The sequence below is a fragment of the Miniopterus schreibersii genome (genome assembly GCF_964146895.1).
Source record: "Miniopterus schreibersii genome assembly, chromosome: 16".
NCBI lineage: Eukaryota > Metazoa > Chordata > Mammalia > Chiroptera > Miniopteridae > Miniopterus > Miniopterus schreibersii.
The window spans coordinates 3,421,159-3,694,768 of NC_138116.1; the positions used below are offsets into that span (position 1 = coordinate 3,421,159).

The 273,610-nt window shown below is 51.7% G+C and overlaps 9 protein-coding genes across 23 annotated transcripts; 3 read left to right on the forward strand and 6 right to left on the reverse strand.

The window, feature by feature from the left end:
• Positions 1-2,779: 2,779 nt before the first annotated feature.
• SAP30BP (SAP30 binding protein) lies at positions 2,780-36,450 on the reverse strand. 2 transcript variants are annotated; one of them, XM_081162612.1, is made up of 12 exons: positions 36,295-36,438; positions 35,112-35,221; positions 32,617-32,664; positions 28,221-28,307; positions 14,205-14,247; positions 9,200-9,288; positions 7,295-7,386; positions 6,413-6,473; positions 5,895-5,946; positions 4,830-4,888; positions 3,557-3,641; positions 2,780-3,245 (listed from the first exon to the last, which is right to left on the reverse strand). In XM_081162612.1, the coding sequence occupies exons 1-12, from the start codon at positions 36,392-36,394 to the stop codon at positions 3,064-3,066; spliced, it is 1,008 nt and encodes a 335-aa protein (XP_081018738.1). In that variant the 5' UTR covers positions 36,395-36,438; the 3' UTR covers positions 2,780-3,063. The 2 variants fall into 2 exon arrangements, with proteins under 2 accessions (XP_081018738.1, XP_081018739.1); XM_081162613.1 differs by lacking the exon at positions 28,221-28,307 and having other exon boundaries at positions 36,295-36,450.
• A 132-nt stretch (positions 36,451-36,582) lies between these two features.
• RECQL5 (RecQ like helicase 5) lies at positions 36,583-66,957 on the forward strand. Of its 4 annotated transcripts, XM_081162103.1 has the most exons (20): positions 36,583-36,753; positions 37,226-37,366; positions 38,127-38,248; positions 39,163-39,684; positions 40,412-40,514; positions 41,053-41,164; positions 42,558-42,720; positions 45,551-45,630; positions 62,619-62,837; positions 63,068-63,167; positions 63,298-63,334; positions 63,464-63,522; positions 63,597-63,670; positions 63,894-63,987; positions 64,302-64,436; positions 64,727-65,268; positions 65,424-65,514; positions 65,740-65,964; positions 66,171-66,240; positions 66,330-66,957. In XM_081162103.1, the coding sequence occupies exons 2-20, from the start codon at positions 37,240-37,242 to the stop codon at positions 66,428-66,430; spliced, it is 2,976 nt and encodes a 991-aa protein (XP_081018229.1). In that variant the 5' UTR covers positions 36,583-36,753; positions 37,226-37,239; the 3' UTR covers positions 66,431-66,957. The 4 variants fall into 4 exon arrangements, with proteins under 4 accessions (XP_081018229.1, XP_081018228.1, XP_081018230.1 ...); XM_081162102.1 differs by having other exon boundaries at positions 36,592-36,753; positions 63,298-63,522; XM_081162104.1 differs by lacking the exon at positions 62,619-62,837 and having other exon boundaries at positions 36,592-36,753.
• SMIM5 (small integral membrane protein 5) lies at positions 53,230-60,384 on the reverse strand. Of its 2 annotated transcripts, XM_081161744.1 has the most exons (3): positions 60,273-60,384; positions 54,288-54,465; positions 53,230-53,834 (listed from the first exon to the last, which is right to left on the reverse strand). In XM_081161744.1, exons 2-3 carry the CDS (start codon positions 54,412-54,414, stop codon positions 53,725-53,727), a joined length of 237 nt encoding a protein of 78 aa, XP_081017870.1. In that variant the 5' UTR covers positions 54,415-54,465; positions 60,273-60,384; the 3' UTR covers positions 53,230-53,724. The 2 variants fall into 2 exon arrangements, 1 of the variants encoding a protein (XP_081017870.1); XR_014000516.1 differs by lacking the exon at positions 53,230-53,834 and having other exon boundaries at positions 54,450-54,535; positions 60,273-60,360.
• Positions 66,957-95,838, reverse strand: MYO15B (myosin XVB; the record flags this gene model as incomplete). Its single annotated transcript, XM_081161989.1, is given in 65 exon segments — positions 66,957-67,387; positions 67,558-67,698; positions 67,788-67,921; positions 68,118-68,251; positions 68,573-68,688; positions 68,828-68,973; positions 69,111-69,207; positions 69,310-69,387; positions 69,490-69,584; positions 69,678-69,793; positions 69,881-69,957; positions 71,254-71,330; positions 71,602-71,674; positions 71,766-71,829; positions 71,973-72,124; positions 72,499-72,668; positions 72,776-72,887; positions 73,134-73,281; positions 73,352-73,470; positions 73,647-73,765; positions 73,899-73,974; positions 74,484-74,543; positions 74,773-74,885; positions 75,345-75,564; positions 75,689-75,779; positions 75,856-76,130; positions 76,173-76,185; positions 76,187-76,280; positions 76,449-76,548; positions 76,767-76,922; positions 77,020-77,129; positions 77,268-77,366; positions 77,557-77,641; positions 77,773-77,849; positions 77,941-78,041; positions 78,277-78,438; positions 78,864-78,936; positions 79,143-79,321; positions 79,400-79,635; positions 79,729-79,824; positions 80,480-80,610; positions 80,821-80,878; positions 81,176-81,232; positions 81,905-81,998; positions 83,466-83,629; positions 83,881-83,998; positions 84,428-84,552; positions 84,701-84,746; positions 84,833-84,948; positions 85,187-85,264; positions 86,757-86,882; positions 88,641-88,772; positions 89,026-89,121; positions 90,103-90,235; positions 90,312-90,370; positions 90,485-90,598; positions 91,183-91,344; positions 91,484-91,597; positions 91,758-91,821; positions 91,982-92,085; positions 92,309-92,405; positions 92,756-92,830; positions 92,997-93,106; positions 93,301-93,364; positions 93,755-95,838. Coding segments are annotated over 65 exon segments (9,165 nt in total). The 3' UTR covers positions 66,957-67,327.
• A 2,836-nt stretch (positions 95,839-98,674) lies between these two features.
• Positions 98,675-129,067, reverse strand: LLGL2 (LLGL scribble cell polarity complex component 2). Of its 6 annotated transcripts, none has more exons than XM_081115555.1 (26): positions 128,844-129,058; positions 117,909-118,003; positions 110,908-111,005; positions 109,634-109,715; positions 109,300-109,415; positions 108,735-108,893; positions 106,744-106,906; positions 106,483-106,615; positions 106,095-106,149; positions 105,324-105,478; positions 103,887-104,104; positions 103,740-103,807; positions 103,475-103,628; positions 103,282-103,386; positions 102,809-103,101; positions 102,554-102,704; positions 102,049-102,199; positions 101,643-101,759; positions 101,370-101,536; positions 100,697-100,961; positions 100,310-100,463; positions 99,996-100,024; positions 99,683-99,730; positions 99,451-99,493; positions 99,284-99,322; positions 98,676-99,027 (listed from the first exon to the last, which is right to left on the reverse strand). In XM_081115555.1, exons 2-26 carry the CDS (start codon positions 117,981-117,983, stop codon positions 98,991-98,993), a joined length of 3,075 nt encoding a protein of 1,024 aa, XP_080971681.1. In that variant the 5' UTR covers positions 117,984-118,003; positions 128,844-129,058; the 3' UTR covers positions 98,676-98,990. The 6 variants fall into 6 exon arrangements, 5 of the variants coding, with proteins under 5 accessions (XP_080971681.1, XP_080971680.1, XP_080971683.1 ...); XM_081115554.1 differs by lacking the exon at positions 128,844-129,058 and adding an exon at positions 128,484-128,613; XR_013997347.1 differs by lacking the exons at positions 99,996-100,024; positions 128,844-129,058 and adding an exon at positions 128,484-128,606 and having other exon boundaries at positions 98,675-99,027.
• Positions 129,068-129,682: 615 nt separating this feature from the next.
• TSEN54 (tRNA splicing endonuclease subunit 54) lies at positions 129,683-137,457 on the reverse strand (the record flags this gene model as incomplete). Its single annotated transcript, XM_081161057.1, has 11 exons — positions 129,683-130,191; positions 130,647-130,763; positions 131,108-131,168; positions 132,505-133,124; positions 133,344-133,445; positions 135,226-135,278; positions 136,264-136,362; positions 136,701-136,784; positions 136,871-136,934; positions 137,067-137,231; positions 137,366-137,457. The coding sequence occupies 11 exons, from the start codon at positions 137,455-137,457 to the stop codon at positions 130,041-130,043; spliced, it is 1,608 nt and encodes a 535-aa protein (XP_081017183.1). The 3' UTR covers positions 129,683-130,040.
• On the reverse strand, positions 137,142-182,799 carry TMEM94 (transmembrane protein 94). Of its 5 annotated transcripts, none has more exons than XR_014000476.1 (32): positions 170,427-170,547; positions 165,385-165,504; positions 164,947-165,074; positions 164,525-164,661; positions 162,814-163,016; positions 162,309-162,460; positions 161,852-161,954; positions 161,566-161,652; positions 161,190-161,306; positions 160,857-160,913; positions 160,486-160,590; positions 160,193-160,345; positions 159,803-160,012; positions 158,945-159,260; positions 158,514-158,687; positions 158,041-158,143; positions 157,704-157,921; positions 156,800-156,981; positions 156,572-156,710; positions 156,205-156,320; positions 155,977-156,076; positions 155,550-155,658; positions 155,150-155,339; positions 154,851-154,928; positions 154,470-154,555; positions 154,151-154,232; positions 153,714-153,862; positions 153,533-153,627; positions 153,335-153,428; positions 152,993-153,163; positions 137,586-137,775; positions 137,142-137,231 (listed from the first exon to the last, which is right to left on the reverse strand). XR_014000476.1 is itself a non-coding variant. In XM_081161050.1 (32 exons), exons 2-32 carry the CDS (start codon positions 174,336-174,338, stop codon positions 152,770-152,772), a joined length of 4,071 nt encoding a protein of 1,356 aa, XP_081017176.1. In that variant the 5' UTR covers positions 174,339-174,444; positions 182,633-182,799; the 3' UTR covers positions 151,654-152,769. The 5 variants fall into 5 exon arrangements, 4 of the variants coding, with proteins under 4 accessions (XP_081017176.1, XP_081017177.1, XP_081017175.1 ...); XM_081161050.1 differs by lacking the exons at positions 137,142-137,231; positions 137,586-137,775; positions 170,427-170,547 and adding exons at positions 151,654-152,842; positions 174,315-174,444; positions 182,633-182,799; XM_081161051.1 differs by lacking the exons at positions 137,142-137,231; positions 137,586-137,775; positions 170,427-170,547 and adding exons at positions 151,654-152,842; positions 174,315-174,444; positions 181,871-181,981 and having other exon boundaries at positions 160,181-160,345.
• On the forward strand, positions 138,536-151,845 carry CASKIN2 (CASK interacting protein 2). Its single transcript, XM_081161052.1, has 20 exons — positions 138,536-138,657; positions 139,817-140,315; positions 143,901-143,952; positions 144,443-144,540; positions 144,939-145,084; positions 145,191-145,286; positions 145,373-145,503; positions 145,682-145,790; positions 146,131-146,239; positions 146,454-146,548; positions 147,003-147,261; positions 147,371-147,492; positions 147,582-147,642; positions 147,757-147,848; positions 148,026-148,136; positions 148,215-148,316; positions 148,431-148,569; positions 148,736-150,211; positions 150,303-150,525; positions 150,950-151,845. The coding sequence occupies exons 2-20, from the start codon at positions 140,222-140,224 to the stop codon at positions 151,038-151,040; spliced, it is 3,606 nt and encodes a 1,201-aa protein (XP_081017178.1). The 5' UTR covers positions 138,536-138,657; positions 139,817-140,221; the 3' UTR covers positions 151,041-151,845.
• Positions 182,800-207,913: 25,114 nt separating the features above from the next.
• Positions 207,914-267,416, forward strand: GRB2 (growth factor receptor bound protein 2). The gene is made up of 6 exons (XM_081162770.1): positions 207,914-208,228; positions 213,993-214,207; positions 255,052-255,149; positions 261,288-261,410; positions 264,422-264,590; positions 265,345-267,416. Exons 2-6 carry the CDS (start codon positions 214,130-214,132, stop codon positions 265,528-265,530), a joined length of 654 nt encoding a protein of 217 aa, XP_081018896.1. The 5' UTR covers positions 207,914-208,228; positions 213,993-214,129; the 3' UTR covers positions 265,531-267,416.
• Positions 267,417-273,610: the final 6,194 nt, after the last annotated feature.

The following is a 273,610-nucleotide window of genomic DNA, read 5'->3' on the forward strand; positions in this document are numbered from 1 at the left end:
TTCATACATCTTTCTATTTGGACTTGCGTTGAAGATATAAAGACATTTTCTATCTCCACACTCCAGGCTTGCATCTGGTCCCCCACCCAGCCACAACTTCATCACACCTGAAACCATGAACAAGGAAGTCCCAGTATCTGATTCAATCCTTACTAAAAGTCCTTAGTTGTCCCCAAACCGTCTGCTAGAACTGTTTCCTTTTGAATTCGAGTCCAGTGCATGTCACCCATTGCCATTTGTTCTCTTACTCTAAAACAGCCCGGCCTCCGACACACTGACCTTTCAAAGGCCAGCTGACCTGCAGAACGTTGCACTGTCTGGATTTGTCTGATTGCTTCCTCATGGTGTCATCGGGCTTTTTTTTAGCCTCCTGTGAACTGGAGGTTAGGTCTAAAAGCCTGGTTAGATTCAGGTAAACATTTTTGGCACGGATGGTCACAGGTTGTTCTGTTTTTTTAAATGGGTGGCATAGGATGTCAGCTGCCTCGCTGCTAGTGATTAGGAAGTGACAGCCGTCTGTCTTTGTAGAAACTAACTTTTCACTTTGTGATTAAGTAATCTAGAGGGGCAATGAGGCCTTGTCACCCTGCCCGGTTCCGTTACCTCTCACTGAAGGGATTTAGCATCCACTGTAAATCCTTGCCTGGATCAATTATTCTTTTGACGTTGCAGAATTGTGATCTTCTGTTTCTACATTTAATAGAAGGCATCCTTCTGATTCAAGAAAGAAAAAAAAAAAAGTGGTTCCCTTCAACAGGAGATGAACTATGTGCCTCCAAAAATACAGGGGAAATGGTTCTTTTCTGTGTTAAAATTTTTTTTTTTTTTTAAACATATCTTTATTGATTTCAGAGAGAGGAAAGGAGAGGGAGAGAGAGAGATAGAAACATCAATGATGAGAGAGTCATTGATCGAGCCCACAAACCGGGCATGTGCCCTGACCGGGAATCGAACCCCAGTCGCCTGGATCCCAGGTCGACGCTCAACCGCTGAGCTACACCCGGCTGGGCTGTGTGAAAATTTTTTAAAAAATTACTATTATTACAAAGCAACCCAATTTTCTTAAAAAAAAATTGTAGTAAAACTATAACATAAAAATTACCATCTTAATTTTTAAATCCACAGTTCAATAGGGTTAAGTATATTCACATTTATGGGCAACAGATCTCCTGAACTTTCTTATCTTGCAAACTGAAACTTTATACTTCTTAACCAGCACTCATGTCCCCTGCCCCCAGCCCCTGGTTGACTACTGTTCAGTTTTTCCTTTATGGATTTTACTCCTTTAGTAAAGATACCTCATAAGGTGGAATCACACAGTGTGTTTTTGTGATTGGCTTATGTCACTGGGTGTAATGTCCTCAAGGCTCATCTATATTGTAGCGCATATTTCCTTCCTTTTCCGGGCAGAATACTATTCCAGTGAAAGTACCAGCCACACTTGTCCATCCATCAACCTTCAGTGGAGCCCGGTTGCTTTCACCTCGTGGGTATCGTGAATATGAACAAATATAACTTTGGGACCCTGGTTTTTTTTGATATACACCCAAAAGTGGGATTGATGGATCACATGGTTGTCCTGTTTTTAGATTTTTTGAGGCCCAACAGTGTTTTCCACAGTAGTTGCTGTCCATGTTTACTGCTGTTCCCGTTCCACACCTGTTGGAGGCTGCAGGGCAGGAAGCCACTTAAGAAACCGTCGGGACTATGGGGGCAGCAGGTCCTCTCTCCAGGGTTGCAAAGTCCCATCAGAGGAGACAGTCCTCTAGTACAGAGTCGTGTGTGTGAGTGTGACTTGATTTTTATTTTGGGGATGGCAGGGGTAGATTCATTGTTTAACACAGGGGTGGGGAACCTTTTTCTGCCAAGAGCCATTTGGATATTTATAACGTTATTCACAGGCCATACAAAATTATCAATTTAAGAATTAGCTATGAAAAAAGCTCCTAGATTTATTGAGTTTTGAGTACCACCTGTGGTTGCCTTGGCAGGGCCAGACCAAATGCAATTTTAGGAACACCTTTCTAAACCTCCGCATGCCCCACAGAAGCAACGCAGCTCTTCACAGCCCGGCTTCCTTCCCTCACACACAGCCCTTCCGCTGGAGCAGAGAGGTGACAAAGAGCGAGAAAGGCAAACAGCCTCTTTGGGCTGGTGGCGGCAGGGAAGCCTGTTTTGACCCCACGAGGAGTCCAGTGGTCACTGGCACTGCCTGGGGGCTGCTGTGGGGCAGAGATAACAGGCACAGGAAGGGTGTGGAGGCAGGATCCTCCCAGGAGCCCAGCTCTCATGTAAACAATGAGCTGCCCCCAGCCAGGGCAGGAGGTGATTCATCTCCCCTGCGGCACCGAGCCTGCTGGCCTCGCTGGCCGGGCACCAAGGGACCAGGCGGACTTGGCCAGGAGCTCATGCTTCTCCCCTTCCTCTGCAAGTGGGGAGCAACCCCAGCTCTTCTGGTAACTTGCCTGACTTTAAAGCTTGGGTGTGTCCAAGTGGCAGGGGAGGCTCAATTGCCACCAAGGGATCAGCAGCCTCAGCTCCTATGAGAACCGGCTGGGTTTTGGGAGCAGGACAGCAGGGACAAGGGGCCTCACCCACTGTTTGGGCCCCCACCTGCCCACATCAAGTGGCCTGTGCTGGGAAAGTCCACAGCATCTTCCTGGGCTACCTCATCAATTCTGAGTGATGATTCCAACTGGAAGATGGACAGGGCACCTGAGCTGCTGCATTCTCCTGAAAACAGACTGTGGAAGAGCCCAATGCATTTGAGATGCCGAGATGGAAGAACACAGCACTTTTAATAGGGCAACAGACCCCAAGTGGTGTGAGGACACTGTCCACAGCGCCCCACTCCTCCGTGGCAATGTCCTTCTTTTGGCTAGAATGCCACACAGAGGTTCCTCTCAGGGTGGCCTCTGGGGAGCAGGTCCCAGTTCTGAAATATACAATGTGGAACCTCCCCACGGGCATCAGTCACTGGGCAGCAGTCTTATCAAGTCCTGGAGTGCCTCCTCCCCTCTATGGAAGGATAATGTCTGAGCCACCCCAAGCTGGTCCCCTGGGTCACTGCTTGGCCTTCTTCACAATGGTGCCCACGGCTGAGATCACGGTAGTCTTGGAGCCACTGGCACTGGTGGTCACTGTGACGACAGCCGGCAGGGTTGCCGTGGTGGTAAGAATGGTGGGCTGGGCTATGGTTGTCACGGGGATGGCTGAGTCCCACTTGCTCTTTCTCTTTTGGGCATCTGGGGATAAGGCGAGAGAGAAGTGAGGACCCAGATAGAGCAAAGAGCAACCCCCTCCCTTCTCAGGAGGCTAGAGGCCAGAGCCTAGCGAACAGAAACCGAAGGGCCTGGTCACAGAAAGCCAGGGGGCAGCCAGTGACCGGGGACCCAAGCCCGGCTGGCCTCCAGAGCTGGCTCGCAAACCCTGGGCTCAGAAACACACAGCAACGGGGAGCCGAGGCCCAGGTCCCCGTAGGGTCTGTGCTCCCACACAGGATAGGAAAACCCTCACTCCATCTGGTGTAGCTGAAAACAGAGACACTTCCTTCTACCTGCAACAGCTGTGCTGGCCGTGGTGGTGGTGGTGGCCGTGGCGTTGGTCGTCGTGCCTTTCTTGGTGCCTGTCACAAACTCAATCTGGAGGGGAGAGGAAGAGGAGTGAGACCTGGGCGACACTGCTGTTCCCTTCTTGCCAGCCACCTGCTCCTGGGGCACAGGAGTTTGACACCACACAGAGGAGGCATTGAGTCAGCTCTACTGTGACTGTCTGGGAGAGGGGGAGGTGTCCCAGAGGTGCCTGTAGGGGATTTTTACTCCTCTGAAGGAAACTTCCCAAACAGACACTGGGTCCTCCTAACATCACCAGGTTTCTGTACACGCCAGGGGAACCCCTGCCTGCGCCCCACCTCCCATACCCAGGCCCCTCCTTCTCACAACAGGGAGGAAAACAGCGCCCACCAGCACAGGGGAAGGACAGCTCCGGTCCCCAGGTGCTGCAGACATGTCCCTGCAATAAGCCTGGGGTTTGGAAGGGGGAGGGAAAAAAGAGAGAAGGGAAATTCAACCAAGGACTAAGACTGAGAAAACCCAACCATCCCTCAGCAAGCTCCCAGAGCGCCGCCTGCACATCTAGCCCACAGTTCCTCTGCCTGGGGAGCGAGGGGCGGGCGTCCTGGGGCCACAATGGCTGAAGGAGGGTCAGGCCAAACCAAAGGTGGGAGGGGCATCTGTCCTGAACTTTCTCTCTTGGAGACTCTGGTCATAAAGTGCCTAGAGGACATTTGGTCTCAGAGCCAAATTTTTGTCCCCGACGGACCCATACTGCTTGGCAAGAAGCGGTGCTCAGGGTCCTAATGTAAAGGGTCACCTGGCCATCAGACAAGGGACCGATAGGGAAGCACTGAGGCACCAGGGTCAGCTCTGGAGGCCAAGAAAGGCTCAAACCAGAGCGCTCTCAGAAGGAAACACTTGCCTCCATTCAGGATAGGGAGCACACTGTTGACCCCAGAGAGAAAGCCACCAGGGCTCTGCAGCTGTAAGGGGGAGGGGATGGAGGATATAAATGCGGCGAACTACAAGACCCCAAGAAACAGGTGGAAGCAACTGGAAAGTGACTGCAAGCTGAGAGGCTGGAAATCCAGCAGGGCCTGTTCTGTCCACAGGGCACACCCAGGGCTGCCCTGACCACCAGGATGAACGGGGGGGGGGGGGGGGGGCGCGGCGGCAGGGCAGAAAAGCAGCCTGGGAGCCCTCTGGGCTCAGCCAGCAGGACCCAGAACTCCAAACACCCGCCCCTCTCACCCAGGAAGTCTGTCCACCTCTTACCTTGGTTCGCTCCTTTTTGGCCTTTTCCAGTTTGTCCATTTCAATCTTCTGGGCTTTGGCTACAAAGACAAGAGAAGCTGTTACAAAAATAGCCCTGGAATAGCTCCTGCACTTTAGGCCAACAGACCCTAGTCCAGCAGCTGCTGCATCCCATGTCTTGTCTGATATACTAAGGTGGCTTCCAGGTCCGCAGGGCCTCAAACTCAAAGGCCCAAGGGCTGGCGGCTGTGTATCTCGTGTGTGTGTGTGTGTGTGTGTGTGTGTGTGTGTGTGTGTGAGAGAGAGAGAGAGAGAGAGAGAGAGAGAGAGAGAGAGAGAGACAGAGAGGAGAGAGAGAGAGACAGAGAGAGACAGAGAGGAGAGAGAGAGAGAGAGAGAGACTCTGAGCTCCAGATGACCACTGCCATGTGGGAATACAGAAGGCCCAGGATAAACCACCTTCTCAGTAACCATGAAAAGCTGAAATTATGAATTTTTAGATAGACTGTTGGCAACTAACTCAAATTAAAGCAAAACAAGACTTGTCTGGGCCACAAAAAAACCCCATCTACATGCCAGATCTAGTCCATGGGCTGCTGGTTTGAAACCTGTCACTGGAAGGCTTGGAACCTTTGAAATTCCTCCATTTCCCCTAATGGGCCCCCCGAAAAAACGCTGTGTTCTCACTGACCTTGGAACATACCATTCCCCTGCCTGGGACGTCTGCAGCTGCTGGGATGGCCCCTCCACACCTTCAAACCTTTGCCTGAACATGGTTTCCTGTCCCCAGCTCCCTGGCCTGGTTAGGTAGCCCTGCTTGTACCCCCATCACCATACACCCATTGCTGGAATCCCCCCTTCAATCTTGTCTTCTTTGCTGTACTATAAGCTGCATAAAGCGGGGATGGGGTCTATCTTGTTCAAGGCTGTATACCAGCTCCCTGGACAGGGTGTAACATAGGAGACTGTGAAGTACATGCTGCCTGATGACTGAATAACTGCATGGACAGACGAACAGACGGAGGAATAGATGGGTGGGAAGGTGGATGGACAGGTGGATGTAAGGACAGAAAGATGACTACCTACCTAATGCCTCATAATAGGAGTCCTCAGACCAGCCATGGGGGTCAAACATATCCTGAAAGAGAAAAGGTTAGAGCTGCAGTCAGGAAGGGCCATCTGATAACAAATAACTTAAAAACCCAAGCCCCCCTCCACACGTCTTTCATGGATCTTCTCAGCCTGGAGCCCCTGACTTCTAGGGCACAGTGGCTCAGCTGTTCTCCCTAATCTCCAGCCAAGGGGGTGGCCAATTGCTCTTAGGAAGATGAGCGCAGTGATGTGCTTGCCCACAGGCTGCTCCATAGGAGCCAGAGTGTCCTTGCTCAGGCCCAACGCCAGGGACCTGGGGCCAGGTGTGAGGCTAAGGTCTCATTAATGGATTATTTCCCAGGAGCGGGGGCTCAGATGACACAGATGGGACTGTGCTCGTCAGCCGGCAGTGCAGCCACATGGACCTTCCCTCAACCCAAGCAGAGCCCAGTGCAAGCACAGGCCCTGGGGCTCTCCCTCCCTCACCCCCAGCCTCCACGTGTGGGATGTACCTTTGGGTAGTTGGTGCCAAGCTCATCGATTGCACAGAACTGGATCAGCTTCTCATAGATGCTGAAAGAAGAAAATGCCAAGGCCCTGAGCAGGCCCACAGCCCTGTGTGGCACTAGAGTTTAAGGGGTTAAAACCATCCAGCTCCTGGGCTCAGACGAAATCTTTAAACCCAGGGGAACTGTTGTCCTAAGCAGGCTTCCTGATGGGAGGGGAAATGCCCAGGCCTAACAAGGAACGTCATTTCTGCCCTCCACTCTCATGAGAATGAACTTTAGCCAGGGGCCAACAAGTACAGTGTCGAGGTGAGAGCTGTGTTTTTTGGGTCTTACCTGGACATCTGACCTCCAGCTGTGGCTGGGTTGGGGCCACCTCACTCAGGCCCACACAAAGGCCAGGACAGGTCCCTGCTGTCACCACACCAGACTTCCCCAGGTGTTCCCCTTGCTCAGGCACTGGACAGAGTAAGACCCAGACACAGCCCTGTTCCTAAAGCCTACATGTAGAATCAGGGACTTCTCAGTGGTGAGAGAAGGGCCCACAACAATGGTTTAGTCCAAGCCCCTCACTGTACAGATGAGGAATCTGAAGCCCTCTGAGGCCACGTGCTTTGGGAGCAGAGCAGGGATGAGAACCCAGCCAAGCTCCCCATTCTAGGCCAGGCCTCCTGGCTCCCACACTGGTGAACATAAACTCCACACTGGTTTATGTTCAGCCTGGACTAAAACAGTAAACCTCCGGCTGGGATAGCAGTCTGGGTGATGGCCCCTCTGGGATCAGTGGGATCTTAGCTGGGTCACTCTTTGCCACCTCCACGGGGGCTCCCCAGGCCCCAGTCCAACATCAATGACTCAGCCGACCCTGCAGGCTCCTGGGACATGCACCTGGGGTTCCGGAACTCTTTCTTCCTTTGGATAATGTAGTTCATGTCCATCCCCTCCTTCATCTTCCTCTCGTACAGCTTTTGGATCTTGTCCTAACGGCAGAGAAACAGAAGGGCCACGACGTCACTGTACCTGCCAGTGTGCTGTGTGGACACAGGAAATCCAGAGCTGCATGAAGCCCTGTTCCAACCACACTGGCTTTCTCCACCCTGCCTTTGACCTACGCTGAGCTGAGCACAAGTAAAGGAAGCTGAGACCAGCCTGTTAATACTTCGCTTTCTCCTAACTCCCTCTGCATGGCTGGTAGGGTAAGCAGTGAAACAATCAAGGCAGAGAAGCCACGGACGAGTCCCCACCTGGTTTGCAGCTCCTGAATCATCTGGAGAGGAGTTTTAGGCACCAGCAGTGATGGGCAGGGGCGGAAGCTGGTTTGCATGCTAACACGGGGCTAGGCCTGCGGTGGGGGATCTGAAGGCTGTGTCCTTTCAGAGGGAGGCGGGAGTGGAGTTTTTTGGATTTGGTCTCACAAACTTCCTAGAATGTCCTTTGTGGGGAGGCTCACAGATGGCCAGTCCCCACCACTTCAAGAGGCACCACCAAGGATCAAGAGTTCAGCTCTCACTTGCAAGAGGAGGTGGGCTGGGCTGGAATTCCAATGGGTACCCTTTGGGAACATCAGGGGAGGCGAATGGCTCCCTTTGTTAGAAGGCCAATCTTTCTGCTGAGGTGGCCAGAGGAAGCACCGAGCCTGAGAGAGGTTTGGCATACATTTACTAGGGAAGAGAGAAGCCAGGGGGACAACTCTCAACGCTATGGCAAAAGTGGGGAGGGAGGCCTGGTACACAAAGCTTGGCATGTGGCAGCGGACCTCTCTCAGATAACTTTCCTGTCCCCTGGGCCATCAGATGGCCCCCGTCTCAGGTGAACTGAAAGGTGTGCTTTGTCATGTTCTAGCATTGGGAGGATCTGAGGAGGAGAATATTCTGAACTTGAAGGCTGAGCTGGCTGCTGTCTCAGCCCAGCAGACTGCTAGACTGTCCTTACAGGCTGTGACTTGTTGCCTGGTGTACAGGTTACCCTATGCTGGCGGGTGATGGGCAGGAGTTGACGACTCAGCAGAGGGAGGAGACTTCCGGAAAAGCAGGAGAATCTTCACTGTGCCCAGAGCCCCAGTCTGCATTCCATAGCCCCAGGTCCCATTAGTCACCCATCCGTTAGGGTGGTGCATGGGCCTGTGGACTAGCCCGAGTAGAGGCTCCAGCAGAATCTATGGGATCAAAGGTAGAGCAGCTCCACCAGCTGCCACCCCACCATTGGGCAGGGGACCTGCAGACAGACCAGAAACTATCTCAGAGGCTAAAAAGGCTGGACCCCAGCTATCCCCAAGGGCCTGTCCCAAGGGAGTAATTACATTAAACGCTCCACTTCCTTGGGGTTTCAAAACCTTAGCTCAGGTCTACATGAAGTTGTATCACAAGAGAAGCTAGTGAGTGGACATTTTTGGAATACGATGAAATTTTATGCTTAAAAAATGCTTGTGTTTTACATTTCTATCACTTATTTTACATTCTAATGGTCCCTCAGTTTCTTAGCAAAGTCCCTTCTGAGATGTTCCCACTGGCTCAGCTGGTTGCATGCAGAAGGTATGTTATCTTCTCTGCCTAGGCTTAGGGCCTCAGAGGGCAAGCTAGAGTGCCCCAGCCAGGGCAGCACCGGGTGATGGGGCGGAGGGTGGAAGTGGGTACACAGCCAACTCCTGAGAGCCGGCTAAGGAGGTAACCGGGACTGCAGGCTCCATCTTACCTGGTCTGTTTCTTTCACAGATGCCTCTTGAAGTCAGACCAAACCAGACACCTAGCCTGGCCCCCTCATCTCCACACCTCGGCAAGCAAGCTCTGTACTTACCTGCAGGTGATTCGAACATCTGCCGGGGGGTTCAGGAGGGATCTTGATTTCATCAGGTGACATGTTCCGCACCCTTTCAGAAAAGGAGGCTGTTGAGAGAACAGAGAGAAAAATTCTGTAGGGAGGTGGGGGTTAGGATAGGGGGTACATACGGACAATGGAGACGGAAAAAAAGCACATAAACTAGGGTGGTGTCATCTGAGTTGAGATCACATGACCAGAAGGCGCCAGCATGTGTAACTTGGGGTAAGCAAAGTTCAGGCAGAGGGTACAGGTGTAAAGAATGTGGGCCACCATGTCACAGAAGTAACTTTCAAGGAAAGTGTATGTCCAGGGGGTGTTGGTAAATGGGAGGTGGGGAGAGGAACAGCCATGGTTTGCAGCACTTGCCAGTTTCCATGGTGTAAATTCTGCCATGGCCAACACCAAGCTACCAATGTGAAGTTGCCGAACCCAGGGCCAGGGAGGGATGTGCATACTGGCTGAGAGTGTGAGCCAGCTCCAGCCCTCTACTGGCTGTGTCCCTAAAGCAGCCTCCCAGGATTCTGGAAATTCAGAGTTGGCTACCCTTCTCATCCCGAGAGAGGAGAAACAGGGTGCAGGGCTCCCTAGGCTTGGGGGCTCCAAGCATTCAAAGCTGCCTTGTTCATAAATGACATTTTAAAAATTACCTGTGGGAGATTAGCTTAGGGTCTTTTAAAAAATCAATCAATCAATCAACCAACCAACCAACCAACCAACCAACCAACCAACCCTCTTTTGGTCCACCCACCTCATTCTTGGGAACAAAAGGCCTGACTGTGATAGGGAGAACCGCAACTCCCAAGGGATAAGTCCCTTGGAGACCCGCCACTGCCCACCCAAGTGTCTCTCTCCCCCACTCCTTTCCCTGGGCCTTGGCCGCCCTGGTGACTGCAGTCGTGCTCTGGATCACCCAGACAATGCCCCGTTTGTTGTGAGACTCTGTCTGTGCTCTTTAAAACATTCTCTCATGAAAAGGACCATACAATGAACAAATAGCAGGCAGAATGGGGTGGGGCAGGATGAAGAGAAAGAATGAACAAACCAGCACCAGTAACACCCAGCAAGCACTTACTGGGTAGCCCGTGTGCCAGGCCCCGGGCCCCAAGCAGCTGCCGCACTGCCTCGGGATGGCCTGACACAGCCTTCCCCTCTCCTCTCCCAAGGCTGGGTCATGTTTCTTAGCATATAAGGGGCCTTGATTACCACTGTTGCTGTAAAGAACTCAGTGCTGAGCATGGTTGAGGGTCTGGCTCCCTGGATTCACCAGTCTCAGTGGTGGCCGGACAAGCCTGAACACTGCCAGCACCGAGGCTGGGAACAGTCAGGACAGGATGTCACAAGACGGCTCCCCAGGCCGACTCTCAGTCAGTGAACCCGCACCAGGCGCACCCAAGAACTGAGCACTAGAGCTGCCATTTTGGGTGAGGACAAGAGGACTGAGCCCGGGTGACATATTCTGCTGTGGACCTGAGACAGCAGTGCAGCCTTGGAGCAGTTTCTCTTTGCCCAGCACCTTCCTTCTGCCTCCTGACTCTTGACTCCTGAAGCAAGGGTGATATCCAGATCTGGCTGAAGTTCAAATCCTTCTGACTTCCTTCTGCCTCCCAGCCCTGGGAGAAACAGGAGTTCAAAGCCCGAGATTCAAGCAGGCTGCAGAGGCGGGCTGAGAGGGAGTTAGCTGGGGTGAGCGGGTCCTCTGATTTCATGAGCATCAGCAACAAAAGCGAGCAGGGTCTGGGCAGGCTTTGGGCACATAGCAGGGAGGGTTAAGCTATTCCCTGGGGTGGAGAGTGTATGTGTGCACGTGACACACAGACAAAGAATGCCCTTTGGCATTTTCCAGGAAAGCCTTTAGGAAAAACAGGGTGTGACAGTGTTGCCATAGCTACCCAACCACACTCAAATGATACACAGTATGGTAGGGTTAGGGTTAGAATTAGAACAAGAGAATTCCTAGGAAGTAGCTGGCATATGAAGGGATACATTCAGGAAACTAAATAAAAGTTTATCTCACCAATTTCAGGAATGAACCTCTTAGTGACTCATTCCTAAGTCCCAGGTTAAATTGAAAATAGAAGACATCAGACCCACCTATGTGGCAGTTTGAGCAGCCAGAGCCTCAAATCATTTTCCCAGGAAACACACTGAGAAATGTGCCCAGCACTGGGGGGCAGCCGTGTCTGTGGCTGCTCCTGGGTCTGTGGGCGGCCACACTCAGGATCTGAGGAGCCTTCTGTGGGCATGATTCACTCCTGTGCACGCCCAAGTCAGGAAACATCGATGGCATTCATAGCTGCCAGGTATCAATCTAGCAGGAGCACTAGTCAGCTGGGCTTAGGTAACAACAGAAGTGAAGGGATGCCTGGCGGGTATTGTGGGGCTGTGGGCAGGAGGCAGAGGAGTGTCTCTAGCTCACAAGACACTCGAAGCACCCAACTGGATTGCTACCCAGGTGCAACGGTGCCAGGCACACCTATGAGGCATCAGTGGGCACCTGGAGAGGAAGGAGAGTGTGCTCAAGCAGCCAAGTGCTGGAGAGACCCATAGGTGAGCTCCTCTGCTGTCACTTGCTCCATTAAATCTGGGGCTGTCTGCACAAGTAAACGCTTCCCACACCAGGAGAGCAACCCGAGTCCTCCACCCAGAAAATGGACGGAAGGAGTGGGGTTCGGCAGAGGGGCCAACAGCCGCAGCACCGGGAGCACAGCCTCTGCATTCAGCTAATATCTCCTCTGTGAGAAAGGGTAACAGTAATCAGACCTATGAGGCTTCAAGGTCCATGTGTGTCCTTTAAGGTGAGTGGATTAAAGGGATGGTGGTGAAAGAATATTTTGCACTAAAAAGATAGAAACCATGGCTATGCTCAACAGCAGGGATGGATGTTAAAAACAAAAACAGAGACTATGATTCCATCTGTGTCTACGGTCCCACTGGGGGCAGTTCTGACTCTCTAGGGAACACCTGGCAATGTCTAGGAACATTTTTCACCGTCACACATGGGGCGGGAGGAGGGTGGTGCTATTGACCTCTAGTCTGCAGAGAACAGCGATGCTGCTAAAACAGTGTCCAATGCATAGGCCAGGCCTCACAACAAAGAATTACCCAGCCCCCAAATGTCCACAGTGCCGAGGTTGAGAAATCCTGATTTATATGACATTCTAAAAAGAGGCAAAACCACAGTGAAGAAAGGTCACTGCTTGCCTGAGGCTGAGGGAGGAAGCTGTCTGCATGGGGAGGGGACGAGGGGACATTCTGGAGTCATGGGGATGGTGTATACAGTTGCGGGGGGGTTAACATGACTACATTATCTGCCAGACTCATCAGACGGCACACTTTAAATCGGCGCATTTTACTCTGTAAGTTACATTTTAATAAAGCTACTTTCAAAGAGTGGAAAGGAAGAAAAAGTGAAAGCTGGTCGTGGAAGAAGTCGGGCAGACGTGGCTGATGCCCACGCACATGCCACCTGCTGGGCTCGAGCACTGCTAGCGGGACAGAGGACAATGTGGCCTCCAGCTCCCAGGTGGGCTGCTCTCTGACCCCCAACCCCTCTCCCACCCCCGGTTTCTTGGTAGTAAACAGTGAAGATGATGGGGTGTGGGAGGGGAGAGGAGTCCTGGGGCTCCAGTCTGTCCTCACCCCATGGGTCACCCACTTGGGGAGGCCATGGCATCCTGGCAGGGGGTGCGCTGCTTCTCTGTCCACAGAGCCAGCTGGCTAATCACCACAGTGCCATTTTCTAAAGAGCAAACCCTAAGGTTTCAGGAAAGTTCTGATTTTTATAGGATTTGAAAGACACACAACTCCATTCATCAGAAAATTCAGAAATAAAGGCAGAATCCTGCTGAGGGTCTGGGCTGATCAGTATGGTTGTGCTCCTACCCAATCCTTCCTCAGGAGATAGACATAAAGAGTAATTTTCAGGTCTTTCAGTTAGGAAAACCAGAATGGGTCCCACCTTCCATTCCCAGTGAAGGGATTGTGTCTAGAAAAAGGACAGGTGGAGGCGCTGCAAGAAGCAGCGTATCCAGGCTGAGTCCCGGGCTCCCCAGGGCTGGGCTCTGCAGGCTGCTGGGGGAATGGGACCAGCAGCTGGGGAGCAGGGAGAAAGAAACTGTCACAAGTGCCACAGAGAGGGAGGGTCAACCCCTCCGTGAGGTTTGCCCGGGAGAGCAGTTACAAAGTCCAGGGCCACGCTGAAGGAGCTGAGGGACTTGTTAAAGGATTAAGAGGCTGGGCTGGCCCTGCAGGGCGTGGCTCAGCGGTTGAGCATCGACCAAGGATCCAGGGGATCGTAGTTCAATTCCCGGTTGGGGCACATGCCCGGGTTGCGGGCTCGATCCTCAGAAGGGTGTGTGCCGGAGGCCCGATCACTGACGACTCTCTCATCATTGATGTCTCTCTCTCTCCCTGCCTCTCTCTGAAATCAATACAGACATATTTAAAAAAAAAAAAAAAAAGAGGCTGGGCTGGTGTTTACCAGGCCGGGATGCCATTTTCTAGAAATGTAACCACCCTGCCCTCAAGTCACAAAGGGCTCCAGACTCCAGGGCTGTGAGGCATGCTCTCCCCCAGGGACAAAGTGCCAGCAGAGGCCACATGGTTGCTCCTTGAGCACATGAATATGGCAACAGAGGGGGAAAAGGGGGGTACGGGGAGAAAGGACGGGCCCAGGACACAAGGGGAACAAGCTCCCAGCTGAATGGGGCCCTGGTCCCTCCTGACAACACTGGCAACTGACCAGAGCCCAGTGAAACACACCATGACTATGATTTTCAAAGAAGAATTGTTCCTCGGTGTCTTACCCGGGCACCGCAGGAAATGCCAAAGGCCCTGAGAGAGAGGTGAGGCAAGGATCACAGCAGAGCAGCTACCCGGCTGAAGCAGAGAAGCCTGATGTCCACAGGCCCCGCATGGCTGGAAGCCAGTATGCTCCAGCAAGGCTCAGAAATATGCCCTAAGGCTCCTACTGGGCACTTACCAACTAATTCCTGCGGATCTCGCTTTTCTACTTCTGGGTTATCCTGCAAAAGACAAACGGATACAAGGAGGTGAGCCTGGTGCTCCTGACTCAGTTACTTTTCGAAGAGACTACTCAGGATGCTCGAGGAAGGAAAAAGGTGAAGGCACTACAAGGCTTCCTGAGTGGGAGCCAATGCTTTAGGGCCTTCTGGGACCCCTGAACCCCCTTCCTCTTTCATAAGAGCAGCTGGGATGCTCCAGTCACCTGCTTCAATCTCTCCTCACGGCCTTTAGCAGGGACCAACACCCACCAAGGCCGAGCAAAATGAAGGCCAGCCATCACCACCCGCACACCTGGACCCTGTCCTATGCTGTCCCCTGGCCAGTCACCCCAGAACACCACCGCCCCAACCTGGCACTGAGGAAGCAAGAGGGGGCTACCTTATAACGTGAAACACCAACACTAAACACAAAAGACTCTCTACTCAAAAGAGACTTTTCTAACTTTTAGTTTAAGCAAAAAAAGGGAGACTTTATCACAGGGGTAGCCCATGGAACCCTGGCGCAGACACGTAGTGACCTTTCACATAAGAGTAACCGAACCATGGAGGCCGCCTCTCTCTGGCTCTCCTCGGCTCATGTCTCAGCTCTTTCCATTGGCTTTATATTCTCTCTAAAGAAAAGTTCTCTGAGCCCTGATGCAAACTACCACCCCCAACACCTACTTCCATGCATCCTTTGTATTAGCAGTGCAGAAACCTAAGAGCAAAGGTTTTCTGGCAGATGTTTTTCTGGACTTGCTCTGCTGAGTAAATGCTTCACCTAAACCAGATCTATCTGGAGAAGACGGGCCCCAGCCTTGCGCAAGCCTGGCACAGGGGAGGGAGGCCTTCCCTCGATTCCACTGTCTCAAATGTACTTAGCCCCTCGAACACAGATCAGGGGGCCTTCAAGTGCCACCACATGCTAACAAAGTGGCAGAAGCAGGGCTCCCAGAAGTTGCCGGGTCTCATTTGCTTTTGCTCTGGTCAGTGAGGGAGGAGGTAAGACAGTAACGACTCTGGACAAGGTTGGAACGTGGGAACAGTTGCAGAGCTCCAAACTCCACTTGCAAGGAAACATTACACCAAGATAACGTGTCAGATGGAGGCGCAGGAAGGCTGCCTAACCCCCTCCCACGCCATGGTTCTCTGCTAAGACTAGAGAAGACCTTAGCCTCCTTCCCCCAAAAGTCCCTCATGATTGTGGGGCAGGCCCAAACCCCCTCATTCTCCCAAACACTGTGGTTCTTCATTGGACCCGCATACTGTCCAGGCCAGGCTGCTTAGCAACCTGCTCCTCTACCCCCCGCCAATCAGGTGGGCAAAGAGGAGTGGGCCTGCACTGCAGCACAGTGGGTCAGAGGCACGCCTGGAGGGCTGCCACCCAAATTCAGGCTGGTCATCCATCAGCTGCTCCTCGGACAGTGCCAGTCTCCAGGGGCCCCACAACAATCCCTTTGTAGTGGGGACTCAGGCGGAACAAATGTTAAAGAGCGTGACAGTAACAAAATGTGGGGCCATAAAAGGCCCTTAAATTTTCCTGTGGGGGCCAGCTTTCTGGGTGCTAATTGTGGGAAAACATCAGCTGGGTACATCCTACCTCCTCTCCTGGGCCAGCTGGTTGGTCACAGGGGGTACTGACCCGTTAACTATTCCAAGGCTGCCTAGGGGGCTCCTTCCCAAAGCCCTGCAGATGCAGAGCCGAGGAAGGAGGCAAGACGTTCATGGGGAATTGTTGGAATTCTGTGTGTCTACTCCAGAGGCACAGGAAGTTAGTCACCAAATGCATGTCTCTTCAAAGGGGTTCTGTTTACTCTAGAGGCTCCTTAGGGAGGTAAAGGCCCTGAGCCTCCTTGTGGCTTCTTGTAGGTTTTCTGTCCCTGGCAATGGGAGGTAGGAGGGGAGGGAATCCCTGCATTTCACAAGGTCCTTTCCTGGCTTAGCAGAGGTGGTTTAGTCTCTTCTTTTTTGGCTTGGATCTTCACCCCCCTCAGATTAATCATTCTATACATACAAAATAAAAAACAGTTGGTTTCAATTTGCCAACTAGTCTTTGCTTTTTTACCCTCATAAAATATGCATGTATAAACACACACACGGGTGCTGCATGCCTAGAGTGTACCCTGAGCCCCATGGAGCTATGACTCTTAATCCCAAACCCAGTGTCCCCAGGAACAAGTCCACGGTCACTCTAAGCAAAGGGAGGACCAACGGATGCGGACCCGACTCCAAGCGTGAGAAGATTGTCCCTCCTTAAGGGAACCCTGTAGGCCAAACCTGTAAATGAACCTCCACAGGTTTCACAATTCTGCACAAAAGTCTCCTGAAAAGACTCTGGAATCTGTGGTTGTTTGGATTCCCTGTTTGTGTCACAGGCACCTGTAGGACTTCTAAGGCCCCAGGGAGTCAAGCAATGGGAACCTGTGTCTCCTGGCGGTTTCACCTTGTTCTGTATCAGGATGTAATTCTTTTGCCTTCTGACCGAACCAGCTGGGTGGTGAGCTCCTGGGTACATGTCACTGTACCAACGTGCCGCTGAGAAAGAATACCAACAACCCAAGCTCTTTGGTACCCTAATACAGTTTAAGCCCACACCTGCCCTGAGCATGAGAAGGAAAAGGCTTGGTTATGCCTCACAGTGAAGGGCGTGAAGCCCCATCGTCATGTGTTCTTCAAACAGACTTGGGTCCAGGACTTCGAGTGATGCTGACGAAAGCTCAGCAAGGAAGGAGTCAGGGTGTCTGGTAAGACCAGTGCAGACAGGTGTCAAATATGCTTTTAGAATCACAAGCAACTGTCCTTTGAGGTCAGTTTAATCCAATGAAAGTAGCCTCGGGGAAGGACAGGACTTGGGGGTGGGGTGAGGGTATCCACACTCAAGACAAAGACACAGAGAGACACCCTCCTCCCCGTCACAACCTAGTCACGTACCAGGAATTCAGTACGAAAAAGAACCCAGCACCTACGACAGCTATCTTGGAAGCCATCCATGGTGTCAGAACAATCATTTGACAATGTGTTTAAAACGAAGAGCTGAGGAGACAGCCAAAAGGTTCACATTATTTAACTGTCAGTAATTTTAAGAAACCGGTCTGACAAAAGCTGCAGTCGGGAGATTCTCTCTGTGCCCTTAAAGAGGCAGGAAGGGGATAGTTAAGAGGTACAAGTGAAGCGCAACAAGAAAGCACTGTTCCTTTTCTTCCCTTTCCCCAAGGCAAGGTTTCGCAATGCGCAGGAACACCTGTCTTGACTTGTGTGCACAGGGACATCTGTCTGGACTGGATGGATCCACCTCTGGCCTCCAGGTGGATATTCGCAATTGGTCACAGTATGAACTCAGCTTGGTGATCTGTTCACCACACAAGTGTCTGAGTCAGCTGGGAGGCAGACCCTCGAAGCCCAAGACCTGGACAGACCTGGACACCGAGCACACGCCCTTCAGACACATGGGCTGAGGAGTTTCCCCAGTTCATTAGGAAGGTGGAAACAAAGCATCTCACCTAGGAGAGCATCTCACCTAGCAGCTCCTGCAGAAAGGACCAGGTATACCGCTTCAGCTCTAGTTCAAGTCCAAGCGAGACACAAGGAAAAACAAAACAAACCTCAGAAGCTGAGAGAAGACAGGAACAAGGAGACAGCACTGAGCTGCCGGAGAAACCAAACTCGGAGACCCCCTCTTCCGACTGTCCGCACCCTGCCAGCTTTCCCCGGCTTCCCCCGAGCCTGAAGCCACAGCAGGCCGGGATGTCGCTGGAAAACAGGGATGTGTACCTGCCAGATTCTAGTTCTCAATCGGCCGTGCCTGGGACTTGTAAGAACACAACGTTCACGACGGCAGGGCCTCATGTTCAGGAATGAGAGCGCCTGGAATGTGGGTCACCTGCAGAGAAGATGAGAGTCCAGCCACTACCGAGACTGTGACTGAAGCAGGGGACAGGAGTGAAACTAACATCGCCCGTAAAGTGGGCTAGGCTGCCGACTGAGCTGTGAGGATGGACTCAGCAAGGAAGGCCAGCAGAGAGAAGGGAGGGCTATTTACAGCCAACGATTCACCTGTCCTTTCTGGAACCTGCCCCACCAGGCACGCTCAAAGGTCCAGGGTCCAACTCCAGACAAAGCAATGTAGCCTCCAGCAGCTCGATTCAGTTCTGCCAAGTCTAGTGTCACTCTTCTCTCCAGTTCTGGGAGATAGATCTAGGCACAGAGGGCAAAGGGCAGTACCCCCACTCCGGGGAAGAATGTCACAGACTACTGTTTTTGTTGGGTGATGTCACCTGCATCTTCAAAGTAGGCGGCAGCTGAAGAGGAAGATTAGTAAAATAACGCCTCTCAAATCTTATGTGCTCTCAGACCTGGGGCTGCCCAGGTAGTTACAAGTAATATCACACTCCATGAGCAGAGCCCCTGCTTATAAATGAATCCTTGCTGTGGCCCCAGGCCCTGGGGACTCCTTGCCGACCACTCCAGCTTCCTCCTCTCGCACCCTGCAAGGTGACAGGGGCCCTGGCAAAGCCCGATCCCCAGAACATCTCCCCTCCCCACTCCTCCCTAGTAAGCCCCATTCAGACTGCAGAGCTCGGCTCAAGGAAGCCTTCCTTGACCCCACCCTACCCAGCCAAAAGGACACTTACCTCACAGTCTTATTTACCACTATGTCCCCAGCACCTGCAGTCAGTGCCCTGCCCACAGCAGGTGCTAGAATCTTGATATCTTCCCCCCACCCCCGTCTCTCTGTCTCTCTGTCTCTCTTTCTCTCTCTCTCTCACACACACACACACACACACACACACACACACACACACACACCCCTTTCTAACCAGCCAGCGGTCAGTTTTTCTTCAGCCCAGCTCAGGGTTTCATAGCCACCTTCAGCTACAGGGCTTTGACCCCCAGACTCCAGACCTGCTCAAGTCCACAGCTAGTTTCACGGTGTGGAATCAACATCAGAAAGGGAGACAGCAGAAGAGGGCTAATAAAGGGGCTGGACTGGCAACAAAGGCTGACATAGGACAGGCAGAGAGAAGGGGACATCAATGCTGAATTGAGAAAACTTAAATCTAGCTGCTACTCCTAATCCTAAAACAGACAGGTTATCATATAGCTAATTCAATTATTTACTCCACAAATGATTTATTGAGCATTTATAATGGACCAGGTGATGGCCAAAAACTGGGGATATAATATAAACACAACTCAACCCAAGGGGATAATTGCAGGCACGGCACTAACCACCTCAACAAAAGACCTCACTTAATTCTCATGACAACCCATGAAGCTGTGGGCACAGTACTGGTGGGCCTGGGAAGGCATCAGGCTGACGGTCAAGACAAGGTTTCCTGAGATGCATGTGTAAGTCTCTTCATGTTCCTGAGAAAGCAGAAATTCTGGAACTTTTGTGAAAATACCTCCAAGCTCCAGAACAGAATTACTGTAGTCGGACAGACAGGTTTGGGGGCACTGCTTGAGAGCTGTCAGTAATCCCAAGGCTCTGAGGAAGTCACAGAAACCAGTGCTGAGTAGGGACAGCCGCCCATGGCACAGATGCCCAGCGGGGGCTGTTTCACCCACATACACAGGGGAGCTCCAGAGAAAGTCCGTCACCAGCACACTTCCTTCAGTTGTATCCTGTTGGCCAGGACGGGCCATTGCTATGGCCCACTGCCTGCTTGGGATGGAAACACTTAATTTATCAGAAAAATGGGCGGAAGCTGGTGGGGCCACTTTGGATGCAATGGACTTGCCTTCAGTCCCTGTGTCTTGACGGGAAGGCTCAGTTCCCTGAGCAGAGGAGGTCTCTACAGGAAAGGCTTAAGCAGGCAGCTGCTGAGACAAATTCAGCCTGCTCTGGAGCTGGCCTTACAGACCTAAGGAAAGGCAGGGAGACAGAGGAAACAGTCTCTTTCTTTATCTGAAAAAATCTGGCTGCGACAAAGCCGACATGGCTCAGCAGAACACTGACCACAGGGAACCCGCAGGACTCCAATGTAAATGCACAGCTCTGGTCAGTTTCCAAAGCAGAGATGCTGCTATCTGACTTTTCCAAACCTGATCTCAGATTTCATTCAAAACACGGGAAGATTCTGAGTTTCTTCAAAGTTGTAGAAGATGTTCAGGGAAGGTCATTCTATTCCCCCCTTTCCCAAGGGAGAGGGTGTCGGGGTGGCTGTGTCTGGGTATGAAGGTCACCTCGCATCAAGGATCTTAGTCAAGTACTCAGTGGTGGGGCCAGGTTTCATCTTTTTCTGAAAGAGTTTCCACAAAAACTGTGTCTCTATGCTTCAAGTTGGTGGGGTGGTGGGAGACAGGGGTGGGGGGCTTGGAGCCAGACAAGGACAAAGGAGACAGCTTGGTAAGGCTGAGAGACACACTCGAACATGGCCACCAAATCACAAAAGCACATGCTGCCGAGAGGTCAGCTGCCAAGCCTAGGTGTTAGACTAACATCGGGGCAAATATAACTGAGATAACAGAAAGCCAGGAGTTGAGGAAAAGCAAATTCGTCGTCGCCTACATCCCAACAGGAAAAGGAATGGATTATCCACAGGGCCAGAAGGAATGCTGGTATCTTTAAGGGGCCGCTTCAGAAAAATGTACCTAACTCCAACATTAGGAGCACATGAGTGAAATCCCATTGAACCCAGACTCACAGCAGCATCTCAAGGGGCATGGACTGAAACACAGAAAGGGACTTCTGGTCAAGGTGGCAGAACAGGTAGGCCGGGCCGCAGGTTCGCAAGGCGCCTCCACCTACTGGGCCTCCACCTTTGGAGACTTGAATGACCGCTACAGAGACACACTGTTACCATGGAAACACCTTCATCATGTAACTTTAAATTCATATCCCATTACCAGACCAAGAGCCTACGGAATACTATGAATAATCCTTAAAGAAATCTTCTCATTATTTGTCATTTATATAATTAACTATGTTGCATTCTACATTTTGTATTAAAAATGTTAAGGTTGCTAAACAGAAGCACTTGCAGATATTCCACCTCTCCTCTCCCCGCCCTGCTCCTCCCAGGCTAGTCTCCTTCCCGGTCCCTTTCTTTCTTCAGTAATAAGTTATTACAGCAACAGATTCGGCCCCGTGCGCCTCTCAAGGATCCCGTGCTCTTTTTCAAAAACAACTTTGTGTATATCCGTCCTGCATACACTTTCATTTTACTGAATTGGGTGTGACTCAGTAAATAACAGTTTTGTTTTGGCTGAGGTCTGATACCATTGGTGGGAATGTTCCTTAGGAGTAACAGAACCTACGTTTTTTAAATCCACTCCATGTCTGTTGACAAATATAGATCTGAAGAAGGATTTTGTTTTCAAGTTTCATTGCCCCTTTAACTTTGTACTATTTTGTAATAACACTGTTTACAGCAGGTATATCACATCTCAGCAGTGTCAAGGGGGAAATAAGTATTGGTTGAATGTCCTTTGCTATCTCCTGTTTTTTTAAAGGGCGTTGTTTATATTAGAAAACATATTCTGAGTTTCAGACAACCAATCCTTACTGATAATTTTCAAGTAATAATCCATTTATGAGAGGGGGCTGCCCAACGAGTAACTTAGGAATCAAATGATATTCTGCTTTGTTCCTTTTCAAATTATCATGGTCTCACCTGAGTGGCAACTGTAAAATTTACCAATGAATGACAATATCTATAAAAAAGTAAAAATAAATAAAGTAAAAATATTCCAAAACAAAACAAAAAAATGAAAACTACAAAACGAAGAGGGAAGGGCAGGATCCCTAAGGACAGACAGCTTGCTTTCTGCATCATATAATTTTACAAAGATAAATCCCAACTGGGGAAGGAGAGGCCCGGCCACACCTAGGTTAGTAATCTGCGGCATCTGGGCCCAAAGGGAAGGAATTGTGTTGGGGCTTGCAGGGCTGCTGGGTGGGTGGACTGGGCACGCATCAGCTCCTTCTCAGACCATGCAGGAGTGGGTGGGGCTTCTGGGAGTCTGAGCTCCAGTTGACTTGGAGCAAGTGCAGTCAAAAAGGCCCTGCTGGCTGTGGGGGAGCCAAGAGGGAGGTCAGAGGGAGAATAATGGTCGTTGGTCCCCTTTGCATGTGGTCACAACTCCCAGCAATGACAAGGTTTCTACCAGCAGTGCTCAGCTTAAGATGTAGCCAGGCCTTCTCTGGAAGATGGCAAGACCAAGGGCCTAGCTTGGATTTCTTTCAGCAACAACAAAAGAACCACTTTCACAGCTGGCCCCACCTCTGTCCTTCTGTCTGGGGCTCAGATCAGGTCACCATCCAGACAGACTGGCAGGCCCCAGCCTGGGGTGGGTGGGTCTCCCAGCAGGAAAATGTCACATCTCCCCCTTCTGCAAAGGCGACCCTAGCCTTGTTAAAAGTGAGTCTAAAGAAGTCCATTTGGTGAGAGAAAGGAAATGCCCAATGTTAAGCAGGCTTGGGCATTCTCAACAGTTCCAAGACTGCATGACAACTTCCCGCAAGAAGTTAAGAATGGATGGCTTCCAAACCAGCCAAGGCCAAAGGCCATTTCCTTTTCCGGTCCTCACACTGCAATTTTTTAATAACCAGCACTTAAACTCCACGAGGCAGGCATTATTATTTCCATTTTACAGATGAGCAATAAACTGAGGAAAAGTGCAATGAAGCAGCTTCTCACCCAGTAAATGACCACACTGGGATTCAAACCTGAATCCACCTGACTCCCATGCCCAGGGATACTGCTTTCCAACTTCTCACCTCCTCCCTGTGGACCAGGAGGCTGCAAAGAATAACGGTTTCTAGGAAGTCCTTGCTTGGTTCAACCACTGGGGAAGCCAACATCAAAGACCGAGGAGGGAAAAGGTGTCTTCAGGAAGACGCCACAGCAGGTCACAGAGCAAAGCAGGGGTTCGACCCACAACTTAAGGGGAAGATGGCCACATTTATTATTATATTTTTTTAAAAAAGGTTTTTTATTGATTTAGAGAAAGAGGAAGTGACAGAGAGAGAAACACCGACGTCAGAGCAAAACATCAATCGGTTACCTGCTGCCCACCCCCTAATGGGGATGGAGGTCCCAACCCAGGCATGTGCCCTGACCATGAATTGAACCAGCAACCCCGAGTGCACAGGACGACACCCAACCAACTGAGCCACACTAGCCAGGGCCAAATTTATTACCTTTTAACTATGACAATGAGGCCAAACAGCTCAAGAGTCCACGGTGCCCCAGTGAGTAACGTCTGAGTTGACTTGAACGGAAGGGCTGGTCCTAAAGACTTAACTGTATAACAAGGGGTGCTGCCATCCTTGTCCTTAGCTTAGAGATTTCCTGGGGGCTTACAGAAAAAATGTTGCCCAAACCTTACTCCTACTAAGCCTGCCTCCCTTCCTGGGTGAACAATCATGTTGACTTCCGAGGAGAACTCAAGTTTTAAAGAATGAATTAATTCTTCTGACCCATGTCAAGGGCACAGCATATTTCCTGCCCATCAGAGAATCTCATTGGAAAGACACTGCCCACATGGCATTTTAGTCAGTAACAACCGTGAAAACATACTCATAGTTTGCTGCTCCAGTGGATTAGCTCTGGATCTTATCCTGGCTAGCTGAAAACAGGAGGAGGGAAGGATTGACGTGGAAATGTGTGTTGCTAATGACTGGTATCAGTATTAGAACAAAAGTTGGTGGATCAAAACCTTTTTTTTATCATTCCTCATTAGGAAGTATTTAGAAAATTAAAATAACTTTTTTTTCTTGGCAGTTTTATTGATATAACTCACATACCAAACAATTCTTAATTGTTTAGCTTTTCACTGTTTCATGTCATTACATTTACCCAGAATCAACACAAGAGGTTTATAATACCGATAGAAACAAAACTGGTTATAAAATTACAAAACATACAGATATGGGCAAACAGAAAAGGATGTGAGGATGACCCGGCTGCACTGTTAGGAGCCTGGAATTAAGATTTTTCTTTTGCAAAATAGTCAATCTTGCTATAATAACCATTTGACAATAAAATATGTGCGACGTAAAGACAAACCAGGGTGTGAGGGCGGTCTGACTGTGACATCTGCCGCGCCACTGATTGCTGGGGTTGGTTCGGCTGACCTGGATGGCCAGGCGAGGGTGTCCCTCCTGGGGCTGCTTGCTCCAGTGGAGGGGCTGCCCTTCTCCAATGGAGGAGCAGGCCGTTCTTCCGTCAAGGGTATTTAAAAAACCAAACCAAACTAAACCCTGATAGGATAACCAAAAAACAGTGCCATATAACCCTTTTCATGTCAAAGACCTCCAAGGAAAAGTCCGACTTTAAGCTCTACAGACAACCTTTGCTGTCACGTCCTACACAATAACTCAGTAAAACACTCCACGAGGGAGGGCCCTCCAGGAGCTCACCACCCAGAGGCACACAGGAGCCATATTCAGAGGCCGAAAAGGGACTCAGTTCCTATGCCACACCATGCGATGTGCCCTCCCAAGCATCCTTCCATATGAACGGAACCTAAGCCGCTTGTTTATGAAAAGCCTCAGCAGCCCCCTTTCTGTCTTCGGAGCCCTGTAGGCTTAGCAAGCACACTTGAAGCGCAAGCTGGCGGACACTGCTCGGGGACCCTGCAGAAGCTGGCACAGGTCTGGAGCCTCCTTCCCGACAAGGTCAATAAAAATTTCTTAAGATTTCAACCTGACATGTTGCAACTGCTGGCAGACTTCTGAAAGTTTTTCCTCAAATCAGTGTCAACAGCAAATTCCTGGGAAACAGTCTCCTTGGGCAGTTTTCAGGTTCCAGATCTTTGATTCTGATATTTTAGATCAAGAACAACGCTGAATCAATAGTAGGAGACTTTAACACCCCACTGACTTTACTGGATAGATCTTCCAGACAATCAACAAGGGAAACAGTGACCCTAAATGACACGGTAGATCAGATGGATTTAATCGACATTTACAGAACATTCCATTCCAAAGCTGCAGAATATACATTCCTCTCAAGTGCACGTGGGACATTCTCAAAGGTGGACCACATGTTAGGACACAAAACAAGTCTCTACAAGTTCAAGAAGATTGAAATAATATCAAGCACCTTAACATTTACACCATGGAATACTATGCAGCTGTAAAAACGAAGTCTCCCTTACCCTTTGAGAAAGCATGGTGGGACCTGGAGAGTATGATGCTAAGCGAAATAAACCAGTCAGAGAAAGACAAGTATCACATGATCTTACTCATATGTGGAATCTAATGAACAAAATAAACCGATGAACAAAACAGATCCAGAGACAAAGAAGCATGGAACAGATGAAGCTCAGAGGGAAGGTGGGGGTAGATGGAGAGAGATTAAAATAAGAACTTATATGCATATATGCATAACCCATGGACACAGACAATATGGGGTGAAGGCCTGGGGGGGGGTGCAGGGTGGAGGGGAATCAATGCGGGGAAAGGGGGATATTTATAATACTTTCAATAATAAAGATAATTTTAAAAAAACACAACAAAAACCCTACAGCTAACATAATAATTAAAAAAAGAATATTGCTGGGTCAAGAAGGGGCTCAAGGGCAGGAAGTGAGGAAATTACTGAGTCAGTTCTGCCCAATACAAATTGTTCATCTAGACTCAGAGTCAATAACATGGCAACCAAAACACTTGACTTTCTTAAAGGAAATTCGGGTACATACGTATGGCCGCTGAAGGCAAGGACCTGTTCACTAGGTGGCCAGGCCTCCAGGGCAGGGTAAGTGAGGACTCTACCAAGCTCCACCACGATGGATCTCTAAAACAAACTACCAATGCAGCTCCCAAACAGCCCATCAAGGTACCCCAGGATGCCGCAGCAAACTCACAAAGGTGCAGTGACATTTAACGATGTCAAGGGAAACACAGCATGACTCAGCATCTGTCAGACACTGCACAGATGTATATTTTCTTCAAGCGGCTCCTAAGTTATGAGGACAGTAATGCCGATTGTGGTGGAGTCAATTACTGAAACAACTGTTAGGGATTTCTTTTGGCCTAGGAGTTCTGTGGAAAATCCCCAAGGGTGCTGGGAACTGGGAGATGTGGCAATTCTGACCCACAGGAGAGGGCGTGCGATCAGAAGCACCCCGGCTGAGGCGGCCAGGCAATGCTGACAGCTGCGTTAGAACAGTTCCCCCAACCTGGTAACAATGACATGTGGCCCCAGAGCCTCAACCCACAGCAGATACTTGAGCCCAGACAGTCAAAAGCACATTCACACACATCTTCCTGTCCTGCTGTCACGGTCACCTGGCAAAGTGGGGACCACAGCCCCAGCTTCAGAGAACCGAGCGCAGTTCAAACTGTGGGCCTGTGGGCCGCAGCTGCAGGGGGGCCACGCCGGTGTGCAACCTGGGCCTTCTGACACCAAGTTCACCAGACTAGCTCCCGGCTCTGAACTCCACATTTCTGCATGACTTCGAGGCCCAAAGAATTTTTTTTAATGTTTTCTTTTAACTGGGTTTATACACGCCTTTTAAAGAAATGCCGGAGCAATGTTTCCCCCACCATATGCAACCTCCTTGACCCAGAGACACTCCCTTGTTTTGACAGATGTTCACTCCTCGGGCCTGGAGGATGCTTTCCCTGGGTCGCAGCCTGGACACAGCACCTCGGGGAGGCGAGCAAGCCCACCCCACACAGTGAAGCCGGCCTCCCAGGTAGCCGGAGACAGGCCGCTCCAGCTATCTCAAGCCAGGTCATCAATGCTTGTGTTTGTTTTCAAAGGAAGGGTGTGTTGGAGCAGTGAGTGGAAATACCTTCCCCATACGCAGGAACTGTGCACATGGGGAAAAAATAAATGGGAAAATGGTCCAGGGCAAACGAGGTAAAGCATGGACAAAAGAGAGTGGTGAAAAGGGAAGCTTGTGGGCCGAGGGCAAACAGATGGAGGAAACACTTAAGCTACGGGCACCCTGTCCCCAAGTGAGGAGCTGGACGAGGGCTACCTTGTCTTGTCTGACTTTTCCTGGGACAGCAGTGCCACCTTCTGTTGAGTAATCAGAACAGCTGAGTCAGGCTGCTTACTGAAGAGGTAAGACCAGAAAACTGAAGCGAGAGAAGAGATCTGCTGGCCCCGGGTGCTGAAGCATCGTTTCCTGTGGATGCTCAGCTACCTCCTCCAGCCTCCTTTTCTCTAGTTCACAGCGAACTCAGCAAACCCAGAGCCACCCCAGCATCAGGCCGATGGATCAGGACCAAAGGCTCCCCAGAGGTGGTCTGGAGCTACCATTTCTAACTCAAACCCCCAAATAAGGGACTTTGCATTCACTGGTGACCCCAAACAGAATGGTAAAAACTATGGCAATTCCCAGTCTCTGTGCTCTACACTTGCTGACTTTCTAAAGTCAACAAATAATGAAGTTAGAGGAAACTCAGCTTTGCTCATGCATAACCCCCAAGTCTTTGCCCAGAAACCCCTTGGGGTTTTGTCCAACGCCAACCCGCACGTTTCTTTTAGGACGTGCTCAACAAAGGGTTTCTTAAACCTCGTCGGAAAGGGATCCATGAACAGGGAGCTCACTACCTCCTGAAGCAGCTCGACCCACTTTTGGCAAGAGATAACAGAAAGCTCCTCGTCAGATGGCAGCAACTCCTGCTGTGAAATTCTATGCGCTGCTTCAGGCGGCGGCTCCCTCCCTTGCCAGACCTTTAGACAGCAGACATAGCTACCAGTTCTTCCCCAGTCTTCTCTCCCAGCTCCTTAACTTTTCCTCACATGATGTGGTTGTTTTTGTTTTTTAATTCTCACCCAGGGAATGAGGTTATTTTTTCCATTGATTTTCAGAGAGTGGAAGGGAGGGGGGGAAGGGGAGAGAGAGAAGGGGGGGGAAACATCGATGTGAGAGAGACACATCGATGCCCCGACCGGGGGCGGGGATCGAACCTGCAACCCAGGTATGTGCCCTCGACCGGGAATCGAACTCTCGACCCTCTGGTGCGCAGGCTGATGCTCTAACCACTGAGCCATGCCGGCCAGGGCTGATGTGGTTTTAAGTCCCCTCACCTTGAAGATTTCTCTCCTCTGAGTGTACTCCAGTTTAAATGCGGAATTCAATATTCCAAAAAACGCCTCAACGACACGTGTGACCACCTGGGAAGGGAGCAGAGGAGTACTGGTCGTTGCACCTAACGCTACTGAACACAGACATGCCAGACTATTAAGCTAAGTATTTATTTACATTTTACTTAGTTAAGGCTCATAAAACAAATGAGGCAGATTTTATCATGATGCTTATTTTCCAGGTGAGAAACACTGAGGTTAGGGGACTTCCCGCGAGGACAGCTGGGATTCAATCCCAGGTCTCTAACACCAGACGTTTGACTTCTCCCCACCACCTGGGCGGTCTCCTCCTCTGAGTGCTCTTCGGCCCCCATGCAGCTCAAGGCCCCCTGAGGCTAAGAGCAACAGCTTCAGGGACACACACAGAGCAATGAATGCAGTTATCACAGTTATTTAATATTACCGACCCCAGCTTCTTGTTTTTGAAGAACAGTGATTCTCAAAGTTGATCTGTGGACCCTTGGGGGTCTGTAAGGTCAAAACTATTTTCATAACATGAAGACATTATTTACCTGTTTCATCGTGTTGACATTTACAGGAGCAATGGTGGGTCAACTTGTTGGCCCTTTAGAACAAATCAAGGCAGCAGCACCAAATTCTAGCAGGAGTCTCACTCTCAGTTTAAAAAAAAAAAAAAAAAAGCCAATTTCACTTCCGAACATCCTTGACCCTTGAGTACAATTTTTTTTTTAACATTTTGTATGATGACATGAGAGGGATACATAAACTTGGACATCTCAAGGGAAAGCAATTACGTGATTACTTGAGTTCCAAGCTGACCGAGCTGCTTTCTTCATGGAACACCATTTTTACTTGAAAGAATGACAGACAAACTATGGTTCTCCCGACTTGGGCGTCTGGCAGACATTTTCTCAAAAACAAAGCCTGTCACTTCAAGGAAAACAGAGAGGATTTATTGGCAATAACAACATTCCAGCTCTCCAGCAAACACTAGAATGTGGGAAACGTATGGTCCCCGCTGTGAGCAAGCCAGCTTCCCATACTTAATGGTTTGTCTGCTGAGGTCAGTAATGTCACTAACAAATAGGATTTTTTCTTTTGCAATTACAGAACCAGATGTGTCAACATCAAGGAGATCTGTGTAACTCAGTGAACCAACGTTTTCCAAATCGCTAGTGTCTGATGATGTGACACCATGTCTGGGTAAGAGGCACTCAAGGTCCGAGAGAGACCATGGGCTCTAATGCAGCAGAGTCCAAAGCTCATCACTAAGGCTTCACATTCCACGATGCAACAAACTAACCTTGAGAAAACTACTGCTTGTTGAGTTTTGATAAAGTATCAAAGGAGAATATCCACAAGTACCCGAATAGCTATTAAAATACTTCTTTTTCAAACCACCTGTCTGTGTGAAGAGAGTTTCTTCAAATACTTCAACCAAAACAACATATCGCAACAGGCTGAATGCAGCGGTTATGAGAACCTGCTTTCCACTAAGCTAGACATTAAACATTAAGGCAACTTGTGAAATGGTAAAATGATGCCTCTCTTTGTACTAACTTTGTTCTGATTTCTGAAATAGTAATTTTTCATAAAAATGTTATTTATGTTAACATGTAATAGGTTTGTTATTTTAAATATTCAGCATTTTTCTCAGTTTTAACTTCTAAGAAAATAAATGTCACCAAGGACAAAATGAAGAAAAGCCCTTTGGGATCGTAATTTTTCATTGTGTAAAGGAGCCAAAATGTCGTGAGAGCTGCTATAATAAAAAATTAAAAGCAGATCTTAAAAAGCCAAAGTAGGGAGGAGTGCCATCTAGTGGAAAAGACCTGAATGACACCAATCCATTTGCTAATAAAATAAGTGACATCCTAGAACTAGAAACTTCACATCCTGAAGGCAGAAATATTAAAAAATTAAAGGTTTAGAACACAAAAATATTGTTAAATATAAATTGAAATAAAACTTAAACGTGACAGAAAAGTTCCAAAACACAGGGAGGGTTGAGAGAGGTTGACTGGAGGCCATTATCGGGAAGACAGTCTGATGCCAGCTCAGGCTGGAGAGGAAGCCAGCGCCCTGAATAAGGAGAGCAGGGCACAGAAGGCTGGTGCCCGGGACCATTTTTAGTCCTTGGAGATGCTAAGAGGACTTACTGTCTCTATGTTCCCTGGTGGGCCTCTCCAAGCCACTGGGGATTAGAGGACATCTGCACTGGAGAGCTCCGTCTGACCCCCTCCACGTTCACCCTCCGAAAGAACTATATCGAGTTACTTTGAGGGCTGGAGTTTGTGTTCTGGTTTCTGAGGGCTTCCTAACAGGAACCAAAATTGTTTCCTGAAAACTTTTCATTTCACAGACTTGAACTTCAAATGACTAAATGGCTGGGATGTAAAAGTACAGCACAAGGGATACAGTCAATAGTATTGTAACTGCACAATGACAGGTGGGTACTGGACATATCAGGGGAACACTCTGTAAAGTATATGACTGTATAAGCCACTGTGCTGTACACCTGAAACCAATACAAAATAATATGGAATGTAATCTGTAATTTAAAAAAACACACACCAAAAAACCAGGAAAGCGCAGCAGTCAAGGAGCAAGTATAAATGACATGTGCTTCTAACCTTCTTATGGGACTGAGAAAGGGGAGGCTGAGCACAAAAGACACATTAACAAGCTCAAACTTTCCATTTCTGCCCCTGCCATTCCTCCTCTCATAGGCATGTCATTCCCAGGGGACTTACTGTCTGAATCACTATAATCCAGAAGGGGGACAGGTGTGCACACCCTGCTCTTAGCCATCCGCCCCAGGAGGCTCTAGTGTTGGGAAACTCTGGCAACTGGAAACATAAAGGCTCCAGGTCCCACAGACGCTCCCTTCCTTCTACCACTGAAGCCCCAACACTGACAGAAGCCGAACACTAACGGTACTGATCATTTCCTTTCTGCAAGCCCATGTGGAGCTGTGACCTTGGCCAAGTGAGCCTGCATCCGTGTTCCTGGGATAGTTTTTCTCCTGCTTGCTGATGCTAACACTTCTTGGTACAATGTTTTCTTCTCTTCATCACCCTAGCCTTTCATGGGCTGATTTCAGTGTTTGTACACCGTTACATCCAATCACAGAATCTGTTTAAATTTGGAACAGCTTATGGTATATTTTCAACTATGCTGCTGTTTTAGATTCTAATTGGGTATAATTTTTCTAAATTCCACTAGATCACCTTGAAAGCCTCAACTGGTGTTTTTTTTGAGAGTACATTTATTAAAGCTGGGGACAGTGAAACAATGGCAGGCTTAGGATAGAAGCAGCAGCAGGAGAGCCTCGGCAGGCCTGCTTTGGCTCCCGGGAAATGTTATGGAAAAGAAGGGAGAACAAGTGGGGTTGTTTTGGCTCACTGGAAAGTCAGAGAAAAGGGGGCCTTGGGTTCAGGGGGTTTGCCTGGGACAAGCTACTGCTGTCCATTGCTCCCCTGGTTGCAAGTCTCATGGGAACTCTTAAGAGTTTAGACGATGCAGGTCTGTGGGAAAAGGGGTGGGCATGCTCCCAGGAGGGAGAGCAAGCCAGTCTCAGCTGGTTTTAAAGCAGTTTTTAATCACAAAACTTGTCCCTACTCCCCAGGCCTAGAGTGATAGAATCAGTCTTTCTCTAAAGTTTGTCCCTAAAGAGTGTTGTCCCGACAGGCACACTTGTACTAATGCCCAGCACACAGTACAAGCCTACATGACACAAGGAGCAGTTTTCAACCTTTATCATAGCAGGGTCAAGGAGCATGACAAGAAACATTGCTAATTACTCTTGGCTGCTACTGGGATAGAAATATAAGAAATAGCTATGTTGTTTCGAAAAAAACCATTCTATATGGTTTACCCGAGAGTGGAAGGGCACAAGCCTGGGAAACAACGATTAGGTTCAGCATCCCCAACAGCAGGGAGAGGCCTCAATCTGCCTCGCCCTCTATGGCCCCTCTTTTCTTCTAGACAACTATAGAGAACCCAGGATGCACAAGGCGGCCCTTAATGCTTCCTGACTCTGGGAACATTCCCATTTCTAACCCACCTGCAGGAGCAGTGACCCCACAAAGCCTAAGTGGACACAGAGCACAGCTAGGCTGTTGCCCTCAGCCAAGCCTCTAGCCTCTCTGGTCTGGAGATCTGGCACTACCTGCAAGGCTGGAGGTCCAGGCTCCAGGACTGACTCATTCCAGAGTGCTCTCCAGGTTTCTTCATGAAACTGATTCCATCCCAGAACATTTGCACGTGGTTGCACAGTGTGTCAGCGGGACAGACCTTGACCAGACATGTGAACCGAGCCATAATGTTGAAATGCCTTGTTTGCATCCAGCCACCCACCACAGCCAACACCAAATACCTTTGGGTCATCAGCCTCAGGTTTTTCAGTCTCTGAATCGTCATCTTCCTACAAGACAAAGAATTTAGAGGATTAAGCTTAAAAGAGTGGGCCTGAACATTCTCACATGCACAACGAAGGGCTGGAGCAAATTTACCCAGCCTGGGTCACCCCACCAAGAACCCCTCCCCTACCACACGACCCAAACTGGGGAAAGAAAAGGGGGAAAGGAGATGTTCTGGGGGAAAAGAACATCGGCGGCTCAAAGCCACTACTCCAGCAGCACCACTGCCTGAAAATGGACAAGATTAAAAATCACAGACAGGAAAGTGGAGAAAAGGCCACAATATGCGTCAGAAAAGAACAAGGCTAGCCCCCACAGGACAGAGCAGACGCACTGTTTCCAATGAAACACCAAGCACTTCAAACCAGAAACAAGTATTTCTCCTCCTTTGCTTTTCATATACACAGTCCGACTCAGACCTCCCATGACACTGTTCACAGTCAGAGTGCCGTGACACACACACACTGTACCCCAGCACTTCAACTCAGCAGCATTTGTTTGCACCGACATGAACAGCTGGAAGGCAGGCATCAAATGACCAGGCCAAGTAACCTGGGACAGGCATGACTAAAGGGCAATGCCCAGCCCGGCTGGCGTGGCTCAGTGGTTGAGCATTGACCTATGAACCAGGCGGCCACCGTTGGATTCCCAGTCAGGGCACAAGCTCCTGTTGTGGGCTCAATCCCCAGTAGGGGGTGTGCAGGAGGCAGCCAATCAATGACTCTCATCATTGATGCTTCTATCTCTCTCTCCCTCTCCCTTCCTCTCTCTGAAATCAATAAAAATAAAAATAAATAAAGGGCAGTGCCCAGCCTTTCCTGGATCCCAGGTGAGTGTACCCTGCCTCCATTCAAGTTCCTCACAAAACTGCCATTTACCATTCCATCCAGGCTTGTTCCTTACCCCAATGGTCTGCTAGACATAAAGCACCACGTGAGCAAGGCACTCTCCAAGGCATGTACTGGCCTCACACGAGCTAGCCCACCTTCCCACTGAATACTAATGAAGACTAAAGATCAGCTCCACTACCCAGAACACCCGGATGCATGGGAACCTTGAACCTAACACCCAGGAAAAAACTTTCCCTTGAAACTGTTTTTTTCAATCAAGCTACACTTTAACCCCCACATTACAGAGCAGTCCAGATGTTAATATAAACATCACCTGAGAGATGTGAATAAACTATCCTGATGGGTTTGAGATTTAACTGTCCCGTAAGGCGTTTTAAATGAACCAAAGGTTTTAAATGAAATCTTTATAATCTCCTTAAAATGAGTCCAATCAGGCTAAATATCAGAGATGTAGCTCAGCCAAATACAATCACATTGTAGGAGGTCTATATTGGAGTCTGAAGAGAGAATTTTACTAAAATATGAAGTAAAGCTTAAATATGATGAAAATTCTAAGCAAAGCCAATGTGGAATGACACTTCAAAATACACTATGCAGGTTTACTGAAGGAAAGTTGTGGCTGTTAAGGCAGAATGTGTGCACTCAAGAAAAGTCAGGAAGAGAGCATAACTTGCAAAGCTTTCCTAACCAATTTGAGTCTATTCTGAATTATCAGCATTAACGGTGGGGCTAAAGGCATAAAAATATCTACAAAGTACAGTTTTGTTTAATTTGGAAAGTGTTAAAGGTAACATTGAAATATCAACATGTAACAAAGTTTTCAAACAAATTATAAAAGTACACTGAATGTTTCATTTAAAGCTGTTGCTAAATATCCACATTCAACTTTGTATGTCTTTGTGCCAGGCACCAGCTGAATCCTTGTTTTTTTCCAAACTTTTAAATTCTGGCTCATGATGCTTAGGTGATAGTGTATCTAAAGTCCTTCTGGTGAAGACACAAGTTCTCTTGTGTTAGCTAACACTTACTAAACTTCAGGCAAGATTTGTGATCAAGAATCAAGGGCACTGTGATAAAAAGTGCCAAGTAAAATGTCGAGAGAACTTAAGAAGCACTGAATCACACACACACACAATAATAATAATAATTTTTCTTCCTAACCTGGATTAATAAATAAATAATTCAGTAAATAAACTGAAAGATCTGAATGACCCCAACCAAGGTTTAAAATAATATAAGACTGATTACAGATATAAATGATACACCAATTAGAATGAATACACTGTTGAAAATGGAACAAATTATCTAAACAGGGAAAACCAACATAAAACACCCACTGATATCTGGGTCAAATAAAACAATTACTATCTTTTCCCCAAAATTTTAATTCAAAGGTTAATACAAAATGGTCCAGGTGAAAACAAATGTGATTTTCAAACAAAACTGCTAATACCCAACCCTGTTTCCTTAACTGACACCAAAGAGTGGGGGAGAAGGGGTAAAATTATGTATGAAACGGAATGCCGTCGGAACAGTTCAGGAAGTTTCTAACAAATGAAATGGTGCTATGAGCAGCTCTGGGTTTGGGAACAGCTACTTACCGACTGTTTGCTGTTCTCCTCCTCATCTTCTTCATAACCATCCTCATCAACCCCCAGGCGAGAAAAATCATCCTCTCCATAGGCGTCAGATACCAGTCCGCCTTTTTCCTCTTAAACAGGGGGAGAAAAATAAAAATGAATAAATGGAGGGAAAATGCAAGAAATCCTTTTGGTGATTTGAGTGGCTAGAACTATACCTTAAGGTAAAAAGGGAACCTAAGTCTCATATTAAATGACAGGAGGCCCCAGGTTCTGTTGTTTGAGCACCTCTATGGATGTCTACCTTGGATCACAGGCACCAGTGAACTCATCTTCTCAAACAAAACAAGTACTGTCATCCTCATTTTTGTGTGTCCTCCCCTAGGAACAGGACCTTCAACTGGGGGTACCCCAAGGGGTTCTCAATCACACCTACTCGAGAAACAAACAACCCCCCCCAAAACAATACAAATTACTGGGAAACCACCAGAGAACCTCCTGACTGGTAAAGGCCACATAAAACTGAGAGTAGCTAACCCAGCCCAAGCGCCCTCACTTTCCAGATGAAGAAACCAAGGCCCAGCTCTATTAGGTTAACTCAATACCTCTCTACGCTCCCAAATGAATCTGCTCCCACTTCCTAACATCGTGATCCTCAACCTGGGTAGGGCAACAAAAATCACTGAGGGGATTTAACTCACAAAATAATGGAATCGCCGAGGAGCCTCGGAAAGCTCACACGAGCCCAGATCTACCGAATGAGACTCTCGCAGTGGAGACCAGATACATTTTTTCCGAAAGCTCCACGATGCGTCCAGGACACGTTACTAGTTAAGTTATAAATGTCGTAAGACGCAACCTTTATGACTCTCCACCTACGTTTCACTCATCACTCTCTTCCGTCAAACACGCTCGGAGAGAACAGGTAGGCTATCAGCAGCCTCAGACCCTCTCCACCCTTCGTCTGTCCCTCTGCCCAGCAAGATGCCGGGCACGGAGGTCTGCAGGAAGTTCCGGCAGAATACGCGAATCAACGGAAGGAGAGGATCCATTCTTACCACCGCGCGTCCGGGTCGCGCCGCGGGGCTCCGGGGCCCGACCCTTGGGGTACAGTGACCACCTCTTTCCCTCCCGCCCGGCCAGGAGAGCAGCGTTCCGCGTCAACACCTGCTTCTCCCCTTCCACTTCCCTACTGGGGCCTCACCAGCCGCGCTGCCTTCGACTCCGGCCTCCCCGTCAGACTCGGGCTCTGAATCTTCCGCGTACACGGCGAGAGAAGACAGGACGCTCTTCTTCCCCGCCATCTTACTCCCACAGCCGCGCGGCGGCTCGCTCCGCTGACGCCAGAAAGCCGACTTCCGTGCAGAGAGGCGACTACTTCCGGATCCCAGGAGCTCCCCGCGCCCGTTCCAGACCGGGATCCAATCAAGACCCTTGTTTCCCGCGCCTGGCCCCGCCCCTCGCGCAGCGCCGGCGCGACGTCATTACTGCGCGACGGAAACAAGGTTGCTTGGGTTTTCACCCGGCAGCGATTGTCCCACTGTTTGGCTTCTCAGAGTTGGCGATGGCGACCGGGGTCTTCGAGTAGTTCCCGAGCCCGCAGGCGTCAGCCGCCACCCCCGACCAGAGCCCTTCGTTCCTGGGCGGCCGACGGCCAGCTCTGATATCTTGGGGTGATGAGAGGGGGACTTCGATGAGAGGGGGACTTCGACTGAAGAGAGGATTGAGGGGCTCAGAGGAGGAAAGGGGAAGAGCTCTCCTCTGGGAGTTGGGAAGACGGGGTCGGGGTCCTGGGGGGGGGCGGAGAGTGACCCTCATGGCTGCGCTTATAGGAGCAGAAAGTGGGTCTTAGACAAACAATTCCAACTTCTCCAAACGATTCCGAAGACATTTGTGTTTCTTGTGATCTGATTTCTAGCTTTGTGCCTGGGATAGTTCAGTGTTTTTATTTTCACCGATGTGAGAGTGGAGATGTTAATTACCCAGCATTGTATTGCTGTATTACGTGAAAATAGTATATTGCTTGACTGTAATCAAGCAAGCTTATCCTCACAGAGAAGCAGTATTTTGAAAGCAGAACAGAGGGTTTCTGTCACAACCCTGTGATCGACACCTTTGCCTTAACCTTTGGCCACTGTCTGTTGCTAAGATGAGCACCCACCGTTCCTCTCCTTGTGATCCTGAGCGTCAAGTCCGGAGCACACTGAAGAAGGTCTTTGGGTTTGACTCTTTTAAGACGCCTTTACAGGAGAGTGCGACCATGGCTGTGGTGAAAGGTAACATTGCCAAGCTACCTGTGCTTACGTTTACACTGGCGGTACTGCAGCCCTGACAGAGAACACCCCTCCTTCTGACCCTTTCTACTTCTTGTAGACTTGTTACCCAAAACTTGCAGTTTTATGGGCAGAACCACCCAGCTGTTCTGTTTCTTACATTTCATAGCCAGGGCTACAGATTGTCTTTGAAAACAGTTCATAGAATCCCATTAGTTTGTGTGGGAGTGGCAGGAATGGCCTAATCCAGTCACTGACCTAGGTAATCCCTTTGTTAAAGATTGAGTGGCCTGGATTCCAAATTAGGAAGGAAGGATTAATAATGTTATAAAACTGAGACTCCTTGACAAATGGAGGTTGTTAAGAGGGGAGCAGCAATGTATTGTTAATTACACTATAATGTTTATAAACAAAAGAGGTCTAAATTGCTTCCATGTCTACACATATGCCCACTCATCTAGAAGTATTCAGCTTTCATGGCTATTTAGTTCAATCATCTATATCCCAGCAGACTCAGACTTCTTAACCTTGTAGTGTTATTACCGCGATAGGAAATGGTTTGTGTGCTTTTCCAAATGTCCCTGGATCCATTTTCATAGAGAGGATGGGAAGGGAATTAAGATTATATTGAGATACCCCCCCCCCCTTGTGCCAGACTCTGTTACAGGCTTTTCCTACATTCTCATTTAATTTTCAACAGCCTTGATGAATGAAAGAGAAAAGGAAGAAAGCATTGAGATGCTGCCTTCTTGTATGTTTGCAGGTGACAAGGATGTTTTTGTGTGCATGCCCACAGGGGCAGGAAAATCCCTCTGCTATCAGCTCCCTGCTCTGTTGGCCAAAGGCATCACCATTGTCATCTCTCCTCTCATTGCTTTGATTCAGGTGAGGCTTAGGGGAATAAAGACGGTTGCCCAAAAAGTTTCGGGAAAGGTTGTTTATAGCTAGAAATTTCACTTCTTCTTTCTTTGGTCTGTTGCCTCTTATTTTCTTGATTTGCCTATCCCCCTCTCCGTATTGGGTTTCTGAATTGCCCATATGTGGGCTTCTCCACTAGTACATAGCACTCTGGAGGTCTCTTACCCTCCTTTGTTACTTTTTGTCCAAATGAATATGGAACTGTCTCTGTACACACATGCACACTTTCGACGGGAGAGAAGATGCAGATGGATAGAGTGCTAAATTGATATGGGGGATCCCTGGTACCCTGCTTTATTCTGGCAGGGGCGCAGCTTGACAGAAAAAACGATGAGAGACTGATTGGGATGTTGTGAACATCTGCTCTGCACTTCTGACTATATTTAAGGCCTGCAGATGGGCTGCTAGAATCAGAAATGAGGAAATGTAGCCATGTACTTAAGAGCTATCGGCCAAGAAGAAAGAGAGGAAAGAAAACACCTAGTGGGTGATCTCTGGGTCTCGGGCTTTGTGCTAGTGCTTTATGTGCATTCGTCTCGCCTTTGAGATGTAAAATTTAATTCTTACAACAATCCTATTAGGTAGTCACTATTTTTATAGTAGGGAGAGAGAGAGAGTGAGAAAGTGGACAGGTTAAGGTCAAGAACCAGCCCAGAAGCATGTGGCAATTAGGTGAGCCAGGATTAAATCCACGTCTGCCTGGCTCCGGAGCCTGTCCTTGCAACCACTTCACCTTCAGTCTTTCTTATATGCAAAGAGAAGACATTGGGGGGTGAGAGGAGGACGGTTTATGACTGGGAAATACCCCAGGGCATTGCCATGCCTTTCTGAGATCCTGAAGGCCAATGATACTCCCCTCTGTGCTTCCCTTCTGCTCTCAGGACCAAGTCGACCACTTGCTGGCCCTGAAGGTCCAAGTGAGTTCCCTGAACTCGAAGCTCTCGGCGCAGGAGAAGAAGGAGCTGCTCTCTGACCTGGAGCAGGAGAAACCCCGGACCAAACTTCTGTACATCACGCCAGAGATGGCGGCCTCCGCCTCTTTCCAGCCCACCCTGAACTCCCTGGCATCCCGCCACCTGCTCTCCTACCTGGTGGTGGATGAAGCTCATTGTGTTTCCCAGTGGGGACACGACTTCCGCCCTGACTACTTGCGTCTGGGGGCCCTGCGCTCACGCCTGGCACACGCCCCGTGTGTGGCTCTGACCGCCACAGCCACCCCGCAGGTCCGGGAGGATGTGTTTGCTGCTCTGCACCTGCGGCAGCCGGTTGCTATCTTCAAGACTCCCTGCTTCCGAGCCAACCTCTTCTATGACGTGCAGTTCAAGGAGCTGCTTTCCGATCCCTACGGGAACTTGAGGGACTTCTGCCTTAAGGCTCTTGGACAGAAGGCTGATAATAAAGAGGTGAGGGCACTGAGGTAGGGGGTCCAGGATGCCTGTGGACAACGGGACGCTGTCTGTGGCACAGAGATGGGTATTTGTTTTCTAAGACCCTTGCTTTTTCTGGCTTCCTTAGCCAGGACTAGCTATAGCTGCTTGAAGCACAGAGAGTTGTCCCTTTAGCTTTCTGGTATTGTTCCCCTTACTGGGGTTCCCTTGTCCTGGGATCCTGTGGGAGGCAAACAGCCGGCCTCTGACTGTCGCCTTTGCAGACCTAATCAGGGTTGGAGGGGAGGAGGCAGAGGAGTTAGATTGGTTGGATGGACCCTGTGAAGGGTGAGCTGCTTTGGTCCTGCTTTCTTAGAGTGGCAGAACCCTGCTGGGTGGCCTGCCTCAGGAGAGACTATGAGGCTGATGAGAGAGCTCAGAGCTTCTTTTTTTAGTATATATGTTTTCATTGATTTCAGAGGGAGGAAGGGGGAGAGAGAGAGAGAGAGAAATATCAATGATGAGGGAGAATCATCAATCGGCTGCCTCCTGCACGTCCCCTACTGGGTATCGAGCCCAAAACCCAGGCATGTGCCCTTACCGGGAATCGAACCTCTGTCTCCTGGATCATGGGTCAATGCACAACCACTGAGTCACTCCGGCTGGGCCAGAGCTTCTTTTAAAGCAGGCCACAGTATGCCAGGCTGATTGTTTGTTTTTCCTGGTGCTTATTTCCTTTCTGTTGTCCTGGCTTCCCCTTCAGTTGTCTGGCTGCGGCATTGTCTACTGCAGGACCAGAGAGACTTGTGAACAGCTGGCGATAGAGCTCAGTTACAGGGGCTTGAACGCCAAGGCCTACCATGCAGGTAAGGGCCACCAGGCCATGCGGTCCTCTTCCTGCTCAGAGGCCTCTTAGCGAGTCTCTTGTTCCTGTGGATCCTGGAAAATCAGGTGGTCTGACATCTTTTCTAGATACCCAGGCAGAGTTAAATTAGATTCGCTTTAAATCCACAAGAAGGAGTCTAGACATGAGTGGGTTCCAAAATGAGACTGCGACTCCCGAATCCTTTTTCTTGCCCTGCGCCCACCAGCAGCAGGCGATAGGTTTTTATAAGCCCAGGAGTTGGTGTTGTGGAAGGAGCACAGACCTTGGAAGCCAACGGACTTGGGTTTGATTCTGGGCTCTGTTGTCATTCATTGAGTGCTGTATGCCACACACAGGTGAGGGTCTTTATATATTAGCTCAGGCTCAGAGAGGCTAAGTGCCTGGCCGCTGGTCACACATCTGGTAAGTAATGGGTTCAGGGGTTGTGTACAGTGCCCAACATAGTGTTGAACCCAAGAGAGACCCCCAGGGAAACACAAGGGAAATGAGAGTTCCCTTCTCCACCTTCCCCTCTATAGGGCTGAAGGCTTCTGAACGAACACTGGTGCAGAACGAGTGGATGGAGGAGAAGGTCCCCGTCATTGTTGCAACCATCAGTTTTGGAATGGGTGTGGACAAAGCCAACGTCAGGTGAGCTCTGCTTCTTGTCCTACCTTCCTGATCGGGGGCTGGCTTGGGGTGGGCTGCCAGGAGGACCAGGTCCATGTGCTCCTTCTAGGGTCAGCAGGGAAGGAGGCCCCAGGAGAGGGTCCCTAGTACACAGCCCATGGGCTGACAGTTTCTGTGCAGCTGGCTCCCGGTGACTGCACAGCATGGTTCTGCTGTCCCCCAGGAGATGGGGCAGCGTGCAGACCGTCAGACTCATTTATGAACACAGCCCGTTCACTCACGTCTTAGCAGATGGGTCCTGTGAGGGATGGAACAAACTATCTTAACCTGCTTCCTGTGGCAAGTCAGAGGCAAAGTGCTTGTTCCTGCTGACTGAGGCTGGAGGAGATGGTGCATCCAGCCTCCTAGGCCCATGCTGGCCGCTGCTGGAAGTGTTTTACCTCTAGCCATGCCCAACCTTCTGGAGACATTTTTGGGCTATCACCTGAAGCCCTTTTTTCTGATTAACACCAACAGTAATGCCTTGTCTGATTTACAGAGCACTTTTGCTTACATGGTCTTGTTGAGACACACAGTGACCCTGAGTTGGTCAGGGTGGGAGTTAGTCTGTGTATTGCATTTGAGAGAACACGGACTTTTCTTATTTTTATTTTTTTAATTTGTGTTGAATTTATTGGGGTGACATCGGTTAATAAAGTTAGGCAGGTTTCAAGTGCACCATGCTGTAATAATCATCTGTCTATTGTATTGTGTTCGCCACCCAAAGTCAAGTCTCCTTAGGAACCCAGACTTTGGAATCAGAGCTTGGATGCTGGGTCGGCTGTCTTGTTAGGGTCCAACTTTGAAGTCAGTCAGACACCCGTAGGCTGAATCCTAGCCCTACTGTCCCCTTGCTGTGTCACCTTGTACAGTTTACCTCCCTGAATCTCAAATTAATTGTGTCTAAAATAGGGCTACCTCACATGATGGTGACTAACAATTCAATAAGACAAAAATATACACTGGTTCAAAGTAGGTACTTAATAAGTGTTATCCCTTTCCCTCTCCAAAGAGATTAGAAAGGATTTTTTCAAGGTTGTGCAGCTTATAAGTGGCCTAGTCTTATTTAAGTCCAGTATTTTTTTCTACTGGGCCTCTGACTGAGTTTTTTTTGTGTGTGTTTTTTCCATATGTGTTGGAATTGCCCCTTTACTGCTATGGCCTCTGAACTGGGCTGCTCCATGGCAGGGTGGCCTGCTCATGGACTGTAGGTGTCCTAGCCACGCTTAACCTTGGGATCCTCTCTCTCTGCCTCTGCCTGCTTGCCCACCCACTCCTGCTCACTGTGGAGAGCCCTGTTCCACCCACTCAGAATCACTCCTCCCCTCTGGTCTCCTGCCATATCTCATTCTGCTTCCACCTTTGGGTCCTACAGGTTTGTTGCCCACTGGAATATTGCCAAGTCTATGGCTGGGTACTACCAAGAGTCCGGCAGAGCGGGCAGGGACGGGAAGCCTTCCTGGTGCCGTCTTTATTACTCCAGGAACGACCGGGACCAAGTCAGCTTCCTGATCAGGAAGGAGGTAGCAAAACTCCAGGTAAGTCCCGGGCAGTGTAGCCCTTTCTGTGCGAACCCACAGCTCTCCAGTTTCCCACAGTTTATTTCTGAATTCAGGTGGAGAGTTGGTAAGCTAGGGGGTGCTCTGGGGCTAGATGGTACAGCAAGGGGGAATTGTATGTTGGTCAGTGGGCATTGCAACGAGCTAGGTAAGACTTTTTTAAAGATTTTTAAATTGATTTTTAGAGAGGAAGGGAGAGAGAGAGAGAAACATTGGGGTGAGAGTGAAACATCTTAATTGGCTGCCACCTGCACACCCAGCACTGGGGATCCTGACCGGGAATAGAACTGGCAGCCTTCCAGTACACAGGACAACGCCCAACCAACTGGGCCACACCAGCCAGGCTAGACTTTTTTTTTGTTTATATTTAATTCATCTTAGTACAGTCTTGTGTGTGCGTGTTATTTTACATAGTCAAGATCAATCCTGCCTTGTTTTAATCAGCGTTGTTACATAAGCATTTCCCCATATTGTTATGTAAGTTCTTTGTTTTTGTTTTTAGCTTTTTTTTAAAAAACTGGTTGATAAAATTAGATTCCCACCTTCCATACCATAGGAATATGAATTACAGATGAATTAAAGGCCTGAAAAAAACTGTAAAATTGGGGAGAAATACTTTATGGCCTCGAGGAAGGTAAGAGGATGTCAGGATTTTAGAAGCAGAAACTGTCAAGGAAAATAGGATCTATTTGACTAAAAGTCAGACTGAAAATTTCCACATAACAAGACACACCATAAACTGAAAAAGGGGCCATTGTTGGGAAATATTTGCAATATACTTAAGTGACTGAGTACGTAGAGAACTCTTGCAGGTAAATAACTAGAAGGCAAACAGCTGCAGAGCAAAATGTATGAGTCTCACAGAAAAGGAAACCAGAATATCTAGTGAACGTGTGAAGAGATGCTCAACACCAAGTAGGAATCAAATGCAGATTAGATGGCGAGCCCGTTTCACACCCATCAGATGACAAAAACATAAAGTGTCTTTGGGAGGATGTGGGAAAGGGTGACTCGCGGTGTTGTCAGGGATATAAACTTACGGCCGCTTTGGAGAGAGAAGAGGTGATGGCGTGGAGTGGAGGGTGCTGGTGCTCTGATTCGGTCTTTCCACTCGGCACGGACAGGCTCTCACGTGTACAGGGCACACGTGTCCAGGCTCGCACAGGGAGGTTTGCTGCAGCACCGTGGTAGTAATCGAACTCTTCCTCTAGGCTATGTAAACAGTGGGTTAGTCACATGGTAGAATGGTCTAGAACAGTTAAAAATGACCCTGTAAATCCGCATGAATCAACATGGATAAATCCCCCAAAGCAAAGTGTGTGACGTTGCAAAAGGATACATGTAGACTTTTCCTTATAAGAAAGATTAAGTACAAGTACTTATTTCTGATTTCCACCAAAATGACAATGTAAAGACAAAAAAGATATATAAACTCATGGGGACAAGGAGAATAGGAAAGAGACACCAGGAGGTAGAAATGTCAACGCATGTCTGGAATAAAATAACGGTGCTCCCATTTAACACCTCCATTAAAAGACACATTAAGGACCTGCATGTAGAAAATAAATTTTAGGAAAAAAACTTAGTGCTAGTAGAAACACTTTTGTGATGAAAATTGGAAATCCGGAAAGCTATCTTTTTTAAGTCTTAAATTTGTTTAAATCCTGAACCTATGAAAAAGTTTATGTGGCAAAAGATAACCATAAACTCAATAGTAGATCTGGGAAAATATTTAATGTAGAAACAAAAGGCAAACAAAAGGTTGAAGTTGAGAGTAAATAGAGAGCTTCCACCCACTGGCAAAAAAAACAAAGGACACGAAAAGACAGTTCCCCAAAAAGTTCATCCAAATGGCGCATCCAGCCCGGCCAGCATGGCTCAGCAGCTGAGCATCGACCTAAGATCCAGGAGGTGGTGGTTCGATTCCCGGTCAGGGCACATGCCCAGGTTGCTGGCTTGATCCCCAGTTGGGGGCGTGCAGGAGGCAGCCGATCAATGACTCTCTCTTCATTGATGTTTTTGTCTCTCCCTCTCCCTTCCTCTCTCAAATCAATAAAGACATAGTAAAAAAAAAAAATGCTGCATCCAAAGATGTTCACATTCATTGGTGATCACATAGATGCAAATGAAAGTGAAATGATTTGGCGCATGTGTTAACCCGCTCTGTCAGGCTTCAGTTATCTGGGGATGGGCCCCAGTCCCTTTTTTTTTTATTGTTAATCTTCACCTGAGGATATTTTTTCCATTGATTCTCAGAGAGAGTGGAAGGGAATGGGGGGGGGGGGAGAGAGAGAAATAAATATCGATTGGTTGCCTCTTGCACGAGGCCCTCGAAATCAAACCTGCAACTCAGGTATGTGCCCTTAACCAGAATCGAACCCATGACCCTCTGGTGCACAGGCCGGTGCTCTAACCACTGAGTCACGCCAGCCAGGGCCAGGTCCCTCTTTTAAAGTTACCCAGGTGATGCTGATGCGTGGTCAGGCTGGAGACACTGTTTTGTAAGTGGCTTTCTTACTGTCATTTGATATTTTTCCCTCATTTTTGGGGCTACAAGCTAGTCCAACTATGGAAGACTTTTGCTAAATGGTCATTTCCTTTTTTTTTTCTTTTTTATTGAATTTATTGGGGTGACATTGGTTGATAGTTACATAGGTCTCAGGTGTAGAGTTCTGTGATACATCATCTGCACACTGTATTGTGTGTTCACCACCCCAAGTCAAGTCTCCTCCCATCACCGTATATCCCCCCTTCTCCCTCTACCCCCTGTCCCTTTGGTCATCACCAAATGGTCATTTCTTGTCTCCAGGAAAAGAGGGGGAACAAAGCGTCTGATAAAGCTGCTGTCTTGGCCTTTGATGCTTTGGTGTCCTTCTGTGAAGAACTGGGGTGAGTGACTTGCTCGCGCGTTTCTAGAACAAAGTGTTAGCTCTTGTTCTCCAGGTCCTACTCCTTAACCAGCTAATGTGGGGCCACTCTCAGGCCACGAGGGGACCATGCCTGCTGAAGGCTACTGCATGGGGCAGCTCCTGTCGGGCAGCCCGGAAGTTGGTACCTTTCACTCTCTCATGGAAGGCCCAGAAACTCTGGCAACATGAAGATTCATTGAATGTTTTGGGTGGCCATCCGTCCACCCTACTTTACTCCCTTCTGGAGTGGTGGATGGCCCCATGAGTGACTTGGTCCTGAGTAATGCAACCAGTCCTGAGCCATTGGGGTTGTGGTTGTCACATGCCACTGAGCTGGACCCCTGGCTTCACTGGAGCAGTGGTCACTCTCAACCTGGACCCACACACAGAGGCACGTGACCCACTTATCTCTGGCGGGGGTGTGTGTGTGTAACGTGTTTGGAGAGAAATCAGCTTCTCTCACGTAGTGCCAGCCTGCCTGCGTGGAACTCACCTGTTTTATCTGCGTCTCCTGCTGGTAGGGTCATGAGCCTGGTAGCTGCAGTTACAAGGCAGGTTCTGGGCACAGCAGCTGTGAGTGCCCCACGGGAGGGACATCCCGGAGGATCCTGGACAAGCTGGGAACACTTTGCACTTGTGCAGCCCTTCAGCCTAAAAAGCTCTTTGATTCCTTGCTCTCATTGGTCAGATCTCGCTGGACAACCCCGCGAGGTAACTAAGGCGGAGTGATTGCTTCAGACTTCGAGATGAGTAGACCAAGGTCCAGGAAGGTTGCAATCAGAGCTCATGGGAGACAGATCGCTACCCCGGGTCTGCGGTTTCCAGTGCACATTTCACACACGTGCCGTCTCGGGTTTTGCACGACTAGACTCTGAAGCACGAAGCCGATTACCAGGGTCTGGCAGATGTGTGGGGCTCTCCCCTGGGAACCAGAGAGGCTCTTAGTTGGGCCCTGTGTTTTGATCCCCACCTCCTCCTATTCACTGATGAGCAGGTGGCTCCCGGACTGGAGTTCTTTCCTGCTCTAGGCACTCCTCTCTCCTTTGGCCTCTGTGGTAGGACCAGGTTTGCGGCACACACTTCCGTGCCGAGCAGAGGTGGTTGGCAGCAGTGCCTGGACCACCCTTGCTTGCAGCTATTGTGACCAGAGCCCTTTCTAGGCACCAGTACAGGGAGGTGCTCAGTTAGGCCGTCTTAGACTCGTGTAAATTGCTCATAATGAAAGGGCCGTGTGTCCTTGCTAATTGTCAGTGTCCCCGCTGCTGGGAGTAACCCGACTGGGTTCTTGCCTGGGATGAGTCTGGGGGCTCTGTGGGGCTGTCTGGAGGGTTAGCTCTGCCGTGTCCCGAGAGGCTAGGTCTTCCTAGGAGCCGCTACCCTTATTTCTCCCATCTCATACCAGGGACTGGAGCCTCTTAGTGTTGGGCTGTCTGGGCATCAGTGGGGCTCCTCTGCCCGTGTCAGCCTCATCTCTCATATGTTACATGTGAGGGTCTCAGACTCCAGGACTTCCAGGCCCTGGGATGGAAGAAACATGGCTGGTGTGGCTGGATTGGAAACTGCTCTTTGAGTAGAGGGCAAGTTTCTTTAATGCGTCAGTGGTGTACAGCATAAAGAAAGAGCCCCTTCCCTCCAGATATTTGCCCCTTTTCTGGGAATAGTCCAGGTTTGAGGTTGAAGTTGAAGCAGCTTTTCTAAGGAAGGGCACCTGACAGTAAGGGACAGGCCAGTGTGGTGGCTTTGGCAGAGACAGGTACCTTTCTACAGAGAACGTTGTAGGGTCTGGGGAGCACAGGATAGCGGACTCCTGTGGGGATACCTGGGCATCTCTTGGACCAGCAGAAAGATCCTTGGCACAGCAGAGGGAGGCTGGGGCAGGCGCCAGCGCCTTTCCTCTCTTCCTTTGGGCCATGGCGCCCGAGGAGAATCTGCTTATTCCTGACACGCTCTCACCTGCTAGTGTCACAAGGACACTTGTCTGAGATGGAAGCAGCTCTTTGTTTAGGCCTAGATTGAACTGAGCTCTCATCTCCGTGGGAGCCGGCAGCCCAGAGCCTTCTGTCTGCCCGTTTGTCTGCTCATTGCCCATTCACTCATTTCCAACTGGCAAGTACTGGCTGACGCTGCCGCTGCCGGCCGGGCCACTGGCCCAGGGCACGCAGCGGTGGGCACAGAGACACAAATCCCCGCTTTGACGGGACTCGGCTCAGCGAGGAGACAGGCACTCCTCCGAGAGTCATATACAAATGTGTAATTCCAGACTGTTGAAAGAGCTTTGAGGAAAAGGTCCGTGGTGTTCGGAAAGTGTGACCAGAAAGGCGGGTCAGGACTCTTGAGACTGGTCAGCTTTCTCAAGGGTCGGGAGTGCGCCAAATACAATAGCGAACAGCATGAGCAGCAGGACCGTGATGATGAATATGCCGATCACTGCCAGGCCGCCCTGGTCCCAGGGGTTCTGCCAGAACTCCTCCTTCCAGCCGCGCCTCTGCTTTGTCAGCATGTCCATGTGAACCTGCGAAGGGACAGTGGTGCTAAGTGCAGGCGCCTCTCACACCCAACACCCCCCACTTCACCCTCTGGGCAGTCAGAGAGCTGCTGGCCCACCTCTGCAGCTAGGAGGCTCCATGCCTCCTGCAGAAACAGGAGCAAGGACTGGCACCAACCCAGGGGCCTTTGGTCCTTCCTGGAGGCCACCTCTGGCGTCTAGTTCTGCAACAGCCCTGGTGTGAGCAGGGACTTCCTCTCCTGTCCCTGAGACCTACTCGGCTAAAGCTTCCCTCTAGATCCTGTTTTTCCTGCCTCAGTTGCCAAGCAGTGGGAAGCATTTTGAGAGGTCAGCATAGTTGCAGAGGAGTGGCCTGCCTTGAGCTGAGACCTCTGTAAGCTTCCTTGGAGGCGGCTGAAAACAGAACTAGCTGATCTTCTAGAAGCATGGCTGATATCGACAGGCTGCAAGCCTGTAGCCAGTTGCAGGGAGTCCAGGCAGAGAGGGAAGGAGACATTACCTGATTCTGCTGTTAACACTCCTCTGTGCTAAGAAAGGGCAGATCAGGGGAGTCCTTCAGGACCGGGGCCCAAGCTGAAGGGTGACTAGAGCTGCACTCTGACTCAGACAAGCAGCTTTTGGGAGGAAAAGGTGTCCTCAGTTCCAAGTGGCCCTGACCAGACCTCATTGCTGTCACCAGAGCAAACAAAGGTGGGCTGGGGCCCATTGCCTGGCAACCCCTGGTCCCTTTCTGCCTTTCTCCCTTACCCCTCAGCTGCATTCTGTCCTTCTATGATGTCATTGGGGTTGGGGTGCTCAGGGCACTCCCATAGAGGTGTCCTCACTAAGAGAAGTCAGACTTGGGGTGGGTGGGGAAGAGACAAACCAGAGCCTTTCCCCAGGCCCTCCATCGACCTCATCTGAGGCAGGTCCTCCCTCTGTCTGATGACCTGTTACCTGAAAGGACCTGCCCAGAGCCCAGAAGCCCTAGGGCTGGAACTGCCACTCTGGCTGTTCCCCCGTGTGGTGCAGGGTGAATAATTAACTGCACCTCCTGCTGACACCTCCTGGAACTCATTTCTGGGTGGAAGTGTTTATCGCCACTGAGGCTCTGGGTGCTGTGGGCCTGACTCTCCCTGGGACCTCTGTCTGCCTCTCCGGCATGGCCTCAGCTGCTTGTGCCTCAGTTGTTTCGTGTGGTTGGCTCCTAGACACTGGTGTGCCAGGGCAGCTAGGAAGTGGGGATGGAACCAGTGCCCTGCCACGGGAAACCTGCTGGCCACCACTCCTTCACGAGACAGGATTCAAGCCCCTGCTGTGGCCAGGAGCTGCGCTGGGCACTGCTGTCCACCGTGAGCCACGAGAGGCGGGCCCTGCCCTCCAGAGCTTACCTTCTAGCGCACTGGTCCTGAGCCCTGCTCATAGAATCGTCTGGGAGCTTTTCTAAATGCCGGTGCCCAGGCCCCGCCTCGTACCACTCTCTGGGCGTGTCAGATCCCCGTGCTTTGTAACACTTGCCAGGTGATGCTGATGTGCAGCCAAGTGGGAGGAGACGGGTGGCGAGCAAGTCCTCCGCAGCAATCACGGGCTTAATTGACCCTGGCCGACTAAGCACTCGAAGCCAGTGGGCTGGTCCCTTCTGCACTTCACTCCATCAGCTGAGTTGGATGCTTATCAAGAGTCAGCTGTTTCTTCCCAAACCTGTTTGGGGCAGTTGTCATTGTAATAACATAATTGCACTTAACACTACATAAAAACATGAAACATTAAGAATAGCCAAAACCCCAATTTTACAGCTGGGGAGCAGGCACAGCCCTATAGCCAAGAAGTCACTGCGCCGGGGTTTGAACCCAGCTGTTGAACTCAGCTCCACAGTCAGCTCTGAAGCCGTGCTGGGCCTCAGAGAGGTGGGGCGCTGTTGTCATTTCTATAGATACCTCTTTCACCACTTAGGAATGACTTTGAAATCACTCAGGTAAAAATACTACCTTGATATGGACAACTGTAAACATTTGGTAAAAATCCAGGAGGATCTCACACTCATATTTCTCTGCACGTGTCTTTAAGCTTCTGCTCTGCTTAACAGAAACCAAATGAGACAATATGGGAACTCTGGTCAGCAGATTCACACTAGAGAAAAGACCCTGGCCCTATGTTAAAAAGGTTGGCCAAGGAACGTGCATGTGTATGTTTCAATTGAAAACAAGGTGTATGGAGAGTGTATGTCATATACACACAACTGCTTTCATCACCTTTTTCAATTGATTGCTGGCCCCGATCGGAAAATTCTGCGGAAGTGATCACATGAAGAGAAATGGGATGGGAGGAGGGAGAGGATGCTGCTGGTGCCTGTGGCAGAGCCTGGCCTGGGGGCTGAGGGGACTCCCCAGGAAGGAGTGATGAGGAGACTATGTTAGAATTAGAATTAGGAGTCAGGGTTTCATGGCAGGTGGCAGGTCCCAAGGAAAGTAAGGGAACTGTTTTCAAGGACAAAATTAATCCTTTCTCAGTTGTTTATGTCTGGAATTGGTATCACCCACAAGCAACTAGGTCAGTCACTGTGAAGATTTTATTGTAGATTGCTTTCAGATGTTAATGTTGGAGAAAACAGATGCAGGAGCAAACAGGTTTATGTGCTCTCTGCCACATTTTGCTAATGAGATTCTTGCATCGGGTGGCCTCACTGTGGTGTCTGATGAGGTATATTGTGCAGTCAGTAAAATGCACAGGCTTGAAGTAACCGAGAGGTTACTTAAGTAACCCTTTGAGGAACCGAGAGACTGCAGAGGCCACAGCTGGGGGAGACACGAAGAGACCGGCTCAGACACTGCCACAGTGACGGCAGGCAGACACTGGTGGTGGCGTGGTTCAGGGTGCCATGCGGCAGGTATGCAGAGGTGTTGGGTCTGGAGCCAGCCAGATAGTCTCTGGGCCCGAGACAACCTGAAGGCCCCCTTCCATGGCCACCTCCCATCTTGCTGTGCCTCTGTTTATCCCTTCCCAGTGGCGTATTGCTGCCTCTCCATTCGCACCTGCCCCAGAGAAGCCCAGGCTGGGAGCTGCCCATGGGGAGCATCCAGGTTGCTGTCCTGCTGGCGCAGATCTGCGTGGTTGAGCCGAGCGGGATTGAAGCCTGCCCGGGACTTGGCCTGATTGGCGGTGGGGCTGAGGGTGCGCCAGTTTGCCAAGGAATGGGGAAGGGCCAGCCCTCTGAGGGCAGGGACAGTGTCTTATTTGGACACAGCAGTTAGATGCTCTCTGGCCCAGAGGAGAAAATGCAAATAAACCAGCCAGCCAGCCTGCCGGTACCCAGGGCTGCCTGGCCTGGCCTCCCTCCACCTCTTAGCAGCTGGACCAGGAAGCTAGAGTCTTTTCTAGCAAAGAGATTCAGGCCCAGTTGCCTCAGGAAGTGACATTCTTGTTGCTGATGAAAACTTGCTTAAGGAAAAGTCCCATGGGGATTGGGCTGCTGCCCTGTTGGAGCAGATCCTGGACCCCGGGGCTTCCTGGGGTCCCTCCAGCCCCTGGCTCTGGGACTGAGAAAGGCAGGGCCTCCCATCCCATCCCTCCCACCTTCTCTGTGTTTTCCTTCCAGGAGGGAGACCAGGGTGTGGGTGTTTGGGATGTAGGATTGGTTGGTGCTGGGTGATAGAATCAGAACCTTATCCTCACAGCAGCTGGGAGGCCTGGGGCCTGGGTGTGGCCAGTGGGGGCTCTACTGCCAGCCAGGCTGTGCCTGAGGGCTTGAGGAACCAGTTGAACTTAGACAAGTTATCTGGTGTCGCTAAAGCTCAGTTTCCTCACCTTTGAAGTGGGGATAATGATTGCTATGATTAAATGGATTTATCTGCATCAAAAATCTTAAGACAGTGCCTGAGCATATACAGGCTATTTTTATATCATCACCATCGTCGTCATCATTATTCTGAATCCCACTCTTTGGTGGTGGCGGCTGTGGTGTAGACGGTACAGGCAGATTCTTGAACTTCCTTTATTTCGTATGGGAGCACTTCCTCTCTGGGTCTTCCACCGAAAGCAAACCAACAAGTCCCTGGACGCCCGGAAGTGAAACCAGCCAGAGGGCTTCTCCCACTCACCTGGGGGCTGGTGGTGGCAGGGCCTGGTATCCCCTCCCTACTGCCTGTCTTCTGGGCAGATGGGGTTCTGCCCCCAGGCAGCCAGAGCATGAGCTGCCCAGGCCCAGATGACAGAGGCATGTAAAAAATGAGGACCTCTTTATGGCTCTGGGGGACCAGTGGGGAAGGAGAGGGAGGTACCCTGGGAGCCTCTGTCTCCCCTACTGTCATTCCTGGGTTTGTCATTCATGGGTTTGTAGGCTACCTGGAAAGTTCTCTGGAAGGGAGAGCAGACTGAAGTGGGAGGCAGGGCAGTGTTGCATGTCATCAGGACTAGCCCCGAAAATGGGTCTGCATTGCTCTGGGCCAGCCCCATGTTCAGAGGAGCAAATCATATATGCGGAGTTCTTAGGATATGCCCCGCATTGTGCCAAGTGTGTGACACAGGTCATCTTAGTTTATTCTCATGAGCTTACCCAGGAGGCATTTACTAGGACTAGCCCCATTTCACAGGGGTTCGGGGAGGTCACATCACTAACCTGTATTTCCACAGCTGGCAAGTGGTGGGGGTGGGGACCTGAACCTGAACAGTCTGGCTGAAAATGGGGAAAGGTCAAAGATGTCAGGGTGCAGGTGATGAACACTACTAGGGGCCCCCCTTCTCTCCTCTTACTCCGGAAGTTTGAGAAGACCCTGTGGCCTGAGCCTGCTAGTGTGAGGTGTGCAGGCTGAAGTTCATGGCAGTGGCAACTGTTAAGTGGCGTTTCTGAGCCAGCACCTGCCTGGGGCACACACAGCCTCCATCTCTGCAGAGTGGGCGTTGGGGAGCCAGAGCCTGTCAGCAGCTAGTGCTTGACAGGAATGTCACTGCACCCTCCACTGGTTCTGCGGCATTCCCGCCTGTGTTTTCCAGCTTTCACGGACATGGGGAGAGTGCTGGTCACGCCCCTGGAATCTGGCACGTGGCCCTGCTGATGCACAGAACCCCGCCCAGTGAGTCTGGCACCACAGAGACACATAATGAAAAAGCTTTTACTGGGAAAGAAAAGGCAAATACTGGATAGAACATTGACGTGCCCCCTCTCTGGTGGGGAGCGCAGGGTCCAGTAGCTATTGCACAAAGTCCCTATGACTGGGCTGCACCTCTGGCAGGGGTCAGTGGAACCCCAAGGCCAGCTCCCCACAGGTGCTGGCTGTTATCCAGTGAGGTTTGTGGACCCCACCTCTGTGTTCTGTTAAAAAAGTGCAGGCAGGCGAAGAACCCCGGTGCTTTACTCCGTCACTGAAATGGTAGCTCCTCAGCCCCACGCTCACCGGCAGGGAGAGGTCCTGTGACCATAGCAGCCCTTGCTTCCTTGACAAGCCTCTGTGAATCAGTGTCCGGTTCCTGGGCAGGGTCAGAGCTATGAACGTGGATCTTGGTCTGATGGGTCAGGGCTGTGGAGCTAGGCTGACACCTGGGCCATGGGCCACAGTCCCCTCTCCAGCTTCTCCTTGGTCAGCTCTCCATCCCTCATGGTGGGGTCATGGGCCGCACTTGGGCCTTCCTGCCCCTCGGCTCAGGGCAACAGCAGTGAGTGCAGCAGCAGCTACAGGCCACCACCAGCAGCACTACCACAGTAGCTGGAGAGACAGAGGCACAGAAACTCCGAGGTGGGAAGAGAAAGGCCCCACTTCTTTCCCAAGAAGCCCCTCTGGAGGCACAGAGGGTCTTTGCCCAAAGGCCTGGCTCACTGGTTAGAAATACCTGAGGATCTGACAAGAGGTGTTGACCAGCCCCGTGCCAGCCACCAGAGCCCAGACCTCCTCCCTGTGGTACCTCTTCCACCTCCCAGAACTCTGGTCCCTTCATCCCTGGGTTGGGATGCTGGGTGCCTCTGTTCCCAGCACCACCCAGCCCACCCCTCGAGCAGCATGTCCCAGGACTAGGGGAAATGCCTCATTTCCCCCAAGGGACATCTGCTTCTCCTCTGCCTGGGAGACACTGAGCTACCTCCGCCAGCCCTCTGGCCAGCATTCTGGTCACGTCTCTGGATGTCAGGAAGAGCCAATGAGAGTCTGAGAGCCCCAACTGACCTGTGAAGAGGAGGATGACTGAGAAGGCCACGATCTCCACAGGCTCGGCCTGTGGCAGCCTCTGCAGCTTGAGCAGCAACCTCTCACCCACCCAGCGCATCTCCTGCACGAAGTCAGTGGCTGCCATGCTGGGCGAGGCTCCTGCCAGGGCTCCTGCCGGGGCTCCTGCCGGGCTGTGCTGAACAGAGAGAGGACCTGAGTCCCCACGGTGCTGGCTCCAGAGAATCCACCCTCTCGTTTACCTGCACCTGCAGAACGAGTTTGTCAGGTCTCACCCATCACACCCTGGTGGCTCAGGAGGGAGGCAGGGCACCCATGGGGCCCCTCTGCTCAGTCGTGCCCCCAGCCACCCCCAGCTGGCACTGCTCAGGGTGAGGGAAGCTGGCGATCACAGGGAGCCTGAGGCTCTGCTGGGGAGCTGCTCAGGAGAGCTGGACACGGGAGGGGTCTGCCAGCCTGCCAACTGGCCAGTGTTTCTGTAAGTTGGGGTGACTTCCGTCTTACATTCCTTTGTCTCAGGCACCAATCTCAGGTTTTGCAGGGTGGCTTGGACTGGCACGACTCCCCTGGTGGCCCCTGGGTCATTCAGAACTTGGGTTCCTTCCCCGGGCTCCCCGCAGGGAGAGTGGGCTTCAGGATTTTGGCCTGGTGCTCTTGCTTTTTGCCATATGTGGGGGCAGAAGGATCTGGGTTTCCTAAGAGCAGGCTCTGGGGGTTTCTGGCCAGGCTCAGAGGTAGGTCAGAGCTGACTGGGGGAGGTAGTCTGAGCCCCCCACCTCTCCCATCTGCCCAATTTCTTTTTTAATTCTCACTGGAGGATACTTTCTCATTGCTTTTCAGGGGAGGGGGGAGAGAAGCATCGATGTGAGAGAGACACATTGATTGGTTGCCTCCCGCTCAAGTGCCAACCGGGGCCGGAGATTGAGCCTGCAACCGAGGTGCGTGCCCTTGGTCAGAATTGAACCCAGGACCCTTCAGTCTGCAGGCCGATGCTCTAACCACTGAGCAAAACTGGCTAGGGCCCATCTGCCCAATTTCTTTACTCATATGGCATTCTCCTGTGAGGAGGAAGAGATGGCACTGTCCCAAGGGGTCCTCTTCAGAATGGGATCAGGGCCAATCTAGCCAGCCCCTCCCTCCCCTGTTGGCTAGGGCCTGCTCCTCTGAGCTGACCAGGAGTGTCCCCTCTGTTCTCACACAGGCCTCAGGTGTGTGGCAGCTCCGCTCTCCCGGCCCCATGACTGAGAGCCTTTTCCGGCCTGGGAGGCCCTGGGCCAGGCCAGGTCTGAGTCGGGCGTGCTGTGTCGCAGATCTTCCTTCCCTCCGCCTCACCTGCAGCCACAGGGAGCCAGGGCCTCTTTAGACAGGGACCAGGACAGCCTTGTGCCAACCCAGCCTGAACCTGTTCTCCAGGGCAGCTCTCATCCAAGGGAGGCTAACAGGTGGCCAGGGGCTTGTGCCAGACCTTAGGCTCTAGTTACTGCCGCCTCGCGCTGGTGTCAGCCAGGCGGTTCTCCCGAGGTGGCTGTGGTCTGTGAAGCTGGCCACTCCTGGGGGTGCCCCAGCACAGCTGCCCTCAACCCTGTGGCTGCTCCCGCCTCCCTGTGCTGTGCAGCCTTCCTCGAGTCCCTCTGGGGGAGGCGGGAGCCCCACCCGCTACCACAGTTCCTTCTTGGGGCTGCTTGGACCTGTAGAAGGTGGGGTCTCATACTGTGGTCACTTAGGACACCTCTGCCCCTTGCTGCCTCATTTCTTCAGACCTTCAGGGCAGCTGGCCTGTGCCTCCTGCATCTGCTCCTCCGCGAGGTCACTTCTCTAGCGGTTTTGCCAGCTGCCCACAGTGGAGCATTGTGTATACCGTCCAGCAGGTTGGATTTGGAGCTGCTCCCCTTCCTGCGTCGGGCACTGGATGAGTCTCCTGATCTCTGAGTCTCTCTCATGTTAGGTGAAGATGAGAGGCCTGTGTTTCGAAGCTGTGAGGTGGACTGGCCCCCTGGCAGCACAGAGCCTGGCACAGGGTGGTGCCCAGCACATGGCATTCCCCCTTCGTGGGGTCTGGCCAGTACAAGAGAGTTGAGGTAGCCTCTGCGGGTAGTCACACCTCCCTGTGCACTGTTGACCCCCTCAAACACCTCAGGGGAGTTTCATCTGCATCCTTCACCCCACAATGTTTGCGGCGTGTAAGGTGAAGGAAGGGGCACGCTGGAGATGGGAGCTGTTTTTAAGTGATGCTGGGGGTAGCAGGCAGTGATGACTCCATGGAAAATTACCTGGTTTCCTGTCAAAAGTGGGAGATCCTCCTTCCTTCTCTCATACCCCACTCCAGGGTCAGCATGTTTCCGCAAATAGAGATCGGGACCCAATTTTCAAATGTGCTAAGGCTTAGACTCCTAGAATGCCACAGGTCACTCCTGCTTCCTTTTTTTTACAAATGGGGAAACTGAGGCTTGAGAGAGGAAGTGACTTCTCCGAGATCACACAGCAGGACAGGTCTAGCCAGTCCTCCCCTGCTGCCCCACGCTGCCTCTCAGTGGAGGCCTGTCCTGGGCAGCCTACTCTGACCAGCAAGATAAGTCTGCCCGGGAGCAGCTCACCGAGTGCACTTCCCATGCAGCGGGCTCAGCTTAGTGACCCGGGTCCCCGGAGCCCATTAGAAGCCTTTGGAAGCCGGTAGGCTCTACAAGAGCAGCCCTAGCCCAACCCTGGGAGCCCGGGACACTGCTTTTATTAGGCATGGCACTCGCCAGGGCAAGGCCTCACCTGTTCTGTGAGAACCACCAAAGGGACAGATCTTGTGTGTCTTTCTGTCTCACCACATTCCTTCTAGAGCATAGGGCCTCTCTCCTGTGGTCACACTAAACAGACTTCCACTGACCAGTGGAGCAGCACCCTCCCTTGTCCTGAGGCCTGTGGGCACCGCTGCTCTGCTCCTGGGGGAGTGCACAGGGTTGAGGCGCAGGGCTGCTTCTCTCTCTCTCTCTTCATCTACACTTGGTTTGACTCTTTTAGCCAGATTGGCCCAGTGCCTGCATTGCCTAATGTATCCATCAGAGAGGAGACGGTCATTAGAAGAGGCGGACAGAGGGCAAGGGGAGCTTTTCACTTGCGCTCCCAGCCCAAAGACCCAGGAGGGCAGCAGAGGGGCGTGGCCGCTGAAGCGGGAGGAGGAGGGCTGCCCTGTGTGGGGCTGAGGCAGAAGCCCTGTGCTGTGCAGGAGAGGCGGGGCTTGTTCATCAGGAGCTTCAGCTCTAAAGCCAGCCATCCTCCAGGGATTTATGATATCCGAACGCTGCAGACTGGCCCAGGGGACCCGTGCCCCACTCTGGGAAGGCTGTTGGTCCACACCAGCAGCAGGCCTTGGACGTGGATGACGTCAGGCCTTTGCACCCAGGGCCCCTGGAGACCCGAGTTAGCCAGCCTCGCCCAGTCCAGGGCTGCTGCTCCCTGGATCCCATCTGCGCCAGGAGCAGGAGTGGAGCTGTGGGATGCTGCCCTTCTGCCCCAAAGATTGGAGAGGAGTCCTTGAGGCTTTCCAGTTGAGGCTTTGTCATTTCCAGCATGGCCTTGAGCAGGAGCCTAAGTGGGGACCAGAGGGGAGTTGGAGGGACCTCTTTTTTCCTAAGAGGGAGGAGGCACATTCTAGCAGGTCTCAGGCAGGCTTCCCAGTGGGCTATTTAAAGCCAAGCCAAGAGGGTGCCTGACGCCTGGTGCCCAATATAGCCAGCAGCCATCAGGTGACCATGTGCTTGTGCCGGCTGTTGCTCTGCAGGGTCCCCTGAGTTTTTCCAGCTGTGGCCTAGGGAAATGGGTGCTCAGGGGCTGGCTGCCTCTCTTCCCTGGTAACTTCCCAGGTTGGCAGTAGGGGGGCAGAGAAGTCTAGTTGGGGCTACTGAGAATTCTCTATTTTTCTGGACTTTCAGCCTCAGGTCCACCAAACTCCTTCCAAAACTACCTCCTGCCTATGAACCAGGGAAACCAGAGTTCCTCCCAGCCCCATGCATGGTAGTGTCAATTGGAAGCAGCCAGAGCCTTGTGGTGGCTTTTCCCGGCTGGCCACAGGAAGGGAGAGCAGCCCCGGCTGCCTGCCGGGCCCTTCTTGGAGCCTTCCCAGGGTGCTCCCCACTGGAGGGGCAGCCAGTGGAGGGGGGAGGTCAGCAGGGCAGAGAGGAAGGCTGGTCAAGCTGGCCGGACTAGGAAGCATTCCTCTGTGTGTCATCTAAACAGAGAGCCTTGCAACAGAGCGTTCAGGCATCCTGCAAGCCAGACACCTGCCACTCAGGACTGGAGCTTCCCTGTTTCCTCCTTGCAAAATTGATACTCCCAACTCCCCAGGGGAAGCAGGCGGGCGTGTTTGTGACTGATAAGTACAGCAGTTGATGGCTCAGCTCCCCCCCCCCCCCCCTTGCTCTGCCAATGTTATTTTATCAGGATGGTTTTCCAGCCACTCTTACTCCCAGGGCATTGTCTTGTTTGAAAAACAGCCTGAATGAGTGATAACCTGAATATGTGGGAGATTTGTGGGGCCCTGAGGCCTGGCCAGCAAGGCAGAGGTGCCCACTGTGTGCTGTGCAGAGCCGTCCAGAACACCCATTTTCGCCTGGGCTCCAACTTGCAGTGGGAAGTAGATACTTGAGCACTGGGCAGCCCCTGCTTCCCCAGCCCTGTAGCCTTTCAGGAGTGGAGGAGGCACTTCCTGCAGCTAGTGATTGTTCCCAAAGCCCCAGAAGCTGGGCATCACCCTCTGTCCCAGCTCAGGGACTGTGTTTGGGACCCCTGTGCCTGCCTGCCTGCCTGCCTGGGCATCTTGGGGATAAGAACCAGCAGGGGTAGTCCTGGGCTTACCACCGTGCCCCTCCCTCACCCGCGTTACCGGCTGCCTCTAACACAGCGCAGCGTCTGTCCCTTCTCTCCACTGTGTGCCGCCCATCGCTGTAGGACCTGTAGTCTCCCCAGCCACCAGCCCAGGCCAAATCCCACAGCCTCTGCCCAGCCAGAAACACGGCTGACCCTTGGTTTCCACTTTGCCGTAGACCGTTGCTTTTCTAAGTAGATACTAGCTTGTTTGCTTTGGGGAAGGCACCAGGGGGCCGGGAGGAAGGCTTTAACCCTGGCTTGAGGACAGGGAAGCTGGAATCAGCCAGCCTTGGCTCATGGGGCCCTGCCCAGGAGGCCACCCTCCATGCTGCCTGGAGGACCGTGTTGGGGTGAGCCTTACAGTGGCACAGCAGAGGACCACATACCTAGGCCGACCCCCAACCAGCCTCAGTCACACTGTCCTCACCAGATTCTCCCCACCTGACCCTAGGGTTAGAGTCTGGCCCTCTCAATTCTGGTGCAGCATTTAGGGAAATTTAGGAGCTCATGAGGATCTAAATGGGCCCAGGGAGGAGCACCTGAGCGGAGCCCTGAGCTGAGAACACCTGGCAGTGAGTGGTCCAAGCTCCGCATGAGAGGTGGTAGCTGTTGCTCTTGTCTGGGACACAGATAGGTAGAGCTGCCATGGGGACCACCACATCCTGGGCATAAGGAACGGCTGGGCAGACCTTGGCCTGAGCCCCCTGGACGGGGGTGGGGGTGGAGAGAGGTGGGGGGAAGCAGGCCAGGGAGGGCTGTGCCTTGTTCCTGGGAAAAAGGAGGCTCAGTGGGCAGGCCGTGTTTCTCTCCTGAGCCGGGACAGCCAAATCCCTCGTTTAAGCCCCCTGAATGGAAAAAGCTCAAACTAATTTGCAGAGTAAGCAGCACCCTGGCTCCTCTGCCCGCTCAGCAAGCAGGGAGGAAACCACCCTCAAAGAGGCAGCAGCCTCGGCCCATGTCCCCCAGTGCTGGGTCCCAGCAAAGCAGGGAGAGCCCAGGTTCGAACAGGAGGCCATCTGGAGACTGTGACCAAGTGTCCCCCCCCCATGGTAAATTGTGGCCCTCCACCCTTGGGGTGGGGGACCCTTTCTGCTCTGTTCCCTTCATCCCCCCTCATCTGTGGCCACTCACCTGGGAGCTCAGGTGTTGGAGCCGGGGCACAACTGCAGGTGCTGGGGAGCCTGGCAGCCTCAGCTGCCCTTTTCTCCTGGGGTCTGTCCTCGGCCTACTGCCACCTCTCCCTTCTCAGGCGCCTCTTTGGTGACCCAGTGCTACTCCCTGGATGCCTCTCCCCCTGCCAGCAAGGGAGCCGCTGTGCTCGGTGCTGACAGCCAGCTGCTATCTGGGCTTCAGCTTTTTTGTTGCTGGTTGTCCAGGAGATCCAAGTGTCAGATTACACGGAGCGGCCACTGCCGGGGCAGAGCCAGTGCCACAGGCACGCAGTCCTGCCGAGAACTTGTCCTGCCCAGGAGGTCCGAGGAGTGGGCCCGCGCCCTCCCTAGTTCCTCCTCTTCCTCTCCCTCCTGGTGGGTGTGTGCTAAGCCACGTGGGCTGGGCCTGGCCGCGAGCTGATGAAAGAGGAGGTCGGTTCTCTGCTCCCTGGCAAAGCGGACCCCAGGGAGGTTCCCTCTGAGGTGTGGAGTGGGGAGGGAGGGAGGCCCACAGCTCGCCCAGTTCCTTGGCTCCTGCCCTACTCTTAGGAGGGCCTTTGGCCCACATCCCCCACCACCCCAACCAGCACCTCAGGCAACTCCCTGGCTGGTCCCTCCCTCTGGCCTCTCTAGGGAAAGAAAGTAAATAGTGGGGGGGAGGTGCCAGACCACCCAAGAAGCCGGCCCCCGGGGAGGTAGTCTGGGGAAGAACTTGGGAGTCCCAGTGACGTGGGGCAGCCCGTGCTTGGCCTCCTTGCTGGGAATGGGCGTCATGTTCCTCTGGCTGGGAGGAAGGAGGACCCTGCTGGCCTCCTTGCCAAAGAGTGTGTGCTGGGCCATCGCTGCACTCTTGTCCCTGCTGTCAGGGGCAGGCTCCAGAGCCCAGGCTGGGCCCTTTGACATTTGGCCAGTTGTGCCACCCCAGCTGACCAGACTGTGCCTGGAACAGGACAGGAGCCGACCCCAGCCGGCATCTTTGAGCTGTCAATGGAGCTCTTTGAGTGTGAGCACAAAACCCCAGTGAGTCGGCTTGGGGGAGGGGGAGGGTAAGGAAGCCAACCTTGTGGCCACACCACTTGGATGCCAGAGCCTCCCATAGGCGAAACAGGCAGCCACTGTGCAGAGGTACAGACCAAGGCGACAGAACATGTTACACATTCGTTTTAGGAGCGATGGCAACATCGCCCTCTGGTGGCCGTGGTGGCCTCCTCGCTGTCTCCTGCGGTTCAGAGGCATTCTTCACTCAGCCAAACAAGCAGCCAGCCCCGGCTTCCTAGGGGCTGGGTAACTATCAGCTCCTGTTCCTGGAGGCTGCTCCTCAGGGTCTCAGCTGCTTAAAGGGTTTCTTGCACTAGTTATTTTTGTCCCTGGGGTGTGGCACCCGGACAGCTCTGCTCCCACCTCCCCACCACCACATTCTTGTGACTAGACTGGCCATTTGTAAGGGATTTGATAGAGCTGTGGCCCCTCCCGGGGCCTCTGCACCTGTCCCACGGAGCGAATGTGCCCCCAGCCTGGGGAGTCATAGTAGAGACAGCTGGAAGCTGGCACCCAGGGGTCTGTGATGGTGGAAGGTGAGGTGAGGATTCACAGTGACTAGCAGACAGTGCCAGCTCAGAGCAGTCTGCTTCCTGCTCTCAGGCAGTCCCCTGGCCCAGACTGTGTACACTGGGCCAGGCAGAGGCTCCTTGGGGACAACAAGGAAGAGTCACTGAGAGACAGAAGCAGAGCTGAGTGCTGAGGCCAGGGCAGGGCCACCTTCTGCTGTTCCCTCCCTCTCCCAGTCCCAGAAAAGTTAATAATAGTAGTAAGAGTCCTTGCTGGACTGCAAACACTGTGGGACTGCAAACGCTGTGGGACGGGCTTAGGAGCGTCATCTCCTCGGCCCTGACACAGCCCTGGGGGCTAGTGCTCTTCCTGCACCTTCTACAGCCAGTGTGCTTTGGCTTGGAGAGGGGAGATGCATTCCCCAGGGTGCAGCCTCAGCAGCAGAGCCCGTGCTCCTCCCAGGGCTCCCCACTGCCAGGGGACCGGGGGGGGGGGGGGGGGGGGGGCGGGTCCCAGAGGAGTGCATAAACCATAGAGAGAGAGGCAAGACAGAATCAGGGTCACCCTGGCTCCTCTGGGTTCCCTGTGCTGCGTGACCTTGGGAAAGCGCCTTCACCTTGTGTCCTCAGCTGTAAAGTGGCAATCAGGACACCTGTGCGGCTCCTGGGTGAGGAGTCCGTGATGCTTAGCACAGTGCTGGACACGTAGCAGTGCTCAGCCCGAACTTAGGGACTGCCGGGTCCCTCACCCCGTGTCTCTGCCACACTGCCTGCCTCAGGTGCCGCCATGCCGCCATTGCCAAGTACTTCAGGGATGTGCCCCCTGCCTGCACCAAGGGCTGCGACCACTGCCAGAACCCTGCAGCTGTGCGGAGGCAGCTGGACACCTTGGAGCACAGCAGCAGCTGGAGCAAGACCTGCATCGGGCCCTGCCAGGGCAATAGCTTCGACCCTGAGCTGTATGAGGGAGGCCGCAGGGGCTACAGGGGCTTCAGCAGGTGAGGGACCGTGAAGCCAGGGGCCTCCACCCTCTGAAAATAGTCCGGCATTCTCTCCCTCGGGCCAAGGCCAGGCCAGAGACAACACCATGCCACAGCCCATCCCCCTGTACCATGGGCCATGCTGGGGCTGGGACCTCAGTGCTGCCTCAGCTGCCTGGGCATCAGGGACATCACTGCCTCTCCTGAGGTGTGGGGGGAGGGCTGCTCATGCCCAGCCTGCCCCCTAGGTACGACGAAGGTTCTGGAGGCAGCGGGGACGAGGGCAGAGATGAGACCCACAAACGGGAATGGAACCTCTTCTACCAGAAGCAGATGAGTCTGCGCAAGGTGAAGGGGGTTGCTCTGTGGGGTCCTGGGTGCCTCCCGCTCACACCCTCTCGAGCCCTTACCCGGGGCTGACCTGGGTGCGGTCCTGCAGTGGGCAGGGTGCCTGACAGCCCTTCCTGTTGTCTTCCAGGGCAAAGACCCGAAAATAGAAAAATTTGTACCCCCAGGTCAGTACAGAACTGTCCCCAGGGGCTTGTGGGCTGTTTCCTGGGTGCGGATGGAGGATGCCTCCTTGAGGGGCTGGGGACTCCAGAGATCAAAAGGCAGAGTGGAGAGCCTACCTCCTTTCCACCCAGATGAGGACTGTCCCCTGAAAGAGGCTTCTAGCAGGAAGATCCCCAGACTCACTGTGAAGGTAAGAGGTGGCAGCTCCTCACGCCTGCCCCCCAACCTTAAGGCTTGTGTGACCAACTTCTCTCCCCCGTGCAGGCCCGTGAGCACTGCCTGCGGCTTCTGGAGGAGGCTCTGAGCAGTAACTGCCAGGCCGCAGGTACCACTGACAGGTGAGTTTCCCAGGCCATGGGGGCCGGGAGGGCCCTCCAGTCCTGTTCCTGTGGAAACTCCAGGAACCCTGTGCCCCCTGGCTTGTTTGGGAGCGCCTTCCCCTGTATCCAAGGCATTCCTACCAGGCTCTGAACCATCTCCAGGGTCCCCAAGGAGAATCCAACAGGAGCTCACCAGGGAGAGGGCTCAGGCCTGCCTGACACCTCCCACTCCCTCCCTCAGACCTGACCTCCAGGCCAAGGCTGTGGAGCTGGAACATGAGATGTTCCGAACTGCCAAGGCGGCCAACCTGTACAAGGCCAGTGTACTGAAGAAGGTGCGCCCGGGCAGGGGTGGGTGGAGAGTGCTCACAGTTAGGGTGGGAGAGGCAGCCCCTCCTCACTCCCAGGCTGGCTGCCTACCCTCTGGTCGGGACAACCCAGAATCCCCCCCTTACCCAAGAAACATTTATCTGGGGGGAGCCCACTTCCCTTCTTTGCAAGCTGGAGGTATTTGTAGCCAGGCCCACGAGGACTGGACCCTGTCCAGTTGCCTGCAGCCGTGAGCCACAGAAGCCCACGGTGGAAAGCCTGGGTGGGGGGCTGCCAGGAGCTAGTGGGTGCCATGGCATGCCTGCCCATCCTGCCCCAGGTGGCTGAGATTCACAGAGCCTCCAAGGACGGGCAGCTCTACCACATGGCAGGCGGTGCCAAGAGCTTCAGTACCCAGGCTGAGTCCCGAGAGCACACCGAGCACGACATCCTGCCAGCCTCCCAGGTGTACTCGGTGAGCAGGGTCCGGGCGTCCACCCCAAGTGTGGGTCTGGGAAACGCACCCTCTGCCCTCAGCTAGGGCACAGCACCTTGCCCCCGCGGCATCACTGTCCTGGCAGCTGCATCTGCCAACTGTGTCTCCAGCCCCCCAGCTCTTCTCTCCTCAGCCTGACTCCCCAGGGGTGTGGTGCCCAGCTTTTCCCTCCCCCACCCCTCATATCCCCACTAGCATGGCCATACCTGGATCAGCCCATGATTGCCCTCAGGGGGCCTGGTGGTCAGAACCCTCTCTCCTCCTCACAGTTCAAACCCAAGCGGATGGGAGCTGGTTTCCCCAAGGGCTCCAGCACATTCCAGACGGCCACAGAGCTGATGGAGAAAATACAGGCCAAGGAGCAAGTCCCCCAGCCTGTGCAGAGAAGCGAGCAGGAGCCCCCCAGCCAGCCATGTGGCCTCCGGGATGAGGAAAGCTGTGAGCCCATCCCTGGGCCCAGAGGAGAGACCCTTGGAAGTGCTCACTGTGGGGGGCCCTCCCCTGAGAAGAAGGCAACAGGCCCCTCGAGGGGCAGTCCCACTGCCAAGGCCCGGGCCAACAAGAGGCAGCAGCTCCTTGCTGCCGCGGCCCGCAGGGATTCTCAGAACATCGCTCGCTTCTTCCGCCAAAGGGCCGAGAGCCCACCTCCACTTGCTTCAGCCCCAGGGGCTGAAGGTGCCAGCCCTTCCGGTGATGGGCTACAGGGACCCCCGGCTGTAGCCCCAGAGAAGTGCCCAAGGGAGGATGATGGAGCCCCGGGACAGGTGGCTCTCCTGCCCCAGGCTAAGTCGTGCGCCAGGGAGGGGCTCAGGTAAGGGCACTGGTAGTCCTGGAATCCTCTGGAAACCCCTCTGCTAACTGGGCCTCTGTAGCCCAGGCCCTTATTGCAGTGGGCTCTGCGGGGCTGCCTGGGCTGAGGGCACAGCTAATACCTGGAGTTCTGACGCCTGCTCTCTCCTTGGCCAGTGTCTGTCCACTCAGAGACCCAGGGCCCCCTAAAGCCCGGCTCATCCCCACAGAGGAGACACCGAGGGGCAAGCGGCCCAGACCCCAGCAGGTACTGACAGGGCCACAGCAGGAGGGAGGAGATTCATGGACCAGGCCCGCATCTGCTCCGCTCTGGGTTAGGGGCTTGGGGAAAATCGGGTCTTCCCATATCCCAGGGGCAGGTGGGCTGGGCTGGGCTGGAGGGAGCCAGCAGGTGCTGTGGCCCAGTCTTCCAGAAGGGGAGGGGACAGTGACAGGGATCCCAAGAGTGACCCTCTGCTATTGCCCTGCCCAGGAGAACTCAGAGAGCCAGGCTCCCAAGAGGCCTCGCCCCTCTGTTGATGCCTCCGTTTTAGCTGAGGCCAAGGACAACATCTTGGCCGGTGATCAGGGCACCATGAACCACACAGCCCAAGGCTCCTGCCAGTTCCCAGCTCCTGGCATCTCCCTGAAGGTGGCTGCGAACATTGTGGTCCAGTGCCTGACCCCTTTCTACAAAGAGGGCAGGTTTGCATCCAAGGTAGGCTAGGTGGTGGGCTCCGCCCTCCCCTGGGCTACGTGGCACAGTGCAGGGAGGGCAGGGAGCGTGAGCCCCAGGGAAGCGGGCCAGCCCTGAGGCCAGCCGCCTCTCCCTCAGTCTGTGTTGCCCTTTGGTCACGGCTGTGGGTTGCTCAGGGGGCAGAGCAAGGTTCTGTACCTCCGCTTCTCTTCACCCTCTGCCTCCAGGACCTGTTTAAAGCCTTCGCCCGCCACCTCTCACACTTGCTAGCTCAGAAGCCCTCTCCTGGCAGGAGCGGTGAGTGCCTGCATTGCCAGGCCAGGAGGCACTGGGGGGGTTCTGGGGGAGAAGGCCAGCCCTCACATTCCCCCACCCTGAATCTGTAGTGAAGGAAGAGGCCCAGAACCTCATCAAGCAGTTTTTCCATGGCCGGGCCCGGTGCGAGAGCGAAGCTGACTGGCACAGCCTGTGTGACCCACAGAAATGACCAACTGCTGCCCAGCGGGGCCAGTGTCCTCCCCAGACTCTACCATTGGCCAGCCTGGGCCTGACTCAGGAACAGGGAAGGTGGACGCCAGGGGCATCTCTTTTCTCAGGGTCCTTCCCTCTCCCCACCATTGCCTTGCTGTGGAGATGGCCCCAGACACCTCCCAAATCAAGGTCAGAGGCCAGAAGTCAGCCTGTCTTTCTGTCTTCTTGCAAGGCCCAAGGCCCTCTTTCTTCCAGCCTCTCCTGGCTCTTGTGGCTGGGTTTTCTGAGGGGGTCCCCAGATTAGAAGGGCGTGGCTAGAGCAGCTGCTGCCAGGGGAACAGGAAGAAGAAACGGTCCCTCCACCTCTTGTACTTAAGTTGTAAGCCAGGGGCAAGGCCCACCTGCGCACGGCGTTGGGACACCCTTGGGGGGCCCTGTTGGCCAGGTGCAGAGCTCCCGCTTGGCTCGGGTCCGCAAGGCCAGGCTGGGCCGAGATGGCTACCAAAGGAATAAAGTCCTATTTATTCTCAGACGCTCACATAGCCTTTTTCTCACACGAGTTTTATTTCCGCGGCAGCTGTTTCTCCCAGGTCTGGGTTCATGCTGATGAGCCGGGGCCAGGTGGGCATCTCCCCCAGACTGAGCAACATCAGATGCCCAAGCCGAGTTCCTACAGCCCCTCACATGCCCCGGAGAGAGTCTCGTGACTCTCCCTGGTGATATCACTATAGCAGCCCCTCCCTCATGGCCACCATATGGGCCAGCTGGGCCATGCTGGGCAGGTTCCAGAACAGCCAAGCCATGAAGTCCAATCCAGAGTGACCTGACAGCACCCAAGGGAGACCATCGGATGAGATTTGACCCAGGGAGGGGCCCTTTCCTCCTCACTTCCCCCCTTGGGTGAGACCAGCCACTAGATGGAAGTGGCACCGTGGTCCAGCAGGAAGATGATGGTGTGCTTCAGCTCCTGGGCCTGCGGGGCATGGACATGTGAGGACAGGGCTCCCCAGCCAGTCCCCACGTCTGCCCCCACCCACACTGCACCTGAGCAGTGGGCATCAGCCTGGGCCAACTCCGGGCATGCCAGCCCCAGGTGAGGCACTTGCCAGCTTCCCAGGCTGGTCAGAGGCCCTGGCCACTCACCTGCGGCAGCTCAAACCAGATGGTCTGGGGGTGGTCAGCAGAGCCATAATTGAGTTCCAGGCCAGGGGGCCCCCCTTCATCCAGGGGGCTCAGCAGATGGAGCCGATGCAGGTCTCTCAGGGCGATGGAGCAGCATGGTGTCTGGGGGCAGCGGAGACACAGAACTTGCTTCCTCTCAAGTGGCAGGAGAGGAATGCCAAGGGGTACACTGGGTCAGGAGCCTGGCCCACCTGGGAACTGGGGTCCATGAGGATGAGGTGCTGGCGGTTCAGTCCCAGGAGGCTGGGTCGGGGCATGGTCAAGTCGCTGACACGCAGCACCACATAGACAGTGTAACCAAAGAGGGGCAGCTGGCTCACAGTCTCTGGGGGTGGAGGGTGGGGGGGAAGATGGGAGCTCTGGCCACTGGGGCCCTGGGACCTGCCCTAGTTGGCCCCCAGGTCAGGTGAGAGGGACAGGAAAGGTGGAGAAGCTTTCTCAGCCCCGCCAAGCTCCCCCCTTCCCTCCTGGGCCGCCTCCCTCCTCCCCCGTCCCCAGCAGCCCCCTTGCCCCAGACCCACCGATGAAGCTGATCTGTGCTTCCTGGGAGCTGCACCCTCGAAGCTGCCTCAGCTCCTGGTCCACCAGGCTCCTCATGGTGGCCACGTTTACCTGATTTTGCAGCGGCCTCGGCAAGTAAGTCAACAGATCGTGCCTAGGACACAGCTGGTCGGTCAAGGCTGGGCATACAGCCAGTGCTAAGTAAATGAACCAGTAACTGCCATGGGTGAGACTGAGGATCCAGACACAAAAATGAGGCATCCATGCCCTTGGGCTTGGGGTGAGGAGGGCAGGGGTACACTGCCTCCACTGTTCCAGGCCCACCTGGTCAGGGCCAAGGAGAGTCCAGGTGAATGGCCTTGGCCTTGGATTGTGGGCTGAAGGAGAGGCCCTTGGGGTGGATGCTGAGGTGGACCTCAGCACAGGAGGGACAAGAGAAGTGACAAGGGGTTGGCGAGGCCGTGCTCACACTCACTCTGAGGGGGGCTCCTCGTGGGCCCTGCTGATGTGCTGCAGGGCAGCCAGCATAGCAACTTGGGCATCTGCCTGGGCGCTGATCAACAGCTTCCCCTGCAGGTAGTCCCGCCGCACCTGAGGGCAGAGCAGTGAGGGGCTACTGTGCCCTAAAGCCCCGCCAGTTCCTGCCACCATCCCCCCTCCTTGTGGGGGAGGGAGGCTTGGAGGTCCCCCGCCCAGGCAGTGCAGCAGCCCAGGGCCAGGTGGGGCTGACCTGGCTGTAATGGGTGCTGATGTAGGTGGGGTTATCGAAGTGCAGCCGGGTGTCCCAGCTGAGCCGCCGGCTGTGCAGGCTAACATCCGGGTCCACGGCCACGTTGTTGAGGTACTCGTGGGGCCTCAGGGGCCGCACCAGCTGGCCTGCAAGGGAGCCCAGGTCTGCAGACCGCCCTGCCAGCCCCAGCATGGGAACTGCCTCACCCATGGGCACAAGAGTGGCCCCAGCGGGTGAGCCACCGACTCCCGCCTGGCGCCCTCCCACCGGCGAGGTGGCTCACCTTCCCCTTGGATGACAAACAGGGCGAATTCCTGCATCTCCTCAGGGTCTGTGATGCCCATCTTCCAGCACAGCTCCTCCAGCACCTCTGCTACCACCTGGGCATGGGGACAGTGCCATGACGGGGTGCCAGGGGCCCAGAACTGGTGCCCACAGCTTCCCTGCCTCCTGCAGCCCCTCTCTGGTGGCCCTGAGCTCACGGTGAAAGTCCCGATGTTGGTCTTGTAACCCACGCCTCCGGGCAGGTGGATCAGAAGCAGGCGCACCTTTTTCCCTTCCTGCCGAGGATGTGGCAGGGTCAGTCCACCATAGGTGAAGGCCCCAGCTCTCACCCCCCTCCAAGGGAGACCCAGATGCCCAGCCGCCTGCACCCCCAGTACCAGGAAGGCCTTCATTTCACCCGGGGATGGCAGTCGCCGGCGCCCCCCGTATTTGACTGTGAGCTGGAGGTGCTCCTGGCTGCTCTGGGCCAGCTCTGCGGAGAGGAGCCGGCCTGGGGGTCACAAACATCTCCAAACCCCTCCCCAAGCAGCCGACACCCTAGCCCGGAAGCCCCTCCCATAGGCACCTTGAGTCCTGCCCGAATCCTGCAGAAACTTGGTCACGTAGGGCATCAGCGTGGTTGACGGGGGGAAGAGGCCGGCGAGGAGGCTAAGGAAGCTCCAGCCTCGAGCACAGAGTTCTCTGCGGGACAGAGCCCGGGCTCGGGCTGCGGGACCTCAGCAGCCAGCCGCCTGCCCGCCCCCCCTCCCCAGCAGCCCCCACACTCACGGCTGAGGATGTCCTGTGACCTGCTTGACGACCTGGCAGTAAATCTCATCCCGGAGGTTCTCTTTCTCCCTGAATAGCTGTGGGGACAGAAAGGGCAGGTGGACACGGGAGGGGCATCGGGGGGCAGGTAGAGTATGGTAGGGATGGCGTGGGATTTGAAGTCAGGGGGACAGAAATCCTGCTAAAGGCTGGAGGCCGGGGGCCAAGTCAAGGTGACAGTCCCATGGTCATCTCTCTGTCTCAGCTTAACAGCATCCGCACAACTGGTCACTCGAAGTCACTGTCCTCACCTGCTTCCTGGCCATGCTCGGCCTGTCCTCCGCCTTCTCTGGTCCCTCTTAGTCACCTCTGCTGACTCTCCTTACCTGCTTGACCTCTGTCTGTACTCACTCCCTGATTTTCTTAACTGCCTGCATCTGCTGATGACCCAGTGCCTGCTTGCAGCCCAGACTTCTCCCTTGAACCGCAGGCCCTCCCCTCGGAGCCCTGTGTCTTCAGACCCCGCATGTCCGAAATTCCTCCAGCAGCCCAGACCCGCTCCTCCCTCAGGCTTCCTTATCAAACACAATCATTGCTCTGGCCAAGGCCTGTGGCATCCGGGCTCCTCTCTCATGTCTGACACGCATTTCTTTCCCCAGAACCCGCTTCTCTGAGTCTTCTGCTCTCTGCTGCCACCTCTCGGACCCCAGCACCACCTCTCACCTGGGATCATTGCAATAACCTCCTTTGCCCTTAGGCTCCCAGGATAGCAAGCAACAGCTACAGTGGCCCCGGCAAACATAAGCCACATCTCTCTTCAAAACCCTCCAGTGGTTTTTCTATATCTCTTGAAAAAAATCAAAGTCCTGACCATGACCTGCAAGGCCTGCAGTGACCGGGATCCACTGTCCCTCCTGGGCCCTATCCTCTGCTCTCCTCTAGCTCACTGGGCTCCGGCCACGCTGGCCTTGCTTGTGCTGAGGCTCACCCTCTCATGAGGATTGTCACCTCTGCCCCTCTCTCTGTCAATGCACACATACCTCACTCCCTGGCTTCCTTCAGATCTCTGCTCGGGTATCACCTTGTCGCCAAGCCTGCACTGTCGCAGCCCCTTCCCCTGCCTTCCCCACAGCATTTTTCACGCCCTGACACACTGCCCCTGGTTCACTGACTGTCTCACCCTACTAGGGTGTAAGCTCTGCCGGGACTTAGCCTGCTTGGCTCACTGCCATGCCCACCAGCATATAGTTGGTGCTCAATGAATACTTGTGTGTGATTCAAATGAATAGTGAAAAAGGGAAGGAGGATCCTGTTCAGGCCCACGCAGGAGGTCAAGAATTCATCCTCAGGCTCCCAGTGTCTCCCCAGCTTCTAGCACACATAGCTCTGCTTACCTTCAGCAGCTCATAGAGGAGATCCATTTCATCCTTGCCCCGGGGCTTAGGCTGGTCCCCCATAAATTGCATCAGAACTGCAGACAGAATGAGAAACATGGGGAGCTGGGCTGGGGGCCTGGCCCTGGCTCACACTGTCCCCATACAGGGCTTTCCCTGGCCATCTGATGCCTTGCTCTCAAAATGTGTGTGAGTCAGGTAGAGCGGCAGGCTCAGCTTTACCGATGAGGAAGCAAGGCTCAGAGGCATTCGGTGGGTATCCACAGCCCCACGTGGTGCACGCACCAGAGGGACAGGATGCCTAGGTCCAAGGCACCGCAGACATGGGGACCCAGGCTAGCCACTCACTCTGGAAGCTCTCCACAGCCTGCCTGTTCATGTCCTCATCAGCGAAGTCGATGAGGGACTCCTGGATGGGAACCTGTAGCCAAAGAGGCCAGGCTGTGGGTCTGGGGTCCGTGGGGCCCAGAGGCAGGTCCATTGGCCCGACTCCTCCCCGCCTGTCTGCCTACCTTGGTGTACTGCACCAGGCTGGCCATGGCCTTCCCCTGAGCGCCTCCACCTGCCTGGGCCAGCCTGAGGGGGCAGAGGGGAGCACAGCCCTGCTTGCTCAGCCCTTCCGCCCCATCCCAGGCTGTGGCCTGGTGGCCCTGAGCAGGGAAGCCCACTTCAGGGAAACTGAGGACAAATGGGCATAGGGGTGGGCTCAGGACACTCACAAGGGCTGGGGATTCCGGAAGTATCTCAGAGCAAATTCCTGCATGGTGTAGTTGTGGGAGTCCATGGACAGAGCAGCAGAGACCGCAGAGAAGGGCAGGCTGCTGGCCTCCGAGTTGTCACTATGTGCCCGGCTCTGGGGTCGGGAGGGGCCCTGAGAGCACAGGAGACCTGGTGCCACCCGAGAGCCCACTCCCCGTCCAGAGACCCTGCCCCAGCCCTAGCCCCAGCCCAGCTCCGCCCTGCCCTGCACAAGCCTAGAGGAGCAGGCAGAGCAGCTGCAATGAGCACACCACCAGTCAGGAGAGTCAAGAGCTTTTTATTGAGCATCTTCTAGGGCAGCACTGAACTAAGCCCCACCAGGGACACTCGAGGGGCAGACAGCGCAGCCCCTGCCCGCAGGGAGCTCACAGTCCTGCTGGGGAGATGAGGCCAGAAACTAGGAGAGGGTGGCAGGGTGATCCTCACTGCTCTGGGGCAACGGAGCCCTTTCCTTCCTGACTCCTACTTCTCTCCTGTCTCCCTCACCTCCAGCACCCTTTCCCTCTGAGCTGGGCCCGGCTCTCCGAGCAGCAGCTGACTCTTGCGCCGGTCAGCGCTCCGCCCCGGGGAGAAGGAGAAGTCGGGGGCAGCAGCCGGCTGCACGATGTCCACAGGGAAGAGTCCGGAGCGGCCCCCGGTGGAGCCAAACTGCCAGCCTGGAAGGCACGCGAAAGGATGGCTCCTCAGCCGCCCGGCCCCCTGCCCTCGGAGCCTCCCCACGTGCCACCCTCCTTGTCCGCGCCCTGCTTGCCCCTGGAGAGACCTGGCTCCAGATTGGTCGCTGGCAGCAGCTTGATGAGGTCCCCGCGGTGGAAGCTCAGGAGGCTGCAGTCATCAGTGACGTAGCTTCGCAAGGCGACCATGTAGCCAGAGTCCTGCAGGCAGGAGGGTAAGCAGGCGAAGGAGTAGCCAACCTGCCTGTGACCCCTGTCCCGCCTGCCCTACCTGCCCCCCCATTGGCCTCATTCCCACCTTAGCACCCCAGAGACCCAGCTGGAACTCCCAGCCCACCCCAGGCAGCTTGGAGGAGCTTGGCCAATAGCCCGAGGCCAGCCAACCCAGACAGGGCACCATGAAGCACAGGGAGCCCCCCCTCCCCCCTCCCCCGGGCCCAGGCTTGCCTTCTTGAGCTCGCCCAGGAAGAGCTCCACCATGGCCTTGATGGCCCCGGCCCGGGCCCCGGCCGTGTGCAGCACTAGCTGCTCACTCTTCAGAGTCAGCTCCAGGGTGGAGTCACCTAGGCACTCCACGCCCAGCACCTCAGCAAAGCTGCACACAGGGTGGGGGCATGAGCTGGGGGCCATCTCACCCCCCTATCCCCTCACAAGCCCAAGCTCACCTGTATGAGCAGAGAGTCTTCAGCTGGGGGGTGTAGATGCTGGGGCCCTGGGTCACCTTGAGCAGCCTCAGGCCCCGGTGCGACACGCCCAGCAGCTGCACATTGCTGCCACTCTCGCCCTGCCCAGAAGGTGGAGGTCACAGACAGGCTGTGGGGTCCCCTCCACCATCCAAGATGCCTTTATCTTTCCACTGCCCCCGCCCCCAACTCCCATCCCTGCTGCAGAAGGCCCAAGCCGTGTGCCTCGGTCCATACGGGGCGCTGTCATCCCCAGCCCTACCCCCACCTCACTGACCGAGACGGGGAAGATGCGGGAGAAGTAATTGGCCCAGTTGTCCCTAGCGGCCACCACGATACGCTTCTTGACACTGTCCTCAGTGGTGTCCAGTGAGTCCAGACCCACCTCCAGGTCTCCTGCAGGCAGGAACAGCCCCGGACTGTCCTGAGGCTCCCTCACGGGGAGGGACCCCAGAGTTTGTTCTCTCCCTCCAGGCAGGCCCAGCCCCCAGCATCCCAGTTCCCTGACTCTAGGGTCCCTGGACCATACCCAGCAGGTCTTTCATTTTCCACCGCTCATCCTGGGAGATCCGGGTGCAGGACTCAGAAAAGGTGTCCCTTAGGATCTAGGGGCAGAGCCAGGTGGTCACCACCAGGCCCTGAGGCCACCACGAAAGCACCACGCATGGAGGAAAGGCTGGGGAGCCCGTGGGCATAGATGGAGCAGGGAGGGGTGTGGGGCTTCCAAGCCCAGGGCCTTGGCCACCCAGAGCTCCACCTGCCTCTCCCAACTTCCTGCTGTTCCTTGGTCAGGGGAAGTGAGTTTCCCTGAAGAAGAACTTGGGGAGGCTACTGGAGATCTGGGAGACAGGCACAGTCCTAGGAGCATCCAGTGAGCACCTACTGTGTGCTCAGCCCATGTTGGGTACTGTATACACTACTTTTAATCCTTGTTATGGACCGAGAACGGTCCTTCCTCGTAGGGACGCTGTGAGGGTTGCATCAAGGAAGCAGGGCTTAAACGCAGCAAGTGCCCACGAGTGCCGGCGGAGATCCTGCCCTCGCGCTGGCAGTAACCTGGCCTGGGTGTGGATGCGGTCTGTCTGGACACATCGCAGACGGGCTGTGCTCTCACCTGCTCACAGAGGAGCCTGAGGTTGTAGGGATGGCTGAAGTTCTCCCGGGGGTAGAAGACCTAGAGGAGGGCATGGGTGAGCGAGAGCAGACCTGCGCAGCCCCTTCCTGCCCCACCTCTGCCTCCCAGGCAGGCAGAAAACCAGCCTGAAAAGGTGGGTCGCGGGGCAGCCCCTTCCTGTGTTTGTGTGTGGGGAAAGCAGATGCTGGGGTCCCCAGCTAGGTCCTGCACAGCCTGCCACCCCCTCCCCACCCAGAGAGGCCACGCTGCGGCCTGCGCTCATGCCTACCTCCTTGCGCAGGAACAGCCTCCAGGGCGCACTGGTATAGGAGAAGCACACGCTGCCAGAGGGCAGGAGCAGCTGGGTGCTGATCCCCTGGTCCCCCATGGGCTCTGTTCTGCCTGGAAGAGGGGGGTGCCGAGGGTGTCGGTGAGGAGAGGCCAGAGCCAGAATGACAGGGCTCAGGGAGAGAAGATACTCACTTCCCTGTGGCCCTAAGAGGCCCATCCGCTCACTCTCCACTGCCTCGTCCCTGCCCACAGTCCCATCTCCTGCCTCAGACTTTCCCTGCTGTCCCTGACATTCCAGGGCTCTCTGTGACCACATCAGTAGGGCCATTAAATTTCTGACAGAGCTGTTAGCTCTGAGTCAAGGACAACACCCTGTGTGTGACAGTTCCTCAGTGCCAGACAGGTCGCAGGGGCACCTGGGCCCTGCCCTGGGTGGGAATGCGGAAGCTGGGGCTCCAAAGTCCAGAAGCCAGAGCAGCTGTCTTCAGCCACCAGCGAGCACTGAGAGGCTGTTGGGAATCCTTCCCCTACCCCAGGAAGCCCACTGCATGGGGTCGTGGGGTTCCTTACCACAAGGCCCAGCTGAAGGGGTCGCCAAGTCCCCAGGTGGAGGCAGTGGGGGTGCTGGTGGAAGTCGGGGTGCATGGCCAGTGGGTGGGTTCTGGCCGAACAGCTGCTGAAGGGGCCCCTGCTTCTCCCTGATGGAGTTGGAGGTCCTGAGCCGTGGTGAGGCCTTGGGTCGAGGGGCCACAGCCGGTGGAGGGCCCTTCCCTGGGCTGGGGGACAGCATCTGTGGAGGCATAGAGAATGCACACAACATAAGCTGTGTCTTGGGAGAAGGCCAAGTTGACCCCTGAGAGCCTTGGACTGTGAGCAGAGCAGCTGTGCCCTGGATGGGATGGGATGGGCCTCACCGAGGAGGGCGAGTGGGCACCACTGATCCCCAGCTTAGCCAGAGCCTCGTCCTTAGGGTTGTTTTTCTTCAGGAAAGGTTGGGGGGGCTTCCTGAGAGGAGGAAAAGGTCAGCAGTCTTCAGGGTTTCTCCCTGGGGAGTGGGCAGTGCCAGCCACCCCAGGCCCACCTGGTCGGCTGCACAGGCACAGGCACAGGGGCTGGGCGGCTCTGGTACATGCGGATGATGTTACGGATCTCCCTGCTAGGTTGGCTCGGGCGGTCCGAGCTCTCCACTGCATGTCTGCCCTGCGCCTGCCTGGGACCACGGCCAGGCTCCGCCTCCTGGGCCGGCTCTGCCTCAGCCTTCAGTACAGCTTTGGTCCCACCTTGTGTCAGTGGCTTCTTCACTACTGGGGCCGGAGGAGATGGCACTGACCAGGAGGAGAGGAAACGCGTGAGACCCTGTGTAAAACCGCAAAGCCAGGCCCTTCCCCATCTCTCTACCACCTGCTCTGGGTTCCTCCTCTTCCTGCTCCTCCAACTGCTCCTCCCCTCGGGGGATCTGCACCTTGGCCGGAGGCTTCACCATCTTCACCTTGATCTGCTGCTGCCCTGTAAGTGCCCAGATGGCCCTGCCTGTCACATCCACCTGGTTGGCCCACCCATGCTCCTGGACAGGCCACATAGACCCAGGGGAGTGGAGTGCGCCCCACTGTCCCCTAGTCAGGCTGGAGCTGTGGCGGAACTTCTCCATGGGCCTGCCACCCCAAGTCCCCTCACCCATCTTCTGGAAATAGTTCCGTTTCTGCTGGAAGCTCTTGTGCCTGCCTTCGTCCTGCGAGGTCTCCTGCGAAGTCTCCTGCGAGGTCTCCTGCGAGGTCTGCAGGCAGGAAGGGGAAGTGAGGGAACAGCCCTGCCAGCCAAGCTGCCACTCTCACAGTGAATCCCTCGATCCCTGGGACTGGGGTCCAATGGCATCTTTTCTGCATCTTCCCACTCCCTTGACCCTGTATCTTTCATCCCTGCAGCCCTGGAACCTGCTGTCCATCTAGAACTGCCCTTTGCCTAGCCTCTCCTCACCCTCAGGAAGGCACCCACCAGCTCCAGTTCAGGTTCTGGCTCCTCTCGGGGGGCTTGGGGCTTCTTGGGCTTGGGGGCAACGGCTGGAGTTGCCTGGGCCTGGCGCTGACGCTGGAGCTGCTGTGTCTGCTGCTCTAGTGACAGGGACATGGCCTGGGCAGTCATCTGCTGGGCCTGAGGGGGAGGAGAGGGGTGCCAGGTAAGAGCTGGCCTGGCCCCACCCCACAGACCTGTTCCCACCAGGCAATCTGGGAGCCCTGCCCACCCTCACCAGGATCAGCGCCTGCTGGTTGATGAAGTTCTGCTGCTGAGTCGCCAGCTGCCTTGCGTCCATGCTGGGAAGCAAGGGCTGTGGTTGTGGCTGTGGCGGCATCACCATGGCTGCGAGTATGGCAGGTGGGCAGGGCAGGTGAGCACCCGGGCCAAGTTCCAAGCCCTCTGCCCACTATGCCCCTGGCAGGACCCTCCATCCTCCAGTCCCTGCCTGAAAAGGGACCCAGTGCCCCAGCCCAGACTTACCTGGCATGGCAGGGACTCCGCCCATTGCTGGCATCATGGGCATGGGCGCAGGCATCATAGCCGGCTGGTATCCAGGCATCTGCATCATCCCTGGGTACACTGAGGGAACAGGGCCCTCCAGGTTGGTCCCTATGTGGGCCCACGGATCACCTCCCTCCAGCTCCAGGCAAAGAGTACAGGCCCAGGGTGCTGGCTGGAGCTCTGACCCCAGATCTAGGGGTCCTAGGCCATGCCTGCCTGTGCTGCTGGGCCAGGCAAACCCTGGATGGGTGCTCAGCCCCATACTCACTCATGGGGTAGCTTCCTTGCTGCATGGGCCCGATGGAGCCCCCTCCCTTCATGCGGCTGCTCAGAGCCCTGACTTGCTCCAGATCCTGAAGGGACAAAGGTTATAGGTCATAAGGTCAGAGTTAGAGCCCTGGGGGAGATGGGAGGGGCAGCAGAGGCCCCAGTGGGGCAGGGGTAGGGGCAGGGGTGGGGTGGGATATGTGTACAGGACACTCACGCTGAGGCCTGGGGAGAGGACTGGCTCGAAGATGTTGTCCAGGTAGCTATCCAGGCTTCCTGAGGTCCGGGACTCACCTGTGGAGTGGAGGAGGGTCAGTGTCACCCACCTGGGGCACCACCATTCCCAGCACTCTGCCGACCTCAGTGTGCCCACTCCCAGCCTTACCTGTGTGGCCCCTGCTAGGTAGTGCTGGGGCTGGACCTGGAGGGGGACCTAGGGACAGTGAGGGGGCCTGGATGCCAGGGGCAGGAGGGATGTCCTCGGCTCTGCAGGAGATAGTGGACCCAGCTAAGAGGGTACCTGGGTTGGGGGCAGTGCCCAGGCTGAGGCAAAGTATAGAAGCTGCCATGGGGATTGTCCCCACAAAGTGGGAGGAGGCTTTGGGGGGGGGGGCTGGACCTGTGGCAGTACCTGTAAACCCCAGGGTTTGATGAGGTGGCTGCGGGGGCCAATATAGGGACAGGGGCAGGCTGGGGATAGGGGTGCTGGGGGGGCACCTACAAGCTTCGGGGAGCAATTGGGTAGCTGGGGGGACCAGCAGGATCTCCCAGGTCCTCGGTCTCCCCTATCAGGTCCAGCACGAAGTCACAGCCAGCCAAGTCCTGCCAGGAGTCCCCGGAGTGCAGTGACACGGACCAGCCACGGGGCGGCCCCTCCACGCCTCTGGGTGGGACAGGGGTACACATTAGGGGTGTGATCAGCCAGGCAGATGACTGTCTGAAAGGGCAAGGGTCTGAGGGTGGCCAAGGGGTGAGAGCCGCAGAAGGGGACAGGAACCTGGGTGAGGACTCAGGTGGCTCAGACAGGTTCCCTTATTTGCAGCTCACAACCCTTCTACTTACATACCAGCTCTGACACACACGTTTATTTGTTCACCTTAATTGGAACGTGGACCGTATGTATCATCTCCACTCTCACCCCCCATCTTGAATCTACTGTCCGGACCCTGCCCGCTTACCCCGCACACCCTGCGGGGAGCAGCTGCGGGGGTGCTTGGTGGGAGAGGGGGCTGGGAGGAGGGGGTACTCAGGAGGCGGACCGGACACGCTCAGTGCTGGCTGCACTGTCCTCATCACAGGCCCCTGTACCTGCTCTGCAGAATCCACCCGGCAAATTGCTCCCCCGTGATCCAGGACTCCACCTCTGCTGAGAAGCACTCATCTGCGGGCCGAGGGTGGGAGACCAAGAGTGAGAGCGCAAGGTTCACCCCGCTGGGAAGGGGCTGCTGTCCCCACGGGGCTCCAAAAGAAAGGCCAGAAGGGAGACTGGGGTTTTGGGGTGAGGCAGGAGGGGGGCCCAGGGAGGGGGAGGGGCAGGGCTGGCTCCTCCGTGGGCCTGGGGAGGCCTTAGCAGGAGGCGGGCATCACCGTTGAGAGTGAAGACGTCCAGCACCATGCGGCCTCGCCGCCATCCGGCCGTCCACTCGAGCTGAGTGGGTGGGTGGGTGCGGGTGGTCCCGGGGGCTAGCCGCGTCTGCTCCAGGGCCCCCAGCAGCTTGTGCTGGCACAGTGCTGCCATCCCGCTGGGGGCGTGGTCGGACACAAATCTGCAGGGACAGCACAGGGCTGTGGGGGGGCGGCCTGCGGACCTCACCCCCCGGGCCTCCACCTGCCAAGCCGCTTACTTGAGCAGCGGCTTCTGAAGGGCGGGCGTTGGGGGAAAGGCGCTGAGCAGGATCGCCATGAGGGCCCAGCCGCGCTGGCTCTGCTGCTCACTGGGGTTGTGCCAAAGCTGGGCCACGAGCTGGCTGAAGAGCTCATCTCGCAGCCCTGGCCAGCGCTGTCCCTGCCTCACCAGGTACGTGCCCATGGTCTGTTCCTGCCAGGCTGGCAGGGACTCATCCCCCAGGAGCCTCAGCATCTGCAGACACAACACCAGGCGAGGGCAGGATATTTGGGCTCACGGTCCCAACCAGCATCCAGGAGCCTGTCCCCTCCCTGATGTGTCACTTACCACTTTGTTAATATCCAGGGCATGCTGAGGGTTCTCACCGTCCAGTCGGGTCAGGGGCTTAGCCAGAAGCTGCCCAGGGCTGGGCAGAGATGGCTCCTGCAAGGAAGGAGGGTGACCCAGTGCCTGAGCAGGGCTGCTCTGTGCCGACCTGCTGGAGACAGCCTGGGGGAGCCCGCGGGAGCATCACTCTGGGAGAGGGGGAAGGGAGGACTGGCGTGGAAAACCATCTTTAAAATGCAGCTTAATTGCTTGTTCTGATTAGAAAATCGATGCCCATGTGTGCAGAAAACATGTAAAGGATAATAAAAACCACCAACGTTCCACCTTCAGACACAACCAGTTAGTGCTTTAGCCTTTTGCTTTCTAGTTCTTGGCACAAATACAGCCATCACCACCCCCACTGTTGTTTCTAACAAAACTGGGATTCTATTCTATGTCCAGTTTTGAGTCCAACGCTGCTGCCTGGACAGTGTCCCTGGTCATTACACACGCTTTAACACGAGTTCAACAGCAGGGCACTGCCACAGGTGTGACACAGGTGTGGCATCCCAGATCTGAGTAACACTCGAGAGTGAGTCATTTAGGTTCAGTGGACAGTTTCCGAGCAATGCAGCTGTGTTCACAATGCCCGGGACGGGAGAGGAAGGGGGGTGGGTGGAGGCAGAGGGATAGACAGCCTTTGCCGGGCGGGGGCTAACATCTGGGGAACTGTGGGCATCAGCCAGGAAGAGCTGAAGCCTGGGGGGCCCACCTGAAAGCCGATGGGGATGAAGCTGGAGAAGGGAAACTGGTCGATGTCCGGTGGCAGCGTTAGGCTGGGCCGGGCAGGAACTTCTGGGGGCTTGGCCTCGGTGATGCTCTGGGCCAGTGCGTGCTGACGGCCTGAAGGCAGCCCAGAAACGCCCAGGTTAGGCACCTGGCTCTGGTACCACCTCCAGCCCTCACCCTCAGCCCCTAGCCCCCTGCAGAGGGAGCTGGGCAGTGAGCTCTCAGGGGAGCCTGGAGCACCAGAGGGAGGGACCACAGCGACAGACCCTTCTCTAAACAACAGAGGGGTCACGGGAAGAGCGACACCAGTCAAGCCACACTCACCTTCCTCTTTTCTCAGCATGAGGGCCAGCTCGGCGGGGATCTCCAGGCGCTCCAGCTCCTGTCAAGGAGGAGTCATTGACCAGATGCTAAGGAAGGGGCTCAGGCACCCAGTGTTCCTCCTTACCCCTGGTCCATAAACTTCCCCTCCAAAGACCCTGGACACTCACACAAACAGGGTCCCAGGAGCCCTCAGAGGAACACCAAGGGCATCCAGACCTCTTCTCAGGGGGCACAACAGATGCCCTCGAGGGACAAGACCCATGCCGGTCCCCCTGGTATCCCATACTCCCCCCAAGCTATGCTAGTTTCATCAGGTTCATAACCCAGCAACACCCTCTAGCTTCCAGGCACCTACCATGCTTGGCACGCTCTCGGAGGACCCGCCGTCGTGCCAGCCAGACCAATGCCCAAGCTGTCGGGGCAAATGCAGCAGGAGCTGATGTTCTCGAGAGGAGCCACCCCGAGCCTCCTGGCAGCTCCTCCCCAGCGGGGCAGTTCAGCTGCCCCCTCTTGCCCCCTGGAGGCCCCAACACAAGCGGGCAGAGGAATGAGCACAGACCCAGAGGGGCCAGCTGCCTGCCCCCAGCCGCCTGAGCCCTCACCAGCTGAGCTCTGCGGATATCACTGCCTGTCCGTCAGGGCAGCAGGAAGAGGGCAGGAGGGCAGGAGGGCAGGAAGACAGGAAGGAATGGTCTCAGGGGACAAAGTCCAGCCAGGGAGGGGCCAGAGAGGGGCAGTATGTGGGCACTGCCCTTTGAGCTGCTTTATGGCCCTCAGCTAGGAGTCATCTGGTACGAGAGGGGAGTGGGTGGGCCCCAGGGAGGGCCGGAGGGGATGGAAGATGCTTCAGGCAGGGAGGGGACAGTGGGCCTGGGGGGACGGGCAGGGATGAAGGAAGGCAGTGACTTCCCAGAGGCCCCAGCCTACCCTGGCCAGGCAGACAGAAGTGGGAAGAGCTTGACCAGCAGTGGCCCGAGGCCTTGACCTTGAGTGGTTGGGCTAGGAGGGTGGACACCGTCGGGACTCAGCCAGCTAGGCCAGCAAGGTACCTGGCTTCTACCCCGAGCTGCAGGCAGCGCCTCACCTGCAGCCTCCGCCTTCTCCAGAGCAGGGGCCGGGCTGCCAGCAGGACCGTGTTCAGCTGCCCCAGGGCCGCCCGCCGCCGGAGGTACCGCTTCCTGGAGGCCAGGAACGGGTGGGGAGGAGTCCGAACTTACACCCGGTGCCCGAATCCTCCGAGCCAAGACATGAATGTAAAAGCTGAAGGCCCCGGGGGCTTCACGGAGGCAACAGGAAAAGGGCAGAACGCTCTGCAGAAGGGGTCACTTTTTATGACCTTAGACTCCGGAGCTGACTCCCTGGGATCATTCCCCTCCTATTTTGTTTGTTTGTTTATTTAGTTATTTAAAATGTATTTTTTATTGATTTCAGAGAGAGGAAGGGAGAGGGCGAGGGAGAGAGAGAGAAACATCAATGATGAGGGAGTCATTGATTAGCTGCCTCCTGCACGCCCCCCACTGGGTATCGAACCCGCAACCCTGCATGCGCCCTGACCAGGAATCGAACTGCAGTCTCCTGGATCCTAGGTCGATGCTCAACCCCTGAGCCACGCCAGCCGGGCTCCCCTCCTATTTAGTTACCGCTCCGGGTTTTAGTTCTGTTATCCATAAAAATGAGGATTTTTATAGACATAAGTGTTTAGAATGGTGCATGGCATATTACTATGTATTTTTAAATGGAGACATGTTGACTCACAAAACACTGCATTTCTGCAACCCAAGACAATAAATAGTTTGACTTGTGATTTCTAGATTATTAGGCAAATGATTCTTATGGTAGAAATATCTGACCACCTTCTCATTTTGAAATCAAACAGATAACAGTATTTGTGTTAACTCATTTGCATTTCAATAGAGTCTGGAATATTATTATTTAAGAAGCAGAACCTCTAAAAATGGGAAAAAAAATGACGTCACTGAAAATCTAACAGGAGATCCTGGCAGAGACAATGTTCAGATAAAATGTCTTTGAGAATTTTCCAGTATAAGACTAGACTTCTCAATGAAGGAGCCCTGAGCAAGATAAACCCTTAAAAATAAACCTGTAGCCCTGGCCGGTGTGGCTCAGCTGGTTGGGCGCCGTCCCGTTTGATTCCCGGTCGGGGCACATGCCCAGGTTGGGGGCTCAATCCCCAGGTCGGGGGCGTGCAGGAGGCGGCAGTTCGGTGTTTCACTCTTACACTGATGTCTCTCTCTCTCTCTCTCTCTCTCTCTCTCGCTTTCTCTCTCCCCTCCCCTCCCTTCCACTCTCTCTAAAAATCAATGGAAAAAATATCCTTGGGTGAGGGTTAACAACAAGAACAAAAAAATAAAATATCATTCTTGCTGCAGAGTGAAGAATAGACTAGAAAACAGAATACTCAAGGAGTCAAGGCTGCAGGTTTGGGAGGCTTCAACAGATGAGCGTCCTGTGACTGGGGGTATTCAAGCAGAGACTACATGGGTGTGGGCGGGGATGCCGTCCAGGAGGAGCCAGTGCAGATGGAATGGCACTGGGGCCGGGACACTTGCCTTGAGATCTTATGTCTCCCCAATCCTGCCCCACCACCTTGAAGAGGCCCGGGGCCTCACCCCACCCCTGCAGACCTGGCCTGGAGCCCCCGCACACGAGCCTGCATCCGCGGCAGGAGGCGGAGGCGCTGGTGGGAGATGCAGGCCCGGAGGCCGCGGTGCAGGATAAGCAGCGCCTGGGAGCGACGCTGGGCCCAGTGCTGCTCCAGCTGCTGCCAGCCCGGCTCCTGCAGCAGGATCTGGGGGCAGAGGCGTGGGCTGGAGTCAGGCCAGGTGTGGGTGCCAGGGGCCAGGCCCACCCTGCCCTTCGCCTGAGGCCTCAGCTTCCTCCCTTCCGGCCAGAGAATCTACTCTCCTGGGTGCCCGGGACACCTGCCACCCAGCCCCACTCCATCTCCCGACTACCCAGAAGGGCCACCAAACCCTGGGTTTGTTCCGGAATACGCCTCTCCCTTCCCAGCCATGCCCGCCCCTTTGCACACACACCCACCTGGGTGGATCCAAGGTGACAGAGGGACGACTCAGCCCCTAACACCTGGCTCAGGATGGCGCCACACCTCTCCCTGTCAGAGGGCTCTCCCAGCACCCCTGTCCCCAGGGTCCGGAACCTGCCAGAGGACAGTCAAGGTTGGAACAAGCACAGCATAAACCTCCCTCCACAGCTGACTGACACCCAAGCCCCCAGGTGTCTATTCAGGCTCTAAGTCATTTGACATGATTTGGAAATTGGAAAGTACCTACTATGTGCTAGGCACCCAGGAGAGTTTTGCTGAATGGAGGAGGGGCAGATGAACTCCCGGAGGTATAGAGGGGTAGATGGACAGTGAATACTGAAAGGAGAGAGAGATGGAGGGAGAGAAGGTGAAAGAGAGAAGAATGAAGGGAAGGGTTGGGTGCCAGGCCCAGGACCCCTGGGCAAGTGGTCCACCTCCACCGGGAAGGAACCCCAGGTTGACCAGCCACTCCAGGGGGCCTTTCTCATGAGTCTTATCCCTGAGGTGCATGGGCCTTTGGCTGCCCCCTTCCTGGAGTCCTACCTGGCCAGGAAGGTCTGGAAGGGTACACGCACAGGGAAGTTGGCACTGCGGGCACCGACGGCCTCCAGGGTACCTGCCTGGCGCAGCTGCTTGGCCACGTGGCCCACATCAAAGAGGCCTGGAAGCTGTGGCCATGGGACAGAGCCAATAAGAGGTGGAGTCAAGGGGCTCAAGCTAGGGAAATGCAGGGCAGGGCACAAAGAGGGGGGAGGGGGCTGAGAAGGGCAGGGCAGGGGTGGGAGGGCTCTGGGGCCAGGTGCTTGGGGAGCTCACCTTTCCGGGGTTGGGGTTGAGGCATTGGATGAAATAGACACGGCTCCTGATGGGTGGAGAGGGGGTCACTGGGGTACAGATCAGTCTCCCATCCAACTCCCTGCCATTGGGTGGGGGGGGCATTGTTCTGACCTGCCCAGCTGGGCTATGAGGTCCCCCAGGGACTGCTGGAATCGAGAGGCCAGTGTGGGTTTCCCTTGCCCTCCCCTGACCGGGGGCTCTGCTTCCTGGAATAGGCTGCCCACCAACTGTGGGAGAGAGGGGGCTGAGCGGCTTCCCTCCAGGGCTTGTCCATAGCCCAGCCTGCCCTCACCCTGGGGAGCCTGGATGGACCAGCCCATAGCGTCCAGCCCCGGCAAGCTCAGGCCATGGTCCAAGGTGCCAGGGGCTTGAGGGCAAGCCCCTTGAGCAAGAGTGTCCAGGGAAGAGGGCAGAATGGGGGGACAGAGTGTGGAGGGGTGGGAGCCCGAGGGCTAGCAGCGGCACCTGGAGCTGGCTCTGGGCAAGCATTTCTACCACGGCAGGGTCAAGGTGATCCCGGTTTCTGTTTAAAAATTTGTGAACCTGCAAAAGACAATGTGGGGAAGGGAGGGAAAGGCAAGGAGAGAAGGCTGGTGTGGAGGTTGGTCCCTTTGTCAATAATCCAGCCTCTCCCCTCTGAGTTAAAAGGCCACCTCTGTCTCTTTCACTAATTGTGCTGGGAAAATTGGAAATCCACATGCAAAAGAATAAAATTGGACTCTTCTCTCACACCATGTACAAAATTTAACTCAAAGTGAATGGGGCAAAGACCTAAATGCAAGGCCTGAAACTGTAAAACGCTAAGAAGAAAACATGGGGAGAAAGCTTCATGACACTGGATTTGCCAACAGTCTCTGGAAAACAGCACCAAAAGCACAGGCAACAAAAGAAAAAAGTATATATTTTTAAGAGCTTCATTTAAAAACAATATTTTTTTATTGATTTCAGTGAGAGGAAGGGAGAGGGAGAGAGATAGAAACATCAGTGATGAGAGTCACTGATCGGCTGCCTCCTGCACGCCCCCAACTGGGGATCAAGCCCGCAACCCGGGCATGTGCCCTGACCGGGAATCTCCTGGTCAACACTCAACCTTTGAGCCACACCAGCCAGGCAAGAAAAAAGTATTTAATTAGATTTCATCAAAATTAAAAGCTTTTGTGCACCAAAAGCTATTATTAAGAGAGCAAAAAGACACCCCACAGAATGGGAGAAAATATTACCTATCAGATAAGGGATTACTATTCAGAACTCCTACGACTCAACAAGAAAAAAAACAAACAACTCGATTTAAAAATGGGTAAAGGCCTTGAAGAGACATTTCTCCAAAGCTATACAAATACCCCAGAAGCACACAAAAAGATTCTCAGCACCGTTAATCATCAGGGAAACGCAAATAAAAACCACAGTGAGATACCGTTCACACCCACTACGATGGTTATAATTAAAAAAAAAACAAAAATGGAAAATAACAAATTTTGACAAAAATGTAGGGAAATTGGAACCCTCATCACGCTGGTGGGAACGTGAAATGGTGCAGCCGCTGAGGAAAACTCTTTGGTGGCTCCTCAAAAATCTAAACACAGGATGACCGTGTGATCCAGCCATTCCACTTCCAGGTACAGACCCAAAGAACTGGAAGCGGAGACCAAACAGACACTGGCACACCCCTGTCCCCTCGCAAGGGGAAAAACCCCTTCGGCGAGCACCCAGCGTGTGACAAAGCTGGGGGACAGATGGCCACTCCCGTGTTACAGATGAGAACAGAAGTCGGGGCTCAGAGGAGAGCAGACTGCCTGAGGTTGTCAGAGCCAGGTCCTGAGCTCAGCTCCTCGTGGTCTGGAGGGTCCCTCGGCCTTGATCCCCCCGCCCCCTAACGCTCACCCAGAACTGGCTGGGGCTGAGGGCAAGCCTTGGAAGGGGCCTCCCCTCACCCACTCCTGTCACCTGTCAGGTGACTCACCTTCGAAAGGAAACATCAGGGTCACAGTTCCCTCACTGATTCACCCTGGAGCCTGTCCCTGATTCATCCCGATACCTGATAGGTGACAGTCCCCGCGTAATGCCTCACGGTGAAGATAGGAAGGGGCAGCTGGGGCTTGGCGTAGCAGGGGTGGGCGCCGTGGTGATAGTGGCACTTCTGGAGGAAGGTGTGGTCTGTGGCCTGAGAAGAGAGACGGCTGCCCTCAGGCCCCGGCTTCCCGCCTGTGCGCGGGCTCACAGCAACGCGAGGGGGGCTTCCCTTGTTTCCCAGACCCGCTGATAGGCAGAGTCGCCCCGTATCCGAGGCCTTAGACTCAGGGAGACCGCCTCTGTCGTTCCCAGCGACTGGACGACAAAGTGCTGTTGAGAAAGACACTGCCTCCCAGACACCGCCGCCTCAGGCGGTCAACACCCGTCATTTAAAAGGAATGGGGGACTTTAAGACCCCCAGCAATCACTCCTGGGAGGATGGTCTCGCGGCTCCAGGCGTTTCTATGCAAGCCTTTTTAAAAATACTTTTAAAAAGCAACCCAGCAAGAGGTTATTCCGCGGAGCTAAGGGCCATATAACACAAACGCGTGGGAACACCCGCTCAGGGCTCTGTAGGTGGGACGTGCGGCTCGGGGGTCAACACCCCACTCAGACTCGAAAAGCTGCAGGCCTAAGAAAACCATGCTGGGTGATTCCAGAAGTGGCCCTGGGATGTCAGACGCCTGAGACTAGTTTTCATAAAACTGAACGGAATCTGAACCGGGAAAAGCAATCATTTATGAATTAACACACTGCGTTGATTTGGTAAGAGATTTCAAATATGTATGTTAATAAATGAATGTTACGTACTAATATAATATGTTGTTATAATAATAAACTTATATCTGTTACATATTAATACATTTTTTGAATCCTCGCCTGAGTATATGTTTTTATTGATTTTAGAGAGAGAGAAAGGGAGAGGGAGAAACACTGCTCAGTTGCCTCCCATATGCACCCTAACCGGGGATCGAACCCGAAACCTGGGTATGTGCCCTGACTAGGAACCAAACCTGGGGCCTTTCAGTGCACAAAACGATGCTCCAACCAGCTGAGCCACACTGACCAGGGCTACATATTAATACTTTTATATTAATATTACATTGATCAATGAAATATTATCACATTTGACTACCATTATTTTCAACCTCTAAATGGGAAAATGAGTGGGGGGGTCACCATCCGGGGTCATGGTTACTTAGCTCAAACAGCCTAGATCCCAGAGGCCCAAGCCGCACACGTGCTCTCGTGCCCGGCACATCCATCCGCAGGGCCAGACAGGTGTGGCTTACCGTTCATTAACGCCTCTCCTGCTGCGCTGTGGGCTCTAATGGAGGGGCTGGGTCTGTTTTTGCTTGCCTTTTTAACCCTAGCACAGTTCCTGGCACACATATTCGTTCATTCATTTAATATTTAGTGCACTCTAGGCCGTGTGCCAGGCACTACAGATAGGGCTAAAACCCTTCAGACGAGGGCCCCCATTATTTTAGAAGAGTCAATGAGTAAACATGCAATGCAATTGCTCATGGACACACGTGTTATAAATGATAAGGAAGGCAGAGGCTGGAGAGTAACAGGGAGCTAATAGGGCGGGTGGACGGCAGTCAGTATTTTGAGGAATGCATGCACCGTGGTCCTGAGGGTTGGCCCCTACTGGCCCTGGCATGCCTCCCATGAGCCCTGCTCAGTCCCCACCACTGTGCCCCTCAGGCACTACCATCCTCCTTCTGTAGTGAGGACTTGAGGAACCTCAGAGAGGTCAGACATCTTGCTCAAGATCATTCAGCACAGGATTTGAACCCAGTTTGGCCACTGCCTTCTCAAGCTGTACTGAAGGTTCGTGGGCAGCATCTCTGGACCCATCGCCTTATTGCTCCCCCACTCCTTGTCCTTGCCACTGGGGGCTCACCTGGGACAGCCAGGTCTGGGCATCCAGGATACTCAGGAGGCTGTGGGGCTGGTCTACCAGGAGGTCCAGGCAGGACTCCCTCGGAGGCTGGGGGATGGGCACCCAGGGCAGTAACTCTCGCCGGCACTCCTCCTGGGAACAGCCAGCATTCGGCCGTTTACGGAGCCCACCCACATTCGTGGGGGACCTCATCTGAGCCACAGCGAGGATGGCTATCCCATTTTACAGATGAGAAAATTGAGGTTCAGAAGGACCAAGATGGCCCACAGCAAGCAGGCTTTGGGGTAGAAGTCTCAGAGCAGTGCTCTCTCTTTCCCAGAAATGGCCTCTGTTCTGGGAAATAGCTGGGTGTCCCCCTGCCACATCCACGCCCAAGTCCCCTCACCTCCTCCTGGGCCAGCAGCATCTGGCTGGAGAAGAGCTGGAGACGCTCACTGGCGAGGTTGTTGCACAGTTGCTCTAGGCCATTCACCCGCAGTGCCTGGGGGCACATGGGCAGTGAGGTGGGCACCCACCTGAGGTGGAGGCACCAGGCAGGTGTGGGGGGCCTGGCGCCCTTCATCCCCCTCCCAGCACTCAGGGAGGAGTGGTGCCCCACGGCTGATGCTGCATCCTGCAGGGTCAAGTGCAAAGGCCATAGGCCTCCCTCTAGGATTCCACACCCCTGCCCTCTGCCTCAGCATGACTGAGCCGTGAAGCCTCTGGTCACAGACACCCTGTGGTCTGGAAGACTCCTTTGCCTATGACTTAGCCCACTGGCTCTCCGAATCCCACATCCTCATAAGCAGGGCTCCAGGCTACCGCCTCCAAGAAGTCTTCCGACATTCCTCCTGGAGGGATTACAGACTCCTTCCTCTGTGCCCCCCAGTAAGCCCAGCAGAGCCCTCACTTCTTGTAGCTTTGTTCAGAGGGTTTTGACATGCTCTAAAACACACATACACACACACACACACACACACACACACACACTCTTGTCATGGTCACCAAGGACATACTGGAGAGCAGGAGAGGGCAGGGGTCAGTGAACAGGGCCCATGCAGGGACTCAGGGTGGGGCTGCCTCTTATTCTGGCCCCCTCCTCCCTGCCCTGAGGAGGCAGGATCCTCTGGGAAGGGGTGAAGAGCTTACGAAAGTCAGGGGGATTTGAGGGCTCTTAGTGCACGGGAGGTGAGGCCGAGGGCTGACCCATCCTAGGGCCTTCATCTTCCGCTGCCTTGGAGGCTCCTGTGAGACTCTGTGAAGCCAAGGAGGACAGGGCTCTCCAGAGGCGGCGTCAGGACTAGACAGAGCAGGGCAGAGTGGCTGTACCCACGGAGTGTGCAGCTGTCCCGTGGAGCATCTCAGGGCCAGGCAGGCAAGCAGCTCATGAGTGCCCCTCCCAGGGAAGCTAGAACTGCTGGGGCCCCCAGAAATAATCAGGATGAGGCGGGCACCCCGTCCAGGGCCCCACCCGAGGAGTGACCTCAAAGCCATAGACGTCCACGACAGTGATGGTGTTCATGCTGCCTCCCTCCCCGGGGGGGGCCAGCAGCGTGTTGGTCTTCTCCAGAAGCCAGGTGAAGAGCCGTGAGTACAGGGCCTTGGCCAGGGCATCCCTGTGGGCATGGTGTGTGAGCCACGTGCAGCAGGGTACCAGGGAAGGCTGTGGCTCTCTCCTGCCCCCAGGGCCACCTGGCATCAATGGCACTCTCCACGGGTAGGGATCTTGAGGCCGGGCCATAAGGAGTCTCCTGGAGGGCAGAGGGTGTGCTCGTGGTATGTCAGGCCCAAGGCCCGCGTGGGCACTCAGCAAGCCATCAGGGGGTCTGGCCGTGCCCACACCTCCCCAGAACCCCCGAGCTCACCATGACCCTCCTGGTGACAGCCCCCTCCAGGCGCTCGGGCGGCACCCGCAGCAACCGGGCTGCTGTGTGGATCTCAGCCCAGCTGGACAGGGCAGCCACCTCCTGGGACTCCCTCTGGACAGAAGAAGGAGGGAGGAGGGAGAGCTCTGCTTATGCAATGGCCACGTCCCAGTGTGGAGGCTGGGCCTTGCTTTGCCTGGCAGCTGCCCTGTTACCCAAAGATAGATAGATCTGGGCTGGTAGGAGCCGGCTCTGGAGTCTGAGGGCCCTGAGTGTGAGTCCTGACTTTACCTCTTCACTAGCTGGCCTGCCTGACAAGTCTCTCCTCTCTGAACCTCCACTGTCTTATTGCAAAAGTGGAAACACACTCCTTACGCTCCGGTGTTGTCCTGAGAACTGCATAACATATGTGCCTGGTACTTAACATATGTGCCTGGTACTTAACAGCTGCTCAGTTAGTACCAGGAATGCTTCCTGGGGGTAGCAGCTGAGGGGGTCAGGCAGTGGCACAGATGCCAAAATTCCAGACCTGTTTTTCTCCTCTAGACGATGGGGCTCTGCCTGATCTCCAGGACAGCAGGGAGGCCCAAGGGTGGCCCAGGGCTTTGCAGTCTCCCACATACACGTGTAGGGCGTCGCTATTGCTGCCCTGATTACGAAAACAAGCCCCATGGGCCCCTCGCCTCAGGGGAGCGCACCTCTGATGAGGAGAAGCAGATGTTGCCCAGCTGCAGGATGGTGGCCAGCATGGCCCAGACTGCAGTCAACTCCTCGGGGCACAAGCCCAGCGCCTGCAGGGCCTTCACCAGTGCTGTGAAGTCCTGGGCATCCTCCTTGCCCTGGAGCCTGCAGGCCCGGCCCTGCAAAGCACAGCAGGGGTGGGGAGCAGGGCCTGGCCACCCACAGCCTTGCTCTACTCCGGCTCCTCTTCAGACTCCTGCACCGAGACCCCTCCCTGGGCAGGCCCTGCTGCCCGCTTTGTGTGGACCTTGTCCCCACCTGGTTGAGGTAGTAGTAAGTCTCCGGCTCCTGCAGGGACAGCTGCTCCCGTTCCATGGGGTCCAGCCCTGTCAGCAGCTCGTAAAAAACATGGAAACTCCGCTCAGTCTGGGCCTTGGGGGAGAAGGACTGGCTTAGGGGAAAGAGTGGCCTTGTCCTGTGCCCCAAGACAGCAAGGAAAGTCCTGGGGAAGGCAGGCCTGGGGCTTAGGGACCACAGCCCCCCAGTGGCCCCTCCCTCTTTCCCACTCTAGGAGCCGCAGGGTGGGTATTACCTGGAACACCACCCTCGAGGTCTCAAGCAGATAGTGTGACACAGAAGCTCCCACGATGACCCCACTGTGGGCACAGGACACTGGGTGAGGGTGCCCAGAGTGCAACCCAGGGGCCCCGCTCAGAATGGGATCCACCATGGGCTGGACCCATGGGCAGCAGCCTCAGCTTCCCAGGGTACTGATTGTGGGTGCCCCCTGTGCCCACCTGGACCCCCATCACTTACTGCTGCAGGCAGAGGCATAAGACCTGGCCGAAGCGGCTGGCGTTGGCATTGAGGACTGTCTTGGCATGGCCAAAGCTGCCCAGCAAGGGCAGCAAATCGTTCAGCTAGATGGGGAAGGGCATTCAAGTTTCCCCAGAGGAAGCAGTGGGGCCCGCTGACCAGGCTCCCAGCTGAGGGCACTCTGTGCCGGGGACCGTGCTGGTCTAGCCCACCCTACCTTGTTCCCGCAGTAGACAATGCCTGGGGCTGTCCCCGAGGAGAAGCCAGAGACCTGAAGACCACTCTTCTGGCCCAAAGGAGAAGGATGGTCCTGGGAAATGGCCTCACCTGACATCCTCTGTCCCTCATCTGCTCCTGCTCCAGGCTGCTTAGGAACCGCACGATCTGTTTGGCAGCTTCTGTCTTCCCTGAGCCGCTGTGCCCACTGCAAGAGGGAGGGGCTGGCAGGGTCTCCAAGAAGGGGCCCATAGGACAACCCCATTGAGCCAAGGAAGTGGGGACATGCCCAACTGGAAGTGGTATTCACCCTAGTGGAGGCCCCCCAAAATGCAGAAAGATTGACCCGGAGCCTGGAGACCAACAGAAGAAAATCGCTGAGGTGCCTCATTCAAGGGGCACATGTGGTGACTTCAGCCAGGACCACAGCCCTTCGGAAGTCCAGAGCTGCTACCAGTGGAGCAGAGGGGCAGTTTCAATGCAGACTCACCCGCCCCACCGCTTCCCAGCCCTCTTGGTGTCGCCTGTCAGTTCAGGCAAACAGCAGCCACCACTCACCTGAGGAGAATGCACGTGCCCTGCCCAGTGCTCTGAGAGAGGCTATAGGCCGATGCCACGATGGCAAAGATGTGTCTGGGGAAAGAGGGAGGGGGCAGATGAGAAGGTTGCCAGGGGCATCTGGGGCCCTCCCGGGTGGAGGCAGGATGTGCCCACCATCCCTAGGACCTCAGCCAACGGGACATGCTAGGGCTTAGCCGCCAGGAGAGGTGAGCAAAGGTTGGTGGGGAAAGTCACTTACGGGGTGGTATTGGGGGCCTTCCTGGGGCGGTAGGTGGCCAGGACCTCAGGTGAGAAGAGAGGCAGGGGCCAGTGGGGGTTCAGAGCGAGCAGGAGGGGCCCCCCAAAGGTCTGGGGAAGAAAGCAGAAGCTCTCACCAGAACATGGAAGGAGCAGGGGATGCAAACGGGATGGGGCCCTGAGAGGGTTCCGCACCCAGCCCAGGAAGGGGAAGGAGAGAGAAGCTCCAGGGGTGCTGGAGGGCCCTCTGATCCCAGGGGAAAGGGAGTCCCAGCCCACCGCCCCCTCCCTGGGTCCCCCCATACGTAGATTCGGCCCAGGTGAAACCTCTTCTTCAGACACAGCAGCACGGAGCTGTCACACAGCGGTCTGTGGGGACAGCACGGTGGGGGAGCAGAGAGTTGGGGGTGGGGGTGCGGGGAGGTCCCTGGTTATTGCTGCCACTGGCTGCAGAGACATTTTGGGCAAGTCGTGGGCCCTCCCAGAGCCCCATCCACAGCACAGGGGCTGGGCTGCTAAGTTACCCGCCCCCAAGGGGGCTTCCCAGCAGGGCCCTGCTGACTCGGAGGGCAGCTTTGTGCCAATCAGAGCAGGAAGTTCCAAGCAGGGGCATCTGATTTCCATCCCTCACCTGCCCCTGCCAGCCTGACGACCTTCAGTGAGGCAAAACCGCCCCTGCGTTTTATAAAAACTGCGGCAGGGTGCGATGTGCGGAGCTACGTGGCCCAGCCCTGGCAGGGTTGGAACCGGCGCACTCACCGCAGCCGGGCCAGGTCCTCGGTGTCCTCCAGGGCGGCGCCTGGGCTCCTGCCGTCGGCACCGGGAAAGGACAGCGCCCCCAGGCCCGACCCAAGGCTCAGCTCCAGGTCCCTCTCCAGCGCTTCCTCAGCTTCGTCCTCGGGCTCCCATCGCTCCCTCTGGGACCGACAGGGGCCCGGGCGCCTCTCCAAAGTGAGTCGGGGCAGCAGCGCGTCTGTGCCAAGCCCGGGGTCCTCGCGGGCGTCGGAGCCCTGCGCCCAGTGCAGCGGGGCCTCGGCTTCCAAGCTCTCGGGCTCCGCTTCGCTGCCGGAGCCGCTCCCGCCCAGCGGGGGCTCGTCGGGGGGAGCCTGGCCGAGGAGAGAACCGCGGCGCGGCCCGGCCTCCCCTCCTCCGCTCGCCCTGCGCCCCTCGCCGTCCCTGGAGGCCCCCGCACGAGGCCATACGCGCCCCTCCCCGGCGGGGGCGTCCGCGGACGCGCCCTCTGAGCTCGGGCCGCTCGGCGCCCTCCCCGCCCCGTGGATTCTCGGGAACACGACCGCAAACTTAGGGTCCGGAGTCGCGCCCGGGTCCTTGGAAGGGTCGCGGCCGGCGGGGCTCTTGGCGGCCTGCGGGGAGCTCTGGCTGCCGCCAGGGGGAGCCCTCGGCCGTGCCCCCAGCCCCACCAGGCCCGCCAGGCGCAGCCCTAGACGGCGCGGCGGCGCCGGCCCGCGACCCCGCCCCTCGCCTGCCCGCGACCCCGCCCCGGCGCCCTGGCCCGCGCGCGGCTCCGCCTCCCGCCCCTCGCGTGCGCGCAGCCCGAGCAGACGCCACAGCCACCGCAGGAGGCCCAGGGCCTGGGCCACGCGAAGGAGCCTCTTCTTGAGGCCGGTGCCACGGGGACCCGCGGCCTGGGGAGCGGGGCCTGGTGGGGCCTTCGCGCGGAGCCGGTGGAGCGCCACGAGGGCGGCCAGGGGCGCTGGGTCCCCCGGCCCGTCTCCCCCTGCACCCCCTGCCTCGCTGTCGCTGTCGCTCTCGCTCCCCGCTGCTGGCACCTTCCCCAACACCTCGACGACCTGGAGGCGCGGAGCCCTGGCAGTCGAGGCCTTGGCTCCTCCGGGCTCAGTCTCCGGCTGCGCCCCCTTGTCCCTTGTGTCCCCGGCCTGCCTGGGGTCCCGAGAAGCCCGCGAGCTCTTGGGGACGCCCGCGAGGATGCCCTCGAGGGAGCCGGAGGTCGTGCCTTTCCAGCCCGGCTCAGCTTCTTCGGCCTCCGTGACCCGGCTCCCGGGTCCTGGGGCTGTCCGCGGGCCCCGTCCAGACCCGGCCTCCTCCGGACTCCAGTCCGTGTCTGTCCCGGAATCCTCAGTGGCTGCCTGGGGCCCTGTCCCCAACCCCAACGACCCTTCCCGGCTCCGGGGTTCGGGGCGCGGCTCGTGGCCGCTCCCGCCGTCGCTGCTCCGGGGCTCGCCCTGCTCCAGCGCCGCCTCCGCCCCGGCCTGGGTGCCTCCCGAGCCCGCGTCGTTTTGCTCTGAGTTGGGCTCCAGCTCGGGAGCCCCGCCGCTCTGGCTGCCGCTTTCCCGGTCCTCTCGGGCTTCGCTGTCGGGGCCGGAGCCGCCCGGGTCTCCGCCCGACGTGTCCCCGTCGAGGCTCCGAGGCTCTCGGCGGCCCCGCCTCGCCGAGGGTCCCCGCCCTTTTCGCCTCCTCCTGCGCCGGCCGTGCTCGCCCGTCCTCCCTTCTCCCCGGGGGAGACCGTCATCCTGCGGGCGCCCCCCGCGGCTGTCCCCGGGCTCGCGGCTCTCCTTAGGCGCGCGCCCCGGGCGTCTCGCGCTGCCCCGTCTCCCCTGGGCCGCTGGTGGAGACCCAGCCCCTGGGCGTCCGCAGCCGCCGGCCCCCTCGGCGGCGGGCTTCCTGCGGCCACCAGGGGTCCCCTGGGCTCCGGCGGCAGCGGGCTCCGAGACGGGTCTCGATCCTCCGGCCTTTCCGCCGCCCCGTCGGCGTTCCCCGCGGGGCGCGCCGCCCGCGCTGGCGGACCCGGACTCCTGCTCCCCCGAGTCCCGCCTCTCAGGCCCCTCGGGGCACCGGGGCGCTTTGCCTTTTCTCCCGCCCATGGCGGGGGCAGTGAAGAGGGGCTTCCTGGTGCCTTCTCTCCTCCCCTTCCCTCGGACCCGGCTGCCTCAGCCCCGCGCAGTGCGCCACCCGGGCTCCGCTCCCGCGGGGTCTCCAGGCTCATCCCCTCCCCCCAGCCCCGCGACTCCGCCTTACGCACGAGCATCAATAATGCAGGTGTCAGTGTGGGGCCTGACCCCTGGAAAAACAATGAAGCGGAGGCCGCCGGGGAAAGAGGAGACGCTGCAGCGTCGGACAAAGGCCGCGAGCAGGGCAGCTGGTCCACCGGGGGGTCACTGCCAGCGAGGCCAGCCGGGCGCCGCGCCACGCGGAGGGGGCCCAGGTGCAGCGGCCGCCGCGCCGCGCTGCGGGGCGGGCGGGGGCGGGAAGAACCTGTCCGAGCCATCCTCCTAGTCCTTGGGGCTCCAGAGGGCACCCGGCCTCCTCCCTTAGCCCCCTGGATTGCTCCAGAAGGCCAGGACCAGGCTGACCTTGGCACACGGCGAGCACCACATGAGTTTTGTTGTTGTTGTTTAGCTGGTGAAATATAAAGCAGAGAGCATAACACAGGAATGCACACCTTCAACTGGTCAACCTGACACCGGAGGGGGGGAGGGGGGCTCCACCCCCTAGACCAGTTCTCCCTCCTCTCCTACTGGTCACCTGCTTTGTTCACAAGTATTGTAAACCGCCCCAGGCTGCGCCCAGCCCTCTTCTGACTCCACCCCTCCCTCCTTCCAGGAACCGCTCCTCCTCTATCCTTAGCCACCATCAACCATGACTTTCACCTCCTTTGGTCGGGTGTTGACTAAGGAGGCAGATGCTGTGCAATTTTACAGTCTCTCATTTAATGTTTACAACCCTCTGAGGGAGGCCCTATTATTATGCCCAATTTTACAGATAAGTAAACTAAGGCAGAGGAGTGAGGTCATTCACCCAAGGTCACGCCGCCAGTCACCGGCAAGGCCAGTGTTCAAGGGCTGGATTTGCCTGACTTCCAAGACAAAGGTCTGTCTCTAGACCAGGTGTCCAGCTGCTACAGTACCTCTCCAAGGCCCTGGGATCAGCAGTGACCTTCTCCCTTCCCCACTCACTCGTCTTCTCCATGGCAGCTGTCTTTGTCAATTCAACCTCTCAATAGCTCCTTTTCGCCACTATTGTCACCTCTCCTTGGGCAGCTGCTGGAAGGACCCTTAGCTCCTCTCCCTGCCAGCCCAGCTTCCATTAATCCACTTTCCAGAGACTGCCAAGCCCTTCCATTTGTGCACGGCTATAAGTAAAAATTGTTAATCTCACACTCCCAATATGAGAATGTTTTTAGAACTGAAATATGCAAGCCACCGACATATTTCAAAGCAGAGTGTACTTAAGACAAAGCTCGTCCGTCCTTAATGAGTGCGGATACAGATCCATTTTCAGTGCATTTTCGTCATCATTTCAGGGGTGTGTGTGTGTTGTCAACTTCTTGTTCAGCCTGATCAGCCAGATCACTGCTGCAGCCACAAAGCTCCCCTAATCCATGGAAGTGCTGGCTCCATCTTTTTCTTCTGATCTACTAGTGCTTGTAGCATTACCATTATCTTTAACTCTTGGTTTCTTGGCAGGAAACTTCATGTCACTTGTTCATTTGCGTGAGTTAGTTTAGCTAACCAGACTTTTTAAAAAGCTGTTAATTCCCTAAAACTGATAGTCAGAAACTGTACAAACCTCCATAGGCTGGTCAGGGTTGCTGTCCAGCTCTCTGGGTGGATCTTCCCACTCCCTCCTTGGCACCCACTTTTAGCTCATGACCCTCTGACCTACAGACTGAGGACCCCAGAGCTAACCCAAGGTATAAACAGTAAAGCTTAGTTTTTCTGTTCTTCCTGACAAGAGGTCACCCGATCATTCCCTCATTACCCTCCCGGACTCATGAACCTCACACCAGATCCTGTGGGAGCACTATCATTCCGCTTCCCGGAAAACAGGGGCAGAGCAGGGAAGTGGGCGCCCTCCAGGGCTCCCCTTGCCTCAGATAGAGTCCAGGCCTAACTGTGGAGTCTGTGCCCCCCTCCCATTTGCAGCTCTTTCCGTCTTTCCATCTGCTCAGCACCCTGCCTCTATTCTTATGGGGACAGCTGTCCTCTGGGAAACCGTTTCTCCCCACTCCTCACAGTTCTTGTGGCTCCCATCTCAGGAAGCCTCCACCCCTTCTAAGGAGAAACAAGGGGCATTCAAATGGCCCAAGTTCCAAAATCCAGACTCTTGAGCTGGACGTGCTCAGCTGGAGGGCGAGCCGGTAGGATGCCCCCACGCTGCGTCCGTCCTCTGCTCTGTGAGCTACTTAGTGTCCTTCCAACAGGCCCTTTCCCTTCTCGGGCCAGGGTGGGCCCTTATGCACACGACAGTGCCCTCACTCTCATGAGGCTGCAGGGCCCCCAGTAGGGCCCTGGACGCTTGGCGGTCTCACCTCACTTCCTGCCAGCCAGCTTCAGCTCTGCACTCATTCCCACAGCAAGCAGACCAGTCCTTCCTGATGTCTGGAGGAAGCCTCCAAGTCTGAGACACTGGGTGTTTTCCCCTTCTCACTGCAAGGGGGCGCCCTCAGCCCCTGAGCCAGGGATAGTGGACAGACTCAAGATGGTTAACTCCTGCCATTTATTCCCAGAGACAGAAGGGCCAGTAGTGTTCAGACATAACCAGGTAGTTTGCTTTGATTCAAATGGCTTACAAAGCAGAGTCTCCTGAGCACCAGCCTGGTCCAGGGGACGAACTCCAGGGCCCAAAACAAGGAACCAGCTAATGATCGTGTCCACTTACGTGGAAAATTTCTGCACAATTAAAAAAATCAAAGCTGTTGAACCAGTGAAGAGGTAATAAGGTGTTTATTAAAAACTTTTCCACCCAGAGGCAGTTAAAATTTATAATTTAAAACCCAGCCCACTACAAAAAGCGGGGGGGGGGGGGTGATAAAAACTGTGCAACATTGACAAAAGGACTGAGACAGACAAGGCCCGGGGAGGGGCAGCCCCAGAGCCTGGGGTCCCTCCTCTCCCAAGGCCAGGAGCAGCAGCAGAGTGGAAGCTGAGAGAGCCCCCAGCCCCCAGCCCAGCCCTGTGCATGGGCCTCTCCAGGTGGATCAGTGCCCCAAGGAAGAGCCCTCAGTAGTGTGTGTTCACCGTGCAGCCTGGATGTGCGGCCCGGTCACTCGGCTGTGGAAGGAGGTAGAGTGACAGCAAATCAGGTGCATCCTGGGCAGGACGGGGCCTGTCACGCACCCTGAGCCAGACATGGAGTTTTCCAGGACAACTGGGGCAAGTGTCAGGGCTGGGATGGACTCTTGGTCCATAGGGTATTGGGGAGGGGGAGGTCTTCCTCCTATCCTTCCCCAGGAGCGTGCCCTCCCAGCCGCTCCCCACCTAGCAGCAGGTCTCAGGGCCTCTACCTCCCCCATTGCTAAGGCTGTACCTCATGGCCACTTGCTGAGAACGCCAATCACCATAGCTCCTGCATGGGTGAGACAGGGCAGTCACCCTCTGTGGGGACTGGGATGGCCAGACAAGGACCCTCATCCTCAGAGCTCTCCCGGCACCCTGGGGCCTATTCCTGAAACCTATCCCTGGGCAGTGACTCACCCTCGGTCTCCCTCCAGCGTGCTCTGGATCTCCTTCAGGACCCCTGGGGACCAGAGGCCAGGTGAGGCCAGCAGGGGCTGGTTCACACACAAGCCTTTCTCTCCCTTTTACTGATGAGGTGCTGGGTGGGTCTGTCCCTCTCAGGGAAAAGACCCTCAGTTCCACCCCGGCCTTCCAAACCTCCCCCAGGAACATCCCTCTTGCCAGCCCCCCAACTCCCACCCCAACTCACTCTCATCATTGAGCAGAGCGTGCTCCATCACCGGGCCAGGCCTCTTCTCTGGAAGGCAGAGACCAGGTCAGGAGAGCCCTGAGCCCCTCCCTGCTCAGCTACTCCTTACTGGGGTGGGGGTGCTGGGGCCCAGAACCCAGAGCCCAGGACTGGAGGGGATGCTTTTTCTACCCCCAGCTTGAACACCACACACCACCTGCTCACCTGGGGTCCCCTTTCCTCCTTCCATCCCCATCCCTGGGCCCAGGTTGGCCCAGGTACTCACAACGCCTCTGTCCCCACACTCCCCTGGCCCCAAAGAGGCCTGCCTTACCCTCTCCATCACTCTGGCTCCCTGAGTTCCTGTGGGGGGAGAGTGCGTAAGGATCGGGGGCCATTGGGCTCTCTGCTGACTGGGAAAGCCCTGGTCCCATGAAGAATGAGGTCAACTGACCGAGCCTGTCCTGAGCAGGGGCCCCTGGGTGGTGCTCACAAGGGAGGAAGGGGCCTATGAAGTGTGGCAAAGAGCCAGAGCCAGGAGGGTGGGCTGAGCTCACAGGGAGGGGGAATGTGGTCAGCTCCCAGTGGGTGCCTCAGGGAGGGTGACGGTGAGGGGCTGGGGTGAAGGCCACCTGCCCTTTTACCCACCTGGCTCGGCCCAAGGCCTTCTCGGGGCCTGATCCATTTCGGGGACGGCTGTGGTTCTTGGTGTCCGCCAAATCCACCAGACACCGGGGCTCCACCAGCCATTTGGTAGACAGAGAGAAGCGCTCAAACTCCGAGGGGGAGATCAGGTAGAAACCTGGCAGGGGCGACGCTAGTGGTGAGGCGCCTGGCCTCAGGACCCGCGGCTGCCCGCAATGGGGCTTCCACCCAGGGCAACTGGGGCCGGAGCTTCCCTCAAAGCTCTCTGCCTGAAGAGCCTGGCCTTGACCCCCCCCCCCGCCCTGGCTGTCCCTCCCAGCAGCCCCTGCAGCTCAGCGGGAGCCCCACATCCAGCCCTGCTCACAGCGGCCGGCTGAGCCGCCACCTCACCTTGGCCGTGTTTGGTGAAGACGCAGGAGGCAATGCCGCTGACGTCCTCCCGACGGATGCAGCTGTAACGCACCTGGGGCTTGAGCAGGGGCAGCGAAACCACCTGGATGTCGCCCAGGTTGGTGAGGACAGCCAGGTGATGCTCCCCGTAGTCCTCGGCTCGAGAGCTGCCGAAGTGGGCCACGCTGACCCGCCGTACCCTCGAGCCCTCCAGGGCGGTCAGCTTCAGCTTCAGCTTGGCACTCACCTTGGGCAGCGTGAACACCTGGGGGCACAGGGCAGCGGTCACACCCGCGGCCAGACCCCCGTTTGTATTCAAGAACATCACTTCCCTGCGTCCACCGGATGCCACGCAACTTCCCGGCAAAGCCTGCTCAGCCTTGGCATTCCCTCAGCACTAGGACGCTCAGTTACTGCACTTGGACCATAAGGATTTCCACGGCTGCATTTTCTGTCCCTCCCAAAGACAGGTCCTGCCTCAGTGTCCCCACCACTGAGCCTGGGCCCAGGGACTCCACAACAAGACCCTCTCCTTTTCCGTGCCTCTGCACCCCTTACACACCAACTGCATATACAGCTTTAAGTGAGTCCCAGCCATTGTCACTGTGCCCAAGGTATGAGCCCCCTGATGTCCCAGGGGTTCCTGGGAACCCCGCCCCTACCCGCGCAGCACCTTGAACTGCTCCTCTGACACGACAAGCAGCTGGTGGCTTCCCTGCATGTCCGGACTTTTTGACAGGTCATGTGCGACTTCCAGGGGTTCAGGAAGGGGCACACTGTGCCCGTCCAGCACCAGGATGCCCACCACGGGTGCCCGGTGCATCAGCTGGATCTCCTTGACTACAGGGAAGGAAGCAGGCAATGGGGCCGGTGCGCAGGTGAAGGGCAAGGCCTGAGGCGCCGCGGCAGATAAGCATCCTCTGCCCTCCCTCTGCTCAGCACTCACCCTGCTCTGCCCTCACAGGTTCATCCGTTCTCCGCTCGGCAGGGGGCACACGCAGGGCAAAGGCGTAGACGGTACCCCCATTGGTGCCTGCCCACAGTGAGGGGCAGTGGCGGGAGCCTGCCAGGAGGCAAAGGTTTATATCTAACTCTGGGTCTGGAGGTCAGGTGGAGCCAGGTGACCTAGGCTTACATCCTGGCCTTGTGACATGTCCAAGGTCCATCTTGGGTGTATTGGAGCCTGGACATGAAGCCAGGACAAATGGACCTGGAGGCCCAGGCAGGAGAGGGAAAGAGGAAGGCTCTGATCTCCACCTGATCGCAAGGGGAAACCCCTCTTAGGTCCCACCAACCTGCTCTCATAGCAGGAGACACATGCTTGGGCCCCCGACCTCAGGCTGGCCACTCACTGTCCCTCAGGTAGGTGTCAGCGAAGTAGAGGGTCCGGACGAAGCCTGTGAAGGAGTCCTCTGCCGTGCGGGCTTCGATCTTGCGCTGCACGGGGGCCAGCTCCATGTTCTGCAGGCCCGTCCGCTCTGCCCGGGAGCTCCGCTCTGGCATCTGCGGTGGGTTGGACCAGCCTTAGGGTGGGCTCTGGCCTCCCCTCCCTGGGGGCATCTATTGCTCAACACTAATGGTTCTCTAGGGAGAGACTGGTCACAGCTCAAGCCACTCCCTGTCTGGGAACATTTACTGAGGACTTGACCCTAAGGTGCTACAATTATTGCCTCTTACAGCTGATGAAGCTGAGACATAGACAGTGTGACATATCTGAGGCCACATAACCACAGGCAGTGGGGCAGGATGTAAACCTATGTGGTGGGCCCAGGGCCTGTGTTTGCAGCCAAAGCCAGCAGGAGGGAGGGTGGTCCGGCTCACTGCTGGCTGCTCCCAGCTCTGCCTGGGTGGCCTCACCTCTCCTGGGGGCCCCGCTGGCCGCCGCTTCCGGCTGGACACCCTGCTGCGACGTATCCGGCGGAAGGACTGGCGCAGGGACTTCTTTAAGGACTTCACGCGGGACAGCGGGCCCTCTAAGGCTAGCTGGTCGTTGGGGTGCAGTGTGCACCTAGTGGGGGGAACATCAGGTCATCAGCCCTGTCAGGGCCCAAGGGTCCTCACCAGGCCCCAGTCCCAAACCCAGGCCCCAGCCTCTGTGGGCAGCCTGCTCACTTGACAAAGACCTGCTGCAGCTGCTGGTGGTCAAAGAGGCCAAAGCCGTGGCTGGTGCCAAAGGCCACGAGCCGCCACTCAGAGTGCAGAGCCAAGGACGTGACCACAGCCGGGGGCTGGCATTGCACCAGCACGAAGGGCTGGAAGCCGGGCTCAAAGCGCACAGGTCCTGGGCGGGCACACAGGCGCTCGTGGCCCTTCCAGCGGTAGCCCTCCTGGTCCTGCAGCAGGTCGGCCTCCACCTGCATCACGGCATGTTCCGCCTCCTCGTCATTCAGCTCCAGCATCAGCACCTAGGCGGGATGGCAGATAGGCTGAGCCAACCCCAGTACCAAGGGATAGCAGTTGGCACTGTGGGGCTGGCTCCTGTCCCTGCTGTCCCCCAATTCTGAGAAGGAAACTTCCAGGTCTGGACACCCCAAGTCACCTGATCACTCCTCCCCCTGCTCCCCACCCCCAGCCCAGCCTGCTACCTGCCCTGCTGTGCCTGCCACAGCCAGGTAGCCGCTGTATTTGCAGAGGAAAATCTTCTGGATGCCCAACCGGGGATCGTCACTGTAGGGATCGAAGGAGCCCACCTGACATGGGAGAGGAGGCCCATGAGTGGCCATGAGCACTAGACCCAGCCTGTCCCTGCCCTCCTAGTTACCAGGCTCCAAGCCTCACCTTGCGGAGTGGGGGCCACTCATCCTCGCCCTGGGCACTGAGGTTCTCATTGGGGTCCATGTCGGTGAGGAACACATGGACCGTGCTGAGTTTGTACAGCAGCCGCAAGCAGACGCCCGAGGAGTCCCAGAACCGTACCGTGCCATCCTCATGCCTGTGGGTAGAGCTATGAGGATGCCAGGCCAGGGGCGCCAGTACCCCTCTGGGCACTGATCCCACCCTGTATATCCTACTGCACAGGAGGAGAGTACCATGAATCACCTACCCCGTGAGCAGCAGGTCTCTTTGGGGAGGGGTTGGGGCCAGGCTGGTGCCACCATCAATAGGCCATTCCTAGAGAATGAAACCGAGAAGTCCAGGTGAGAGCCTGGCTCTGAGGTGGGGTTGGGGCCAGGGCTGGGGCTGGACCTACCATGGTGGAAAAGTGAGTGTTCTGCCAGCTGCCGGCAGCGATGATCCTCTCCCACAGCTTTAGGGGGATGTTGGAGACGTGATGGGAGCATGTGATGGCGGAGCAGTGCAGGGAGGCCAGGTAGGGAGGCTGCACCGGTGGCCAGCCAGCAGTGCGAAGGTCAATCACCACCAGCTCCTCCTCAGCCAGCACCACCAGGGCATAGGGGTCATCAAAAGCTGGGGGGACACGCCAAGGGTCAGGGGCTGCAGGAGCCAGTAGGAAGCAGTTTGCCCCAGCCTAGCCCTGTGGAATCTGATGCTCTAAGGATTGGAGCTAGGGAATCTGCATTTTAAAAACAAGCTCTAAATCCAACAATGTGTAAAAATAAATATACGCCATGACCAAGTGGGATTTACCCCAGGTGTGCAAGGCTGCTCCTACACTGGAAAACCACTCAATGTAATCCATCACATCAACAGGCTAAAGAAGAAAAACTACACGATCATATGCAGAAAAAGTATTTGATAAAACCCCAAACCCATTCATTTATGATAAAACTCTCAGTGAACTAGAAAGAGATGGGAACTTCCTCAACTTGACAAAGCATATCTATGAAAAAGCTGTAGCTATCACAATGGTGAGAAATGAAGCTTTCCCACTAAGATTAGGAACAAGGCTCCTTTTCAAGTACTAGCTACTGCAATAAGACAAGAAAAGGAAACCTAAGGTATGCAGATTGAGATGGAAAAAATAAAACTGTCTTGGTTCACAGATGACATGATCATTTATGCAGAAAATCCAAAAGAATTGACAAAAAAACTGGACCCCTGTTCCCAGCACCCTGTGTTAGGTGTGAGAAGGATTCCCCACTCCCCTCACCTGGAGGCCTCAGGCCTTGTCATGTCAGAATAAGGTGGAGAGAAGGCCCGCCCTCCTGGAGATCTCCTGCCAGGCCTCCTCTCCAGGTTTCGAAAGCAGCCCTTTCTAGTCTTGCCTGTCACTCAATTTATGAGGCTGACTCAGGGCTTTGCTGTCCTGGCTGAGCTCCAGCAGGCTGGCTCAGAGCTGGCTCCATACTGCACAACCTGCCCCACCCCATGAGATCTTCACCATGTCCACACCAGGACCTGCTTTTTCTCAGCTGGGTGGGTGTTAAACCCAACAGTACAGATCTGCCCCCTTTGGACCAAACTCCATTTGAGGGAAGGGCAAAGAGCATGGAGTGGGCAGGAGGTGTGGCCAGCAAGGATGGAGCCATAGCCCAGCAGAGATGGGGAGAAAGGGACTGATTGTGGCTGCTTCCCTCAGTGGCACTAAGAAGGGGTACAGTGGGTAATTCGGGAGTGGCAGGTTTGAGAACATCTGTGCAGGTCCCTCCTCTTTATTTACAGACAGGCCATCATCCCTACATCTCCCAGTGGCTAGCCCTCCACACCACTCCCGAAGCTTGCCTACCCGCTGCAGGGTCCACCTCGGAGAGGACAGTAAAGTCGATGACCCGGGAAGTGAAGTCGAAGGCTGTCTGTTGGCCATTGTGGACCACAGAGATGCAGTGGCGGTCCCCATAGCTGGCCCGAGGCATGCCACCCTGGAAGATGGTGAAGGGCAACCTGCAGGCACAGAAGAGCAGGAGGTTGGGCTGGAGCTCCGGACATAACCCTGGACAACCATAGGCTGAGCTGGCAGCTTGGACTCCACTGTGACTGGTCTCTGTGTAGGGGCTGGGAGGGAGTCTGGTCTCAGGGTAAGTGACCACGCAAGTACCCTGGGATGGGGTGGGGCAGACCCCCATCTCTTCCTGACTGCAATAGACCAGGGGAACCTGGGGGTGAGGTGGGGGCATGCAGGCTGTGGGTTCTGAGTCTGCAGGCTGTGGGTTCTGAGTCTGCTTCAACCAGAGCTGCCCCCCTTTCTGCTTCTACATCGGGTCTCCCTGTATGATTCTGTTGGAAGAAACAGGTCTGCTGCTAAAACAGTTTGCAACCTGCTGATCTGAATCATATCTCCGGGAGGGCAGAATGGAAAGAACAGGAATGTTTGTTCAGGAATTGGCCATGAGGTATGAATGACCCTCTCTCCCTTCCCTGGAGTCTGGGACCTCAATGTGGGACCCTAAGGCACAGTTCCACCCCCCGACCCTCCCCCACCCTCCCGCAGAGGCCTGAGGGGCCTTCCAGCCCTCCAGGAAGGCTCTAGAAAAGGCAAAGAACAGAGACCGGTACCTACCCCTGCTTGGTGGTCAGCCAGAAGATTTTGGTAATAGCTTTGCAAGGAAAGGGACCTACAAGAACAGGAATTAGCTGGAATGGGTCTGCCCACTCTCAGGGGCACATGGGTCTCCAGAGCAGATTCCTCACCTCACACCCACTTAGTAGACCTATGCTTGGGAGTCTTGCCCTGAGAAAGCCACATGGGTGTCAGAAAACCCACCATGTGGCTTTGGACAAAGCCATCACCTCTCTGGGCCCCAGGTTTTACTTCTATGAGTTGGGCGCCTACACCTGAATGCAGGAAAGACAGACTGGGAACAGAGAGGACATTGTTTTGCACAGTAAAAGGCAGTCCCAGGTGACAGGGCAAAGCCAGGCTCCCACAAGGCGGGTGGAGCACTGACCGTAAGGCACACAGCTGCGCAAGGGCTCCAGATGCTGGGTGTCAGGAGACACAGGCCACTGGCAATAGCTGCCATCCGAATGGCAGCTGACAATCAGGCGGCCATCCCGCTGCCAGCAGACACTGTCCAGTTGCTTCCGGGGAGGAAAGGGAGAGAGTGCAGGCTGGGATCAGGGCGATGGTCCCACCACCCATGCCCCAAGCCTTGGCACAGGGGCTGTATGTGATAGTGGAGTCTGCCACCATCCCAGGCACCACCTACCTGGCTGCTGAGGAAATGGCAGAGCACGCGGCTGCCCCGCAGGTCCCAGATGACAATGAGGCCCCGGCTGTAGCCAATGAGGACCTGGTTGGGGTCTCGAGGGTGTTCCTGCAGAGCCTCTACCATCTCAAACACCCGCCGTTGGCGGGCATCCTCTGGCAACCTGGGCAAGGGGAGCACCGTGAGCCCACGCCCATGTGCACCCACGGGGCCTGGCTGAGAGTACGGCACAGCTGCACTGGCACTCCACGTGGCGGCAGCGGGCACTGTGCCAGCACGGAAAGACTGCCAGAACGCCTCACCAAGGCGAGGAGCAACGTGTAGAATAGGACGGTGCTACTTATAAACCCCACCAGGATATAAATGCAGGTGGCACAACTGTAAGGGAAGGCAAGGAAGTGATTTCCATAAAAGTCACTGTGGTGGGAGGGAGGCAGGGAGGCATTACTGGAAAGGGCACATGGGGGCTCCTGGGGGGCTGGCAGGTTCTATTTCTCTGCCCGGGGGTGGCTGTAGGGATGCTTGCTTTACAATCCATTAAACTGCACATTCGCATCTAGGGCATTTTTGTAAGGAGGTGATATTTCATAAAAACAAGCTTTTAAGACCCTCAAAACAAAGCTCTATATTGGTGGGCCTGGCCCTGACCCTTGACCCTTGACCCTCTGCCTCTCCTCCTTCTCTGGGCCTGGAGTGCTGATGGGAAGTCTGGAGGTGCTGCAGCCGACAGAGGACTGCGAGGTGGCAGGCATGGTAATAAGAGCCAACGGCGAGGATGGTAAGAAATGAAAACAGCCTGGACCCTGAGGGCACTGCCACACCCCAAGCCAAGCCAAACTGAACCCCTGTGTTTATGCACATCCCACGTACCAGTGCCGCACACCGCACACTGCCAGCTCCGGCCTCCAGAACTGGGAGTGGGCGGGCAAAGGGCCTGTAACCTTGTCTGCAGTGTTTCAATTCTTGAAGTGTTCTATAATGATCTATTACTTATATCATTTTAAAAATGAGTTTTTCTTAAATTAAAAGTAAGCAGCCCGGCCAGCGCTGCTCAGTGGTCCTCTCCCTCCCTCTCCCTCTCCCTCTCCCTCTCCCTCTCCCTCTCCCTCTCCCTCTCCCTCTCCCTCTCCCTCTCCCTCTCCCTCTCCCTCTCCCTCTCCCAGTCAATAAAAACATACACAAAAAAGGGAATTTTTTTTTTTAAATTAAAAGTAAGCCTTGAGAGAATGACACCATCTTGGAAAATGCAGAGAAGGAACAGTATCAAAAGGAAGCTGTGCAGCAGGACTGATGTCGCTGGCCTCCAGGGGACGGCCCTCAGGCTGTTCCTCTGAAAGGGTATCAGCACCCGAGCCTCCTCCCTACCTGTGCCCCACCCCCCGGAACTGCAGAACATTCTACTGCTACCAACCCTTCTTCTCCTCCCCTTCTGACCCAGACCAATCCGGCTGATCTCACTCCCTCTCTATTGCACACGCCACTGCCAAGAGGCAAAGCTTCCTAAATGATCTGCAGCAACCCACAGGGCTGTGGCTGTCAGAACTTTTGGCCACAGAGCCTGCATGTGAACGGAAACCTGGCACAGATGCCAGGGCACAGACATTGACAGAAGCTGCCCCGGCGGACGCAGGGTGGTTTGTGCCTCGTCTGCCCCACAGCGAAGCCCCTGGGGTTTTGAAATACGTGGTATCAGTGCAAAGAACACTAAGAGTTGGTGCCACCACACCATCATTTTGAGCTTCATTTTCCGTATCTTTAAATGAGGTGACAAGCTACCTGCAAGACCCCTTTTAGTGCTATGACACTAACATACTATAGGGTGAGATTCTCAACTTGAGGGACAGGTGGGGAGCTGAGCCTCTCCTCCCGTCCCCATAGGCTTCTCAGGAGAGAAATTATAAGCTCCGGAGACAATACTGGGACCAAAGGGAAAGGGCCATGCCCTACTCAAGGGGACAGGTTCTTAACCGCAGCGGGGTCGGCGGGCTCACCACCGCAGCACGGCGTCCGAGCTGATGTTGCGGTCCTCCAGCGTGCGGAAGCCCGGCACCTGCACCACGAACACGTTGCCACTCTCGGTGCCCAGGTAGAGCGTCTTGGAGGACGAGTGTGGCAGGACCACGGTGATCTGTGTGGCGCTGGGGGCAGCCCTGCAGATGGGAACAGCTATCCGTGAGCTGGCTGCTGCCCAGGCAGGGGAGGCCCCGTGGACAGGCTTCCTGCCCGCTGGCTGCCCTCACCACCCTAGGGAAGGCCGTTCCTAGGAAAGCAGCCTGTGTGGTCCTTTTCACAGAGTCCACAGAGTCTCGGGCCAGGACAAAGATATTGGTTGCATTCTGCCAAGACAGGAGACAGATGGCAGAGCTTAGCCTAGGAAGCAGCAGAAGCCCCTAGGAGCCTCCTGCGCAGCCCCCGGCCCCCGCTCCACCCAGAGCACCTTCGGGCGAAGACCTGTTGGCTCAAACACCAAGGGCTCCATAGGACCTTCAAAGGGTGATCCCATGGTTGGGTGTATGGGTCGGGATGGCTGGGAGAGCAAGGGGACCGAATCCTTACCCTGGGGGTCCCCGCAGCATGAAACTCTCATCTTCCTGCAGCTCTGACACCCCACCTTTGACCTTCAGGCTCCAAAGGTGCAGGCTGTTGTCGTCCAGCAGGGTGATCAGCTGGCACTAGGGAGGAACAGGGGCAGGAGTGTAGCCTTTACACACCAGGGTGGTCTCAGAGAGCCCCAAACCAAAAGGCTCCCAGGGGTTCTTAGGGTGGTCCATGAACTGCAGCTGGGAAAGAGTAGTGGTCCCAGGTCCTCCCATCAGCACCAAACCCAGTACCACCAAATACCTCTCCAGACACCCCTCTGGAAGACGTAAGAAGGGCATGGGGGCCTCACCTGGCCAGGCAGGAAGTAGATCTGCACCACAGCGCTGTTCTCTCGGTGCAACCCCATGAACTCCACACCCGGGGCACCATAGCTGGGAGCAGCAGGCTCAAGGAAAGCTCTAGAAGGCAGGACACCACCCCTCGCCTGCCCAAGTGCTGGGACCTCTGGGTCCCTGTGGCAAGGCGTGTAAACACCTGGTGGTTCGCCCTCTCCCCAGACAGCAGGGCCAGGCCTTGCGGTGGGGAGGAGGCAGAGTGGCCCTGGCCTGAGGGCTTTGGCCAGTGACCTGACCCCTGCAGGTGGGAACAGACAACCAGGTAGGGCATTCCCAGCCAGGCAGGTGGGGATGACACTGTGTAAGGGTGAAACCTTGGCAACTGTTAGGCTGCTCAGCACCACCTCCCACCCCCACCTCGCAACCTAAGCTGCAACACACCCACCAGCTACCACTTGGTGGCACTTGTGAGAAGACACGGGCAGGCCTGTGGGTCCAACCTCCACAGCTTGGCCATGAGTCTTGGCAAAGGGATTGGTAGCCAGGATATGGCCATGGCCTGGCAATAATTAACCAACTGAGGGAGGGCTGAGCCAGCAAGGGGACGTGGGCCCCTGCCCTCCTCTGTTTACACCACCTCGGGCCCAGCCCAGGTGACCGTAGGCACCGCAGCTTTCTTGCCTATGCTGGGGCAGAGAGGAACAGGGGGTGCCAGAGGGTGGTTCCCCACCTTCCAACTCCCATGGGTCCCACCCTGGCTCACCCTGGGGCTCAGGTTAGATTGGGCAGGAGTGGCCAAGACTTATAGCCCAGGGCAACCTGGCCGAGCAGGGAGCCTCTGTCCTGGAAACTGTAGGCTTGCCTAGAGCCCCCGTGAGCCCAGAATCAATGCTTCAGGTAAAACACAACCTAACTGGACAATGTCCAGTCTCAGCCAGGGAAGGGCTGTCCCTGCCAACCAGGGGTGTGTGATGTGGGGTGTGGGCATGCGGGGAGAATCTGGAAGAGCGGCTCCCTAGTACTGCTCCTCTAACCTAAGGCCACCCTGTCTCTGGTCTGCAAAGAGCCCTGGGGCCAGTCTACAGCCCTTGGCCCACCACCTGCCTCCACTTACTGCACTCAGGGCTGATTCCTGAGGATATATGGAACATCCCGGGAATAAGAAGGGTCATCCCCAACTTGTTTTTTTTTCTTGGAGGGTGGGGGGCCTTGCTGCATCTCACCAATGCCATGGTCCCCGCCCTTCCAGGGTATCCCTGGGTGGGAGCCTGGAGAACAGAAAGGATACAGCTTGACGGCTCCGGAGCGGGTGCCAATGGCCAGGATGCGCAGAGAGGGGCTATAGCCGAGGGCGCTGGGCTGGTGCGGAAAACCATGCTCCACCGTCTGCAATGAGAACCACACTGGCCTATAGACACGTCCCCTCTGCCCATCTGGCTGAGGGGCCAGTGCAAATGGAGAAGCCGCAGCACAGAGCCACCCCCAGCAGGAAGGAACAACTGAGTCCCGTTCAGGCTCCCACCCAAACACCCATGTGTGGAGGCAACCCCAGAACCATATGGGCCCCACCCTCAGCCCACTGCCAACCCTGTCCAGTGGCCACCTGACCATCCATCCCTGGGAGCTCATTTTCCCTGACACACATGCTGGCCACTTGCTCTCCAGGAACTCAGACTCAGTCCTCCTATGGGGGGCTCCAGAAAGCTTTGGGGGGCTGGCACAGTGGAGGTGCCCCATCGCTTAGGAGGCCTGGTTGCACTGCAGCCCCAGGTTGGCCCTGGGGTCTGAAGGAAGCCACCGTGGCCCTTCCCAGCTCTGGGTTGTCCAGGATCCTCCAGCCCTGAGTGTCTGCTCTCCCCAGAGCCCTCCTATCCCTGTGAATTCTCCATCTTCCCAGAGAGGAAGCTTCTAGAGTGTTGCTGCAGAAAATCGCTTCTGCTCATTTCTTATAAGTAACACACATTACAGAAAACTTGGGACATATAAAGGAGTTTGAAAAAGAAAACATAACCTGTACTCCTACAACCAGAAGTAACCCTCACTGACGTCTCAGTGTGTGTGTGTGTCTTCCGGTGCTTGTGAGAGTGTGCCTGCGTCTACACTAAAAACACAGAGACCTACTTGGGATCATGCACATGGATACACCTGTACACATATAGAGTCTTTGGGAAGGTTTCTGGTTGTTTCTTAATCAGCTAATCCTACCCCTCACCTCCCACCCCAGGGCATCCCGAACCTGCAGAACTAGATGAGAGCAGGGCAAAGGGAGGCCAGCCACCTGCTTTAAAGACTTCAGGTACTTCTTATTTAAACCATGGAGACTGCCCTGCAGGAAAGGGCTGCAGGATGAGGCAGCTCTTAGGCCCACGGTTCTCCTCTGGGCCTCACCTGGCAGCCTGGTCAGGCCTCAGAGGAGCAGAAAGAGATAAGCCCTGGTGACAGCTGGGACAATAACTCAGCAAACTCCTCTGCTGCTGGCCTACTGTCCAGCCCAGTGGTCCATGGATGGAGGCCCCATGCTGGGGGCAGGCCAGGGAGGAGAGATCCAAAGGGCCTATTCTGGAGACTTCTGAAGACACCTAGGTGTGGGAGGTGCCCTCAGCCTGCTCTTTGCCAGGAATACAGTCTGCCCCGAAAATGGCTGTATCTGGAAGGGGCAGCTGGGAGGGCAGAAGCAACCCAGCAGGACTCCCCCTGCCAGCCCAGGTCCCTGCTCAGCTATGTAAAAAATGCAGAGCCTGGAGAAGCCTTCGGAGTGTCTGCAATGTAAACATTTCCCAGGAAAAGGAGGGTGGGGCACACAATGGGGTGTTTGGGGACAAGATTCCCCAGGGGCCCCCACTAGGCCTCAGCCAGCCCCAGGTTGCTGGGGCCTCAGGAATTCAGCAGGCAGAGCTCGAGGGAAAAGGTTCCTGGGATGGTAGCATTTTCCCAGAACCACCACCCGCAGCAGCTCAGGGCCAAAGCCTCTGGAGTTCGGAGGACTTTGGGGGCAACGTCCTGCAGGAGCCTGCTGGCCAGCAGAAGGCCCGCACCCTGTGTTACCCAGTACAACAGTGGCAAGCCAATACCGAGCACTTGCAATGTGATTAGTGCCACCAAGGGACAGAACTTTTAATTTTATTCCATTTTAATTAACTTAAATTTAAGAATAAATGCTCACTTCAGTTACTAGAAAACTTTTTAGGTACATTCTTGGGTTCTAAAGGAAGAGGGGCTGGAATCGGGCACACCACACTTCAGATCTCCTTTTTCAACTGAAAACCTTCCAAACTAAATACGGATCACATATTTCCAAAGAAGATTTAATGTCCAATTGAGATGTGCTGTAAGGGTAAAATACACTTACTTCAAAAACTAAAAAAGTCTCATTAATTTACATTGACTACATGTCAAAATAGTATTTTGGATATACGAGATTAAACAGAATTTATCAAAATTAATTTCACTTGTTAAAAAATTTTGTAATGCGACTTCTAGAATATTCTATATTACACGTGTGGCTCATCTTGTTTTCCTCTCCAGACTAGACAGTGCCCTAGACAGTTCTGCCTCGGAACATGGGCAGGAAAGTCAAGCAAACGAGAAAACAGCCTGCAGCTTCTGGTCAGGCTCTCAGGCTACCACACACTATCCTTCCAACTCCTTGGCAGGAAATTCTCCTAACATCTCACCTGAGTCACTCCTACTGCGGGGTGGCCTCCTTTCCCCAACCTAGAGGGACGCAAACATCAGGCGCACCATTCAATCCCACTTACTCATCCCTCATTTCCTTCAGGTCTGGGGTCACTGTGCTACCCCTCCCGACCCTCTTTTCCACAGGCTGGTTTAGAAAGACGGACTGAGTCAGGCCCACTACGCTCTGAATTCCCCTCCGCCACTCAGAAAGCGTCTGGACCTGGCGAGCTACTTGGCCTCTCTGGGCCTCACTTCGCATCTGATAAATGGGACAATACCTAGGGGGCTGGACAGAGCAGAGTGGTCCTTGGCTTGAACATGCTAAACCTAAGATGAACTTTAAGAAGCCCACCTGACAGCGGTGGTCTCAGCTCACCCCACAGAGCACACAGGCCTTGCCCCCTAAGGCCCAGCTTCCTTCTAGGTTCTCCCCATTCCCTGTATCCCTTGGGGTGTCTTCTCTAAGCTGACAACTCTGGAGGGACCGGGCTCCCTTAAGAACAAATAAGGGGTAGGAATTTCACAAAGACCCTACCTGGTCAGGGGCCAAGAGAGTAGGCTCCAATCTGAGTAGTGTGGTGAGTGACAGGGGAATCCCCAGGTCCCAGGAAGGGGTGGCAGTACCCATTTAACATGCAAATAAGGCCCCCAAACCCCTGAATGAGGCAAAGCCAGTCCTGAGGCAGAGGGCCTGGCTGGGCGAGGAGGTCTAGGGGCCCCAGGCCAGTTATGGGAGGTCCAGGGGGTCTTGTTGGGAATGGGGAAGGAAGGGACTTGGGTTTGGGGAGAGGACCGAGGTCAGTTAATAGAGGTGACAGGGAGGAGCGAGAAACCTGGGGCAGGAGCAGCCTGGGAAGCAGGAAGGGTGAAGGTACCTCTGGCCTGTGTCCAGCTGTCCCCTCAACCTCAGGTGCCCTTCACACTCCTTGGTTGTCCCTCCCTTCAACTCCTAACAGCCTTTTAATTTTTATTTATTTTAAAATGTGTTTTTATTGATTTCAGAGAGAGGATGGGAGAAGGAGAGAGACAGAAACATCAAATGATGAGAGAGAAACATTGATTGGCTGCCTCCTGCATGTCCCCTACTGTGGGTCGAGGCATGTACCTGACAAGGAATCAAACTGTGGCCTCCTGGTTCATGGATAGATGCTCAACCACTGAGCCACACTGGCAGGGCCCTCACAGCCTTTTTAGACTCAGCTCCCTATTGACTCCCAAGTTCCACAGGGGCAGCAACCTCCCCTCAGGGCCCCGGAGCAGGGAAAGTAGATGGCCTCCCTTTGAGAAGGCACTAACAGGGCACAGGAGGGTGGGTTCGGCTGTAGGGGTGCCCTGCTGTGTGACTTCCAAAGCATAGAGCCATCCCAAATCATGCCTCCACTCAGGACAGAGGATAGGGTGGAGACGCAGGCAGGGACTCCAGGGTGGCCCTCCCAGCCCGAGACCCCAGCTTCTCCAGCTCAGGTTAAAGCTGGGAGGATGACCAATGCCTGGCAGCCACTGGGGCATCCACCCCTACCTCCTGAGCTCAGCATCCAGCCTACCTGGCCCTGCCCCCATCCTGCTACTGGCTCAGGTGACCTCTGCCAAGGGAGGAGAGAACAGTGAACTCTTTTGACAGCGAGTTGGGAAAGGAGAGATTGGTAGGAGCTGCCAAACTGCAACACTAGCCTGGTGTGGGAGAGAAAGCCCAGTCTGTCTCTCACTGGCTCCAGGACCCCATTTTAGGCTCTCAGAAGGGAAATGGCAAAGGCTGTTTCTCAGAGAGGGTGGGGGTCCTTCATCCTGCCCTTGGCAAGGGGGGGGCCTGTCCAAGATTGACAGCTGAGGAGTCCCCAGCACGTAGGGTGATGGGAAGGAGGGCTGCCCAGGACCACAGGGGGCACACCAGGTTGGCTGGGTGGCACTGTCCCATACTGGGTGTGGTCAGCTCAGATTCCTGGTGGTGGCAGCAACCTGGCGTGCGCTGTGTGGCTGTCACCTGACACCAGGGGCCCAGTCATGAAAGAAAAAGCCAAGACAAAACAACCTGGCCCTGGCCAGGGGCAGCCAGGCAGGACACACTGTTTGTTGAGGGCCCGGGATGGAGGAGGGTAGACCCATGCAGGAAGGGCCCAGGCACCCTTATCAAATGGCTGGTTGGTTTCACCAGGGGAAGGAGAAGCCTGGAGAGATTTTTAAGGAAGGGGTTTTACTCTGACATGAGCTTTACATCCAACTGGAGTCACTTCCTCCCTACTGGGGTGCCAGGAGGTCCCTCAGACCCCTCATTCCATCCTGCCAGCTGACCCATCTGTCTGTCCAACGGCCCAAGGACCCACCACACACAACAGATGACAGGCAAAGAAACTGAGGCTCAAGGGGTGAAGTCACCAACCACACAGATGGTTGGCAGATGTAACCATGGTCCTCATTCCCAGCCAGTGCCCTCTACAGTGTGCAAACCTGGGAGGCCTCAGTTTCCTCATCTGCAGAATGGGAACAGCACCCACCTATGCGACATTCCGAGGATGAGGCAAACCCTGGTATGACACCTGAGTGCCAGGTGCCTTCAAAGCATTGTACACCCATGGCTCTGCTGTGTCAGGCCCAGATCCCAGGTTCCAGCCTTCCTGACCAACAGCCCGAGGGAAGCTCAGGGTGGGGCCAGTGTGGGTGGGACCATCTAGGTTCCCAAATCTTCCAGGATGTAGCCTCACCCTCCAATCCCAACCCTTCAGCCAGAGCCTAGATGAGACTAATCCCTACAACTCCCCACCCCAGACCCTCCCCTTCCTCCTCTCTATTCCCAACAAGTGGAACTTCAGACCCTCAGCTCCTTGCCTCCCACCAGGCTATAAAAGTCAGAAGGCAAAGGTCTTATCTGAGATTCCCACAGCCCCATGCCTGGGCTGTGCCTACAGTAAGTGTTCCATTCTTGGAAATGAATGGAAGGAGGAAGGAATTCCAGGAGCCTCTCCTCCCCCTTCCCGACCAGGCCTAGGGGGTGGGGGGCAGGTGTAGGGACCACCAGTTGTGGGCATGGGGGGACAATTCCTCTACCCCAGCCACACTTCAGCCCCACCCTGCTAAACAGTGGAACTTGGGACGGGGGTTCACCCTTCCTTGCTGAGCCTGTTTTTCCAGTTTCCACGGAAATTGGCCACCATTTCAGGGTGTGAGATCCTGGCGTCACCAGGAGCAGTGGAGGCACACGGGGGTCCCCGAGGATCCCCCAGCCAGTGCTGAGGTTCTGAGGCTGGCACCCAGCAACCATGGGCTGCTCCCTTGAGAGCGACAATGACAGGTCCCCAAGGGCCCTGAGATCACCCAGCCCCAACACCTGCACCCCATTTCCCCGAGACTCAAAAGCCCTGCCCACAGCTTCCTTCTGCTAGTGGGAGGAGGCGCTCCTTTAGGGAAGCCCCGACCTCAGACACAGTGGCCTCACAGCAGGGCTGAGGGCAGCAACGCCTCCCACGGGTCAAGAAAATCAGAGGAAGACAAGACCAGGGCATACTGGGACCCGCCCCCCTCAAGAGCCCTGCGAGCTCTAGTGCCCTGGGAGGCTGCCTTTGAAAACAGCAGCTGAAGTTCCTAGCCCACTGTGTCCAGCACTGAAATGATCTAAGTCCACGTGTCCTTGTAATAAGCCCATGCTGACCCTAGGCACCGGGTCACCCAGCTTTATGTGGTGAAGCCATACCCAGATCTCTGTCCATCACCACCTCCTGAAGGGGTCCCCGGGTGAGCCTCTTCCTGCAACCCACCTTCTGGGGCAGAGGGAAGCTTAGGTATGGAGGCCAATGGCCTAGATCAAAGCAGAGGTGAGAGAGGCTAATTACCCCGAAACAGCTGCAGATTGCTAGGTGGCCACAGAGCCAATAAACCAGGCTGTGCTCTTGTTTACAGCTCTGGCCTTCTCAGGCACCAGTCCCCTTAGGGAAGCCCCACAGAACTTCTGGGACCCTCCTTGTGATCTCAGGTGACATGCCACGCTGGCTTTGGGGGCCTTGGAGCAGATGGGGGGTTGGAGTAGTCAAATGCCAACCCTGGCACGTTCCCCCAGGTGCCTCTCCCCACTCACCCAGGTCTGGAGCCTACCAAGAAGGAATCTTGTGTTCTGCCTACAAGAAAAGTTGCATTTGCCTCTAGGGGCAATTCCAGGAGGGTGGAAACAGCCATGGCCTGTGGCCGCTACCCCAAGGGACCTGGTATCACAGGGACATTATTACACCCTGCAGAGTTCACCGTCCTTTCATCTTTTCTGTCCCTAAGCCCCCTCAACAACCCTGTGAGGAGGTAGACAAGGCAGACTGTTTTATCCCATCCCACAGGTGGGGAAACTGAGGCTGGAAGAAGCAGAGTGACTTGTAGAGGTCACACAGCTGGTGAGAGACTTGGGACAAGGAGTCCCGACTTCTGGGCATCCCACTGCCCTTTCCAGGGAAAGCCCTCTAATCAAACCCCATTTCCAAAGTCAGACTCCCATGAGGCACTGCAGGCAGCGCCAAGTGCCTTAATCCAGGAAAAGGCAACCTGGGTGTCCTCAGTCCCAGCCTGTGGGGAGGCTGGTAACGCCGTCCTCACCGTGAACACCTGCTCGTGGCTCCCTCGGTCCTGCTCCCTTACCTTGTTAAACTGGAAGAGGTCCCGCTTGAGCCTCTCCCGAGCAGGGTCGTGTCCCGACCTTAGGAACCGCCTCATCTTGCTTAGTGTGCAACCCCCTGAAGAGAGAGGAGAAGCAGTTGAGCACCAGGCTAAGGCAAACACACAGCCCAGGCCCAAAGCCGGGCCTGGCACTCAGCCCAGCCCAGGCCACCTTGGGCCTCTCTCCCCAAGCCCAGCAGGTGGCCGTCCCTGGGCCAGATCGGCTCCACCATCCTCGGCTTCCCCGAGCTCCATCTGTGCAGTGGCTCCTTTGGGAACCGTCCCTCCATACCTGGAGGCCCGGGACTGGTTAATGTTCTAACGCCTGCTCCTGGCCACCTGTGGCCTTATAAAACTAGTAGAGAAGCTGGGGGAGGAAGCCATTTATCCAGGCTTTATAGGAACAGGAGGCCCAGAGGCCCTGAGGTTAATTAGCTTAATTGTTAACCTGTTTTCTGAAAAACCATAAAACTCCAGCTAAACAGAAAGGGAAACTTCACAAGCTTCTCTCCAGAGCAGCTGGGAGGTGGGAATGCAAAGGCGGACCAGCTGGGCTCCCAGACCAGAACCTGGGGGGGCAGGGAGAGGCCCGGCAGCAACCTCCCAGGGAGCCAGGGCACCTGGGCCACTCTGCCTTTTAACTTCAGGGACGGTTTCGGCGTCCTCAGCCGAGGCTGCTCCCATCAGCCACTGCCGCCAGGAACTGGGCGGGGAGCAGGCAGAGCATGCAGTCAGGGGTGCTGGCCCATCCCACCCAACGAGGCTGCTGGGGGCCACAGACCTGGCCCCGGGCTTCCCGACCTGACGGGGTGCACTCAGAAAGGCCCCCTTTCCCACGGGCCTGAGTGAAGGCTAATCGGGAGAAGAAACCTCCCAATGAGAAACCAGCCGGAACACTGTCCGCCCACTGGAGACGCCTTCCCAATCCGAGGGGAAACTATTTCTGGATCGTCTTGGGGGGAAGGGAGAAGGATCATCTGTGCTCCAGCTTCCGGCTTCTAGGAGCGGCCGCCCATTGACCACAGGACACCAAGGTCTGTCCTTGGAAACACAGGAGCCCAGCCCACCCCAGGGACACTATAAAGGAAAGGCAGCAGGGCGGGTCCCTGCCCTGGAGGAGCTCCCTCTCGGGTAGGGGAAGCTGTGTCCGTCCTACAGGAGAAAGTGTCTAAGCTGAGACCTGAAGGATGTCATGAAGTTTTCAGCTTCTTGGGAAGTAAAAAAATCAATCAACTTTGCATATGAAAGGACCCCGTATGGTCAAAGACTGGGGGCTCCCTCTGAGGCCTGACCCTGCTGGGAGAGGTCACCCCACTCGGCAGAGACACACATCTGGGCATTCCAAATGCCACCCCAACTGGGAACAGGCAGAGACCAGCCCTCAGAGCACCATCACCTTCTGGGGACACCAAAAAGGACACCACTTGCGGAGGGGTGGACATGAGAGGTTTGTGCCTTCACATTTTGGGGAAGCCACAGCAGAGTGGGGAGCCCCACTTCCCCTTGGGGACAGCAGGTAGTCGGGAAACTCCTAAGTGCCCACCTGACCCGAGGCCCTGAAGGGGGTTCAGGGAACAAACATGGAAAAGTTGAGACTCCTGGAACTGGGAGTGAAAACAGACTCCTGGCCACAGGGCCTGCAGTGACAGACATCAGCCTCCAAACAGCTGAGCTGTGGCCTCGAATTCCAGCTGTGGGGGAGGGTCCAGCAGCGGGGGAGGGTGCTCAAGCTCATAAATCGGCCACTCCAGGTCCTGGGGGTGCTCACTCTGCCCTCCCAGGCCTAGATCAGTGAGTCAGAAGTCAGAGGAAGCTGGGAGTGGGGGCGGAGGGGGGGTGGTCTGCAGACTAGAGGAAGAGGCTGACCTGTTGTGCAGAGCCCAGGCAGGCCACAGGGTGGGGACAAGAGGGCACAGGGCCATCTGGGTCAAGGACCCAGAGGCTCAATGGTGACCTGGCATAGTCCCAGGTGGAGGAGGTGCAGGTAGGAGGGAGGACAGGATGTGGAGATGGGTGGGAGGTGGCCCCACAAAGGAGGGCAGGGTGGGCACTACATCCATCCAAATGCCCCCCAGGGCCTACCAGGCACTACACCAGACCCTTTGCATGTTATTTTTATTACTTTTTAAACATTTTGCTCAAGTAATCTCTGCTCACTGTTGAAAAAGTAAACAATCTCAGGGAGGAAAATCCTCCCTAAACCCCACCAGCCCAGGACAGTAAGGCGGCATGTTGGTACCTCTCCTTGGCGCTCTGCGCCGTGGACCGAGCTCACCTAACTGAGCCCGGACTCGTATGTTCCTTCACCGCCCACCGGCCTCCCTGGGAGGTGAGTGGAATATCCCCACTTGGCAGGCAAGGAAAAGACCACAGAGGCTGGGCCGCTCGTCCAAGGCACTGGAGAAACCAGCAGAACTTGGACTTGACCCCAGGTCTGGCGAACTCCCAAATCTCAGGGCTCCGGGAGGCAGCAAAGGATGGATATGACAGGACAGGATGCCTAATTACATCCCTGCAGTTAAAGGGCATGGACACGTGCGCACAGTCATGCCCACATGCCTTCAGCTTGGAGCAAACCAAGCTGTTTGGGAGCTGGGACCTGGCTGCTCCTTCTGGGGTGCTGGCGAGGTCTGGCTGGGCAGGGCTGGGGGGCCTTGTGTGGACCTGCCGCTCACTGCGCAGGGGACTAGGATCCCATTGGCATAAGTGATGGGGCTGGGACCGACGTGGGGCAGCCACAGCATCTTTTCCTCACTCTAGTCAATCCTTCAGTGCAACTCCCAATATAGAAATAATTGCCCAGGTCAAGGCATGAGAAACTGCCACCACTTCTTGAAGTGTGACAGGTCTGGGACTGGCTGGACCCACCTCTAGGCAGACTCTCAGCTCCCCAAACAAGCAGGTTCTCCACAGAGAAGCTTCAGGAATCAGGGCCTGGAGATTCCTGGTGTGCTTCAAATCCTACCTACTCAGTCCACTCCTGGGGAAGGGGGTGGGGCATAAGGGAAAGAGTCCAGGGCTTGGCACCAAGAGCCAGGGCTCGACCACTACAGCTCATCTCCTCCACGCTGGGTGGCCTCCCAGGGCAGCTAGCTCCTGGAGGCCTGGTGCAAGCTCATCTGTAGGGACGCGCACTCTCTCCTGCACAGGTCTGCTGGTAGGAGTGGAGCAATGACAAATGTCAAGTGCCTGGAACAGCACTTGGCACCGAGCAGACACTGTTCTAGGGCTGGGGATCCAACAACTGTTCTAGGACTGGGGATCCAACAGTGCCAGACAAGATCCCTTATGTCATCAAGCTCACAGCCTCGCAGGGGAGAGTGTGATGACTCACAAGTACGCAAATTAGTCAGCGGGATGGTTTCAGATAGAGATCGGCCGCAAGAGAATAAGGGAAGATGCTACGATAGAGTGACCACGGCTTTGCGGTCAGGACTCAGCGGCCATTCCTGTACCTGGGCCCGGGCATTCGCCGTGCCTTTTGCCTGGGGTGCCTCCCTCCCTCGTCTCTCCTCAAATGTCTCTCCCCCGACATTCTCTCTCCTACCTCCCAGCTCTGCTTTCCTCCTCAGCACCAGTCACCAAGGCCTAGTTTCCTTACTGACCCCGTTTAGGACCCGTGCAACCCTCCACAGGACACGCTTTCTCATCTCTACCCAGGGACGTTGGCCCCCTCACTGCAGCACCCTGCGTGCACCCTGGATGGATGCACGGAGGAGGCACTACCTCCACCCAGACTTGAATAATAGGAAGTGGTCAGCTGCGGTGAGACTGAGGGGCAGGGCGCGGCAGGCGGGCGGAGTAAGCGAGCAGCTCCGGGGGCCTGAAGACAGGGCGGGGGCTGAGGCAGGCACCGAGGAGGCGAGGCGGGTCGGAAGGGGGCCCTAGTGGGCCACGGGAACCCGGCGCCAGTCCTGGGCAGGGGCCTGATGTGATCTGCTCTCCCTCTCCCACACCACATCCCTGCGGCTTGGCCTGTGTCGGCCAGCCCGTCTACTCGGCCCCGACCCGGGCCCCATTCACTGTGGTCTCCACGCTTCGGTCTGAAATAGCTCCTTGTCCCTCAAGTGGCACATCAAAAATCGCCTTCCGAAATGCGCTCGCCGTCTGACCACTCTCGCCCTCAGCACCTGACCGTACCTTCTGCTAAAACCCCCATGGACGGCGGCACCCATTCAGCTCTGAGAATGTTCTCCGGGATCTGGCTGGGCTGGTCCGTAAGCTACTGGAAAAAATCAGAAGCAACCTAAGTGGCCAACAACAGGGGGCAGGGCAAGGTGCTCAGGGCCACGAGGGCTGACAGTCACTAAAGACACAGAAGCCTCTGTGCAATGTGGCCAGGAGTCCAGCAGACCCTGATTAAAATATTCACATCAGTAGACAAGCCACTGGAAGGGTCATGGGTCAGCTTTTTTCTTTTTCTGGTTTATCTGCCTCCCAGGCAGGGTAGGTAAGAGGATGAAAGGGAGAAAGGGTGAAGCCCAGGCAGTGGTCAGGTGTGAGGGGGCCCCCAGCTCACAGCAGGTACTCAGTCCTGTGGGTGCGAGCACTCCTGCTCTCTCGGGGGCTGGGTTCCTCTCCGGCCTCCTTAACCTGGACAGGGGAGAGGAGACCCCTGTGGACACCAAATGGGCACAGAGGGAAGGAGTATACAGGCAAGTGGAACCATGCGTGTGACCTTGGGCTCCAGGGTCCTGAGGTAAAATGATGTTACTACTTCATAGACTCTGAGCAGCTGGGGCTGTCACGAGCTTCCACGGGAGACCTGGGAGGGGTCCGGCAAGCCCACAGATGCTGGCCACTTAAGTGCTGTTTTTACCGCAAGGGGTGTGGGAGAGGAGATGAGTTCAGGGGTCCCACAAGCTGAGGAGACCCCAAGGCCGATGCCAAAGGGTCTGAGGCAAAGTCACTGGGCATGTAAGGAGCTCCGAGGGTCCTGGCTTCCTGCACAACCGATGCCAACTGGCTAGAGCACGACCCCTGAGAGTGGGCTTCCTAAGAAGAAAACCTTTCTATCCCTAAACTTCTAGGGACCGCCCAAGCTTGGTCTCTGTTCCTGCCCATGTGCCCTGTGTCCCTGACTGACCAAACCCTGAGTTCCTCCCTGCTCTGTTCCTTGGGGGGGGGGGGGGCGCTCAGGGTTTTGGGCCAGGCCACCCGAGGCTTGCTGACCTGTGGCTGATCCTCTCATTTTCTACATGGTCTGAGCCTCGTGTGTGGAACTAGCCTGAGAGTTCCCCTTGGGCAGCTGACCTGGCGATTTCCTTCCCTGGTCACTGCCCCAGTCATCCAACATTGCTGCTGGGCTCCCTGCAGCCCGATGCCCACTGCAGAAAAAAATAGGAGAGCTGTCTTCTTGGCAATAGGCTAGCAAGTTCACACCCCGTCTTCCCTTCCTCCACCCTGTGCCCAGACCCTGCATCTCAGGAGTTCAGTAAAGAGACTAGAAGAGGCAAAGAAGGAATAACTGCATGGCGGCGGGCTTGTCGTGGGTCCCCTACTAGAAGCAGATTTCATTGTGCCCCAGGAAGGAAGAAGTGGGTTCCCAGACCAGACTGCTTGTCCCTCACTGGCATTGTTTGGGGTGCCTGGGCTAACAGGTCCCTATGAGACCGAGGCTTGGCCAAGCTAAGCCAGCCCGTCTGTCCTGGAGGCGTAGGATGGGCCAGAACCCCAGAAGTCCCCTCAATATCCTGGGCAGTTCCACTAATCTGTTGGGAGAGGTGACACCCAGCAGTAGGACTCTGGACAGCTTGGGACCAAGGGAGAGAAGGCTCTTGGAGCCACACTCAGTACCCGCCTGTGTTCGTGATCTCCAGAAGCAGGCTGAGTCCCAAGCTCTCCTCTCCCTCTGCTCATGTGCCCCATAGCCTGCTGCAGCCGCCACCAAGTAGCTGCCCTTCCTTCCCCAACATCCTGTGTGCCGCCTCTGTGGCTTTGGCCTCCAGTCTGCGGCAGGGGTGAGTATGCCCCTGCGCCTCCTACCAAGGGGAGAGGTGGGGCAGGGCTCTATCGACTGGGGCAGCTGCTGACCCCTCAGGCCTCTGTCCATGCCAGCTCAGATGCCCACAGCTGCTCTGCAAGCACCCATGTTGCCCCGGGAAACCCAATCTCTCAGAGGCACCAGGCAGGCCCCTAGCCAGCAGCTTAGCAACCAAACCTCAGCTGAAAAGGCACCTCGTGGAGGTGGGACTCAGAGAACACAGACAGAGAGGGGGCGGGAACGGAGAACTGTCGCTGCTGTTGTTAGGCAATAAAAGGGACTGAGAGTCAACTATGGCCAGTTGCTACTTGAAGCACTTTACATGTGTCATCTCATGTAATTCTTACAATTACTTACGAAATGACAATTCCAAGAGCTATCGAGTCCAAGCAGTTAGTAAGAGTCCAAGTCCCTGAACTCCAATGTGACTGCCAAGCCCTCTGCTCAGTCCAGGCCTCTCTCCCGGGACAAAGGGACTGGCCAGCAGCTGTGGGTGGGACCACCTGGGTCAGCGGCCACAGCCTGACCTGGCCCTCTCTGGCGGGATCCAGCTCAGCTGCCACCCATCCTCTCTACTACCCATCCTAAGGAGACACAGGCCAGTCTCACAACCCAAGAAGGGCCCTCTTGCCGCACTTGAGGCTCCTCCTGCAGGGTTTCCCTCCCCAGCCAGGCTGTGAGGATGGGGTGGGAAGTCAGAATGCAGGAGTCCACCCCCCATCACCATGCTCGGGGCCTCAGCTCCCTTCTGCAATCCGACATCAGACTCTCCAGGGAAGTGATGGATTGGAAGTGGCCACACACAAGGAAAAGCAAAGCCAATCTGGGAGAAGGTGGACAACGTGCCTGGGGGGGGCAGGCAGGCTGCCTGGTTCACCTTAGCCAGCCCCATTCCACAGCCTCCTACTTGCCTCAGAAACTGAGCTGTTGTCCTGAGAAGCTTCTAGATGTCAGCTCCAGGGGGAAGGGGCTGTGCCTGTTCTGTCCATGGTTGTATTCCTGACTTTGAAAGACACTTGTATTTTATTTAAAGAACTCCCTCACCCCTGCAAGTCTGTGCTCAAATGTGACCTTGTCAAGGTCCACCCTGACCACCATTTAGGTTGCAAGCAAAACGCTATCACTACCACAAGCAAAGTCCTGTCCCTTGCTTTACTAGCTACTCTGCAGCTCACAGCGCCTTTTAATATATTATTTATTACTTACACGATTTTCTGTCCCTAGAGCTCCCCACCTTTTAGCATGCGGATCCTGAGATGAGAGATATTTGCTTTCTGTAAGGATCATGTCCCGTCTCTAAATCACACTGTACACACAGAGGCACTAGTACATATTTGATGGATGAATGAACAGCTAGGGCTGAATGGTGACCAACTAGGCAAAGGTCTCCAGTGGAGAACCACTATCTCCAAAGAATACTGTGCTGGGGCACCATAGGGTCCCTCAGGGAACTTCCCCACCCTGTTCTCAAGTCTCTAGCCAAGACTAGGGCCATGAAGACATCATGCCTGAAATCCTGCTGGGGCTATTTTGTGGGCCCTGCCTCAGTCCGAGGCTCCAGGACACCCAGCTCCATGGTGAGGAGAATCCAACAACAGCATTATTTAGAAGAGTCAAACAGTCCTGTACCCAGAGGTCCCTTTTATCAAACCCTGGTAACACAGGTGTTTCAAGAGAAGGCGCCAGTCACTGCTGAATTCCTGAAGGGTAGAGTCAGGTCCCTAGCAGCTTCCCTGTCTCCACGCCCAGAGGAGCCTCTCCTAGCTCAAGAATTCACTGTCGTTCCTGGGAAGGGGAAGGAATGAAGTGGCTCTTCAAAGGACCAGTTTCTTCTGAGAGGCAGGGCAGGGAGGGAAGGTCACCTCAAAGGGAGCTGGGCAAAGCTCCATGGTACAGGGCACAGGGAAGGAGGTCTCCTGAGGCACCCTGGGGAGCCTCAATCCCAGATCCCTGACAGTGATATTGCCTGAGTGAGACAGGAAGGCCCCTCCAAGCTGATTACTCACGATAAGTGAGTCCTGGAGGCCAGTGGTACTCGGAGCAGCCAGCCCAAGAGTAGGGACCACCGGCCTCTCCACCCCAACTCAGGTGTTTCAGCAGCTGCTCTGAAACATATGGATAAACCAGGAGGGCTGAGCAACCTAGGAAATCCCACAATGCTCCTGGACTCTTGCCCTGGATGCTTAATGTCTCCAATGGGGTAGACAGGGGATCACAGACTGACGGCAGAGGCTCCGAACTTTCCAGCTCCATGCACCACTTTCTCCTAGGGAGAGGGTCCTGGGGCCAGGAACTCAGTCCCTAAATAAGGTTGAAAGAAAGCACTATAGAGTTCTCAGAAAATCTCCTTAATGACAACAGAGCAGCACGGGAATGCGCTCCCCTCCCCCCTCCCTGCAACAGGGTGCAGAAGGTCTACAGCCAATCCCTCCCGAGTAGAAAGCAGAGCCGATCAGATTTTACAACCCTGCACCCCACACACACCCTAGGATAGGCCCCCAGCTGGGCTCTGGCCATTGGGCCTCTCCTGGTTCCCCCAAGGAGGAGAATTACCAAGGACCACTGGAATACAAAGTGAGGTTAGGAGAGGCCACTGCCCTCTACCTCTGCCTCCCAACACCCGTCCTCATTTTAAAAGTTCTGACCTCCAGAGGTTCTCGAAAATCATGACCCCTTGGCTAGAAATTTGGATGGAGAAGCCAGATTCCCTTACAATCCACCAGGCAAATCCAAAAGGCCCGGGCATCTACCCAAAGGCCCACAAGTAACCACAGTTTTTATGCTTCATGGGGATGTTAAGAAACACCCTCAGCTGGCCCCAGCTACGTTCCAGGTCACACATGTTTGTGACATTTTTTCATCCGCTCATCATCTGTCAAACAAGGCTCAGCTGAGGTTGGGCATGGTTAACTGACCGAGACAGGGTCATGCAGCAAGGCATCGGCTAGGCATGATACCTGAGTCTAGAAAGACACTGAAACACTTAATGGACACTGTGTTTGAGGAAAGACTGTGAGGCAAGAGGGATAAATTTTTCCCTCTTACACTTTCTAAAATGTTTCATCTACCCCACTATGGGCTATTACCTTTTTACTTCTTAAGCCAATAGGGGTCATCTGGAATTACCGGCTTTTTTTTTTTTTTTTTAATGCAACTGTGTATTAAGAAGTTACTAAGTGCTACATGACTAAGTTATAAAAATTGTATTAATCTGCCACGAAAGGGGACGCTTCATTGCCTCCATGATTACAGTAGGGATGCATAATTATCCAGACCCGGGAAACACTCTCTAGTGGCTCCCATAGAGACTGGCCCAGTCTAACTTCCAAGAAGAGGAGCCAGCCCTGGTCGGAGCCCCCAGAGCCAGGATTGAGTCCTCCTGTCTGCTGTGAGCACTGTGGGCAGAGCACTTAATGAAACCAAATGCGGCTTCCCTGTCCATAAAATAAAGACCATCTCCCAGGACCCTTCTCATACTTCAGTTCATACAGACCCCCACGATCTTCCCCCAAATCCACTTCTGACCTTGGCTCCCCCAGAGCTGGGCCACAGCTCTTCTAGCTGCTGCTCTGTATTTCCCACCTGGGGTTTTCAGTCTCCCAGACACACCCATTCCCTCCCAGCTCTTCCCACCCCACCCCCTTCAGAATCCCCTCTGCAGCCTAGCGCCATAAACTCTGCAGGGGGTCCCCAGAGCCCAGGGAAAGACTCCCTGCATCTGGCAAGTGGATCCCCACGGGAAGGGGCCTGAGTCTAAGCCCCGCCCACCTCACCCAAAGCCACCTGAGCCAGGTGAAAACCTCAGGGGGGCACACCACGGCTCTCCTGTTACAGTCACTTCTCCCCACAGCCAAAGCTACAAAGTGTCTGCCGACCAAGAGCAGCAAACTTTGCACACTTTCTTTGGCAAGACAGACTTTCTCACTGCTCGACAGGTCCTACGTTCCGCAGCGCAGCCCCACCCCTGTCGTCGTGGAAAACAGGCTAGGTCTCCGTACTGTCCCCTAAAGGTGCCCAAAGCCAGCAGGCAGGGAAAGGCCCAGAGACCTAAGTCCCTCCCGCGGGCTTCCTGCGTCCGGGGATTAGCAGGCACAAAGGGCCGGTGGGGAGAGGGCCCAGATGGCAGCGCCGGGGCTACTCCGCCGCCGTCGCTCGCAAAGCGAGGACCACGGTTGAACGCGCGTCGCCGGCCTCCCGGGCCAGACGCCTCGCACGTGGGACCGAGGCCCGGGGACTCCGTCTCCGCTCGCGGTGACCCTCGCACTCAGCCGGGCGGGGCACCTGCTTCCCCGCTCCCCAAAGCCAACACTATTGTGCAAACCCGAAACCCAAATTCGGTAATCGCGGGCGCATCAGGGAGAGAAAAGTTCCCAGTGGCACTTTCTACAGGTGTCTTTCTCCCGGACGGGCGGAGCGCCGGGATCCGGGGCGAGGCGGGCGGACCTGGGCGCAGCCCTCCCCGCCCCGCCCGGGAAGCCCGGGGTCCTGGCCTCTCCTCCCTGGCCTCTCCGTCCCGACCGGCGGGCGCCCCGAGGGGGCGGGCCGGCCAAGGTGGGCCCGGGCCCGCGCCTCACCTGGAACTCCGGGCCGGCCCCCGCCCGAGGCCTCCGCGTCTCAGCGCCCCGCCGGCTGCGCTCGCTCCGCCGCGGGCCCGCGGGCTGCTGGGCGGCAGGCTCCTTCCTGCTCACCTCCGGCGCGGCGGGCGGGGGCGGAGCCGCCGCTATTTACATAAAGGGCGAGCCGGCCGGGCGCGCTGAGCCCCGAGCGCGGGACCCCGCCCCCCTCAGCCTCGCGCCGACGGGGCGGGGGCGCCTCGAGGGCGACCTCTGGGGCGGGGACTGCGCTCAAGCCAATACGCGGCCCGGGGCCGAGCGAAGGCGGGGCCTCGCCGGTGTGAATATGCACGAGGCGCGGCCGCCCCGCCCCGGCCTTACCTGCGCGCACCTTGCGGCCGGACGCTTTGCCGCGCCCAGTGTCCCGCCGCCTCTTCTAGGAAGAAATAGTTCCCGGGACGCGCGGCGGCCCAGGGCCACCTCCCAGGCCCGACTGCTGAGGCGCTGTCCCTCCCACGACCCGTCCCGGAGCGCCGAGGGAGGGGCATAGTCGGCCGGCCCCTCCTGAGAGCGCCCAGCCCAACCAGAGTGTGACCAATGGACACAGGGCCAGGTTTCGGGACCCGGGAGCGAGGTGGCGTGAGGACGGGGGCGTCGCCGCGAGGCACCTCCCCTCGGGGCGGGCTCCAAGCCTGGACTCCCCTCCTCCGAGTCCCAGCTTTGGCTGGCAGGCGCCCGAGGCCCCGAGGGACAGCAACAGTGACCGGAGTTTTTAGCACAACGAAGGAGGGAGTCGGAGCGAGGAGAGGCGGGAGCGGAAGGGGCGCGGGGACCAGGCCCGTGGCCTGGGGCGTGTATGGCACAACTCGAAGTGACTGGGGTTCAAACACCGATGTGGCGCCTCTCGGCCAGCCTTCCACCGGGACCCAGCAGCGTTCAGGGAAGGGCCGATGGAGCGCCGCCTCCCTCCGAGGACTACCCTTCGGAAAGACAAGCTGACTAGAGGTCAGTGACTTCTCAACCCCGCTGGCGCAGATCCTGATAAAGGTGCGGGGTCGAGAGCTTCTCTTAGCTCCCACAACAGAGAAAGCAGCGCTCTCTGTAGATGGGCAAAGCAGAGGCAAGGGCCTGGGGGCCAGTGCCATGGACAGTGGGATGGGGGTGGGGTCCAAGCACCCATTCCGGGGCTGGGTGGCTTGTCCAGTATATCCAGCCAGAGGAAAAGGGATCTATTTTTTAATGGCTATGGCTTTTGGCTTTATCGCATGAAGCAGGCACCCTTTCATTTAAAGGCACAGAGTCCTCTCTTCCGTCCCACCTCTCTGGGTCTAGAATACAGTGCTGAGTTCCAAGGGGATAGCTGTAAGGCAGCAGTCTCAGTCCTGGGGCTTGGAAGCGCTGCAGAAGCTAGGTAGGGGGGCTCAGCGTGGCTCTTCTGCAAGCATCAGACACCCAGGGCCAAGACCCAGACTAGCCCCTGCAGCTACAGGGTTAGGAGGCAGCTCAGATGGTCCCTGAGTGTAGACAGTCCAGGTCCCCCCCCCCCCCCAAGCAGGCCCCAGGCCCTGCCAGAGCTGGTCAGTGTCCCAGATCCTTGGGCAGTGTGAAGTCCCTGAAGCTGTAGAAGGAGATGTCTCCGTGATCCACCACGGCAAAGATCAGAGGAACATCCTGGCTCTGGTAGGACAACCGCTTGAGGGTGCAGAGGTCTGGGACTGGCTCATCAAATCTGCAGGGATAAAGGTAGACTGAGACCTGGACATAGCCTAACCACAGGCTTTGAGACCCCAGCCCTCTGTGGCACCCAGGGAAGGGAGACTAAGACAGGAGTTGGGAGTGCAGGAAGTCTGGCCCCTGGGCTCTCCTCTCTGCAAACGGCATGGCTCTGATAAGTTCAAGAGAGACCCTGAGGTTGGGTAAGGGGACTAAGAAGAGTGAGATCCTCACTGAGGTCAGGACTAAAATGGTATATGAGACACTACCTGAAAATGCCAAGAATGAGGGCTGAGGACTGGGAAGCTTGGGTTCCCATAGCACAAACTGGCTGTGTGGCCTCACGTCAGTCACATAATCTCTCTGGACCTTTCAGGGACTGGCAAACTGGTCAGGGGTGTGAAGAGGAGGTCTACTTGGTTTACAAGATAACTGGCAGCAGCCAGGGGGCAGTGCTTGCTGGTCTCGTACCCACTGATGCACATCCGGGCATAGGGCTGGCCAGGATTATTCTTTCGGAATGTGGCCACAGCGTCAGCCTGGTAAACATCAAAGCTGATCTCCAAGCCCCCAGACTTCTCCAGCAGCCTGAGAACAGAGTAAGAAACTTTAGGGACTCTCCTGCTCCACCTTTTCTTTGCACACCACCTTTCCTCTCCCTGTTTCAGGAAGCAGCCTGTCCAGGGGAACTGGGGTCCTGCTGTGAGGTACCACTTGAGGGGTAGGGGGAGGCTCAGCTGCTTATCTCAAGGTGGGTAAATCCACCTTGTCTCTCACTTCTCCCTCTCCCCTAGACACATGAATAGCAGCCACGATAGGGGTCCCTGGAATGATTCCCTCAGCTCATACCCAACTTTAGGAGTCACATCCCAGCTGCCAATTCCTGCTGGCAACCAAAGTACTGTGTAGACAGGCACTACCTGGAAACTCACCGAGCACCTCCATCAACAAGGTGTGTTGTCTGCAGCACAGAGATATGTTGAAGGACTGCGGCTATAAGGATAGTGAAAATAAGTCATTGGGGAGGGCAGTCAGTCATCTACAGACTCCCCTGACATTTCTCAATCTGCTGTCTAGTTTAAGATTCCCAGATTTACCTGATTTTCAAAAGTCTAGGTATGTCCATGTTGTTTATCTGAAATATAACTGATTAGGCAACACTAATCTAGTTACTTATAATCTACCATGTTCCTATAAGGCCTGTAAGTAGTTCTGAATCCGTTAATACCATTCTTGCCCTAATACAGTGATTTTCAACCTTTTTCATCTCATGGCATAAATTGCTAAAATTCTGTGGCACACCAAAAAATGTATTTTTTTGATCTGAAAAAAAAATAAGGTGTAATTTTGATTCATTCACACCAGACAGTTATGTTGTGTTGGCTGTTACTTGACATTCTAAGGTAAAAAAGATTAGTGCCCCTGACTAAATAGTCAGGTAGTGCATGTTTTAAAAATTCTTGCCCTGGCTGGGTAGCTCAGTTGGTTAGAGTGTTGTCCCAATACACCAAGATTGCAGGTTCGGTCCCCAGTCAGGGCACATACAAGAATCCACCAACAATGCATAAATAGGTGGAACAACAAATTGATGTTTCTCTCTCTCTAAAATCAATAAATAAAAATTTTATTTTTATTTTTTTAAATGTCTCTTTATTGACTTCAGAGAGGAAGGGAGAGGGGGGGAGAGAGAGAGAGAGAGAGAGAGAGAGAAACATCAGTGATGAGTCATCATTGATCGGCTGCCTCCTGCATGCCCCTGACTGGGGATCGAGCCCGCAACCCGGCATGTGCCCTGACCAGGAACAGAACCACGATCTCCTGAATCCTCGGTCGATGCTCAAACACTGAGCCAGGCGTGGCCAGGCAATAAATAAAAATTTTTTAAAAATAAAAATTCTTGCGGCACACCGGTTGAAAATCACTGCCCTATTAGTTCCCTGTTGACACTGCAGGGCATACAGTAAACCTTCCTTTTATTTGGCCAACATATCACTTCCTTGTTCCCTCTAACAGATTTGGGAGAACAGGGTCACAGCGAATTGGTGGCAGAGCCATCCACATGCATTTTGTGTATGATGTAAAGGACGTGGTCGTAGTTTTCATTTCTTTTCTCCTCTGGCACTGACTCACTGCCTCTAAACCTTCCCACATGGGTCCTTTTGCTGCTTCCCAGAACAGGCTGTCCCTGAGGGTTTCCACTTCACAGGACAGCTCTCCTCCCTCGTCTTTCGTAAGCCTCAATCAGTCATGGTCAATTGTACCCTGTTCAAAGTCTTGTGATTCCTTACCTGCCAGTGACCTATGGGGCTAAAGCCGGGTGAGGGGGTACCTGGGGAGTCTGCCTGGCCGGGACGCAGCAAGGGGGTGACAGGCTGGTCCCACAGGTGCTGGGGGCGGTTCTGGGTCCTCTGCAGGTGCCTTCTCTGCAGCAGCTGCTTGTACTCCTGCCAGCTGGAGCAACGCTGCACCTCGGGATCTGCGTTTACATCCTCCCTCAAGTGCTGGGCTTCTGCCTGTTGCTCCCGTTCCCGTCTGGAGAGCTTCTCCTTCCGCTGGTTCAGCTTCTGGCACCAGGACTCGGCGTCTGTCTCCCGCCCTGTGACATTGGCTGGGAGCAGCTCTGGGGCTGGGGCAAGCAGGAGGGTGTGGCGGCTATCTGAAGCCATGTTGGGGAAGGAGATCTGCTCAAAGTTCCAGCGTGGCTTACAAGCCCCCTTGACCCCATTCTCTACTTTGCCACCTTCCAGGCTGCATCCCACTACCTCCCTGGCCAGGCCAGGGCAGGGCTCCAGGGACCCCAGAAGCTGGAAGGGGCTTGACTCCTGGGGTTTCTCTGGGCACCGGCTGTTCTGGTTGCAGGGAGGTGGGAGAGAGGAAGGCAGGCTCTCGGGTGTCCCATCCACTCCCTGTAGGGGGTTGTCCAGGGCCTTGGTCTTCTTATTAGTGGACCTGAGGGATGTGGGGAGGAAACACAGCGCATCTGCTCCTGGTTGCTGAGGTGCACAAGTCCTATGTGTGCCCAATGCCTCCCTGAGCCTATGTGGGAGCTGCCCAAGCCCAGCTCTTAAACCTACCGGTGCATTCTCCAAGGCCCCAAACACCAACACTCTCCACAGCTCTGCCCACCCCACCCCAGCTCCCTGGGTGGTGGCATGTGGGGAGCATCACCGAGAGCTCGAGCTCCTCCTCTTCCTCTTGCCGTTCCGATCCTCCAAGTGCTGGGCACTGCTGTCCAAGTTCAGCTGCCTCTCATAAGGGGACAGGACGGAGCTGTGGGGTGAGAATGAAGTGAGCAACAGATCCACCATCTCAGCCTGGTGCTCCCAGGGGAGCCTGTGAGTGACAGGCCCAGCAGACAAGTCAATGGGCCAGGGTCAGAGCCATGCCCAAGGGCTACGGCCCAGGCAGACCTGCCCACAGGGTACATAGGGGTGGCCACAGGGGCCTGCCCATGCATCTCTGGATCTCACCAATGGCATCTTTGAACAGAGGCTCCCTGGAACCAGGGCTCCTGAAGAGCTAGCAATAAATGATTAATCACTGGTGAGAAAAATCAAGGACCAGAGAATACAGAAAATAAAAATGAAAATAAAACCCATGGATAACACTGTAACATTTTTGTTTCTTATAAATACCATACAGACTGCTTATCTCCGTATTTGGTTTTTTCTAACCAAAATGACATACTGCTATGTAATATTTTTGTTTCAGTCAATAATATATTATGGACATGGCTCCTTATTTCTATAGCATTCTTCCCGGCCATGATTTCTTTTTTATGGCCCTAAGGTTGCACTGCCCAATATGGTAAACCACTAGAAATAAGTAACTAAGTTATATTTAAATCCATTAACATTAAATAAAATTTAAAAATCAGTTGCACACCCTAGCCAGTTTGGCTCGGCTCAGTGGTTAGAGCATTGGCCTGTGGACTGAATGGTACTGGGTTCAATTCCAGCCAAGGGCATGTACCTCGGTTGCAGGCTCGATCCCCAGCCTGGGTCAGGAGGCAACCAATTGATGTGTCTCTCTCACATCAATGTTTCTCTCTCTCTCCCCCCCTTCCATTCTCTCTGAAAAGCAATGGAAAAAATATTCTCAGGTGAGGATTAAAAAAAAATAAAAACTCAGTTGCACAAGCCACAGATACTGGACAGTATAAACAACATTTTCATCATCACAGAAAGTTCTAGTGTGCAGTGCTGCTCTAAAGGATAAACTAATTCGTATGACCATGCCCTCTGTTGGACTCACAGATGTTTCCAAGTTCACTGATTTTGCAAGGTGATGGTGTTTTGTATAAGGTCCCCACTAAATGTAAGTTGTGTAGGGCAGTGATTTTGCTCTCTGCTGGTCCTCAGCAATGGGCACAATGCCTGGCACCTGGTAAGTAGTCAACAAATACTGTTGAATGCGTGGATGAATGAGCATTCTCACAGGTGATCATCTGCAGACATCTGTGACTGTTCCCTTAGGATATATTCCAATTCCAGAAGTTAAAGCTCTATTCTAGAGCTTTTGCGACGTACTGAGAAACTACAAAGCCTATACCAGTTTCCACTCTAAGTCTGGAGCTCTCTGTGGCTCTCCCCAATGCTGGATTACTAAGGTGATGACCTTCAGAGGCACCAAACGAAAGAACATCTAACCTAGCAAAAGGAATGCTAAATTCTATTCAACTGCTAATCCCTCACTTGCTCCTTCATTCATGCCTGCACTCAACAAATCTGCTTGTACACCTAAGTGCCAGGCCCTGTCCTGGTACTGCATCTCCATGCTCACAGTGAACTGTAGGTAATCAATCATTATCTGAAGTGAACGGGCTAAAGATGGGGCTCAATTTGACAACCCAGGATAAGCTGAAATGACCCAGATTGTCCCAACATGCCTCTCAATCGGGCATTTCCAGCAAAGGCTCCCAGCCCATGTCCAGGTAACTGCAGCTCCAGCCAAGGACTCCAGGTAAGCAAAGGCCACTTTTTGCTTTGGGGTTAGTCATTCCAGGTCCCAGGACTAGAACAAACGGGAGGGAAATGGGATAGGGATTTACCTTGGTTGGAATCGTCGAACCACATAGCCCAGTCTCTTCAGATGGCTGAAGACCTCAAAAGAAGAAAAAAAGAGTAAAGGTTATATGTCCACTTGTGAAAATACCACATAGTTTCTCCAGACAGAAGCCATACCCCACCCCCCTCCCCTGCCCACTCCCAGACTCTAAACCCCAGAACTGGTTGGACCACACTCCATTATAAACACCCTCCCCAAACTAAGGTCTCAGTATGAATTCCTGTCTCTTGCTTACCTTACACGGCACAACTGACATATAGCAGTTTCTTGATTTAAATGCACATCTCAAGAAGCTGAAAGCCAATGGGCCAGGCAAAGAACTACACCCTAAAATATTTGACACTAAAGCTGACAAAGTGAAGTTCCTGACTACAATGTGGACAAGATGGTGGCAGAAGGTGGGGGACACCCCACTCCATCCCTCCAGGCAGGGGTGGGGTGGGAGTGGTCTTTGGTAAAGACCCACGTTTACCCTCCTGTCCCCATATCCCTATGGGGAGATATATGCAGGAATGTCTCCCACCTTGCTTGATCTCTCATCCTTCAATATAGCTGACCACTTCCCTGAAAGACCTCTTGGCTTCTGTGATGCCGCCTCTCCTGGTGTTTCTCCTGCGTTGCTAGACTCTTCAGTCTCTGTTTCTGGTGTCTCATCTCCTGACCTCCTCATATTGGAGTATCCTAGGTCTCAGATGCAGCCGTGCACTCTGGCCACACACCCATACAGCCCACTGGTTTTAAATACCACCCATGTGCTCCTGAAGGCCACACTTATGTCTCTAGCCTTGTGGCCCTCTCCCGTGTTGTTTTGTTCCTAGCACTCAGTTCTGTGAAGTCAATCCTTCTCTTGCTTGCTGATTTATCATTCATTGCCACCACTAGGAATGTAAGCACCATGATAGCAGAGCTCTTGCCTGTCTTGTAGCCCTAGCATATGGCTCTGTGGCTAGCACCTTCTATAGACTTGTAAATACTGACTTGGACAGGAGTGGCTCCTCTCCTGGGAGAGGGTGGCAGATACCTGGTACTGCAGGAAACTCACGGTGTCCTCAGTCAGCAGCAGCTGGTAGGCCTCCTGGATAGACAGCGGCAGGTCTTGGTGGAAGAGTTGGATGGAGCCCTAGAAGTGGGGCCAACAGTTCAACTTGTAAGCCCTCACTGCAGGGGCACAGCCACTGGGGCAACTTTCTGACTTTAATATCTGTGCCCCTCCCACCCAGCCCCCGCAAGCGTCACAGCAAGGATACTGTCAACCAGGAAGGGGGGAGCAGCACCAACACCAATATGAACGGGAATCCTGCAAGGCATTCTTGTCTTCTGCTCTACAAGTCAGGTTACAAGCTCCCTGAATACTCAGTTGTGTGTAGTTTTTCTCCAAAAAAAACCACACAAAAAACACATGCTCTTCCGGTTCCTGGGTCCCAACCCCCTTCCCCACCCTCCTGGGGCCCCACTCACACACTCCAGCAAATACAACGCCTCCTCGGGGTGAAGCCGCTGCCGGCCCTGCTCTGAGAAGCCCATGGTCTGCCAGAATTTACCCTGTGTGGGACCCCAGAGCAAACGTCTCCAAGAAGCCCGGAGGGGAGAGAAGGCGGCTCCCCTGCCCCCCGAGCCCCGCCGCTCACCGCAGGAGACTTCAACTCCACGAACCCCTCTTCCGGTCTCCACTCGGCGGCCACCAAGCTGCCCCTGGCCAACAGTGGGTTGGGGTCCGTCTCAGTCCACGGGATAAGTCTACCCGGCCCGTCCGCGCGGCTGGTCGCGGCCCCGCCCCGGCCCCCGGCCCCCGGCCCCCGCCCCGGCCCGGCCCGGCCTCCTCACAGGCGCTCCACGCGCTCCTCCGCCAGCAGCTGCCAGAGCTCCACGCGGCACAGGCGCAGCCGCTCGGCCTGCGCGGCCGAGCCGTCGGGGAGGAAGTCCTTGGGGCCATGCGAGCGCTGGGGCAGCTTCTGGGGCCGCGAGCGGGCGGCGACGAGTTCCCGGGCACTGGGGCAGGAGGAGACGCGGGGTCAGAGCCACGCACGCGGGGACGCCCCGCCCAGTCCTGAACCCCGGTCCCCGTCCCCCCCGCGCCCCCCGCCACGGGCCCCGTGACTCCTCCAGGCCGGGCCGCGCCGCACCTGAGCACGCGCCCCGCCGGAACCTCCACAGTTGCGGGCTCCGGTTCGGGATCCATCGGGCCGCCGCCTGCGCCTGCGCGCGCACCGCCCATGCCCCGCCCACCGCCGGGGCGCCGCGTGGCCCTAGCGCCGGCCGGTCGGACCTGCGCTCCGCCGGTCTCCCGACCGACCCGCCGGCTCCCGGCCTTCCCAGATGCCCCGGCTCCTCGCGTAAATTTACCTCAGTCCCGGGGGCAGGGGGTCTGCAGGGTTCTGGATTTGCAAGAGCTTCTCTCTCCTGCCCCTAGCCCTCCTCTGGGCTCCTCTCTGGTAAAACGTGAGGAAACTGGCGTCCGAAAGTGCAGTGTGAACAGTCAAATGCGTGACCCTCCTCTCCGCCGTCCTGGGCTGCTTTGGTCCCCACCATCTGGCTGGACAAGGACGGAAGAAGAGGGGGCTTAGAGAAGGGGGAGCGGTGGGTTCCCCAATTCCAGCTTCGCAAGCTGAAGGCCACCGGGGGCTGTCAGTTGCGGTCTGGGTAGGTTCGGGTTTCTTCAGGGTCTTCCATTAGGTCCCTTTCGAGGGGCCTGGAAGCCGGGTTTGGAGGACCCGGGGGCGGGAGGCGCTGTCCGGCTCACGATGGTGCTGAAGCGCCACCCAGCCTGTCATTCGCACCTCCTCAAGGCTGGGGCCCACCCCGCGGCCGCCGCGGGCCGCTCCCACACATTCCGCTAGGTGGCACCATTGCTCTGACCAGCCTGGGGATCGGCGACTCCGGACCCCGGCGGAGGACGCTGCGGGAGTCCCGGGAAGGGCAAGGGGCAAAGAGCACGGGGGACTTCCCCAGAGGGGTCCCCGGGTCTCGGTTCCCAGACTCCTTAACATCACGTCTTCTCTGCCATCCAGTCACACACCCTTCGGTCTAAACTCTAGAGAGCCCTGGGTGGCCGCGGCTCGGCCACTGGAACTCCAGGGGCACGAGCCCTCGCCCCCCGCACCCTCCGCTTCACCTGGGCGCATGCGCTGACCGGCCAGCTTCTCGGGCCCCCGCTGGCGTGACGGGGGTGGGGCCTGGCGCGGATGGGGGCGGGGCCGTAGGCCCTGACTGACAGCTCGACTGCGCGGCCGGGACGGTCCCTCCGCTCCCGATCCGGCGGGAGGGAGGGGGGAGGGGCGGGATTTCCTGCGGGAGGCGCCGAGCCGGCCGTGGAAAAGGCGGAGGAGAAAGGGGGCACGGGGGGCAGCGGAGCCGCCGTCCGAGCGCCAGGGGCCGCGCAGGGCCGACCGGACCCCCGGCGGGGCGGCTGGGAAAGGTGAGGCTGCGTGGCCCGAGGGGGGTCAGCGCGCCGGAGGGCGGGCACAGACTAACTTTTCCTGCGGGACCCGCGGGCGCCTCGGTCGCTTCGCTCCTTCCGTCCTCCTTCGCGCCTCCTCATTCCGTCTTCCCGCATCGGTCCCTCCGGCGCTGGTCCCAGTCGGTCCCTCCCGCCGCTTTGTTCCCCAGGTCGGCCCGGGCCGGGTTGGGGTTGGGGGTTTGCGCGGCGCTGGGCGGGCATTCCGGGGGGCGGGGGAGCCAGCCCGACCCCAGGCACTGCCAGGGGCGCCCTCCCCCACCGTCGGCCGCGGGCCGCGAGAGGGAGTGCCATCTGGGTTGGGCTTGGGACGGTTTGGGGAGTGAGGGGTTCCCAGCCAGAGCCCCAGGCCTGCCCGGTGTCATGCCACAGGACTCGGGCAACAAATTCGTGGCCAGTGAGGAACTGACGCAGGTTTTTCTGCATGGAAGTGGGGGCTCTGGGCCTCAGGTTCAGGCTTGGGGGGGCCAGGCAGCCCCATTTGCCAGCAGTGCCCCAGCTCTTGTCTCTGTTCTCTGCCCAGCTGCTTTTCCATCCCGCATAAGGGGTGAGGATAGGTCAGCAACAGGTGCTGTAAAGCCTCCCTGTCCGGCAGGCAGACCCCCGCCAGAAATGGGGGGCCATAAACTCCGCACTCCACTCTGAATTCATGAAGAGCCCTGCAGCTAGAGCATGCAGCTATTATAGCAAAGCGTGGGGAGGGAGGAGTCTGGGGCAGGTACCTTCGACAGGGAATGACCCCTCCTGTCTGCCTGTGCCTGACCCTCCCAGGCCCCACCCCCTGGAACGCCAGTTGTCCGTGGGTGTCAGCCCCTTAGGCTGTGGAGAACAGGCTGCTGCCCAGCCTGCCCCAGGTTGAGATGCTGCCAGGTGCCCTGGGGCCCCAGTGACTCAGCCTCCCCCTCCCAGAATGCCACCTCTCCCCCCTCCAAATATTCCTCTCATGCAGGCAGCTCCCTTCCAGCTCTGAATGGCTTAGCCCCTCCCTTGGCTCATAAGGGCAGCCAGGGTGTTTTGGGGGCTCCCTGGAGGCCCTGCCCTGCTGTTCCTCAGAGCCCTGCTCCTGGGACCCTTGCGGGCTCTGGCCCAGCCCTCAGCGGAGGCACTGCATCTTTTCCAGACCCCTGAGACGTGTCCACTGCTGCTGCACAAGGCCCGAGGGAATGCTGGCTGCTTTCTGGGTGGGTATTGGTGCTCCTGAGCCACGCTGGGAAGATCGGCGTGCCCAGTCCCAGCCCATCCTGGGGCTGTCGGAAGCTGCAAGCTGATATCTGTCCAGATTTCCGAGCAGCCTCCACCCCCTCAGAGATTGGCTTTCCTGCTTGTGGCGATAGCTCACGAAGCACCTTGTTGGAGTACCTGTCAGTGCCTGACAAGAACCTACTGCCTGAGACACCAGACACACCCTGCCAGGACGCCTGGCCCTCCGAAGGGCCAAGGCATGGCACCCTGACGCCTTGGCTTAGACCAGTTTTCCTGCCTTTCTCCTGGACGTCTGAGCCCAGAGCCCAGCCCAGGGATCAGGATGGGTCGTGAACAGGACCTGATCCTTGCCGTCAAGAACGGAGATGTGACTGGTGTGCAGAAGCTGGTGGCTAAAGTCAAGGCTGCAAAGACAAGTGAGTACTTGATGGGGTGACTGTCCAGCTGAGATCTCCTGAGACCCTCCCCTGAGTGCAGAGAGGGCCTGGGGGTCACTGTGACCTTGGGATGTGGGGTGGGAGAACTATCTTGTTCTATACAAGGAGTGCCTCTGTGTGTGAGAGCCAGAGAGGAAGTTGGGTCCCCCTTGCTGTTGTGTCTTAGGCAAATCACTTCACCTCTCTGGGGCTCAGTTTCCTCATCTGTAAAGTAAAAGGGTTGAAGTGCATTCATTCACATTTTTTTGAGTGCCTATCGTGCACCAGCCAGGCTCTGTTCTAAAGCATCAGGTCTCAGCAGTGAATGAAACAACCGGAATTCCTGCCCTTGTGGGGTTTTCTTCCAGCAGGTGGTTTTTCAGATTGTTCTCTGGAGCCATGGGGTTTCTGACAATGGATTGGGAAAGACAACAAATAGAGTTCCATCCCCCACCCCTCCACCACCACTTCAGCCAGGTCATCTCAGCATTTATGTCTTAGTTTAATGGGGATGTCTGTAAAATAGCTTTAAAGAGAGAGTTCTACTGCCTAAAACAAAGTCCAACACTACCCAACCACTTGCTAAAGCCCCTTTCCCCTGACTTACCTGCCTGTCTTCCCTGGTGGGGGTGGCCCAAGCTATTTTTCCGGAGGTTTCTCCTTAGCCTGGGGTCTCTACTCTTGACAGGGTTGTGGGGGGCTTCATGCCCAGGTGGCCATACCTGAGCCCCATCTCTTGGGAACCTCTGCTGTGAGACCCCAAGGAGATTAGACTTCTGGGCTTCAGGGTGAGCTCTCTGGGCCATCCCAGGAGGACACTGGCCTTGTCCCTTTGAGTTTCTATACCAGCAGGGGCAGGAGGTAGCTCTTGCCACCACACTGGGGCTGGAGGAGAGAGGGTCCCCCAAGTACTGAGACTATAGCCCCAAGACACACCTTGGCTAATGAAAAATCTAATTATCCCCACCCACACCTGCTAGTGTGGGTGCCAGAAGGAAGGATTTTAAGGGCCCAGGAACCAGAGGCTCCCACTTGTATACCAGGGCAGGAGACCCAGGGTATAGGGAGGTGGAGCTGTGGGGGGGGTCCCTGTGCACTGGTGAAGTGGGTATAGGGTGAGCACAGTGAGAGGAAGGTGCTAAAGGTCCCTGGAGGCCCAAGAGTAGGAGCCACTCACCTTCTCTCCTTACCTCTGTGTTGTTTTTGGCAACCTGCCCAGTGGGGCTTTGGTTAAGCTGCTGTTGGCCTCATAGCCCTGGGGCCTCAAAATGAGGTCCTAAGGAGGACAAGTGGGTGGGGTCTGGTGGCTGGTGGTGGGAACCTCGCAGCTGGGTTCCTAGGCTCCAGGAGGGTTCCCTGTGCTCAGAGGAAAATGTCTGTGGGGGAAGCAATCCCTTCCCCGAGCCCCCAAAGGGACTTGCACAGAGTATGGTCACAGGCACAGAGTGACAGGGTCCTGGGACTCCTCCTGAGGCCCTGGCACTGTACCTTCCTTCCCAGTCCTCTGAGAAGCTGGGAAAGCTGGTAACCAAAAGGAAATCACAGGGTGACATTTGCAGACCCTGCAGTTCATGAACTGTTGTGATCCGTCTAATTCCCTACCTCTACATCCACTTGACAGATAAGGAAACTGACATTCAAAGAGCCCAAGGTCACCCGGCCATTGTGTGGCAGATCACAGACAAGCCGTGCTCCCACACTTGGCTGCTTATCAGAATTACCTAGGATTGTTCTGAAAGTGCAGGCTCCCTCCTTCCCCCCTACTCCCTTTTCTGAACTGTCTCCTCTGGCCAGCGGAAATGGAGTGGGCTGGGGGTGGCCCGCTGAGCTCACATCCTCTGCCCAAGCCTAAATCAGGAGTGACCCTTCCACCCCTCAGAGCCAGGCCGGGAAAGAAGGTTGTGCTGGAGGGGAAGTGCCTGGAGCCAGTCCAAAACCAGGACCCTCCGCCCTCCTGCCAAGGTCCCCAGTCCAGTCACTGTAAGCCTCTCCCCCACCGCCTTTCCGGCCATTGTTCTGCAGAGAACAGAGCCACCCAGCCTGGCCCTGCCCCTGTTCCTGTCTCTCCTGTCACATTGTCTTGGCACTCCCCAGAGGCTGCACCTCACCACCGAGCTGCCCCATCCCTGACAGTCCAGGCTGGCAGCAGGTGGAGGGACTTTCTGTGTCTCTTCCATGCTGACCTCATCATCTTTTCTGAGGCTCAGAGAGGTAACACAGCCAGGAAGAATTTGAACCAGGCACTTCCTGCTCCCGGGGCCCCCGTTCTTTCCACTGCCCTGAATGGTTCTGTGTAACAAGGACTTTCCAAGGGGGCTAGAGGAAGACTGGGTGGCCTGTGTTTCTTCTCAGTGGCCCCCACTTCTCACTTCTTAGGCACTCCTTGGTTCTGTATTTACTTTTTCAGCAGAAGCGGAATTCAGCTCAGCCCTAAATGTAACTGTCCCCTCCCTCCCCATCCCATGCTCTGCTTGTCATTTCAGGGTTGGTCCTTCCCTGTTGGAATGAGGCCCTGTCTTGCTGGGGTATTCAGGGGCCCACCAGGGCCTGGGGGCAGGCCTGGACCAGCATGCTTGGCACCCCGCCTGCCTGGGTTGAGCCAGGCCTCCTCCTTCCCTGCAGGGGGGTGGGTTCCAGCAGGAGGCAGGGGCCGCCTGTAACAGGCATTCCCTCACCCCCTCTGATGCCCTGACTCATGCATGGAACACACCTGCATGAATCCTGTCCCTGTCTCTGAGGGGGATGAACTATCATCCCATGCCTATAGCTTCTCTTGCCACCACCCAGCAGAGAGTCTCCTGCCTGGGGCCTGTGGGTGCAGAGATGGGCCAGTACGGGGACTGTACTAGCTTTTGCTGGAATACAGCCTCTTGGTGATAGTGGCTAACGTGTAAGGGGTGCTAAGTGGTGATAGCTCCCACTTTCTGCATGCTGACAGGGGTATTCAACCCTTGTGAGCAGGTTTTGTGATCAGCCCATTTTTAGAGATGAGGGCACTGAGCCTAAGAGATTAAGTGACTCGTCCAAGATCACACAGCTAGTTCGTGGCAGAGCCAGGGCATAGTGTAGGTCTGTCTGGCACCACCTTCTCTACTGTGCCCCATTCAGGGATGTTGTAGGGCTGGGCACTGTGGCCCTGGCATCTGCCCTTCCACTCTTGAGCCTCTAGTGCCCCTCTCCTTCCTTTCCCAGCCCCCTTGGCCAGCAGGACAATGAGACTCGTTCCCTGGCCCGTTCAGGCAGGAATGCTAACCATGCGCTCGTGGGTTTGTCTGTTGAGGGCATGGCATGCCAGTCCCCCCTCCCCACCTCCTTGGCTCTATAAATGAGCTGGGCTGGGGACCCAGGGAAGCTAGGCCATTGCTGCTGCAGCTCCCTGCACTCGGTGCCCTCGAGCTGATGGGCCAATGGGCCAGGGTGAGGAGCAATAGGGACAGGACACTAGAAGGCCATGGGGCAGGTGCTCTCCTGCACTCCAAAAGGTCAGCTGGATTTGGGAGGTGGATGGAGAGGGAGCACTGGGCCAGGGTGTGGCTAAGGGCAGATCATTCGAGGGTGCCTTATGCCTCCTTCTCTGACCCCCAGAGCTTCTCGGCTCCACAAAGAGACTGAATGTCAACTACCAGGATGCTGACGGGTGAGTGTGTGCCCTGCGCTTCCTGAGGGCTGGGGGGGTGGAGGGCCCCTTCCCCTCTCAGGCTTGGTCCTTGGAGTGTGCTTGCTGAAAGCTCTGCACCCTGCCTGTATAGGATGGGAGGGAGGGGTCCTGCCCCTGAGAGGGGAGGGGCCCTGGTGCCTCTCTGGGGGCCTCCTTGGGTCAGATTGCTACTGGGCCCCCTTTTCTCCCTAGAGTATAGGAGCCCTCAGGCTCCTGCTCCCACGGCCCCCTCCCCTGGGCCGGCTGGGGGGGGAGGCCAGACAAACAGGCCTCTCAGCCCAGACACTGAGCCCTTTCATTCTGCTGCCCGGCTGCTCTGCGCTCCCACGGCAGGGCTGGTGGGGGCGGGGGCACAGTGGGCAAGTAACCCAGCCCTGCCAGCCCCCAGGATGGGTCTGATGTGAAAGACAAGGATTTGGGGGGTAGGGGCTGCTTATTGACACCCCCACCATGTGTCCCACCACGCCAGATTCTCTGCTCTCCACCATGCCGCCTTGGGGGGCAGCCTGGAGCTCATAGCCTTGCTGCTGGAAGCTCAGGCCACCGTGGACATCAAGGACAGCAATGGTGAGACCCCTGTGTGCCCCCTAGCAGGCCCTGTGGTCAGAGCTTGCTTCTGCTACAGCATAGCAATGCCGGTAGATGTTGGCGTAGTTTCTCTGGGCTTGTAAATGCTTTACTCTTTAATCTCCATCGCTTACTGGGTAGTGGGTGGTACTGATATCCCAGTATCCAGATGAGGTTGAGGTTAGGTTGTTGTTGTGAGTCACCAGATCACCCATGGTGGGCAAGGTGGGATTCTGGCTTCAGCCTCGTACAGCCAGACCTCTTCCTGACCAAACCCAGGTGAAGCCAGCATTGCTTCCGCTGGGTCTGTCTCCCTTCCAGCTGGGGTGGCTCCAGATCCTGCTTGGTTCCCTCCCTTGGCCCCACATCATCCCTCAGAACCACCTTCCCTTCTGCAGGCATGCGCCCGCTGCACTATGCCGCCTGGCAGGGCCGGCTGGAGCCTGTGAGGCTGCTGCTGCGGGCCTCCGCGGCTGTCAATGCCGCCTCGCTAGACGGGCAGATCCCGCTGCACCTGGCTGCCCAGTATGGCCACTACGAAGTGGTACGTGAGCCCTCCCGCCCACAGGGGCGCTGGGGCAGGGGGCCAGGGCTGGCACAGAGGGGCTGGCGAGGCCAGACCCCTCACTCGGTTCCCTCGTCACCCCCAGTCAGAAATGCTCCTCCAGCATCAGTCCAACCCATGCCTGGTCAACAAGGCCAAGAAGACACCCCTGGACCTGGCCTGTGAATTTGGGCGGCTCAAGGTGAGGCTTGCAGCCCTTGGGGGGCTGGGTTCTGGGTGTCTGCGGGGTCTCAAGAGGAGGTTCTATGTGGGTGCTGGTTGCTGCAGGTGGCCCAGCTGCTACTGAACAGCCACTTATGTGTGGCTCTGCTGGAGGGTGAGGCCAAGGACCCATGTGATCCCAACTACACCACGCCCTTGCACTTGGCTGCCAAGAATGGCCACAGAGAGGTCATCAGGTAGCCACCGCTCCCCCACCTTCATTTCCTCATCCCCTTCCTGTGGGGCCGGCAATGTCCCCTCGGTGCCCTGCCCTGTTGCCCTCTTCACCCTTGCTCTGGGTCACTCTCCCATGCCCCCAGCAATTGGCTTCCTCTCCCGCCCCCACCACCCTTGTGACTCCCCTCCCCTCCACAGGCAACTCCTGAGAGCCGGGATTGAGATCAACCGCCAAACCAAGACAGGCACGGCGCTGCATGAGGCTGCTCTGTACGGCAAGACCGAGGTGGTACGGCTGCTCCTGGAGGTGGGTGTGGGCACCTGGTCATCCCGCAGGTGCACACAGAGCCCCACCGGATGCCGGGTCCGAGACCAGCTGTGGAGGCTCTGAGAGGTGTCCCCCACTAACATGGTGTTTGGCATGGGTGGTGGCCAAGTGGCTGGAAAAAAGATGGACCTGGTTCAAGCCCCAGTTCTGCTTCTTACTAGCTGAGTGACCTTGAGCTCGGCCTTGACCTTATTTCTGAGCTTCCATTTTCTCATCTGTAAAATATGGAAATAGTGCCTACCTCCTGGGTAGTCGGGAGGATTGGGGGAAATGACAAGCAGAGTGATTAGTGCACGCTCACTCTGCCCTGTGTCCCTAGGGCGGGGTGGACGTGAACATTCGGAACACATATAACCAGACGGCGCTGGACATCGTGAATCAGTTCACCACCTCCCAGGCCAGCCGGGAAATTAAGCAACTACTGCGGGGTGCGTGTGGCGGGGAGAAGGCCCAGCCCAGGGATCCTCCATCCAGTGGGTATCAGGAAGTGGTGCAGGAGTGGATGTCACTAGTTAGGGCTAGTTAGAGAATGCTGTGGTGGTGATCAGGCAGGGCCCTGGGTGAGGGTCATGGAGGGGACCAAAGGGGTAGGAGGACATCCTAAGGACCCTCAGATGACACTTGTCCTCCCTCTTCTTTTAGAGGCCTCAGGGATCCTGAAGGTTCGAGCGCTCAAGGACTTCTGGAACCTCCATGATCCCACTGCCCTCAATGTCCGGGCGGGGGACGTCATTACGGTGAGGACCCAGTGCAGGTGTTCCTCTGCAGATATAGGTGGTTACTGCCACTTACTAGGGTACCTGCTGTGGACTAGGCTCTGTGCTAAGGTCTTTATATGAACTGCGTCATTGATCTTTTTCCCAATCCAGGTAAGGTAGGTGCTATCACCTTTCCCTTTTCAGAGATGACAGAATTGAGGCTTAGAGAAATTAATGTGTCTTCCCAAGGCCACACAGCTAGCAAGCAGTGGTGCTGGGATTTCAATCTGGGCTGACTCCAGGATTCTTTTGTATGTTCTAGAGGCACATGGGGGATTGGGCTGGATGCTGACAGCAGGGGCAGAACTGTGGGCTGACGTGAGCATCAGAGACCAGCTTCTTGGGGATAGGGGACCACAGCTGCAGGGCTGGCCGCCTGCCCTTGCTTGGTACAGGAAGTAATCATTGCCTCCCCTTCCCCCATCTGCCACAGGTGCTTGAGCAGCATCCCGATGGCCGCTGGAAGGGGCACATCCATGAGAGCCAGAGAGGCACAGACCGTGTGGGCTACTTTCCCCCTGGCATTGTCGAGGTGGTCAGCAAGCGGAGCATCCTTACACCCCGCCTCCCCTCTGTGCCCACCCCCCTGCGCCCAAACTTTTCTCGGACACCGCAGCCCCCTGCTGATGACTCCCTGCACCCTCTTGCCTATGGCCAGCTCCCTCGGGTGGGCCTCAGCCCAGACAGCCCAGGTATATCCTTCCAGCGGGCATCACTGGCACCAGGGTGGGCGTCTGGCTGCCAATCAGCTGTTGGCAGGGTCAACTGGGGCTCTGACCCCTTTGCCTCTGCCCCCTGCAGCAGGTGACAGGAATAGCGTGGGCAGTGAGGGCAGCGTGGGCAGTATCCGCAGTGCTGGCAGCGGGCAGAGTTCCGAGGGCACCAACGGCCACAGCACTGGGCTCCTTATTGAGAACGCCCAGGTAGGAGGGAGGGGGCGTTAGGATGGGGCGGGGCTCCCCTCCTGCTGCCACTTCCCTGAACACTGAGTCGGCTCTATCCCTGTGCGCAGCCCCTTTCCTCTGCTGGAGAGGACCAGTTGCTGCCAGGACTACACCCTCCATCCCTGGCAGGTAGGCAGGGTAAATGGGACCTGGATGGGCTAAGAGAGGTGCAGGGGGGAAGGCTGAGGGCTTGGCACCCCTTCATCCTGCCACCCCTGATTCCATTCCTGTCCCTACTCAAAGACAACCTGAGCCACCGCCCTCTGGCTAACTGTCACTCTGGGGAGCAGCTCTTTACCCAGGATGTGAGGCCGGAGCAGCTACTGGAGGGGAAGGTATGACCTCCACTGGGGGCCCAGGGTTAGATGGGCTTCAGTATGGACTTAAGTCCCTTCTCAGGTCACTCAGGCCAGGCCCCTAGGGGAGGCTGGGCAGATGGCTGGGCTCTGGCCTCGGCTCCTCCTCAGCAGACTGGACTCTGTTAACTTTACCCCCATCCTGACACACCACAGGATGCCCAGGCCATTTATAACTGGCTGAGTGAGTTCCAGCTAGAAGGCTACACTGCCCACTTTCTGCAGGCTGGTTACGATGTGCCAACTATCAGCCGCATGACGCCCGAGGTAGGTGCCCCTGCGGGACAGCAGTGGAGGGTCCAGCGGACAGGGGAGGACGCCTGATTGCATGACTCTGTGTGGCAGGACCTGACAGCCATTGGGGTGACCAAGCCTGGGCACAGGAAAAAGATTGCCTCAGAGATCGCCCAGCTCAGCATCACAGAGTGGCTGCCCAACTACATCCCGGTGAGTAGGCAGCTGGCTCGAGGTCCCACCCTCTGCTGTGGCTGTGGTGCCTTCCCAGGTTGGGGTGGGGGCTGGGTGGGGAGCCCACTCCAACCAACGGCAGTGCTCTTCCAGGCGGACCTGCTGGAGTGGCTGTGCGCGCTGGGGTTGCCGCAGTACCACAAGCAGCTGCTGAGCAGCGGCTACGACTCCATGGGGCTGGTAGCCGACCTCACCTGGGAGGAGCTGCAGGAGATTGGCGTCAACAAGCTTGGTGAGCCCCAACTGCACTATGGCCTTCTGGCCAGGCACCCACATACCTCCAGGGGTCTCCAAAATATTTTCAGGGTCCAGGCCCAGAAGAGAGAACGGGGTTCAAGAGAAAAGGGGGGATGCTTTCCAGCCCCAGCTAACCCTGCCACCTATATCCACCTTCTCAGGTCATCAGAAGAAGCTTATGCTGGGTGTGAAGCGTCTGGCCGAGCTTCGGCGGGGCCTGCTGCAGGGGGAGGCCCCAGGCGAGGGCAGCCGCCGACTGGCCCGGGGCCCAGAGCTGATGGCCATCGAGGGGCTGGAGAACGGGGATGGACCTGCTGTGGCTAGCCCACGCCTCCTCACCTTTCAGGGCAGCGAGCTGAGCCCAGAGCTACAGGCAGCCATGGCAGGGGGTGGCCCTGAGCCACTCCCCCTACCCCCTGCCCGGTCCCCAAGCCAGGAGAGCATTGGAGCACGCTCACGAGGGTCTGGGCACTCACAGGAACAGCCTGCCCCCCAGCCCAGTAGTGGAGACCCCAGCACCCCACAGGAAAGGAACCTTCCAGAGGGCACAGAGCGGCCCCCTAAGCTTTGTTCCCCACTTCCTGGCCAAGGGCCTCCCCCTTATGTTTTTATGTACCCACAGGGCTCACCCTCTGGCCCAGCCCCAGGGCCACCTCCGGGTGCACCCCGGGCCTTCTCATACTTGGCTGGCTCCCATGCTGCTCCTCCGGACCCTCCTCGGCCCAAGCGCCGGTCCCACAGCCTGAGCCGGCCTGGCCCGGCCGAGGGGGAGGTAGAGGGGGAGACTGAAGGGCCAGTGGGCAGTGCCTTGGGCAGTTATGCCACCCTCACTCGGCGACCAGGACGTAGTGCCCTAGTCCGAACCAGTCCTAGCCAGACCCCAGCTCGAGGGGCTCCACGTAGCCAGTCCTTTGCCCTTCGGGCCCGACGCAAAGGCCCCCCCCCACCTCCACCAAAGCGCCTTAGCTCTGTCTCTAGCCCCACACCAGAGCCACCTCCACTAGATGGGAGCCTAGGGTCCAAAGAGGGGTGCCCGGGGCCCCGAAGGCGAACACTGAGTGAACCAACTGGCCCATCGGAGCCCCCTGTCCCACCTGCCGCAGCTGGCCCCGCATCAGACACGGAGGAGGAAGAAGATCCAGGGCCCGAGGGGACACCCCCATCCCGGGGCAGCTCAGGGGAAGGGCTCCCGTTTGCAGAGGAGGGGAACCTGACAATCAAACAGCGGCCAAAACCAGCTGGTCCCCCACCCCGGGAGACACCGGTGCCCACTGGCCTCGACTTCAACCTCACAGAGTCAGACACTGTTAAGCGGAGACCCAAATGCCGGGAGAGAGAGCCACTGCAGACGGCACTTCTAGCCTTCGGCGTGGCCACTGCCACGCCCAGCCCCTCTGTCCCCCTGCCCTCCCAGACCCCCAGCGAGTCCCCCATAGCTTGTCCCAGCCCTCCTCAGCCTGACCCTAGCAGCCTTCCAACTCAAGGAGCTCCAGCCCCTCTTTATCCCAGCCCCCCGACCCAGCCCCCTGCGCCCTCCTGCCCTGGGCTGGCTCTGGAGAACTCAGCAGGCAGCCGGCCGCACGTGGATCCAGAGCCCCCAGCTCCTGCTGCTGCCCTCATCAAGGTGCCTGGAGCAGGTACGAGGCAGGGCGTGCGGGGACCAGGCACTGTTTACAGGGGTTGTGTCCAGTCCAGTTGAGTCACAAGCCAACCTTTTTGTTTCTGCAGGAACAGCTCCTAAGCCTGTGTCTGTGGCCTGCACCCAGCTGGCATTTTCTGGCCCTAAGCTGGCTCCCCGTCTTGGCCCCCGGCCTGTACTGCCGCCTCGGCCAGAGAGCACTGGGGTTGCGGGCTCTGGCCAGGCCCAGCAGAGACTGGAACAGACCAGTTCGTCCCTGGCAGCTGCACTGCGGGCCGCAGAGAAGAGCATTGGCGCTGAGGAGCAAGAGGGGTGAGGGGTGCTAGCTGCTGGGTGTTAGGCAGAGGAGGGAAAGGTGGAGGCTAGGAAAGTCTCCTCCCATATCCTCTTTCCAGGGGTCCTGGGATTGTTGGGGAGCAGGGGTGTCACAGGCAGATCCTCAGTCTGGGACTCCCCTGTTGGAATGGGAGGAGCCCAGGTTTTAGAGTCACTTAGTCATCTGACCTGCAGGGAAGCTGGTGGCACATGAGGTTGGACAAGTCATTTCCCCCCTCTGAACCTCAGTGCACACGTGTAAGGAAGGGACAGTAACTCCTACTGACTCTGGAGGTTGTGAGAATTAAGATTCTTAGAAAGCTCTTGGTACCAACCAGGCACTTAGTAACAGCTCTCTTGCCCTGGGCCTGCGGGGTGATCTGATACTTGGCTGATCTGACCCAGTCCTTCTTTCACGCAGCCCCACCAACACCTCTACCAAGCACATTCTGGATGACATTAGCACCATGTTTGACGCCCTGGCTGACCAGCTGGATGCCATGCTGGACTGAGCTGGACCAACCTGCAGCCTTCAGCACTGCCCACTAGGACTTGCAGTGTCCATTGCCTCTGCCCTAGCACCGAAGAAGCTCTGCTACCATAGCAGGGTCCCTCCTGCTGCTCCAAGCCCGTGGCTGTCAGCACTGCAGTTCTAGGGGGGCCATGGGAATTTGTCAGAACCTGGTAATAGCAAAACCCCCTCCCGGTGTATAATCTGAGCAAAGAGCCCTACCCTTTGGACAGGGACCCTGGTAAGAGCTTCCTCCCCAGGGAGAGAGGTGGTGGCAGAGCATCTAGGGTGCTGCCTCTGCCTCCCCACCCCCCTGCCAAGTGTCTCAAGTTCCTGTGCCAAGGTCTTCTTGCCACCTACTGTGCTGTCCTGGTGCTGAGGCTGGAAGAGGCAGTGTGTCTGGCCGGGTCTCCACAGGTGTACATAGGACATGTAAATAAACCACCAAGGGCCTGCTCAGCGGTGGTGGTAATGCCCAGGCCAGAAGCTGCTTCCTCCCCTGCCTGCCTGAAGTGACACAAAGCTGGTGGGGGTGGGGGCAGTGGGATTAATAGACCCCTGAAGTCCAAACTTTTTCAACTGTAAATGTTATTTTTTAAGCAGAGAGAAATGCATATATTTTAAATGGAATTTATTCTATCTATAACTGCCTGAGAAGATGCAGTGGGGGAGGGTCTTCAGACCACAGCAGGAGTGCCCACTGCCCACCTCAGGGCTGGAAGCCTGAGCTGGTTGGCCAGGCCCCAGCTCTGTAACCATTAACCTCTTACCCCAACTAACGCCAATGAAAGTGTCATTCCACATGATTGGCCTGTGTGTTTGGATCTGTGCTACGGACCTCTGAGCTGGACCCCTGGGCTCCTGTTGGTGTGGAAAGAGGAAGGCTTGGGCCCTCTCTCCTCCCCTTAGTGGCTTCCTCATGGACCAGCCACAAGCTTTTCTTAAGCAATTTATAAGTTTTAATACAAACCAGTCTACATTCCTAAAAGGCTCATTTCCAGTAAAAAATATACACCAGTAAAAACATTCTCACAGGAGAACTATGCAGGGGGCTAAAAGGATCCCTGGGCCGTATCCCCAAGACTGACTCATGCCCAGCTAGACAGCAGGCACAGGAAGAGGCTCTAGGACAAGGTGGGGGCCCTTTTCCACCTTTAGGTCCCTGTGAGGCTCCCCTGCAGAGGGAGGGAGGGGAAGTGCCTGACCACATCCAGGTCCCTACCCCAGGAAGACAGGGTGGGAGGACATGGGGAGGATGCACCATCACCTGGCCTTCCACAGCGTCCTGGAGAGTTGACTCAAGCTCCCCACCCCCCAGCTGCTGCCAATGCTCTTCCCAAAAAGGTCGAGGCCCTGGCCCCAGGGTTCATGGCCTGCCCAGAGACCCCAGAGCACAGAGCTGGGTTAAGGGACCCTGAAGAGGGACAGCCCATAGGAGGAGGGGGCTAAGAGCCCCTCTGCTAAATACATGAGGTCATACATTCAAGAATGCCCCTGGTGAGGCCCAGAGAAGGGCCAGGACTGTCTTGACATGGCCTTTGCTCATTAGCTTCACAGTAGCCCCAGGATTCAAGATGACAGCTGGGTCTGGCCTGGGGATCTGGGCCTCCAATGCCATGGGGCACAAGAGTAAACCCTGAAACATTCATGATACCAACTCCCCAGACTCAGAAATGGGTCTGGTATTAGCCCCAGGGTTCAGGGCCACTATGGCCACTGTGGCCAATGGCTCAGAAGGGAGAGTTCATGCCAAGCTTGGTTTCAAACTGCAGCTTCTGTCGCTTCTGGTAGCGGACCCGGACCCTGGTGGGGCAGGAGATTAAATCAGGGGTCAGGGCAGGACACAAGAGGAGGTAGAGATGGTTAGCAAGAAGACAAGGGAATGGTGCCCAGAGGGTTACAGGCTTAGGGCACGTGCCCGGGCCCAGAGGGAGTGCCCTGCTGGTGACTCACCGAATCTCGTGCAGCTTCACAATCTCGTTGGTGACCACCACAAGGACCAGGGACAAGCAGCCCAGTAGCCACGTCAGCAGAGGCACGTCCTCCAGGCCAAAGTGGACATGGCTGTCCCTATGTGTCCACAGCTGCAGGTCCACCGCCGTCTGGACCACTTGCCCCAGCAGCCTGCAGGAAGGAGGTGGCAGCACTGTAAATCTGGGTCTTCTTGCTCCCTTCCCTGCTTTTCTCAGTACAACAGTAGCTCAAGAAGGGCACCCTTCAATCTCTGGCCCAAACCTTACCCTCCAACCATAGCCTCCACCCCCTCCTCCCACCCTCCATCTAAACCATACTCACACCACAGGCACCGTCACGGACCACCAAAGGTTCGTCAGGGGGCTCTTTCTCCACAGGGGCTTGGTGCGATGCACATGGGTGACAGAAATGAACACTGGAGAAAATGGGGTAAGGGGGTGTCACAATTGCCATGGCCCGAGGCCTGGTACCCAGGGTACCCCCACCAGCCACCACTGGCCCCTTTCCAGCACCCCTCACCAGTGTGGAGGACAATCAGAGCGGCAGCGAGCTTCTGGGCCGGTAGCAGCCCATTGGCAAAGTCACCAAACCAGGCTGGGGCCGTGTCGGCATGGCTGCCAAAGCAAGGCATGGGCTCAGCCCCTGTGGGCCCCAGGAAAGTGGACTGGGGGTTGGGGTGGGGGCCCGGGGTGGGACCCACCTCGGCAGCATGATGGAGGAGCAGTTGGTGAGGTTGCGGGCCCGGGAACTGTCACAGAAGCTCTGCAGTGTGAAGCCAAAGCAGATGAGGCAGGAGCTGATGGTGAGGCTGAACTTGAGCAAGAAGCAGAGCAGGAAGTAGTGCTGGGTCTGCAGGAGGAAGGAGGCTGTCACTGCACAGGTGACGGCCCTCAGGACTCGGGACTTGGCACTCGGATTCAACGGGCTCTTCAGAAAATGGGCAGGCCCCGGGTCGGGGGACAGGAGCACAGGCTGCCTGCCCCAGCGAGGATCTTTCCCAGCTCTACCACCACCTCCCCTTTGGTTGGGGACACTGATGGAAGCCCCATCCTGGTGGCACCCTTCCTCAAGGATCAGCCTCTTCCACACTCACATTCCTTGGGAAAGGCCCAGGCTCACAGGCCCCACTTCACTTACCTTCTTAGGAATGGAGTGAAGGTTTTTCCCTGTTGCCATAGACATGATGGAGCTATGGGGGGGCTTCCCCAGCAGAGAGATGCTGAAAAGCAGAGACTGGGTGAAGGGCAGCAACTGTGACCCTCTGGCTCCCAATTCCCATGTGGAGAGCCTTTTGGGAGTCTTGGGAGTGAGGGCAGGGTTGGTGGGCAGGAAGGATAAGACAAGGGGGCCCTCCTGGTGCTCAGAGGAGGTGAGCACTGAGCAGGGCTCCCTGAACAGGTGCTCGGTGACATCCCAACCCTGCCTGCCTGGGACGGAGGGGCGGCCGGCTTCTCACCTGAGCAGAGGATAGCAAAAGCAGGACAGCCACAGGATGTCGGTGGTGCTGAGCAGTGGTGGCAGCTGGACTAGGCAAGAGAGGAACTAGACCAGGAGAGCCAGGAAGCACAATTAGACTCTGACAAACAGCAGGATGCTGGGAGCCCCAAGGCTGCCTCGCCCTGTGCCCAGACGCTCACGTCTTAGCCTAGAGGAGCCAGGGCTGGAGGAAACAATATTCTGCTCATGGGGTCATCTCTAAAAGCCCAGAGGTTTCAGAGGGGCTTTGGGAGCCCCCAGACTGTGCTGCAACCTCCCAGCCTCCCAACTGGTCTCACTCAACTGGCCCGAGCGAAGAAGCAGACAGGGAGAGGACAATGTCCCTGCTGGCCTGGCTCACCTGGATGACCACGAGAGACAACTGGCACTGCAGCAGGAAAAGGAAGCACTTGCGAATGCCATAGGTGGCATGCCGAGCCTAGGGACCAGGAGGGACAGATGTGGCCTTGCTCAGACCCTACAGCTGACAAACCTCAGCCAAGAGCCAGATGCCCCACTGCTCCTGCAAACCCAACTGCCTGGGAGAGCTGCACCTGGAGGTGAACAGGCCTTTGGCAGCCCAGATGCGTCCTGTGTCGTGACGCCCCTAACCCAAGCAGGCCCTGTACCCCTGCCCCTGCCACCAGCCCCAGCCCCTACCTGCTCGATGAGGCGGATGATGCTGATGGTCTCCTCCTGGCGGAAGGCCAGGGAGCAGGGCAGGCTGTTGAGCTGCCCTGAGAGCTGCAGGGGAGAAAGGCCATCGGAGGCCTGGGCCATGTTGGTGCTGGTGGCGTAGCCAAAGGTCTCCCAGGAGCAGCGGGATGGATACAGGGGGTCCAGGGCAATGCTGAGCATTGTAGGGGGAAGCGAACCCATCAGTTGTACTAGGCAAGACCCCATCTCCCACGGGACAGGGCGAGCACCTGCTCCCTCTTCTCCTCACCATGCCCAGGTCCTTTGGTCCCCTCAACCAGGGCAAGAATGGCCATAACATATGCCCCCGCCCCATGCAAGCCCAAGTCTGGGGTCCCCAGGAGGAGACGTGGGTTCCCCTGACCTGATGTCGCTCTGGAGGAAGAGGCAGCTATTCCGCAGGTTGGCAGAGCTGCCCAGGCAGCAGGTCACCTCCCCATACTCCTGCATAATCTTGATCATCTCACACATGGCTGCGGGGCAAGGTCGAGGGCACAGAGTCAGGCAGGTGGAGCCCCATCTGGGGCACTGGGCAGAGACCCATAGGACAGGAGACGGGGAAGTGGGCTCCCCTTTGGGACCATCCTACCCAATCGTATGACACTCAGACTCCCTGGACTGTGCACACCCACAGCTCCAACCCACTAGACTTCCCAGCTCCTCCCAGCCAGGTCTCTTTGCTCCCTGCATGGGAAACCAACATCCCCTCAAGAGCCCATGGGGTGCCCAGGCCTTGGCAGAGCTCAGTGGAAGGGACCAGGCTGCGCAGTCACCATGGCCACAGTACTCACTCTCAGGGGTACAGTCGGTGAAGAGGGGCACTAGCAGGGGCACGTTGTCGATGTTCTGCAGGTGGGGCCGCACCTGGTGGATGCCCCGGGGCAGTTTGGCCTGGAGAAAGCAGAGATGCCAGTGGCCTCAGAGTCAGGGACAAGGGTCCCATATGACCCTCCTTTCTCTGTCCTGGACCAGCCATGTACCACTTTCAGGGGACTGGGGGGCAAGCCCTGCTGACGTACTCGGTTGCAGTCCTCCAGGAAGCTGGGGAGGTCACTGTCCGTGGGCTGGAAGCTAATGAGGTCCGAGTGACCCTCCTCTTCCATCATCAGGAGTCCTTCTGCATCATCTCGGGACACTATGGAGAGGAAAGCCCGTCCCTCACCATGGAGCCAGCCTTCTGGGGGCCATTCCTTGCCCTGCAGATGGCACAGAACTTCCTTCCTGCAGGTCTCCTCTCCCGTGGACTGCCGTTATTGCATGGAGATTAGAGCCATTTTCCAAGGGAATGTATGTATCAGGAGGGCTCCATGGAGCTCTCTGTAGTATAGCTCCAAGGGGGGAGTCACTCACACCCCCCTCATCCCCACCACAAACCTTTGCCCTCACCCTGATTCAGGTCATCATGCAGGGAGCCAGCGTGGCTGGGGCTGGAGGGAGGGATCTCGGAGCCAGGCATGTCGCCATTTGGTGTGAGGGAGATGTGGCAGTTCCAGCCTGTCTCCAGGCCCATCTTTTCTGCAAACACCTGCAAAAGGCAGATGGCAATGAACAGATGGACCCCAAAAGCCCGGGGGAACAAGGGTCAGTGGTGGCAGAGGGGGTGGCTCTCTCTACCTTGCTTTTGAGCTCATCCTCCAGAGAGAAGTAGACGAAGCGAATGCAGGCATTGACCAGCCCATCAATGAGGCGCACGATGTCCAGCCGGGCCTGGTACTGGGAGGACACCATGCCCATGAAGATCTGGCCGCTCAGGGCCTGCATGCAGTCTTCCTTCTCCAGCACCTCCCCGATCCCTTCTTCAGGTCGGCACAAGGCACAAAGACCAGCCGAGACACAGCCCAGTCAGGACACCCAGGAACCAGCAAATTCCAGGAGGCAGCCCGGGGCCACACACACAGATGCCACACCCAAATCAAAGAGCACAAGGGGCCCAGAGACCACACACAGTCACACACACACACAGCCGGGACACATGAAGGAGCCAACAGACACATGAAGGAGAAAAGACAATGAGAGGCACTCATCAGTCCAGTGACAATCCTACGAAGTAACAACAGCCCAGCCCTGGTTGGGGCAAGGGGGCTGATCCCACCCTTGACAACGGCTTCAATTCATAGTCTCTTGGGTCAAAGACCCTGTGTGTTTGGTGGATGGGGAGGGGTGGGGGGTCAGGGGAGCTTTGAGTTCCTCTGTTCCAGCAGGGTTTGTGACCTAGCCTTTTGTCTTGATTCAAATAAGCTAATGCTCTACAACTGCTGCTGTTGCATAACTTTCAAAGAAAGTGATGTTCTAAATATTGTCCCACTAGAGCATCACAAGGAACCCGTGAGGAGGGCAGAGCAAGCCCCTAGTTTATACATAAGACAAAGGGACTCAACCACATCACCAGATAGTGAGTGCCACTGCAGTGTTCCGAGCCCAGGGCTGTGCCCACTGACCCCTCTGCTACAATGGGTTCCATGGGCCTCAGGAAGCCCTCCCTGCTCCTGGCCCCCAACAGGGCGGCTGCACACGGTACCATCGGAGCTCCAGCTGTTGCGGCGGGTGCTCGGCTTGATGGGGACGGTGCTGGGCAGCTCGCACATGGTGAAGATGCTGCTCTGGCCAGGTGCCTGCACCAGCTCGATGCACTTGCCATTGAGCTGAGAGGACAGGGTGCAGCTCATGGGCTTATAGGCGAAGGCGGAGCAGTAACCCGACAGGCAGGCTCGCTGGTAGAAATCCAGCACTTTCTTTCTGCCAGGGAAGCAGGGCAGAAGTGAGGTGAGTGGTCCTGGGACACCCCAGGCCATGAGCCGGGAAGGCAGGCAGCCTGAGCGAATGCTCTGGCCACTGGCGTGTGCTTCCTCACTCACCTGTCAGAACCCGAAAGAGGGTAGATGTCAGCTCCATCCCAGAAGTCTGTGCAGGCCTCCAAGACCACGTCCGCTGTGCCATGGGACAGCATCTGTTCTGTGCCTGAGAAGGGGATAAAAAGGCCAGACCATGAGTGCCCCAAGCCACCCTGCCCCTCACTCTGCCCTCACAGGTAACACTGCCACTCTCAAGAACAGCGCTAAAGAGCTCCTGCGGGTGGAGGGAACTATCCAGGCCTCACCATAGCAAGCCTGTGCAGAACACAGCTGGGCTTGTAATGCAGGCACTACGCTGCCCATCCTTCCGAGAGTCCCATCCTCTGCGACTGCCACCATCCCAGCCCTGTCCCTCAATTCAATCCCTGCCATATGTGAGGTCTTAGGAAGCTGTCTAGTGCTCATCTGCCCTAAAAGGGATGAGAAGAGCCCTGCCCAAGCTCCTGGAAGGTGTGGGCCAGGCGCGGGAGGCTCACTGGTGGTGGTGTCCTTGATGAAAAGGCTGATCATGTGGCTGAGCGGGGGGCGCCGCTTGGTGACACAGGACAGCCTCCCCAGGGAGCTCTCCTTCACCATCTCGGCACTGGGGAGCCGGTAGAGCGCCAAGTGGTTCTCCTGCTTAAAGAGCTCCTTGGCTCCAGGGGTGAAGCCTGCAGGAGGAGGGCAGCATCAGGTCCTCTGGGCCTCTGGGAGGAAGCCCACACCACTGCCCCCCTCCCTGACATGGATGAAATCCACGCTGGCTGGCTCCTCCCATCTCTCCATCCCACAGTTCTTTCTCCAGACTAGGAAGACTGTCAGACAGCAGTGCCTGGTTACAGGGGATGACCAGGAGCTAAGAGGGTTCATGGTGATCTGGATAAACATCAGGCCTGGAACTGGTCTGTCTGGGTCGGTGGCCACGCACCGATGAGGCGGGCGAGCTCACAGAGACCCCAGGGCACGTGGACGGGCAGCACGGCGCTGTGGCTCTCCTGCAGGGCGATGTTGCACAGGTGGTCCGAGAACAGGCACAGCCGCTCGGTGATGCTGGCGTTGCACAGGTTCAGCAGCACGTTGAGGCCCAGGGGCTTGAGGGAGGTAAGGTGGAGCTGCCAGTTGGAGTCATCAAACTGGATGCAGGGCGGGTTCTGCTGGTCCTGTGACAGGCTCAGCATCTCCAAGTGGTAGTCACACACAAAGTCCTCGGCTTCATAGGGCTCGCTCTCCAGCCCAGGCTGCATCTGGGGGAAACGTGGAGGGGAAAAGGGGCCTCAGACTGGGATGGGTGCAGGGGTGCCCCTGAGAGAAGGCCCCACCCTTCCCAGCACAGCATGCTCACGCTTCTCCACCCTTCCCAGGAATCCCCACCCTGTCCTTCTTGGGCTTCTGGCTGCTTCTAGACTTTGTGCTCAAGGACATTGGCAATGCCTAAGAAGAGGGTGACCAGACAGGAGGAAACAAGGAAGGACCTTTTTCACCAGGGAAAATATTTTAGAGGGAGCCACTGGCTCTCTGTCTTTAGACGGCAGTGATTAGGAAGAAGGGGCCTCCTCCCACCAATGGCCTTCAGTGAGATCTGGAGAAAGGGCAAGGGCCCACTTCACAGAGAAGCCCCAGGCGAAGCCACAGGAGGCGTCCTGCCTGGCCACGCCTTGAGACCCGAGAAGCTGTGCTTTAGGCACCACCCATGCCACTGGGCAGCACCCCTTGGGCCCCTGCAGTCAGGGAGGCCAGGACGTCCTGAGCCTGACCATGGGGGCTGCTCTCTGCCCTCTCCTCTCACCTTGCCGGGCTCGTCTTCACCGCCCTCCGTGTCCCTGCTGAAGCTCACGTTAGAGCCGGATGGGTGCTTGCTGCGGCTGTGTGCTTTATGGTGACAGTAGGGTTCAGGGGGCTTGGGACCATCAGCAAACCAGTCATCACGCTCCTGCTCATTGGAAAGGTGCAGGGTAGTGTTCAGGGTGCCAGCCAGGAGAGCGTCTCGTTCATGGGCCTGAAGAGAACAAGGAGACAGTCCCGAGGCCACCTGGACCAGGAAGGCAGGGCAGTGGCATCCCTCCCTGCCTTGCCCGGGGGCTCCGCCTGAACTGCCCAGAGGCAAGTCCTAATGGTGCCCGAGCCCCCCTCCTAGCTTTATGCTTCCCCAGGCCACCGGCCGCACCTCCTCCTCTACCTCAGGGTGGCAGAAGGAGCGGGTGGACAGGTCATCCGTGAGGTCCTCATGGCTGCTGTGCGGAGGTTCCACCTTCCCGCTGAAGAACAGCACGGTCTCTGGGCTGGGGTTTGGCCATGACAGGATCCCCTGTTTGTCCACACAGCATAGGACCTGCAGGGAGAGATGGGGTTGGGGGAAGGTGCTTGGCATTCCCCAACCTGCCAGGGGACACTTAAATGGCAGACAGGCACCCAGACGCAGCCAGAAAGCAGACCCACTGAGGTAGGCTCCTCCCGCAGGACCCTCCTCACCGTAACGGAGCCCAGGCTGTGCAGCAGGCTGGAGCTATGGCTCAGCGTTGGTGACGTCCCCTGGATTACCCGCAAAAAGTGGCTCCAGATGCAGCGTAGCATTTCCTGGTGGGAGAACATCCATGAGGCCATTTGGGACTCAGCCACATTTCCCAGGAGAGAGCCTCTGGGGCCACCACAGGAAACAGTCCAGGGAACATCAGGAAGTTGGGGTGAGGAGGCATCTGTCCGGACAGGGCAGCGACACACTGTCCATGTGTGATGGGGACTAGGGGCTCCAAGAGCCCACTGGAGGCTAGAAGGTCATAAAGTCAGGGAGTCCCAGGGTTCCAGAAGGGACCTAGGGCAGAATCCACCCCGGGTGAGTGTACCTGAGTGGAGATAGCTTCTGTATAGCTGCTGAGGGTATCCTCGGAGAACTTGGCCAGCTGCACGGAGAAAAGGGGGTGAGCCTCAGGGAGGACACTGCCGTCCTCACACAAGCCTCCAAGCTGACAGGTGCCCCCTCGCCCCGGGGCCTGGCATGAAGGCTCTTCTGGATGGAGAGGCTCACGCCCTGGAGAACTGCCCAGGGCCCGCCCATGCGCTTGGGCCCGCAGGAGGGCTGGACTCCCACTCCTGCTCACTGGGGCACCGCCGACTCCCTCTTTTGTTCCTGCTTTTGTTCTTTTTGCAGGTTCCCCCAATGCCTTGGAAAAACCTACCAGGGAGCTAGGGGACCCTCTGCTCATCTGAGCCAGGACCCGGGCTTCTCCACAGGCGGTTGCCAGAACCCAGAGGACTGGAAAGAGCAGGGGGAGGATGGGCAGGACGCCATTCACCTGGGAGAGAGAGAGCCACACTGAGGGCTCCCAAAGAGCTGCTGGTCCCAGGGAGGGAGAGAGGGCTCCCCACCCCCCAGGTCACTCCCTGAGTGGAAGGGACAGCTGCGGTGGACAGGAAGGGAGGAAGGGAAGCAGGTGCTGTTAAGCTGAAGCCTGAGGGACCCCCTGGGCTGCAGAGGAAGGACAGTCAGGGAACACACGGGGACCTGGCCTTCAGGAAGGGAAAGCATGACAGGGAGAAACAGAGGGTGGTTACCTGCAGCTGGAGGAGTGTGTACTGCCAGGACGTGATGCCGGGGGCATTCAGCATGAAGCGCAGAGCATTGGTGATGAGGAAGCTGGCCTGTTGGGAGCGGGAGAGGTGCAGCCTCAACAACCCCGGCCCCAGAGAAGGACCCAGGCTCTGAGGCTCCCCTTCCTCTGCCCTTTCAATCCCCGACACTGGCTGTCTCACTCTGGGACCCGTCTCCACTCACACGCTCAGCTGAGCTGGCTCTGAGGCTCCCCTGCTTCCCTCTCCCCTGCAGCCCCGCCTCACGCACCAGGACCACAGGCATGGTGTAGTGCAGCATCACCGACTGCACCGTGAACCTCTCATTGTCCAGAGCAGTGATGGGGCGGGACAGGGCCATGTCCAGGCACCATCTGCAGAAAGAGGTGACCCTAGGCTCAGGGGAAAGGCGAGACACCTACACTTTCACTGAGCATCACTGAGGCCTGAGATTCCTTGCAATTCCTCAGCTCCAGCCAGTGGCCCCTGGAAGAGTGGCTGTGCTGGCCTCCAGAACCATCCCCTCAGAGTTCTGACTGGGCGAGGAGTGTTCACCCAGTCTGAGAATGCTCACAAGACACTAAAGAGAGGAACCTACATGGAAGCCTGTCCTAAGGGCCTCAGTGTGGACAGGCTCCTTCTTTGTCACCTGCCCCCTGCTCAAAGAGGCACTGGGGAAGAGGAGAGGTCAGGGGCAGGGCAAGAGAAAGGGAGGGCAGCACCCCTACCTGATGTTGTCAATCACAGGGGTCTCAAGGACGCGGAAGAGCCTGTGCTGCTGGGGGTTCTGTGGCCCTTTTTTCACTTCTCCCCGGGGGGAAGGGGGCGGAGAGAAAGGGGGAAACAGGTCTCCAGGCTCCAAGACGATGTGCTCATCATCCTGCCAGATACAAAGGGGAGGGGGGAGGGCAGTGAAAGGCTTCTATCGGAGGCCACCCTTCCCTGACAGTCCCAGCTAAGTAGAGACGTCTCATGGGGTTAGGGACCATCAGTGAGCAAGGAGTCGGTTGAGGTGGGGCCTGTGGGACTGGATTCCTGGTAGCTTGAGGATCACAGAAGAAAGACCAGGCCAAGGTGGAGAAAGACGTCCCAGCCCTTCTCTGTTCCCCTGGAGCCAGTGCCAGGAAGCCTATAAGCTGGCCAGGAAGCTTTAGGATTAAGCCTGGGGCTCTCCCACTGTTGCCTGTGGACTCTCCCACAGCATTTCCAGGGAAGGAGAAAAGCCTCAGCTACCTTGATCCCCCTCAGAGAGGCAAACGATTCCTGGCCAGGTCTCAGAGCTATGATGTCTCCTTCTACCAACAGGCTAACTGGCAGGTTGACCAGATGTCCATCTCTGTAGGCCCAGTGCAGGGACCAGGATGGTGCAAAGGGCATGTGGAGGTCAGGATACATGGCATCGGGCCACTTGATCTCCTTGCCATCCCTGAGGGTATCTGGAGAATGGAAAAAGAACACCACCTCACCCAGGGCCCCACACACCAGCCAGACCCAGCACACACCACAGAGCTCTGCCTGCCAATGAAACCTCTCTCTGAAATCCTGTGTCAGCCCAGCCATTCTTTCCAACACGTCTCCTCTCTCAAGGCCGACTCCCCTGTGAAGCCTTTCCCAACCATTCAGCTAGGCACTTCCACCTCCTCAGAACACCTGAAGCTCTTATTCTCTGTACCCGTGTTCCCCTCAGATATAACACTGATGACGGCTTTGAAGGGTGTGCTGAGCCCCGTGGGGGTACAAAGGTAGAAGGTGAGGACAATACAGTCCCTGCCCTTGAGGAGCCACAATCTAGGAAGGGAACTGAGACACAAGGGCAGATAACTCCGAACAAGGCAAACACACATGCTAAGAGTGTCAGGAAAGATCCCGGAGCTGCAAGAGCACAGAAGAGCTGGGCAATCAGAGATGGCTTCAGGGAAGAGCACATACTGAAGATGAGCCTTGAAGAACAGGCAAGATTTCTGTCAGCTGGAGACAGCGAGGAAGAAGCGTGCCAGGCAGAGGGACAGCAGGACAAAGGCACAGAGACAGGGAAGTCCTCAATGGGTTGGAGAGTGCTGAGTAGTTTTAACAGGAGGACAAGAAGCAAAAGAAGAAGCTGGAAAGGAAGGTTGGAGCCTGTGCAAGAGGTTCTGGGAAGCCACGTGCAATGGCTGTGATACGCAAGAGGGAGCCACTGATGGTTCATGAGCAAGAGACTAAGCTCCCGGAGAGCAGAGCCCATCTTCCCGGTACTCTCAGTACCCAACACAAGGCTGTGATGAGCTAATCATATCAGATTCTCACTAAGCACTTCAGCCTCCACTGCCCAATGCTGTTAGAGAAAGGTCTCAGAAGAGGAGGTGCTGCTTTTCTTACAAGACCACATACTCCTGGAAAGCAGGAACCACCATCTCTCAAAAGAGCCTAATGCAGTCAATCCACCTCTGGGACTTCAGGAGCACAAGCCGAGTGGCTGGATGAGCAGAAATCTGCCTGCCTGAGCGATTCCCTTCTTCAGGAACTGGCTGCTGCTCCACCTTGGGCTCCTGGCTCTCTGTCCCAGTTCTTGCAGGTATCTCAGACTTGTCTGGTCCACCTTCCCACCTCCCCTCGCCCAGTACCATCAGACAAGGCAGGCTTGGAAGAGAAAATCTCGACTGTCCTCACACCAGGAGAGAGGGTCTTCCTTGTTAGTCTCCCAACTGGCAGAGCAAGCCTACAAGCCAACTGGGCTGCCACTAGCCTTCTTGCCTGCCCAGGCCACTGCCTGGGTACCCACAGCAGCCCCACAGCTCTCAATGTCCTGCTCAAAAGAGGGCAGGGCCTCCTGCTAACTTCCTCGATGCCAAGAGCCCCCAGAATGCTGACCAGAGGCAACGCCTATGTGCTGGGGCAAATCTTCAGGCTCCAACCCATCACAAGGCACCTTCTCCCACCCAATATGTCTGACCCTCGGTCTCACCCTGGATCTGGTCGATGATGCCTTGGAGTCTCCGCTCTACCTCCCGACGTTTTAGCCGATCTTGCCGCCCGATGAGGATGAGGTTGAGAAGCAGCAAGAGAAACAGCGCCGAGGCATTCACCAGTTCCACCCCGTGGCTGGCAGGAAGAGGAGGGGGCTACTCGCACCAGCCCAGCCAACACAGGGCTGGGCTCCACACTCACACCCCACCAAGTCCTCCCGAAAAGTGTCGAATCTGGTTCTGCCACCAGCTAGCCAAGTGACTGAAGAGCCCTAAATGACTCAGGCGCCAGCTGTGGGGCAGCTTAGGGGAAGCAGCCCCTCTCCCCTGGGCTGTCCTAGGTGGGAAGGCAGACTCTGCTGAGCAGGAGAGGGATAGGCCCAGACCCCGTGGTGGGCAAGGCTGGGCAGGAGCCGAGTACCTGCCGGCCGGCTGGCCACCATAGCAGCCCAGCAGCAGCAGCGCAGCCAGCAGCATGAGTGAGGCGCCCGGCCAGTGGAAGCAGGAGCAGCGGTTACTGTGGTGCAGGAAGCTGCTCCTCCACATCTCCTGGGGAAGAACAGGGGCCAAGGAGTGAGAGGCTGGGGTCAAGCACGTGGGAAGGGGCCGCCTTCCCCCCTATACCCACCCAACCCAGCCCCCGTGGCTGCCTCCGTCTTCTTGTTCTGTCCTTGGCCAGGGCCCAGCGGTCAGGCTCCTCCAGCAGGAGGGGTCAGGAGATCACTCTGGAAGGAACCCAACTTCTTTCTGATTTTCAGTGATGCCTCAGTGGGGCCCTGCCACCCAGGGCAACAGGGTGACCCATCACCCCGAGAATGGGCCCCAAGCTTCTCTGCCATCCAACCAGGCTTTGGCCTACCTTCCAGGTGAGACACTTCTTCTGCTCCTTCAGGTGTCCTTCCAGAACCGCCTCCAGCTGCTCCTTCAGGATGCTGAGGGCCTTCTGGGTGGAAAGGCCCAGGGCTACGGGGGGCTCGCCCTGCAGAGAAGCAAGAAGCGCTCAGCACATTCCAGGAAGCCCCAGGTCTCTCCCTTCCCAGGCCCTGCCTCCCTCCTCCTGAATCCTCACGTCTTCCTCCACTAGCCCTGGCCCCTCAGGGTGTAAGCATGTTTAAATCTCCACCAAACCAAAGGACAGTCTAGTACAGTCTCCTACTCTTCAAAGACAAGTTGAAAACAAAAACAGAAACAAAACTTCCTATACTCAGTGCTTTCTAACTCACCTTTCACTAGACTTTCACCCACTGCCATCAGCATCCCCCAGCCCACTCAGGCTGTTGTCACTGCTGACCTCCCTCCCGGTCTGCCTCACTGCTGCCACTTTTTAGATCCCATGTTTTATATATATATATGGGGAGAGGACTAACATGGAGATACTAGCATTTCATTGTTTCAGTGAACAATGAAAAAATTGTCCAGAGAAAAAATTAGGGGAAAAAAACCATCTTCTGTAACCACCATTACATAAAAGGAAAGGATTGCAACATGTAACACCAGGAAGGATGCAATCTCAGAAAAAAAGGCAGCTGTTCCCAAGACAGGACGGTGACCCAGCTATGTCTACTCCCTTCTCACTGCGGATGGTGGGCAGGGTAGTCCCCTATGAGACACTAGGGACCACCTACACGGGCCTATGTGACTCCTGGTCTGGCCTCTCTCCTCTTTGAAACCCCCCATTCCTGTTTTCTCCTCCAACTCTGTCCATCCTACGACATCTTCACGACGGTGTGTACATTTCCAGGAGAACCTCGGCCACAGTCATGGATGCAGCCACCACCAATAAACTCACACCTCCATCTAGCCTCTAGCCTGACCACTGCCCCAAATTCCGATCTGTGTGCTGAGCTGCCCCACAGCTGTCTTGCAGGCACCTAAGTCCACATGTCCTGAAATCGCCACTTGACCATCCCTGCCAGAATCTGCACTCCTGCAGTCACCATCCCGCTAGGCACCCAGGCCAGAGCTGGAATCCCCCTGGCTCCAACCCCACCCTCCCCCTCCCACCCCCCAAATTGCTACCTTCAGTCCCTACCTTGTCGAGACCAAATGCAGCTCCCCGCCTGAGTAAGTACATGACTGACCTCCTAACCTCCTTCACCTTTAAAGTCCAGCCCAGGGTCCTGCGCAAGCCCCGCTATCTGCCGGCTCCTGTAGCTCCTTTCCTGCCTTTCCTGATGCAGGCCACACTCCTTTTTGTATTTTCTCAGCCAAGAACACACTCCCCAGCCCAGATAACTGCTACCTCTCCTTCAAGACTCAGCTCAAACATTACTGGCTCTAGAAAATGTTCCCTAAGCCCAGGGCTGCACTTATAGGCAGAGTTTTGCATTCCAATAGCACCCTGAGCAGTCTGGCTCACAGGCTGCCTCGTGAAGAACTGTCATTATAGATTTGTCTGGTTCTCCCACTAGACTGCCAATTCCTTGAAAACAGGTACTAAATTCTTCCATCTCCACACCCCTCCCACCAACTGCTAAGCCAGTGCCAGGCACACAGTAGCAGCTGAGCGAATACCAGCTGAGTGAATGATGAATGAATGAATGAATGCATATGGGTAGCACACAGATCCCAGTGATACCTTACCAGGGGTTGTCAACCCAAGATCTATAGCAGAAACACCTGGAGCTTTTAAAAACATGAATGTCCAGGTCCCACCCTAGGCCTACTGAATCATAACTTCTGGGGGTAAGGCCAATCCCAGGTTGAATCCAATGCACAGGTCCCCAGCTGGGGGGGCGGGTCCTAGGAACACAAACCCCACCTGAAGAGCAGAAACATGAGCTCCCACCAGGACATGTTCCTGAGCGAGAGGAGCCCTAGACCTGGGGCACCAGGAATGGGACTTGGGGTCATCTACTGAGCCCTGACCACAGTCGCTGGACTGGGGACACCCTGGTTGCCTTGGCCCATTGCCCTCCCACCTCCACCCCTATCACCCATCTTCCTTCCTGGGGTCTGCCCTGGCTTTGCCCACTAACATTCTGGATTTCCTCCTCCTGCCTGTCTCCGCCACTGGCAGCCTCGCCCCTCACAGGACACACATCTCCAGGACCAAAAGAGGATGCTGAACTGGGGGGCCATTTCCCGTGGCTGCAGACCTGCCTCGGTAGGACACACCTGAATGGAGCTCTCACCCAGGCCTACTGCCAGCTTCCTTGGCCCGGGGGACGATGACAGGCACCCGAGAAAGCCTGGCCCCAAGACCTCCCAGATCCCTTGCCTAGAACTCACCTGATTCCACTCTCCACTGTGGCTTTGGGGGATTATGGAGATAAGAGCTGCTTCGTCCCTGAGGGGAGAACTGCTTATTTGAGATCAGGAAGAAACAGCCCTCTGGGCAGGGGGCCCCACACCCTAGCGTGGGTAAACACTGAACTCCTAAGTACCCACATCCCTTGGCAGGGATCCTGGGGCCTCCTCAAGAGGCCATGGTCCAGGATGAATGAGCGTCAGGTAAGGCTGAGGGCTGTACCTGCCTCTGTGACTCTCGACATGGAAGGGAAGGAAGCCTCTGGAAGGTCTACAAGGGGATGACAGAAAGAAAAGGGGGCCACAAATCTTACGGGGCTGCAGGTCCCCCAGCGAGCTAAGAGGTCTGCAATGAGGACCAGGCTGGGGAGGCAGAGAAAGGCTAAGAGGAGCCACCCACAAGCCAGAGCAGTGTCCCCCCTCTAGCCAGGCCTTTAGAAGTTGAACGCTCAGCAATTACCCTCTGCTTGCCCTGTGGCTGCCCTGACATCTGCTGCCTTATTCCAGGTGCCCCAAACCAGGGCCTCCTCCTCCCCTGCCCAGCCATCCACGTGCTCTTTCTCTCTGCACCCAGGTTACTAGAACCTGTGGGCTGCTGCTGTCAGGTGCGGGAAGTCTGGGCTATAGGAGGGCAGATGCTCTGGGGCAGGGCTGGTGGAGGCGGGAGGGTGCCTGCAGAGCTGACTGCGTGCATCTGCCCCCGCATGTTGTGTCTGGCCAGGAGCACCAACTCCAGACTAACGATTAAAGACAGCATGGCAGAGGAAAAATGAGGCATTTTGTAATTACATGCCAGCCAAAAAAATGCCTGCCCGCACAGGCTGGCCCTGGGGCAGGGACACAGCTTGCTGAGCCAGCCTACTCTCCATGCCCCAACCCCGCATACCCAACTGCCACGGCCACCCAGTGGCAACACCTCACCCCGCTCTGGCAGGAGGGGCCCAATCCCAGGAAAAGTCCCTGTTTCTCTCCTGGTTCCATGCTTTTCTCCCTCATGGTGCAAGAGCCAAGGCAAAGGAAGACCTTGCTGGAAGACCTTTACCCTTTCCCAGGGAAATTCAGAAAGGGCGGTGGGCAAGCGGGCTCTGCCAACCCTTTTCAAAGCATGAGTTAGGCTGGGCACCAACGGGGCGACTGTGCAAAGATGGGTACAGTCTGTTTGAGAAACAAGAACCCAAGTCATACTGTGCAGTCCAAGGTCAGCTTTTCTTGCCCACCAGGACCAAAAAGGGTGAGGAAAATCTGCCCCAGCCTTAAGTACCCAAAGGTACTTCCTGCTTTGCAGATGCTCAGAAAGCCCAAACCCGCACCACCAGGCGCCTCCAGGGCCATCCCCTGGGCGAGAAGTGATGGCTACACGAAGCCTTTCCGCCAGAGGGGAAGCCAGGCCCTGCTTCTCCACTTACACTGAAGCTTTGCAGGTAGAACCAACCCAATTCCACTGGTTTAACTGATCAGGTTCAACTGGACCCAAGAGAGAGCAACTCAAGGCTCTGCGAAGCTCAGGCTTGGGAGAGGCTGGCAGCAAAGCCCCATCGAGCCCTGGGCTGCTTTTCCCTGTTCCATTATCTGAGGGAGATGCTGGCAGGGCTGTGGGGTTGGGGAGCAGCAGGGGGTGAAAGAACCCTGTCAAATCAGAACCACAAGGAATCTGCTACTGAACAGGACCAGCTCTGCAGAGCCCAGAGCTGAGCATATGGGTTTGTCTAACGAGCCAACACACCTGTGCTCTCGGCACCACCCTCCTCAGGTTTCTCAGGTGGCCTAGAGCCAGAAGCCCCCAAGCGCCCAGCCCCTGTCCTTTCAGGACTCACACGCTCTTTTCCTTCCTGCTCCACCTGTTTTGGGAGCAAGCAGAATCAAAGTCCCCTAGGCTCAGGTAGACAGGCTATGAATTTAGACCTTGACCCTTGGCCTTAGCAACAGTAGATAACCACTAATTAGAATGTGCCGGCCCCTATGCCTGGTCCCAATTGTCACAGCCTTCTTGGTCAACACAGGTGGGGATGGGACCCAAAGCTGGACGCCACATAAAGCCTGAATCACCGAAGCAGAGATCCAACCACTAGACACCAGGGTGTTTTGTAGCAGTCATGATAAATCTCTTCTGAGTTTGGCCAGACATGAATCGACGCTGTCTACAGCCAGGCCAATCAAAACCTCAAGCTTCCTCCCTTCCCCACTCTCCAGGCTCAGGCTGACCTTGGCACCTTCACCCATCTCCTTCTGCCTGCAGCCACCAAGACCCAGGAAGAAACCACCCCAGCTCTGGTTGCCCCTGTCTCAGTGACCCCTATGGTCCAGTGAGAAAAGCCCCCTTACTGGCCCCAAGGATGGCCAGCACCCAGACCCAGAGCTTCCTGTCACCTCTGAATGGAGAACAGGTCCCAGTATCTGGGAGACCGATGCCCCACTGGAAAACTTGGCTTCAGTCCTGCTCTGGGTGACCTGGGAGCCTGGCTGGCAGATCCTGAAACACACTGGCTTTCTGGCTTCCATTCCCAGCCTCCTTCCACGGTCCTAGCTACCCCGTAATCTGAGCTGCCTCCAGTGGGCATCCAGGCTTGTGGCAACCGCTACCCCAAAGCCTCCCGCACAAAGCAGGGAGCACGCATTTGGAACAGAAATGTGAACCCATGCTGGCATACTCACTTTGTTGCGCTTGCCCTGAAGGGGCATCCATAGTTCTGCCTGCTTAAAGAGCATGAGCCACAAGGAGTCAGCTACAGAACTTCCAACACGGCCCTCAGAGAGGGAAAGAGAGAGGGTGGGGAGAGAGAGGAGAAAGGGGAGAGAGCTAGAGAGCAGGGAGCAAGGACCTGGTGCTGCAGCCACCGCGCATGCAGCCCAGTGGAGCTCCAATCTGCTGATTAATTCAACCTATTTCCAGTCACGCTGCAGACTGAGGGAGGGAAGAGGAGGAGGCAGGCTGCACAGCAGCCCTGGGAGGAGGGAGAGGGAGGGAGGAGAGAGGGGGCTGAGAGGAAAGTTTGTAGATGCTCTGCCAGATGTCCCAGAGATTGGCCGATTCGTAGAGGAGGCCACTGCGGGTGAGCCGAGGGGCAACACGCAGCCAAGGGGGTGGGTGGCCCAGAGGAGCTGTGCAGGATATGGCTGCTGTTGTCAGGGCAACAACAGGCATCAAGAAGCACCTGGGCTCCTTCCCAGACTACCTTTCCTTGGTCCAAGTCACTGGACAGGGTTAGGGGCCCCAGTGTGGGCAGCCTGCCATCATGAGGACTCCCCCAAATCCCCAAGACTCCCAGCATGGAGCCAAGCCAACAACAGCTCTTTCCACAGTGAGAGCTGCAGGAAGGAGGGGAGAGGGGACTTGCAAGTTATTAATAGAAGCACATCCTGCAAGGAGGGGGAAGGACCGGCCACTGAGAGGTCTGAAGCAGTGACTTTTAGGAGGGCAGAGCAGGGGCCAGGGAGCAAGCAGAAGAATCCAGCAGAAGAGGGAAGAGCCAGCTCCAAGAGGAAGGGCCTTGGAGCATTCCAACACCTAGGACCCAACACCTGCCCACCAGGTGGTACTTGGATCCGAACAGCCGCTATTCAATGCCAGCAGCTGCCTAAGTGCTGCTGGGACCAGGAGACCCCAGGGCGGAAAGCGGAGGTCAGTGACCTGGGGCTCCTGTCTCAGCACCTCCCAGAGCATCAACAGAGCCTGAGCATCTCTCTGGGCCCCTGAGTTTGACATACAGGAAGCTGTCAGCACTTCCCCTGGGCAAAGGAGGGCAAAAGGTCCTGGGACTGTACAGGAAACTTCTCTGCCCACGTCCAGGCCATCCTTAGGATGGGGCTGCAAAACCCAGAGGGAGAGGAAACAGCCTAATGGTCCAATAACCACAGAGCGCGGGCTGGAGCCTGAGCATGTTCTCCAGGGCCTGCGTTTCCTAGACGACACCACACTATCTCAGGCTGCAGCAAAGGGAAGAGTTCCAGCCAGCTTCTCCCCTCCCCCTTCTCCAGCACAGCTCCCTGTGGGTGTGTTGTCATCGTCGCCCCCCCCCCCAACCCAGGGCTGAGTGGGAAAGAAAAGGAGGGGCCCCTGCAGTCCAGAGGTTACGGGCAGGAAGTCTCCCCAAAGTGTGGGCCAGGGGGAGGCAGGGTCAGCTTCTGAGCAACCACCACAAGGCTGGCTGCTGCCTGTGCAGTCAGGCTGCAGCCTTAGCAAACTGCAAGGAGACAGGTTCCTGTCCCCTGTCCCCTGCTCGCAGGTGGCACTCCCCCTTTAGCTTTCTACTAGGGCACTACTCCATGGGAACCAGGGACTAAGCAAACACTCTCCCTCCTGTGTGAGAGGCCCTAGAAATAACAGCTCACAGGGTCCCACCCCAGTGTTCTGCTGGAAGCCTGTCCCACACTGCCTACTTCAGCGGGCGAAAGGGCAGCTCTGCACATCCACCATGGGCTGGAGGACTGGAGGCAGGGGCAGGGAGACTCTGGAGGGGACACTGAGAACGGGTAGGTCACAAAGAGAAGGGGGACAGGGTGCAGAAAATCAATCAGCAATAGCCAAACTGATCCTGGGCTACAGCAGGGAATGGCAGGCACCCTTACCACCAACTACCACCATCGGCTCTCCCTCTCCCACTGCTCCAAGAAGCCCTGACTGCCAGAGGCCACAGCGATCATCTTGAGAAGCCCAGTTACACAACTTGCAAGGTGCCTCAGGTACAAAGCCCATCAGGTTCTATTAGCTGCTTGTATTAGCAATTGCTCAACTAGACCATAAGCCTCTCCAAGCCAGGGGCCACCTCCCCAGTGCCCAGAGTTCAAAAAACCCAAAGGAAGCTTTCCATAAACACGGCTGCTGCTGCTGGTGACATGCTTTCTAGGTCAGCTATCCAGGAAGAGAAAGGAGAAAAAAGACAAATCCTCCAGGAAAAATGGTCCCTGAGAACTAGACAGCCTGGACTCTCCAGTGTTCTTCCTCAGGCTTGAGAGAGAAGCCAGCCCCCCAGTCACAGAACCCTGCTTCCCCAATTCATGAGGAACTGGTGCTTCAGCAACAGGCTGGAACCAGAGCACAATACTGTCCTCTGTTTTCCGGACAGTCAGCCTCACCCAGGCAGGCCACCGCATCACACAAAATCATAGCCTCGGGGAAGGTGGGGGTGCTCCCTGGACTTGAGCAGTGCATAACCCTTGCAACTGTATGCAGCAGTCTTGCACCCAGGCTAGGGGAGAGGCAAGTGAAGCTTTCCCTGTGTGCCAATCACTGCTGGGATAGACACCTGCAGAGCAGCCAGAGGCATCTGTGAACAGGACGCCGAACAAACCTGCTTCAAGTTCAGGTCCACAGGCCTGTTCCACAGCTAGTCCAGGGGCACATGAAGCCTGGAGCTGAGTAAGTCAGCACTCAGCCAGGCACCCCCAGAGGGAACAGCTCCCTCTCCAGACTTCCCAAGGTCTCTTTGGCAAGAAGATCACTATCCATAAGCTCCAGTTAATAAATATTCACCAGGCCCTTGCTACATGCCAGGGACTATGCTAAGAGCCAGGGTCAGGTGGATTATTCAACACAGTGTGGCCAGCATGATGGTGGAGGTCAGTGATGCTGAAAGCAGGGACTTCTGGAGAGGGGAAGGAGGCTTTATCAGGAGAAGGTGATGCCTACTCTGAGTCTTAAAGAAAGAATGGTAGGAGTTTGCCAGGAAAAAGGATGGGGAGCCTTTTAGGGTAACTGCCTAAATGTGGAGCATGTGCCCGAGGCAGGGGGCGCTGGGGACACGGGGCCGGTGGCCAGGAGCAGGACTATGGAGGGCTCTATATACCACACTACAAGTTTCAGCAGGTGGCAAAAAGCCACTGATGGCTTTTGAGCAGGGGTGACGGAAGGTCAGCTCTGCATTTTCAATAGCTTTCTCTGATAGCCACGAAGAAAAAGGAGTCAGAGACAGAGGGACCTGTTAGAAGGTGTGGCAGAAGTCCAAGCAGGAGACGAAAGGACCTCCTCGAGGGCCGCCTTTGCCCAGGAGAGGGATACTCTGACTGACGGCAAGTCTGCCTGATGCAGAGACGGTGTACCTGGAGGCCCGTGCACCTGAGGTCAGGCTGGGAGGAGGAGACCTGGCCTCGCAGCTGCTCACCTCCTGCTGACTGCGCAGCTGTGTTTGCAGTCTGACCGGGGAGCTTTTCTCTAACCACAGAGATGGTGCCCAACAGTACTCAACATGGCTCAGCAGGTTGGGGCAGAGCCCTAGCGAAGAGCAAACAGACGGAATTACACACCCCTGGGCAAGAAGTGAAAGACTGGCTCAGAGCCAACCCAAATCAGACACCCGCTGCCTTGCTGCTGTGTGAGCTGGTCGATCTCCGTCCTGAACGCACGGCTCCCTGAGGCTCTGCTTTCCAGCTGAGCCTAGCACCCTCTCAGAGGGGAGCACATTCACACACCACAAGCCCCAGAGCCTTGCCCTTCTTTCGCTTTTGGGTTAAAGCCCCCCAAGGAGGCCCTCCCAGGCAAACACAAGCAGGGAGAGTCCAACAGACACACAGACGATACCCACAAGGGAACGGAATATGGCCTACCGCACGCTTCTCCTTCAGGTCCATGGGCCCAGAGTACTGCAGGCATGCCCAGATGAGTGCGGTCACCTCCGAAAGGAAGGCTCCTCCCCAACATGAACAAACCCCGGTGACTCTGTCACAGTCACAGCATCTGGGGGGGAAAAGGGGAGAGAAATCATATCAGTCAGGGTGGCTGGAACGGGTGGCTATTGTGAAACACGACAGCATTATCCAAACAACACAATGGCAGATGGAGAAGTGGTGCCACTGACCACAGGGGCCCCGGCCAGCCCTGTCCCAGAGCCTGGCTTCCCCAGCCATTAGCTGTGGACCAATTACACTCTCTGAGCCCAGAAGGGAGAGGGTGTCAAGAGGATGCTGGGGGAGGGGGGTGCAAGCTTTCCATCTTTTAATGCTCATTTTCAGAGGTGCATATGTTTCCTCCCATGTGTGCATCTTCACTCACTGACCCCCGACAGGAAAAGCCTTGGCTTATCAGCTTTTTGAAAGTGAAGGTAACCTTTAAGGTAAACCGGAATCTAGAAACAACTCAAATCATCAGGAGATTGGTGGGGAGATGATAAAGAGCAGAGATATGCTTACTCCATGGCTGCCACCAGGAGCCTGGCATCCATCTATCTCCATGTGCTGGGAAATGCACGCGACCCACCAACACATACATGCCCGCGGAGAGCCGGGCCTCTCGTGCGGTTTGCTGACAGGGCAGTGCCCACCAGCACCTGGACAGACATCCACAAAGACATGCAATCAAGACTGACTATAATCCCTACACAACCCCTGACGCTCACCCACCCATCCTGCAGCCAATGACTTCATTATTTCAGACCGGCGCGTGATTGGGTAAAGAGTGCCACTAAGTCATCTGCTGTGGTGCCAGATGACTCCTTGTGGGGGAAGTGCTAACCTGCTGACTAGGGCAGTTCTTTTGGAGGCCTGTAGCAAAGCCTCGTTAAGAGGAGTTGGTCGGAAGCCTGGAGAACTGATCCATAAAAGTGCTGTCTAGGTACAAAAAGGGCTGTGTCCAGAGGACCCCGGCCAGGAGGCCCAGGCTCTGCTGCCACCAGCTCCTCTCTGAAATCCCGTCCAATTCCTTACACGGTGGCATCAGTGCCGATGTCACCAGCCAGTGCTGCCAAGTCTCTGCCTGCTCCTGCCTTTCCAGCCAGGGCCTTCAAAGCTGAGTGAGCCCCAAAGGGTCACAGACAGACAGCAAAGCTGGGAGCAGCCTTGCCGTGCAATGACATTCGGTGTTTGGCAGATCCATTTCTCCCCAAGGCCACTGTAACTCAGGCTGCTCAGGCCCTGTTTACAAGTACAGCTCAAGGTCCCCATGACACCCCATCCCAGCAGGGGCTGGATGAGGTAGTTGCCACACAGGGAAAGGCACCGGGAGCCAGATGGGAATTGTGCTTGACTCCTGCCAACACTGAGAGTAAAATAACTCTGCAGCCAGCTGGAACCACAGAGGTTCAGAGAGGGCAGCCAGGAGCAGGCCGTTTTTCTGAGAGTCTCTGTTTTCCCATCACTCCATACATGGGATTCTGGGAGAGAGCTGTCCTCAACTGTCTGATCTGAAACCAGCAGCCGTGTCCTTAAAGGGCCAGTTCAATTCCTGGCCCACTGAAAAAAAAAGCACAGGCTTCAAAGCCAAGCACCCCGGGATCAAATTCTGACTCCAACATGTATCAAGTGCTAACTGACCTTGGCAAATTACTTGTCTCTCTCAGTCTCAATGACCTTGTTCATAGAATGGAAATGATAATACCTATTTCACAGAGGTGCAACAAGAATTACGTAAAATAGTATATGCAGAGGGTCTAGAACAGTATTTGACGCATAGTAGATCTTAATACATAGGTGTTGTTACTGTTATCAGCAGACAAGGAATATGATCAAAGTACCGCCAAGGTAAAAAAAAAAAAAAAATGAGGACTCAGAAGTAAGAAGAAAAAAAGAAATAAAAGGTATAAAGATTGTAAAGAAATAAGTAAAACTGTCTTTATTTGCAGAAGACTAGATTGTATATGTAAAAAATCTTAAGGAATATACAAATAAGATATTAGAACAAGTAAGTGCAGGATACAAGGTTAAAATACAAAATACAAATATAAATTAAATGTTGATAGGCTGTTATGAAATATAGAAAAATTAAAAAATTTTAAATATCACCTATAATAGTACCAAAAATATGAAATACTTAATGACTTTAACAAATATACATATAAGACCTGTTTACTGATGAGAGAAATTAAAGATGACCTAAATAAATGGAGCGATATACCATGTTCATGAATTGGAAGACTCAATAATAAGATGTTATCCCCAAAATTATCTATAGATTCAATATGATCTCAAAGTCCCAGCTGACATTTTTGTAGAAACTGGCAAGCTGATTCTCAAATGTATATGGAAAGATAAAGAATCTAGAATAGGCAAAACAATTTTGAAAAAGAAAAATAGTTAGAGGATGATTTCAAGACTAATTTAAAACTACAGAAATCAAGACGTGGTATTGGTGTAAGGAGAGACATACAGCTCAATGGGACAGAAAAGAAAGTCCAGAAGTATACACATGCATATGAAAAACAAACCTTGACCCTCACCTCATACCACACACAAAAATTACCTCAAAATGGATCACATCTACATGCAAAAATTAAAACTTCTAAAAGAAAATATGAGGGCAGGGGGTGATCTCTGTACCTTGGGATAAGCAGAGATTTCTTAGAACACAAAAAACATGATCTATAAAAGAAAACAACTGCACATATTTAATAAGTGTAAGGAATGATCTTGTGTTCAAAGAATATTAGATGTGGTCCCTTCCCTCAGGGATTTATATAATATAGCCAGTTTTGGGCTATTGTGAAAAGAGGCAACAAAAATTCAAGTTGGCATTGAAATACTAAATGAGAATTGCAAATAGGTGCTGCAGGATATGAGGGGGAAAGAGATAAATGGTGGGGAGGGGAGCCAGGGATTACTTCCCAAAAGAAGCAAGGCCAAAGCTGCTCCCTTAAGCAAGCTTAGAAGAGAGCGAGCAACCCAAGCAAGAACCAACAAAGGCACCATAGAAAAAATGCAGGAGCCTATTGGAAAGATGGGGATTTAACCTGTTTGGTTAGAGCAGAAGGCAGCAGAAAAGCCATGAAAATAAATGGCTGGATGCTTCCTGCTGCCAGGTTCAGAAACTAGCATAAAAAAGGACTTAATGGGTGCCCAAGGTGCAGGCTGAGGGTGAGGTAAGGGACTGGTTGTCCTTCTTATCACTCCTAATAAAGCTTTCATTAGCCGTGCTGCACTCTAGCCATGCCCAACACACCAAAAAACACAATTTGGCAGGCTTGCATTCACATTCAGCTTGAAATGCGCCCAAAGAGTACTAATGGATGGATTGATGTTGTGCTGGAGGAAGGTTTTTTGTTTGTTTTTGTATGTTTTTTTATTGATTTCAGAGAGAGGGAGAGAGAGATAGAAACATCAATGATGAGACAGTCATTGACTGGCTGCTTCCTGCACGCCCCCTACTAGGGATCAAGCCCAAAACCCCGGCATGTGCCATGACTGGGAATCAAACCATGACCTCCTGGTTCATAGGTCAACACTTAACCACTGAGCCACGCCAGCTGGGTGGAGGAAGGCTTTTAATAACGAGCCTCAGTGTTCTACGTTTGTGGTGTCCCAGTCAATAATTTTATCAATGACTTGAGTGAGGAAACAGATGGTATGCTAATCAAATTCTTGGGTGGCATAAACCTGGAAAGTAGACCAAAGTCAAGATCCAAAAAGATCTCAACAGGCTGAAATGATGGGCCAAATCTAATAGATTCAATTTAACAGTAATAGTTTCAATATGGAGTCCTGCACTTAGGTTCAAAGGCTATTATATAAGGCTACTATAAATGCAATTTCAATAAAAGTGGCATGGCTGCCCAAGGTTCATTCACAGTTAGGCCACATTAACAGACATGCCATGTCCCCGGAAAGAGAGGGGTAGGGTAGTAAGTGTGATTTCCGTACCTATCAGAACAGACCTGGAACATTTTGTTCATTTGTGCGTCACACACTTTAAGGAGGACAATGACAAAACTGGAATGCTGCCAGACAGTAGCAATCAGATTGGAGAAATTATGACATGAGGAATGGTGGGAAGAACTGAAGACACTTAGATAGTACACCAAAACCCCCTTGGGTGAGAGCAGGACTAGAAGGGTGTGAGAGCTGCCAGGAGAAAAAGGGCCAGGCTTACTCCAGTAGGCTCCAAAAAAAGAGACTAGGTCAGCTCGGGGAAGATATAAGGAGGCAGATTGGGACTCAAAATGAGCTATATCTTTTACATAATTAGAACTGCATTATTTTTAATGCAAATAGGCTGCTCTGAGAAGCAATGGGTTCACCGTTACTGCAGAGATCCAAGCAGAGGCTGGGAAATTTTGAAGAAATACATCAGGTAGCAAATATGAAAGAGATGACTTTTTTTAAACTATTTTTTAAAGTATGTTTTTATTGATTTTTTAGAGAAAGAAGAAGGGAGAGGGAGAGAGAGAAACATCGATTGGTTGCCTCCTGAATGCATCCCAAAGAGTGATAGAGCTCGCAACCCTGGCATGTGCCCTGACCAGGAATCAAACCAGCTACCTTTCAGTGTATGGGGCGATGCTCAACCAAATGAGCCACACCAGCCAGGGTGAGAAAGAGATGACTTTTTATGGTCTCTTCTAACCCTGAGACTATGAAACCAAGAAAGCCAGTGGCTTCAGCATATGAAAAGATGTTCCATGCCAACTTTAGAGATGCTTTATGTTCTTTTTAAATACACCTTTGAGTCTCTCTCCAGTATCTATTTTTTCCAAGTGTTTCCCAATATTTTTCTGCTCTACTAAGTAAGACTTCTACCACAAATCTCTTTTTCAAGAGGATCCTGAAATTAAGAAAACTGGGTTAATATAATTACACTAAGATTTCTAGTTTCCCAAAGGCCCTGAAAGGGTCTCTTCCCCTTGGGTGTCCCTCTCCTGGGTCACTTTTGGCCTTTGGAGCTATGGAAACCCAAAGCAATCAGTGCGAGATGTGCCCAGCTTGATACAGGCCTCATGCAGGTCTAAATCTGGCCCTTCCCCTACTCGATTCACCACACCATGTGACCAACTGTTTACTACTGTCTCAGCAGCCACAGGCAAAGCTTATTATTACACAAACCCCTGATTATCAACCAAACCACAGGTCCATTCTGAGGCAAAACATTCCTGCTGGAGCAGTGGCCTAGCTTTAGTGTCCTTTAGTTCACCTGTGCTATTGTCAACAAATCCAGGCCTACTGGGAAACCAGGACTCAAACAATATTTTTAAAAGAGCCTATCTTTTAGGTAAAGAAAGACACTGTCATGGAAACAACATAGACACGATAACAAGATAAAAAAATATTGACACACCAATGTATTATAGAACTGTACACCTGAAACCTATATAATTTTATTAACCAAGGTCATCCCAATAAATTCAATAAAAAAGAAAAAAATATATTGACACACATCTACCAGTGGAGAAATGCCATCCGTGACGTGGAACCTTCTCATTTGAACACCAGGAATGGATTTAGAGGCTTTGTGTCTTCCCAACTCTGACTGCTATTGTCACAGCTCATACTTGACTTGTCCAATGAGGTTGAGTGAAGCCTTGGTGTAGGTAATATTTACATTAGCACTCCTCCCTCTCCCTATAGAAATTGTCCCCCAAGCCCAGCATTAAGGAAAGAGCAGTGGTGGGGGATGGGAAGGAAACCCAAGGATTGTGACCCTCATTCTCATTAGTCCTGCAGGAGTTAAGCATTCCAAAAGGCTGGTTCTCAGCACTTGGAGCTGGCACTCCCTAGCAACTTCTCAAAATAGAAATGCAAAGGGCTTTCTGTTTTCCCCCATCTCAAGGTCCAGTCCTGGCTCTCCTAGTCTAATCCTTCTGATGTCAGGTCACCACAGACAAGGGGCAGGGTGGGGGTAGCGGTTCAAGGTCAGTTAACTCTCAATTATTTGGCAGCTGATTATCAAGGGGATGGTTTGTACTCTACCTCCCTGGTCAACGCACTACTCCACCGTATCCAACTACAGACAGTTTTCCTTTCTGTAGTTCTTTTTTTTTAAGATTTTTAAAATTGATTTTTAGAGAGAGAGGAAGGGAGAGGGGGAAAGAGAAACATCGATGTGATTAGAGTGGCTGCCTCCTCCATGGCACCTACCTAAAGTCGATCGAGCCCACAACCTGGACATGTGCCCTGACCGGGAAATGAACTGGCAAACTTTCAGTGCACTGGAGGACACCCAACCAACTGAGCCACATCGACCAGGGCTCCTTTCTGTAGTTCTGATAAAAAGAACCAGTGAGCAAGGAGGCTAGAGCTAACATGACAGCTAAAATAAGACTTGCAGAGTATTTGTGGAGTTTATTTGAACATGCTACCCCCAGTTCCAGGCTTAATGACAGTCTACTTTCTGATCTGTTCTGATCTTTACAGTGATTTTCAAAATGTTTTAATCCACAGATCACTTGTATTTGACTCTTTAGATAATGACCTTACTTGTGCCATTGTTTTTTTTGTGTGTGTTTTTCCAAAAAAAATTTAAACTATTTCATTGGAATACTAAGGTCAGCTCTTCTTTTACCAAGATTACTATAAAGATATACCACAGTGGCATTTCTTCTTTCCTCAGTGGTTCTCAACCTTCTTCTGCTTCTGCACTGTTCTTACACACATATGCCCCTTAATAACATCTCTAATGACACCACGGTGGTTCCCAAAAATAGAGGAAGAGGCTACTTTGCCCTGACTCCACCCTCCCTGCCTTCCCTGATAATCATGGTAATCATTTATGCCCTCAAATACAGAGAGAGACCACAAGAAATATTAATACAAGAAATCAGCCAATGAACTACCTGCTGGTTACTTAAAATTAATGAATGCAAGAATGTATTAAGAACCTGGTAAGTGTTACACCCCTTTAGGGATCCCTTTATACCATCTCATTTAATGTTCCCAACTACCCTGCAAAAGGCCCAGAGAAGTTAGGGAACTTGAGCTCCTCAGATCACACCCGGGAAACAACTGGCTCTGGAGAATGAACATAAACAACTGAAGGATCTGGACTTAGCTCCAACCCTGCCTCCGGTGACCCTGGCCCTGCCTCTTTGCCTCTCCCAACGGTTAGCCACCACATCTGTAAAATAAAAACGTTAAAACTCCCCTCTTCCCACAGATAAGACGCACAACACAAGAAACATATGTGTGTTAAAAAAAACAAACAAACGAAAAAAAACCTCCCCTCTCCTCACTCCCATCTTCTAACCGAACCACGCCACTAAAGCGAGCGTCTTGGATAAAGCGTGAGAAAACTATGCCCTCTTCCAATGCGCAAAACATTTCCATACTAGAAGGAAAACAGATTCAGTGCAGAGCTCCCTCCTTTTTTCCCCCAAGAGCCACACGAAAATCCAAAGAGAGAGCGGGACGTAGCAGCACGTGACCACATCCATGCACACGCCCGAGCGCAGCCCGCGGTCACACACCGGTGAAGAGCGCGCCGGGTCGCCTCGCATCTGCCACGGGCACCGGGCAGGGGCTCAGGCCCGGGCCCAGGAGGCGCTGGGGGACCCGAGCCGCAGGGGCAGAGGAACGAGAACCCAGCAGAAACCAGTACTGCGGTCCTCTGCTTCTAAGGAGTCAGTCAACGGGTCTGAAAAGATAGAAGGAAAAGGGAGGGGGGAAAAAAGAAAAAGAAAAAAAGAAAGCAAGCACGGCACGCTCCAAACTGCAACGGAGCTGCTCAGGGCAGAGAAGCCCCTGGGCTGGCTCCATCCATCGGGACACGGGGACCCCGTCAGCGCGCGGGCCAGGGCAGCAGCTGCGGGCGCGCAGGGGAGACAACAGGCTGTGTTGGGGTGGCGGTGGGGCCGGGGATGGGGACTCCCAGAGGCCTATAAATACACCAGACAGCAATGGCGGGAGCCCTCTGGGCCAGGGCCCGGCCGCGACATAACCGGGGGCAGGGTCTCTTTGTTGGCGGGAGGCTTAGATTTCGGGCACGGGACCCCCCAATGGGCCTAGCCAGGGCCGAGGGCCAGCGTGAGCACCTGAGGGAAGGACACGACCAGGAGCTGGAGGCAAGAGCCAGCCCCCTTGGCACCCCCTCCGAAGGGATCCCCCAGGACATTGCCTGGGTGCAGACCCCAGACTCCAATAGCCTCAGCCAAGAATAGAGAGGACGCGGAAGGTGGAGCCCCACGCCCCCTGGCTCCCTGGCTTCGGGCCTCGGGCCTTCTCGTACTTACCCGGGCCCGGGGGTCTGTCTTCCTTGCCTGCTTCCTCTCCCCTCCCGCCCCCTCCTCACTTCGCGTCCCCTCCTCCAGGGGCCGCAACCATGTCTGTTATTGGCAACTCTAAGGGGGCTTGGCTCCCTTCTCTGGCTACCGAGACGCCATTAGCACGCTAAAGTTCTGGGCGCCGATTGGTCTAGGTCCTTGACGTGAGGGAATTCTCGGCTTCTTATTGGCTGCGCGGCAAGCTAGGCTGTAGCTGCAACCGCCCCTTTGGGAGCCTGGCGGAATTAAGTGCCAAGTGATGCCGGCGGGAGAGCTCGCAACCACTGGGCATCCTTGGGCATAATACCAAGGCGCGTTCTGGTCCGGAGGCCCTGGCCAGAGACGAGGGCACGGCTTCCGCCTCGATTCTTTTTCGTACGGAATTATTCTAAAAAGATGGACGGAGACGCTCACCCCCTGACCGCCTTGTTTGTTTTCTTTTTAAAATAAGCCCTTTGGAGAGTTCCCGCGTCTCCTGCTTCTAACCGCCCTCCTTGTTGCTGGGAACAAATGCCTGGAGACACCTCGCGCGGAGACCACGGAGGGGGTCCCTCAGAGACTAATGCTGCGTCTGAACCAAAGCTGGCGAAGCTAAGGCAATTCTGCCGTTTTCCCTTCAGCTCAGCTGAACGCTAAAGGGGGGAAAAAAAAACACAAGTTAAATTTTTTTCCTAGATAATTAGAGAAATGGCTTGGGAGGCCTCTCTTGGGAAAACAAAGCAAGGCCTGTGTCAGTATTTACTTCCGTTTTCCCGGAGATCCAAGTCCGGAGACTTGTTTGTGTGTGTTTTTAAATCTGTTTATAAAATTGGAAGAGGGTCATGCGGCTCTGGGAAATAAGAGCTCCTTCCCCCTGTTAAGTGAATTTAATTACGTAGTTAAAAATCTCTCTTCTCAGCTGGACAAGAAGGGGCCATTTCAGTACCTAATCTTGTATGTTTGAGCTGTTTGAGCTGTTGCCTAAAACACTAGTAGAATCATGTCACTTTCCTGCACACACAAAAAAACTTACGCAGTTTATTTCAGCAAATAGGCCAAGTCCACATCTCTCTGCCTTCATAAATCAACTCAGACCTACCCCCAGGCTTACCTCCCCACAGGCTAAACAATCCTGCAGCCACACAGACCCACCACCATCCCCCAACGCACCAATTTTCAAACTTCATCTCATGACGCACATAAACTAATTACTAAAATTCTGCAGCACACCCAAAAATGTGTTTTTTGCCGATACGACCAAAATAGGTATAATTTTTACTCATTCACACCAGATGGCCATTGTGTTGGCTGTTGTCTTTTTTTTTTTTTAACTTGACAATCTAAGAGAGAAGAGGGCAGTGACTCTGACTTAAACAGTCAGGTATTGCAGGCTTTAAAAATTCTCGTGACACACTGGTTGAAAATCACTGAAACCCTCCCACCTCTGCCCCTTTGCCCAAGAGGTTCCCTGTGCTTTGAAGGTTCCTTCCTACTAGTAACCTATGGTCGTTGGCACCAGCACCAATAAGAATCCCCAATTTGGGGTGTGGTAAAGAAGGAAACTTTATTCAGGGCAAAACAGTTCAATTGTGATCCAGCAGGACTGTGAGGCAGCCCTGGGCCAGGCCCCTCTCTGGCTACAGGGCTCTGTCCCTCCCGGTCTGCTCTGCGCTACTCTGCTCCACTCTGCTCTGGAGAGACGCCTTTGCTGTTTCAGCTCAGCCAGCGACAGGTACCTTCTCACTCGTGGAAAGGGAAAGTGCACGCCCGGAGCCACGCGGGACTGACTTATAGGATGGTTCCTGGGTGGCCCATCCTTATACAAATGAGGACTCCAAATCCTCACAGTTTGATTGGTCCAAAAGGCACTGTCCTGATTGGTTGGGATAGAACTGCTCTGATTGGTTGGTGTGGATGTTGATGGAGACATAAATGCGCAGCTCTGATTGGACGGGAAAGCCTCGGTCCTAATAGTTGGATCCCCACGCCGGGACCTCCTTTACAAGGGCGGGCTCGGAGGGCGGACCTAGTGCAGGGGCAGGTAGTTCAGGGCAGGCCTCTCCATGAAGTGCGGTTTGTGTGAGAGGCCCCTGTGTAGGCCCTGTTTTCGTTTTTTTGTTTGTTTTTAATTTGAGCCCAGTGAGCCACCGGGAGCCCTTAGCAGGTGTCTTCATTCTCAGGGTCCATACTACCAATAAAGCCAAGATTCAATACACGCCGGTCCTACAGGTCCATCTCAAATTCTCCCTGTCCAAAAGCCTTCCCCGACTTTGAGTCTTTGAAACTCTCTATAGTACTGTGCCTCATGTCATCTCCACTGCCCCCTTTACAAAGGTGTGCTTTGTACAGCACTCTTTTTGTAAGACCTCCAGCTCCCTGAAGGCCGCTGGCTTACCCTGGCAGTTTCCCCACAGCACCTGACTCAGAGCCTAGTACCCAGTTAACGCTTGCTGAATTGAACTAGTCAACTGCATGTATCTTAAAGTCTTCCCACTTCATCCCAGAGGTTTATATGCCTACATTTGGAAGGTTAACAAATGTAACATAGCAATCCTGCCCTGTTCCACCTTGTCCCCCGTCTCCCCACACCCACTCCAGCCACACTTGTTTCTCTGCTCCATTGGGTTTTATGAATCACTCAACAAACCTGAACCAAGTGAGTGCCTACCAGCTTTAGGGGCTGTGCTACAGTCTGCCTTCTGACCATCCCTTCTGTGAGTCTTCCCAGACATAAAACTTTGCTGAAGACATCAATCAAATCACTCAAGCCAAAACATGTCAATGCAACCACTCTAAATTCACTCTGGCTAGCATTTTTGTGGTTCTGAGGTCCCTATGGCCATGTCTAGTTAGTTGTCTAGCAACCACAGGGAGCTATACCAATCCTTCATTTTTCTGGAGCCTCCGTTGTCTCTCCCTACCAGAATGACCTTGATGAGAAGACTAAGGCCTTCCCGTGGAGATTTCTCACTCACTTCATCTGCTTCTATTTCCCTCTCAACATTCCTCCAAGGGAGAGATGCTCCTCTCCCTTTCCCCGTCTGTACTCTCAGTCCTTTCCCCGACTCCAGCCTAGTTCCCATTTCTAGGCCTAGCTTATGTTGTTTGTTGTGCCCAAAGTCCCCTCCTCACCTCCATTTGTCCTTGAAGATTAAGTAGACTTGTCCCTGCTCTGTTTGCTTTTAAGTCCCTGGAGATAAGTGTATCATTTCACTTACCACAGTGTTTTATATCTTTGGCCAGAATATAATATTAATAATGCATTAGTATTCACAGCCTTTCTCTCCTCCTGCCTGCAAAGCATTCTGCCTGTGCACATTAGGTTCCCAGATCCCGGCACAGGGCACACGATGGGAATAGTAGGTGAAAGATGGGATGGGCAAGGACTGAGCCCCGAGCGGAGCGATTTGGTTTGCTTTGGATAGGGTGGGGAGTTACCGGCAAGTGAGGGCAGGCGGGTTTTAAAAGAGGGTAGGACAAAATGAAGAGAGCCGAGCTAAGGATGTATGGGGTAGGGAGGGGATGGAGGAAGTTTGGAGGGAGGGAAAAGAGAAGCTCCAGGCAGAGTGAGACATTCCTTAGGTGCATAGGTGAAATACCTTTCCCTTATTATTCTGATGCTGTACAAGGACCTGGGAACCTGACAGGTAAAGACAGAACCCTCCTTAGCAGACAGGAGGAGGGGAAGAGAAATGAAAAATAGGATTTTAATGCTTTTTGTAAATCATTTATGTAATTCCTCCCTTGGCATTTTCCTCAAGAGCCTACAATAAAATTTGAAGTTTCTTTGCAATTATTTTTGGATGCCAACTAATGTTTCTTTGTATATAAGTCTGTATAGAGAAGGGACATATCATGGCTAGGCTTTATGTAATTAATAGCATTATATGGATTTATGTGTCCTTTCTCTTCCTGTGAGCCCCTTGAGTTCAGGGACTCTGTCCTAGTCATCTCTGTGTCACTACTAATTAACGAAGTACCTGGCACGCAGTAGGGACCTGATAAATGTTTGTTGAATAAATGAGCTGGTACCCAACTATCCTCTCTCAATCTCTAGCATCTTCAGTTTCGTCTTTTTCACTGGATCTTTCTCCCAGCTGTATAGACATTTATAGTTAACTCTCTTAGAACAAAAGGAGGAGGGGCGGGCAAGAGGGAATAGAGGGGGGGGGGAGAAAGAAAGAGGGAGGGGAAGATGTTCAGCATTAAATGGTCTGATCTGTGGGACACTTTCTGCCATGTAGCTAATGAATCAACTAGCAAGAGGCTCTCTCCCCTTCTGTGATGTTATGTCTCTGTTAGACGAGCCAGTGTAGGAACACCCCCTGATTTCACCTTAGCTATTGCAGCAAAGGAGAGTCACTGCTTCATTCCTTTTGTGACCCTGTGGAATATTTAAGAGATATAGCTGAAAAGTTCAATGTCACATGACTTTAAGAAAGGTGTTTCAAAGCTGTTAAACCAGCCTGGAATGAACCCCTTCCAACCTGACCGATGACGTCATACATACTATGTGGGCTTACGTGTCAATCAGTCAGCACTATTTCCCGAGAGCCCTGTATGTGCCATGCCCAGGGCTGGAAGCTAAGCATACGATGGTGAACAAAACTGAGAGGATCCCTGCCCTCAAGTCATTATTCTAGTGAAGGGGACAAGATCTTAAACAAATACACAATTTCATCATCACAGTGTGTGAAACGCTGCAGCTCTCACCACATTCTGGTGGCTGCATCTCGGGTGGCTTGGAAAGGCTTTCCTGAAGAAGTGATGTTTCAGCTGAAATCTGAAGGACAACTGCAAGTTAGCCACTCAAAGGCAATGAGGACAAGCATTGTAGACGGAGGGGGCGGCACGTGCAAAGGCCCTGGGGAAGGAGGGTATGGGACTGAGGAGCTAAAGGGGATCCCTACACAACTGGAACAGGACAGGGGAAGAGTGCAGTGGTGAGAAGCAAAGCTGGAGAAGTCAGGGGCAGCTCATGCGGGGTCTTCTGCACCACGTTAAGGGTTTTGAGCTTTATTCTGAGGGCACTGAAAAACTACTGGAGGGTTTTTAAGCTTCAGAGTGCCGTGACCTGACTGGTGTTTATGAAAATCTTCGGTTTGGCTGCTGAGTAGAGAATGGATTGTAGAGAAGCCCAGAGAGGAAGCTTAGCAGTAATCTGAGCAACACAGCCCCTGTGCTAAGGTGGTAGCAGCCTGGATGGCAAGACACAGATGTGTTCGAGAGATATTTAGCAGGTAGACTAGGCCAAATTTAGTAATTGATTGGACTTAAGTTCAGGGAGAAAGAGGGAGGAATGACTCCTAGGTTTCTACAGCCTGGATCTCATATATAAAAACAAAGTAGTGCTGTTCAGCTCCAGGTATCTAGAAATTTAGAGCAAAGTACTAAACAGAACATCATCCAGAAAACATACTTGTTTGTTTATGAGGCTCCCCTTTATCTAGATGGAGATATGAGAGGTGAGTCACAAAAAGTGCGTAACTCAGCAGGGCTGCTGCACATTTTTGAACAAGGAGTGACATGCTGAATCGCATCCAAGCAGAAACAAGCCCCCCCCCCCCAGCACCCTCGTAGTTGCAACAGCCTTTCAGTGTAATCATTTGTTTAAAGGTGGCAGGGTGAAATGGTGATTGTGTAAGGCCCCTGGGCTGAAATTGTTTTAACGTGGCTGAGATAAACACCACAATCAGAACTAGAGGCCCTTGCCAGAAATCACAGCGACGGGACCCACATTCTGCGAATGGCTGATAAACATCAATTGTTGTTACAGCCAAAGTTTGGGACCGACCTATGGCCACTTCCAGGCTCTTTGAAAGGATGAACCAATTGATCAAAGCATGCGACAGTTTATACGAGAAGAAACCAAATTTTAGGAATTGTTTTTTTAGGGGGTATAGTTTGGATCTCACTAGTAAGCAAAGGCCACTGAGTTAAAACGAACACAGAGGTGCCATTTCTCACCTATTCAGTTCGATAAAATAATAAAATTTAATAATGCTGAGGCTTGTATAAACTCACATTAATACTTTTCTTCTGGGTTTTTTGTTGTTGTTTTGTTTTGTTTGTTAATCCTAACCCGAGGATATTTTTTTCCATTGCTTCTTAAAGAGAGTGGAAGGGAGGGAGAGAGAGAGAGAAATATTGATGCCAGAGAGACACATCGATTGGTTGCCTCCCGCATGCGCCCCACGGGAGCTGGGAACAAACCTGCAACCCAGGCGTGTGCCCCTGATGGGAAATTGAACCCACAACCCTCTGTGTGGGGGCCAGCTCTCTACCACTGAGCAACACCAGTCAGGGCTACGCATTATTTTCTATTACAATGTACATTGTTACAATATCTTTGCTGGGCAGCCTGACAGCAGGTAATAAAGCCGATGAAATGATCAATTCTGTCTTGATTCTCTCTTTAGGAAAGAACTCCAAAACTGTGTGTGTGGGTACACCTCAAACTTACACATTTACACAGTGTGATATGCCAATTAAATCTCAATTTTTTAAACCGGGATGGGGGGAGCGGCGGAAGAATAAGCTAAGCTGTGGGAAGGATTATCCTTGAGGGTCATGGAAGAACTTGGAGCAGAGTATAGATGTGGGAGCAGGGGTATATTTCGCATCTCGGTCGGTGCTGTTGGGTGAGAAACACACCCGTGGGATTGTGGGAGAATCCTGTTCAGCTGGGGGCCAGAAGCAACCGTGAGAACATAAGATCCTGCAGAGAATTCTTTCAAAACTGGGAGCAATTTTACCCCAGGGTCATTTAGCGATGTCTACAGGCATTTTGAGTTGTCCCAGACATTGGGGGCGGCTATTGGCATCTGGTGGGCAGAGGCCAGAAATGTTGCTGACATCCTACGATGCGCAGGACAGAGCTCCACGTCGAAGAGTTGCCTGGTGCCAAAGGTCAGTGATGCCAACGTGAGACACCCTGGTAGCCGCAGGGAGACCCCAGCGGCGCCTCATCCTCCTGGTCGCTGGGATTCCATGGAGGAAAGGTCTCTCTTGTTTGCTTTCCCAGATAACTGATCAGCAGCCCACGGACACCCCAGCCCTGCTAGCAACCTTCCAGGGGGGAGCCCCGTTTCGTTTCACGGCTGATCCGCAGGAACCGAGCCGATCGCCCCTGCCTGCTGTGGCGGGGGGTTGGCGCGTTTCGTGGATGGGGTGCAGCAGGCAGTCCAGCCGGAGGAGGCTGGGCCCGGTTCCAGAGCTCATCATTAATTCCCTGACGATGAATGGGACCGCGCCCTCCCCCGACACCTTTAAACAGAGAAACGGGACGGTCAGGTTTGGGAGGAAGAAAGATGGGCCTGCAGATGATCTAGAAAAGGGGGCCAGTGGAGACGGGAAGCCCGCGGAGACGGCCCAGCCTCACTGCCCCCCACCCCGGGGCCCTTCTCCAGCTCTCTGTGTCCCCTCCACCGGCTCCGCGCTTCTCTGCCCCGCGCTCTGCACTCGTTTTGCTCTGCTTCTTAGCACTTTAGGTGTAGCTACCACAGAGCACTGACAGCGCCCATCTGGTTCTCACAGATGATCACTGGCTGTTTACAGGGACATTTGTGTCCTGACAGTGGCACCAAAAGCAATAGGGAGGAAAGCTGTCTTTGTTCAGGAAAATACCTGATCAACGTTTTAAGGAAAGATGAGGCCCGGAACACCTAGTTCTGCAAGGTCAACGCCGTAAGAGAGTGAACCCAGATGCTCTACGTTAAAAAATGAACCAAAAACTTGGCTTTGGACAAGAAAGAGAGGAAAAAGCAGAGAGGAAGGCTCGCAGTGTGGAGGGAGGTGGGAGCCTGAACTGTGGAAATGGCAGAGGCACTTTTAGGAAAAAATTCCCTGATATGGATTTAAAGTTGCTCGTGATTCTGCAATCTAGCAAATTCCTGCACCTCCCCAGCCCCCTACCCTCATTAGAAACATCTACACGGATAGGTGCCTGTGCGAGTGGTTGGTGCAGTAAAAAATCAAGGGTCAGGGGTACATTTCACATCTCGGTCGGTGCCGCTGGACAAGGGACGACACCAGTGGGACTGTGGGAGAATCCTGTTCAGCCGGGGACCAGAAGCAACAGTGAGAACGGAAGATCCTGCAGAGAACTCTTTCGAATGGGGTTTCATTTAATGTTGTCTAGATTTAAAAGGACCAAGGAAGTCCCCCGCTGTGTCTAACCTACATTGGCATGCTGTCTGTCACAGGGGTCCTCCAGAACTGGGTGGGCCCAACGTGGTGGGTACGCTAGGGGAGGAGGCAGCCGGCTTCCTCCCAGTGCGACGGAACATTCGCTCGTCTACAGAGGGGGACACGTTCCCGCAACAGCATGGACAGCGTTCAAGAAACAGTAAAACATCCTGCGGAGCCGCGCTTTGTCAGTAAACAGTCAGGACGCGTAGCGTAACAGACACGCTTCCTGGAATAGAAACAGCTCCTCTTGGCTCACTTTTCTCCCTCTTAGAAATGCTTTCCTCTGCCGGCTTCTGGGTCACCACTCAGTTCTGGTCGTCTCCCACCCTGCTGGTTACTCCTGCTCAATCCCTTTGGCTGGCTCCATCTCTGATGAGCCCCTAGATATGGGAGTGGGGAGGGCCTCCTCTCTTCTCTGTTAGTCTCTCTCTAGGTGGCCAAATCTGGTCCCGTGGCCCTGAATACCATAGACATGCTGATGACTCCCACGTTTCTATGTCTTAATCTCTCCCCTAAGCCCCAGATTTACTTACCCAACTGCTTACTTGGATATCTAATAAGCATCCACAATCTCCAGTCCTCACTGTGGTGTATTAAGTATCTATTCCTGCATAACAAACTGCCCCCAAATTTGGTGTCTTCAAAGCAATAAACACCTATCATCTCAGACAGTGTCTGAGGGTCAGGAACCTGGGAGCAGCTTGCCTGGGTGACTCTGACTCTGGAATCTCTCATGAGGTTGCAGTCAAGGTGCTGGCCACTCATCTGAAAGCTCAAGGGCAGCTGCAAGAGCCACGGTGCCTGACTCACATGCCTGGTAAGGTAACGCTGGCTGTTGGCAGGAAGCCTCAGTTCCTCATTACGCGGACTCTCCGTAGGGCAGTTTGAGTAACCTCAGGACACGGCTACTGACTTCGCCCAAAGCAAATGACCCGAGAGAGAACAAGGTGGAAGCCCCAATGCCTTTGTGACCTATCCTTGGAAGCCGCACTCCATCATTTCTACAATATCCTGTTGGTTACCCAAGACAGCCCTATTCAGTGTGGGAGGGGACCCCACAGGAATTTAATGCCGAGAGGCAGGGATCACTGGCTGTTACACGTGGCCTACAAGACCCTTCATAATCTGATCTTACCTATATTTCCAACTTTATTTCCTGCCCCTGTGCCCCTTGCTGCTCATCATGTTCCAGCCACACTGGCCTTCTTTCTTTTTCTCCAATACACCTAGTATGTTCCTGCCTCAGGACCTTTGCACTAGCTACTCCCATAGCCAGAATGCCCCTCCCCAAGAGGTTTTCATAATCAGAATGTCCCCTTCTCTAAGAGGTCTCCCCTGAGCCTACCTAGCTGCCCCCAGGCACCATCATACCAGGTTCCTTTTTTTTTTTTTTTTTTCAGAGCACTGATCTGTATCTATCTGCTATATTTTCGTATTTATTTGTTCATCGCCCATCTCCTCCACTAGGACACAGCTGCATTTGAACAGGAAACCGTATCTATTTTGGTCACTGCTGTCTTCCCAGCACTTAGAACAGTGTCTGGCACATATTCAGAAGACTTTGACAAATGAGTGAATGGAGGGCTTTCCAAGGTCTGATGAAGTTTCCCATGAGAATATCCACCCACCTCTGAATTTGTGCTTGATTGATTTTAGAGACAGAGAGGAAGGGAGAGAGAGAGAGAGAGGGAGGGAGGGAGAGAGAGAGAGATCAATTTGTTATTCCACTTACTTAAACATTCATGTGACCTGACCGGGGATTGAACCCACAACCTTGGCATATCAGGACGATGCTCTAACCAACTGAGCTACCCAGCCAGGGCTGAATCCATGCTTTCTAAGCATCCTTCTGACTCAGCTTCCTGAGGTCCTCAAAACCAGCTAGGGATTGTTCTGGGAGACACATGACTAATGATAATATCAGTAAGAGTTAAGAATTGCATAGGGTTTACTATATACTATGCACTGTCTTAAGTGCTTTACATAATACTAACTCATAATAACCCTATAAGGATAGGAATATTACCATTCTCATTTCACAGGTGAAATAAATGTAGCCCAGAAGGTCAAAGTAACTTGACACCGGGTCACATGGCTAAAAGGTGGAAGAGCAGGACTCAAGCCAGGAAATCTGGCTCCAGAGACCAGGGTTTTTGGTGTGTGTGATTTGTTTGTCTTTTGTTGTTGTTGTTTTTTTGTTCCCTGACCGGGAATTGAACCAGTGACCTTTTGATGCACAGGACAACATTCAATCAACTGAGCCACACCAGCGAGGGTTGCTTTTTTTTTTAATGGTTATATTGAGCTATAATTCACATGCCGTACAATTCATCTACTTAAAAGGTATCATTCGTTGGCTTTTAGTATATTCACAGAGTTGTGCGAACATCACCACAACCAATTATAGAACATTTTAGCATTCCAAAAAGGGACCCTTCCCTCCCTAGCGGTCACTTCCATTTGTCCCCAGCCTCAGCCAACCACCAGTCTACTTTCTATCTTTATGGATTTGTCTATTCTGGACATTTCATATAAATGGAATCAGACAATATGTGATCTTTTGTGACTTGCTTATTTCACTTAGCACAGTATTTTCAAGGTTCACCCATGTTGTAGCATGTTATCAGCACTTCATTCCTTTTAATTACTCAGTAATATTCTATGATATGGATAGACCACGTTTTGTTTATCCATTCATCAGCTGATGGACATTTGGATGTTTCCACTCTTTGGCTATAAGGAATAATGCTGTGAAGAACATTTGTGTATGAGTTTTTGTATGAACATGAGTTTTCATTTCTCTTGGGTAGATACCTAGGAGTGAAACTGCCTGGTCACTGGATACAGACACCAGATTTGTAAGCGCATCGCTCACAGCCTCTAGTAGTGGAAGACCACTACGAACCAAATGATCAGGTTGGTTTATAAATCAGCCTTGAGATTCTTAGCACAGTTGGCATCTGCATGACCTGAGGGCCTGGTCATGTGACCTAAAACCCTAAGAGGTGAGGGGTTGCCCCTGAGCTGAAATGATGCAAAACGCCCCCAGAGGAAAAACCGTTGCCAGTCGCAGATACCTCACATGACGTCCTTCCCCCACCAGGTGGATGCCGGTTCCTTTTCCTTAGAAAGTAGGAACGAGTTTGTGTCGGTTCACCTGCACCTTTTCATCTGTAGCCCCTTCCGATTAAGGGCAGGGATTTGCAAGGTGACTGCTTAGTGTTTGGAGGTGCTGTCAATACCCGGAAATGGAAGATTCCTGTTCAAAAAATTTTTGGTTATTTTAGGGATCGAGTGCCACTGAGGTCTCAGGAGTACCTTCCCCAGAACTTTAGCTCACGCTCACAGGCCCTTGGGACAGCTGAGCCCACTCACAGTGCTGGGTCTCTCCCCCCAGGGAGCTTGTCACAGCTTCCAGGGGGTGGAAGGGAATTCACGAGACTAACAAGCCTCCAAGAAGGGGCAGGAGGGTAAGAAGGAGGTTGCTTTGGGACGTGTCAGAGGGCAGCCCCTGAGACTCCCCCTGCTGGCACAGGGGACCGTGTGCTCAGCGTCAGCGAATAAGCACAGTGCCCTCCCTGGGAAAGCAGTGCCCGGTTCCCTGAAGACAGCCTGCGGCCAAGCAGTTCCTCTCGGTGTAAAGGCCAACGCACACAGGTTGTTGCCTTGGTTCTGTTTTGATTTTATCACGGGTGTGGTTAGCTTGTTGCTCAGAACCAAATGAACTTTAGTATTCCTTGAATGTCTGTACTGGACTCAAGTTCAGATCTGTTTGCCGCTCTCGTAATAAATCCTGGAATCCACTCACCGCCTTTCCTGTGGGTCCTCACCAAGATTTTCTACCGTGGCCTCCCTTCTCCCTGGGAAATGGCTGCAGAGTCAGTATCTTCGTATCCATATTGCAGAAGGCAAAAATGTGGGATGACCGGGCTAAGTGGTTTTGCTCAGGATCACACAATATACGAGCTGCGGGTTGAAGCTGAAAATAAGCCCTAAGCTTGTCATTCATCGCGCCCTTCCCACAGCAGGCGAGCTTCAGCTGCTTCCCCACTGCAGGCCGGGGGAGGGGCACCGTATCCTGCAGGGAGCAGATGCCTGTGGCACACGGAGGCCCAGCCCACTCCAACGTGCCCCTCCAGCTTCTAGACTAGAAGGGAAAGTCTGAGCTTAACTGGAGGTACAGTGTGTAGCTTTGTTTTATCTTCGGCCGGGCTATTCCAGGCTGTTCCAGGCTGTTCCAGGCTATTCCAGGCTATTCTAGGATTGCAGAGGAGCGACTTGGCCAAAGCTGTCACTCTGTAGGCCGCAGATTTAAAAACTGAGAAAGTCATTAAGACCAAATTTACCCCATGAGAGAAAAAGAAGAGAAGTACTTTAAACAAGAGAAAATACACAACACACTCTATTTTTTTCTCCTCAACTACCAGTTGCATGATATAGCTCATAATTCAAGTTCAGAATGATGCAGCAGTGGTGGTCTAGGAAGAGAAACCCATTTTCCTAAAAGGTAAACGTTTGCATTTCCTCTATGAAAGTCATTCTCTATGGGGCCAATATTCCCGGTTCTTAGGAGATAAAAAAATCTTAGGTATTGTAATAATAGCTAGTGGGCCTCCAACGCTCGACTCTAACCCGATCTTACTGGTTAGTATTTACTTTTCCTCATTAAAGAGAATTTAAATTCAATGTACCTTTTCTCTCTTCGAGGAAATAAGGAAACGATTTTAAAGGTTTAAACACTGCTCTGTGAGAAGGTTCTCTTTCTCCTGGGAAGTCTCCATCAGCCAGAGCACACCGCTGGCGCTGACCTTTCCTGGGAGCCTTGACCACTCACCGGGACTCAGCGTCGTTCTAGTGCTGACACTGAACGCGCCCCTCGTGGTTGAAAATCAAGCCTATGTCCAAAACCACTCGACCTTGGAGAGGACCTGCAGACCTGGCCCCTTGCCTGCTGCTGGTTCTCGGAACCTGCTGGTCCAGGCCGCAGCCTAACTTGGTTGCTTGTTGCCGTGGGAGCGGGGGAGGTGGAGAGAGAGGTCATTGGAAACCAGGGCTGGAGGACGGGGAACCTTGATTGATGAATGAGATCCTGCCTGTGAAGACACTTGATCAGAAGCGATCATGCACGTGAAGATGCTTTTGAGTAGCAAAGTATATGAAATATACTATAAATCCTCAGGCCCTAACTGTGTGAATAAGCTACATGCAGGAAGGCGATTTTATTTAGGGGCAAAGACCAGACCCCTGCCTTAACTTTCACCCCCAAAAGCTGGAATAATGGATGGCTGTTTACAAAACCCTTTTTCTATCTTTGGGTGACAAGGGCTTCGTGAGAGCGTATAATGTATTATCAGCTGTTATCCCACCTGGCCCTCTGCAGCCTTGTCTCGAATTGCTGGCTGCTTAGCTATTTTTCATCGCAACCCTTCCTTTCTTCTCGTGTCCATAGAAACTACCAGTAATGCAGGGGCTGTCCCTCCGTGAGGCCTCTAAGATTCTCACGGCTTTGCTCTGAGCCGGAGAGCTTCCCCCTTAAGCCAGGAATAGGGCTGGTGTGTGTACTGGTGGTATCTTCTAACTCAAACCCAAAGCATCCCTTTTTTCCGTCTGAATACTGCTTGAGACGTGTTCCCCTGAGAGGGTCCCTGCTCAGGATTTGGCTGTGGGGGACCAGAGGCCTCACACTTTGATGAACTGGCTGGTCAGTCATTCTGCAGAGTCGTCTGTGTCCCCAGCATCAACAGGCAGAGGCACTGAAAACCCAGCTTTGCAATCAGGCGAAGAACATGCATCGGTTGTCTCATCACTTTTGTGCCTTTTAAAGGTTTGGCCCACAAAAGAACCTGTGAGAAAGTTCCTGGTAAGTTCGATGCAGTTAACACTTCAGTGTTCTTGCAGCTACCAAGGCAGCAGGCTGTGGCGGCTACAAGAGGGGCCTGGCCAGATAAACCCACGTTCAAATCCCAGGTCTGATCCTCCTGGCTATGGGGCCTCTCTCTAAGCCTCAGTGTCGTCATCCGCAGGATCTGGATAACGGAAGAATCTTCTCATTGGCCTGGTAAACGGGATAATACACAGAAGATGCTGAGCACGGCGCCTAGTGTGTAGTAAGTGGTCAGTAAAAGGTAGACACGATCATTGTGATTATTAAGAAAAAAAAGGGGGAAAAAAACTATTTGGAAGAAAGAGAACTAAGTTAAATTCCACACAGAGTTTTATAAACCTCATGCTTAAAAAATTATCAGGTTTCTTTTGTAGTAGGTAATACATGTGCATAAATAATTTAAAAGAAACAAAGAGGCACACAGTGAAAATCAGGTTCCCCTGCACCACCCTCCCTCTACCTCCTAGTTCCCCTTCCGGGAGGCAGCTACTAGATGAGTGTCCTGAGCATGCCCTCAGGAATTGTCATTACTGAGAAAACTATTTCTGAGGGAAATTAGTTTTGAAGACACCGGAGTGGGATGGCTTGTCAAACATCAGGCAGAACAGTTTGGTAATCAAGACAACTCGCCCGGCCGGGTGTGGCTCAGCGGTTGAGCGTAGACCTAGGATCCAGGCAATCGGGGTTCGATCCCCAGCCGGGAGCGTGCAGGAGGCAGCCGATCAATGAATCTCATCATTGATGTTTCTATCTCTCTCTCTCCCTCTCCTTTCCTCTCTCTGAAATCAATAAAGATATATTTAAAAAAAAAAAAAAAGACAACTGCATGTATGGTCTTGTTGGACCTTAAGTTTAGGGAGTGTTTTAATAGCATATTTAGTTCTCCGCAGCCGGGGCCAGACTGGACGAAGTCTCCCTGGCTATAATAAGACGGGTGGGCTCAGAAAAGCAATATGATTCAGAAGCAGGATTCACAGCTCCCGAAGCAGAGGGCCCCGCATCTTTGATGGAGGAGGTCAGGGCAGGGCACAGCCAAACTGTGAGATTGGAACTCTGGACTGTGGACTCATTCCCCACATTCCCCATCCGCCAAGCCCACATTGCTGGCATTCCCCGGGGACTTAGGCCACATAGCTGCGCCTTCAGCTGCTGGAGGGTCCCAAGGACAGGTTAGAGAGACAGTGCTCAGGGGCCACGCGAGATGAGCCAGGGTCTCTTCCTGCATTCTCCCCCAGGACTGTTGGAGTCCAGTTTCTGTTCTGTAAAATGCACAGATCTCATATTTATCCGGGATCAACTTGGTAAATTTAAACCTGCTCAAGCCCTGAGACGCACCTGTTTACTGGATAAACAGGGTATTTGTTGCCATACTGTTATTAGGGTAACAGTGTGTATATATAGAGAGCTAAGACAGCTCACTGGCCTCCAGTCTTCTGTCAGACAAACGAGGATTTAATCACCCCGACGTTGGAAACACATTCCAGTACTTAGCTATACATCTAAAAGTTTCCACTGGAATCGAACCTGAATTCACTCACTAGGGTTTGTCTGGTGTCGTGTAATTAATGCAAATAGGGGTGACCCACTTCCATGGGCTTGCAGACCCTCGTTGGCCTTTGTCCCTTTAGCACTAAATGAAAGCCAATGGAGTTCTTTCATCTTCCACGTTCAGTTCCCAACCCCTCAGTTGTCCCTGCGATGCGTCTGCGTGCTCTCAGTGTGGCCTCTGAACCGGCCAGGCTGGTGAGGAACTTGCCCGGTGCAGGACCTCGGGGAGGGGCCCAGGCAGCACCCCTCCCTCCACTCCTCGCGTCCCTGCCCCCCCCCCCCCCCCCCCCCCCCCGCAGCCTCTGGAGCTGCCGAGGGCCGACTGACTCACCCTGAGCCTGCACGGAAGGCGAAAGTTCCTGACATTCCTAAAAATCGGCTCGAGTGAGTAATGACGCTCCCTCCGGCCTCTAAGCAGTTCTGTTCTTTATATTTATCTTAGCTCAAGGAGATGTGTGTAGAGATTTACTTTTCCTAAAGCCCTCGGTAAGTTGGGAGAGGGTGGAGGTTTGACTTCTTTCTTTCTTTCTTCCCTGAGAGAGGAAGGGAGAGGGAGAGAGAGAAACATCCATGAAAGAGTCATTGATCGGCTGCCTCCTGCATGCCCCCTACAGGGGGTCGGGCCTGAAACCCGGGCATGTGCCCTGACCGGGAATCGAACCTGGACTGCCTGGATCCTAGGCCGACGCTCAACCTCTGAGCCACGCCGGCTGGGCAAGGTTTGATTTCTTGGGCAGAGCCAAAGACTCGGGGACGAAGTTGATTCCTAGCCCCAGAAAGGCTACTGGCAAGACATAAAAGCAACTTGCTTTATTTCTTTGGAGCTCAGAGTGGAAGAGTGGAGATGTCATTAGTAAACTCACCCAGGTTTTGTGAACACACAGCTAGACCAAAAAAAAAAAAAAAAAGAGAAGGAATTGGGAAAGCAGAAAGCATTACACTTGATTTATAAGCAACCCTAAACTATTCTTAAAGGAGCCTAAAGAAAGCAGAGAATGTACATTATCAACTATTTCTCTCAACACCCTACATTATTGGGGCTGAGGACTCTGGAGCCTGGTTAGATGAGATGAGTGGTGCCAACTGTCCACCCCAGGGGCCCGAGACATAGCCAGTACTCAGTACAGGTGAGCTTTTCCAAACTGCATTGCCGATACTAGGAAAAGTTAAAGGAGTTATACAATTAACATTATTCTAGTTGCCAATTAAAATTCTTAGCTATACTGTCATATAAAACGAAGCCAATAAATGGTGTCTAATAACAGTGAAATTATTGGTTTTTGCGATGCCACGCTACCTCACCTTCTCCTGTGGTCAAAACTGCTCGGGGAGGGGTTGTTCCCGGTGACAGTCTGGTTTAGGTTGTCCAGTCACCTTGGGAGGGGCCATTGCATCCCTGCGACCAGTCACGTTCCTCTCGGTCCTACTGACAATTACCTTAGTGTCACGATCCAGACGCCGTAATAATAGTAATAATAATGACAGCGAAGGTTTTTAAGAGCTGAGGGCCGGGCTCCGACTTAAACACACAGCATGAGTTATTCCACTCAGGCTCCCAAGACAAAATGTTCAGACACTCAGGATCTCTGCCAGAAGAGAGGACACCAGAAACCTTGCAGCCCAACTATCTAAACCTGAAAAAGTTTGAGAAGCGAAGAGAGTAAAATTCATAACGTTGTGCCCTTGGGCCGTAAAACCAAAATGATCATCCAGCAGAGGCGGAAGACGTGCTTCAGGCAAGAAAGCAAGGACGACGCAGCTTTGGGGGCTGATTAAATAAATCGGAAAATATTACTTCTGTTCTTCGGTAAGCGCAAAGAATTGAAACTTGTGGTTAAAGATTTAGGGGTTAGGGAGGGTGAGAGGGGAAGGCGGCCGTGTTCGTTCCTGATTTCTGTTTTGGTTCCAGGGAAGTGGGGTTTCCATTGCATGGATGCAACTGGATATTTCCCCCACTCTCCGCCGCTGGGAAGCAGCAACCAACGTTTCCTGGCTCAGGGCGAGTCCAGCCAGGTCCAATTCATTTTTGGAGCCAAAAGCCAGCATTCCTTTCCAGTTAGTTCTCCAGCCTCCGCGGAAGCTCTGGCCTGTCTAGAGTGACCTCTACTGGCAACCACAGGGAATTGCCCAATTTTCCAGACCGTAGGAATCACCCTAGAAGTGGACTCCTGTGGCAACAGAAGCCTCTAGATTCTTTCTTTCCCTCATTAACTGCCCTGTGGTTGATGATGACAAGTAGGGTTGACAACAGGAGCAATTCAAAGTTATTCCACTTTGCTCATTAAAACCGTGGAGTATGCTTTCATGTAAAACATGAAACCACCGAATGGGTGTAGATATGCCCGACCTCCTGACCTTGGTCACCATCCTGAGCTGGAACGAGACATTTGTCTACCAGGGGTCCATCCAGCCTGGCTGTGGGATGCTCCCTCTCTAGAGGGGCCTTAAGACTTTATAGGAGAAATAATGGTGATAACCTGCAAACTGCTTCGAGATCGCTGGATGGTTGGCAATAAAGGTATGCTCAAGAGACACCAGCTAAAAGATACGGTACTATCTATTAACTTACTTGTTTTTTTATTTTTACAATTTTGTTTTGAGATGCATTATTATCCCCATTTTTCCAGACGGGGAAATTAAGTCACAAACAGGTGCTCTCACATGTCAGAGATACACTCAGCAGGAAGGCCACCCCTGGAACCATCTCTCCTGTGTCCCTCGGGATGGCCCTACTGTCCTCAGGCTGGAAGCCTGCGAGCCACCCTCTGCTTCTCACTCTCGCTCACCTCTTACTTCCAGCCCATCAGCAACGTGCGAGCAAACATCTCCGTGCCCCGCTGTGGCAGCCTGTGCTTTGTCCCTGCAGTAAAGACCTCAAGTCTGTCCGTCCCCACAACCCTCTGTCTGTCTCCAACACACCCTCCCAGTCCCAGTTCACTGAGATGGCTGAAACAGGCTTCCGAAATTGTAGTTTAACATTTATTTGTTTACAGGTGTGTTGTCCACCTTCCCCTCTAGGACTAGAAGCTCCATGAGAGCAGAGACCTTGACCTTTGAAGTTAACAGCGCACCCCTAGTGCCTGCTCATAATGCACGTTCAATATGTGTTTGGTGAATGAATTCGTGAAAGAAAATTTGCTAATTCAGCAATTTCATAGTCTATTAAAATACTCATGTCTAGGCTCCAACCCCAGAGGCTCTAATTTATCTGAGATGAGGTCAGGTGTCAATATTTTTTTAATGGTCAATATTTTAAAATTTTTTATCATAGTAATATATACAAATTTACCATTTTAACCATTTTAAGTGTACAACTCAGTGGCATTAAGTCCACTCGCATTGCTGTGCTATTGTCACCACCATCCATCTCCAGGACTTTTTCATCAGCCACAGTTGAAACTCTGTCCCCATCAACCCCCCTCCGCCTCTCTTCGGTGGCACATCTAGCGCCTTTCATGCACCCTCAACACCCTGGCTCCTCCCTCCTTCAGTGGCATCGTCCTGGCCAAACCCCAACCTGGCTAAACCAGGCTCTTCGCCTGCCCCGTCTCTACAACCAGACAGCTGAATCTGGTTAAAATCATGCAACCAGGCTGAGTGGCCTCTTTTACATTTACAATCACAAATCCGAGTGGGACCTCAGCGCCACCCGCAAGGTCTCCTGAATCCACGTGACCCCCACAGGCCTAAAGTTCAGTTCCACACCTTCTAATCAATGCAAACCTCCCGCACGCCTTCCCCCTCCCACCTCAGGCGTGGGCCCCATTCTTTTAACTGAGAGAAACGAAGCCAGGACTATAGAAAGACTGCATCTGCCCCCACCCCCCGCCCACCGACCCACGCCTGTGCTCACATATGCCGCTGCTGGCTTGTCCATGAAAATGGGTGACCTGCAAGGACTTGGCTCCTCGGCTCCCTCCTCTCTGCTGTGTCCTAAAGTTTCCTTTCTAGTCAATAATTCCCTTCAGCCTACGCAGCATGCCCTAATAGGCCCCATATTTAAAAATCCCTTGCCTGGCCCTCCAAATCTCTCTTTGTTCTGCTCTACTTTATAGCAAAACTCCTACAAAGAGTTACCAGCACCTGCTGCCTGCCCTTCCCTACCTCCCATTCTCTCCCTTTTCCGCCAATTCTTCCATTTATCTCCACCCATCAGGCTCTTACCCCACCGTACTCTTGAGACTGTTTTTACCAATATCACCAACAGTCCCCATCTCTCCAGATTCAGCGGTGGTTCTGGCCTCAGCTTGTCCACTCTCTTCAGTGACACCGGGCACAGCTGACTATCCCTCCTTATGGGAACAATTTCCCATCCATAAAACGGGTTTGTCACACTATCTGCCATATAACTTGCGTCTAGGTAAATCTTAGTTTGTAAAAATAATTAAAAAAGCAAAAAGACATTAAAGACTCAAGTGAATTTTATAAATGGGAAATAAGGGACAAAAAAGGGAGAGTCTTTTATGTAGAAATGTTGTCTTTTTAAGTATAATCAAACCAATTATTAGAGAAACTTCCTAGTATTAAAATTGCTAATGCTCTTTTCTCGTGGGCGTAGGAACAGTGGGGAAATTTCCACCCTTTGGATATATCATTTGCATTTTAGCTCAGAGCCAAAATGGAATTGACTGTGCCTCCTTAATGCACAGAATGTGTTCTGATGAAAGAGAGATTGGGAAACCGAAACTGAAGGAAGAGAAGGGCCAGCCTCCTCTGAACTTGACTCTAGCATTGCTACAGAGACCTGTCAGGACCAGAGTCTGTTTGCTTACCTGGGCTTTTATTTTTATTTTTTATTTACACTGTGGTGCTGAGAGGTGCCACCCACCCAGACCCCGATCACACCGATGGGCTTTACTGGTATTTCTCAGCGGCAGGAAGCTTAAGATCCCAGGGGCGTACACCAGGGAGGGAGTCCCCAACTTCTCTCCTGCCCAGAGCAGTTCACAGTCTGATTCCTGTAACCTAGGACACATTGGGAAGGTCCCAGAATCCCCACGACTCAATTATTCAGTAAGCAGTGTCGCTCAAGGGTTGATCCAAAGGTGAGCAGCCCAAGAATTACCTGCAGCAGCTTGTTTTAAATGCATACTTCTGGGCCCTTCCCAGACCTAACGAGTTGAACATCTCTGGGACACTAGAGCTTGCATTTTAAACAGTTCCCCAGGTGACTCTCTTGTGTACTAAAATGTAAGAACTGCTGCTGCATTAGAGAAGAATTGTTGGCCCTTTTCTCCATTTTAAAAACTTCTGTTTGGTCGAAAGGCGCCTCCACTTGGTCCTACCTATTAGAATGCTAGCTATTCTTCAAAACAACTCAGACACCACCTCCTCCATGAAGCCTTCTGGGACTCCCTATTCCCAAGTTCTCTCTCTCCCCTGGAGTCCCTTAACACCAAGTGCTGGGGCTCCCAGGGCACTTGTCATGCCACATCACATTATTTGCAGTCAGGTTTTATCACCACTGTTAGTTTATAAACTTCTTAGGGACACCGACTTGTTAAAAATTCATTTTTCTACTTATCCACCATTGTCCCTGGTTCTAAACCTTGCACACAGGGCTCCATAAAAACTGGTTGAATAGATGAGTAACGTTTGATAAAACATCAGGGGAGGCTTCAGTGGAAGTGGCACTGGAACTGAGAGTTGGAGGACAGACAGGAGCCAGGTGGCGGCAGGGAAGTCAGGGAGAGGAGGCGTCCCAGCCCTGGAGCAGTTCGTACAAAAACTTGGAGGTGAGAGAATTGTGGAGTTGTTCAGGAAACTGCAGGTCATTCAGAAGAGTGGAGACAAGAGTTCAAAGGGACATGGGTGACCGCTCAGGTTGAGTTGTCAGCAGGGGCCAGCTACAGAGGGCCACATGGGGCATGCTAAGGCCTTTGAACCTTACTCGTGATCTTCTATTTTAATTTGTATTTTAGAAAGCCCCCTCTGGCTGCAATGTAGATGACTTGGGCGGGGCACAGTGATCCGTAGGCAGCCCCCCCAGGAAGGATGGTGTGGGCCTGATCAGGTGACGAAGATGGAGGCAGGAGGCAGAGGAAGGGAGGTCATGGGGCTTGGTGTCCCACTGGGAGGCTCAGCACCAGAGGCACCCTCGAAGCCTGAGAGGGGTATGTATGCAGTGTTGGGCCATAACTTGAGCAAAGAAAATTCTAAGATGAAAATTTCCAAGATTAGTTAAGCAGGTGGGAGTAGAATTTCAAATGACCAAGTTTAGGTTGTCGCTGGCTGTCTGGTTCTTTCCCACTGAAGAGAAGCTCAGAAATGTGGGCTCAGAGGGTGTGCCGGAGATGGTCCTGAGGCAGCTCCCGAGGGAGAGGGTCAGCAGTTAGGCTAGTTTCTCCTGGGCTTTCAAGGTTCGGTAAATGCCAGGACAATACCCAGTCCTCACCAGCAGGAGGCAGCACCGCAACCCACTGAAAGCAAAGCTAGAAACCCTTTTCCACCATTAAATATAACAAGTTAACCGCAAGCCCCAGCCAAAAAGAGAGACTCCTTGGTGATGAATTTGCACATGCAGGAGTAACTGATGTGGCAGTTTGTCACTAGCAAGTTTTGCTACAGTTACAACAGGTTTTCACACCAGGGCGACTTTTATTTCACAACTTGCTTCTTGCTCCAATTTCTTTTTGCTATTTAACATTAGCCACACACATATTCAAAATCCTACTGCCACTAGCGCGGGGTTTTGTTTTTCTGCACAAAATGATCTTGGGCAGCGTTCTCTCAAGATTCTAAATCTGTGTCTGCAGAAAATAATTTTTTTTTTAAATCAGAAAGACAATGTAACCGATGTTGAAGGGTGTGGGTTTTTCTGGTCACCCACAATTGTTTTCTTTCAACACAATTAGTATTTTTGCTTTTCAATGTTCCCCTTCCAAATCTGGTCCATATGCCCATATTTTTACATAGACATACCCAGAGCCTGTTTTATCAGTGCTGCATTTTGAAAGGAAGTGCATAATTTTTTTTCTCCTGTTCTCTTAGGCATCTAGTCTCTTCTGAGATCTCACCCACTTCCTTAACTTCAAATATCACATTGCACAGAGAGGCAGCTGTGTCTTTATCTCTCAGCAACCCCTATTATTTATTTATTTGTTCTTCCACCCATCCGTCCACTTATTCACTCCATTCACTCTGCTCCAGGCTGGGAATACAATTGTGAAAAGGTGTAGACCTGCCTGTTGTCTGGAGCTTGTAAAGCCCCGGGTGGGGGGGTGGAGGGAGTGGAGTCAATAATGCCGCAATGAGCCCGGCCGGGCGTGGCTCAGTGGTTAAGCATCGACCTAGGATCCAGGCGTTCGGGGTTCGATTCCTGGTCAGGGCACATGCCCGGGTTGCGGGCTGCAGCTGATCAATGACTCTCTCATCATTGATGCTTCTCTCTCTCTCTCCCTCTCCTTTCCTCTCTCTGAAATCAATAAAGATATATTTAAAAATATATAAAATTAAAAAAATAAAAAATAAAAAACTAATGCTGCAATGAGATTGGAGGTACAGTGGGAATTTGGGGGAAGGAACCCTAAAACTGACTTGGGGGCCTAAAGAAGGGGACAAAGGCCAACTGAGCAGAGGAAACTGCTTGTGCAAAGATATGGACACTCATGAGGTGGTGGCCCCTTCCGGAAACCATAGTGGTTTAGTTTGGTGGGGAGCGTGCGCTGGCTGGAGACTTGAGAGGGTAGGGCTGGCAGGCAGAGGCCCAGATCCATCCATAAGGGTCTTGCAAAGGACTAGAGACATTATCTTGTTAATGACAACTCTCTCCCGGAACACTCTTCCTCCCGGCCTAACCAGGGTCTCAGCTTAAACCTCCCTCCTCAGTCTTCCCTGATCCTGGACTAGGTCAGGTCCCCTGCCCTGTGCTCCCAAAGCTGCCAGTACTAGGAGTGTCATATTCTCCGAGGTGTGTCTTCCCCTTTAGGCTGCAAGCTCTGTGGCAGGTTATCCTGCTGTCTGGGGAGTAGATGCTCAGTTAGTGTTTGGAGGGGACAGATGGAAGGATTGAGCTTTTCGACAGCCCACTGAATATTTCTGCCTGCGCGTCTCCTGGAACTATGGATGAACTCTACATTTCCAAAAGGGGGCATCATCACCTCCTCACCTGCCCCTTCCCTGTAAACCCCTCCCCCCCCCCCCCAGCTACTCCTCTTGACTGACAGCCTTCTTGTTCTCTCCGCTCAAAACCAAGATCCACAACCTTTCCCTCACTTCCCCCTCCTCTCTGCTCAGCAGCTAAGTTCTTCCCCTTTTTTTTTTTTTCTGGCCACCATTCTAGAACATAATATCAGAGTGGGGGGAAAATATATGGGTTTTAGAACAAGAAAGTCATAGGTTTAAATCTTGGGTCTATTATATTTGGGTTCCCCTGAGTAAATTACTAACTTCTCTAAGCCTCAGTTTCTGAGTCTGTAAAACGGGGAAGTGATGTATCCTGTAGAAACACTGTGACTTTAGTACACATCGGGCAGTAAGTAAAAGGTCCTCTTGTTATTTCAACCTCATATCAGACATCTCCTGTTCAAAAACCCCTCAGAGGTCGCTTATCACTTGCCAATGAAACCCTAAGCCATACATCTTGGCCTCGTATGTAGTTCAATGGCATTGTTTCTGCCTTGCAGTCTAGGCAACTCTCCTCCAGATTACAAACTGCTGAAAGCAGAGGCTTTGTGAGGCCCATCTCTTCCCCTGCATAGCTCCTTGCATGTAGTTGTCTCTCAATACTCTCTTAGGGAAAGAAAAAATTCATTTTCCTTATTTCAATGGGCTTTTTTTCTTCCCTCTCTCTAGCATCAGATGTTTGGTTATTTTCACTTCGGCGCTATTTTGTTGGCTTCCGGAGAGCATATTACCATTAGATGCGTGCTGTTCTCTCCTTTAATTGGAAAGCGCTTTGGAACTGAAAAATAAGAGGTACTTCTCCAAGCACCATCATCTGCCCCCCCTCCCCTCCACACCCCCCCAACTCACCCCGCCCAGTCCAGGAATCTAACTACTTAGCATTACCCGGAACACACTCCCTCGCACCTCCGTTCCTTCCTACGGGAGCGCTGTTCCCGCGCCTGGAACGCCCTATCCCCGCCTCTCCGCCTAGCGAACTCCTACTCACCCTGCAAGACTCAGCTCAGCCATCACCGCATCTGAGACGGGCCGAGCAGCGCCCCCCGCCCCACCCCTCTAGCTTCCTCAGCAACTCCCCAAATAATTCTAACAATACTTGTGGCATTCTTGACTTCCCCTCCACTCCTACAGACTGTGAATTCCTCGGGGGCCAGGGTTTCTGTTAGTCCTTGCGCCTGCCAGATACCTAGCACCGTGCTTAGTACGCATTAGGCCCTTGACTCAATCAATGAACAAACGGATTTGTGGATTCATCGTAACGCTGCAGAGTTTGGACCAGATCCTCAACTATTTCAAGGCCTGGCCCTCGATTTGGGGTGCTTCATGCTTGAAGGAGATGCTCCCCGGACCCCCCAGCTGCCTTGGTTTGGTGGCAGGGGAAGGGAAGTGGTTCGGGTGTGCAGAAGACTTCCTCCTTCGGAGTTGCGCCGCAATTCACCGGCTCTGGCACCGAGCGGGTTACTGCGGCTCGGGGGCGGAGCCGCGCGGGTGCCACCTGCTGCGGGGCGGCCTGGCGCACGCGCCCTGGCCTCTAGGAGGTCTACCTGCGGCGGCGGGGCGGCGGAGGGGCGCCTGCGCTCTGGGCCTTTTCCGCTGCGGGAAGTCTCGCGGGGGCGGGGCGGGGCGGGGAAGTTCTCGCGCGACCCGGACGAGGAGCGGAAGCGGGGCGGCTGTGCTGCTTCAGCGACCGGGCGGCGGCGGCTGTGGCGGCGACCAGGGAGGTTGTGGTGGTGACAGCGGCGGAAATAGGCGCTGCCCTGCCGGAGCAGCTGCGGGGTCGGCGGCCACTCGCACCGCTGTGGAGGGGCCGGCCGGGTGCGGAGCGGAGCAGCTGCGCCACGGTGAGTGGGGCCGACGGCGGCGCTGCCCCGGTGCCTCTTCCCACCCCGCTCCGTAGCGGGAGTCGGCCTGCAGGGACCCGGCCCAGCCTACCGAGGCCCCCGGGCCTGGGGGTCGGGGCGGCCAGGCCCAGGGCGGGAGCGGAGCCCCCGGGGCTCCGGGCTCCACGTTTCCTCTTTTGGGGCGCTTCCTTCCTGGGGACTGTCCTTTCCCGGCCCTTGGCTCGGGACGGAGCCCCGGACCCTGGAGCAAAAGGCGGGAGGCTCCTAATTAAATTTCACGCCTTCTTCAGGAGGGTTTGCGCAGAAGGAGCCTGGGAGAAGCTCGAGAGCACGGGCTACTCATTCCGTGAGTCAGTCTGACTTGGCCCGGAGGCGGGGGATTCGCTGCGGGCTGTAAATGTGGTGATGGATGCCCCCTCGACCTGCGCGGTCACCACGTCACCATCTCCTGGCGTCTTTGGGCCGAATGTCGGGAGGGAGCCCACCAACCCCATTAATACCGTGAGTTTGAATGTTTGCTGCCAGAGCCAGTCGAGATGCCTTTACTTCTGTGCGCCGCCGCACCCCCCCCGCCCCCGCCGCTTTGTGAACTACAATCTGAAAAATATTTGTCAAGAAAAATAAGCAGCAGTGGTTGAGTGGTTGGAATGCTCCGAGGAAAGGTTTCAGAAGTGCGCGAGGAGAGGGTGTTTTTCATTGGTAACGCTCTCCATATATGATTCTAAGCCGGATGAGCTACAGCTTGTTGGGGGAGTTGTTCCAGGCCGGCTTCAGAGGCTGTGAAAGTACAATTTGCAGACGAGCTGAACCGAGTGCTCTCGAGGTCTCTCGGTCCCGTCGACTCTCAGAAAAGAGCTGCGAAGACACACGAGAGAAATGAGCATCAGTCTCCTTGGCTGTCCTGTCCCTTTTTCACTTTGTACTTCTCCCGTTGTTGCCTTTCCTTTCTGTCTACTTCTCTCTGTTCTTCTCTCTGCGGGCACTAAATGCTTACTCGTGTGATGCAAGTCACTTGCTCCCCCTCCCCCCACCTTTTTTCTAACCTACTTCCCCTTCTTTTTTACTGTCCCCCCTCTGGCCTACTTTTTCGAGGTTTCTGCCCCTTGCTCAGTTCGTCTTCTCCCTCCTGTACGGGTTCCGTGTTCTCTGCGGAGGAGATACCCTCGCGCTTGCTTCTATCCTTCGCTTTGAAGCGTCCTCTGTGTTCCTTCCGTCAGCCAGAAGGGTTGCTAGAGAGCCGTGCGGGACGCGAGTTCTCCCCCTGGGAGCTGGGAGGCTCGCAGGATTGAGTTCATCCCTGAGCAGTCAATACTGCCAGTAGGTCACGAGCACAGCTTGCTTGTCTCGCTTGAGTTTTAGTTGTTTTCTTCATTTTCAGGTCATGCTTTTTGTAAAAGCTGCTTACGCTCTGCTCCCCGTGTCTATTGCGTTAGTAAGGAAGATCCGGCCGGTCTGGGGCTGTATGACCTCTCTGGCTTTTAGTGGGGGTAGTTGAGGTAGAAAAGGAAAACCAACCATAGACCTACCTGCATTGCCGTAGAATCAAGATAACGTGAAACATTTAAGGGAATAGAATTTATTTAGAACTTTGATCAGTCAGAGCTTGCCCATTGTAATAGTACTAATTTTTTTTTAAACCAGGCGTTTAAAATTTTTAAATTTATTTTAAAATTATAGTTGACGCACAGTGTTATATTAGTTTCACGTGTACTTTACCAGACTTTTAAAAATCCGGCTTCTTTTCCCACATGTGTTAGAATCAACCTTTTTTGTTAATGTTGGATTTTTTAAATTTTTTTTTGACAGAAAGAAAAAACTTTGTTCTGCTCCCCTTTCCCTTGTTTAAAATTTTCTGAATTCCAAAATAAAAAGAAGTTAATGCTTTTAATAGGCTTTCTTTGATACTAAAAGCAAGCATTTAAATGCTTGAGGCTGTTCGCTTCCTCAGCAAGTGTATTCAGATGTGAGGGATTACTGGGTTTTAAGTACTACTGGTTGGTGGTACTTAGAGATTTTTCTCAGCAATTCCTGTTACTGTGTTGCATGTTGTGCAGCAGCAGTTCTAATTGTTACCTATAGCAGAAGAGTAATAGATTTTGGAGAAATGCTGTCATACAGAATAGAGACCCATCATGCTCTCCTGAGAGAAATTAGTAGTTACTTGCTTAATTCAATACTTTCTGGCACTATTGAATGACCATTGAGAGTCTTTGGTTTTGTCAAAGTTGACTTTTTCCCAGTTGTGCCAAGTGAATATGCATGATTTTTACTTTATGCAAAGACATTGTAGTGCATTATCTGGAACTCGGAGTTTAAAATCTGGTTAAGGCACCCTTATAGTAGTACAGCAGTGATTCTTAAAATGTAGCAGGCATGAGAGTTACCTGTGAGTCTTATATAAAATTAGGTTCTGGTCCTAAGGCCACTACATTGCAGAACTCCAGAAGGCACCCCATAGTGAATCAGTTTCTGATGCAGCTGGTCCGAGGACCAAAACTGTTGTTACAGAGTACGGCCGTAAAATAATTAGACTGGAATGTGGCTTTAAATTACTCAACTTTTTAATTATACTTTTCTGTGTCTACAGAATAAATATTTAAAGCCTAATAGAATAAGTGACTATAGATGTGATTAGTTTTTATATGTATAAATATTTGAGCTTTGTTAGGACTGTGATGTGGAGCAATTTAATTTTAAAGTTTTTACTTAATAGGACTGTTAATTTGCCTATCAGAGAGTCTGTATGTAGATAGAAGTTCTAGATTTACTGTGAAAACGTGGACTGATATTTCAAAAGGGACTGGTGATGCTAGTTAACACCTCTTAGCGCTTTATGCCAGAGACTCTGCTACAGCCTTTGCTGTATCTTTTAGTAATCAAAATGGCCTTATGAGGTAGATGCTGTTATTTCCATTTTCCAGCTGAGGATACTTGCCTTCTTAAAATTCACTGCTTGGGATGGGCTGCGGAGGTGTGTGCTGGAAACAGTTTAGACATACTCTCATTAGGCTTCAGTGCTGAGTGTACTCCCAACCCATTTTCTTGGGAAATGAACAGCAACATCTCTATTGAAATGATTATACATTGTGTTCATTCTCAGATTTCTTCCTTTTAGTAATTAGTGTTGTGTATCTGATAGAATTTCTTTCTGTCTTTAATACAACACACCCTTTAGAATTCCTTTGGCCTGTGTGCTCTTTTCTGTGGATAGCCAGCCTACTAAGCTAACATCTTCAGGTTTTCTTCATGAGACTCTCTTTGGCACAGAAGTATTGGTTATATTTGGGTTTCATGTCTATCAAACTGTATCTCATAAAGCAGTAGTCACTTAAAACATGATTTTCATGTGTTAGTCTGTTTAAACTTTTTCTAGGAAATCTGTGCTAGATGAGTTGAGTAACAGCAGAAAAACAAGTGTTGAAAACTGTCTTGGTTTTTATGCTGTGGCTGCTCAGTTACACTGCAGCTGTCTGAAATCCTGAATAACAGGCGTTTATACTCTGTTACTACATAGTACCTCGACAGTGACAGTGCTCTGGGTTTCTGTCTGAAACTCCCCTTTTTTTAGATCTGTCCAGTTACTATTCAAGTTCCTATCATTGATACATAGTCCTAACACTTAGACCTGGAGACCCATTAAAGTAAGTGGTCAGGTCTGTGGAAAATACTGATAGGCATGTAGCAGAGATTTTGGAGCATGTGAACAGTTAAAAGTAGCAAAAAAGGAAAGGCAGTTATTAATGCTGGAAAAAATGGAAGGATTGTCCTAGAAAGGAAGGTTGGTTGTAATACGTTGTTTAAATCACCCATGAACAATGTTTCATGTTGTAATATTACTGCTTAAACCAGAATATGTGATATTACTGAGATACTGGGCAAGGGGAAGTTGGCAGGGTGGAACAGGTAGGGCCTCATCTTTCAGGTGACAGATGATGGCTGGAATAAACTAGGAACAACAGAAGCACGTTATTTAGAAATATTTAAGTGAATACAAGGAGAAAGCTAAAAACAATTGAGAGTGATTGCTTGTGGGTGTTGGGGTAGGGAGCTCCTCTTTTTCATAAAGTTTTTAATATTCTGGCTTCTTAAGTTATATACATGAATTATTTGATAAATAAACTACAGAGGGTATAAGTAAAGGGTTTTTGAGGACATGCAGAAATAAATACTGAGACTAATCTTTGTATTTTTTTATATTTGATAGAATGCTTTCTTTACTTTCCTCTCTTTGGGCCGGCGCCACATAGGATATCCTATGTCTGGCCTGATAGAATAAAGGTTGGTTTGGTTTATGAGTTTACCTGCAGTAGAATATTTGGCTTTTAGAATTTGACTGAAGGACTTTTTATTACCAGGTGATTTCTTTTCCCCTTGGTAATACTCATTTCCTTCTAATCTTAACATTCCCCTCTGGTTTACTGCTTAGTCCCTTTGCAGCTATGCTTGATTAATGCCCCACTTGTTAACTTTAGAACAAAAGGATAAGAACCACTTGTGCCCTTCAAAGGAGTTCTCCGCTAGGTGGTTATTATCCCAGAAGAGTGTCACTATAAATAATCTGTCCCCGTTCTGCCAGTGTTCATGGTGTGTGCTGCTTTTATTTAGCCCGTATGAAAACAGTGATGGACGAAACAAGGATGGGGCTTTATTTTCCTTCAGTTCTGCCGAGGCCTAGGCTGTATCCCACATTCAGGGTGGGAGACTCTGCTATGGCAGTGATTGTCCGTGGTGCCCACAGTTCCCCATCACCTGGGATACGACCAGAGGGTTGTTACAGACTCTTCACCTGCACAATGCAGTTTGCATCAGTTTAGTTAATACTCCTCTGGCTCCGAGCAAAGCAGCTGTTCTCAGGTAACAGAGACTTCTGTTCGACTTTCTGGCACCATCTCCCTGCACTTTCTTTCCCCAGACACAATATCTGGCAGCTCATTCTGTAAAAGGGATTCCTTTCAAGTGTAGATTAGGTCATCAGCTTTGCTCCTTAGGCTAGTTAGAAATAACGTGGAGGCTGCTTCTGGAATACTGAACTTTGGATATCTATTTCAAGGGCTGTTGGGAACCCCAAAGTCTTGGGAATCTTCAGGGAAGAGGGGGCCTTATTTCAAGAGCAGCAAAAGATCCACCAGCAAAAGGCTGAACTGGACCTCCTTCTCTGGTGTCCTGTGCCCAGAGTAGTAAATTGAATAAAAAAGTAGATCTTGTGTTCACTTTGTGCCGCTTTCCTTGGAGCAGACTAAGGTTTAGTTTCTGAGAACAGTTAGAAGCAGCCCAGGACCAAAGCCTGCATTGCTTGCTTTTGACTGTGGGTAGGGAACCCAGCATTTTCAGAAAAGCAGTAAAGGTTAGCAGAGGGAAAGGAGGGAGATAGGCCTCTTTAACTGAGGAGAGGAGAGTGCCATCTCCACGGGGAGGTCTTCTTTCAGTGGGCTGCATTTCGTTCTGGAGAAGAGCATAAGGGGTGAGGGAGGAAAGGTGGAGACCGAACAGGACTCCAGCCGGTTCCTGCACACCAAGCGGGAAGGAAGAGGAAGTGTGTTCTGGAATAGCTCGAGCAGCTGCCACCATTGGCCGGCGGGGCTGTCAGTCGCCTGGGCCTGAGGCTGAAAAAAGGAAGGAGATCTGGGTTCTTGCTTGGAAGGGAGGGAGGAGGGTTGAGCCAGCCGAGCCAGGGGGCGTGGGGGCTGGGACAGCAGGCCGATTGGCAGGGCGGGGCTGCCTTCGATCCTAGCCACTTCTCTCAATCATCCGTCTTCTGATTCAGGGTGGCATTGTGTGTCCCGGAGTGCAGGAGCCAGTCCCAGAAGAGAGGCGAGGCTGAGCCCAGAGCGCTGGGTTGCTTCAGCAGGGAAGTCTCCCTTCCCCCTGCTTCGGGCTGCTGAGCACTGAGCAGCGCTCAGAATGGAAGCCATCGCCAAATATGACTTCAAAGCCACTGCAGACGACGAGCTGAGCTTCAAAAGAGGGGACATCCTCAAGGTAAGTGTTGCTTCCAAGCAAATGCTGAGATGGCCTCTCCTTGTACTCTCCTACCTTCTTTGGCCTGATAACGCACAAAGAAGCTGTGCTCCTTTTTTCATTGCCCACTTTTAACATTTACCATCGTGTGAGATGTGGATAGCTGAGATGGACGCTGAGTAGAATATTAAATATGACTTAAGAGGGTGGTGTGTGTGATGTATGGTCTTTAACTGCCTTTGTGTGAATGCCTCGAGTATTTCTTTTTGCTTGTTGATGTTGGTACTATTTCAAGTAAAGTCAAAGCAATACGACTGTCGTAAGGAAGTAGGTCGATTTACCTTGGAGAGTTTTATTAAAAAATTAGAGGATGTTTTGAAAGACCTAAACTTGAAGTATTTATGTAAAAGCACTCAGTCTTGTTTTATAGTCAAGAGATTTTTGCCTTCTGGAATGTGATCCTAGTTGGTTAGAAATTAATTTTCCTTAGTTTAGAGAGGTAGTTAGAAATACATGCCAAAACTCATTAAAGAACTCAGTGTATTTCTATTCTTTTTGAAAATTAATGGAGTTCTAAATAATAAGGTTCAGTTTGCTGTTGTGCAAGTCAGATTTTGATATTCTTAGAAGAAACTTGAGGAGCAGTTACCCCATATTAAACTCTAATTGCACAAAAGAAACCTGCTGACAGTTTAGAAAAAAAATAAGCTTCTTTCTAGTTTGCAGCTAATTTTGAGCCCCACTATTTACAGGAGGATTCACTTTCCACCTGGCACATGTTAATTATGTTGTTTACCTAGTTGACTCGAGCAGCTTGCCCTTTTGGATATATAATTTATTTTTTACAAGGGTGGGTGTTATCTAATAGTGTCAACTCTAAGTGAGGAAAACTTGAATTTTAGTGTTTGCATACTCACCATGTCTCAGGTTTTGACATTTTTTCTCTGAGCCTTAGTCTGATTGCTGGAATTTGCTACCGTTTGTTGAGTATCCCTGAATGAAATGAGAATTTTATAAAGAGGAAGAAAGTGGAAATGTAGAAATATGGTCCTTTTTAAAAGGACTAGTTCTTTTGTTTGTTTCTTTAAGTTATGGAGAGTTACTGTTTTGTTCTCATTGCCAGAGGCATAGAGTTCTCTGAAGTTACTGCACAGTAGTTTAATGTTGGGTGTGTAGGTTGTACTTCAGAAAAGGAGATCTTGAAGAGCTCTTTAAGGAGAAGGAAGCTCTGAGGTCTATTTAGAGGTGTTATTGTGATGCCAGGCTTTTTGAGGATATTCTCAAAGTCAGCACCAAATTGCCAGAAAGCAAACAGACCAGCTATATAGGTTTTAGAGTGACATATGTCTTCTGGTTCTGTTTTCTTAGAGAGCTAGAAACCAGAGCAATTGTAACTTAGACTGCTAAATTACTCTATCATTGGTGTACAGAGGAGGTACTTTGATGTTTTCATAGGTGATTACTATTTTCAGCAGGTAACCCACTAGTGATATCATAAGATTGGCTACTTAAGTACTCACATTTGTAGCCTGTACGAAAACGCTTTGGAGCCACGTTTTGGGTTTTTATTAAATCCAAACTGATTTTTCTATTACGCTTACCCAAGAAACTTGAACAAAACCTGCTGGTTCATTTTTTTCTCTTAAGTTTATCCCATTGCATATTTAGTACTAAAGCAACAAAGTAAAACAAAGTGAGGGATTTGAGAATAATTTTAAAGAATTTTTAGACAAGAACTTCTCATGTTTACTAGCACCGAAGTTTTTCCTAGACCGTGAACATTTTATAAGTTCTCCAACTTAAATTGGTAACCTCTTGAACAAGTATAAAACCCTTCTCTCTCCACCCTATAATTAGAGAAGGTGATACTGTTTAACATTCCTCCAGAAAATATCATGATGGGAGAGAAAGGTAATCAGTGTGCTCCCATTTACTCTCAGATTTTCTCTGGGGAGAGAAAAGTACGTATATTTGGTTCTTTCCAATTTGGTAGATAACTGGCATATGAAGTCATAATGCCATTATTGCTTTTGAATGGTGGCCATTAGCTGTTTGTTAGTAATCTTGTGGCTTTACTCCAAAAAAAAAAAAAAGATGATACAGTAGTTGCCCTTTGTCTCCTAATTCTGTGAAACAGCTGAGTGTGAAGAGGAGGGCCGTGAGGGACATGGCTTTGTGTTAAGAGCTGTTAGTAAAAAAACAAAAACAAAGGCAGTGTTTTCTTCGATTATTCAGGGAGTAACTGGCTTCATTTGAGTGGCTCTGATTTGATTTGATAACTCTTAGGATCTTAGTTGTGAGCCACAACCTGTTTAGAAGTGGCTAAAATAGCACTGACTAGTTTAACTTGATTCAAATAGGGGTATAGTTGCCTCTCTTGACAAAGGAGGCATCTGCATGTTGGTGTGAATACCTTTTGTTTGGGTATAATGAAATAGAAAGGGGCTTACTGTCTGCTTCTGACTAGACTTTGGAAGGATTACATCCTTTTATGTCTTGGAGTTCCTAGTTAACTTTTGGTTAATGTTGACTCCTGTCATCCAGCAGACCACTTCCTTACTTTCCATCTACACACTGACTTGATCTGCCTTGAGAAAACTAAATACATTTTACTGGAAGCCTAAAATAGAACTGAATGCTTCAATATATCTGTCTTTGTTACTTTCCCTCTTATGAAAGCTTGTGTTTTTCTTGAGGAGGGCACTGGGGCATAGAAATGGGAGGAATTGCTCTTTTGTTGCAGGTTTCAGGCCTTGCATGGCTGAGCTAAACCTAAATTTCCCCACCATTGTGGGGCGGGCTTGACACAGTCCCAGGAGTTCTCCGCTGACAGGGCCTTTGAATATGAGAGCACATAAACGTCTGAGCTCACCTAAAAGCTGCACCTGCCACTTAGAGGCTTATGTACACACACTTTAAACAGTGCTGCATAGGAATTAAGAACATTTTGAGCTCTCAAACCTGTGCTCATTCCATTCTAGAGTCAGCTTCTTGTTTTCCTTCAAGGCATACCTTTGACTCTAGAAGAGAGCCATCAGTGGACCATCTAAGTGTCTTCTACTCTGTCCCGCCCTAACTACCTATACTGGCTTCACAAGCTGCCTTAGAACTAGGTCTTGGTTCACACTCAGATCTTTGAAGTCGTCTCTATCTCAGCACTGATGTCCCTGTTTCACTGTCTCCTTTACTGAGCATCTCCTTGAGTCACATCCTGGGATAACTTGCTTTGAGAGTTGGGGAAGAAATAGATGTACTTTCTCCCTTCAGGTACTCTAAAATCAAATAAGAGAAGTGAGATTAATATCTGAAACAGCACATGGCAGTATGTAAAGTTAGAGGATTTTTAGAACAGGAAAACACCTTGTACAATCTATTAATTTAGACTTATTATTTTACAGATGAGGAAACGGTGGCCCAGATCACAAACTTAGTACTTCATAGTGCACTGGTGTTTAATGGGTTGCTGAAGTTGTGTTATACCCTGCAACTGCCAGAGGAATTGGGAAGGGAAGAGATGGGTAAGAGCTGAAGCCAGAGAAAACTGTGAGGAGGAAGAGTCACTTGACCTGGACCCTGGGGGATGAATAGGGTGGGGCTCGGTGAGAACAGCGGGGTGGGGTGGGGGGTATACTTGTGTTTGAGAGAGGAATGCTGGAATAAGGCTGTAGACCATGATGGACACAGTAGAAAATAAGGTAGAATTAGAGTCAGATAAGAAAAACTCAGGAGTTCTATTTTGTCTGTAAGAAGCCTCTGAAGGTTTTTAGTTGCTGACGAAAGAAAAGTGTTCTGTGTGTATAATGGGTATCGGGGAGGTAAGCCTGGGGTCCCAGTCTGGAAGGTTGCAGTACCAGGTTGTGAGAGATGAGTGCCTGCATAGGTGTTCCTGCTGTCTGGGGCCTTTGAGTAAGCCACCTGTGTAACAGAAAAGAGTGCCCATTGAGGATGCTTCTGAGAAATAGGGTTTGATTGGTTCCAGTTTCACAACAGCTGGATTTTGGTACACAAGTCCATTTCAGGTGTTTGAATTTACCAAACTTAAAAAAATAAGAGGTTGGGCTGTTTCTTTTTTCTTCACTATTTTTTAAGTCCTGGTATCCGTATGCTTTTATAGAAGCATTTCTTTGTTGATAAGAATTCTTACCAATCTTATTGACTAAGCCCAGAATGTTGTATTTACTCTTTTGAGAATGAGTTCTCTTATAGCAGGTAATTTGTTTGCCTTTCATTCTATTCATTTATCCCCCCGTCATCTGGATGGACTATTTCCAAATAGGTGCTAAGAATGAATGAACTTTCTGTTCCCATACAAGACTTCTTTTGGGAGGATGGCTAAAGACCAGTCATCCCTGTTTGGAGAAAGAAGTGAGGAAATGCAATGTTCCTTTGGGGTCTTTCAAGTTTCACCTCTGTGAGCCATAGTAGCTGAAGTCATTATTGAACAGCTACCATTTATGGAGCATTTCCTATATGCCATGAAGTTACACGTTATTTCTAATTTGGGGCACTAGAAGGTTGGTGTTATTAGTCCCATCTTATGACTGCAGAAACAGGCTCAGAAATCAAGTAACTTGCTCTGGTTCACACATCTGTTAAGTGGCAGAGTTGGGGTTTGAGCTCAGGTCTGGCTGCGATTCTCCCTCTAGAGTGTGGTAATGCCCCTCTTAACTGTCATGAGTAAACCGGAAATGTAAGGTATCTGCAGCCCTGCTTTGCTCACTTTCCAGGCAATGGCAACAGCTTCTACTGAGTGACTTATCAGACATCCTATCTAAAAGTAAGTTGACTTCAGTGGTGAAAGAAATGAAAAAATAAAAGATGGTAAAGATTGACCCTTACCCTCTGTTGGCCAGGGTAGAGAAATGGGTATTGTCACCTCCTTCCAGTGGAGATTTGCACCAATAAAATCTTTCTGAATGGTGGCTTGGTGATATGTATCAGAACATAAAATGACCCGGCAATTCCACTTTTAAGAATTCTAAAAAAAAAATTCTTAAGTTTAAAAAAATGTAGACATAAGGATGTTTATTTCTACCATTGGTGGAAGGAAATGCATACCTTTTGAAATGTCTCAACAATCAGACACCTTGGATAAGTTTTTGATTGTCTCTAACCTTGGAAAAGGCATCTTCAAAACTGAAAATGCCACTTGGAGCAACAGACAAGGAAAAGGGGGGAGAAGAATGTAGCCAATCTGCTTCTGTCTCTGGCTAGACAGCCAGGAACGTGAGGGCTGAATATGAATTCCTTATCCCTAATGGCAAGGCTAATTCACGTTTACATGGTGCTTTAGCGCTTCCAGGTGCTTTCACCTCATGTTTTGGGGTTTTTCCTCCTGAGAAATGTACTTCTTATCACAATTATTACATTGGCTTTCTGGTATGAGTCCTAAATGAATTAGGTGTGAATAAGTTGGTTTCCACATATTATAAAGTACATGCTGTACACCTGAAACTACTATAATATCTAATGTAAACTGTAATTGAAAAATTAAATTAAATTAAAAAGTTAAGGGCAATAGTGTGCTCAGAGTCCCTAACTAAGTAGTTAATAAAAGTGATTTCCTTCCTCTTGATGTTCCAGATCTGCAGAGTTAAGGACCTTAAGTGTGGGCTTTTCTGCTTTTCCTAGCCATCCCTCACTCTGTTTCCTGAGGGGAGACTCTGCCCCTGGTGCCCTTGTGGGGTTGGAAGTCTTTAAGTCAGCTCTTAATCTTTGCTTTTGTTCAGGGTATTAAGTGAAATAAGTCAGTCAGAGAAAAACAAATACCATATAATTTCACTTATATGTGGAATCTAATGAACAAAATAAACAAGCGAAATAAAAGCATATAGACGCGAGAACAGACTGACAGCTGTCAGAGCAGAGTGGGGCTGGAGGGCAGGGTGAAATAGGTGAAGGGATTAAGCAAAGAAAAACACCTCATAGACACAGATAACACTATGGTGATTATCAGAGGTAAGGGGGGATGTGGGGGGCAGAATTGTACACTTGAAATCTATATAATTTCATTGACCAATGTAACCCCAATAAGTTCAATAAAAAAATACTTATGGGTAGAAAAGAAATTTCTTCAATTAAATGATAAAATATGATCTTTTGTAAGATGCATTTCATAGCTGTTAAAATGTGTAAAAAAGAGCATTTTCCAATCTATGGAATAACCATACTGGGGGGAAAAACTCCTAAGTAGCCAATCGTTAGGAGGCTACATAAACAGATTATGGTATTTTAAAGTGAAATAAATCTGTAGTGATGTAAATCTGTATCAACACAGAATAATATCTACACTTGTACAGAGAAGTGTTAAATGGACCCTCTTAAAAAGTAGCCATGTAACTAGTATATAGAGTGCTTTAGTATGTCCTTATACTAAGCTAAGTATTTTACTTGCGTTCCCTTTTAGTCCTCACAATAATCTTATAATGCAATTTGGACCTTCTAACTGTAGGCTTCACAGAGAACAAGAAAGGAGTATATCTTTTCAGTGAGGATATTGATCATTTGTTGCATGTCTTCTTTGCGTCATTATTTTCATAGATATGTATGGTTTGAAACGGATTGCTAGGGGGAAAGAATATATTTATAGCATTCTATTAGCAATATTTCCATTTTACTTTACGTTTAAAATTACTTCAACATATGTTAGTAGGGAAAAAAATAGGAAACTCAGAATCCTGCATTAACCTTTCACTCCAGTATTTTTGCTATTTCAGATCTCATCTAGGCTTTATTATTATTTTTATAATGCTGTAATTGTAGTGGACTTAAAATACAACATATGTTACCATTTTCCATATTAGTTTTACTAATTATTTTTAATAGTTTAATATTTTAAAATATTTTTAAAGTTAATGATCTATAATTGACTTAACCAGTTCTCTGTTGCTCGATATTTAGCTTGTTGCTATTGATGATTTAGTTCGTAATCTCAAAGGAGGCTCTTAATGCATGTTGCTCTGCTGTCCAAGAGGACTGAGCAGATTACCTGCTTGAGATCAAGTTAAATGAGGATGGCCCATAAACCATAGCGAGAATACACAGTAATAGCACAGCTAGTATTTGCTTCATTCTCTAACCTCCTTTAGCACTGAGTATTCTTTTACAGTTTGGCTGTGTTTTATAGGACCACGAAACCTAATTTGAACCGATTAAACCTCTTTACTCAGCATCTAAGGTCCTTGACAACAGTACATGTTTTTTTCTGAGGCACGTTTTATTTTGTGCTATTCCTTCAGGTGATTAATTTGCTTATATAGCTGTGTCAGGTTAAGTTAATAGTAATTTTGATAGCTGGGAAATTGGGTGTGTATTCATAGATGTAGAATTCAGTTTTACCTCTTTGGCTAAATGAATCCCTTTTAGAGGGAGATCATCCTAACTCATGTTTGGAAAAAGATGGGAAGACAGACAAACCGGGTTTTATTTAGTTGATGCTGCAAATGTTTAGCTTTAGAGCCAAGAGGTCTGGTGAGAGCTTTTGAGAAAAAGGTAGAGCGACTTACTGAAACATCCTCACCTGACATGTACTGCAGAAATAAAGAAAACTGTCACGTTGGTGACGGTTTTCTCTGGATATTGGGATTATGGTGAACTTACACTTTCTACAGCATGCATTTCTGTCACTGGTGTTTTTACAAGCATATATTAATTTTGTAATCAGAAAAGTGAAAAAAACAAAAACACTACAGTAGTTTTCCAGATGCCAGTTTATAAGTGAACAAACATCTTAAGTCCTATTTTGCTTTCTTACAAGGAAAAAAAATATCACTGTGTATAGTTGCATGGAGCAAATTTGTTTTATGTTGAAACTCTTGGTGCAGGAGGCACCAGCGTCCTCCACATCGTCTAGGGCTATTACATAGGCTTTAAGTAGAATATATAATATATGACAATAAATTAGAAACATGCTCAAACCCTTTCCTTATGAACAAACAGATTAGCCCTAAAACTTGTCAAGGTGCCCAGACATCTAGTCATATTTAGCTTCTCTTTCTCCTACACTAGATATGAAAGTAATGTTATATGCTTTCTTATGTATTTTTTTTTAATATGTCTTTATTTATTTTAGAGTGAGAGGGAGGGGGGGAGAGAGAGGGAGAGAGAGAGAGACATCAGTTGGTTGTCTCCTATACGGTCCGACCAGGGACCAAGCCTGCAACCTGGGCCTGTGCCCTGACTGGAGATTGAACCAGTGACCGTTTGGTGCACGGGATGACGCTCAGCCAACTGAGCCACACTGGCCAGGGCTGTATTTAATTTTGATTGAGGTCAGTTTCCAAACTGGATTAAAATTACTAATGTGACCAAATAGTAGTTTTTCGGAGGTTTAATTATCCGTTTCTCCATCCTTGTCTTTGTCCATATTTAGCTCTAGTCAAGCTTACATTCTATTATTTATCAACTTCTATAAAATGTTTGGCTTTGAAAAGTAAGATTAAGAGGCAGAATAAAGATTTGAAGTTATTAGTGGGTTTTAATTATCTATTATGCATTTAAAAAATCAAGGGTCTTCATTTTACTCTTCTTAAACATTTATTATAATTATTTAATAGAAACGTGTAAAAGAAAGGTCATACTCCCTCCTGTCACCCAGATAACTTTTTAAAAATTAAGTAATCAAAAATCGTTAAAAAATGGTCCAGCCAGCATGGCTCAGCAATTGAACATCGACATATGATCCAGGAGATCTCGGTTCAACTCCTGGTCAGGGCACATGTCCCGGTTATGGGCTTGACCCCCAATGAGGGACATTCAGGAGAGAGTGCCAATCAATTACACTCTCTCATCATTGATGTTTCTCTCTTTCTCCCTCTCCCTTCCTCTCTCTGAAATCAATACAGACTTTTTTTTTTAAGTGTTAAAAAATGTAAAAGGCAAACTCTCTCGCCAGAAAAAATCACCGCCATTTTTCTGTAACCTTTCAGAAAAAACATTTAGTGAATATAGCCATAGTTACTTTTAGTATACTTTCTGGGAACAGTGAGAAACACATTGAAACCATATTACAAATTTTAATAATGAAAGTAAGCAGGTACTTCAGCTTTGGAAGGAAGGATGGATGGAGTTTCTGTACTGAACCTCTTCAGAGAGCAATAGCTCAAAAGGATTTCGCTGCCACGCTAGCAGAGAAGATCATAATGATTAAGACTTTCTCAAAGTTACCTGTTAAAGCTGAGTGAGAGAGTAGATCTTGAGCCTGAAATTGATGTGAATTTTCTAAAAGTTGTGCTAATATTGCCCACATCGGATAGCCAGATGAATGGCCTCACATAGTGCTGGAAGTGGAAACTAGTTAGCCCTCCTGGTTTTTCCTTGAGATTAACATTATTAGTTTCCTAAATTTCGGTTACTTGTGTAGAAAGAACCAATACTTTTATGTTTTCATTAACTTGGAAATTCATATTCTGTGTTCAGAAGCCCTTTATCTGTCTTCTTTGACCACCTACCACTATAACTTCGCCCACCTGAATAGCTGTTGCCCTTAAGGACTGTAGAAGTAATTTTCAAATTTAGCTATTAGTTTGTTGGTATTGTATATTAAAGTGGAAGATTTCTGTATGTTTTTTCCCTCACTCCACTCCTTTTTTATTAGATATTAAAGGCCTCACAAAAATGATGTGCTTCTCATCTACAGACTTTCAAGTAACCTGATGGAAAATTATCCTTGTATTACCTTTCTTTTATATGTAAAAGAATAGCAACAATAGTTCAATTGAAATGAACTATAGTACAAATTTCCTTTTAATACAGGTATTTATAGCTATAAATTTCCTTATATACTCTGCTTTAGCTGCATCCCATAAAGTTGGATATGTGGTTCTGTTTTTATTCGTCTCAAAGTATTTTCTCATTTCCCTTGTTATTTTTTTCCTTTGACCCATTGGTTATTTAAGAGTGTGTTTAATTTCCACATATTTGTGAATTTCCCAGAATTCCTTCTGTTGTTGACTTCTATTTTAGTTCCACTGTGCTTGTAGAACATACCTTGGATGATTTCAATCCCTTTAAATTTATTGAGGCCTAGCATGTGGTCTGGCCTGGAGAGTGTTCCACTGTGTGCTTGAGGTGAACATTCATTCTTCTGTTGTTGGGTGGAGTGTTGTATAGATAATCTGTTAGGTCTGGTTGATTTATTATTTTTACCTTGAGTATGTCATGATAGTAGAATTTGGATGAATTCTTAAGACTACTTATCCGGTATCTTGGTGAATCATAGCAACAAATTACTGAGTATCTTCTGGGTGAAGGGCACTGTGCTTAATGCAAAGGGTTCAAGATACACATAATATTTAGTAATTCACTCTTTTAAGAGATATGCTACAGATATGCACTGGGAGTTCTCACTGAAACACACTTAGTCAGACATGAGTATTGAAGAGTTTTCTAAGATAATTTAGAAATGCTCATGACTGCTTTGTCCGTCCAGATATGCCTGACTTGCTGAGACTTCTGTTTCTAACATTAGCAAAGCATATTATCAGCTCTAAAAGAGATGTTGGTGTTGTCCTAGAACACTTAAACTTGGAAGGGTAATTGCCTTTCAGTGTATTTGGCAGTTATAAAAGTAGACATGAGCTGTATTTGATAATAGCATGACACGTGCAAGAGCTTCAAAATAATTACGGCTCTTCTTTTATATTTCGTAAGAGACGTTAGCCGAGTGCCTTCAAACTCAAGCTTCATTCCCCTGACCCCATTGTCCCTCTTTAAAGAAATGTTTTATGGAAGTAGGTTTCTACTACACATTTGTATGTACAAAATATTGAATAGTGTGTTTAAGTGGAGCTTCTTTTAACTAGAACTTTCCATGAATTGAAAATAGCATGAACTTGCCCTGGCCAGTTAGCTTAGGTGGTTAGAGCATCGTCCCCGAACGCCAATATTGCCAGTTCCATCCTGGGTCGGGGCACATTGAAGAATCAACCAGTGAATGCATAAATAAGTGGAACAACAAATTGATGTGTCGTTCTCTCCCTCGCCTCCCCCCTTTCCTTTCCCTCTCTCTCTCTTCCCCCTTCCCTTCCTCTCTCTAAAAAGTCAATAAATAAAATTTTTTTTGAAAAAGAAAAAATAGCATGAACTTAACATCAATGTTTTATTAACTTCAGAAATTGAAAGGATTAAACCTTTTACTTTCTCCATCACCAAAATATGAATTATGTTTAACAGGTATGTGTATATCCAGAGTGGTATACACTTGAAACTTGCTATCTAGATGTTAGTTTCTAAAGTTAAGAAAGTGGAAAATGAAATAGCTTTTCCTGAAGCCTTTGAAAGAAAATTGTTCAAGTAAATAAAGAAGCTCAAGATTTCCTTTTCATAGACCTGACAGCATTTACTGAGTTAATATTGTTTATCAAATATAAGTATGGAAGCCCCAAAATTCAGTGTTCTGGTTACGGCGAGCATAGAACAAGATAATAGTGCTACTTGTGCTCTCAATCAGGGTCCCCTAACAGGACCCTGTCATTAAGATAAAACTGTTACAGCCCGGCCGGACATGGCTCAGCAGTTGAGTGTTGACCTAGAATCCAGGAGATCGAGGTTTGATTCCCTGTCAGGGCACAAGCCCGGATTCTAGGCGCGATGCTCAGTTGGGGTTCTGCAGGGCGCAGCTGATCAGTGATGACTCTCTCATCATTGATGTTTCAACTCTCTCTCTCCCTTTCCCTTCCTCTCTCTGAAATCAATAAAGATATATATTTTTTTTAAAAAGATAAAACTGTTACAGCATCTTACTGAACATAGATTTTAAAAATGAAACTTTACTGTAGAATATTTTTAGATTTACAAAATTATATAGCAGAGTTCCCATATATCTCACAACCAGTTTCCCCTATTATTAACTTATATTAGTATAGTTCATTTGTTATAATTAATGAACCAATATTGATACATTATTATTAACTAAAGCCCATACTTTATTCAGATTTCCTTAGTTTTTTCTAATGTCCTTTTTTTCTGTTTCAAGATTTCATCCAGGATGCCACACTGTTTAGTTATGTATTTGTTCTTTTGAGTCTCTGATAGTCCATACTTAATGACAAATTGTTTTATAAAAGTGAATAAATCGCTGTTTCTGTGGAAGATGTTATTTCTCATGTGATGCATGTTAATGACATTTAAGGTTGGGTCACAAAGTATTTGTCTTCCATATGCCTGATATTTACTGCACTGTTCAGTACTATGGCCACTAGCCCATATATGGCTAAATTTAAATTAAATAAAAAATTCAGTTCTTTACTTGCATTGGCTGTATTTTAAGATCTCATTAGCTACATGTGGCTGGTGGCTACTGTATAGGACAGTGCAGATATAAGACATTTACATCATTGCAGAAAGCTTTTTTGGACAGTCCTGCTATAGAATGTCACCACCATCCAAATAACACTGCCCTTTGCTCAAAGTATTTGGGGTTTCACCTTGAAATTCCAGGAATAATATCTTCCCCTATCATCACAAACCATGGTGGTTACTCTGGTTTTTGGGGGTGAATCCTTTGGGCAAGACTGGGATGGGAGTGGGAACATAGAATGCTGCTGTGGACTAGAGGTAGAATTGGGGTGGGAGCTTCTCTTTCTCATAGTGCTTCCCTATCTGCCTGACTCCCTTTCCTTGTGAACTTTTTATTTCCCGCACCCCTTTCTTCACGGCTCTGCACCTTTTCCACCTTCAGCCTGTGCAGAGACAGATATAGGAACCGTCTGCCAGCTAGCAGTGTGTCTTCAGTAGTGAAGATTGAAGGACCAGAAGAGTGCTGGTGGAGTAGCTCTACCCAGTGCCCTATAAGATGTGGAGTCTAGCGCTGACTCTTCTAATTTGGGTCCTGTGTCATCGCGTGTGTAATGTGGTCTTGAGTGAAATGTGCAGACAGCAGCATCTGAGGCTCATCCAGAGAGCAAAGGCAGCATTTCTTTGAATTCAGCAAAACCATAATTATTGTCTTTTCAGAATTCTGTTTGACGTAAATAGTCTTAGGCAAAGACTTACCCTTATTGTGAAGTCATTTTGATTGATTGTGTTAACTGGCACCAAAATTTTGCACAATTTACTATCCTCACCTGAAAAACTATACAGTGTTTCAGTGATGAACATTTTTACCAGTAATGTCAAATAATGGGTCAGTTAACCTTTGTGGCTATATTTAAACAAAATTTGGTCAGTTTTCAGTTAGTTATATAGTTCCCTGAACACTTGTTACATATTCTGGTCTTCAGTCATGTTGTTCCTTTTGTCTGGTATAACTTTTGCCTCATGACTTCCCTCATTACTTAGAAAAAGCCCAAGCTCCAGAAGTCTTTTTCTCTCCTTCAGGTGCCCCTCCACTGCCCTGCAGCTCCATTGTGTACCTCTGGCCACCGTGTATTTCTGTTTCTCCAGATCTCAGTGGGTTCCTATATCTCAGCGTTTGCACAGTGGAGCGGAGGAAGTGCTGAAACCCACACCAGGTTCATCCTGGCTCAGTAGAAATCAAGTTCATAGTTTTTGTTATCCACCACTGCCCTGTCAGAGGTCAGGCTTGCTTCTTATGTTGCTTCAGCTATTTTTCCATTTATTTGGGTGACATAGAGCAGAAATAGGAACTTTTTTTCTTTAACTTTATCTTTATTGTTGAAAGTAGAGAAATAGGAGCTCTTGAATTTCCATTGCAGTTTTTTATTCCCTTAGTTTGTGCCACCACCTTGGTTAGGTGTCTTAGCTACTTTTCCTTTGAGTCTTTATAAAGTATAATTACACTTTACTGTGCATGTTATTTAAAGAATATTCAGTCGGTTTTATTTTTAAGTTAATGTCCTTAAAATGTTCCCAGTTTCTACCAGTTTTTGTTTTTGGACATTTATTCCATCCATAGCCATGGTGGCATTTTATTTCAGCAAATGGTTCATACACATAAGAAAGATCTCTGTGGAAGGAGGTTCTAAACACTACGACTTTCTCTGTAAATTTATTCTTTAAGTGTATAAGAAAAACAACGGGGGAAATTACAGGAATAGTTTACAGTAACCCTGATGATTTGTTCTAACTTACATAGTTTACACAACTCATAAAAGGAAGTGCCAGAGACCAGCTCCACAGAGGCCTAGATTTCAAGAAGAGTCTTCTTATCAGATGTTCTCTTGAGTTTACGTTGCTGCTAACAGCAAGGTGGGCTGGGGGTAAGAATTTCTTCTTGTTTTTCAAGCTTTGCCAGAACACTATGCTTAAAAACAATTGTTTGAACCCTTCCTGTGTCCCCATATTTTCAGGGACGCTTTCTGACCTCTTACTAGTGACACAGCTAAGATTGGCGGCATATTCTGTGGTGCCAGACATAGCTGGAGCCAACCTGGAGCAGGTCCACACTGAACAAGATCCTCAAGGCAGAATGAACAAGCAATGCAGATATTCAGTGAGAGCCTGTGGAGTCTTCCTAGGACAGTAATGCAGACGGCTTTGACAGGCTCTTGGAAATCTGTTCACAGACTGACAGTTCAGGTCTTCTGGGTCCTGAGTAGTGGGTTTCAGTCAACAAGGCACTAGTTTTTCTTTTTAAATTTGCCCATAGAAGCCAGTTTTTGGAATGTACATATTGGTAATAAACTTGGAGCTTGAACATTGTTGCATCAATGACCTGTGTTAACATTCTGTCCATATGATATTAAAAAAATAATGTGCGTCTCTAGTAGGACCTGGCTTTAGGCATTGGCTCCATGAGTGGCCCTGCTGCTTCAGCAGTAATATGATGGTTTGTGTGCTGATTAAGTAATGTTGTCCTTAAAGCCAAGGAGTACGTGTGTTTTGAGTTGTTTTTCCAGGAGGAGTGGGCGGGCTAGAGTCAGTCAGTTCTTTAAGCACTCTATCTGGCATGGCCAGTGCCATTCTTTTTCTTTCTTTCCTTTCCTTTCCTTTTCTTTTCCTTTTCTTTCCTTTTCTTTTCTTTTCTTTTCTTTTCTTTTCTTTTCTTTTCTTTTCTTTTCTTTTCTTTTCTTTTCTTTTCTTTTCTTTTCTCTTTCTTTCTTTCTCTCTCTCTCTCTCTCTCTCTCTCTCTCTCTCTTTCTTTCTTTCTTTCTTTCTTTCTTTCTTTCTTTCTTTCTTTCTTTCTTTCTTTCTTTTTTATATATCTTTATTGATTTCAGAGAGAGGGAAGGAGAGGGAGGGAGAGAGATAGAAACATCAATGATGAGAGTCATTGATTGAGCCCACAACCGCGCATGTGCCCTGTCCGGGAATCGAACCCTGATCGCCTACGCCTGGATCCTAGGTCAACGCTCAACAGCTGAGCCACGCCCGGCCGGGCCATTCTTAAATATCTGGTTGGCTAAAGTCACAGACAGTCTGTGACTGACCTAGCTTACACTAGCCGCAGTCATTGTCTCAGCAGTCTTATATTGTGATTACCAGTTGAGCTTGGATGAAGCAAAGGAATAAATTTGAATTTTTCTCAAGATAAGGTTGGTCAGAATCTTTCAACATGGTAAAGCCAACCTGTGGTTTTCTATGCCTTCTTAAAATTTTACGTCTTTGGCTCATGGCCTTGTAGTGTAAATCTTCAGTTTTGCTAGAACTTCAAGTCAACTGTACATTTCTAAGATTTTCTTTTCATGTACTGTTATTATAGGTTAGTCAGCAAGCTTTTTTTTTTTTTTAGACTTTTTTTTTTTTAAATATGTCTTTATTGATTTCAGGGAGAGGAAAGGAGAGGGAGAAAGAGAGATAGAAACATCAATGATGAGAAAGTCATTGATCGAGCCCACAACCCTGGCATGTGTCCTGACCAGGAATCGAACCCCGATCGCCTGGATCCCAGGTCAATGCTCAACCACTGAGCCATGCCCGGCCAGGCTTCAGCAAGCTTTTGAGTGTGTGCCAAGGAGACAATTTTCATCTGCTAGGAAGTTAGAGTTGAGCTGGTGAGGCTTCTGTATACCTGTGAAACAATTTGTAAAGAAGATGGTTTTATGAAATACATCTTCTGATTAAATGCTGATTTAGAAGATTTGTAGTAAGATAGAATCAGATGTAGTGATTGTGTACTGGAACTAAATAATTTTGGACTCAAGATACTAGGAAATACACAAAATGGTGGCTAGCATCTGAGTAATCAGAGCCTTTCGATGGGGCAGGGAACATGTAGGGAGATGGACTTGAGCACAGAGATGCCCCACTGAAGTAAATAAAGTTTTCATGTGGGGCAAGAAAATGAGTCCATATAGTCTTGGAAGCCAGGCTCTATACTGGGTACTGTGTCTGCTCTTTAATCCTCTCAACAGCTCCATGAGAGAGCATTTTCAAATATGTTAACAGAGCCTTAGAGAGTTTAATGTGTGTTAAATTGCATAACAAATGAACTAGAGAACTGACATTTGAGCATAATTTGGTCTGGTTCATAATTCGAACTGTGAACTGATCAGAAGGCAGGCATTTGTGTTGATGAAACAGACAGCAGCACTTTCTAATAGGTTCTGGAACAGTGAGTTGATCAAAGCTGTGTTTACTTGAAGTAGAAAGATGACTTTGGGTAGTGCAGGGTGAAGTAAGGAAATACTAGAGGCCAGATACAGCATACGGGTGAAGACCAGACCATTGGGTTCAACCTGAGCTGTGCCATTTGCCATGAGTGTGTTGTGAGGCAAGTTGTTAACTCCTTTTTGCCAAATATTTCTCATTGGGAAAATGGGGATAATAATATTTACCTCATCAGATTGTTGTGAGGATCAAATTAATTGCAGCACATAAGCACATAAAACTGCATGTATATGGTTATTATCAAATAGGAAGCCACTTTGTTGCAGGCAAGCTGATGAAATAAGTTAGTGGAAATGGAGAAGAGTCAAAATCTGGAAGGTGTTACAAGGGAAGAAATGCATTGGGCAGAAGATGCAGCTGAATGGGAAGGTTCCAAGGCTTTGAGGTTGGGGAGATATTGGTACCATTAACAGAGGTGGGAAGGTCAGGAATTACCTAACCGAAGAAGGTAAGAGGTTGAATGCTAAACCACAGAAAGAAGTTTGACTAACAATATTGTGGACACTAGAATCTGCCCACTGCTGGGTAAAGGAAACAGTAAAGTGACAGGGCTCGACTCACTCCTCACAAGGTAACTTCCTTCTGCCTCTTCCACAGCAAGAAGCAGCCTTAGTATTGAGGAACATGAGTCACCCCTGAGACTTACTGCTGTAGACAATTCCTGTTTCATTATCTCTCTCAAAACGGAGTAATGGATGGGTTATAACCCTTTGTGGCAAATGCTAGATTCCACTCCTGGAGATTTTCTAAATTGCTTACAGGACAGTTTAATTTTATTTGTGGCTCATGATAAGAATAGTATGGCCCTATAAATAAAAGATTCAAGTGAGAATTCCCACTTCTGTTATAAGACCCTCAAGTACTGAAAGCTTGTGTTGACTTTATATTCATCGTTAGTCCCTTTATGCTGCTGTGCTTGCATAGTAGGTCTTGACAAGGTTAAAATGATTTCAGGTTAAACAGCTAATTTGTACAGACAGAAGGGTAAAAGCACAGGTACTTATTTCTCCTCAAGTCCAGTGGCGAGGGACTGTTCCAGTGCTGTCACTTGTCAAGGGGAAGTTCTAGTTTTGCCTCCATTCCATCAGTACTATCTCTGTGAGATTCCTAAGGCCTCGTAATACACTCAAAATATGACTAAAAAATTTCTTCATGTGTGCTAACTGGTATATCTTACTGGGTATTTTAACTTGGATTCCTTGGCTTTTATTGGTGGTCTGTTTAGTTATTAATTTAATAAGTATTTGTTGAATATTGCAGTGGTTCTTAACCTATTGGGGGGTCGTTCCCTTTGAGACTCTATTAAAAGTTATTTTCCCTCTTTCATATAAATAATCCATATTAAGAACCTATAATAGAATATGCTAGGTGTTGAGACAAATCAACATAAACATAAAACAATTCCTGTCCCCCCAAATTTAGTATTTAGTTGAGTAGAAGTGGTTTGTGCAGATACAGTTATTTCAAATGTAATAACTGGCATTTTAGTAGGTTTCCATCACTTCTCGGCCTTTTGGCTAAAATCAGGTGTATATTAGGTGTCCAGTAAATGAGATGGTTATTATAATGGTTGCTGCTATTGAATGTTGAAGGCATCACACATTCAGAGAAGGAAGTTGTTGGGGATTATAGGTAGGAAGTAAGAGCACACTGACTCTAAATGGCTGTGATTTGGATAGGTAGAAAAAGACAACAGCATTTCAGGTGGCAAAATTCACAGAGGGTTGGAGTGCACATGGAGTGAGTTTCAAAGACAGTGATCAATCTAGCAGTCTCTTGTTCATAATTTAAAAAATATATGTGATGGTTTCTGATCAGTACCCAACCCTAGCCCAGTCCACTGCCCAGAAATAATAACTAATTACATTTTGTCTTTCCTAGTTTTTTTTTTAATTGTTGACACTATTACAGTTGTCCTCCATTCCCTCTCCCTTTTACCCACCTCCATCCAACCCCGCCCCCCCTCCTCCAATAATTATTTTATCTGGACACTTTAAAAAAAGTCAAGATCATACTGTGTATGAAATTGCCTCTTTAAAAATATTTTTTCCCATTGTGTTAAGCCACTGTTGTTTGCAAATAACAGAAAACACTACTCATACTCGTCTAAACAATAAAAGGTATGTATTATTGGCTTATAATAATAAAAAAGTTCAGAGATTGGATAGAAATCAGATATGGTTTGATCAGGGCTCCAGCTCAGTGTCTCCATTTTTTTGTAGCTGTGCACTGTTCTACATGTTAGGTTTGTTCTGAGGAAACTGTTTCCTTCCCTCCTCCAGCAGAAGTCCTGAGATTTGGGCTGATTGGTTCAGGTAACCAAGGACTAAGCTGGTCACTGTGGACCTGGAGAGAGGGACTTGCCCTGGGAGATTTGGTTGGGGGTCAACCCCATCCAAGCCTCATGGCTCTATACAGAGGCAGAATAGAGGTTCAGAAGACCACCCCTTGTCTCCTCCACCCATGCTATTATAAACTCTTCATAAATAACATTTGTAACAGCTGCAGAGTATCTCATTATATGAATGTACCATAGTTTATTTAACCATTCCACTACTGCTAAGCATTTTAGAATGTTGCCTCCCTCCTCGCACCACTATTTTAAGTAATGCTTAGGTGGACATCCTTATTATATTTAGAGTTGTTTTAAAGGAAAAATAAGACTTGGTTAGATGTGAATATGAAAGAAAGGGAAAGGGAGAAATAACAGAATGTATTTCTGTAGACGGATGCAGCAGATTGCATAGTAGGGAGACTTGGGAGGACTTGGTTTGGACTACAGCATGCTGAGGGAGATCCGTTGCTCTAGTGGTTCCATTCATCTTTCTGGTCCTTCTGAGCAACTCCTGGGTACCCACTGGTTATTAATTGTTTCCAGTTACTGTGTTCTATTTTATCTTTTAAAGGCTCTAATTGTACTGATGGTGCTTTTTTCTTTTACTCATTTCATTTCTCCCCCCACAGTCCCATTGTACTTTGACTTCAACCTTTCCCTTGTTACAGATGGTACCAGATGCTCAAACCAGTCAGTCACTGTACCACAGTTGTAAAAGCAACATCTTTCCAGAATAGCCTGTCCCTGCTGTCCCCTCGTAGTTTCACTGTGTTTTGCTTCTATTAAAAAATGCAGAACTGATTTATTCTGAGTAAAAGAACAGTGTAATTCTCTGTACCATTACTTACAACAGAATAGAAGTCATAAAGTAAGATTTAGAATTTCTTTGATAAGGTTCTGTCCAGGAAGATTTAAATGTTTCTAATTTAGAGGTTTGGGGGCTTTGTTTTGAGACAGCAAACAGTAGGATCTGGTGCAAGATGAGCCATTAGCTTCTGTCGCCTTCATGGACTTTTTCCCTGTTTGAATGGAAGCATCTGAGTGGGCAGCAGACAGAGCTGCAGTAGGACTGGAATCAGACACCTGCCATCTTGTGAAGCTCACATATGCTCAGTATAGCAATCATTTGATACTAGAACTGCCAAGGAATGTCCTAAAAATAAAGATGGCCAGGAGCAGAGGAGAGGCTTACCAGGTTAGTTTGATCTTACTTTTTTCTTCATGGTCTGCCATCAGAAGTTTGGGTATTAGGTGCAATACTGACAAGTAAAAAAAATTTATAGCCCTGGCCGGTGTGGCTCAGTTGGTTGGGCATTGTCCTGTGCACTGAAAGGTTGCCATTTTGATTCCCAGTCAGGCACATGCCCAGGTTGCTGGCTCGATCCCGGGGGGGGGGGGGGGGGGGGGTGCAGGAGACAGCTGATTGATGTTTCTCTCTCCCTCTTCCTTTCTCTCTAGAAAAATCAATTTTAAAAAATCTTTTAAAAAAAGAATTTATATGTTTTCATACTGCCCTGCTTTCCAAAAAATGAAAGGAGGTACTCCCTTTGAAGACTGACCTGAGTAAATAAGAACTTGGTAGATTTTTTTCCCCCCTACATGGAGCTCAAAAAACTACCTTTTCTGATTGGCTGGACTTTTCGGTCTGGGTAGGATGGAAAGAGGCTGGGTACTAGATATTTGTATGCATGATAGTTTAGAGTAATCCTGTTATTCTGAGTTCATTTTCCATGGCATTCTTAATCTGATATAATGCTGTTCCCTCAGCTTCAGTATAAAACCTGGATAGAAACATCGCTAGTCATCGATTCTGTGAAGTATTTGTCAAAAACAATTCGGGCAACACTTTGTGGGAGATCTGTTAAGGACAGTGTCAGATAACATGTGGTGAGAGGTATACACAGTGGCTACAAGCATGGACTCTGGAATTGGTCAGACCTAAGCTCCAGTCCTATATCTTCCATTTACAAACTGTCTCCTTGGGCAAGTTATCTGGCATCTCTTTGAGTGCACCTTAGATTCCTCATCTGTAAGATGGAATAATACCCACCGTATGGGCTTGTGAGGATGAAGTGGCCTAATTTGTTTTGGATTGCAGCACATGATAAATGCTTAATAAATGTAAGCTGTGTTATTTTGGTTTTTTATTAAAGGAGAGATAAACTCATTCCTCAAACAAGTGTTGAGCCCGGCCGGGCGTGGCTCAGCTGTTGAGCATCGACCTAAGATCCAAGCAATCGGGGTTCGATTCCCGGTCAGGGCACATGCCTGGGTTGCAGGCTAGGCAGCTGGTCAGTGACTCTCTCATCATTGATGTTTCTATCTCTCTCTCTCCCTCTCCTTTCCTCTCTCTGAAATCAATAAAAATATATTTTAAAAACAAACAAACAGGTTTTGAATGTCTGCTGTGATAAAACCAGACACTACTCTGAAGGACATAGGAGGGTACACCCTGTGGTAATGCAGTTAGTTTCAGTTCACCAACAGAGGTGTGTACAAGGTACAAGCCTAGAAAGAACAGTGGTGGTGATAGATTTCACATGTGATGGGTCATTCAGCCAAGTTTTGAAGAGTGAGGTAAGACCCGGTGAATAAATATGGAGGGAGGGACATTTCAGGCAGAGAGCAAGAGGCATGAACAAAACAGAAGGTAAGGGGGAACTGCAGGTAGTTTTGCTATGGTCAGAATGTGATCTTTGTGGGGAGATGGCAAAGGAAGTTGGAGAGGTGGGCAGAAACTATCATATGCTGAGCTAGCATATATTGGACTTTCTTTTTTTTTTTAATCCTTACCTGAGGATATGTTTTTTATTGATTTTAGAAAGAGAGAGGAAGGGGGAGAGAGAGAAACATTGGTTGCCTCCTGTATGCGTTCAATTAGGGATCGAAACCACAACCCAGATATGTACCTTGATTGGGAATCGAACCCTTGACTCTTCGGTGCACGGATAACGCTCCAACCAACTGAGCCACACTAGCCAGGGCTGGGCTTCATTTTTTATTTTTATTTTTTAATTTATCTTTATTGTTTTCAGAAAGAGGAAGGGAGAGGGAGAGAGAGAGAGAAACATCAATGATGAGAGAGTAATTGATCAGCTGCCTCCTGCATGCCCCCGACTGGGGATCAAGCCTGCAACCCCGGGCATGTGCCCTGACTGCGAATTGAACCTCGATCACCTGGATCCTAGGTCCATGCTCAACCTCTGAGCCACACCCAGCTGGGCTTCATTCTTTAAGAGCAAGACGTAATTGGGGGATGTTAAGCATGGAAATAACATCAGAGTTGCATTTTAGGACAGAAATTTTTGCAGCAAGTGGTAAAGAGAGGGAAATAAGTCAGGTCATGGCACTGTGCAGAGACATTCTAATTAAAGAGGACGTGTATCTGAGTAATGGAGGGAACTGGAGTGGAGGAAGGATGAGGGAGAAGTTTGGCCAAGGCAGCTTGGTGACTGTGAGCACTGTGAACTGGGAAAGGTAATATGGGAATGAGAGGTTTTTTGGAATATCGTGAGTCCCATTTGGTTATGGTTAATATTGAGGTGCTTGTGAGACATCCAGAAAAAGAGATATATTAGGCAGTTGAATGGGCTGATTTGGGCTACAGAGATTTGCATATATCCCAGTAGAGTATAGGCAGTAATGGAAGTGTGTGTAGAGGTGAGCTTTATCTGAAGTGAAACTAGGTTTAGAAAGATACCAAAAAGAACTTCGAGGAATGTCAAACATTTGAAGAGGAACCATCAGTGAGCAAGGGTGTTAGATGCATTCCTGCTGTCTCTGAAACCGAAAGAGGCCGTCGTAAAACTTGATCAGGAATATCCTAGGTTAACTTTGTGGTGTGCAGTCGTTATGTTGACTTTCTGGTATACGTACACACCAGGTCAGCTATCTTTGTGTTCTTTAGCTGATTTGCTCTTAGGACAAGGTTAACAAAAATTCAGAGTTGTGATTTCATAAGAATGAAACTAGTAAAGCATTTTGCAAATGTAACATGCTTTGCCTTCATTGTGCTTTTGGATTCCTGACATGACGATCAAGCAGTGTATCTATCACTGTCCTCTACACAAGCCTGGAGTTTTCAAAAGTGGAAAAGGTATTCCAGAGAGAAAGCTCAAAAGCAGAAGGTGCTGTTGTGAGTGGAAGTGACAGTAGCCTAGCCCCTGTCGCAGATTTTGGAGGTCAAGAGGTGGAATACCTGGCAGTTAGTTATTGGTGGGTGGGTATTGGGGCATACGTTGACCAAAGAAGATAATTTAGGTATTCAGAAGCTTTGAGAAAAGGCCTCTTGATTCTTAATGTAGAAACCAGGAGATCTATGTGATAGAAAGTAATCTTCCTTTTCCCAAAACAGACTCACATACCTTGTGACAGGAATAGATTTTGAAGTGTGGTAACCAGAACAAACTCCTCTGAGCACTTTTATTTTCACTGCTGTTTTCTTCAGTTACCAAACTCAAACAGACAATTCTAAATTCTTTCTGTTTGTCCTCTAGACTTCCTGTTCTTCCCTCCTGTACTCCCCAAATGAGAAAGCCTTTAGCTTTTCATTGTAGTGCTTTATTTGGCTGTCAGTATTTGTCACATTAGTAATTGGGTGATCTTGGCTGGAGGTGGAGGGCTGTTCTGCCCTTTTTAAGAGTGGCCCACACACCATTGTACTTAGGTACCCACAAGGAGCAGAGGCAAGCTGGCTGGATTTGTAATGCAAAACCATGGGTGAGTGGGTGTATAGTTCTAGAATTTTTCAAAGCAAGATGAAGCCCATGGACCTAAGGGGGCCAGAGGAGTAAACTTGACAACACATAGAATTTTCATTTTTGTTTTTCTTATCCTACATCCAGCAATTTAAAATACTAAGAACAGGGATAAAGTGAAAATTATTCCATACACGTATCTATTGCTTATTGGTAATAATCAACACATTAAATAATATCTGATGGGTCCCAAAACTTTATTCTTTTTGTGCATACTGTACATAATAGATATATTGTATATTTATGGTAGCAACATTTTATGGGAGGTGGTTGATGATTTTTTTTTAAAGTCTGGGAAATGCTGAATTACCTCATTCGAGTACCTGTAGCGAGTCCATGTGTCTGTCTGAGAATGTTAGTGTGCCTTCTTTATTTTTCTCATCTCTAAAACTAGGCTAAGGGCAATAAATTCCATCACCAATCTGAAGTGCTTCAGGAATGCTCATGGGAACTTTAGGATTATGGCAAAATATGTGATGCTAACACTTATCAAGAATATATGTAATGCTTCAAAAATATAGGGTGTCCCAAAAAATGTATACACACTTTAACAGCTGATAACTCACTTAATATTTTCACTCCTTTTCAGATTTAACTGATTTGAAATAATGAGTGAAGCTAGACATAGCTTTGAACAAAGAAAATTTATCCTAAAATACCACTAGACATTTTTTTATTAGGATACATAAAAGATAAAGTTTACAGTACAAACTGGCAACAGTCGATGAATTGAGGGCATGCAAATATCTAATGAAATGATTCCCGATGTTGGGGATTCCATCGCTTCGCGTTATCAGCAGTGCCTGGACCAGAACGATCATCAGTTTGAAAATAGGCATTGACAAAAAAATTACTCATTTCTGTAGATTCTTTTAAGTATTGAAAATGAACTGTATGCTAATAAACACTGACTTTAAAATCATTCAAAGTGTGTAATACTTTTTTTGGATACTTTGTATATATTTATACAGTTCTCCTACAACAGGGAACTTTGGGGTTGCTTTAAACATGCAAAAATAAGCTGAAAAAAATGCCAGGGGTGGGACGACAGGAATCCTAAAATATTTACCACATTATAATTTACAATATTAATTTAATCTCTATGAGTAGAGTTGCTCGGTAAATAACACACATTTATGAACATAATATATTTTGTTCATGAAATCATGTTTTCATTGATGTTAAAACCTAAATAAGGAAGGGTGGGGTTTTTCTCCCTAATTTGGGGGGAGTTTATTGTCCTGCATGCCTGCCCCAGGTCCTCCCCCATGATTTTTAGGATGGTTCCTCAAACTCTTTAGAATATTTCCCTATACCTTTTATCCAAGATTTTTTGTTCTTTGCAAATACAGTCTCACGCTATGTAACAACATTTCAGTCAAGGGCGGACCACATATGTGATGGTGGTATGCCACATAGCCTAAGTGCAGTAGGCTACACCGTCTAGGTCATGCGTGTGCTCGCTGATCCCATAGCGAATCTCTTAATGACAGATTTCTCAGAATGTATCATCTTTCAGCGGCATAAGACTAGATATAACAGAGAAGTAGTATGATGGTGTTTCCTGATAAATTAAGCGGTGGTAAAGAAGTGATAGAATTTATGATGACATTTATGTCTAGGCCCATTTTTCTTAGGACTTCTCTTTCTCTTCCCATGGCATAGTAGACTATGGACTTCTTTTTCTGTCCGTATGCTGCCCAAAGGAAAAATACTTATTTGTATCTTTGCCACTCTGTAATTTTCTTTGTTTCAGGTTTTTACCCCCTTTTCCAGGAGGCAGATTAGCAAAATATTTTTAGAACAAGACAGACCTGAATATGAATCAAACTGCAGTTTCACTTTTTATTAACTGTGTTTGTGATTAAGACACTCTACCTCTTTGAGCCCTAGTTTGTTCCTCTGTAAAATAAAAATACCCTCTTTGGGAAGGGTTGTCCTTAATGTATATGTAAAAGTCATATAAAGGTACACAATACAGTGTACCTTTTTTAAGTTCTAACTTTAAAGTAAAAAAGAAACTAACATTATAGGGCTCCATCCTGCAGTCTTATTTCATGAGGGATTTGTATAAAGGCCAGAAGAGCCAAGGAACTGGAGCAAGGTTAGGGGAGGGACAGTGTGGGTATCACTGGATCTCAGTGTCCTTTTCGCTCCATTACACCTTCCTTTTATGTCACATCATTTCTCACTGTGCAGACACACATCGTAATGGTCGTATTTTGCTGTCCTGTGTGAACTATTGCTGAGTTTGACCTAAATTGCATGGGTAGTGATTACATTTGTGTAGGCTCAAGGATAGTTCTGTGGACGCCTTCTGAAATAGGACAGTTACCTTGCCCATGTTTGTGACTTCATTTACTAGGCTTTATAAGAGGAAAATGGATTGGAAAATCTCCTAAAATCCCATCTGGTCTTTTGATGTGTAAAGGGTTTATAGTTACCAGGAATTGTTCCAAACACATATAAAACTGGTCCCTCTTGTTCAGAATTGTCTTTCTAAGGTGGGGTGGGGGGCGCGCACATACATACACAAGTGGTTGCAATCTGTTGAAACCATATTTTTGAGATTTAAGCTACTGAAGCATTTTCTTATTATGTGTAAGAAGAACCAGGCATAAAAGTTCATTATGTAATAATCACATTTCTTCATTTACATTTGAGAGATCATTTATCATTTCTTTTGAGGAAGAACTAGAATATTTTTGTAGCATACTGTCTCTCCAACAAAGGTTTTTCTTTGCAAGACAAATCAGACTGTCAAACACTTACTGGATGCCCTTGAGGCTCCTGCCCTCGAGTAGCTTTATCTAGTAGAGAAGACAGATAATTACTATATATTGAGACAAGGGTGATGATAGAATTATGATAATAATACAAAGTTCAGTGGTAGTGGAGAAGTGGTCCTTAAGTTAGGTCTGAGTTTGCCATCTTAGGCAGAGGAAACAGCATATACCAAGTCTGAAAATTGTAAAACATCTTGGCAGTTGGGAAGCTACGTGCAGTAGCTTTGGTATTGTTGGAACTTGTAGTTCAAGGCAAGAAGTAACAGGAAGGTGAAACCAGAGAGTTAGGGGAGGACGAGATAATGGAGAAATTTGTGTTCAGTGCTGTGTACTTCACAACAGTCAGAAAGCACTGTGAACCTGCACTGAGTGATGGGTGGTGGTTGCTATGTTAGTCAGAGGTGAGCACTCTAAAACTGACCCTCTCCCTCCTTTTACTTAAGTTAGTCATTAGATCCTCTGCACACAGGTAAATGTAGAGGAAGAAAGATAGCTTTTGTAAGTAAGTAAATGTTTAAACTAAAAATGTGGCCATTAGGCCTGTTAAGATTAATTCCAAATGGCATTTTACCTAAATTGTTAGAAAAAATACTTATATTTAATATTTTCATTAGACTTTTAAAGACCTAATGCATTTTAAGTATCGCCTACACTATGACTGGTTTAAGTTACATTATGGCCCCTCTCCATTGTGCTTGTATGGACAGTTGAGTGTTTAGTATTTAGTATGAAATACAAAGAACAGTGAACAGGAAGAAAATTTAATTTCAAAGGGAGGTAACAATATAATGAGAGAATTTGTCAACAAACATAGGACTGTCATTGAGGATAATAGAAAATACCACTTCTGCTAAATTGTCTCAAAAAAGTTTGTGGCATCGGAAATGGTACCTACAGCTAAGAGCTCTGTTCACTGACTCCAAAGCAAAGCCTCAATTGTCAAGCTTCCCCCACTTTAAATAGAGTTCCTAGTCTGCTTTTGTGTTGCCTCAGTTTTAGATAGGAGCACACAACCGAGGAATACCAGACATTAGAGGAATGAGAAACTATTGAAAGATATTAAGCAGAATGGCAGTCCACCTTTTTAAAAAATAAATAAATAAAAGTTGCTTTTCAGAACAATTTTAGATTTACAGAAAGTTAGGCAAAGAGTTTAAGTATACCCCACACCAAGTTTCCGCTATTATTAAAGTGTTACGTTAGTATGGTGTATTTTTTACAATTAGTGAACCAATAGTGATACATTATTATTAACCAAAGTCCATACTTTACTCAGATTTCCTTAGTTCTTCCCACATTACGCTTAGTTGTCATGTTCGCTTTCACTCATTCTGGCTGTGACAGATCTGGTTTACATTTTAATGATGTTATTTTGATTTATAGACTTGAGAACCTTTTGAAGGAGACAGAATGAAAGCAGTGAGGCAGTCACGGTGTAATAATCTAAGCAAGAGGTAATAGGTAATGGCAGCTTGAACAGGAGTGGTAACAGTAGAAGTAGAGAGAAGTGTTTTGATTTGGGATATATAAAAGCGATGAGCCTGGACAAGAAAATCAAGGGTATGAGTGTAGATAGAGAAGAAAATAGGTTCAGGGGATGGAGCCCTTGGGGCACTTTAAAAGTTAATGAGATACAAAGAAATTAGCAAATGAGACCAAAAAGAGTGGCCAGTTAGGTAGAAAGCAAACTCTAGGAAGTGTTGTGTCCTAGAAGCCAAGAAAGTGTTTCAAGGCAAAGGAAATGATCACCTCTGTTATGTGCTGTCGATAGGCCAAGTCAGATAAGCTCAGAGAATTGACCTTTGAATTCAACCACAGGAGATCATTAATGACCATTGTGAGTAGTTTCAGTGGAATGGTGAGAGCAAAAGCATGTTTGGAGTGGGTTCAGAGCGAATGGTGGGCACAGGGGAAACTACGAGGAAACTTGATGGGGCGTGGCAGTGGCTATGTAAATTTTACAGCAAAAGAAAACACTGCAGGCTGATATTTAACAATAGGTAATATGTATGCAGAAGTATTTAGGAGAGAGTGGACTGATGTTTGCAATTTTGAAATGCTGGACAGGTAGATAATGGAAGGATGTACAGATAGATATATGATAAAGCACATATTGTTAATGGTAGAATTTAAGTGATGGGTAAATGTGTGTTCGTTGTAAAATTCTTTTAACTTTGCTCTGTGTTTGAAAGGTTTTATAATAAAATGTTAGGGGTGGAGGAGGGAACAGGAGGAACGAAATTGGAGACACGGAGTATAGACAACTATATCAAATTTTTTAAAAGAAAGAGATAACTTCTCATAGCTGATGATGTGAAGGGCCCACCAAATACCTAGCATAATGAACAAAATCAGATCCACACTCAGATGCATTATTGTTAAATTTCAAAATGACAAGAAAAAAGACAAGGTTCTAAAAGCATCCAGAAAAAAGAAACAAGTCTCTGTAAAGAAATGATAATGAGGCTGCCAGTAAACTGCAAGAACAACTCCGAATACCAGAAAATAGGGTCTTTCAAAATCTGAGGGAAAATACTGTTCAGCTCAGAGTTCTCTTGAATTCTATACCCAGTTGAACTATCATTCAAATATCAGCATAGAATCAGCATTTTCAGACAGACAAGCCAAGACTCAAAATGCTTCCTTTCCAGGCATCCTTTCTTGGAAAAGTACAGTAAAAACCAAGAATGAGGAAAATGTGAAATTTAGGAATCAGTGCATTTAACCAAGGAAATTATTGGAGGAAAGTCCCAGAATGATAGACCTTTTGAAGAGAGAAATGGGTGTTCCAGGCATTTAATACCATCCTTGAAAAGTTGTAATAACTTAAAAATGTAGTAAAGCCAGAAAAAATTGTGTCAAGGTCATTAGAACTCTAGGAAAAGGAGAAAGCCATCCAATAGTGGAACTATGATTATTTTTAACCAGCTTAACTTTTTCTCCCAGAGCTGCAAACTATGACTTTGACAATGAATATTCAACTGTAGAAAACAGGGGGCTTTGATTCTAGTCAGTTCGAATTTGACAGCTTAATCATTATAGGTCTATTATGCATACCTATTCATGACATTAATACCCTTTTCCACATGAACAGAGATTACCAAGGTCTAATGACACCATTTTGGGGCTGCAGACCAGTCATACCTTAGGTGATCATAATAATGTCTGATCATTTTTGTGACTTGGGAAACTACTTGTTATTGTGGGCAAGAGAGTGAATCCCATATGCCTGGTCCATCCTTGCATTTCCAGACAAAAGGAATGTTGTTGCTCTGTTAGTTCCGGGACTGACCCAGAATCTCGAAGTGGTACACAAGTTTCCCACTTGAAATGCTACATGAAATCAGGAAGTCCTTGTAGCTTGGAATTGAGGGTCTGACAGACACATTGTTTGCATTAATACATCCTATTATTTAGTCCGCTTAGTCCCTCTGTTCTCTGCAGGTTGTGACGTTTCTGTGGGATGAAAGTGCTGATTTTCCAGGGAACAGTGTGTAGGTGCTTAGAGAGAGAAAACTAATAGGCAGAGCAAGGCTAGGCTTGTCTTCTTTTGATGGTGCATGCCTGGAGCAGCAGGGTTGTTTCTTCAGCCTCCGCCCCAGCCCTCTCTGCAAACCTGCTCTTTCTGAGCTGTGCAGCTGCAAGAAGGAGGCCACAAAAGCTAGTAAATTGCTAGAGAGGCCTCCATTCCAGCAGTAAAAGGAGGGGTAGTTCATTTAGCCTGTCTATTAACAACAGCTATATTTGCCTCCAATTCCAGTGGAGAGGTCCTTAGAAAGAGTTGTCATGTCATGAACACTAATGTCCATTTTTCTTGATGAAAGTGTCCATATTTGGGGTCTTATAAGACTCCTAATGTCACTTGTGGAAGTAAAGAAAAGTATAAGTAATAACTGAGTAAATGTGTCCGGGTATACCAGTTAAATGCAATATTTTCATAGATTCTGAAGTTTTCCTGCACATTATATAGCCATTTGAATTGGTTGTGTGAAAAAAGTAATACCTGTTTAGTGTAGCTATTTTTAATTGTATAGCAATTAAACAGTCCCCAAGTTCTCAAAAAAATGGGATCATTCTTCATAACTGAGGGATTATTCTTTTTATATATTTTCATCTTTTGTGTAAATATGGAGAATAATTAAACTTTATCTAATTTTTAAATTTTGTCATCTTGAGAAGCCTGTGAGGCGGCATGAAATTTGATATCTCACCCTATTCTGCTTCTGAAAAAAGAGGGGGACCTTGTGGGGGAAGCAGTGAATTTAGATTCTTAAAATAATGTGTATGGCCCTGGCCAGTAATGCTATGTTGGTTGGGCATAGTCCAGAGACTGTGTTTTTCTTTTTAAAATTCCCATTGCTGCCCTGGCTGGTTTGGCTTAGTGGTTAGAGCATTGGCCTGGGGACTGAAGGGTCCCAGGTTCGATTGCAGCCAAGGGCATGTACCTCGGTTGCAGGCTCAATCCCTGGTCGGCATGCAAGCAAGGCAACCAGTTGATGTGTCTCTCTCACATCGATGTTTCTCTCCCCCTCCCCCCCATCTGAAAAACAATGGGAAAAATATCCTCCTCAGGTGAGGATTAAAAAAAAAATTCCCATTGCAGCTTTCTAGCACAATGCTTTCAGAATAGTAAATACTTTAAACATTAACTAAAGTGCAATTCAAAGAGGATAGTTCCTGTAAATCACTATGATGGTCTAGTAATGACCAGATTACAGATCCTGGATTTTCATACCTTTATCCCCTTTCTCAGTTCCTTATAGCTGTCTTAGCAAGCAGAATTATTTGGCTGCTTAAGCATGGTGGACCTCGAAAAGCAAGGCTCTTTTATAGTTCTTCACCCACTTGGTTGGTAGAATTTGAGTACTTCCAGCAACGCTTTTGCCCTGTAACAAATGTCACTTTAGATAATGAAATACCTCCTTAATGAGTTCCAAAAGATAGAACTAAATTGAGGGTAATTTCAATCAGGGTCCTTGTAGGAAACACATGACACACTTAAATTGGCTAATTTGAGGAGACTTTACTAATGAGACTGTTTACAAGGTGTGGGCAGGGTTTCTCTAGAAACCACCGGGGATAGTGCGGTGCCCAGAGCTAGTAACCGGGTTACCATCTTGAGGCCTGAAGAAGACAGTGGGGTAGAAGGGAGGTACCAGAATGTAGAGGAGGAAAGAACTGTGAGCAGGGCTGAGACCCTCAGTTGAGGGACCAAGACTGTCCACCGACACCTCCACAGAGGGGGCCACCTGCAGGCCTTCTCATTATTGGTGGAGTCCACTGGGAGCCTGCAAGCAAGAGAGCCTGTCTTTGTGGTCCATACAGATCCAGGGCACAAAAAGAGATGGCAGCTGGATCTGGAGAGGCACATGAAAATACCAGCACAGGGGTACCATCTACCTTTTAAAATTATGTTTTCTGCCCTGGCCAGTGTGGCTCAGTTGGTTGAGTGTTGTCCTGTGCACTGAAAGGTCGCCAGTTTGATTCATGCCCAGTGTGGTACCTCGGAGGCAACCAATCGCTATTTCTTTCTCACATCAATATCCCTCCCTCACTCTCCCTAAAATCAATAAAAAAATGTTTAAGTTAAAAATAAAAATTAAATTACGCTTTCTACTCATGGTGGTTTTAAAGGGTAGAAGATTACCCAGCAGCTCTATAGAGCTGTTTTTCTAAAGCTTTTCAGAAAAATTGGTGATCAAGAAGGGAGAACACTGAGCCCCACCTAATCATCAATCCCTTTTGATTCCACCTCCCAAAAATATCTTAACTCCATCTCCTTCCCTCAGTCGCACTGCCCCACCCCAGTCCAACACTGTCACCTTTCACCTGGGCAGCTACAGTATTCGCCCCCTGGTCTTCCTGCCCTTGGTTCCCACAGCACAGTGGAGTGGTTATTTGGGGGTGGGGGGTGAAGAAGGAAACTTTATTCAGGGCTAAACAGTTCACTTGTGATACAGCATGGCTGTGAGGCGGCCCTGAGGCCAGGCCCCTCCTGCTAGGCAGCTCTCTCTGCTCTGGCCTGCTTTGCCCTTCGCTGGTCTGCTCCATTCTGTGCCAGTCTGCCCTGGCCTGCGCTGGCCTGCTCCTCTCTGCTCCAGGGAAATGGGTGTTTCAGCTCAGCCAGGGGGACCAGTCTCTGTATGAAAAATGCAACCCGAATGTCACTCTTCAGTGACGACTTGTTGTCATCCTTAGCATACCAGCTTGAACTCGCTAATTTGCATACTGCAGCCTTTTGCCTAGATACCACAGGAGATCCTGTGGGTGTCCCCTCAGATTGACTCTGACCGCATCGCCCTCCCCTCAAGCTAGATTTGGCTCTTCTCTTTTTGCTCCCTAACCCGGTACTTAAACTGACACTAATCCATGTTTTCACTACGGTATTGTAATTACCTGGTTAACTGCCTGCACTCACCTCCACCCTGGGAACGGTGTGGACTTACCGTTCCATCCCGGCCCCTCTTTGCCTACCACCGGGTTACCCACTCTACTGACCTGAAGCTAGATTAGCTGCTTCAGAAGTGGGAACTGCGGTGGGAACGAGCTTTTTTTAGATCAGAATGGTAGTGCTTTAGGTGTAAGCACCCCTGGCCTTGGGATTTTCAGTCATAGGTCCTTATGCAGCTGTCAGTGATGGACAGGGCTTTGGTTTTTCTTTCAATTACATTCTTGGAGGTGGCTCTTGGGTCACAGAACAACTGTAAATCAATAGACCCTTGAGTTCACATCTTGAATTGATAAGGCCTTAAATGAAATTTAATAAATTCTGTTGTCATTAATTTGGGGGGAGTGATTTTTTGGGAGCTTCTGTTTTGTTTTATTATGCCGAAGCGACGGGATGCGAGTAGATCTTGGACAGCGGACCTGGTGAGCAGGTTTGCCCGTCGTCAGAAAATGGTGGCTGCTGCTCCCCTGGCCTGGGAGGTTTTGTTTTTTACTTTGTTTGTTTGGTTTTTTATTTGAGGAGAAGGTTGTAGAATTGGACCTAAGATTGAAAGCCTTCTGTTAGTAAACAAGATAATGACAGTAGCTAAATATATATTATTAAAGTAAAGAATTGGGCAAGTTTGAGGTTATTTTGGTTACTTCCAGTGAGGAAGTTCTGATACCATTAGTAAAGGTTTTACTTTTCAACTTCAGGAAGCTTAATCAGTCTTTTAGTTAATGACCACCACCAGTGTGGCCAAGAGAACAGTCCATCCCTACATTTGTTTGATAACAAATTGGGAAGTCCAGCACCTTCATTCCACTCACAGTCCTCCATAGCCAAGCAGAACTAAAGGTGCAAAGAATATGACCTAGTCCCATTCCATCCAGGAAGTGCTCCTGTATCCCTCAATGGGAGTTAGGTCTTTTCAGTGTTTGGAACTCAGATATTTTCTGTTGAATTGATACTTGCCATTGTACCCATAATTTCTTCTCTCCTGGCATTCATCACATGGTGTTGCAACTAGCACTTTACTAGACTCTAAGCTCCTTAGAAGGCAGATCCATTGTGTCCTCAGCTCATTTGGCTCAGGGCTTGTTGCATGGTACTTGCCTAGTACAGGCCATCAAATGATTGCTGAATTTTTCAAATGCACAGAATTTTCTCTCTTGAAAATCCCTGATGTCTATCTCTCTCTCCCCTCTCCCCTACCCGCCCTGCAGTTGAAATTCTGGTATTCTGAGAGCATTTCACTCTTCTGTTGAGCAATCAGCTACACCAAAGTAATGTCTTCCATGAGTCACAAAACACAAGACAGTTATTTTGAATGGAAACTCTTGGTACCCCTTTGATAGAAAGTTTATTTTGGGGTATTGCCTGTGCATTTAGGTTTCACAGCCTCTAGGTCTATCTGGGTGGAGTAATAGCACAGAAGTGTGAACTACCTTCCTGTTTTGTTAAAAATGTCATGAGCAGCCTTCTTAATGACAACTGAACCTGGAGAAATTGATAAGAATATCCAATTTGGTTTATTTATCAGAAAAGGAACATCCTGAATTTGGTTAGTCTTCTTAATTGTTCACCTTCCTTCATGTGTGAATGTATGAACATTATAATGGAACTCTTCCATTTTTAAAAAATTCAGGAATGGTCCTGAGCTCTTAATATAATCATTTTGCTCATTTGTGTGTGTCTGTCTCTCATCCCTTTTCTCTCTATACATAGCCTAGCTGCCATTCAAAGGAAAAGTAAAAAGTCACAGGTCTTCCATAATGTCTCTTGTAAGAATTTTGTTGGAGTGGTTGTAGCTCTAAAATTAACACCGTGCAAAAGTCAATCACAAGTCAAATGTGCAGGTTGAACCAGGCATCTTAACATTCCAGAAAGGGCCCCGTGCTGAGAGGTACTAGCATGGACAGAAACAGAGCTTTACCTCCTCTCCCCTCTAATCCATTTCATACGGAAATTTTCCTTCCCTATTCACCCACCCCATGTCCCCACCCTAATACGTTTTTTCCTTGGAGAAAGTAGAAGCAGGTAGTCTTGTGGAAAAGATTTGGCATACCCCCTTTTGAGGTACCCCACCTGAAAGTCTTTTGGCAGTGGTGCTTAAGTTACAGGAAGACTGATGGCCTAGTTCTTCTGTCCTTTATTTTCCCCTCCTTACTTGGGGGAACAAACTCACAGCAATCAGTCTTTTTTCTAGGGTCTGTTTAAGAGGTTATTGTTTTTCACCAAGGAATTTGATGGTAATGTGTAATGCATGGTGCTCGTTCTGTTGTTTCTATACCCAGCTAGCTCTGTGATACTGTGTACATTACTTTGAACAAAGTCCCCATATACAGGTCAGTCCCTCAGAATAAACTAGATACCATTCTAAGAGCTGTGGAGATTTCACGTGAGAATTGGGTGTGGAGCCAGCTGTAGGGTGTTTCCATTTAGTTTAGAAGGGGACCAGGACATATCAATACACAGTACAAAGTAGTGGTAGGCAAGATGTCATAAGGAGTTACATGTTGTTATTGACCATGATCCTCCATTAAATACTATAAAGATGAAACAGAAAAGCGACCAAACTGGTTGTAAGCTCTGAACTGAATCTTGAAAGATCCAAATATATAAGGAAGAAGACAGTCCAACCAGAAGGAAAGCACGAGGGGAGTGCACGGTGCTTAGAGCGGGAGAGGGGCACACCTCACTAGACTGAAGGGCTCACCTGGTGGGGTAATGGGGTGGGTGAGGGCAGTTCAGTATGTAATGGCCAACTCACAGAAACGGGAATGCCAAGCTAAGGATAATTTGGGTTAAGACTTCTAAACCCAAAACAGTGGTGTTTGAACTGATTTGGAGCACTAAATAGATTGAGGTCATACCAATTCAGCCTTAAATTATGGCGCCTGGACATTTGATAGGCCCTCGTCTCTTGATCCGCTAACTGATCCCCATTTATAGCAGCTGCTTAGAGAGGGTAGAGAGATCTAACTTGGGAAACAGAAAAGGAGGTGCTGTTCAAATGGCAGCAGTATAAAAGTAGTGAATTATTTTACCAGTGGAAAATTTGGGAGTTTGGGATTTTTTTTCTTCCCTTCCTTTCACACTCCCCCCCTTTTTCGTTCTTTTCCTTTTAAAAATGTTTAAAGGGCAAAACTTAGGACCTCTCACATTGTGTCACTAGCGGTCAGAGGGTAGGCTTGACCAGCAAATGCCCTTTGGATTTCATTAGTTTGATAAATAGAATTCTTTCTTAAAAGAAAGCATAAACAAGGATTTAGAACTCCTGGATCCCAAAAGAAATTAATCTTGTGGAAATATCCATTTCAGAGGGAACTAAGTGTAGCACTTCATGGCATAGATATTATACTTTTGCTGAGAGAAGTCATTACCATAACGAAAACTACCCCCTTGACTTCATATCGTTACATAAATACTTTTTTTTAATGACTAGGTTTTCCTTAAACCATGTAATAGAACAGCATAATTTGATGTTTACACACAGTTTTACAAATCTGCCAAAATTAGGAGGATTAAAACTTCATAAATGCATTTCATTTCTTCTCAACTTTCTGGTCTTTAAGGACCAACTACCTGTCAAGTGTCTTGACTGAGTCAGACAGTGCTTGGCATGTCTTTTCTTGGGTTGTATTTGTTCAGCATGGAATTGGCCTGGCAATGTGCACTTGCAGACTGTTGCTCTCTGTGTGCTTGGGTAAACAATTTAAGGTTTCTGGTAGGACCAGGAACCTTAATTATTAAACTACCTTTAAGTTGGTCATCTCATTATTAAAATTCAGAATAATTTATCTACAGTGTGGGTGTTTTTCATGATTTGGCACACAGTAGACAGACAGCGTAGCCAAGATGTTTTTCATGTTGAGCAAAAATTGTAACAGATGGAGGTGGTGATTATAAAGCACTTATTTAAAATGTTAGTAATGAGTCAGTGTAGTTTGAGGCCAAGTCAGTAATCCATACTTAGGGAGTCTAAGAAAATGAAGAGCATTCTAATAGTTTCTAATAAAGTATATAATAGGCAACTGAAGAGAACTGATTTTAAATGGCTCTCCAGTACTGTTACCCTAGCCAGGGCCCTGTAGAATTTTTCTTAGGGGTTAAGTCTTTTAAAAGCCCTCTAAGTCATGGCAGTATATCAGTATTGCTCCTTGGGGTTGAATGACTGATCTCTGAAGAGCTGGGGGAAACTCGCAGGCTTATGTTGAATTTCTGTAATGCAGAGACCAGCTATAAGTGGTATTTTGGGGGTTTTTATGTGTAAGAACTTAAATATGTAATTGTTTCCATCTTTCCTGCACAAATGCTGTTATACAAATTGCTTCACAAATTGATAAAGCTTTGAATAATTTTCCCTGAAGAAATGTTGAACCCCTTGCAAGCTGGCTAAAAGACACCTTTTTCTATAATTTGTGTAGAAAATTAAGTGCAGTTCTTGTCTCCTAGTATTGGTATAGAAGGGACAGGAAGGGAGTTAGCTATTGTGATCCTTGAACTCTACATTTAAAGTCTTTTTTGAGTCAGCACAGAATCATGTGTTTTCAGAATAAAACAGAGTCCTAGTCCTCTGTTACTATGTGTACTGTTGGTGCCCATGGGCAGCATTACATCAACGATACCTAACTTAGTGAAGGTAAAACTCAGCCCCCCAGGATTGCTGAGTTCTGTTAGATCTGATGGTGCTGATGTGCACCACGGAGTAACGGGAGGTCAGTGTGTCCACTGCAGCAGTTGGAGTGTGGCTCTGTGCTGGTGGCTGGGCTGCCTGTTACAGCCTCTCATGGAATCCGCCCGGTTGCCCTGGGAGGCAGGTATTGTCACTACTTTATAGCTGGTGAAACCAAAATCTAGAGAATGGTCATTTGCCCCGGTCACATAGTTCATTGTTGGTGAAAATGGAGTGTGAGCCCATGTGTTCAGCCTCTTGAGTCCTATGCTCTTGCCATCAAATCAGGTACATCCTAAGGGGTCTGAGACCTAAACCTTTGACCTCTAGCCATTCCTTTTTCTTAACTTCTGAAAAAGCTTCTAATTGGTATTGGTGTAAATGGGAATTTGTGTTGAGAACGGTCTCGGGTTGGGGGTGAGGGATGGGGGCAGGAGCCATTAATGTTACCAGAGTCACTTAATACAGACAAATAGACGGGACATGTGGAATGCTCTGAGCTGTCCAGACGAAGACAGCTTTATTTCTGGGCATGTCTTTTTTCATAGTGATGGTAAGCCATCATTGTAGGGGTTTCGGAAGTCTCACTGTTATTTTCTGCTCCCTTCCATATGTTGGGGCTGTGAAAAGTTTGTACTTCATCGAAACTTGTCTCTTCTCCTTTCCTAATCTCATCTCTTGATCAATCTGCTTCCGTTAAACCAAAGTGTTTTGTGTGGCCACAGAGTCATAACTTGAGGGAATGTGGAGGTTGGAATAGAACATGCAGCTATGGGGCAATAGCTAAAAACAATCCTTGGAATTTTCAAAATTGAAAATGTGGTTGTTGAACTCGGCCATCTATTTGTTAAGAGGTGCTGGACCGAGTACATAGTGAGTTGCCTTCTGTCATGGGGAAGTGGTGGTGGGAGCAGCTTCCTCATTCTCAGAACTCTGATCAGGCTTTTAAAATTACTTGTGAAGGATGTGAGCTTTCATCTAAAACCAGAGCAGATTAAGTACAGTCTTTGTAGGTGCAGACGTATCCACATATGGTTCTGGTCCCTTTCTCTGCTGCACGGTAGACTTACTTATGTTAATTTGTGTCCTTTGCTATTTTAAACATGTGAGTAAAACTTAATTTTTAAATATCTTTTTAATTATGCCATCCTGGTTCCAAGGCTTGCATGTAAAAGCCGATGTACCAGTAGAGCGGGTGGGTGGACGGGCCTGGTCCCTGAGTTCCAGGGTGGCCTACAGTTGGCAGAGATACTCTTAAGTTCCAGAGTAGAGGGGTTTTGAGGCATGCACAGCAACATTTTGGCTTTCTGGTGAAGTGACATTCTGGATGCTAGAATGTTCCAGAGAACCAAAATTTTCTCTGTTTGCTTACTCACACATTACATTAAAAATAAACACATTAATTCCATATTTTCCTGCCTTCTTGGGGAGAAAAGCATACCAAACACCAAGTAATAATTTTGTTCTGCAGAAAATCATAGTTCTAAGTTGGTTCCAAGTCTGGGAATTGCCCCGAAGTTGGTTTTTCTTGGGGGAGCACTTTTAGGTGCAGGTTTGCCTCTTTTAGTAAAAGTGACAAGAAGAATGTGTTGCTATGTGAACTCCTGACAGAAAGAGTTGTTCTTAAATTAAAAAGGACCTTTTTCACGTGATTACCTTAGTCTGCTTTGATGCCCAAATGGGCCATAATCACCTCCTGACTCTTCCTCTGTCACCATTTCAAGAATTTTAAAGACATTTTGAAAAACTTGTTCATAAGCCTAAAGTTTATTATTATTGTAATAAAATGATGCTTTATAAAATAATTACTAGGCCACATTTTTCTTCAAGCCCTTCTTTTTGGTAGATAACAAAACCCTGCTTTAAGCAGCTTTTAAAATAGCACCTTTGCTCCCATGCTATTGAGTCTGCTGTGATGTCTATGGGGTGTCGGCTCCCTCCTGAGGTCACAGCATCTCATTTGATGCTGGTGGGTCAGCCCTACCGCTGAGGGACTCCAGTGTAGGCTTAGCAGGGAGCGCCGTAAGGACACTCTCCCTCCCGAACCATCTTCCTCCATATGCACTTCGCGATTGGCTAGCAACAGAACAGCTTTGCTGGCTACACCACAGGTTAGTGTTTTTGAAATGCAGATTTTAAAATTATGAGTGTATTTTACATATATTAGTTTGTATCATCACAGTATTTAATATATGATTTTATTTTTTTTAGGGAAAAACAGTGATGAAAAGAAACAAGTTTTCATCACTGACTGTAACGGGATTTACCAGTAGCTGACTTTTTTTCAGAGCTCTCTAATTCACGCAGGCAGAATTTGCCACCTTATCTTGAACACTTAATTAAACTCAGTCGCCTAGGGGCTGGGCCAGAGGTTGACCAGCATCACAGGCACCAGTGTTGTAAGGCTCCGCAGGGCATAACCTCTGTTCTGAGTGAATTATCTTCGAGGCTCATTTAATGCTGGGCTTTTATGTTGGTTAGCTTTCAGTCTTATCTAAAGTCCCGTCTCACTCTGCAATGCCAATACATACACATCATACACTCTAAAGCAATCTAGGTTCTGATTTGGCAATGAGTACAGCATTGCTCAGTACCTTGAATAAACCATTTGTAAAGAATTTTGCCAACTTCCTTTTGGAACTTTGTTGTATAGTGTACATTGACTACCACTTACTAGTCCATCAACATTTTCCTGTGTTCACCATTTTGGAGTTTGGCTCACACTTCTGTTTTCTCTTTTAAGTTACCTACTTTTTAAAAATGCCTTCTGCCCTTTGCTGTTTGTTAGAAATCTAGAATTCAAAGGATGGCCTTTATACTATACCTGGATCTGTCCTGCAACTTACAGTACTCTACAGATTACAGAGTCCCGGCCTGGCCTAGCCTATCCACGTAACTCACAGGAAGCAGTACTGGAGAGAACACTTATTTGGGATCTGAAAATCTACGTGTGAGTCAGTAGCTGATAACCATGGATCGTCAGGTCCCATTTCTGATCCTGTGTTCACTCAGCAGAACGCAGTGTCAGGGTTTGCTGTTTTCCAGGATTTTTACTCCCAGGCTAATTTGGTACTTTTCCCCATCACCCTCCGTTCTACTCTTCTACTGAGGGTTTAATGTTAGGTGTTTGGGAGCCTGGACTCTCATTTCCAGGGACAATTTATTTTTCCTTTTAATTTTAACTATCAGAGTTGGCATGATACTGGTTATTTGACATTTCCAGAAGTTCTTCTTACATCCATGTACCTGATAATAATTCAAATAACACCTTTTACAAATAAACCTAAACGACAACAAAATTGTCTTAGTTGCTACCCTTTTAAGAGTGAAAAGGACATGATTGATTTTCTTTTCTTGTCTTATTTCTTTTTAGGTTTTGAATGAAGAATGTGATCAGAACTGGTACAAGGCAGAACTCAACGGGAAAGATGGCTTCATTCCCAAGAATTACATAGAAATGAAACCACATCCGTAAGTTGGGCTCTACTGTCTCCCAAGGGTCATACCTGCCTACTTGTTTCCAGTAATGTTTTTAAAATTGAGGTCATTGCGATGCATGTCATACTTTTAATTCAGTCTTCCCAGGGAATTAACAAAGCATATTGATTTTGCATGTTCATGTTATTAATAATAGTACATAATAATAATAGAACAGTCAATAACAGTATATGTTTCAGATAAATAGTAGTTACTAGTGATCTTTAAATAATGAAACAATTGTTTCTTTAAAACATTAATTATATACTATTGCATAATAATATTGTATATGTTTTAGATTAATAGCTATCAGTGATCTTCAAGTAATAAAACAGGAGTTATGCAGGTCCATAATTCTTTTTCTATGAAACCCTTGCAGCCAGATGTTTCATAATTCTGCATTTATTTATTTATTTTTTTTGAGTTTTAGAAAGGGTACTTATCACATAGTTTTATATTGATATGTTTGATTTTCCTGTGGGACCATATCTTACTGATCTTTGTATCCCCAGAGCACAATGCTTGGCATATAATGGGTTCTCAGTAAATGTTTATTGTACTCACTACTCTTATTCTCCACTTAGTGTTCCCATTTCAGAGAAAACAAAATGCTCTCCTACTCCAAGCTGCTGAGAGCAGTGAACTTTTCTCTTCCTTTTCTTTTCCTTCTTTTTCTAGAGCCCCTCCTTTCATATTGATATGTGAGACAGTGGGACCCTGGGAACCCTTACAGATCACTGTCTTCCCACCCTCACCGTCACCTCTTTCTTTGGCCCTGCTCCTACCCCTGAAGCAGTCTTTTCATGCCTAATATGTCAGGAGGAACTGAGGCTTTCAGTGCTCAGACTAGAATGCCATTGAGACGTGAAGAAATTCTGTCTACTTGGGTTAATACAAGTGATGAGACTTTTAGATGACTTGACCCACCTTGGGTACCAGCCCATTTGTCCCTCTCCCCCATTGTTATTATTACAATATGTACTTGTCATTTCTCTTCCCTCAAATACTAGAGCAAGATATTAACCACACGTTATCTCACACAGAGCCTATGTCATCTTCCATAGAACCTACATCATCATACACAGAGCCTGCATCATCATACACAGAACCTGCATCATCATACACAGAGCCTGCATCATCATACACAGAGCCTGCATCATCATACACAGAGTTTACATCATCATACACAGAGCCTGCATCATCATACACAGAGCCTGCATCATCATACACAGAGCCTGCATCATCATACACAGAGCCTGCATCATCATACACAGAGCCTGCATCATCTTCCACAGAGCCTGCATCATCATACACAGAGCCTGCATCATCTTCCACAGAGCCTGCATCATCATACACAGAGTTTACATATCATACACAGAGTTTACATCATCATACACAGAGCCTGCATCATCATACACAGAGCCTGCGTCATCTTACACAGAGTTTACATCATAGAACTCGAAGTGACCTTCAAGATTGTCTAGTTTATTCCTCTTTATCCTACAGGTTAGGAACGCCTCTAGTATTTTTATTTCAATGCCAATAATTAATATAGTTCTCATTATAAAAGACTCACAGTGTGGAAAACTATAGAGCAATATATGAGTTTCTCCCCATACACATACCCCTTTCTGAGGTAATGACCACTAGCAATTAAATGTGTGCCAAATGCTACCTTATAAACCGAATCTGTTCTAAAAAGATGATTCACTTTCTATAAAACGAAACAAATAATCCAGGAGCTTCACCATAAAGCTGTTTGTTGGTTCACGCCTTGGTCAATAAACTCTTACACAGTTCTTATGTGGCAGAGACTGCTAGGTGCAGGGAAGTTCGGTGCTATAGTTAAATTATGGTATGATAAAATTTCCATGTAGTTAATATGAAGCTCTGTGAGAGATCACATCCAGGAAGCCTTAGCCTGGAGAGAAGGCGGGGATACCCTGCAGTGGGTAATGGGAAGATATCTATAGAGATGTTTCTATAACGAAGGAACTGTGAGGTACTCAGAGAAACTTCTTTTTACTTCAGGAAGAACCAGACACCTTATAATGCCTCAATAAAAGTTTCATTGAATGATTTACAAGGTGAAAGCCAGCCTAATTTTTTATAAACTTTTTTTCTAGTTTTTGTTTGGAACTTGTACTGTCTTATATCTTTGTAACTACAGGAGTTTGGTCTCTCACCCCTCCCCCCCAATTTATTGCTTTAGATTACCTGGAAAATTCATGTCGTCGTCTTTTATACTCTTGGGAAGTGTGCTGAGCACATCTTTGAGTTCTTATAGTCACTTAGTGTCAGTATTTTTGGGGGGCTGTGCAGGCTTTTCAGGACAGCGTCATGGAATGCACTCTTCGGGGAGGTGCTGCGGGGTGGTGGCTCCTGGGAGGGGAGGGCTCCTTGGATCCCAGTGCATTCTGCCTCCCTCGGTCCATGGGAGCCAAGTAACATGTGCACATCTATTCCTTTGGTCCAGCCTCAAAATAGATCAGGGGCTGGCTGAACTTCTGTAAAAGGCAGATAATAAATACTGTAGGCTTTGTGGGCCACATGCAGTCTCTGCCATGACACACATTTGTCTTCTTTTTAATTTTTTAAACCAACCCTTTAAATTTTTTAAAAACAGTCCTAGATTGTGGGCCATACAAAGACTGGGCAGATTTAGGCCAAGGGCTGTGATTTGCTGACTCCAGCACCAAATGCAATGATAACAAAACCAATTTAAGTTCCTTTTCATTTTCATATTTTCAGACTGAAAGGGAACTCAGCAGAACATCATACTGTAATTTTTGTATTAAATAAAATGCCTGTGGCTCTAAATCCTTATTTTCCTTTGGATTGTTTCAGGTGACAGAGGCATTACAAATCTGACTATTAAGAGAATACAGGAACCCTGGCCAGTGTGGCTCAGTTGGTTGGGTGATTGCTCATGCACCGAAAGGTTGTCAGTTGGATTCCCAGTCAGGGCACATGCCCGGGGAGCAGGCTTGAACCCAGATCCCCAGTAGGGGGGCTTGCAAGAGGCAACCAATCGATGTTCTACTCTCACATCGATGTTTCTCCTTTTTTTAAAAAATATATCTTTATTGATTTTAGAGAGAGGGAGGGAAAGGGGAGAAAGAGCTAGAAACATCAATGATGAGAGATTCCTCATTGATTGGCTGCCTCCTGCATGCCCTCAACTGGCTATTGAGCCTGTAACCCGGGCATGTGCCCTGACCAGGAATTGAACCTCGATCTCCTGGATCCTAGGTCGATGCTTAATCACTGAGCCATGCCCGGCCAGGCTCGATGATGATTCTCTCTTCCCTCTCCCTTCCCCTCTCTCTCTCAAAATTAATTTTCTTTTTAAAAGAAAGAAAATATAGGAAAGGCTACCTTCCTTGGAAAGTAGTGGTTACTGACCTGATTGGCTGGTTAGTCTTTTAGGGAGAGTCACTCTCATGCCTGGTTCCCCACTATAAAGAACTTCAAATAATTGATCAGGAAGCATCCAGTACTGGTGCTCTTCACAGACTCTGGCTGAAAATCCACTACAAGCTCTGAGTGAATTGCTAAAAAAGACCATGACCTTGTACCTATGTGGTAGTTGGTCTTATAGGCATGTTTCATGTCACGGGACTGCTCTGTGGCTGGATACCCATAAGTACAGTTAATGTTGGTTTCATAGCTATGGGAGAGCACAGAGTACCAGGTCTCTCCTCCTCTCTTCCCTCCCTTCCTCTTCCTTACCCCACCCCCAAAACCTTTAGCTTTTGTTAGGCAGAGGGAAGTTTAAAATGGAGTAGGACCTAATATAACATTTGAGTTAACAAATTAAACACAGACTACAAAATGATTGTTGGCATTAGTGTTGCAAGATGAGTTGTAGATACTGGGGGTGGATCCAACTATGTGCTTTCACATTAAATGCATATGGGTGGGAGCCTATGGGATGTAAAGAATTAAATTGCAAAATAAGCAGCCTCCTCCCATTAGCTTTCTCCTTTGCTATTTGTATTGTAGTATAAACACATCTTTCTAAAGATTTTAAAAATTTTGACCATAGCCATGTAGTTACACATAAATATCACCATTAAAAGAGGCTAATCAAATTTATAAGCAGTATTAAATGCTGTGAAAACTTAGGGTGATAGTATTTAAATGGTGTAACTCAGAGTGAAGCGTTCCTCATATAGTGTGATGGCCCTTATGCTGTGGGACATCCTTGGGGGGAAGGGTGCGCGCACACATGCTTATTAAAAATGGGAGTAGATACAAAAGAAGTATTTACCTAATAAAGTCTCCAACTAATTTTCTATTTTTCAATCTGGGTGCTTTTAACGGGTGTGTTTACTTTGCAAAAATTCCAATTAGTGTAATTTACTTCACTGCCATTTTTGTTTTTTAATTGAAAATAAAATTGAGTTAATTTTCAACTGGGGGCAAGAAACCCCTGCAGCCTTATCTATCTATCTGTGCACCATAAGGGAAGGTTCTAAAAACATACAAATAGAACTGCCAGCAGTTTCGACCTCTGGGGAGTTTGAGGGAGGAGTCTTGCTTTTTATTTTTACTTCATGCACATCTAGGGTATTTTAATTTATATTTATTACTTATATTTTAAAAAGCAGGAAAGGAAAGAAAATGCCTGCGTGCTGGGAAGCTCTTGGGGGTTTAGGAGGAAAGAGCGTGGTTGTCGAGTAACTTCACCCCACCCCAGGGGATGCCTGTGCGTGCGAGTCCATTATAAACTTGAAAGCACCAGAGATGAAAATAGAAAATATTTAAATGGTCTCAGGACTGTTAGCTCTCCTTCCATAACTGGAGATCCTTCTATTTTATTAATATGTGATTTTTCTTGTGTGGCCTGACTTCCAGGCACTGGAGGACTTACCCTCAAGTTATTTGTAGAAGCAGGAAGATAGATAGTACCAGCTCCTGGCAGCTTAGCATTAGAGGAGCGAAATGAGAAAGGCACAAGTAGGTAGGTTTAGGAATGTTTAAAGGTTACTAATGGAATCTTCTGAATGTATCCATCCTAGCAACTCAGGTATCTCTGTTTGGATTTTAGTATAGTGTATTCTTTTAGAGACCTCTTGCCAATGCAATTGCTTATAGTAAGATAGATATATAACTTAGGTTAATGGACTACTTGGTATCTTTGTTACTATAGTTTGTATATTTAATGAATGTTAGTTACCATGTAAGGAGTTTAAGAATCAGATGGGTCTTTATTAGCTCTAAGAAACATGGTTGCTTTTTAAAAAATACTCATAACAATACATTAAAGACAATGTTGAAAAGAGAACATTGTTTTCACAGTTCATCCATCCTAATTAGTATGATTTTTATGTGAAATACTTAGGCAGCTGTGACTTTAAGCTTTTTAAGAGTGTTCTCTTCCTCCTGGTAAGCCACAGGCCAGTTGCTCCCAGTTTTCCATGAATTCACCCTCTTTTTCTTGTGGCCAAGGTGAATTAGCATTGGGCTCAGAAGAATCTAACTTGCTTCAAATGAAAAATCGAATTTTGCAACTAGCTGCCTATGCACATGGTATATTATGATGATGTTCCTGATGGCTCCTAAAAGCTAAACTTAAGCAGGGACAGCAGAAACTGGCTTTGAGAGGAATGCCAACCTTAGTTACTAATGGAGGCTGCCCTCTCAGCCTGACCTCTTCCCTTTGCGCTGTTATAAGAAGTAGCCTTGTCTCCAGCTTCTGGGCCTTCCAGCTTTCCTACCCCCATTTCGCATTGTAGCAAAGCTGCAACCTTATCAGATGGCTGCAAGAAGGAGCCTGTCTCCACATCTGTGGTTCAAATCAGTAGGCCTGGGCTTTCCCCCTTACCTTGTAATGAGTCAGTAGGGAGCCCAATGGGCTTTGGCCCCGGAGGCCCATTTTTAAGTGTCTACCTCAGTAGAAAGAGTGCTTTCTGGAGAGGGGGGTAGGATGAAGTCGTTTGAAGGGAGATGGTCCATCTCTCAAAGGAGGACCTGACTGAACTGCGTGATTGGGCATGTTGAGACTGAAGGGTGAAGAGGGAGGCCCTTCCCCTGGGAGGGAGTGTTCTGTTACTCACATTTCGGAGGCTGCATATCCCGTTTCTTTCTGGGGAAGCAGATGTTGACTGGCTTGCCTTCCTTCCTTAGGTGGTTTTTTGGCAAAATCCCCAGAGCCAAGGCAGAAGAAATGCTTAGCAAACAGCGGCATGACGGGGCCTTCCTCATCCGAGAGAGTGAGAGTGCTCCTGGGGATTTCTCCCTCTCTGTCAAGTAAGTATTTCCTGCTTTGGTTGCCTGGATCCTTGTCTCCAGCTGATCTAAGTTGTGAAGCCATAGGCCTGGTGACACACACCAAAGGTTGCAAGCTGATAGGGGTTTAGCCTAAACAGTATTTTACAAATCAGAAGATTTTACATTAAAATCCTAATTTCTGGCCCCTCTTAAAATTTGTTCTAGCAGCACTGGGTTTAGGTTCCCCATGGAAGCAGTCTGGTTGCTGAGCTGCAGCAGCACTTCAGACAGCACATGCTTGCCAGTTTTCCCTAATCCCCACCACTCCTTAATGATCCATACACACAGCTCTCTCCTCACTCCGTGCCCTTCCCTCTGGGATTCTTGCAGCTCTCTTCAACAGCTGGCTGATGGCCATGTCACCTGCCTTTGCAAGCCTACACCAGGTATCTAGCTTAAATCTGCCAGCACCACCTAGGCCTCTGACATTAATTTAAAGTCACCACAAGGGTTTGGGTTTTTTTACTTAACCCCATGGTAAATTTAAATGTGGAAGGGAGCTGGTGAACAGGGACTAGGAAAGGCAGGAATTTTATCACCCTGGGAATCACAGAGAATATAAATAGGAACTTAGAAGATTCTAAGCAGATCAGCCCCCCATTTGCGACATAAAGATATTGAATCAAATTGTCCTTTCCTTTTGATTCAGTCTTTTTCTAGTTAATAATATGGTATCACAGGAACCCCTCCCCTAGGAATCTTACAAATGAGTTAGTTCATCATTTATATGACAAAGAAGTGATTAGTTTTAAATTGATTTTTTTTTTAGAAGCATCTTTTTTTTGTTTGTTTTTAAATTGATTTTAGAGGGAGGGAGGGAGGTGGGGGGGAGAGAGAGAAAGAAAGAGAAACATGGATCTGCTGTTCTACCCATCCATGCATTCATTGGTTGGTTCTTGTATGTGCCCTGACCAGGGATCAAACCCACAACCTTGCCCTATCAGGACAGTGCTCTACCAACTGAGCTACCTGGCCAGGGCTAAAATTGATTTTTTAATGAAGGCTATAAGAATTTATTTGTCATTTAAAAATGATGTAAATATTTTTTTTCAGTTTCAAAAATTAACTGAATATCTTGTTTCATTTTAAGACCAAATATGTGGTTAAAGTGTAGGTTTTTTGAAATTTAAATTTAGATTTCTTTTTCCCTCAGTGAAGATGAGGTGGTTTCAGGTAGTATTTGCAATACCTTACAGATATGTTTCCAGCAGTTTTTAGTCCCAACATGAAAAAGTCATACTGGATTTAAGTTTTTCTCTTCTAACAATGGCTTTTTTTATTTTTAGTAGACTTTATTTTTTAGAGAGCGGTTTTAGGTTCACAGCAAAAGTGAGTGGAAGGTACAGAGATTTCCCCTACACCCCCACACGCCCACATGCTTTTGGTGCTTGATTAACCGGATGCAAATGAGGGTCTGGTAAAGAGCACCTTGAGATGGAAGTATCCGTGTGCTTCTTATTAACTTGTGTCTCATCATCTGCTTCCCTTGTATTTTAAACCGGCGAGTGTAAATCAAACAGTACGGAGCGAGGCATACAAGCAGTCAGTCCTCCTGCTTCACCATGGCAGGTAGCGTTGGCCTGGGGGCCTTGTCTGAGTATCACTAATCACTGCGCACTGTCGCTGCCAGGAGGCTCCCACGCCACTCCCTTATATCAAATAAGAAGCTTAAAGAATTATGCATTTATTGTTTTAGAAATGAGATTTTAAACCAATGTCATTAACCATCTGAATCAACACAAACACCTTCGCAAAGGAGGTTCAAGGATCCAGTCTCAGAGATGGTTCTCTAGTTCCAAGGTGGTGTGAGTCTGTGCTGGGAAACACTTCGTCCTCTCAGAAGCCGGTTCCCTGCACCGTGGGAGTGGACTTCTGTGGAGCCAGAGTGGCACTGAATATGTCCTTCCTCATAAAGCTCTTTCCCCATCTGTCTCTTTTCCCTCTTGAAGTAGCAGTACTGCAGGTCCTTTCATTGTAACATTGATGCGATGTGGTAGGAATTTATCTCGTGCTTATACCAGTTCACCTGTGGTAGATCAGTTCTGTTACAAGTCGTTTAGCTTAAAGTTGCAGAACCTGTGGACCATCTTCAAGTGAGGACTTACTGTACTGTCTAAGCACTTGGCATCTCAGTCAGTGGCTTCCTGGGAGCTCAGTGCTGCCACCTGCTGGTTGGTTTTTTTAGAAGTGTTTCTTTTCTTTAGCTTGAAGCTGCAGGTTCCCGAGGAGACTAGTTCCATTCATTTAACAAATCTTGCTAGGGTGCCTTTTAAGGGCTGGGCACTGGTCTGGACACCAAGGACTCAGCAGTGAGCAAGGCAGGCAGAGCCTTCGTTGAGTTGATGTGCCGTGAGAGTGGGCCATCCTGCTCAGTCAGGCTCTTGCTGATTCTTGGGCCACTGTAAAAGGGGAGCATTTACCTTTGACTAGGTGATAGGGAAGCCTTTTCCATGTGGGGGTGCCTGGGCCTCTTTACTTATTGTCCCAGTATATTCTCTTGTTCTGAGACCCTTTCCCCATGAGAACTGAAATCCCTGAATAGAACACATGCCTTTACCCAGGTACAGGAGAACTGCTGAAAGTATGTCCAATTTCTCCTCTTTAATCTTTTTTTTCACTTGAAAATGTAATTAAGTCACACTCCTTGCCTTAAATAGGCTCTATTTCTTTCATTTGGTACCATGTGGGGCACACCATAGGTTAGGACTTTTTTTTTTCATTTACAAATGTCTTCAGAGTTAGACTGATGGACAGGGTTTCCTGTCTGGTGAGGATTCTTCGTGTTGTCACTGGTAGTCATCAGTCCTAATGGAGGGGTCTCGGAGGAGCTCAGTGATCATCCTAAACCTCCAGCCAGGAGTTGTGCTGTGCTGCAGTCCTGGGCCCTTTGGGCTGTGAGGATATGACCGCATCGGTGGGCAGGTGAGCCTGGGGGGCAGCCAGGACTGAGCCCCTAACCTGGTCTCCTGTGTATCCCTGCCCCTCCCCAGGTTTGGAAATGACGTGCAGCACTTCAAGGTGCTCCGAGACGGAGCCGGAAAGTACTTTCTCTGGGTGGTGAAGTTCAGTTCTTTGAATGAGCTGGTAGATTATCACAGGTCCACGTCCGTCTCCAGAAATCAGCAGATATTCCTCCGGGACATAGAACAGGTGCCACAGGTAAGCCTCGTAAGAAAAGTGGGATCCTTTTTAGCAAGGAAAACAGCTCCTGAGGCAAGCAGGTGCCTCTTCAAAGGACTGCTTCTGGGGCTTCTACACTCATTATTCAAAATGTTATCCTTAATTCATGCTAAAGATTTGGATCTGAAATGAAACAGTTTTGCCTTTTCCAGAGGCTGCTCCTCTGAGTCAGTGTGTTGCTAGTTGACCACCTGCATCTCTAGGAAGGAGGGTCTTTAACACACACTCCAGTATTATTTTTTCCCTGGAAGCAAATTGTGAGGAGAGTCATACTTGTGAGGGAGTGAGGCCCACGCTCGCTCCTGTGTTCCTAGTCTTGGAATCCTGCTCGTGTGCTCTGGTGAGCAGCACCTTGTTTTATTCCAGCTCTTGACTTTTTGACTCTCTAAAACCTTCAGGATTTTACAAGTGATAAAGTGGTAGGAACTGAAGCATTTTCAAATCCCGAGACTTTAAACAAAACCTGATGGCAGTTTCCGAAGTTCTTTCCCCTTAAAGCAGCACTTGCCACTCTCTGCTTAATAATATGGCTCAACTGGCCACCAAAGTGAGACCTGCCCTGGTCACTTATGACGCTGGTGAAAAATCACAGTCCCACAGAGAGCAGACTTAGGCCATGTAAGACTAAAGGGAGGGGGAGGAGAAGTGGGGTTCACTTCAGGAAATGTGGAAAAGACGGCTGCACCTGTCGCCTCGCTCAGGGCGCTATGTGTGTCTCTCCCTGCCCCCGCAGCAGCCGACGTACGTGCAGGCGCTCTTTGACTTTGACCCCCAGGAGGACGGAGAGCTGGGGTTCCGCCGGGGAGACTTTATCCACGTCATGGATAACTCGGACCCCAACTGGTGGAAGGGGGCCTGCCATGGGCAGACCGGCATGTTTCCCCGCAATTACGTCACCCCTGTGAACCGGAATGTCTAGGAATCAAGAAGAGATTATTTAAAGAAAGTGAAAAATGCAGACACCTACAGAAGAATTAGACCCACAGCTGCCTCCGACAGCAGCCGTGCGGGAGCCCCGGACACCTGGCCGGGCGCCTGGCGACCCTCTCGCCTGGTTGGAACTTTGGGGGGTGGGAGGGGAGTTGGATATAACAATGCCAAAACTTACCTATAAATTAAGGAAAAGAGTTTTTATTACAAATTTTCACCGCTGCTCCTAGTCCTCTGTCCTTTCACCTTTTCTCTCCTGTCTGTCAGTGCATGACGTTTAATACCACATAAGCTCTAGCTGATACCAATAAAAGAAAAGAAACTGAGTGGGCTGGTATCTTCTCTATGCAGAAATGTCTTGTAGCCGGAACGACCGAAAGGACAGCCATTGCTGGGTTCTCCGTGGACTCGCGAGCACGGCGGGGAGCCCTTTCTCTGTAGCCCGCCAGAGGGCGAGGGCTAGTCAGGCTCTGCCCAGTAGCCCCCACCCGTGCATTCTGTCAAAGCTGGAAGTGGGGTGGAAGGAAGGATGCCGCCCCTCATGACTCCCTTAGAAAGCTAAACTGAAAACCTGTGTCTCTCTCCCAAGTCGTTTTCCCTCCCAAATGGTGTCACCTAGCATGTTGTTTTCATGGTGCCTTTTCCTTATTTCAAGGGTTGCTTATGAAGGGTGTTTTCTCTTTGGTTTGTTTTACAATAAGTTAAAGACAGTCCAGAGCTCTTCGGCCCCTTGGCCTCCTCCTCTGTGTAATACTTCTCCTTGGTGGGGAGGGAACAGGGTAGAGAAGGGGGTGAGCAGGAGGGGGGTGGGTCTGCTGCCTGTCCTGAGCAGGAGTTGCTGAGGTTCAGCATTAATACCTGTGAGCCCCCCCGGAGTAGAAGGGAAGCCCGCATGTCTGGAATCCCTGCCCGGGGAGCAGTGTGACCAGCTGCCGGGGCAGGAGGACTGGCTGCAGCTTTGCCCACACTGGACTGGGTCTGGCTGAAGGGGTCAGCGTCCTTGGCCTTGCCATCTCAGGTATTGTATGCCCCCCGGAAACCCCCTGACTCAAACCCTGGAGCCAGCAAGTTTCGAACAAGGAAAGCCCAGGGAGTTTAAACTGTCTCGCTCTCCCTCTGCCAGGATGTACGGTGTTCCTGCACTGGGTAGAAATGAGTCTTCCCTTCCTCTGCCTGGCTCTGAAAACCAGGGTGTCTGTTCATGCCTTTTATCTTTTGTATCCCCACCTAACCTCCCAGGTGAGCCTTAGGGCAGCATTCAAGAAGCAGCTGGGTGGTTTTCATGTCTCCATTCACAGCGGGCTGTGTTTATAGCTGCTCCACCCCAGCCCCAAAAAGGAAATGTCTCCGTGAACAGGGAGAGCAGAGGGAAGACTGGAGATACAGGAAGCCCGAGTCCACTAAAGAGCTCTGTCCGTCTCCTGTCAGCTTCTTGTCCCTCGGAGCCATGTGCCTGTGAACTCTCTCTCCACCCAGTCCCCTTCTCACAACACAACCAGGCCAGGAGTTGGCGATGGCCTTGGGTTCCAGAGCAGTCGTTGGAGTCTCCCTGGACTCTGGTTATGGAGCTGGACTCGGGGCCCAGGAGGCGGCTGCTCTTCTGGACAGAGACCTCGACCTCTCCTCCCTCCCTGACAGCTTCCCCTTTCCTCGCTGGTGATCAGGGGAGCTGGCATTCTACACCTGGACCACGTGATTGTTTGATTTTGGAGTTGGTGTATATCATGAAGCCTTGCTGAACTAAGTTTTGTGTGTATATATTTAAAAAGAAATCAGTGTTTAAATAAAAATACCTATGTACTTAACCTTTAACTGCGAATAGAATTTGGTAGGTAGTGATTAACTGTGAATAATAAACATACAATGACTTCTTCACTCTGGACCCTCTTTTCCCTTTGCCGTAAAACCTAAACACTGTCAGGTTTTAGGGAGTCGGGACTCACGTCCTTCTTTCCCACTCACCCAGCTCCTTGGGCACAAGGGGGAGTGATGCCCACCTTGGCTGTTACCAGAACGCTGGGGGAGCTTGTCCACAATGCAGATTTCCAGGCCCCGCCCTCATACACTCTGGGATTGGGGTTGAGGGCACAGCAGGCGTTCTTGGTGTTTCTGATGGAAACAGTAGACCACACTTTAGAAACTTTGTGAGAACAAAGAGCACAGCTGACCTGGCTCTTGTCCCCTCGCCCGCCTCCCCCTCGCCACCTCCCCCCCACACACACACACTTGAGTGAAGGCCAGGACAAGATGACCTGTGCCGAAGTAGTTTCGATGTGCTAAGTTGCGAAAGCGTACTTGTCTGCTTTTAGGGTGAGCCTAGGCCGGTTCACCCCCACACAGCACTGGCTACAGAAGACCAAACAAGATTTGTTTAGAGAGTGAACAGAAAAGAAACGAAACCTGAGGAATTTCCACATGTATTCTTGGTCTAGTTCCTAACTAGAGCCCAGCACCCGGCCTCAGCTGCGACTGCCCAGCTCCAACAGGGGCATTTTCAGTTCCTCCTCTGCAGTGACCATGCGTGAGAAGGAACTCGCCCAGCACTGTCCTGCGGGGGGCTGCCGGTCACATGGTGATCCTAGGCCAGCTCCCATGGAGCTGAGCAGAAATATCCAGAATGGGGCCACTGAAGCAAAACAAGGCAGTGACTCAGCCTCATGGAGGCTCTTTGCTCTTCTTTTTTTTTTTTTTTTACTTTAAAAAAATAAAAATTATATATATATATTTATATATTGATTTCAGAGAGAGGAAGGGAGAGGGAGAAAGAGAAACACCAATGATGAGTCATTGATGGGCTGAGTCATTGATTGGCTGCCTCCTGCACACCCCCTACTGGGGATGGAGCCCACAACCCAGGCATGTGCCCTGACCCAGAAGCGAACCTCGATCTGGATTCTAGGTTGATGCTCGTGCCCTGACCCAGAACTGAACCGCGATCTCCTGGATCCTAGGTCGATGCTCGTGCCCTGACCCAGAATCGAACCGCGATCTCCTGGATCCTAGGTCGATGCTCAACCACTGAGCTACGCCAGGCGGGCTCTTTGCTGTGTTTGACGAATGGCCTCAGAATTAATGGGAAATTGCTGCTTTTGTGCAGTCTCTTTGGTTCCATATTTCTTGGTGATCGTAACCCTCTCTGACCCCTGTTGTGTGATTCCTGGAAAGGTGTCTGGGTGGGGGCATTTGGGAAGACATGGTGGAATAGCTCAGCTGCATTTAATAACTAAAAGCTACAGGTGGTGAGTGGCCATGAGGCCTCCCCTTCCCTCTACAGAGTGGCTCTGCTGCAGCTGGAGCTTACGGCCCTCCTGACATTCCTCACACTTAGTGGCCTGGGCGTCTGTAACAGGCTCATCTTCCAACATGACTGGAAGGACATGGTGACCGCTCCTCCCCAGTGCTCCAAGGCGATCTCTGCAGTGCCAGGGCCTCTAAGGTGGCTCGTTGGAAAGAGGGAGGTGGCGGGCATAAGTGGCCCACCTCTCCTGGATTTATCCCGTTGACCTGCTTATGGTAGGTGGTCTTCAAGGTAGAATGTTTTCCTTTCTCACGGTGCTTGGATAACTAAGGAAAATGAAAGTGGAATTGTGCTTCGGCACCTTGGAAATACTTCTAACCCTTAAGCACTGTATTTACGTGCAGTGCAGAGTCCCCAGATCTGAGCCCCTCTTACACTGGGCACAGAGTCTCGTTCAGTTGGGGGCTGCTTAAATGGGGTCCCGAGGGTTACATACAGGCCCATAGCTGCAGTCAGAGCCCCGAGGCACACGAGTTCTGCCCTTCTCCCTTCCTTGACCCTTGTGTCCTTGTGCAGTCACCCGGCAGGTGTGTGTTGAGATCGTCACGTGCTTCAATCAGGCCTCTGCTCAGATGTGAGTCGTTACCTTGCTCGGAGAAGCCCTCGGTAAGCACTTAGTAATCGCCTGGCCTCCAGCGCCCCTTCCTCCCTGCACTCTGCTTTTCTGTTCAGCCCTGGTCGCCGCCTCATGGTTTCTCACTGCGCACATTCTGCCCACCTTCCCACCAGACCGTAAGCTCTTGGGGCCAGGAATTTGCTCACTGTTGCCTCCCCCGTAGCTAGAAGAGTGCCTGGGACACCCTGGGTACTTTCCATCATCTGATGTGAGAAAAGCCTGTCCCAGACGCTGCTGTGAACGAGACCAAGGGTGCCAGCATCCCAGCCTGTGGGGGAAGGCAGTCAAGTAATGACTGGGGGAGGACTGGCATGATTAAGGGGAGTGTGGGAGTTTGGGGAACATTCAGCAGCGCCCCCACCTGTCTCAAGATCAGGGAAGCCCAGACAGTTATGTAGAAACAGAGCCAAACACGGAACGGGGTGGTCACTCTGTGGAGAGGGAGAAATGTGTCCAGGGCAGGAGGCCTTGGGCAAGAGGCGTTGTAAGTGCCAGAAACACCTGAGTGTAGAGAGGGAGAGAGACCGGCGTCCCAGGAGGAGCTGGCACAAGCAGGGGCAGAGGCCGGATGAAGCTGGGCTGTGTAAGCCACAGGAAGGAGCTGGAAGTGGGAAGCCGGAGGGGGCTTGGGGTTTTAAAAAGAGCTTTATTGAGATACAATTCACTTGTCACCTAGCCACCCATTTAAAGTGTACCCTTCAATGGTGTTTAGTGTTACTCAGTTGTGCAATTTTGGGACATTTCCATCCCCCCATAAAACCATGTGTCCATGATCAGTCATTTCTCATTTCCCCCAGCCCCTCCCAGCCCCTGGAGCCACCAGTCTGCTTTCTGTCTCTCTAGATTTGCCGTCCTGGACACTTCACGTAAATGGAATCACGCAGTATGCGGCCTTTTGTGTCTGCCTTCTGCTCAGCGTGATGTTTTCAGGGCCCGGCCACGTGGTGGCCCGTGTCAGGTCTTCATTTCCTGTTACGGCTGAATTCCATGGTGTGGATGCACGGGCTTGTGTTTGTCCGTTCATAGTGATGGCCACGTGAGTTGTCGCCACTCTGGCCATTGCGAACAGCTTTGCTGTGAACGGCTTTGCTGTGAACGGGCATGTTCTATGAGGACGTGCCCTGGAGGGCAGGCAGAGGAGCACGCACAGTCCGTTCGGCCAGGGCAGCGGAGCGAGGGCGCAGTGTGAGGTCACCGCAGCCTCCCGGGGCGGGGAGCAAGGGGAAGCTGGCTGGCTTGAGCCTTACTTAGGAGGGTGGTGGTGAGGAGAGGAGGGGTTGCAAGGCCCCTTAGGCCCCTTGCCTGAGCACTGGGGGACCTGGGGCTCCTGGTGGTTGAAAAGGGGAGCCCTGGAGGCGAGGGGGCAGGTGGGGAGGAAGGAAGGTTGGATGGTTGAATTTGAGGTGACCGTGGACAAACCTCTACGAGCAGCAGAACGTGTCACCTGTAGCTCAGGAGACAAATCTAAGCAGGGGACCCAGGATCACGAGTTGTGGGCATGGAGGTGGCCCTGAAGCTATGGCCCTCGCTGAGACCTCACACTGTCCACTCTCCATGAGGGAAGAGGTCAGAACGGGGGGGCCAGGCCCTGAGGTGGGGAGGAGGGGAGAGGAGGGACTAGCGAAGGAGGCTCGGGAGAGGCCGGAGGCAAACCAGGGCCACCCGGCGCCGGGCAGGTGTGTCCAGGGACGCTGCTGCGAGGACACGCCTCTCTGGCTGTCCTTGTCCAGGCCTCTCATCCCCCACCCTGTCTCTCCCCCGACCCGATCCAGATTGTCCCCAATCTGCCCTGTCACGCCTTCCCTCTTCTGCTGAGAAACCTTGCCAGCTGCTAAGCTGTCCAGAGAACAAAGTGCAGACTCCTGACCCTCAGGAGTGGTGACCAAGGAGAAGGAGCTCAAGATTGGAGTCACGGGACCCAGGGCTTTAGTCCACGCTGTGTGACCTTGGGCAGGGTCCTTAACCCCTGCTGTCTTTGTTCATCTGCTGAAAAAAGCCAGTGTCCCCAGGTTGGCCGAGGCGCCGATATGCTGTGTACCATTAAGTGCGATGGGATGGGACCGATTATGACCTTGGCATTCCAGGCCTTTTACAGCCTGAGCCTGGGCCAATTTATAACTCCTTGGCCACCTAAGTCGCTCCTGGTGTCCCTCCCTGGCTTTAGCCATTCTGATCAGAGGCCAAGGTCTCTCTTCCTCTCTGCTTGTCTGCTTATACCCAACCTGACATGAGAGCTGACCAGCTCCCAGACTCAAAACCCCAAACGCCTGCCCTTCCTCCATTGTATGTGTTGCTGATCTGTTAGCCCAACTGAGAAGCTACCCCCTGAAGGCAGGACTCTCCTTGACCTGTCCTGTGGCCCCTATTCCCCGCCTCCACCAAGCCCGCTTCCAGCTTCCTTGGCTGCGTGGCGGGGCAGAGTCAATCTCATCCGCAGCCAGGAGCAGTAGTGCACGGTTAGGACCCCAGAGCCTGGGGTGGCCTCGGACAGGTGGCCTCCTGTGCTTGGAGAGTAACCAGGTAAGTAACTCATGTCAAGAAACTCTCGGTGGACAGGACCACACAGAACAATGTGGGTTATCAGCGCACTCTTCTGATCATTTGTCCTGAGTCCAGCCCCGTGCCCACCACGACTCTTCTTGAGGGCAAAGGAATTCAGCTCTATTTTTAAAATTTTTAACATTTAAACCTTTGATCCATTTGAAGGCTATGCTGGTGATCAGGGTGAGGTTGCATCTCTCTCTCTTTTCCCCAGATGGCTACCCAGTTGTCCAGCTAGTTTATTAAAAGGCCCACTGTCAGCTCTCGGGGCTGAGGGGAGGGTGCATTGTGCACACTGAGTTTCCAGGTGGCGGGGTCCTGTTTCTGGGCTCTCAGTTCTGTCACTCTGCCTGTGCCCCAGGCCTGTGCTCCGCACGCTGGGCTGGCTCCTGAGGCTTCAGAGCAGGCCAGTCCTGCCCCTTTGCTCTCCCTTTTCAGTCTGGCTCTTCTTGCTTGTTTATGTTTTCAGAGTAAACTAGAATCAGCTTGTCTAATTTCAGATAAAAAGCCCCCGGGGATTTTCATTTGGATCATGTTAAATTTATAAGCTACCTTTGGAAGAGCTGGCATCTTTACGATGTTGTCTTCCATCCCAAGAAAGGACACGCCTGCCTTTTCAGTTTCAGGTTCTTCGGGAATTTCAGCGTTTTCCTCATGGAGGTGTCGCATGGTTCTTATGTTTACTCTGGGATATTTTATCTGTGTAACTTTTTAATGTTTTTATTGATTTTAGAGAGAGAGGAGGGGAAAGGGAGAGAAAGGGAAACATCTATCAGCTGCCTGCCACATGCCCCCTACTGGAGATCGAGCCTGCAACCTGGGCATGTGCCCCGACCAGGAATCGGACTGGCAACCTCTCCATGCATATGGCATGGGACTATGCGCAACCACCTGAGCCACACCAGCCAGGGTTGTTTTGTTGACATTTTAAATCAGACTTTTTCTCCCAGCATATCATCTAACTGGTGTTTGTCTCTCTGTGGGAAGGTATTGATTTCTCTATAGATTTTTATCTCACTTTCCTACCAAACTATTGGACTATTGGCAATGGTTTGGTCCCACATGGACAGAACTGCGTGTGACTCTCGTGTTGAAACCACGATGAGGGAAGCTCTGCGAAGGTTCTTCCCTGCACTGGGGCTGGGCAGACAGAGTTAATGAGCAAGTGACTGAGGCCGAGGGATGGAAGCATGTCTTAGATGAGATAGATGCTTGAGGACGCCTGAAATCTGTTGAAATCTGTTCAAAAATCTTACTTGGACAAAATTCAAAACATTTTGTTCTGCGTAAGGGATGTAAGTCCTTTTACAAACACTTTCTGACCATAAAGTTGCTCTTTCAAAACACTTTTTATGGCCTGAGAAAAGTCACCTGTGGGGAGAGGTTACTTTTCTCAGAACAAAATGTCACATCTGTCAGGGTGGCTGTTATTTAAAAAAAAAAAAAAAAGCAAAAGCAACAAGTGTTGGAGAAGATGTGGAGAAACTGGAACCTTGTGCACTGCGGGTGGGAATGTGAATCAGTACAGCCCCTGTGAAAACAGCACGGGGGCATCCTCAAGAAATCAAAAATAGGCCCAGCCAGTGTGGCTCAGCGGTTGAGCATCGACCTAGG

Excerpts from the sequence above, each read along its gene's own strand:
- CASKIN2 (XM_081161052.1), top strand. The coding sequence starts at position 140,222 with ATGGGTCGTGAACAGGACCTGATCCTTGCCGTCAAGAACGGAGATGTG. Across the intron at positions 140,316-143,900 it reads AGTCAAGGCTGCAAAGACAA|AGCTTCTCGGCTCCACAAAG; the intron begins GTGAGTACTTGA and ends TCTGACCCCCAG. Across the intron at positions 147,643-147,756 it reads ACACCCTCCATCCCTGGCAG|ACAACCTGAGCCACCGCCCT; the intron begins GTAGGCAGGGTA and ends CCCTACTCAAAG.
- LLGL2 (XM_081115555.1), bottom strand. The coding sequence starts at position 117,983 with ATGAGGCGGTTCCTAAGGTCGGGACACGACCCTGCTCGGGAGAGGCTC. Across the intron at positions 102,705-102,808 it reads CTGCAGCAGGTCTTTGTCAA|GTGCACACTGCACCCCAACG; the intron begins GTGAGCAGGCTG and ends TCCCCCCACTAG. Across the intron at positions 100,962-101,369 it reads TGTCAGAGGAGCAGTTCAAG|GTGTTCACGCTGCCCAAGGT; the intron begins GTGCTGCGCGGG and ends CTGTGCCCCCAG.
- SAP30BP (XM_081162612.1), bottom strand. The coding sequence starts at position 36,394 with ATGGCGGGGAAGAAGAGCGTCCTGTCTTCTCTCGCCGTGTACGCGGAA. Across the intron at positions 14,248-28,220 it reads AGAGGAGAGAAATCTTCAAG|GATAACCCAGAAGTAGAAAA; the intron begins GTGAGGGGACTT and ends TGTCTTTTGCAG. Across the intron at positions 7,387-9,199 it reads GATGTTCGAATCACCTGCAG|GACAAGATCCAAAAGCTGTA; the intron begins GTAAGTACAGAG and ends CTCTGCCGTTAG.
- TMEM94 (XM_081161048.1), bottom strand. The coding sequence starts at position 170,480 with ATGCTCTTTAAGCAGGCAGAACTATGGATGCCCCTTCAGGGCAAGCGC. Across the intron at positions 158,144-158,513 it reads CATCAAGGACACCACCACCA|GCACAGAACAGATGCTGTCC; the intron begins GTGAGCCTCCCG and ends TCCCCTTCTCAG. Across the intron at positions 155,659-155,976 it reads CACCGACTGTACCCCTGAGA|CCATGTGTGAGATGATCAAG; the intron begins GTGAGTACTGTG and ends CTTGCCCCGCAG.
- GRB2 (XM_081162770.1), top strand. The coding sequence starts at position 214,130 with ATGGAAGCCATCGCCAAATATGACTTCAAAGCCACTGCAGACGACGAG. Across the intron at positions 214,208-255,051 it reads AAAGAGGGGACATCCTCAAG|GTTTTGAATGAAGAATGTGA; the intron begins GTAAGTGTTGCT and ends ATTTCTTTTTAG. Across the intron at positions 255,150-261,287 it reads ATAGAAATGAAACCACATCC|GTGGTTTTTTGGCAAAATCC; the intron begins GTAAGTTGGGCT and ends TTCCTTCCTTAG.
- RECQL5 (XM_081162102.1), top strand. The coding sequence starts at position 37,240 with ATGAGCACCCACCGTTCCTCTCCTTGTGATCCTGAGCGTCAAGTCCGG. Across the intron at positions 39,685-40,411 it reads AGAAGGCTGATAATAAAGAG|TTGTCTGGCTGCGGCATTGT; the intron begins GTGAGGGCACTG and ends CTTCCCCTTCAG. Across the intron at positions 63,988-64,301 it reads AGGCCAGTGTACTGAAGAAG|GTGGCTGAGATTCACAGAGC; the intron begins GTGCGCCCGGGC and ends ATCCTGCCCCAG.
- SMIM5 (XM_081161744.1), bottom strand. The coding sequence starts at position 54,414 with ATGGCAGCCACTGACTTCGTGCAGGAGATGCGCTGGGTGGGTGAGAGG. Across the intron at positions 53,835-54,287 it reads AGTCATCCTCCTCTTCACAG|CTACTGTGGTAGTGCTGCTG; the intron begins GTCAGTTGGGGC and ends CTGTCTCTCCAG.